Source organism: Oryx dammah, unplaced genomic scaffold, assembly GCF_014754425.2.
Source record: "Oryx dammah isolate SB20612 unplaced genomic scaffold, SCBI_Odam_1.1 HiC_scaffold_16, whole genome shotgun sequence".
Lineage (NCBI taxonomy): Eukaryota > Metazoa > Chordata > Mammalia > Artiodactyla > Bovidae > Oryx > Oryx dammah.
In genome coordinates, this window is record NW_024070200.1 from 13,988,912 (window position 1) to 14,272,589 (window position 283,678).

The 283,678-nt window shown below is 44.8% G+C and overlaps 12 protein-coding genes, 2 non-coding genes and 1 pseudogene across 28 annotated transcripts in view; 9 read left to right on the plus strand and 6 right to left on the minus strand.

Moving 5' to 3' along the window:
• The first annotated feature begins 63,700 nt into the window (after window positions 1-63,700).
• On the plus strand, window positions 63,701-109,631 carry FRMD5 (FERM domain containing 5). Of its 2 annotated transcripts, XM_040256644.1 has the most exons (14): window positions 63,701-64,734; window positions 69,026-69,068; window positions 69,295-69,373; window positions 78,248-78,345; window positions 80,858-80,981; window positions 83,643-83,730; window positions 91,792-91,880; window positions 94,853-94,916; window positions 95,461-95,552; window positions 98,140-98,214; window positions 98,774-98,842; window positions 99,714-99,820; window positions 105,974-106,317; window positions 106,497-109,631. In XM_040256644.1, the coding sequence occupies exons 1-14, from the start codon at window positions 64,573-64,575 to the stop codon at window positions 106,542-106,544; spliced, it is 1,482 nt and encodes a 493-aa protein (XP_040112578.1). In that variant the 5' UTR covers window positions 63,701-64,572; the 3' UTR covers window positions 106,545-109,631. The 2 variants fall into 2 exon arrangements, with proteins under 2 accessions (XP_040112578.1, XP_040112577.1); XM_040256643.1 differs by having other exon boundaries at window positions 105,974-109,631.
• A 2,959-nt stretch (window positions 109,632-112,590) lies between these two features.
• TRNAE-CUC lies at window positions 112,591-112,662 on the plus strand. The gene has a single exon. It is a non-coding gene; the product is annotated as a tRNA-Glu (tRNA).
• Window positions 112,663-112,781: 119 nt separating this feature from the next.
• Window positions 112,782-163,631, minus strand: WDR76 (WD repeat domain 76). 2 transcript variants are annotated; one of them, XM_040256646.1, is made up of 14 exons: window positions 163,502-163,631; window positions 161,700-161,801; window positions 160,204-160,611; window positions 150,928-151,020; window positions 149,481-149,536; window positions 141,787-141,913; window positions 140,296-140,397; window positions 140,165-140,208; window positions 137,339-137,492; window positions 129,366-129,524; window positions 121,783-122,000; window positions 121,040-121,192; window positions 119,061-119,114; window positions 112,782-114,323 (listed from the first exon to the last, which is right to left on the minus strand). In XM_040256646.1, exons 3-14 carry the CDS (start codon window positions 160,369-160,371, stop codon window positions 114,068-114,070), a joined length of 1,584 nt encoding a protein of 527 aa, XP_040112580.1. In that variant the 5' UTR covers window positions 160,372-160,611; window positions 161,700-161,801; window positions 163,502-163,631; the 3' UTR covers window positions 112,782-114,067. The 2 variants fall into 2 exon arrangements, with proteins under 2 accessions (XP_040112580.1, XP_040112579.1); XM_040256645.1 differs by lacking the exons at window positions 161,700-161,801; window positions 163,502-163,631 and adding an exon at window positions 161,391-161,514.
• On the plus strand, window positions 143,182-143,659 carry LOC120875005 (annotated as a pseudogene).
• A 53-nt stretch (window positions 163,632-163,684) lies between the features above and the next one.
• On the plus strand, window positions 163,685-175,184 carry MFAP1 (microfibril associated protein 1). Its single transcript, XM_040256647.1, has 9 exons — window positions 163,685-163,950; window positions 167,868-168,087; window positions 169,191-169,320; window positions 169,590-169,777; window positions 170,506-170,614; window positions 170,718-170,878; window positions 171,790-171,949; window positions 173,439-173,528; window positions 173,622-175,184. The coding sequence occupies exons 1-9, from the start codon at window positions 163,872-163,874 to the stop codon at window positions 173,802-173,804; spliced, it is 1,320 nt and encodes a 439-aa protein (XP_040112581.1). The 5' UTR covers window positions 163,685-163,871; the 3' UTR covers window positions 173,805-175,184.
• Window positions 175,185-175,550: 366 nt separating this feature from the next.
• HYPK (huntingtin interacting protein K) lies at window positions 175,551-178,524 on the minus strand. 2 transcript variants are annotated; one of them, XM_040256649.1, is made up of 4 exons: window positions 176,631-178,524; window positions 176,252-176,307; window positions 175,856-175,907; window positions 175,551-175,720 (listed from the first exon to the last, which is right to left on the minus strand). In XM_040256649.1, the coding sequence occupies exons 1-4, from the start codon at window positions 176,790-176,792 to the stop codon at window positions 175,625-175,627; spliced, it is 366 nt and encodes a 121-aa protein (XP_040112583.1). In that variant the 5' UTR covers window positions 176,793-178,524; the 3' UTR covers window positions 175,551-175,624. The 2 variants fall into 2 exon arrangements, with proteins under 2 accessions (XP_040112583.1, XP_040112584.1); XM_040256650.1 differs by lacking the exons at window positions 175,551-175,720; window positions 176,252-176,307 and having other exon boundaries at window positions 175,848-175,907; window positions 176,631-177,831.
• SERINC4 (serine incorporator 4) lies at window positions 177,396-182,202 on the plus strand. Its single transcript, XM_040256653.1, has 12 exons — window positions 177,396-177,497; window positions 177,961-178,137; window positions 178,308-178,486; window positions 178,890-178,969; window positions 179,211-179,304; window positions 179,559-179,770; window positions 180,098-180,193; window positions 180,315-180,441; window positions 180,830-180,902; window positions 181,322-181,370; window positions 181,507-181,660; window positions 181,852-182,202. Exons 1-12 carry the CDS (start codon window positions 177,396-177,398, stop codon window positions 182,045-182,047), a joined length of 1,539 nt encoding a protein of 512 aa, XP_040112587.1. The 3' UTR covers window positions 182,048-182,202.
• Window positions 182,203-183,012: 810 nt separating this feature from the next.
• Window positions 183,013-184,934, minus strand: SERF2 (small EDRK-rich factor 2). Of its 2 annotated transcripts, none has more exons than XM_040256651.1 (3): window positions 184,694-184,934; window positions 183,967-184,075; window positions 183,013-183,354 (listed from the first exon to the last, which is right to left on the minus strand). In XM_040256651.1, the coding sequence occupies exons 1-3, from the start codon at window positions 184,854-184,856 to the stop codon at window positions 183,291-183,293; spliced, it is 336 nt and encodes a 111-aa protein (XP_040112585.1). In that variant the 5' UTR covers window positions 184,857-184,934; the 3' UTR covers window positions 183,013-183,290. The 2 variants fall into 2 exon arrangements, with proteins under 2 accessions (XP_040112585.1, XP_040112586.1); XM_040256652.1 differs by having other exon boundaries at window positions 183,013-183,377; window positions 184,694-184,802.
• A 12,828-nt stretch (window positions 184,935-197,762) lies between these two features.
• Window positions 197,763-203,710, plus strand: ELL3 (elongation factor for RNA polymerase II 3). 2 transcript variants are annotated; one of them, XM_040256657.1, is made up of 11 exons: window positions 197,763-200,575; window positions 200,810-200,845; window positions 201,187-201,302; window positions 201,426-201,627; window positions 201,708-201,787; window positions 201,913-201,988; window positions 202,170-202,344; window positions 202,436-202,478; window positions 202,585-202,756; window positions 202,983-203,027; window positions 203,105-203,710. In XM_040256657.1, the coding sequence occupies exons 1-11, from the start codon at window positions 200,444-200,446 to the stop codon at window positions 203,213-203,215; spliced, it is 1,188 nt and encodes a 395-aa protein (XP_040112591.1). In that variant the 5' UTR covers window positions 197,763-200,443; the 3' UTR covers window positions 203,216-203,710. The 2 variants fall into 2 exon arrangements, with proteins under 2 accessions (XP_040112591.1, XP_040112590.1); XM_040256656.1 differs by having other exon boundaries at window positions 197,763-200,845.
• A 1,050-nt stretch (window positions 203,711-204,760) lies between these two features.
• PDIA3 (protein disulfide isomerase family A member 3) lies at window positions 204,761-224,841 on the minus strand. The gene is made up of 13 exons (XM_040256654.1): window positions 224,481-224,841; window positions 218,980-219,058; window positions 217,068-217,185; window positions 213,879-213,986; window positions 212,273-212,402; window positions 209,056-209,172; window positions 208,781-208,906; window positions 208,030-208,212; window positions 207,086-207,194; window positions 206,433-206,561; window positions 205,824-205,903; window positions 205,413-205,470; window positions 204,761-205,204 (listed from the first exon to the last, which is right to left on the minus strand). The coding sequence occupies exons 1-13, from the start codon at window positions 224,645-224,647 to the stop codon at window positions 205,091-205,093; spliced, it is 1,518 nt and encodes a 505-aa protein (XP_040112588.1). The 5' UTR covers window positions 224,648-224,841; the 3' UTR covers window positions 204,761-205,090.
• Window positions 218,155-218,261, minus strand: LOC120875774. Its single transcript, XR_005724073.1, has one exon. It is a non-coding gene; the product is annotated as a U6 spliceosomal RNA (small nuclear RNA).
• Window positions 224,842-225,014: 173 nt separating the features above from the next.
• Window positions 225,015-243,277, plus strand: CATSPER2 (cation channel sperm associated 2). 2 transcript variants are annotated; one of them, XM_040256658.1, is made up of 12 exons: window positions 225,015-225,805; window positions 226,582-226,755; window positions 227,361-227,429; window positions 234,370-234,542; window positions 235,365-235,520; window positions 235,796-235,920; window positions 236,539-236,717; window positions 236,931-237,030; window positions 237,353-237,409; window positions 240,032-240,243; window positions 240,610-240,777; window positions 242,117-243,276. In XM_040256658.1, the coding sequence occupies exons 1-12, from the start codon at window positions 225,661-225,663 to the stop codon at window positions 242,146-242,148; spliced, it is 1,590 nt and encodes a 529-aa protein (XP_040112592.1). In that variant the 5' UTR covers window positions 225,015-225,660; the 3' UTR covers window positions 242,149-243,276. The 2 variants fall into 2 exon arrangements, 1 of the variants encoding a protein (XP_040112592.1); XR_005723789.1 differs by lacking the exons at window positions 225,015-225,805; window positions 226,582-226,755; window positions 227,361-227,429; window positions 235,796-235,920 and having other exon boundaries at window positions 233,694-234,542; window positions 236,539-237,409; window positions 242,117-243,277.
• A 5,162-nt stretch (window positions 243,278-248,439) lies between these two features.
• On the plus strand, window positions 248,440-265,165 carry STRC (stereocilin). The gene is given in 29 exon segments (XM_040256659.1): window positions 248,440-248,471; window positions 248,701-249,527; window positions 249,616-249,640; window positions 250,573-251,824; window positions 253,046-253,108; window positions 253,197-253,307; window positions 253,479-253,645; window positions 254,033-254,219; window positions 254,356-254,471; window positions 254,730-254,862; window positions 255,237-255,419; window positions 255,715-255,753; window positions 255,892-256,059; window positions 256,207-256,272; window positions 256,768-256,893; window positions 257,177-257,235; window positions 258,026-258,149; window positions 258,259-258,371; window positions 260,226-260,361; window positions 260,736-260,932; window positions 261,110-261,200; window positions 261,394-261,550; window positions 262,261-262,430; window positions 263,032-263,187; window positions 263,796-263,938; window positions 264,126-264,274; window positions 264,502-264,599; window positions 264,679-264,826; window positions 264,995-265,165. Coding segments are annotated over 29 exon segments (5,325 nt in total). The 3' UTR covers window positions 265,084-265,165.
• A 182-nt stretch (window positions 265,166-265,347) lies between these two features.
• On the minus strand, window positions 265,348-271,439 carry CKMT1B (creatine kinase, mitochondrial 1B). 4 transcript variants are annotated; one of them, XM_040256660.1, is made up of 10 exons: window positions 271,219-271,439; window positions 270,132-270,453; window positions 269,297-269,495; window positions 268,999-269,094; window positions 268,395-268,616; window positions 268,159-268,244; window positions 267,930-268,053; window positions 266,116-266,250; window positions 265,787-265,912; window positions 265,348-265,586 (listed from the first exon to the last, which is right to left on the minus strand). In XM_040256660.1, exons 2-10 carry the CDS (start codon window positions 270,278-270,280, stop codon window positions 265,473-265,475), a joined length of 1,251 nt encoding a protein of 416 aa, XP_040112594.1. In that variant the 5' UTR covers window positions 270,281-270,453; window positions 271,219-271,439; the 3' UTR covers window positions 265,348-265,472. The 4 variants fall into 4 exon arrangements, with proteins under 4 accessions (XP_040112594.1, XP_040112595.1, XP_040112596.1 ...); XM_040256661.1 differs by having other exon boundaries at window positions 265,354-265,586; window positions 271,308-271,421; XM_040256662.1 differs by having other exon boundaries at window positions 265,354-265,586; window positions 270,132-270,420; window positions 271,219-271,402.
• A 4,611-nt stretch (window positions 271,440-276,050) lies between these two features.
• PPIP5K1 (diphosphoinositol pentakisphosphate kinase 1) overlaps window positions 276,051-283,678 on the plus strand; it is a 40,284-nt gene continuing 32,656 nt past the window's right edge. For 5 of the 6 annotated variants that reach the window (XM_040256667.1, XM_040256664.1, XM_040256669.1 and 2 more), the window contains exons 1-6: window positions 276,051-276,126; window positions 281,659-281,754; window positions 282,041-282,215; window positions 282,597-282,792; window positions 283,242-283,332; window positions 283,559-283,644. In XM_040256667.1, coding sequence (XP_040112601.1) covers window positions 282,069-282,215; window positions 282,597-282,792; window positions 283,242-283,332; window positions 283,559-283,644 — 520 coding nt within the window. In that variant the 5' untranslated portion in view covers window positions 276,051-276,126; window positions 281,659-281,754; window positions 282,041-282,068. Of the gene's footprint in view, window positions 276,127-276,168; window positions 276,890-281,658; window positions 281,755-282,040; window positions 282,216-282,596; window positions 282,793-283,241; window positions 283,333-283,558; window positions 283,645-283,678 lie in introns of those variants that run through there. The other variant, XM_040256665.1, reaches the window with a different exon arrangement.

A 283,678-nucleotide genomic window follows, 5' to 3' on the forward strand; every position in this document is an offset into this window, starting at 1 on the left:
GGATCTTCCTGGCCCAGGAGTTGAACCTAAATCTCTTGCATCTCCTGCTCTGGGAGGCAGATTCTTTACCTCTGCACCACCTAAAAGAGCCTCCTAACTAGACTCCATAATCTTGTTCCTTTGTGATCACTCATAGTCTGAACCTGTCAACTCCTTTACTTAAAAACTCTTCAGGGCTTTCTTTTGTTCTTAGGGTAGTAACTCAGATCCTTGACATTGTCTCCAAGGCTCTGGAGCACCTGACCTCTATCTCTTCTTCCACATCTGCCCCACTCAGGGCTCAACCATCCTGCTCTTCCATCTCCTTGAATGTACCTCATGGCTTTTCTATTCAAACTCTTTGCACATCTGTTCTTTATGCCTGGAGCGCTCTTCTCACCATTCTCCTTTCTCTGGGGTATCTTCCATACATCCTTCACATTAAAGCTTTTCCTCAAAGACTTCCCTAAACCCCAGACCAAGTCAGGTCTCCCTCATTATTTCTCTTCTGTCGTCCCTGTAGTTTTCCAGTATGAAACTTTCGTAGTAGATTTGAGGATCTGTAGACCTGTGCATTATTACTGTAATAACAGTTACACCAGAGGTTACACCATTTTGCTTATTATTCTGTTCGCAGCCACAAGCACAGTACCTGTCAGGGTAGGTGCTGAATCAATGTTTTTGAATAAATAAATGCCTTTTACATATAGTATATATATGATGAGTACATGAAATGAGCACCCACAGCATCTGGCCCAGGATCAGCTCCAATCTTAACCTTAACAAAACCCTTTCATTCACTGAAACTGAAGGTGTTAGCCACTCAGTCATGTCCGACTCTTTTTGACCCCATGGACTGACTGCAGGCTACCAGGCTCTTCTGCTCATGGGATTTCCAAGGCAAAAATACTGGAGTGGATTGCCATTTCCTTCTCCAGGGGATCTTCCCAACTCAGGGATCAAACCCGGGTCTCCTGCACTGCAGGCAGATTCTTTACCTTCTAAGCCACCAGGGAAACCCCTTTCCTTCATTAAAGTAACATATATCTTCAGTTTCCTAGAGTGCCTGCAACTGAGAACCAATCTTATATTTTTTATTAATTTATTTGGCTGCACTGACTCTTAGTTGCAGTAGTCAGGATCTTTAATTGTGGCATACGAACTCAGTTGCAGCCTGTGGGATCTAGTTGCCTGACCAGGGATCAAACCTGGGTCCTTGCGTTGGAAGCACAGAGTCTTAACCACTGGACGATCAGGGAAATCCCGGGAACCAGTCTTAAGATGAAGAAGACTCTGATTTCTGATACATGGTTTGGATGTTTGGGTGTTTATATGTTTACATGATTACTTTGTTTTACATGTAAGAGGGAAGAAAGTCAAAAGACTAGAGAGGTGTCAAAGTGGAACACCATAAGCCAGGGAGCATTGAGAGAGAGCTAGGGAAAGTTGTTTTTTTAAAAAACAATTTTGTTTATTTATGGCTGTGCTGAGTTTTCATTGCTGCATGGGCTTTTCTCTAGTTGCAGCAAGCGGGGGCCACTCTCTAGTTGCAGTGTACAGGCTTCTTGTTGCCGTGGCTTCTCTTGTTGCAAAGTGCTCTAGGCCGCTGAGTGGTTACAGCGCATGGGCTTCAGCAGTTCCGACTCCCAGGCTCCAGAGCACAGGCTCGACAGTTGCGGTGCATGGGCTTAGCTGCACCATGGCATGGAGGGGCGCTTTCCGAATCAGGAATTGAATACATGCCTCCTGCACTGGCAGGCAGACTCTTTACCACTGAGCCACCAGGAAGGCTGCCAGGGCAGGTTCTAATTGAGTGCTTTCTTGACTCTGATTTTAAGGGACCAAAACAACTTCAGTGGTAACAGAAGAGACATTAGGAGGTGAATAGGGAAATGGTAAAGACTTATGGAGGATACTGTGGTAAAGAATAGGTTATTTTCACTTACAGTAGGTCTTCCTAAAGAGGGGCACAATTGCTTTTCTAATGCCAATAATCTAAAGATTGAATCTCTTATACCCAAACAGTACTGTCCATTTTCTGAAGGACTTCTGCACAAGTGGAAGGCAGAACCTTCTGTTACAGGAGCTGAGACCATTGAGTCCTAGTTACACTTAATCAGTTCAGTTCACTTTGGTCACTCAGTCATGTCCGACTCTTTGAGACCCCCATGGACTGCAGCAGACCAGGCCTCCATGTCCATCACCAACTCCCAGAGTTTACTCAAACTCATGTCCATTGAGTCGGTCATGCCATCCAACCATCTCATCCTCTGTCACCACCTTCTCCTCTTGCCTTCAATCTGTCCCAGCATCAGGGTCTTTTTCAGTGAGTCAGTTCTTCACATCAGGTGGCCAAAGTATTGGAGTTTCAGCTTCACATCAGTCCTTCCAATGAATATTTAGGACTGATTTCCTTTAGGATGGACTGGTTGGATCTCCTTATAGTCCAAGGGACTCTCAAGAGTCTTCTCCAACACCACAGTTCAAAAGCATCAATTCTTTGCTACTCAGCTTTCTTTATAGTCCAACTCTCACATCCATACATGACTACCGGAAAAACCATAGCTTTGACTAGATGGACCTTTGTTGGCAAAGGAATGTCTCTACTTTTTAATATGCTATCTAGGTTGGTCATAGCTTTTCTTCCAAGAAGCAAGTGTCTTTTAATTTCATGGCTGCAGTCACCATCTGCAGTGATTTGGGAGCCCAAAAAAATAAAGTCTGTCACTGTTTCCTCTGTTTCCCCATCTATTTGCCATGAAGTGATGGGTCTGGATGCCATGATCTTAGTTTTCTGAATGTTGAGTTTTAAGCCAACTTTTTCAGTCTTCTCTTTCATCAAGAGGCTTTTTAGTTCTTCTTTGCTTTCTGCCGTAAGGGTGGTGTCATCTGCATATCTGAGGTTATTGATATTTCTCCTGGAAATCTTGATTCCAGCTTGTGCTTCATCCAGCCTGGCATTTCTTATGATGTACTCTGCATATAAGTTAAATAAGCAGGGTGACAGTATACAGCCTTGACATACTCCTTTTCCTATTTGGAACCAGTCTGTTGTTCCATGTCCAGTTCTAACTGTTGCTTCTTGACCTGCATACAGGTTTCTCAGAGGCAGGTCAGGTGGTCTGGTATTCCCATCTCTTAAAGAATTTTCCACAGTTTGTTGTGATCCACACTGCTGGGGTCCAGCTCCGGTGGATCCAGGGAATTCGAAGGTGGGGACGGCGTCGGCGTCCTTGGAAAAATACATATTTAATTACAGAGATATAGAGAGATTAGAAACGGATAGTGTGGTAGGAAAATTAGTGGAGAAAAGGAGGCTGAATCCAGATGGGAATTCAGCCAGAGAAATGGGAGCAAGAAAGAAGCGACATGGGGGAATCAGTCTTTCCGGAAACTGATCCGATTTATTTATTTTGGGGTTTGCTTATATACCTTTTGTTACATATAGTGATGAATACAGAGTCACGCGGGGGGTCAGCAGTCCTGACCTTTATCAAAATCAGGTGCTTCACATTAAAAGGTCTTAGGGATTTTAAGATCCTTTCTTTCTGATAACCAAAAACTTATTTTTTCCAAGAATGTTTTTTCTTAAACCAGGCACCACCCTCCAAATAAAATTACATTCCTATAGGGTGAGGGTGTAGTGAGTTACAATCAAGAAAGGAATTTATTTAACCCAAGGTTAACAGGATTAATCTTAAAGGTTAATACTTATTTCTCCTATATGCTTAAAGATTAATACTTATTTCTCCTATATGTTAGTTATATTCATTATAAGGGCAGGGAATATGGAGATTTAGCAGCAAACATCAGCCCAACAAATGAAAATCCTTTCACCAATGTTCCCCTTAAGATCTATTTAGTCTTAAGATAGTGATAAAGTTACATTTTTACATAGCAAGGACACAGTGATTTATAACAAAGCACAGTGATCTATTACAAAAGAGAAAATCCATTAACTCAAAAAGTCTAGTACTGCTAACCTTAAAAACTACTATATTTCCTTTTCTATATTCCAAATACATTGATTAATATATTCCCAGGTGCCTAAGGATATGGAGGCCTGGTGCAATCATTGACTCAACAATGAGAAAAGCCCTATGCTAATTAAGACTTTCAAAATACTCCAAAACTCTGTTTATGGTTGAGAGGTAGTAAACAATCATGTGGCAGGAGCATGGATAATCCTGTCACACAAGCTAGTCTGTCAGCAGAGAGGTTTGACCTGAAACACCCTTGTCACACCCAGGGCAGGGAATTAGCAGCAATTATTGGCACAACAAATGAAAAACCCTTCACCAATATAATTCCTAACCAACCCACTATACTAATAAGTTCCAACTCCCCAAAAGAATTTGCCTTTAGTAAGTCTAAAACATCTCGTGCCTCTCAGGTTGGGAGGCTGTAAACAATCACATGTGGCCGGACGAACCTATACAGGTGGGCTAGATAACCTTCAGAGGAGTCTGTAAGCTGAAATACTCTTGTCATGCCCAGGAATTTTTATTGACTTGCACCTGCAAGTTAACTCCTTCTCCGAGAGAAATGGTTATGGGGGAAAGCCCCCCGTAAAGTCAGAGGTGTAGGTGAGAGCGTAAAACAGACTCTGGTTTTGGGGTAGATGCTCAGGAACAGGGGTTTCCTGAGGCTTGATCACACCTTTGCGTATGCCAAGCCTCCTTCCTCATGACCTTTGCCATGGGCAGAGTTCCTCACGCTGGCCCCTGGCACCACACAGTCAAAGGCTTTGGCATAGTCAATAGAGCAGACGTAGATGTTTTTCTGGAACTCTCTTGCTTTTTTCATGATCCAGCAGATGTTGGCAATTTGGTTGCTGGTCCTCTGCCTTTTCTAAATCCAGCTTGAACATCTGAAAGTTCACGGTTCACGTACTGTTGAAGCCTGGCTTGGAAAATTTTGAGCATTATTTTGCTAGACTGTGAGATGTAAAGGTATTACTTTGCTAAATATAATGCTACATAAAAGGAATAAACAAGTATCTTGGGAAATCATGCTAATAATCAATTAAATTTATAGACTACTATTTCCAAGTGGCAACTGGAGGAATTCAAATGGAACATCTGAGATTCTGAGCAGTGAAATGGACTTTGAATTCAACCATAAGCTGATATTTCCCGGTCCCCTTATCCTAAATACTCTGTCCTCCAGTTGTAGGTTGGTGTTGTTCCTCAGTCTTGGTTTTTACATCATTGCCCAATTCTTATGTTGTTGGATAAATATTCTGCCTTATCTCACTATTTTATCATTCTGGGATATTTTCCAGACTTACCTAACATTTGTGAAGAACAGTGGGTAAATGTAAGCAGAGATCACTGCATAAATTCTTAATGAAACAGGAAATATGCAAAATACTCATAGCACCTCCACTAATGCCTCATGACAATCCGTTTGGACCTTGGGGACCAAGAGAACGAAGCCACCCGCAGTTTTGTGTGTCACTGTCTAGGTTTCTTTCTGGTCGGTAGTGGTGGTGATGTTTGCAGGTTTGCTGTCCCTCCCCTGACCGCTGCCCCAACCCATGTGGAATAAACTATTTTGAATCCAAAAGGAGGTTACCTCTTTTCAGCCATGAAAGATTGAGTTTAATTCCCAGTTCCTTGACTCTAGTGTCTGTCCCTTCAATAGAATCCAAGTCATTATGGGTCAGGATATGTCTATAAAAGCCCAGGATTATAAAGCAAACCCTAGGAGATAGTGAAGGACAGAGAAGCCTGGCTTGCTGCACTCCAGGCGTCACAAAGAGTCAGACATGACTTAGCGACTGAACAAGAGCAGCAACAAGGATTATAGAAGCTGCATGAACATGCCATGGGAAATAAATTGAACCCTTTGTGGAAGCAGTTTCTACAGTGTCAGAAATAGAGTATGTTGCCCTCGAAAGCACAGGCTTATTTATTGGCAGTTCAGGGAACAGTACTTTCATATTCCTTTAAGCAAACTTCATATGTAAAAACTATGCTTATTCAGTAGTGAAGGTTAAAGAACTTTTTGTTTTAAAGTTAGCAGATGTTTCATCTAAAAATCAAATTTCCTGGTATAGTCTTTAAAACTCTTTTATTATAAAATAAAACACAGAGATGGAAGGCCATGTGAACCAAATATATAGCGTAATAAATTATTATAAGGTGAACACCACCACTTTAGACTGAATGTTTGATCCTCCCCCAAATCCATAGATTGAAGCCCCCATCCTCTATATGATGGTGTTTGGAGTTGGGGCCCTTGGGAGATAATCAGGCCATGAGGGGAAAGTCCTCATGAATGGGAGTGGGACCCTTCTAAGAAGAGACACAGAAAAATGGCCTGGCTCTGCCATCTAGGGACACAGAAAGAAGACATCCATCTGTAAACCAGTGGGCTCTCACCACTTCCTAGCCACTCTGGTACCCTGACCTTGGGTTTCCCAGCCTCCAGAACTGTGAGCAATAAAACGTCTGTTGTGTAGGCCAGAACTTTATTGCAGCAGCCTGAGCTGGCCAAAACAGCCATCTAAGTCCCAGCCCATGTGTCCTTCCATATGCCCTCAATCATAGCCCTTTCCTTTCCTGATACGTAACTACTGTTCTGACTTCGGTAGAAATCACTTTGTCTTGCATTTTTATCATCTTATCACCCCTGTGTGCATTCCTAGACACTATATTTGAGCCGTGTCCATTTTTTTGTTGTTTTCTTTTTTAAATTTAAATTTAACGGGAGGATAATTGCCTTACAATGTTGTCTTGGTTTCTGCCTCACATCAACAAGAATTAGCCATAGGTATACCTTTGTCCCCTTGCTCTTGAACCTCCCTCCCACCTCCCACCCCATCCCACCCCTCTAGGTGGTCACAGAGCAGCAGATTTGAGCTCCCTACATCATAGCAGCAAATTCCCACTGGCTACCTAATATTACGTGTGTTGACGTGTATGTTTCCATGCTCCCCTCTCAGTTCATCCCACTCTCTTCTTTCCCTACTGTGTCCACAAGTCTGCTCTCCCTGCCTGTGTCTCCGCTGCTGCCTGCAGATAGGTTCATCATTACCATCTTTCCAGATTCCATATGTATATGTTAATATATGATACTTGTTTTTCTCCTTTTGGCTTCACTCTGTGTAATAGGCTGTGGGTTCATGCACCTTGTTAGAACTACGAATCGTGTCCATTTTTCTCAGTGCATTTTAAATTATTCAGTTAATTTCTGATTAACTTACAGTTCTTTCAGGAAAATGTTATATAAAAGAGGGCACACCTTAAGTCCACTTATCTTTCCCATTTGTAGAGTGAGACATGTTGCCGTTACTCTTGAAATTCATGGAAAATAGGCTAAGCCATTTGCTTGCTTTGTTTGTATGGGCGTGTGAAGGGCACCCCCCAATAGGTGTGACTGACTGTCTCCAAAAAGGAAGAGAAGAGAAGGAAAATCTAAAGAAGAAAATCTTAAGTGACAAAGAAACACATCTTCAGTTATATATTAGTTAGTGTGGCTACATGAGGGTGAAAGGAAAGAGAAGGGAAAGGAGATGGTGTCACATCCTACCACATCTCAATTTGCTTAGACTCTGAATTCTAGAAAGTGTAAATCTTAGAGAAGGAGTAAATGGTAGATGAAAGATAGGATTAGGAATCAGAATGTGGTCATTGCAAACATTCCCATACCCCAGCTCAAAGGTGGATTATCAGTATAAATTATAGAGAAGATATAAATATCATCAAATAAGTAGTTTGGATAGGGCTAATAATATAAAGGATAGTCCCTGAAACTTTCAGTTGGGATCATATAAAAGTTTTTAAATGAAATTAGATATAATAATAAATGCTATCATTTTCCACAGCCTATGAAAGAACAGGGACTTCCCCCATTTACACATAGGGTGTATTCCAAAACTTTATTCTAAATTGGTTCATATTATAGAAACCTATATTATTCCAAAGATGTAATATTGTACATGGTTATGGGGTTTTTAGGTTAGCCCACAAAATATCATTGAACTCATGGGATGACTAATGAACAGTATTTTTTGTAATGGAAACCAGCAGAAATGCAAGTAGTTACAGGACAGTTTGTTTTAAAAAAAAATGAAATCCAGTATTGAATAATACAGGTTTTTAAAGTTTTGGATGTGGTGCTTAGTGAAAATCACATTATCAGAGACTAATATGGAAGTTGATGGAAAGTCTTACAGTGATTTTGAAGTAGGCTTTTGGACATTTTCAGAGGCTGTATACACGGCTCACCAACATTTCATTTATCCTTTCTTCAAATTATGTCACTTTCATGTTTACTGAAACCAGCATATAACTAGATCTTATTCTTATAGCTGTAATTTGGATCATCTTTGTGTTTATAAGCTGAAGAGTAAGAGGAGAAAGGAAAAGATGAAAATGTTTTAAGTTGGAAAAATTGTATGATAAGATAAATTGTGGGAATTGTGGACAGGTTTTTCTTTTCTTTATTAATCCTTTAGCAGTAAATGTGTTTTATGATGAAAAAATTTTAAATTTCTTTTTGAAGAATGTGTAGAATGAGGAAAACACTGCTGAGATGGTATTAATTAAATTGGAGTTCAGGGTCATCTATTTACAGGGGCAGTTGAAGCTACAGAAGTGGATGGGAGGGAATTCCCTGGCAGTCCAGTGGTTAGGACTTGACTCCCATTGCCAAGGCCCGGGTTCAATCCCTGGTCGGGAACTAAGATCCCACAAGCCACACAGTGGGACCAAAATGAAAAGAAGTGGATGGGAAATCTCTGACTTCAGAGAATAAGGAAAGAGTAAGAGATTAGAAGAAGAAACCATGGACAGCAGCAACCTTTAAGGGGTGAAAAAGAGAAAGAGCCTGAAATAGTACACGGGAAACACACCAGGCCAGAATACTATCCTAGAAGTCGACATGGAAGAATGTTTTAAGAAAGCAGTAATTGTCCATTATCCACAGAGATGAGGAGAGGCTGGGGGTGCTCACAGCCATGGCTAAAAGAACAATACCATTCCTTGTACACTCCCAGGACACTCTCAGTTGATTGCTGGTAAGGAAAAGGCTCTCCCTGCTGACTGGCAGGATTACGGGCACCGACAAGAATGACAATCTCTGTTCATCAACGTTATCATTACAGGCCCACAGCACTGTACAAACCAATCACAGATTTCATCTAGTAAAACTAATTGCGTATTTAATGTGGGGAGAATATTTTCTCCCACCTCCACAAGGCTGAAGTCATAATTAGCTTTCTCCCTCCAAAGGTGGTTTAGAAAGAGTGTGATGAACAAACAATGTATGAATCAGGAGGATGCAAGCTGAGAGCAACCTAGGAAAAATGTGTGGGTCTATTTCTGGGCTCTGTGTTCTGCTGTGTTTGTTTTTGTCAGAATCACACTGTCCTGATTAATATAGCTTTATAATACATTTTGGAATCAGGTAGTATTAGTCCTCCAAATTTGTTCTTCGTATGCAAAATTGTTTTGCCTATTTAAGGTCCTTTGTATTGCCACATGAATTTTAGAATTGGTTTGTTATTCTTCAGAAAGCCTGCTGAGATTTTGATAGCAATCACACCAAATCTGTGGATCTATCTGGAGAGAATTGATATCCTAACAATACTGAGTCTTAAAACCCAGGTAACACATCCCTGCATTTGTTCAGACCTTGTTAATTTCTCTCAGCGATGTTTTGTTGGTTTCGGTGTAATTGTTAGAGTTTTTAATATTGCTAATCACTTGCATGTGAAATGTTATCTCATTTAGGTTTTAGTGGAGGTCCCTGATCACCACTGGGATCAAGCATTTTTGAGTGACTATTGGCCCTTCAGGTTTCCTCTTCTTTGGATTGCTTTCATGTTGACCCTACATAGTATTTAGCAAGAATATCTCCATCTGGGTATTTTTAGAGTCTCCTGTTTTTCAACTATTTTTTTTGTTTTTATTGATAGTTTAATTTTTTGTTATTGTTTAGCTCTCAATTCTGATACAGTAATTTAGGCTTAGGTTGCAAATACCTCTTTACATCTTTTCATTCCTTATTAATTTTATCCTCTCCTACTTTCTGCCAGTTCAGTCTTTCTCCTGTGTCCTAGATGTTCTAGCTCAGATAACTTTTGAGAACGCTGATATGAAAGCAAAGCAGGAGGTCACTTCACTTGTCAGCGTCCCTTGGGCGATGCTTAGTTTATCTCTTTGCTCAGCTAATCTGTTCATTCCTCATGGTTCACTGCTTGGGACATTCTGTGTTCCAGCTGAGCACATTAAAAGACAGAGACAATTGTGGGCAGAACTTGGGTAGCCTGGGGTTCTCACCTTTGAGGCAACAGGCACCTTGGCAGCTTGCTCAGCGACTCTGGGTGATGATTGTCGGAAGGCGCAAGAGCCTCAGTCATTGTTTTGTGAACATGCTTTTAGCAGCGGAAGGGATCTGCCCATACTAATTAGTCAAGAAAAATTTGTTGATTGATTTTTTTAAATTTATTTTTTAATTGAAGGAAAATTGCTTTACAGAATTGTAAATTGCCCAACATTGGTTGATTGATTTTGATTTAAAAGTTTGGTTTCCATAGGCTATAAAAGAGGCATTCTGTGATTTCTAAATCAGTGCTACCTGGATCTGGTGGTGTCTTACAGAATATTCTTTATGTGAATTACAGCTTATAAATTGGTAAGTTTTGCTTTTCAATACGTCAAACATTTGTTGAGCACTTAGTGTGTGCCGAGCAGTGTGTCAGGGACCTGCGTTATCAGGATGAAGACAGGATGGTCCTTCTAGCTTACAGATGCCAGAATGTAGGCAGAAATTAACTCCAGTGCTTTTTCAGAGGAAGAAAAGGAAAGGTAAAGGGAGGAGTAGCGCCATTCTAAGACACAAAAAGCAAGCAGTTTTTACTTATAGAAACTTGGTCAGAAAGAATAGCTGTAGGGAATCAGATGAATACCTGCAACATGTGGTTTCTGGACAACTGGACTGGAGACCAAAAAGGAGACGTTGAAAGAAGCTGGCAGTCAGATTTCTGTGCTCCCAGACACACTTGCTCACACTCTTTTATTCCTAGAAGGTTTTCTGTGACCCTTTCCATTTAGCCAACTCCCACCCCTCCTTAAGGACTTATCTGAGATTTTCTTTCCTTTGGGAAGGCTTTCCTGCTTACTTCCCACCTCAGCCAGGGGACTCTCTCATGTGCTTTCATAGCCCCCTACCATGTGCCCTCCCTGTTCCATTTACCACGCTCCATCAAAGGGGCCTCTTATTTGCGTGTCTCCTCCCAGCAGACCACAGACACGCATTGCTCACCATCGTGTTGGACCGTGCTGTGCCTAGCACTGCATTAAGGCCTGTCAGGCAGGCACTCATTAAATGTCTGATGAAGGCATGATAAAACAGTGAGCTGTGTGATAAGTACTTGAATAATGATGAACAGATGAAGGGTGGTGAAGGGGAGTGTTTAGCCCAAAGAAAGAAAAAGCCTAAAGACAAGAATAAGGCTGAAGGGACTGAAACTGGAGGGACAGATACTAAGAGGGAGCATCGGTAAGTGCAGGAGGGTCTCGTTTTCTTTTTGCTTCTGATTGGTATTGGTCCCCGTCTCCTCCACAGTCCAGGTTAAAGACTTGGCGAGAGTTATCAAAAATTGATTCTGTGCACTAATACTATTATATAAATCAAATATTCTTCAGTTAAGAAAAGACAGAGCCAATTATGTGCCTGGTTGTCTTACATGTCCTGGGAATTACAGTCTCTCCTGGAGAGTAGGCTGGTGCCTTCTGTCACTTCCTAAGTGAACGGACTACTGGAAGCGATGAGATTAAAACATAGAGCTCCTGTCTAGATCTACTTGCTCTATTAAGCAGCACCTTTTAGAAAATGGTTGTTCAAATGGCTATAAATCAAACTCACCTGAGAGATGACTCTCTTGGTGACGTGCTTTGTTAAAAGCCTGATTCACCATAGCTATGACCTTTCTCTGTCTGAGCTGTGGAGTGACTTCCAAAAAAAAGTTAATTTGATATGTTTCAACAGGATCCTAATATACTGAAACAGTAGGCTAACATCCACATAAAGAAGTGTACTAGGCATACTAAGCCCCATATTTAGTTCTAGCAATTAATTGCACAAATGGAAGATTGGGAATGTCTGGCTTAGTAAAGGAATGCTTGAAATGGGGTTCTAGATACCCATAAATTGAACAATGTAAGTTTCTCTAAAATCAAACACGGGTTTAGGGTTTCTTTAAGGGAACTATAGTGTTCAGATCAAGATTTGATAGCTTTACTGGTTTAGAAAGCTGTTAATATTCTTGGAGTATCATGTTCAGTATGATCTTCTTAGTTAAAGAACATGAGCAAACTAGAAAATAACCTGGGATATTCACCAAGACCTAGAAATAAGTCATGTGAAGATCCAGTTACAAGAATTAGGTATTCAGCCTGGGGAAGGGAAGACGTGCTATAGTATAGTATCTGAAGGGCAATCTTGTAGAAGCCTGAGTATAGCATATTTCCATACCTTTAGAAGCAGTACTAAGATCGGTGGATAGAACTTATAAGAAAGCATTTCTTCTCATTGTCAAGAACTTATCACAGTCAACACTGTTCAGAGATGCAGCGGACTAGTATGTGAGGTGATGATTTCTCTGTCTCCTAGGAGAGACTGGAAAGCACCCTGAGAGCCGAGCTGTACGATCATGCAGGTTGGTTAGTGCACAGGGCAGCTGGCCAAGGGGGCAACTAAGGCTGACATCCAGCCAGTGTTGCAGTGGTTACATCATGTGTCCTGGCCTTGGTCCCCTAGAGGGGAGGCACCTTTATATAGTTCACCAAAAGATACTCCACATCTAGCAGATACAGAAAGATTTCCTCATCAGGTAGAACAGATTGCTGCTGCTGCTAAGTTTCTTCAGTCGTGTCTGACTCTGTGCGACCCCATAGACGGCAGCCCACCAGGCTCCCCCGTCCCTGGGATTCTCCAGGCAAGAACACTGGAGTGGTTTGCCATTTCCTTCTCCAATGCATGAAAGTGAACAGTGAAAGTGAAGTCGCTCAGTCATGTCCGACTCTTCGCAACCCCATGGACTGCAGCCTTCCAGGCTTCTCCATCCATGGGATTTTCCAGGCAAGAGTACTGGAGTGGAGTGCCGTTAGTAACTGCTAACTCTTTGATAACTTTTACTTTTAAGAAAAAGTTAAAAAAAAAAAAAAAAGCAAATAGATTTCATTCAACCCCAAAGAGCATAATTTAATTATACTTTTCAAATGTTGATTCATTCGAAGGTCTACTTGACTCTCTCCCCATGAGCATCTTTGCTGTGCTGTGCAGGAGGGGATGAGAAGGATGGAGCTGGGTGGTTGGCCATGCTTAGTAAGTGTTCCCAATAACAAGGTGTGAGCTCTGCTATGTTTGAGGCATACCCAGTGCCAGGTCATATCTTTCTTTGGAGATGAAGCACCATTCAAATGTTCCCTGCTAAAAATTCTTATATTTAAGTGTAAACTTTTAAAAGCAGGATATAAAATTGTACATATAATATCACTTCAACTCTGTTGCATAGAAATTTTCTTGAACCAAAACAATAGTAACAGAGATCTACTCTCTGCAGGATGGAATAATGGGTGAGATTTATGTATTTTGTAAACGGAAAACAAATACTTTAAAACAATTTTTCTTTCACTTTGAAAACTATACACTGAAACATTTCATTTCACCCTGTGTCTCCACATATGATATTAAAAAAAAAAAATGGTCTTCTCTTTTTCAACTTCCCATGACCCACCCAAACTTGTCTATTATACTGAGTTGGTGGATTGGGTTGGTTGGAATGTCTAGACTGATCATTGAATTATAGTTAAATTATCTCACTAGCACATCAGAATTTGATTTCGGTTTCACCCGCCCACCCTGTCAGAAGATTACTCACCAATGGGATTCACACCTTCTACATTCTCATTTCTTTGATTGCATTACTACCACATACTACCAAAACAAAGTGCAATTAAAATCTTTGAGAGAAAAAGACACCTCATCGACTGAGGAAATGCTCCTGAAAATGAGCTTCAGAAACAGACGGGGTAAAATGGTACATCCCAGAAGAGTGAGTTTCCCTAGATACCATACATGTTGAAGCAGGAGAAGGCGTAAGCTGAAAACAAACATTCGTTGCAGTGTGCTTTTGACTCCTAAGCTGTGTTCCGTCTCCAGTCCAGCGCTGGAAGAGGAGCATTTCAAAGACAAAGAAGAGAAGCATGAAGCAGTTTAGCAAGAGTGAATTGTCAGAAGTGCTGGCAGCAGATAGGGCACGAGCATCAGGCTAGCAACCCGGGTTGTCTGTGATGTTTCTGGGAATAGAGGTTTATCTTAAATCTCTACCTAGTTCCCATTTTAATTTTAGAACTCTCTTTATCTAGTTCATCAATCACATTACAATGGAGTAATTGTAGAAAATTAAGCATAGAATCCAATTTCCCCCTTTTCTCTTACTCTCCCTTTTATGATTTGCATTTTGTCAAATGCAGTTTGTGTGTCAGTCAGGACACTCTTGTGACTGTGTGTGTGTGCAGCAGTCTGCTTTGACTTCATTCTTGTGTGTGATCCAGGGGCCTCGCCAGCTACAGGGATTGTTCCAGTAGCTGACACACTGCCAAGACAGAGATTTTGCCACAAGTTCCTACTGATTCCCACTGAAAAAGGACCCTCACTGTGGGGAAGGGACAGAAAAACTGGCAATAATTAAAGCCAGTTGGCAGGTTTCATGATGAAAGGCCCCATCTGAGAGAGGAGTTAGTCCTATTAGAAAGCAGAAGAAATGAAATTACCTTGCTCCAACAAAAACATATCTGTAACCATTATCGCTCTTACCTCCAGAAAATCTTAGCAGAGAGCGTTAGTGTCATTCATCTTTTCTTAACCAGGGAAACATCCAGTTAACTAGTATAGGCCCTTCCTATTCCCAGAGTCACAGGCTTATCAGTGGCATACGTTCTATCTGGAAAGTCTTATGGATTTGGTTACAGGCCACATACAATCCTCTCAGTCCTAGTTATAGTTATTTATTGGCTAAGACATTTGAAATGAGCCCCTTTAAAGAAGACCTTTCAGTGTTTTTGAATATACTAGACAATTTGTATTTGTAGATTGCAATCAAGAGATTGCAATATGTATTTGTAGAAAGCCCACTAATTTATATGGAGAAATGCCACCTAGGGGAAGGACCATATCTATCTTGTTCTTTATCTGTATCCTCAGAATCTCATACAGAACCTGGGCACGGTAGATGTGGATTGGTTGAATGAATGAATGAATCTGCAAGGCTGTCAAATTCCAAATAAAGAATCAAAGCAATTTAAACCTCTTTTTTGGGGTGTCTTTAACAAAGTATATCCTTCCCTCTAAATCTGTATTAAGGCTTCTGGATAAAATTGATTAGTTCTTATTCACCCACAGTCCTGTCTTACCCCTGGTAGCATAAAGTAATGTTACTTTAGGTACCAATTCAGAATAAAAAGACAACTAACAGGATTTGGGATGAAAGCAAAGATTTTTCAGTGTCATTCAGTTATTAACTTTAAAATTCTAAATAGAATTTTTCCTGAGCAATGTAAGAATAAATGATTATGAAGTTATTATGCCCTCAGCAAAGGAAATCTTTTTGCAATTTTAGGAAAACTTGTTAAACATAGAAATATATTTTTCACTCAGAGTACAGAAAGAAAAACAGCTTCCTTTAGTCCCTAAAATTACCCTGCATCTTCCATATCCATTCACAGTAGAATAATGTGGATGGATCCAAGGCATTCTGTTAAAACCACCTTTAGGAAAGCTGCAAGTGCTTTATGTATAGTAAATGGATTGTCATCATTCCAGCTTGGAATGAGAAACATACAGAGTAGAATGGGAGTCAGGAGAACAAAAGAAATATATTTCATGTACCAGAGGCTTGAAAAAAAATGAAATTCCCAGGAAATTCTTCTGAGAAAGGGGTCAATTGCTTTGCTCCTCACTTTCTCACATCTCGGTAAGAAAAGTGCTCTGCAAGACAGCATACATCCTCCTCAGTTTTTCAGTTAAAGATAGAAAATATTCCATTGTAAGGAATACAACCAATTTTGAGTTCTTCCTTAAAACATCAGCTGGGCCTTAAACGTAAAAGAATCACAATGTGATTTGAAGGATTTGCTGCAAATAATCAGGAATGGGAGACTGTAGATGAGACTAGAATGATTGTGAGTTTATTTATTTATTTATTTATTTTAAATTTATTTAGCTGTGCTGGGTCTTAGTTGCAGCATGCAAACTCTGAGTTGCAGCATGTGGGATCTAGCTCCCTGACCAGGGATTGAACTCAGGGTCCCTGCATTGGGAACCTGGAGTCTTAGCCACTGGACCACCAGGAAAGTCCCTGGTTGTGAGTTTATTATTGATGAAGCTGGGTGATACGCATATAGAAGTTCATTGTACTAGTCTCGCTACTTTTATACATATTTGAAATTTTGCATTAAAAAACCTAAACATTAATCCTCCAAAATCAAAAAAATTGTTGAGATTAGCATGGTAAATAGCAGGTACATGGAATATGGAATCAGAAACCCAATACTTCTTTTGCAGATGTCAGTCCCAAAGTGTATCAATACTAACAGTGTGACCTTGGGTTTGTTACTTCAGGTCTCCAAACCATGGTTTCAACATCTGAAAAACTTAGCTAGCTCGTGGGGTGTCATAAGGATAAATGAATGAATATTTCTAAAAATACTATGTAATTTGCAAATTTATCCAAAACTGTAAAGTTAAATAATTCTTAATAGAACTATAAACCCATCCAAAGTTATTTGTGCATTACTTTCCCCAAATTTAGATTTCATTAAACCAGTTCCATCCAGAACCAAGCTCAAGTTTTTCTACATCTAGAGCAGCAGAACAAAACTGAAGTCTCTTCTTTCCCTCTGTTTCTGTCAGAGATCTGAACTGTTGTTGTGCATGCACGCCTGCTAAGTCGCTTCAGTCGTGTCCAACTCTTTGTGACACTATGGACCATAGCCCACCAGGCTCCTCTCTCAGTGGGATTCTCCAGGCAAGAATAATGGAGTGGGGTGCCATGCCTTCCTTCAAGGGATCTTCCCGACCCAGAGATCCAACCTGCGTCTCTTAAATCGCCTGCATTGGCAAGCAGATTCTTTACCACTCCCACCCCCTGGGAAGCTCCTAAGTTGTTGCTCTAGCCAACTCCTAACTGATCTTCCTGCTTTCCTTCTGCCCCTCTGCAATCTTCCTGAGATCTACTGGCAGAGAAGTCCTCCTAGTACACCACTTAGATCATGTAATTTCCTTGCTCAGAAATATTCCTGGATCCCCACTGCCCCTTAGGCTTAAATCCAGATTACCTAATCACCCTCTCAAAGTTTCCAGCATTTGGACCCTTAACTTCCCTTTCCAGCTGCCTCACATTGCTCATGTTCGCTTAACCTTCAGCTCCAAGCAACAGGCTTTCTCTGTGGTATTTTTGTTCCTCATTTCTCTTCTTGGAATGCAGTACCCTTTTCCTCACTGTTGGCCAGATTTTTTTTTTCCTTTTGATGCATTAATCTTCTCTCTATTTTCTTTATAATTAAATTTATTTATTTTTAATTGAAGGATAATTGCTTTACAGTATTGGGTGGGTTTCTGCCAAACGTCAGCATGAATCAGCCATAGGTTTACCTATATCCCCTCCCTCATGAATCTCCCTCCCAGCTTCCTCCCCATCCCACCCTTGTAGATTGTTGCAGAGCCCCTTTGGAGTTACCTGAATCATACAGCAAATTCCCATTGGCTATCTATTTTACAAATGGTAATGTATATGTTTCCATGTTACTCTCTCCATACATCCCACCCTCTCCTTCCTCCCCAGCCTACTGTGTCTGTAAGTCTGTTCTCTATGTCTGCGTCTCCATTGCTGCCCTGCAAATAAGTTCATCAGTACCATCTTTCTAGATTCCATGTATATGCATTAATATATGATATTTATTTTTCTTTTTCTGACTTACTTCACTGTGTATAACAGGCTTTAGGTTCATCCAGCTCATTAGAACTGACTCAAATGCATTCCTTTTCATGGTTGAATAATATTCCATTGTATATATGTACCGGAAAAGGTCAGTTTTCATTCCAATTCCAAAGAAAGGCAATGCCAAAGAATGCTCAAACTACCACACAGTTGCACTCATCTCACATGCTAGTAAAGTAATGCTCAAAATTCTCCAAGCCAGGCTTCAGCAATACGTGAACCATGAACTCCCTGATGTTCAAGCTGGTTTTAGAAAGGGCAGAGGAACCAGAAATCAAATTGCCAACGTCTGCTGGATCGTGGAAAAAGCAAGAGAGTTCCAGAAACACATCTATTTCTGCTTATTGACTATGCCAAAGCCTTTGGCTGTGTGGATCACAATAAACTGTGGAAAATTCTGAAAGAGATGGGAATACCAGACCACCTAACCTGCCTCTTGAGAAATCTGTATGCAGGTCAGGAAGCAACAATTAGAACTGGACATGGAACAACAGACTGGTTCCAAATAGGAAAAGGAGTATGTCAAGGCTGTATATTGTCACCCTGCTTATTTAACTTCTATGCAGAGTACATCATGAGAAACGCTGGACTGGAAGAAACACAAGCTGGACTCAAGATGGCCGGGAGAAATATCAATCACATCAGATATGCAGATGATACCACCCTTATGGCAGAAAGTGAAGAGGAACTAAAAAGCCTCTTGATGAAAGTGAAAGAAGAGAGTGAAAAAGTTGGCCTAAAGCTCAACATTCAGAAAACAAAGATTATGGCATCTGGTCCCATCACTTCATGGGAAATAGATGGGGAAACAGTGCAAACAGTGTCAGACTTTATTTTTGGTGGCTCCAAAATCACTGCAGATGGTGACTGCAGCCATGAAATTAAAAGACTCTTACTCCTTGGAAGAAAAGTTATGACCAACCTAGATAGCATATTCAAAAGCAGAGACATTACTTTGCCAACTAAGGTCCATCTAGTCAAGGCTATGGTTTTTCCAGTAGTCATGTATGGATGTGAGAGTTGGACTGTGAAGAAGGCTGAGCGCCGAAGAATTGATGCTTTTGAACTGTGGTGTTGAAGACTCTTGAGAGTCCCTTGGACTGCAAGGAGATCCAACCAATCCATTCTGAAGGAGATCAACCCTGGGATTTCTTTGGAAGGAATGATGCTAAAGCTGAAGCTCCAGTACTCTGGCCACCTGATGCGAAGAGTTGACTCATTGGAAAAGACTCTGATGCTGGGAGGGATTGGGGGCAGGAGGAGAAGGGGACAACCGAGGATGAGATGGCTGGGTGGCATCACTGACTCAATGGACGTGAGTCTGAGTGAACTCCGGGAGTTGGTGATGGGCAGGGAGGCCTGGCGTGCTGCGATTCATGGGGTCACAAAGAGTCGGACACGACTGAGCGACTGAACTGAACTGAACTGTATATATGTACCACAGCTGCTTTATCCATTCATGTGTCAGTGGACATCTAGGTTGCTTCCATATCCTAGCTGTTATAAATAGTGCTGCAATGAACATTGAGGTATATGTGTCTTTTATTTTGGTTTCCTCAAGGTGTATGCCTAGTAGTGGGATTTCTGGGTTACATGGTGATTTTATTCCTAGCTTTTTAAGAAATCTCTATACTGTCTTCCAGATTGGTATATCAACTTACATTCCCACCAACAGTGCAAGGGAATTCCCTTTTCTCCACACCCTCTCCAGCATTTCTTGTTTGTAGATTTTTTGATGATGGCCATTCTGACTGGTGATATTTCATTGTAGTTTTGATTTGCATTTCTCTAATAATAAGCGATGTTAAGCATCTTTTCACGTGTTTATTAGCCATCTATATGTCTTCTTTGGAGAAATGTCTGTTCAGGTCTTTTGTCCGTTTTTTGATTGGGTTGTTTTTCTGGTATTGAGTTGTATGAGCTGCTTGTATATTTTTGAAATTATTCCTTTGTCAGTTGTTTCATTTGCTATTATTTTCTCCCATCTTTTCATCTTGTTTATAGTTTCCTTTGCTGTGCAGAAGCTTTTAATTAGGTCCCTCTTGTTTTTGTTTTTATTTCCATTACTCTAAGAGGTGGGTCTGGAGAAGGCAATGGCACCCCACTCCAGTACTCTTGCCTGAAAAATCCGACAGACAGAGGAGCCTGGTGGGCTGCAGTCCATGGGGTCACTAAGAGTTGGACACACTGAGCGACTTCACTTTCACGTATTAGAGAAGGAAATGGCAACCCACTCCAGTGTTCTTGCCTGGAGAATCCCAGGGACAGGGGAGCCTGATGGGCTGCCGTCTATGCGGTTGCACAGAGTCAGACAGAACTGAAGCGAGTTAGCAGCAGCAGCAGCAGCAGGAGGTGGGTCATAGGAGATCTTGCCGTGATTTATGTTGTAGACTGCTTTGCCTATGTTTTCCTCCAAGAATTTTATAGTTTCTGGTCTTACATTTAGGTCTTTAATCCATTTTGAGTTTATGTTTGTGTATTCTGCCCAGATTTTATTAATCCCTAAGAATCAGCCTAAATCCTTCCTCCTCCAGGAAGTCTTCCTAACCCTTTGGAGACCATATGATGTCTCCTTTTTCGCAGTCTTAAATATGTTTGCTTTGGCAATTAATTGTGTATTCTTTCATGATATCACTTTCATTGTTATATTAAATAGTTCCACCTGCTGTTATTTAACTTTCTTCCTAGCCTGTTCAGTTAGATTACAAACTCTTAGAAGGCAAGAATTAAGACTTTTGTGTCTGCATCAAGACCCTGTGCTTTGCATATAGCAGGTACTTTGATTAACAGTTTTAAATATCACTTGAACTAAAGTAGAATTGTATAGTCCCTGGTGTGGGCAGTAGTTAGCATATTAATACTGCCCTCATTTGTATTTTTTTGGATCTTAAAAATGACCTCAATTAAAAAAAAAAATTGTGTGCTGCGTTATAGAGTAGAGTTGTAGGGGAAAGTTCAGTCTTACGTGTTCCACAGATCTAAACTCAAGTCCCAACCTAGACACATTAGCTATGTGAAATCCTGGCAACCTACAAGACCTTTTTATTCCTTATCTTCTTCAGTCATAAAGTGGAAACAACAGCAATACTTGCTTTGCACAGTTGAGCACAGTAAGTGTACAGTGCCTGGCCAGTGAAAGACAGATAATATCTTAGTGTATATCATATGGTTTCAATAGACTGTCAAAGTGAAAGATCAGGGTTATATCTAACTCTTGTGGGTTCAGTTCAGTTCAGTCACTCAGTCGTGTCCGACTCTTTGTGACCCCATGGATCGCAGCACGCCAGGCCTCCCTGTCCATCACCAACTCCCGGAGTTCACTCAGACTCACGTCCATCGAGTCAGTGATGCCATCCAGCCATCTCATCCTCTGTTGTCCTCTTCTCCTCCTGCCCTAAATCCCTCCCAGCATCAGAGTCTTTTTCAATGAGTCAACTCTTCTCATTAAGTGGCCAAAGTACTGGAATTTCAGCTTCAGCATCATTCCCTCCAAAGAAATCCCAGGGTTGATCTCCTTCAGAATGGATTGGCTGGATCTCCTTGCAGTCCAAGGGACTCTCAGGAGTCTTCTTGTGGGTTAGAATGCAGCAAATATAGAACAGAGTCAGAAAAAGCCTCCACCTACGTCTCCAAGCCTTGCCTCCATGCTCTCTGTTTGCACTTTCGCATCCTCAGCCCTAAGGATTATAGGGTAAATATAGCTGGAATCCCTAATTGTCAATTTAAAAAGTCCTAGGTCCCCAGACCATTTTTCATCCCATTCTGTAGCATGTGAGTTCCCTTAGTGCTTATTTGGAGGCACCCCCTAAACCCAAACCATAGCTCAGTTATACCCTCTTTTTTTGCTTGCTCTTGTATTTCATAGCAACCATAATCATACTTAGTTTTCATGCATTCTTCTACCTGCAGTTATATTAGGTTTGCCAGCTCTCAGTCTGAACCATGGGCTGTAAATCATCATGTTTTCATTTATTTAGTGATCTAGGGTTGCCTCTTCTAGACAAGACCCGCAACAATGATATAGACAGTCTTCAGCCATAAAGCACAATATTGTCTATACTTGTGGATATAAAACTAGCAGAATACAAGGTCAAGAGAGAATTATCATAATGTGAAATTGGCCATGTTCTCTCCTTTGAGAGCATACTTCTGGATACTTGCTTACCTACACATATGAAAAATCATCAGTATGTGGAAAAGGCCAAAATCTAATATGCCATAATTGAAAAACCTTGTTAATATCAGGATTTTGTTATTATGGAAATTTTTAAAAATATTTAATACTATATTATTTTCATGCTTGGAAACAAACCAAAAAAAAGAGTTTAGGAAAAATGGCCATAGACACATTAGTTATCAAAGAAATGAATAGGGAAAATCGAATCATAAGAGGATCATGTTATGATATATAAGGACTTTTGATTGTTGAGTCCCACCCATTGTGTGGAGTGCATTTCTGAGATGGATCCCTTGTGGCTAATCTATTTAAAATTGATCTATAACGAGCAAGTGGTCATATTATTTAATCTATGGTTATAACAGAAGTTACATTCACAAATGCTTTTAAAAGGGCAATTTTAAAAATAGGTTACATTTTTGTCAGATACAAGATTAGTCTTTAATTTGTCCACTTTGGCTACTTAGTCATGAGTCATAGAAAGGGACTCAAATTCTAAGTTATGTTTGTTTTTCTACTGCTCATTATCACTGATCATTTTTTACTCATCTTTTATTGATTGTAAGACAGAGCAAAGGAAAACTGTTGGTTTCCATTATATGGACCTCATTTTTAAAAAATAATCATCTTATTGGAGAATTTTAGTGAGTGTGGATAGAAATAACTTGCTCTTTCATTAGTACCAAGTAATGGGTCTCGCCAACTAGAACCCATTCAAAGAGAAGAGAAATATTGAACTTAAGTCTATTCACTGTATTTTGCTGGTCTTTTAACAAGCAAAAAGGTCCAGAAAAAAATTTTAGAGGATTGCCAGGAATCTCAACACACAGTATTACTATCAGTGAGGTCCCCTTGGAACCCAAAAGGCAGCCGTATGTCTATGGATCTAAACACACCCCTAGAAAGATGGAGTGTTAGTCCTGGTAGGGACTTTGGTCATCGTCTGGTTTAGAGACATAAACTAGTTGGTGTCCCAGCCAGAGTTAAGAACCCTTGGGTCTCCTATCCCAGTTCACCCTGCATTCATCCCACTGCTCTATTTGCAAAGCTTTCCATACCAACAATTAAATAAGTCCATTGCAATTATTTTCAGGCACATAATGGCAGTTTTGCTAACACTACCTCAATATCAATTGATTTCTTTGGAACTGCCAGGACTGTATTTGATTTATTTTTAAAGCCAAGCAGTTTTTTAAACCTTAAAATACGTTGTTTTCAAAACCTAAAATGCTCTTTATTTAGTCCATGATGAATATTTGAATAGTGTTAAATTTATCATCCTGGCAGTACTCACATTGTACTTGTCATTAATTGTGACTCATCAAAGAATGTTTTGATGTTGAGTCCTTGGCTAACAGATGGCTCGGTTGAGAGGAACTGAGGTAGTGAGCTATGAGGTCCAAGGAGAGAGACTTCTTACATAATTAGTCACTAGAAGTTGTTTGAATTTGTAAGAAAGCAGTCTTCTGTGATGGTGGGGAGTGGACTTTGTACTAGGGTAAAGAAGGCCTCCTCATCTCCACTCTGTTCAGAGAATGGATGGAAGGGTTGACAGCAGTGTTGCTGGTATGCCCAATGTGACTTGGATTAACATGAGTGGCGAGCAGAGAGATGCAAAGTCCAGCACTAGGATATTCTTTGTCTACTGAGGCTGCTACTGCTAAGTCACTTTAGTCGGGTCCGACTCTGTGCGACCCCATAGACGGCAGCCCACCAGGCTCCCCCGTCCCTGGGATTCTCCAGGCAAGAACACTGGAGTGAGTTGCCATTTCCTTCTCCAATGCATGAAAGTGAAAAGTGAAAGTGAAGTCGCTCAGTGTGTCCAACTCTTAGTGACCCCATGGACTGTAGCCTACCAGGCTCCTCCGTCCATGGGATTTTCCAGGCAAGAGGACTGGAGTGGGGTGCCATTGCCTTCTCCAGTCTACTGAGTCTGTCATTCTGCAAATCCTTAGTCACAGAGACCACCACACAGGAAAGAACAGGCCCTCAAGCAACAGTGGTGTCAGTAAGAACTCGGTAACAGTGTGAACCGACAAAACCTGCTTTTAGAAAGCGTCATGTCAGAGGCAACAGAAACATGCAGAATCTCTCCCCTTTTTCCTCTTGCTTTCACCTTTTCCTCTTTTTTTTCCTTCCAAGATTACTTTTCCTTACCTTTTTACTTAGGTACATCAGTGGTACTCAAGCATGAGCAGCACTCAGTACATTATTCAGCATCTCTGTGCCAGCCTTGATTAACATGAGTCTGGCTAATTGAATATCCCTCTAATAGTCTGGATCTAGTGTGTGCACAAGTGAGTCATTCTTTGGAGTGACATCTGGTGCTTCTTTAATTTATGTAAGAAAAAAAGGAACATACATTGTATCATAAATGGAGTGACGAAAAATCTGATAAAAATTTCAAATCCTCTTAGACATATTCTAGAAATGATCACAAATAGCCTTAGTTTCTTCATCTATAAAATAGGATAATAATATATACCCCCATGGAGTTACACAAGAATGTTTTAAGCACAGTGTCTTGCTCACAGTAAGGATTCAGTAAATCTTTCCTGTGTTTAGAAAGAAAAGTAAAGTAAGCAGGTGGTGATGTCTACTTGCTCGCTAGCACAGGAAACATGGGGAAAATGATAAGGAGTCAAGGCAGACTGGTAGTGGTATTAATAATCAGTGTGAAGAGGCTATTTTTAAAGGATGTTTGGCAAGAACAAACGTGGCATTCAGCATCAGGTGGTCATGCTGTGACTGTACATCACTGGAGTGTTAGTTCGGTTTGGAGCTACAAGCCTTTAAAGCCCTGAGCGAACTAAATCAAGTTATACAAATGCCTGCGTGGCTTCTGGAAGGTCCATAAGGCACAGTGGAGAGAATCAAAGACTTGACATAGAAGTCATGGATGTGAACGTCTGCTCGGCACTTTCTAGGCACTTAAGGTGGCTCAAGGGTAATCTGGATTCCTACAATGCAAGAAATGTGGGTTCATTCCCTAAGTTGGGAAGGTCCTCTGAAGAAGGAAATGGCAACCCACTCCAGTATTCTTGCCTAGGAAATCCCAGGGACAGAGGAGCCTGGTGAGCTACAGTCCATGGGGTCGCAAAAGAATCAGACATGACTCACCAACTAAACAACAACAGCAAACTAGAAATTATCACAAATGCTTTACTAGGCAACACACAATCTCACTTAATTTTCATATCTATAAAGATTAAGGATAATTTTAAAATCTCTGATAATTTCTATAAATATGCACTTTGTAAATTGCACAGCACTATATGAATCACTTTTTAAGGAGATAATGGGGGAAGATATTTACTCTTCCCCCAAAAGGCTGACTGAACTCCTTCCTGATATTACAGGTAAAAGAACAGATAAGGAGTAGATGATGGCAATTCTTGTTTTCATAGAGGGGAGTGTGAAAGAAATGAATTGATAATAGTATAGTTAGTGTTGAAGATACAAAAGAGAAAAGGCCTAAATATAAATTATACAAACAGTGGACAGTGATTAATGAGTTTTGCTTGCACCTCTCCTAAAATTCATAGATTCATAATTTCTAGCCTTTGGGGAAGGAGACAAACACACACAAGTGCTATGTAGCATCTTTAACAAATGAAAATGATTTCAAATTCATTTGATTTGATGCTTTGGAATGTTGTGAAGTTCAGGTTCAGAGACCATAAGATAGGCAGTTACATTTGGGAATGTTTTAGTTGACATGTGACCCAGGAATGGTATCATAGATTGAATGGCTTCTTGAGATTCCTTCGTTCGATCTATTTTTCTTAGTTGAGCAGATGTTTCTAAGTAACTGAGATGCTGAAAACTTAGGAGCAGAAAATGTCATCTCACATCATGTGTCTTTTAATTGGTTTGATTTCATTTAATTTTTTTTTTTTTGCACAAAACAGCTGAATTTAAAAGAACTAAAAATGAGGAGGAAAATTCTGATTTCCCTTCTGATGAGCTCTTTGTACAAGAGCTGATTCAGTCCCTTCAAGTATTAAGGGGAAAAAAATGTGTCTGGATTAAAACATTAAAAATGGAAACATAAATTCTAAAACTTAAGTCTCTTGAGTTATTTGACATTTGAAGTAATTTCCCCAAAGTAATTTCCTTTGTAAAGGTTTATAAATTAATGAGAGAAAATACCTTACCCTAGCTAGAGATTATTGTGTCAAATAAGAATAAACAGGGATTAGAGAAAACCAAGCATTAGTTTGGAAATAGATCTGCCCTAAGTGTGATGGGATCATATTCAAATTATTAAGTGAAATAGTGAGTGTGTGCCCTCTGTTCTTATCTAAAACTTGAATGAGTGTAGCTGCGAGTGACTTTGTGAAGACTCATTGTTTGCATGTACCAGTTACTTTTCCTTATATCTTTGGTTTCTTTGTCAAGAACTTACCCCCAAAATACACGAACTCCAAATGAACCTCCAGTTATCCATCTGAAATTCTGAAAACATTTGGATTCTCTCATATATCCAAGACCTCAGGAAAACAGTCTTTGAAGTTGCCACCTTATTCTTGGTTATAACCAGAGTAGATACAGCCCATTGGAAAACAAGCAACATATAGAACAGAAAAATAATGTGTTCCTTTACTGGAAACTAATATATTTTTCCTAGAAATTGATTGCTTGCAAAATATATTAAGAAATTGTATGCTGAGCAAGACAAACCTCACTTAAGCTTCATGGTTTGCTGATCTACACACAAAAACAGCCCCTTTTGCAAAGCAGGTCCCTTCAGCAATTTTTCCATATCACTCTATGTACATACATATGTTATGTACATACATACAAAAATAGAAATCAGACTTTCAGCCAGTCACTGAAAGCTCATAAGATCAACAGAAAATCCCTCATGATAACTGAATCTCACTGGCTTTCTCTGCTTGGTCAAATGCTTAGCATTTTTGGTTGTGATGATAACTTTATTTTAAGCCTGAGAGAGCAGTTGACTTGCCCTTGATCTAATGATACTGAGCAGCTGCCAAAGCCTGTTTTATATCCACGGGAGAAGACTGTCCCCTGAGAGGGGACGCATAACCATGCACATCTCTTTCAAGATGTCTCTTTGGGACCATGTCAGGAAGTGACTTTCCAAGAGGAGGGAAGGCTCTGTGTTTGGCTTTTTTTTTTTTAATTACGTCTCTGTGCGCAAAGGAGAGCCCGTGTTAAAAATTTGAGATTTTAAGAAAATTCTTATTACTTATTTTGCATTTACAGTGCATTACAGCACCTAAAGCTTGGGATAAAATTTTGGATTTTTTTATTTTTAAGCAAAATATACAAAGACAAAGAAGTGGATTCTCATATACAATAAAATGACATTTTTTTTCTTCTAAGTTCCGGAATCAACAGGGACATGATTTGCAGCAGGAGATGCAGGAAGAGGAGGCATAGTCCCCTTGCTGCTGCTGCTGCTGCTAAATCACTTTAGTCGTGTCCGACTCTGTACCACCCCAGAGGTGGCAGCCCACCAGGCTCCCCCGTCCCTGGGACTCTCCAGGCAAGAACACTGGAGTGGGTTGCCATTTCCTTCTCCAATGCATGAAAGTGAAAAGTGAAAGTGAAGTTGCTCAGTTGTGTCCAACTCCTAGCAACCCCATGGACTGCAGCCTATCAGGCTCCTCCGTCCATGGGATTTGCCAGGCAAGAGTACTGGAGTGGGGTGCCATTGTCCCCTTAGCTGAAAACAATTATAGCTTCAATTTTCTGATGATTTCTCATGTAAAATGCTTAGCAAGCTACCTAATACATATAAGATTCTCAATTAATATCTGTTAAATGAATGAGTGCTAGGTGCTATGCTAAGTATTTTATATAATTTGTCACATTTAATTTCACATGAAGATGCATATATATCTTCATGATAAACATAAAAGACACTGAAACTTCATTTAAACAATTTACCCACTGTCACACAGCTACTTCCTGGTGGCTCAGACGGTAAAGCGTCTGTCTACAGTGCGGGAGACCTGGGTTCGATCCCTGGGTCGGGAAGATCCGCTGGAGAAGGAAACGGCAATACACTCCAGTACTATTGCCTGGAAAATCCCATGGACAGATGAACCTGATAAATTACAGTCCATGGGATGGCAAAGAGTTGGACACAACTGAGCGACTTCACTTTCACTTTCACACAGCTACTGAGCATGGCAGCCAGAATTCCACACTAATCTGACTCCAAAACCTATACTTAATATATCATATCTACCTACCTACCTACACGCATGCATTCACACACAGACACACATACACACACATACACACACACACAGTGTCTGAGTTCACTATCTCTTCAGATTGTCATGTTTCAGACTGTCTTATTGCTTTTCCTGTACTCTCCTTGTCAGATTTACTCAACACTATTTTATACGCATTTAATCTCATTTCAAGACATTCCCTAAACCAGACCCTGTTGTATGAGAAACTCCCCCCTTATTCTGGGAATTGTTCTTCCCATTATTTGTGGAGCATCTTAAATTGTGTTATCCCAGAAAGTCTTTCCTGAGTTGTATTTTCCCTGACCCTACAACATACTGAACTGTTACTATTAGTCACGCACTTGTGTCCGACTCTTTGCAACCCCATGAACTGTATCCTGCCAGGCTCCTCTGTGTATGGGATTTCCCAGGCAAGAATACTGGAGCGGGTTGCCCTTTCCTTCTCCAAGGGATCTTTCAGACCCAAGGATTGAACCCGGGTCTCCTGCATTGCACGCAGATTCTTTTTTTTTTTTTTTAACTTTATTTTGCTTTACAATACTGTATTGGTTTTGCCATACATTGACATGAATCAGCCACGGGTGTACATGAGTTCCCAATCCTGAACCCCACTCCCACCTCCCACCTGATATCATCTCTCTGGATCATCCCCATGCACCAGCCCCAAGCATCCTGTATCCTGTATTGAACATAGACTGGCGATTCGTTTCTTACATGATAGTATACATGTTTCAATGCCATTCTCCCAAATCATCCCACCCTCTCCCTCTCCCACAGAGTCCAAAAGTCCATTCTAAACATCTGTGTCTCTTTTGCTGTCTCATGTACAGGATTATCATTACCATCTTTCTAAATTCCATATATATGTACTGGTATACTGTACTGGTGTTTTTCTTTTTGGCTTCACTCTGTATAATAGGCTCCAGTTTCATCCACCTCATTAGAACTGATTCAAATTATTCTTTTTCATGGCTGAGTAATACTCCATTGTGTATATGTACCACAGCTTTCTTATCCATTCATCTGCTGATGGACATCTAGGGTGCTTCCATGTCCTGGCTATTATAAACAGTTGCACGCAGATTCTTTACTGTCTGAGCTGCATGGAAGCCCTACAACATACGCAACTCCTTTTTCATTTCTGCCTTACTTCAATATTCATTATCCCCCCTCTGCACTCACTGAGCTCCTGTTTTCATTTAGCCAACATTTTAGATTTATTGTTTCATCACTAGAAGGAGCTTCAGCAGTCATCTCCTCCTGACTCCTGATGAGTTTGTCCAGCTCTGCTTACACCATGCCCCTGAGACAGGAGCACTCTGCATCTGCTTACTTACTGCCGTACAGGTGAGCTCAGTGTGGTCGGGACTGCCTGGGAGGATAGCAGCGGAATACTGAGAGAGGGTCCAGCATGGATGAGATAAAATTAACCCTTGTCTCTTGCACAACATTCACAGAGCACTCGCCATGGTCAGGGCATTACTTCCAGGCCTTAGGGTGGGCAAACAGTGAGTGAGACACAGTCCCCACCCCCAAGACACATAATTTAATGATTATTCCTTGTGGGGTAATGAGCCTACTGCATGAATGTCTGTCCCAAAATATATATATATATATATATATATACATGAGTTGAGAGACAAATGTTTTGAGCCTTTAAAGGAAGGAAATATGATTGACAATTGGAAGGAATTTGAAAAGACTTCATGAAGAAAGGTAAATTCTTGTTAGGCCTAGCAGGATGGTAGGAACAGTCTTGTTAACGGGACCCTGCTAGACAAGCCTATTTCATTTAGCCAAGGGAAGGCGGATGTGGCCGGTGCCAAGCTCAATAGAAAAGAGGTGCTCCAGAAATACAAAGTAAAATGTCATAGTTGTTGTTCAGATATGGCAAGCCAGGATGAGTCACCTCCCCTTCCCCACACACAGTGTCACCCAGCACATATTTTGGGATGGCGTCAGGGTGGGTAAAAAGCAGCACTGTGTACCTTTTGGAATCATTCTTTGGCCTACCCTTTAATATTACTCATCTTACTTTGGCCCCCAGATTCTCACTTCGTCCTCTTGCTCAGCCCCTGTGTTTGGGATAAGGAGTCACATGGGGCAGCTGAATAATTTGGGGTCTGTAAGGCAACCATTGAGTCACCGTCTCCCACAGTGCTTGAGTAAGCCAGGGGCTGTGCCGTTTGGTGATCTTGCTCATCTGCCTTGGGCTTCAGCCCCCAGCAGACCTCCATCTCCTTGTCAGTGGACAGACAGAGGCGTCTCTGTCCCAGAAGGCGGCCCTGGATCACCGTCTGTGTGGTTCTGTGCCCGTCCCCATGACAGCACAGGAGCAGGAAGGGATAAGAAGTGCACAAGCTGAATAGCCCTCTTCCTGGTGATATTTAATTGAATCTGGGCACTAAGCAGGCTTGTCTGAGGAGCTTTCTTCCCATCGTGAGCCACTCAGCTCTGCCAGATTGCTTCTGTAATGATCTTTCCACTGAGGTAGCACAGACTTTTTCAGAGAACGAGTCCTTGGGTGAGGATCAAGAAACCTGGGAACTGATTTCAATCATGTCACAAACTTTAGAAAGTAATAGTTGCTCAGTTGTGTCTGATGGTTTGTGATCCCATGGACTGTAGCCTGCCAGGTTCCTCTGTCCATGGAATTCTCCAGACAAGAATACTAGAGTGGGTAGCCATTCCCTTCTCCATGGGGTCTTCCTGGCCCAGGGATCAAACCCAGGTCTCCTGCATTGCAGGCAGATCCTTTACCACCTGAGCCCAAGTCACTTAAATTCCCAATTACATTTTCTTCATTTATAAATTAGGAAGAATCCCCACCTTGCCAGTTGCCTTGAATTTTTCTATGAGACTGTAAAACCACATAATAGCTGAGAATGCCCTTTCAAAGGTTAAATATGTGCTGAATATTACTATTACTGGAGTCTTACTGTTAACACACCTAAGTGCAAATAATACCACCCATGCAGGTAACAAATGAAAGGTACAATGTGGAAACTTGCTAAGCTGTCTTTCTGTTCACACAGGAGTGTAAATTGTAACTAAGGTGTGAGGTTCTTGTTGTTGTTGTTATTGGCAGGGAAAGTTGAAGATAAAATGGGAGGGAAATGGATGTGAAGAGCAGGGGCGTAGGAAGCAAAGAAGGATCTACAAGGCTTAGTGAGCAGCGTGGTCTGTGGTGTTGATGAGGGACGTCAATCGCGTAGAGCAAAGTGTCTGCAGTGTAGACCAAAGGAGTAGAGATTCTCCGTTTGTGGTTCCCTGTTGCTCTCTGACCAAGCCTTCTCATTGCTGATCTTTAGGTTGTGGCGTAGAAGTGGCACTTTCTTCCTAGGTGTGCTTGCCTCTGCCACCAAGGACTGGGTCTTACTTGGATGGGGGTCAGGGGCGATGCTACCAGAGAGAAGCAGAAAAGCCCAGAAAAGCAGGAGCGAGGACTTTTGTAGGGAGTTGGGGTGCTTTGCTGGGTCTTTGTTTTGGCACGAAGGCTCTCTGTTGCAGCACACGGGTTCTCTAGTTGCACCACAGCAAGTGGGATCTTAGTCCCCAGGCCAGGGATCGAACCTGTGTCCCCTGCATCTGAAGGTGGATTCTTAACTGCTGGACCATGAGGGAAGGCCCGGAGCGAGGGCTTTTAATGCCGCTGTCCCACCCCTTCTCCCTTACTCGACCTCGGCAGGGTCCGGAGCTGTGCTTCGCTGGGAACGCCCCGAGAATGCTTTAGCAGAAACCGAGACTGGGCTCTGCCTCGTGGCCCAGAGCAGAACAGCAGTAGAGAAGAAAGTCATTCCTGAGACCACAGGCCAGAGGCTCCGTGGAACTTCTCAGGGTCTAGCCCCTGGCTTCCGGGGTTCCGCAGCAGTGGCAGGCAGAGACCCATCTTCCTGATCGAGGTGACTTCCCAAGACCAGATTTAATGTGCTTCTCAGCGGCCCTTTCTTTCTTCATTCTGCTTTCTGCTGACCTCCAGTTTTCCTCAAGGAGGCAAATAAACTATTTTTCAACTCCATGCACTTCTCCCGGTGACCCCCCTTCCCTGATGGGGTGTCCAGGTTCCAGCTGCCTGCAGCAGCCTCCAGCTGAGGTGCACCCTGCCCCATGTGTCCCTTTGACCATCCTGATGAAAGAGGATCCAGCTCAGAGGTTGCAGCCTCCCTTTATTTGCATAGAACGTTTTCCTGAGGCATTTCAGGAAAGTGCAGTCCTCATCCCTGAAAGCGTTTCTGCAGTGCCGAAGCCTGGGTCACCAGGCGTTCCCTCTGCGTGATGGCTGCACTCCCAGACCATCCAAAATGCAGCAGTGCACTGAGAGAGACAGTCTGCTGAGGTGGTTTTGGTTTGCCATACCCTGATAAGGAGATTTCATTCCCTCCTTGCTGGCCAAGTTATATAGAGTCATTACATAAGTACCGCTGTGACACTGGGCGCAGTCTCATTAAAAAAAAAAAAAAAAAAGCTGTATAAAGAACAATTGAGTTGTGGTGGAGAATATTCGTTTTATTCCAGTTGACTCTGATCCATGTAATAGAGCATTAGCCTGAGCACGAATGCCGATGTTTCTCTGGCTTCCTGATGAAATGTCTTTGGAATATATATTTAGTGCAGCTCATGCTTATGTGGGGCATGAGAGAGAGTCAGATTTTCCCACCTGGGGAGGAAGTCACTCGCTGTGCTGAGCAGATTGTTGCTTGATCCTCCTCCTCCCCTTGGAGCCGCTCGGCCAGCTGGGACAGGACGACCACGCGGCGGCTCTGAACCACTCACACGCACAGACGGATGCCCTGACAGACTTGGGCCTGGACGAGTGTGCCGCCGTCACAGTTCAGCCTTCCCTCTAGGATGGGAGAGAGGCCTGGCCAGGAGAGAATCCGTCACAGGTTAGTGTTGATTTTCAAAGAGGTATAGTGGGCAGGCTCTTTTTTAGTACAAGGGCAACCCAAGACGAGCGGGTCACGGTGGAGAGGTCTGACAGAATGTGGTCCACTGGAGAAGGGAATGGCAAACCACTTCAGTATTCTTGCCTTGAGAACCCCATGAACAGTATGAAAAGGCAAAGTGATAGGATACTGAAAGAGGAACTCCCCAGGTCAGTAGGTGCCTAATATGCTACTGGAGATCGGTGGAGAAATAACTCCAGAAAGAATGAAGGGATGGAGCCAAAGCAAAAACAGTACCCAGCTGTGGATGTGACTGGTGATAGAAGCAAGGTCCGATGCTGTAAAGAGCAATATTTCATAGGAACCTAGAATGTCAGGTCCATGAATCAAGGCAAATTGGAAGTGGTCAAACAGGAGATGGCAAGAGTGAACGTTGACATTCTAGGAATCAGCGAACTAAAATGAACTGGAATGGGTGAATTTAACTCAGATGACCATTATATCTACTACTGTGGGCAGGAATCCCTCAGAAGAAAGGGAGTAGCCATCATGGCCAACAAAAGAGTCCAAAATGCAGTACTTGGATGCAATCTCAAAAACGACAGAATGATCTCTGTTCATTTCCAAGGCAAACCATTCAATATCACAGTAATCCAAGTCTGTGCCCCAACCAGTAACACTGAAGAAGCTGAAGTTGAACGGTTCTATGAAGACCTAAAAGACCTTTTAGAACTAACATCCCAAAAAGATGTCCTTTTCATTATAGGGAACTGGAATGCAAAAGTAGGAAGTCAAGAAACACCTGGAGTAACAGGCAAATTTGGCCTTGGAATGCGGAATGAAGCAGGGCAAAGACTAATAGAGTTTTGCCAAGAAAATGCACTGGTCATAGCAAACACCCTCTTCCAACAACACAAGAGAAGACTCTACACATGGACATCACCAGATGGTTGACATCAAAATCAGATTGATTCTATTCTTTGCAGCCAAAGATGGAGAAGCTCTATACAGTCAACAAAAATAAGACCAGGAGCTGACTGTGGCTCAGATCATGAACTCCTTATTACCAAATTCAGACTTAAATTGAAGAAAGTAGGGAAAACCACTAGACCATTCAGGTATGACCTAAATCAAATCCCTTATGATTATACAGTGGAAGTGAGAAATAGATTTAAGGGCCTAGATCTGATAGAGTGCCTGATGAACTATGGAATGAGGTTCGTGACATTGTACAGAAGACAGGGATCAAGACCATCCCCATGGAAAAGAAATGCAAAAAAGCAAAATGGCTGTCTGGGGAGGCCTTACAAATAGCTGTGAAAAGAAGAGAGGCGAAAAGCAAAGGAGAAAAGGAAAGATATAAGCATCTGAATGCAGAGTTTCAAAGAATAGCAAGAAGAGATAAGAAAGCCTTCTTCAGCGATCAATGCAAGGAAATCGAGGAAAACAACAGAATGGGAAAGACTAGAGATCTCTTCAAGAAAATTAGAGATACCAAGGGAACATTTCATGCAAAGATGGGCTCGATAAAGGACAGAAATGGTATGGACCTAACAGAAGCAGAAGATATTAAGAAGAGGTGGCAAGAATACACAGAAGAACTGTACAAAAAAGATCTTCATGACCCAGATAATCACGATGGTGTGATCACTCACCTAGAGCCAGACATCCTGGAATGTGAAGTCAAGTGGGCTTTAGAAAGCATCACTACAAACAAAGCTAGTGGAGGTGATGGAATTCCAGTTGAGCTGTTTCAAATCCTGAAAGATGATGCTGTGAAAGTGCTGCACTCAATATGCCAGCAAATTTGGAAAACTCAGCAGTGGCCACAGGACTGGAAAAGGTCAGTTTTCATTCCAATTCCAAAGAAAGGCAATGCCAAAGAATGCTCAAACTACTGCACAGTTGCACTCATCTCACACACTAGTAAAGTAATGCTCAAAATTCTCCAAGCCAGGCTTCAGCAATACATGAACCGTGAATTTCTTGATGTTCAAGCTGGTTTTAGAAAAGGCAGAGGAATCAGAGATCAAATTGCCAACATCCGCTGGATCATGGAAAAAGCAAGAGAGTTCCAGAAACACATCTATTTCTGCTTTATTGACTATGCCAAAGTCTTTGACTGTGTGGATCACAATAAACTGTGGACAATTCTGAAAGAGATGGGAATACCAGACCACCTGACCTGCCTCTTGAGAAACCAATATGCAGGTCAGGAAGCAACAGTTAGAACTGACATGGAACAACAGACTGGTTCCAAATAGGAAAAGGAGTACGTCAAGGCTATATATTGTCACCCTGCTTATTTAACTTCTATGCAGAGTACATCATGAGAAACGCTGGACTGGAAGAAACACAAGCTGGAATCAAGATTGCCAGGAGAAATATCAATCACCTCATATATGCAGATGACACCACCCTTATGGCAGAAAGAGAAGAGGAACTAAAAAACCTCTTGATGAAAGTGAAAGAGGAGAGTGAAAAAGTTGGCTTAAAGCTCAACATTCAGAAAATGAAGATCATGGCATCCGGTCCCATCACTTCGTGGGAAATAGATAGGGAAACAGTGGAAACAGGGTCAGACTTTATTTTGGGGGGCTCCAAAATCACTGCAGATGGTGACTGCAGCCATGAAATTAAAAGACACTTACTCCTTGGGAGAAAAGTTATGACCAACCTAGACAGCATATTGAAAAGCAGAGACATTACTTTGCCAACTAAGGTCCGTCTAGTCAAGGCTATGGTTTTTCCTGTGGTCATGTATGGATGTGAGAGTTGGACTCTGAAGAAGGCTGAGCGCCAAAGAATTGATGCTTTTGAACTGTGGTGTTGGAGAAGACTCTTGAGAGTCCCTTGGACTGCAAGGAGATCCAACCAGTCCATTCTGAAGGAGATCAGCCCTGGGCTTTCTTTGGAAGGACTGATGCTAAAGCTGAAACTACAGTACTTTGGGCACCTCATGCGAAGAGTTGACTCATTGGAAAAAACTCTGATGCTGGGAGGGATTGGGGGCAGGAGGAGAAGGGGACGACAGAGGATGAGATGGCTGGATGGCATTACCAACTCAATGGATGTGAGTCTGAGTGAACTCCGGGAGTTGGTGATGGACAGGGAGGCCTGGCGTGCTGTGATTCATGGGGTCGCAAAGAGTCAGACACGACTGAGCGACTGGACTGAACTGAACTGATTCTTGGTTGATGGCCTGTGAATTACCCCTACTGAATACCACTCACCATAACAAACAAGAGCCATTCTAGGACCTGCCTGGTGATCCAGTGGTTAGGAATCCACCTCTTGATGCAGGGGACACAGGTTTGATTACAACTAGAGAAAGCCCGTGTGCAGCAACAAAGACCCAACACAGCCCCAAATAAATTTTTTAAATTTAATTTATCTATTTTACTTTACAGTATTGTATTGGTTTTGCCATACATTGACTTGAATCCACCATGAGTGTAAAAAGAGCTATTCTAAAGAGTTTTCTGATACAGCAGCCTAATACTCGAAAGCAGTGAAGAGCAACAATATTCGATACATTTGTACCCCCTCCTGTGTGTGACATGCTTTAAGAATTGAGTCACCTGTGTTTAATTATCCAGGACCTCAAACCATCTAATACCTGAAGTCTGAGAGCACTATGAATTCTTTTACTTTAAATATTTTTCATCACACAAAAAGTCAACCTCATGGAACATTTAGAAATTATGAGAAAAGCTCTCAACCTCAACATCATAAAACGCTGATATAATTTGCTCTTATTTCCTTCTAGTCTGTTTTCATCTTCGTTGTTGTTCATGTAATCAGAATGCTCTATGTTGTTAAGTGCCTTTCCCCTGCACAGGTCGCCAGATGGCCCCACTTGAATTTTATCTGGTCACATGCCATGTTTAAAGGAAAGAAACTAAGGTTACTCGGTCTCTGTTTATATGAAGAGTATTATATCATAGCATGTATATCCTTCTTGTTCAAAATCAGTGTCGCTTGGTCTATAATCAAAGTACCAAAAAGGCAGTTAGGGGAGCACTCGGTTAAGCACCCAGCTCCCCTCTCTGGTTATGAAAATAGTGGAGCAAGGCAGCTGGAGAGAACCATCGAGAATCTGGAGTTTGCTGTTGCTGGCATGGATGCCCCAGCTGTGCCTGTTGGTCAAGATCTCTTCATCATCTCAGGATGCCAGAACCCAAGCTGAGCTCCCTCAGGTGGCGGGGAGGGGGCGGGGGGACTCAGCTCCATCATATGGAAATGCTTGGCCTCTGCTTCTGTCATTTAGGAGCTGCAGGTGAAACCGAGGCTAAGAAAGAAGCACAGAAAAAAAAAAAGAAAAGAAAGAAGCACGGTCGATGCCTCTCTTACTGTGACCCTGCCAAGAGGGGTGTGTGTGTGTGTGCGCGTGCACGCACCTGCACACGTCTGTCCCCAGGCATGCCTGAGACAGCTGAGAGAGAGGGCACAGATCCATCACCAGGGACCTGTCGTCAGCTTCTGTCCTGGTGTAGTTCAGGCATAGGTGTTCATCTGCACGGATGCATCTTTTAAAGGGTGAAGCCAATGTCTATCCCCAGACTAGGAAGACCTGCTTTCCTTTTTCTTGAGAATGGGAGTGGGTGTAGGAACTCATTCAAGGAGGATGTGCTCCTCTCTGGTCACATGCTCCTCCTGCCCTCTCCCCTCCAGCCTCCCTGTCCTGCAGAAGGTTCTGGACCCTGTGTGCTTATGGAGATCTGAGGGGGTTTCTGCAGGGGCTGCATCAGCTGCTGCTACCTCTGCAGGAAGAGTTGAGACCCCTGAGCGGTGGGGGTGTTGGTCATCAGAACCTGCAGTATAAGATGGCCTCCTAGCCCTCTGCACACCAGAGGGGAAGAAGGAAGCGGTTAGAGACATCCTCGCACGGAGTAGCTCATCGTCACAATGGCCAATACAAGTTCCAGAGCGCCTAGGCCTCCCTGCCAAGCTGTGGTCTCCATGCAGCATGTAGCTGTATTCTTTCTTTTCTCATCCTTGTTTTTCTTACAAGTAAGCAGAGCTCCCTGAAGTGCACTCACTTTCCAAACATGTACACATCAGGATGTGAGCGATCACTTGTCTATAATGGATCCTTATGTCCAAGCTATTTTCCTTGTGTATCACGCTATTTAATTTAGGACTCCTAATGCATGATTCACGTGTGTTTAAACAGTCATTGCCTAATCGGACTGTTTCACCTTTGGGACGCGAGTGAGTATTCAAAACAGACGTACAGAAGACGCCATCAGTGTGTGCAGAGTAATCCCACAACTCCAGCCTCGTACAAGGATTGAGCATCCTGAAACTCAAATGATGCCCATCCAGAGCTATAATTTCCACTGAGCTGCAGTGTCTTCTCAGTTTGCAGAACTGTTTGTTTAATTCAGTATTTACTGAACATCCACTGGACAAGGCCCCACAAGTTGTAGAAAGGGGATGGATGTGGGCCCTTCTAAAGGGAGCTTATAGTCTAGTGGGACATGGAATATGTTTATGAATAGTTTCAGCACTGGGTAGAAGGTGAGAAGGAGGACCTTAAGACTGATTTAGAAGAAAGAGGGAAAGGCCATTGTGAAGGGGCCTCACGTGGACCATGAGTGTGTGGATGGGCCTGAGGGGAGGAAGGCAGGGAGTAAGGAGCTTGCAGCTACCGGGAGCAAGCAAGTTACACAGAGCTTGTCAGGAGCCCTGTGGGAGCTGTGTGGGGCCTGAGTCGCCCACACAAGCATGAGGAGGTGAGCTCACTCTGGGGCCGGCAGCGCCCCATCTGTGAGCCTCCTGGAGTTCTTGCCCTACAGCTGCTTGCTGCTGCTCTGGGCCTGTAAGGCTGTGAAGCTGGAGGAGTGTCCCCGAATTCTAGATACTTATTTACAAAAATGTGATTTGAACCTAATGATCTGTGGGCAGATGGCAATAGGAAGGAAACTAAGGTCACTGACTCTGAACATTTCAGTCATTTTCATTTCATCTCATTTGCAGCCGGTCCAGAGCCTTTAGAGGATATGCATGTGACTCATCACAGAGTCCGAACCCTTCAAATGGGTCATGCCTGGAAAATGGATGAGGACTCTCGCTCTAAGGGATGTTAGTGAAGGGACAGTGTCGGGCCTGTCCTTTGCTGAGAATTCTTAGAACCGCTTGCACATAAATAGAACCTGAAGAAACGGAAACTTGGCTTGAAGATGTCTTATAGGGAGAGAGTATTGGTATGTGTGTGTATTTATGCATACTTCAAAAAAAATGACACCCTCTTTCTGGAAATTGCTTTAGAAGTTAGGCTTATAATTGCTACATGATTCAACCACCAAACCCTCAAGGAGTATCTGACATTTTGTAGAAATTTTAATGGACTGAAGTGAATATGTCAAAAATTCAAACATTTTAAATTCTTTCACTTATTCATACTTGACTTTAGTAGGAAGAAGAGCTTCCAGTAGACTTCTTTTTTTTTTGCCTTGACTTAAAAATAATGGTGGGGGTCAGAGACTCACCTCCAGGAGGACTCAGGACTTCTACCATGATGTCCTAACAGATTGCCCAGGTGGCAGCCAGGTGTTAAAGTACCACACATTCTCAGTCCCTTTTTAGCCTGTCAACCAATTTTTGGTTATTTTAGAAAATGCCATATGGCACGGTGATTATGTATTTGGGTTCTATAGTTAAACTGCCTGATTGCAGCTACCAGCTCAGTTACTGACTGTGTACTGATCATCACATTACCAACCTTCCCTGTGCCTTAGCTTTTCCGTCTGTTCAATGGGTTTGATAATAATGCCTGTCTCTTACGGTTGCCATGACGATGAAGCAGTACTTGTGAAATGCTTAATGCGGGGCCTGACACATAACACTCGTCCGAGCTGGCTTTCTTTGTGCTTCCCTCCCCGCCTCTCTTACGTACCCACCTGCAGGAGGATAAAAACGAGATGGCGGCTATTTGAAGAGCATCAGCCTGGCTGCTTTTTCGCTTTTGCTAACAGCTGGGGTCAAGGGCTTTGAAATGTGGTTCGGGTTTGAGTTGTCTCTTAATTTTCAACTATCCCAGCTGCCTCTGCCTCATCAACAAGAGAATTTAATTCATCCAAAACTTCAACTTTCCCAGGATGACTCTCTCCCTCTGGCATAACGTGCCACTGAGCTTTCTCCCTGGATCTGAGGTCTGTGCTGGCCCTGCCTTTCTGAATCGCTCTGTAGCTGATTCAGCTCACCAGTTCCCTTGACTCTGTCTCCATCATCCTTCATCATTTGTTTATTCTTCTTCCTCTTTTTCATGCCTTCTTCATTCCTTGAAACCTCCTTAAAACCAGAGATCATAAAAACCATCGTTTTAAAATCAGAATTTTAAATTTCGAATGGATTTTCTTTTGTAAATTGCTTCTGAGCACGCAACACCTAAACTCTATGGGAAAGCAGTTCTAACTGTCATATTTTGCCCAACTTGAAGTTGTCAGCATAAAATCGAGATGACAGCTTTTAAATATGTGGAGCTTGGAACACGGTATAAATGGAAATTTTTGTAGCCATGCGTGGCTTTTTGTAATCTACCAGTAGTATATTTCCAAGCTAATATTCTTCACACATATGCTCAGATCCAAGATAAATATCCAGCAGCCATCCCTGTGGAAGGCTTGCTAAAAATGAATCATTCAAGACATTTATGCCAGGAAATTTAGATTTTAAAGGATATCATACAATAAAACAGAAGTCACTTAAGTACCAGTGTTCATTAAATTCTACTCAAGTGATACATTTAAAAGCAGTCACTTCTATAGATAGTTTTTGTTTTCTTTTGGACTTGTTCACCCCAAATTGACAAGATGCTTAGAAATTTAAAAACTTGTCCTCTTTAGCACATGGTGAACCAGGAGAAGTAGTTTAACTACCATTTGAAATGGTGTCATTCAGTATTTGAAAGACCGAAATGTCCTATGAGACTTCCAAAGTATCTACTTTAATTAGCTTTAGTGCATAAATTAATCAAGTCACCATCCAGAGTACCTCTGTCTTTAAAAACGAGCTGGGAGAGAGTTTGAGGCACAGAGAGGAGGCTGTGTGACCACCCTGTGGGCACGAAGGGGAACGAGGAGAACAGGATGAACCCAAGAGCCCCGTCAGCCCCTCCACCCCTGCCTCATGGAGCAGGACTCTCCCTTTAAAAACCCTCTTCCCTCTGCTGCCCCAGCCCCCAGACCTTCCTTTGGAGCCCAAGACAACCCAGCCTCTACTCCGTTTCCCCTTCCCACCAGCTCCCAGATGTATCTTTCACGTTTTCTTTTGCATCTTACATTAATACATTAGTGACATCAGAGAGGCTGTGGGCTAGGACAGAGGAGAACGAACAGGGGCTCTGAGCCTGCAGTTCCTCATCTGAAAGATGGAGAGGATTAGAAACGGTGTGTGCATACAGTGCCTGGCACACAGCTCGCTCAGACTCTGTCACCCTAAAATGCTTCCCTTTCCCTCCTGTTCTTTCCACATGTCTATGAATATGCAGCTGTGCCAGGAGAAAGCTATTAAATGATAACTGTTTACAGTCATGCTACACGCCCACACACAGACACACCCCCCCACACCACGAGGAAGAGCACCCTGCCATTGCAAAGCTCGACTGCACCGTCTTTGTTGTGATGAGCAGAGAACTGGATAGAGCTGCAGATTTGAAGCAGTTGAGAGCTTTATCTCCGAAAGAGAGAGAAGGGAAAGGGGCCTGGATAGGACCCGGAAGAGGGAGACGTGAGGGGGGAGGATCTGAGTTAGCTGCCCGTGTAAGTGAGACTTGGGAGAAGACTTGGGGAAAGCTTTTCTCTCTGTCGTGCTGTGTAGCCCCGACTCCACTCCCTAAGAAATCTTCACAAGGGCTGTGTTACACTCCAGGATGTTAGGAGCTGGGTGCCTGTAGTTGACGCTGAAGGTATTTTTGGTATCGGTGTCCTCACGGTGAGCACAAAACAGCAGTGGGAGGCATCAAAGGCTCAGGTTTCAGCAGCCTCTTCCCTTCCTACTGATATTTAATGTTATGGGAAAATCTAAGTTCCTATTTTTTAAAACATTGAGACATCCTGAGTGCTGATTTAAATCAGTTCCCCTCTGCTTGCAAGTGGCGATGGCTTTGGCTTTTGTGTCGCGCTCTTTCTTAGTCTTTGGGTTCAGAAGCAACATATATTTTTTGCTTTGGTGCTGGGTCTTCATCGCTGCACGGGCTTTCCTCTAGTTGTGGCAAGCAGGGCTCCTCTCTAGTTGTGGACTTCCTGTTGCAGTGGCTTCTCTTGTTGCGGGGCACATGCTTCTGTAGCTGTGGTTCCCAGGCTCCAGAGCACAGGCTCAGTGGTTGTGGCACCTGAGCCCAGTTGCTCCAAGGCAGGTGGGATCTTCTCAGACCAGGAATTGAACCCATGTCTCCTGCATTGGCAGGCAAATTCTTTAGCACTGAGCCACCAGGGACGCCCTTCAGGAAAAATTTTTATTAAAAAAAAAAAAAAACAGCGTCAACATTTTTAGGAAAAGTTTCTGCCTCCTTTAATGGCCAAGTACTTCCTTTTGAACTCACCACAAATAACAACTATAGATGCTGGACAAAGTATAAAACACAACCACTTGAAGCCACTAGGGCATGACTGGAAAGCAGCAGAAACTCAAGGAGGGTCTGCTTTGGTGGAGAGGAAATAGCGGTGGGGAATCTTCCCATTCTTTTACGGCTTTTAGCTTGAGGGTTATGTCCCATTTGGTGTCATGTAAGGCTGAAAAAACTCATAGAAACCCACGTTTTCTATCACACCCACAGAGGTCATAGTTTGGGATAACCACAGCAGCTGGAAAGTGGAGAAGAAAATTCTAGTAAGGAGAGACAACAGATAAGGGAACCCCAGATTCGGAGCACAAATTCTCCCCAAATCTCTGGCTGACCCTTGACTATGCATGCCTGGGACAGACTCCCAGGAGCCCATCTAAGCCTTAAAAACTCAAAAGTTTCTATCTTCTCTAGGTAGCATCTCCTTTTTTTTATTGAGCTCTTGGTTTGCTGTGCAGCTGTGTGCTGGGGCAAGTTAAGTATGGTTGAAATTTGACTTTGAGACCGTCATTTCAGATATTAGTGAAATTCCATACACACATGAAACCATAACAAGAATGTGTATGTGAAAACATGAAACAATACAGGCCACATTCAGGGCCAAAGTTCTGTCATGCACAAAGTGGGACTTTGCCCTGAGAGAGTGGTATTCGTTTCTGAGGGCTGCTATAACAAATAATCCCAGATTGAGTGTCTGGAAACAACAGAAGTTTACTTTCTCACAGTTCTAGAGACTGGAAGTTTGAAATTAAGGTGTCAGCTGGGTCTTGCTCCCTCTGAAGTCTCAGAAGAATCCTTCCTTTCCTCTTCCTAGCTTCTAGCGGTTACTAGCAGCCCTGCCTCCATCTTCAGCTAGCTCTCCTGTCTACGCACCTGTCTCCACGTGGCCTTCTTACAAGGACGCGATCCATTGAATTTAGGGCGCTCCCTAATCCAGGATGACGTCATCTTAACTAGTTGCAAAGATCTGATTTCCAGATAAGGTCACATTCTGAGGTTCTTGATGGTGGTGGTTGGTCACTAAGTCATATCCAACTCTTTGCAACCCCATGGACTGTAGCCCACCTGGCTCCTCAGTTCATGGGATTCTCCAGGCAAGAATACTGGAGTGGGTAGCCGTTTCCTCCTCTAGGGGTTCTTCCTGACCCTGGGATTGAACCCGTGTCTACTGCTTGGCAGGCAGATTCTTTACCACTGAGCCACCTGAGAAACCCTCTGAGGTTCTTAATCAGACATAAGTTTTTGAGGGGGTAAGGGCACATTTTTCTACTCAGTACAGAGGTGAATAAAAAGTATTATGAAATATCCAGAACTTTAAGTTCTGGGTCTCAGTAATCCTTAAATATTGAAGTACTCTCTCATCTCGTGAAACTCTGTTATTCAGGAAAGTGTATTCTGTGCTGTGTTGATGAATACCTAATTACTCATGACTCATCTATATCTTAACTTTTATTTATGTTGTCATTAGAAGTAAAAACAGTTTAATTTTATCATTAACGTTTAAAATTGAGACTCTGCTAAGTAATCCTGGCCTTCTCCTGGCTATTTCTCCCTTCCATTGTTCCAAATGAGTAAAGTTAAATGAATTTGGGGGAGAATAGGGTTATAAAGCCCTTGACATAATCTGTTCTCTAAAGCAAAGCTATTCCATTAAGGAGACCTAAATTTAGACTGTCAAAGCCCCATAGACTGAAAAGCTAGTTGTTAAAACTTATAATGAGTTTCAGCGTTGCTGGATTTGGAAATGCCTGCATCTCAGTGGTGGCCCTTGTACTAGATCGCACTAGATTGCTCCCGGAGAGGGAGGGGGCAGAGGGACTCTTGTCTTTGAGGCTATCATTTCAGAGATTAGTTGGAATTCCATGTTTTTGACCTTCACAAATTCTTAAATTATAAATTCATAGCAGCTGTAATGGCATCACCGACTTGATGGACGTGAGTTTGAGTGGACTCTGGGAGTTGGTGATGGACAGGGAGCCCTGGCGTGCTGCGATTCATGGGTCGCAAAGAGTCAGACACGACTGAGCGACTGAACTGAATTTGGGGGAAAAAAAAGTATATGGATAAATGACCTAATGACATATCAGAGATGACTGATTTAAAATATTTAAATCAATTTAGAAGAACCAAAGAGGAAACATCCTCTCTCACCCCTCCTCCACCCTTATGCCAGCCACCCTGGCATTTTCTTAACAATATCCCTGAGTCAGAGAAAATGCAAATGAAGCTTTTGAGATTCAACTTAAAGTGAAAACATGTTGCAGTTGTCATGGCTAATTTGACGATAAATATAAGTACCAGTCATTCTCTTAATATATTTCTTGAATAAGAATCTTAGTGATGAGAAAAACATTGCCTCCAGAGTGCCTGCCCATGGGCTAAATCGTGAGATGTGTTTTTGTATTTCGCTATGCCTGGAATCGACTCTCCTTGGTGTGAAAGTGATCACTGGCATAACACTTGAAGCTGGTGCTGAGACTCAGCTGTTGGCGCGAGAGGAGCATCCCCACAGGATTTTGTGCACAATTAGTCTCAGTTCTGCTGAGGCCAGTTTAAGGAAAAGGCACTCTTAATGGGATTTGTTAGATATACTTTACTACTTTTAGTTTTATAGCTTTTATTCAGTCAAGATTTCTTTTCTTGAATGCCTGCTGTGTTTCAAGAATTAGGCATACCAAAGGAATAAGACAAGGTCCCTGTCCCCCAACCCTGCTCCCATGACAAATTAGATCATTACAACATCTTGAGAGGGGTAGAATACTATGGAAGATCACAGGAGAGCATCTAAAGCTAACTTTAAAGAAGTGTACAAAGCTTTGTGCATACAAACATGACTTCTATGCCTTAATAGTTGAATTCAACAGTGTTACCTATAAGGAGGAAATGTATTCTAGTAAACTTTTTTTTTTTTTAAATAAGATTTGCCAAAATCACTGTGCTCTCAAAATAAATCAATGTAATGGCTGATCTGGGAAATCTTAATTATTTCCTTAATTAATTCAGTAGTCGGGTCTTGGAAGAATTAATGACCCACTCACCAAAGTCATTGTGATAATGCTCAATTTAAAGATAACTGTCAACCTATTCTCCCAGCCTCCTTACTGAACTGAAATTGTGGACCTTGTCTTCCGCTTCCACTTCTCAGTCATGCCTACCTCTCTGAGATTTGTCACTGAAACGCTGTGTATTCTGCCACCTAAATATTTCTTTGATCTATCCCTTTTTCATCCTCATCATTATCTTAGTCTGTGTGTCCAGCAAAGCTCATCTGGGGACTTCCCTGGCCATCCAGTAGATAGGGCTCTGTGATTCCACTGCGGGGGGCAGGGGTTTGATCCCTGGATGGGGAGCTAAGATCTTACATGCTGGGCAGCACAGCCCACAGAAACTTGGAAATAATTAAAAAAAAAAAAAAAGAAGCTCACGTGGATTGTCACAGTGACTTTCTATCTGATCTTCCCTTTTGAAACATGGAGTCATGTTCTTGTTTTTAAATGAATTTTTGTCGGAGTGTAGGTGCTTTACAATATTGTTCGTTTCTACTGTACAGCAAAGTAAATCAGCTATACATATACATATATCCCCTCTTTTTTTGGATTTCCTTCTCATTTGGGTCACCACAGAGCACTGAGTTGAGTTCCCTGAATTATACAGTCGGTTCTCATTAGTTATGTTTTATACATAGCATCAGTAGTGTATATAGGTCAATCCCAATCTCCCAATTAGTCCCACCCCAACCCCTTCCCTCTTTGGTGTCCTTACACTTGTTCTCTATGTGTCTCTATTGCTGTTTTGTAAATAAGATCATCTATACCATTTTTTACATTCTATATTAAGCATTAATATACAATATTCATTTTTCTCTTTCTGACTTACTTCACTCTCTTAGAGTCTTACCATCTTCTAATCCTCCACCAACATGAAACCCGCTTACATCTTATTCCCACTTAAAATCTTGGCACCCCTTGCCATCACTGACAGAATAAAGTCCTTAGCATAGCATATGCAGCCATTCAGCACCTGACCCTTATCTGCCTCTCTGTATTTCACCTTGATCTCCTGCAACAGACCTTGTGCCTTGGCAGGTAGTAAAATTCCTAGAACATGTGCTGCTCTGGACATGCTGTTCCCTGTGCGTTTCTCCTACTCGTGGGCTGGCAAGCTCTGTGCATCCTACAGGACTCGGTGTGTCGGTCCCTTCCTTTGTGAGATCTTTCCGGTAGTCTCATTCCATCCCACTTTCCCTGCACATACCTCTGTTATGAAATTGATCTGCTCACTGTAATGTGTGAGAAACTCTTCTCTAGTGAAGGGAAAATGGAGAGGCTCACCCCTTCACCCTTCATCTCTGGAGTTCTCCTGGGCAGGGAGATGAGGTATCAATCATACGGCTTCAAAAGAATTCCTATGTGAGGTACAGGAAGAACTTGAACACACAGAGAGGCTGCTTAGACCCCATTCCATTGGCTCTGTCCTCTTTCAGTCTGATGTCACATGCTTTCACAGGTAGGCACCGTTGATAAGTTAAAAAGAACACCTTGGAGAGCAACATTAGATGCTCTACCTGAGGAGAAAGACCCACAGAGCCCAATAAACTTGCCATTGATGCGTCATTTTTCTGGGGCAGCAACATGCCTTGCCATGAGCTGATAACTTCCTCTGACCTATACTTGTATTAAAGATTAAGGATATCTGGAGCGTACAAAGGAATAACAGGATCGATAATAGCCTTTAGGGGGATGGAAAGAGTGCACGTGACCTCTCGTGTGACACCCAGCCCCTGGCTCAGCTGCCCCATCTAGGGGATTCAGGGTTCATTACCAGCTGATCTCTAACCTCCTGTGTATAAAGATTTGAAAATGTTCTGATCCCCTCAAAAAAAAAAAAAATCTAAAAGAAAAAAACATAAGAAATCTGGCTTTAAATGCTGCTTATTTCTTATTCATCATTTTCAAACATTGTTGACTAAGTTATTGGTTTCCTGTTAGGTTTTGAAGGGTTTCCCCCCTTTGCTTAGCCTCACGGAAAAGCCTGGCATCACTTTTTCCAACAGGAATGGCTTTCTTTTTTTTGTAATTTTGGTTGCACTGGGTCTTCGTTGTGGCACACAGTCTTAGTTTCCCCACAGCATGTGGGATCTTAGTTCCCCGACCAGGGCTCAAACCCATGTCCCCTGCATTGGAAACTGGATTCTTAACTATGGGGCCACCAGGGCAGGTCCCAGGAGTGGTTTTCTACTTGAAGCAGGCCAATAGTACCCAGGTCTGAGAGTCATAAAAAATTTCAAGCAGTGGGCTTTAGCTATGCATTTGGACATAAAGTCCAAGAATTATAAATCCAACCCCAAAGTGCATGGAAGGATGGAGCCGTAGGTTCCTTCCACAGGGGCCACATGAGAAAAATCGGTAGACGGGAGTCCAGCATAATGGGAGCATGTGAACTCTGGGGCAAGGCAAGCCTGAATTTGAGCCCCGTATACTGGTTGTATGGTCCTAGATATGTCATCTGACTCATTAGGCCTTGGTTTCCTCTCATCAAATAAGATTAATAGAACCCTTTCAAATGGAATTGTTAACATTAGAGACAATGTTTGTAGAATGTTTTGCACATTTCTCTTAAGAAATAGTAGTTATGATTTTGGTTTTGGGTTGAGAGTGACATAATGGATTCTGATGTCCCACCCAATTCCCCAGGGGGTGCTGTGGTCCATATCCCATGATTGCCCAGGGAGGGGTATACAAGGCCTGGCTGTTTTGGTTCTGAAGGACCATTCTAGCTCCAGAGCTCAACGTGGTTCAGCCAGGTTGACACCAGGCCTGCATCACACTTTGCCGTCTCCCTCTGCCTAGTCCAGCTTTCTTGCCAAGAGTATCAATTTCAGGAGCACTCCTTAAAACATCCTGTGTGCTAATCCCTATTCCAGAGCCACTTCCTGTGTTACCTGTGACAAGTGATAAGGCAGGTATCCAACCCTGTGTTATTTATCACCTGTTGATCTGAAGCCCAAAGATCCTGGGCATCTTGGCCAGGTGTCAGGAAGTGTTTCAGAAAGACAGAGCATCAGAAAAACTGTGAGAGAAAGAAGAAACACCTAGAAATGTGAAGGTTGCCCGTAGGAAGATGTCTGATAATTTCCAGAAATTAAAAACATCCTAATCCCTTTCCCCATGATCCTAGGAGCAAGGGCAGTGTTTTCCAACATCAGCTCCCTGAGAGGAACTTGGCTCTGAGATTCACATCAATATAATTACGCAGATGTAATGATTAGTCTTTTCCAGTATTGAACCTTTAATTCCCTTTCCAATGGCAGGGACCCAGCTAGATACCTTCCTGGAAGCGGAGCTGTGTTTCCCTTTCCCTGGAAGGATCTAGGAGGACTTTTCCGTAGTTCACAGCAGAATGTAAAATGACCAGACTCATTGTGTTATAACAGTTTCACGTAAATGGTCTTCACTGTCTCAGACCTGCTAGAGGCAGTTTCCAGAATTGAGTAAATTCTGTTTAGTTACTCTTCCCATTTACTTTGAGCAATGGCCCTGAGTTTTTTAAAATTAATTAAACTAGCGATAAATGTCTTAATAAACATTACTTTGTAAAATTACTGGATTTACCCTTTTTTTCCCCACTTCCTTTTTTAATCCTCACTTAAGACAAACCTGGAGTGTGATAACTCTGGTCAACTGAAAAGAGAATCAAAGACTCTGGGCCACAAGGGGACATGAAATCATTTAGACAGAGGGAAACTGAGGCTCAGAGAGAGAGATGACTTGGCTTGCCCAAGAGATGGCACTCAGGGTTTGCCTTTCCTTACTCCCCCATGCCCCAGCTCCCTGCTCAAAGCTGGACACAGAGGACTTGCCTCCCTGACTTGGAACCCGTCTCATACCCATCCACTTCCCCATCCCTTGATAGAGGTGCGTCTGTATCCTCGCCCTGCAAAGAGGAAAGAGAAGACCGATCGGTCACGACAGCCCAGACAGAGGGCGGGACTGAGAAGCTGGAGGAGCACAGATCCGGGCGGCGGCGGCTGCAGGCAGAGGTCTGGGGCGGCTCCCAGCCCACCTCCTAGACAAGAGATCCTGGAGGCCAGCAGAGAAATGTTCTGCAACAGACTTTGGCCACTGGCAGAACTGAGGCGAGAAGGCAGCTCTTTCTCCGAATTGGGTTTGATGCTACCTGCCAGCTTTATTTTCTGATGATTTAGTTCATGGCAAAAGGGCAGTGAATTTTGTGCTACTTAGCCAGTGAAAGTAGATGGTAATTGGGGACTTGAACTTAGCAGCCAGAATTGGGCAGCTGCCCACTGGCATGAAAGGCAGAATTGGGAAACCTGGCAGGGAGGGACAGAGCTCCTCTGTAGTCTTAAATTCCCAAGCCAAGGGCACTGAAGTTGGTACTCTTGTACAAGAGAACGTGAAAGATAAATAAAAGTGAGAATTGTACCAACAGAGCTGGATTGTCATGGAGTTCAAATACCTACTTTCTCTCCCCCATACTCCTGCAGGCTTTGCCCTGTAAGCTGCTGGTGACCGACAGGTGCTGGAGAAGGGTGGATCTAGTCCTGTGAGACCATCAGCTTGGGCATCACTGGATCTCATTGGGCCCCCTCCAGACCCACAGAACCAGATAGTCTAGAAGAGGGGCCCGGCATTCTGTTTTAACAACTTTCCAGGTGATTCCATTGCAGGCTCCAGTTGGCAGCCCTGGTCCAGAGCATGGTGCTGAATTTATTAAGGAAACTTGGTTTTCAAGAGAGCTAGCCATTGCCTCCGACCTCACCTCTCCTCTCCACCCTGCTCCACCACTGACATAGCTGCTGTTGGGAGATTTGGGGTTTGCCCTATTGCTTCCCCAGGCCTCAGCATTTGCACAGTAAACCATCTTCCCACCATCTGCTTGTCTTCTGGCCCCAGCTGTCTCACTCCTCTCCTGGGACTTCAGTTTTGTTGTTGCAATGGGGCTGTCTCCACTTAGTGCTGGGAAAGGGCGTAGGGCATCCATCAGTGGGACCATAGGGCAAGAGCCGGCCCTGGAGCCTGCCCTCAGAGTCCTGTCTGCTCTGAGGACTTTTCAAGGGAGGCCCTGGCTGTCCTTCTCAGGAGAAGCAGTGAGAACGACCAGTCTGGTCCTAGCTAAGGACGCCAGCAACTGTGAGTGACTGGGTGAGCTCTGGGGAACTTGGGCATCCAAACTGGGAGCCGTAAGCTCTACTTGTCCCTACTTCGCCCTTCACCTGCCATGAGGATGGGCAGTCATCTGCGGACTCAGGAGGAAGTTCACTGGATTCTTTTCCCATGTAGGTTATTAGAGAGTATAGAGTAGAATCCCCTATGCCGTACAGAAGGTCCTTCTTAGTTGTCTGTTTCATATATAGTAATGTGTATATATCAGTCCCAATCTCCCAATTTATCCCTTTCCCCCCGGGTAACCATAAGTTAGTTTTCCACATCCGTGACTCGATTGCTGTCTTGTAAATAAGTTCATCTGTACCACTGTTTTTTAGATTCCACATATAAGCAATATCACATGATATTTGTCTTTCTCTGACTGGCTTCACTCAGTATGAGAATCTCGAGATCTATCCGTGTTGCTGCAAATGGCATTATTTTGTTCTTCTTTGTGGCTGAGTAATGCTCCACTGTGTGTACACCTTCTTTATCCATGCCTCTGTCAGTGGACATGTAGGTCGCTTCTATGCCCTGGCTGTTGGAAGCAGTGCTGCAGTGAACACCGGGGTGCATTTTCTTTTTAAACTATGGTTTTCTCTGGATATATGCTCAGGAGCAGGATTGTGATCATACGGCAGTTCTGTAGGTTTTTAAGGAACCTCCATACTGTTCTCCATAATGGTTGTATCCATTTACATTCCCACAAACGGTGTAGGAGGGTTCCCTTTTCTCTACACCCTCTCCAGCATTTATTGTTTGTAGGTTTCTTTGCCATTCTGACCAGTGTGAGGTAATACCTTATGGTAGTTTTGATTTGCATTTCTCTAATAATTAGCGATTGTTGAGCATTTCTCATGTGTTTTTGGCCATCTGAGTGTCTTTGGAGAAATATCTATTTAGATCTTCTGCCTGCTTCGTTGTTGTTCAGTAACTGAGTCATGTCAGACTCTTTGCGACCCCATTGACTGCAGCACGCCAAGCTTCCCCGTCCTTCACAATCTCCCAGAGTTTGCTCCGACTCATATCCGCTAATTCAGTGAGGCCATCCAACCATCTCATCCTCTGTTGCTCCCTTCTCCTTCTTTCCTCAATCTTTCCCAGAATCAGGGTCTTTATCAATGAATCAGCTCTTCACATCAGGTGGCCAAAGTATTGGGAGCTTCAGCTTCTGTATCAGTCCTTCCAGTGAATAATTTAGGATTGACTGGTTTGATCTCCTTGCTGTCCAAGGCTCTCTCAAGAGTTGTCTCCAGCACCATGGTTAGAAAGCATCAGTTCTTCAGTGCTCAGCCTTCTTTATGGTCTAAATCTCATATCCATATGTGAATACTGAAAAAATCATAGCTGTGACTATATGGACCTTTGTTGGCAAAGTAACATCTCTGCTTTTTAATCTGCTGTCTAGGTTGGTCATAGCTTTTCTTCAAGGAGCAAGTGTCTTAATTTCATGGCTGCAGTCACCATCTGCAGTGATTTTGGAGCCCAAGAAAATAAAATCTGCCATTGTTTCCATTTTTTTCCCCATCTATTTTCCATGAAGTGATGGGACCATATGCCATGATCCTGGTTTTTTTAATACTGAGTTTTAAGCCACCGTTTTCACTCTCCTCTTTCACCTTCATCAGAGATTTTTGCTTGAGTTGTTTGTTTTTTTGATATTGAGCTGCATGAGCTGTTTGTATATTTTGGATATTAATCCCTTGTTGGTCACTTCATTTGCAAATATTTCTCCCCTTCTATGGGTTGTCTTTTCATTTTGATTATGGTTTTCTTTGCTGTGCAAAAACTTTTAAGTTTAATTAGGTCCCATGTGTTTATTTTTGTTTTTATTTTCATTAGGCAGTGGATCAAAAAAAGATACTGCTGAAAAAAAAAAAGATACTGCTGCAAAATTGTGTCAGAGAATGTTCTGCCTATGTTTTCTTTTAAGAGTTTTATAGTGCCTGGCCTTACATTTAGGTCTTTAATCCATTTTGAATTTTTTGTTTGCATGGAGTTACAGTGTTCTAATTTTCATTTTTTACACATTTTTTATACGTTTCTTTTTTTTTTTTACAGTTTTTTGCAATTTTTTTTTTTACAATTTTTTACAATTTTCCCAGCACCACTTATTGAAGAGACTGTATATTCTTGCCTCCTTTGTCATAGATTAGTTGACCATAGGTATGTGGATTTATCTCTGGACTGTCTATCCTGTTCCATTGATTTATATTTCTGTTTTTGTGCCAGTACCAAACTGTTCTGATCACTGTAGTTTTATAGTATAGTCTAAAGTCAGGGAGCCTGATTCCTCCAGCTTCATTTTTTTCTTTCTTAAGATTGCTTTCGCTGTTTGGAGTCTTTTGTGTTTCCATACAAATTGTAAAATGTTCTAATTCTGTGAAAAATGCCACTGGTAATTTGATAGACAATACATTGAATCTGTGTGTTGCTTTGGGTAGTACAGTCATTTTGGCAATGTTGATTCTTCCAATTCTAAAACATGGTATAGCTCTCCATCTGTTTGTATCATCTTTTATTTCTTTCATCAGCATCTTACAGTTTCTGCATACAGGTCTTTTTCTTCCTTAGGCTTATTTCTAGGTGTTTTATTCTTTTTGATGCAATGGTAAATGGAATTGTTTCCTTGATTTCTCTCTCTGGTCTTTCACTGTTAGTGTATAGGAATGTCAGAGATTTCTATGTATTAATTTTGTATCTGCAACTTTACTGAATTCATTGAGTTCTAGTAGTTTTCTGGTTGTGTCTTTAGGATTTTCTATGTACAGTATCGTGTCATCTGCAAATAGTTAATAGTTTTACTTATTTTCCTATTTGGATTCCTTTTCTTTCTTTTTGTTTTCTTAATCTGACTGCCATGGCTAGGGCTTTCAAAACTATGTTGAATAAAAGTGGTGAGAATGAGCACCCTTTTCCTATTCCTAAACTTAGAGGAAATGCTTTCAGTTTTTCACTGTTGAGAATGTTAGCTGTCAGTTTGTTGTATGTGGCTTTTATTATGTTGTGGTAGATTTCTGGAGAAACGTCTACGCCCACTTTCCGGAGAGTTTTTAACATAAATGGGTGCTGAATTTTATCAGAAGCTTTTTCTGCATCTATTGAGATGATCATATTTATTCTTCAGTTGGTTAATGCAGTGTATCTCATTGATTGATTTGCATATATTAAAGAGTCCTTATGGACATGAGTTTGGATAAACTCTGGGAGTTGGTGATGCACAGGGAGGCCTGGCGTGCTGCAGTTCCTGGGGTCACAAAGAGTCAGACGTGACTGAGCAACTGAACTGAAAGAGTCCTTGCATCCTTGGAATAAATCCCACTTGATCATGGTTTATGATCCTTTAAATGTGTTGTTGGATTTGGTTTGATAGTATTTTGTTAAAGATTTTTATGTCTGTTTTCATTAGTGATATTGCCTTATAATTTTCTTTTTTGTGATATCTTTTGTTTTGGTATCAGGATAATGGTGCCTTGAAGAATGAGCTTGGAAGTGTTACTTCCTTAGTAATTTTTTGGAAGACCTTCATAAGGATGGATGTTAACTCTTTAAATATTTGATAGAACTCACCTGTGAAACCATCTGGTCCTAGACTTTTGTTTTTTGAAGGAGTTTTTAAATTACAGTTTCAGTTTTAGTACTTGTGATTGGAATGTTCATATTTGCTATTTCTTCCTGCTTTAGTCTTGAAAGTTTGTACCTTCCTAAGAATTTGTGCATTTCTTCGAGGTTTTCCATTTTATTGGCCTATAGTTGCTTGTAGTAATCTCTTATGATCTTTTGTATTTCTGTGCTTCCCTTGTAACTTTTTTGTTTCTAATTTTCTTGATTTGAGAGCTCTCTCTTTTTTTCTTGATGAGTCTGGTTAGTTTTATCAATTTTGTTTATCTTTTTTAAGAAGATTTTAGTTTCATTGATCCATTCTATTGTTTTCTTCATCTCTACTTTCTTTCTATTCTGATCTTCATGATTTCTTTCCTTCTACTAACTTTGAGTTTTATTTCTTCTGCCAAGCCTCTAAAGGGTTTGGGTTTATTGCATATATTTGATATTTTCTACTTCTGACCTTGTCTGGGAAAAATAACTTTAGGATAAGGAGAAGATGCAAATCTGTGCCTTGAGAGCCCCATGGAGAACATTTCCAAAGTGGTGGCCATCCCCACCAGCTCAGGGGTGCTGCAAAGGTGGGCATGTAGCCAGGCTCCACTTGAGTGTTCTTGTCCAGGGAGAACACAGCCTCGTCACTCAGGCCTTGTTATGTACAAGTCCACTCAGCCTAAAGGAAGAAAAGGTTACAGGAGGCAGAGGAAGTTAGTTGGAAAAATGCACAGGGTCCTTATGCCTGTTATGTCTCTGGTTTTGATCCTCATAGTAATCCTTTGAGAGATGTAGTGTTAACCTTGTTTTGTAGCTAAAGAAACAGAAGCTCAGATAGATTAAGGGACAGGTCCAAGGTCACAAGCTGAGGACTGCCAGAGCAGAGCTTTGGCTCCAAGCCCAGGGCTTATCCTCAGTGAACCTTCCCAGGGCCCTTCCCCTCTCTGCTCTCTTTGCCTCCACCTCAACTCCAAGGGAATACAAGTGTTCTGATAGGATAATTGAAAAGGAGATTGTACCAGGACTCAGAAATCCTGGACTCTTTCATCACGGGATGTGTCCCACTCAGAATTCACCACGTTTGTTGGTAGTGGCCAATAAACAGTTTCCCACTAAGGGTCAGAGAGGCTGAGGGAAAGGTGGCAGGATTATGAGAACCAGTGAGGATGCTGAGCTTGACATGGCGCTCCTGACCCTGGCCACACAGGCCACTCCCCTTAACCCCAGAAATTCCTGGGCTTGACAAATAGCATGTGCATTTGTCCTTTGGGGAAAAAAAGACAATAAAATGTATTGTCAGTTTACTATCTTTAGGGTTGGGTGCAAGGGGATGTCTGTTGTTTTTTTTTAAGTAATTTGTTTTTTTAACTTGTTTTCTTGAAGTATAGTTGATTTGCAATGTTGTGCTAATTTCTGCTGTATAGCATAGTGATTCAGTTATGCACATATACATTCTAATTCATATTATTTTCCATTATGGTTTATCACAAGATATTGAATATAGTTCCCTGTGCTATACAGTAGGACCTGGTGTTTATGCATCCTGTATATAATAGTTTGCATCTGCTAATCCCAAGCTCCCAATCCGTTCCCCCTCCTCCCTCACCCTTGGCAACCACAGGTCTGTTCTGTCTGTGAGTTTGTTTCTGTTTCATAGATAAATTCATTTATGCCATGTTTTAGATTTCACATGAAAGTGATATCGTATGGTATTTGTCTTTCTCTGACTCCACTTAGTATGATCATCTCCAGATCCATCCATGCAGCTGAAGTGGTAGAATCTCCTCCTTTTATGCTTGAGTAGCGTTCCATTGTGTCTATGTAGCATGTCCTCTTTACCCATTCATGGGTCAGCAGACATTTAGGTTTCCATGTCTTGGCTGTTGTGAATAGTGCTGCTGTGAGTGTAGGGGTGCATGTTATCTTCTTGAATTATGTGTGCCTCGTCGCTCAGTCATGTCCAACTCTGCGACCCCAGCGACTGTAGCCCACCAGGTCCCTCTGTCCGTGGGGATTCTCCTCCAGGCAAGAATACTGGAGTGGGTTTCCATGCCCTCCTCCAGGAGATCTTCCCAACCCAGGGATCAAACTCAGATCTCCAGCATTGCAGGCAGATTCTTTACCGTCTTGTGAGTTGTAGTTTTGTACAGATATATGCCCAGGAGTGGGATTGCTAGATCACATGGCAACTCTACTTTTAGTTTTTTCAGTATTTTACATTAATTTATGTATTTGGCTGTGTTGGGTCTTAGCTGCAGCGTGCAGGATCTTTCACTGCTGTGCACAGACTCCAGTTACGGTGCATGGGCTTCAGTAGCTGTGGCATGAGGGCTAAGTTTCTCAAACCCATGTCCCCTGCATTGCAGGGTGAATCCTTAACCACTGGACCAACAAGGAAGACCCTTTTTTAGTTTTTTGAAGAACTTCCGTATTCTTTTCTGTAGTGGCTGTACCAGTTTACATTCCAAGGGAGTGTGTGTTTGCCCCCCCGATGCTGGGCTTTCCTTACAAATTATCTGACATCTGACATCATGTTGTAGAGAAGGCATAGTTTTATGAGAGGGTGTGTGTGTATATAAGAAAGAGAGAATATGAGCTTCACACATAATGCTGAGTTGTTGTTTTCTTCCCCCCTAACAAGGTTGGCTGAGTTTCCGTAATTCTATAACTGTGACATGACTAGTCCACTGAGATATTCAATACTGGCTGGAAAAATACAACTGAAACTTATTCAATCAGCAGCAAGAAACAATGACACTTCTAAGAATCACTTTACTGTAAAGGTGGCCTCACTGTAGGAAAGATGGGCGCGCTTGCTCTTCTTCAGGCTCAGCTCAGTTTTGTGTTTTTTTTTCTTTCTGGTAACTTCCCCAAGTACAGGGAATCCGCACAGGGGCAGGGGCGCCTTGGCTGTGGAAACATCATCACTGATAACTCAATAAGTCTAGCCCTCTCCTTAGCCCTGCTCTTTCGAGCTGACGGCCGCTTTGAGGGGTCTGCTCAGAGGATCTCAGTCGCCCCTGTGGAGTCTGGCTTGGGCCATCTGTGCTCACAGAACATGTAGCCCTCCCTCCTGCAATGCTGACCTGGGCACGGTGACCTCCGTGTTGCAGATGGAATGTGTTTGCCCTGCTCTGTGTGCAAGTCCTCTGCCCACCACACCATGTGGTGCCGAGCTCGGCCAGTCCTCGGACCCGAGTGAGGACTGCCAGTGGGGCTCCCTGAGGCTCCACGCCTCGCATCAGAACCTCAGATAGCTCTCCGCATCATGGAAAGCACCCCCACTCTCTCAGTCCTGCCTGTTGAGTGGGGAGGGGCGGGCTGTTGCTTCAAGAAGGTGCTGCGTTTATTAAGGACTAGCCGGGCAGGTGGCTGCAGGAGTCCAGGTGCGTGCCATTCCTTCTCCATCGGAACTCCGACTTCCCTCCTTAGGCCCCGGTCTCTCCCCCCAAGAGCCACATAGCCACTGGTGCCAGTGCAGTGCTGGGACCTCCTGGTGCCTCAGTCTAGATACCAAGTGCCTGCATGGGCCCCAGCCTTGCTGCCAAGCCCTGGAGTGTGTCTCCACTGAGAGTCAGGAGCGAGGGCTCCTCTCCGGCCCTGTGCTGAGCTGCCCGGCATTTCTCCATGGAGTTGAACATCGCCCCCCACCCCCATCTCCTCCTGGAGCGAGCCGGCTGCTTGTCTAGCTGCAGCCTCAGCAGTTCCTGGACAGATTTTGTTGGTTTACAACTAAGCAAGAAAAGTGGGCTCCTGGGCCCAGAGCTTGGCAGGAGTTCGGGCCCTTCAAAGAAAATGGAAAGTGCAGCGGTGAAGAAATCCAGTGCCCTGCTGGTCGCATCTGTGCCCCTCTCCTCCCTGTGCTCCAGAAGGCCCGGCCACTGGAGTGTGCGAACCGCAGGGCAGGACGGCGCCCCGGGAACTGATTTACACTTCCCGCTCCACGTGCTCTTGCCCCGGCCCTGAGAAGATGAGCTAACGTGGCTGTCCCCCTGTGACATTAAAGTGCTTTCTCTCAGCATCTGCTCCTGAACCTGGCAGCTGGCGGCGCCTGCATGCCCTTGGAGGACACAGATGAGAAAGCCAGTCTTGGGCCCACAAGAAGTGTAAAGTTAGGCCAGGACAGAGGCAGCGGTTTCGTCCCACCTCTGATGCCTCATCCCTCTGAGACCCCCAAGGACAACTCATTCCACTCTTGTTCCCTCCATCCTGGCATGACCTTTCCACACCCCTGGACTGTTGTGTTTTGGGGATGAGGGAGCTGGTGCCACCTTCTGCAACCCTCCATCTCCCCTCTGCCTTCTCGAAGGGCCATGAAGCCGTGGCAGCTCCCCTTAACTGCCTGGGACCCAGGATCTGAGGAGGTTGTGGTGTCTCTTGCCCTCTTCATGACTCAGGTAGTTGGCACTTACAGTCTGCCTGCCTTCCGGGTAAGTGGGATTGCACAGGATGAGGCCCAGTGAGTAGGGGGCTTTCTACATGTTAGCCCCTCTGATCAGGGTGCACCAGGCCAGAGTCCCTGGGATCAACCCTGTGATGGGTTTAAAAAAAAAAAAAGCTGTTCTCCTGCCCAAGGATATTGATTGTTGAGGCAGAAAATGTGATGAACCTTGAACAGGTTAGGTCACTGGCCCAAGCCTGCCTCCTGCCTCAATGCCTTCACAGGAGAATAGACAAACCGTGGAGAGCCAGACCAGGCACTCCAGGAAGGCGCGTGAATTCTCCAGACCTCAGAGCTGCAGAACGGTTCTGAGGGGCTCATGCATCATTCTGGGCACCGTCTAGACAGAATTAAGAGGTTGCCTGTCTGTGCACTACCATTTTTAAATATGTGTGTAGGTACTACTGTGGTTCACAAAATGTAAATTTATGTTTTAGATGGGTGCTTCATACGCTGTTTTGCCCTTACTCATGTCCTTGTGAGGAGAATAACCTCCGAGATTTAGCTGGATTCAGGTGCTCTGCCTCGGCTCGCATGTCCCGAAGATAAACGGCCTTGGGCTTGGAGCCCCGACTCTGTGACTAAACAGTAATCACCTGTCAGCGTGAGCGCCTGTTTCCCCGGTGTAATCAATGGCACAACATCCAGCTCAGAGCACCCGGGTGAGAGGAGCGCCAGGGCGACTGCGGCCAAGGGGAAAGGAGGTGGGCTCACTGGGCTTTGCCGTCCCGCCAGAGGAGAAGGCTGGCTGCCAGAGAGAAGTCCAGAAAGCCCCAGCTCAAGGCGGGGAGACCACAGAGAGGGACTCCTAGGACACAGCAGGCATCTGTCAGTGCAAGCCAGGAAGTTTTCAATCTCCAAACGCTAGGCCCTGCCGGAGGCCTGTTGTGGGAACCCACCACGAGCCCCACCTGAAGGTGACTTCCCCCAAAGGCCGCCTGGGGCCCGGCCACCAGCCACAGGCCGGTGCTCCAAGGGAGGGGTGACTGCCTGCCTGTGTGGCAGCTGCCCCAGTGCTGCCTTTGAGTCTCTGCTGGGAATTTAAACTCCGTGGGGTTCTGCTCTGAGGAGGAGCTCTGCCCACACCTCCCTTCTCCCCCTTCCCTCCAGCCTTGGAGACGCAGCAAGGGAGATGCTTGTCTTCATTAGTCTGCGCGAGTAGCTCAAAGCCATGTGTCCACCACAGGTAGGCTAGGCAGGAACCTGAGAGAATGCTCAGTTCATGGTGGGGAGCAGGGTTTTCACCAGATGCTGGGAAACAGAAAAGGACCCTTTTGTACTGATATAAAGGATGTACATGTGTGGCTGGTATCGTTGTTTTTTGTGACTACCTGGAGAAAAGCCAGTGCTTCCTTTATCTTCCTGTGAAGTGGAACAACTCCGAGGTTGGATCTACTGAACTTAATGTTCTTACCACCTAAGAGCCATACAAGTGTATTTGAGCCACCAACTCGTGAGAGTAAGTTGTTTTTATGGCAGACATGTTTCTTATTTAAAAGTCCATGTGATTTCTATCACAGAAGCACGATTTCCCCATGGCTGCCTGAGGCTCCTGCTAATATGGTGGTTGTGTGCAAGAAAGCCAACTTCTTCAGCTATTAGAACTCCCCCCGGGGCACTTCGTGGTGGGCCGGGGAAGTTAAGAATCCGCCTGCCTGTGCAGGAGACACAGGTTCCATCCCTGGTCCAGGAGGATGCCACACTCCGAGGGCCAGCTAAACCTGTCTGCCATGACTGCTGAGCCCACACACCCTAGAGCCCAGCTCCACAACAAGAGAAGCCACCGTAATGAGAAGCCTGCAGCTAGAGAAAGCCCAAGTGCAGCAGTGAAGACCCAGCACAGCCAAAACAAATAAATAAATAATCTAAAAAACTCACCCCAGGATAGACAGATGAGGGGTGTGGGATTAACAGACGACTATAGGGCTTCCCTCATAGCTCAGTTGGTAAAGAATCCGCCTGCAACGCAGGAGACCCTGGTTTGATTCCTAGGTCAGGAAGATCCCTGGAGAAGGAAATAGCAACCCACTCTGGTATTCTGGCCTGGAGAATTCCCATGGACAGCGGAGCCTGGCAGGCTACAGTCCACGGGGTTGCAAGACTCAGACATGACTTAGCGACTAGACCACCACCGTATATAAAATAGGTAAGCAACAGGGATATATTATATCTTGCAGAGAATTATACCCATTACCTTGTAATAACCTATCATGAAGTATAACCTGCCAAAATGCTGAATCACTCTGCTGTTCACCTGAAACTAACATAATCTTATAAATCAACTATACTTTGATAAAAAAAAAAAAAAAAAAGAAACCTCACCCCCAGCTGATCACAGTATAGTAGCCAGCTTGGTACAAAGGAAAATTTGTAGAGAAAAACGTTCATAATATGCACTGTCTCTTAGTATTCCATTTCAGTTGCTTTGAGAGAGAGAATAAGAACAGGACATGCTACATGAGATAGGTTTAAGCCTATTTCCTCCGTTTAAAAATGAGTTTAAGCTCTTCTCACCCTCAGGTGGATCAGTAAGAGTTGACAGCCCTGCCGACAATGACTGTTGTTCTTAGCATCCTTTGAAAGACCTGGTTTTATGGCCTGTCAGGCTGAAGTTCCAGGGTGATTCACGACAAGGCTCTGTTGTGAGAGTAGCTTTTTCTGGTGGGTGACCCAAGGATGTAAGAATGGGGACCGCTGCCTCAGGGCTGTGTCGTGGGAGGGAGCACGAGGCCCGCAGAAGAGGCGGGAGAGGTGCCCACGTGACACCACCTTTCTTAGCTGAGCTGTCCCCTCGCTCATCCTTCCAGTCCTGCAAGGATAAGCTTCTTAATATCCACGCTGAGAGATTTGTTATCCTGCCCTAGTTCTTTTTGAAAAGTATCGGGTGAGCTGGCAGAAGGGAAATGGTGAGGGGTAAACTATTTTCTTTTATATTTTTTAAAATGTATTTTTATTTGGCTGTACTGGGTCTTAGATGCAGCATGCAAACTCTTAGTTGCAGCATGTGGAATCTAGTTGCCCGTCTAGGGATCGAACCTGGTCCCCATGCATTGGGAGCATGGAGTCTTAGCCATGGGACCATCAGGGAAGTCCCTGAGGGGTAAGACCTGAAGAGGTCTTAAAGACCTGCCCATTCTTGGAGCAGGGCCAGGCCCTCCCATAACGCCCCATGGCCTTGGGCCTTGTCCCAGGTGAGATGGTTCGGATCTTACAAGACCACCTTGATTTCGATGCAGCACTAAACACAGGTCCACCAGAGACGAGCATCTTGGCTGAGCTGCGGAGACCACTGCGGAGAGGCCCAGAGACGCTGACTTGCAGAGCTCCTGCTGTCCTGACACTCACCTGCAAGCCATTCTCCTCCCAGCTCATCCCAGGCAGCTCCCTGAAGAAGAAGGTTATGGGTTTAGAAGTGAGGGACCTAATTTCCTGATAGTCTGTAAAACCTTCTGGCCACCCCTCCACCTGCTATTCATTGATTCAGCAAATAAGCATTGAGGACGTCCCTGCCATATGCCAAGCCCTGTGCTGGATTCTGGGGGTTGGCTTCTGCCCTCATGAAAACTGTAGTCTAGAAAGGGAGCAGATGATAAATCAGTAAACAAATAATGAACAATACACTAACAGGCTGGTCAGTGTCATGAAGGAAATAAACAGGATAAATAAAGGACCTATAAAGAGATGAGCAGGGGTCATTCTATAGGGGAAAGACTTCTCTGCACCAGAGACATCTGAGCTGAGACCTCAGGGAGATGAGAAGTGGAGGGAGCGCATCCCAGGCAGAGAGGATGCGAAGATGCAGAAGAGCCTCGGCTCAGGAGCAGAGAGACTGCAGCCGGAGAGGAGGGAGAATGGTTTGGGGGAGTTCAGAGAGGAGGCTGGAACCAGGTTATGCAGGGCCTTGAGGCCACGGTCAGAGTTTGGATTTTCTTCTGAGAGCAAGACACGCCCCTTGCTGACAGCGTTATGCAGGAGCGATAATGTAATTAAAGATCACAGTGTCCTTACTGCAGTTAAAAACTGTGAGGCTTATGTATATGTGCTGCTATAGGAAGAGTCACAAGAGACCATACGTGGGGAAAAAATCCCAAGAAACAGAACATAGAGAACAGACTTATGCATGGGAAAAGGGAGGAGTGGGTGAGATGCATGGAGAGAGTCACATGGAAGCTTACATTACAGTATATGAAATAGATAGCCAACGGGAATTTGCTGTATGGCTCAGGAAACTCAAACTGGGGCTCTGTATCAACCTAGAGGGGTGGGGTGGGGAGGGAGATGGGAAAGACGTTCAAAAGGGACGGGATATATGTATACCTATGGCTGATTCATGTTGCGGTTTGACAGAAAACAACAAAATTCTATAAAGCAATTATCCTTCAATTAATAAATAAAATATATATATTAAAAAAAAGAGAAGATGTGTATGTATATATAGGCTTGCCCAGGTATAAAATATAACTACATTAAGGATACACAAGAAAAGAAGAAAGAGGATCCAAGTTTGAGATGAACTTTTGGGACGAGAACTTCTAACATAGGTAATTTCAGAACCTCTCCTGAGTTGTGACCTACAATTTGAAATACACTAAGTGAAGTCACAGATAGCACTTAAAATATCAACCTACATCTTGCATAGTAAGGAGAGCATTTTGTGAAAGTTGTTTTAATTATGTGTGTAGATACGTAACACTTGTGTATGTATATAAGTGACATGTACACACATTCATGTACATATGCGTACATGTGTTGGCTTGCAGTATAAAATGTTTTAAACTAAGCGTTACAGTTGGGAATGTTTGAAAAATATTTCTTATCATGGTGGAAAAGTTGAGAAATGTGACTTAGTGATTTTTCACTAAGTTTTCTTTACTTCTGTCTTAGTTTCCTCATCAGGCTTCTCTTCCAGATAATCCTCTTCAAATTAAAAAGAAGAAAGTCAAAACCAAAAAAAAAAAAGAAAGAAAGATACCCAAGAAGCTGGTGAGGGGTTGCTCCTGGGGTGGGGAACTGTAGCACAGGGTGAGTGAGGTCCAAGGGAGACTTCCTCTTTGTAGCATATGCTTTTGTATGGTTGAATATCTTACTATGTGCCTGCATTACTTATTCAGCTAAAAAAAAGAAAAAAAGTTTGTCTAAATGGTGGTCACCCTGGCCGCCATGTGGAGCGAGGGCGAGCCCAGAAACAGAGGACCAGCTAGAAGGCTCTGGCGGGGGCCGCGGTGAGAGATGGTGGTGGCTTCACCTGTGGCCTTGGTGATGGAGATGGATACAAGCTAGACTGAGCATGTTCCGCCAACAGTCGCAAGGAAAGCTGTGTGCGTTAGAGGTGGGGACTGGGTCTGCCTGACTCTGTCTGCCTTATCTTTGTGGAAGGAAGGGTTCTTGGGCTCCTTCCAGATATTAAAAGCTTCAGAATTCCCAAGACTGTTGAATCCATCACAACGTGGAGGACACGGTTATGGACATGTAGCCCTTTCATATCCTCATGCAGCTGTCACAAGTGACCTTTAATGACCATCAAAACACAGCTACACTCCTTTTCTCAGTGGAGCTTGCTTTCTTTGCAGAGAGATGCCAAAGGCCAATACCTGTTTGACCTTCTCTGCCACCACCTGAATCTACTGGAGAAAGACTATTTTGGGATCCGCTTTGTGGACCCTGATAAGCAGCGGGTAAGTCTATATTCAAAGCACGGATTGGGGAGAGGGTCGGTCGGTAAGCCTGAGGCACTGTCATTGATGTTCAGAGCGTAGTCTCAGGAGTCAGGGAGCCAACTGGACCCTGCAGTCGGACATCATCTCTTCGGCTCATATTGTGAGACCTGGAACACCCCGCAACAGAGCTCACCTGGCGTGGTCCATCGATTGCTAGACACTGCAATGGCAACCTGGAGAGCTGAAGTTGTTGTTGTTGTTCAATTGCTCAGTCGTGTCCGACTCTTTGTGACCCCTTGGACTGCAGCACACCAGGCTTCCCTGTTCTTCACTATCTCCCGGAGTTTGCTCAAACTCACGTCCATTGAGTCAATGATCATCCAACCATCTTGTCCTCTGCCAACCCTTCTCCTCTTGCCCTCAGTCTTTCCCAGCATCAGGGTCTTTTCCGGTGAGTCAGCACTTTGCATCAGGGGGCCAAAGTATTGAAGCTTCAGCTTTAGCATCAGTCCTTCCAGGGAATATTCAGGGTTCATTTCCTTTAGGATTGACTGGTTTGATCTTCTTGCTGTCCAAGGGACTCTCAGGAATCTCCTCCAGCACCACAGTTTGAAAGCATCAGTTCTTTGGTGTTCAGCCTTCTTTATGGTCCAGCTCTCACATCCATACACAACAAATGGAAAAACCATAGCTTTGACTATACAGACCTTTGTCAGTAAAATGACGTCTCTGCTTTTTAATATGCATGAGAGCTGAAGAGATTTGCCCAAAGCTGCCCAGTTAGAGGCAGAGCGGCTGGGCTGGTGTGGTGGCTCCAGAGCCCAGGTCACAGGCTGAGGCTGTTCTGAACCTTCCCTGGTAAATGGGCACGCTTGCCTTGGTCTGGTTAGGAGGGGCCTTGCCTGAGTGCCACAGCAACCCTCTCCGGGCAGGACGGAGGTGGAGCCCAAATGACACAGGCTTTTCGGCCCTTGCAAATCCTGCAGTTCTTCTTCACCTTCCAAAGACAGTGGCGTGTGAAGAAAAAGGGGTAAAACATATCCTGTTCAAGGGTGAAGGGTGTCCTGTCCATTGTTTTTCACTTAGAATGTGTTTGAGGAGAATAAGAGAGTATGTTGAGATTGCTGCTGCTGCTAAGTCGCTTCAGTCGTGTCCGACTCTGTGTGACCCCATGGATGGCAGCCCACCAGGCTCCTCCATCCCTGGGATTCTCCAGGCAAGAACACTGGAGTGGGTTGCCATTTCCTTCTCCAGTGCATGAAAGTGAAAAGTGAAAGTGAAGTCGCTCAGTCGTGTCTGACTCTTCACGACCCCATGGACTGCAGCCTTCCAGGCTCCTCCATCCATGGGATTTTCCAGGCAAGAGTACTGGAGTGGGGTGCCATCGCCTTCTCCGATGTTGAGATTACAGAAATTTAAAGCCAAAGGAGACAGAGAAAAATAAGGAAAAGGAGAAATAAACTTTGATGGAGTGGCTGCTGTGTGCCAGGCTCCACGCTGGGCACACACCTAGACCTTTGAGCCGATGGATGTTGAGCACTGAGGTGTTGTTACGCATGAAGCTGAGAGCTTCGCATAAGTTACTGGATCCTTCCCCTGAATGAGATGCATCCCGGCAGTTGACCATCCACTCTCCAGACGAATGAACAGTCCTCCCGACAGGTTACCTAACTTGCCCAAGGCAAGTGACAAAGCCGGTCTCCTGCTCAGACCTGCCTGATGCCAGAGCCTGTGTGGTTTCTGGGGTTCCCTGCTGAATTCCTGCCCTATGGCCTCTAAAGTGACCTGATTCCATCCCTTTGTTGAGGGTTTAAGCCGAGCAGGGAGGCTTGCAAGGCTCCTTGAGCATTGTGAGGAAGTGGACCAGTAGAGAACTGTCCTTCTGTATCTACTGATCACAGTAGAGACGGAGGAGGTGAGCTCCCTGGCTCCCCCTAGACCTCTTCCCCTGAGCACCAGGGAGGCACAACCTGATGCTCACACCCATGCCATCCCTGCCCACTCTTCAGGGGTTTCTGTAGGGTCTGGGATTCCTCTGGCCACTCTTGGACGATCTGCCCTCACTCCCCATCCCCTTTTGCGCCTCAGGCCCTGGGCTCATCCTGATCTCAGCCTGTCCTTCAAGCCTCCTGAATCTTAAGACTGCACCACACCGGTCCACTCACCCAAATACAGGTGGAAGCTCCCGTGTCTGAACCTTCTTTTTACTCTTCTCCTAACCCCACCTCCCCAAGCCAGTGTTATCAATTTGCTAGTGATTCTGGGACCTGGATTTAGCCAGACAGCTGCAAAAGGTCACCCTGGCCCTCACTATATTTGGGGGGATGCTCTCAAGACTTTTCTGCCAGACCCTTGAAGTGTCTTAGACAAGCTTTCCACTGCCTGCCCACCCCTCTGAGTCTCCTCCAGCCTCACTTCTTTCAGGAGTCTCACTCCAGTACAAACTCCTCTCCACTACTGCCAAGAGGAATAGCCTCTTGCATTCAGCCTCTCTGCCTTCTGCTGCTAGGGGAGCTGTCACTGCACTTGGTTGTGTCGTTGCTGTTGTGTCACTCGCTCAGTTGTGTCCAACTCTCTCCGACCCCGTGGACTAGAGTCCACCAGGCTCCTCTGCCCATGGAATTCTCCAGGCAAGAATACTGGAGTGGGTTGCCATGCCCTCCTTCAGGGCATCTTCCCAACACAGGGACCGAACACAGGACTCCTGCATTGCAGGGGGATTCTTTACCATCTGGGCCGCTGGGCCGCCGGGGCAGCCCACTGCCCAGTCTATCTCCCTTTGTTCATTCTAATCTATGGGTCCAGTGCCCCAGGGCATTCTGTCTTCTGAGCCTCAGACATGTGCTGTGTTCATCTCACCATCCACAATCCCGGTGTGCTCTGCACAGGCCAGCCTCCTCCGCCTTCCCAGGAACAGCCTGGAACCCCAGTCATTTCCGTGCAATTTCATCCCTTGCCTTTCCTTCCCTGGGAAGCCACACCACAGTGGGCTATGTAATGTGAGAAGGACCTCTTAACCACATTGAGTGGCTATAATGAGTTGCCAGCCTCGTGGGAACTCAGATCAGAGGGAAGCAAGAGAGCAAAGTGTCAGCTCAGATTATCTGTGTGGAGCTGATGGGTGAACTGGCTCTTAGTGGGTCCATTAACTGCACGAACCGCGGCCCAGCCCAGAAGGTGAGAGCTGGGCACTGAGGGAGGCCAGGATGTGTCTGCACGGCCCCGGCTGCTCTCCTGCCAGAGAGAGGACTCTGCCAAGAGGCTCCACTGTACTGAGCAAAAGTCGCCAGAAAAGAGGGAAGTGAGGACTAGCTCCTCCATCCGTCTTACAGCTGAACCTTATTATGCTGAGCTGGTCACCAGGGACACAGTGGGAAACAGGCAGAATCTCCTGCCCTCCCAGAGCTTATGGTCAGTGCTTTTTAGCTGCTTCCCGATAACCAAGCCTCAAATATCAGCTATTCTAGCTCTCTGCAAATTGTCAAGTTTCCTGATTAGCACAAAAGCCTCAAACATCAATAATGCATTTTATAAGACATCCATGTAGAAGTGGGAAAATGATAGAGAACCATCTCCTTGCTTCCTTACCCAAACGTAAGTACCGTGGGGGGCTGGTGGAGGGGCAAATGTGTTGCTACTGTGTCCACCCTCTGTGAAAATCCAGGGAAAACAGGATACTACATTAGTTGTGGTTGGGTATCTTGCAAGACGTAAATTTTAAACATCCCTGGATGCCATGGAATTCTGAGTATGTATTCCCTCACACAAGGGCTGGCAATGTGTTGCTCAAACAAAAATGAAGCATACACCAGCCATCCCTGCCTTCTCACCATTTATGAAATTCCACCTGCCAGTGCTTTCAAGAGCTGCTCCCAATAGCCTCTGTGTCATCACGTCCTCACGACCCCACCACATCACACAGACACACACAACCCATTAAAGGGAGCCATTCGCCACTCAAGCCAAGCGGAGTTGTGCCCAGCACACATCCGTGCATTCACTCCTGCCCATCAGTACACCAGAAACATGGCTCAGAACTCTGGCACCCCATCTTGGAAGGCGACATTGCCAGGGAGCCCCAGAAATGGCATCTGAAGCTGAAACTCTCCCCCCCCTTCACAGCTGGTTCCATGGGGAGCTTATTTCAGAAAATCCTATCACTCTCTACTCTCCAAACTTACATATCACAGGCTTCTGAGCCACTTTCACCCTGGGCTACAATCTGTCTAGCTATTTAAATCGAATACAGCGAGATATATTTGACACTGCTTCTCATTAGGGTTTTCTTGGTCTGTGTTCTCTGTTTCAGCATTGGTTGGAGTTTACAAAGTCTGTGGTGAAGCAATTGAGATGTAAGTACTGTCCATGAAAAGATAGAAGCCTCAGCCCCAGGGAGGGTGGGAGGAAACCTCACCCTTGTAGTGTGTCTTGGGAACCTTCCATTGTTCTGAGCGGAAGTTGGCCCTAAACGTGAGAGGACCTTCTGATGGTTCAGAGTCCTGTGCGTCCAGTGGGGCAGTGAGTCCCGTCGTCTTCCCAGGAGGGTCTTTGCTGATGGACACCTCTTTTTCTGTGCAGCCCAGCCTCCGTTCACCATGTGTTTCCGTGTGAAGTTTTATCCTGCAGACCCTGCGGCCCTGAAAGAAGAAATAACCAGGTAAAGCCGGTTATTACATCGCTCAGCCTCCAAGACCTGCTGGGAATGATAGGAAAGAGGGGCCGTAACTTCTTAGGTCCTCTGTTTGGAAAGCTCCTAACTCAGCGAGGCAAAAATTCTTCCTAAATATAGCCTTACTTGTGCGTTTCACTTCCGCATGCTCTCTTTGCTCATCTCCTCAGTAGAACTGCAACAAAGTGAGGTTCTTTCCTTCAAGAAGTGTGAATACCTCACCTTAATCTGGGCACCTGCAAATGTAGCTGGAGTAGTGAGTTACTCAAAAGCATTTCTTTCTTTCACCAGTGATGTGGCCACCAGGGATGTTTTGGGAGAGGGCTGTGTTGCTGCTTACTGGGGAGCTTGAAATAGACTCCAGCAACCTAAATGGCAAGGCAGGAAACTGGAAAACAAGCTGGGAAACACTGAAGGTTTTGAATTCAAGTGGGTGACCTTCAGGGTGCTGATGGCCCAGGCTCGTGATAAACTCTTCATTGTGGGGATCATGTTGCAGGGAAGGCAGGCAGCTGCATGGCTTGAACCGCGTCTCGTCCAGCACCACTTGAGGATGAGAAAAAGCCTCTGTGACCACGCCACGCTACAAGAGGCTCAGTGAACAGGAGAGGCACCGCTTCCTCGAGGGCTTGGTACATCTGAGCCGAATTCACTCTAAAAGTCTTACCTCAAAGGTTCAGGCACTCTCTGAACTAGGACTCTTAATTTTTATATTAGAAAGATCTGATTTTGACATTAGCAAAACCTTGACGTTTCCCTGTGAAGGGTGGAGTCCTCGGTAAAGATATGATGCCAGGAAGTCCTAGAGTGGAGGAGGAGATGGCTCAGCCAGCTCCAACCCCTTCCCTAAAGTCTTAGAGACAACAGGGACTTCCCAAGTGGTCCCCTGCAGGAGGCATGGGTTCAATCCCTGGTCTGGGAACTAAGATCCCACATACAGAGTGGTGCAGTGAAAAACAAAACCAAAAAAAACTTAGAGACAGCCAAGACTGGACGAGGCCATTGCCAGTGCAGAGACTGCTTGTCCTCTAAGGCCTTGAGACCTGTTTCTAAACCCTGAACCCGCCCAGCCTGAAGCGCTGAGGACAGTGCCCTATGCAGTTAGAACCAAATCTCGTGCTCCAGAACTGAGCGCCTGCAAACTGCAGGCCCTGCTCAGCCACACGGAAGTGGGCGTGGCTCCCACGTGGCTTTTGAAAACCAAGCTCATCTATATTCAGGAGCAAGCCTGTAGCTTCAGGCAGGAGAGTAAGGGGAGAACCACAATGTTTAACCACTTAAGCAGAGAAGAGTTTGGACAAAGCACTGGCCTGCCCTGCTCAGGGGGCGCTAGTGATAAAGAACCTGCCTGCCAAGGCAGGGGACGCAAGAGACACGGGTTCGATCCCTGAATTGGGAAGATCCCTCTGGAGAAGGGAATGGCAACCACTCCAGTATTCTTGCCTGGAGAATCCCGTGGGCAGAGTGGCCTGGCGGGCTACAGCTGAAGTGACTGAGCGTGCTCTGCTTGTGACTTCCACAGTGTTTGCCGTAGCCCTGCCCCTCCCTCCGCCTTCTCCCCCTACCTACTTCCCTCTCCTCCCTCCCTCCCTCTTCTCTCTGGAAAGAGGTGAGGAGGCCAGGGCCAACCCTGATGACGAGGCTCTTGTCCACGTGTCAGAAACATTTAACACATCTTTGCTGAGAGCCTGACTCCCCGCCTTCTAACACCCAGCATTAGGATCACCTTGTCCACACCTCCCCGGATTAACAGAGAGGATGAGAAGGATTGGTCTAACAACCCAGAGGGCTGCCTGTGAGAGCACGGCAGACACACGGCCTTCTGATTTGATTGAAGGACAAAAATACACGGCTCTCTCGGCCGTTAGGAAGAGGTCTTAACCATAAACTCTTCTAAAGCACATGTCACTGCATAATATAATGTGCCCCCCCAACTAGAGGCAGCAGAGACCTGGGGGCTCAGGTCCTGTTCTGTTACTTCTGCGTGGCCTTGAGCATAAAATCCTTGACTTCTCTGACCTTCAGGTTCCTTATTTATAAAATGAGGATGCTAACAGTACCTCACGGCTTTGTCGGGAGGATTAACCACTACACAGGGTCTTGTACTTCTTAATGCACCCCCAGGGAGCCTGGCATGAGCCGAGGCTCACTGTTCATTGCCAGGTCAATCACATGGCCTGTGGACCCCAGCGGCTCTGCAGAGGGCACAATCCACTTGGTTCTGGCTTTGCTTCCTTGTTGATGTCATAATCCCCACTCCTCTTCTGTCCCAGCCAGCGTCCTGACACTTAAGCAGCTGAGGCCTGGGAAGGCCAAGGTCAGGCTTCTCTCCAAGTCAGCAGGCTTTAAAGACACTGGCAAGAGTGTGAACTCCACCCCTCTCCGCACACATCCCTGCCCACCGTCCTCCACAGGGGCCCCCAGCCTCCAGGATATGATGCCTGATGATGTGAGGTGGAGCTCAGGTAATAATAACAGAAGTAAAGTGCATAAGAAAGGTGATAGCTTGAATCATCCAGAAACCATCACCCCCCACCCTCCCTGGTCTATGGAAAAATGGTCTTTCATGAAACCAGTTCCTGCTGCCAAAAAGGCCGGGGACCGCCGCTCTGCTGTTCTCCCCCTGCTCTCCGCCTCAGCAGCCCTCCTTCCCTCGGGCACATTTTTTCCAGGCGTTGCCAGGAGCGTGGCTGTCAGGGTGCCTGGGTCTGCTTTGGAGTCTGTGTCCCCGCTCCCTGAGGCGTTCTGGGAGGCCTGGGCTTAGCTGCATCTAAGTGGGTGCCTGCCCTCGCCTCACTCAATGCCCACAGTTCAGTCCTGGCTTAGAGCCCTGCACCCCACCTTCCTGCCAGACTAATTTAGCCATCAGTCTGTTTTTTCCAGGCATTACTGGTCCTAAATTTCACCGCCGTCTCGGCTGTCCCCATAAAGCCGGGCTGAGAGGAGGGATGAAGTAGGGAGTAAAGAACTGTGCTTCAATTTATCTCTTGGATTCTTCCCAGATGATAAATTTAGTTGCCAAATCCTGATTAATCTGTTTTGTCATTTTTTAAAGTAATAAATAGATTTTCTTGTCTGAGCTAGAGACAAGGCAAAGAAAATGGGGATTAGGCACCAGATTTAGCCTTTAACAACGGCTGCAGGTGTTCGAACTGGTTGAAAGATCAAGTGATAGAAGGAGATTCAGTGCAAATGGGGCCCCACCTTCCCAGGAAGCAAACAGCCCCGACACATGTTTGAACAGGTGCTCAGAAAATGTTAATAGATTTTTTTAGGCCATTTTTAAAAAATGTTAATAAAGCGTATAGGTAATTTATTCCAACGATGAGTATCACTTGAGCTTAGCTTAGGCTAAGATGGGTTGGCAAACTTTTTCCGGAAAAGGCCAGATAGTGAGTATTTTAGGCTTTGTGGGCCATAGGGTCGCCGTCACAACTACCCTGTTCTGCCATTGTAATGCAAAGCCAGCCGTAGACAGCACATACGTGAATGAGCATAGCTGTGTTCCAATCAAAGGTTATTTTATCTCACTGGGGACTCTGGTGGCAGGCTTAGTTTGCCAGTCCTGGGTGAAGGAATCAAGAAGACCTGAGTTCAAATCCCAGATCGTTCTTTAGCTGGATATGTGACAAAGCAAGCAACACTGCCTCTGATCATTCCCTCTCCTCGCGTATGAGACAGGGATAAAACCAGTAATCACCTTACAGAGTTGCTGTGAGGATCAAACGAAAGAGTGCATGTTAAACGGCACGCAGCCTATCTGAAAGATGACAGGAAAACCTGAGTAAATCACTGGAATGTCAGCTCCATAGAAGGAGGACTCTGGGTGGTTCTCTGCTGTATTCCCAGCCACCGTGGCAGTGCCTGGCACACGCGTGTGCTCAGAACTGGATGGGTGGGTGGGACGGAGGGAAGGTGAAGAGGCACAGGATGTATAAACTCTCCGAAAGTGAAACTGAAGTCGCTCAGTCGTGTCTGACTCTTTGTGACCCCATGGACTGTAGCCCACCAGGCTCCTCTGTCCACGGGATTTTCCAGGCAAGAATACTGGAGAGGGTTGCCATTTCCTTCTCCAGGGGATCTTCCCAACCCAGGGCGCGAACCCAGGTCCCCACATTGCAGGCGGACGCCTTACGGTCTGAGCCACCAGGGAAGTCCTAGGCTCTCTAGAAGAATATTAAAGGTAATGAAACATGAATCTCTAATCCCAAGGAGCCCACAGTCTAGTACCGGGGAGGAAGATATACTAAACTTGATCACAGTCAGGGAAAAGAAGGGCAGAAAATAAAGGAAGCCAGGGGCAGAGAGGAAGACAGGGCCAAAGGGTCTTCTGGAAGAAACTCTTCAGGGGCCACCAGCGCTTTCCAGAGTTCAGAACCTCTAATTGTGGGAATATCTCCGGATTCATCCTTACCCTCCGATGTCAGAAATCACAGTGCCTTGGATGTGCGTGTTCCAGAAACACTCGGGTTTTCCTCCGTCATCTCTTAGGCTCTTGCACATTCTGCCTTTGCATGGTCCTCCGTCAATTTAGGACAGCTTGGCATCTAAACAAAACTGGACATGAGGTAAAGCCTCTTTGAAGCAAAAAAGGAGAGAGGCAGAGTTCAACCAAAAACGTGTGGTAAAGAGCAAGCCTTTCTGTCTTAAATCTGATCTAAAGCTGATTTCTCTTTTTTCCAGTGAGAATTTCTCTCTGATGACAAGGAGTTCTCCTGACTTCATTTAGGACCTTTCTCTCCCTAACCATAGCTCACTGGATTACCACAAGGGTAGAAAAAGTATCAGGTAGAAAAAGGTTCTGTTTCCTCAGCTATACAATGTGGGAATTAGGCTGTGTGACTCCTCCTATGAGGTTCTGAGCCTGGGTACCCCAACCTGCCTGCTCGTCACGAACAGCTGGTCTGGGCAGCCCAGCAGGCTGACCCCTTGCCTGGCAGCACAGCAGCCCTGGTGGCAGTGCCCCTGGCAACGAGACAGTCTTCCTTAGGCCCTTGTGTGGCAGGGGAGAACGTGTCACGGTATCTTGGGGATAGGTGTAAGGATGCTCTGAGTCATGTGGGATGGATTTCATGACCGAAAACACTGAGTCACTGGTTACCTTCTCAAATGAACAAAACACAAAGCTTGATGGAAGCCGCTGGGGCAGAAAAGGAAGGGGGGCACCCCTCTGGAACTCGGTTCCGTGGAGCCATCGTTTGGTTCTTTCATGAGCCTGTCTCTCCTTGTCCTCTGAAGACTGCGGTGTGCTTCTTTAGGATGTTGACTTGACCCTCCCGTCCTGTGATCACGCCATCACCGGACCGTATTCCCACAGCCATCCCCTTGAGCTCCCTGTAGCTGTTCTACCTTCAGAAGGCTGAAGCTCGCCCAGCAGTGGAAAGCCATGTTTCCGCTCCAGCTCACCCGAGGTCCCTGTCATGCATCGATCGTGGTTCTCGCTGTGAGGAGGGTCGTGTCCCCCTTGGAGAGCAAATCAGAAGCTCCGGAGAAGCCTTTTCAAACCCAGGACCATTCATACGCAGACTCTGGCATGCTCCCCACCGCCCCGGGGTGTGTTCTCCGCACCACCACGTTGAGGATCGCTGCCCAGGGCCTCTGGAACCTCTCCTTCAGTCCAGGATGTGCTGTCCCTGAATGCTGGACCCAGACAAGCAGAGGGGAGTGGGCAGAGTGATGCATGAACTCAGGTCCAGGAAGTGACCCACGAGCAAGAGGTCAAAGGCTTGCCATCACATCCTCCCAAAGCCTGTGGCAGGTGGGGCCGGAGGGGCGAGAGGAAGAGAAGGGCTCAGCCCCTCCCTTCCACACATCTTGTGACATTCCACCATGGGAAGCAGGGTGTAGACAAACTGGATTTGGTGGTGGTGGTTGTTCACTTGCTCACTCGTGTCTGACTCTTTGTGACCCCGTGGACTGGAGCATGCCAGGCTTCCTGGTCCTTCAGTATCTCCTGGAGTTTGCTCAAACTCGCATCCATTGAGTCAGTGATGCCATCCAACCATCTCATCCTCCGTCACCCCCTTCTCCTCCTACCTTCAATCTTTCCCAGCATCAAGGTCTTTTGCAGTGAGTCGGCTCTTTACATCAGGTGGCCAAAGTATTGGAGCTTCAGCATCACTCTTTGCAATGAATATTCAGGGTTGATTTGCTAAGAGTCAGTTTTAAAAATTACTATTCACTGCATGATGTAATTTTCCTTTGGTTTTCCTTGGCAAATATTGGGTCGATTGGGGGTATGGTATAGGTGGGAAAAGGAGGGGAATTCTTACTACCTCCCACACTACACTTCCCTTCGGTTTGAGGAGAGTGATCCACCCTAATGTGGTTAGAAGGATGCTTTTGAATTTCTTAGGGACAGTGCTTCATAGATTTTAATATATGTCCAGATCACCTGCAGATCTTGTTACAGTGATTCATTAGGTCTCACATGGGCTTGATTCTCCATTTCCAACAAGCTCCCACCTGCTGCTGATACCTCTGTAAGGTGGGCTACACTTTGGGTAGCAGGGCTTAGAAGAGAATGAAGGTTACTCCGTTTCTATTTAATTACTTGAATCACCAAGCCCCGGGCTCTGAGCCATCTGCTGGTGACCCTCCTCACCCTAGAAGTTGTGCTGTCACTGGTCTGCTTTCTTTTGAGCATTTTCACATGACCTGGTGGGCATGGAATCCTCGGTGTTATTCTTCAGCCTGAAAACAGAAGCAGTGGAAACCTCGAGTTGTCCAGGAAGAGCCAGATTTCTTTTTGGTTCAAGCTGATGGAATTTAAGGGAATTTTACTATATTCCCAGGGCTTCCCTTGTGGCTCAGCTGGTCTCTGGGTTGGAAAGATCCCCTGGAGAAGGGAAGGGCTACCCACTCCAGTATTCTGGCCTGGAGAATTCCATGGACTGGATAGTCCATGGGGTCGCAAAGGGTCAGACATGACTAAGTGACTTTCACTTTCCTTTTCACTATATTCCTGTTACTCCTGTAGGGGTGCTGTAGTTATCTATGACTATTTAACAAAATGCCACAAAACTTAGCTTAAAATCACAAGTATTTCTCATCTCTGAGTGTCTGTGGGTCAGGAATTCAGGAGCAGTTTAGCTAGGTGGCTCCAGCTCAGGGTCTCTCTTGGGGTTGAAGCCAAGAGGTGTGCTAGGCCTGTGGTCATCTGACGTCTTGACTGATTCACTTCCACCATGGTGTACTCACATGGCAGAAAGCTTCAGTTCACTTCTAGCTGTTGGCAGAAGGCCTCAGTTCCTCACCACATGGACCTTTCTGTAGGACTGCTTAAGTGTCCTCGAGCAGAATGAGTGATCCGAGAGAGAGAGAGAACGAGGAGGAAGCTGTAGGGATGCTATGACCTGGTCTCAGATGTCAGACATTACCACTTTGCTTTATTCTGCTTGTTTGAAGCAAGGCACCGAGTCCAGCCCACACTCAGATGGAGCAAATTAAGCTCTACCTCTGGAAGTATGGAGTATCAGGGAATTTCTCGCCTTTTTGTGTGTGTTTTGCCTCACCGCATGGCTTGTGGGATCTTAGTTCCCCAACCAGGGGTTGAACCCGCCCCCTTAGCAGTAAAAGCATGGAGTCCTAACCACTGGACCACCAGGGAATTCCCTGTGGACATGTTTTTAAACCACCACAGATGCCCCCTTGCCAAAGAACTGCTGTGGTGGGTGACTCACGTAAGGGCTTGACACCCCTGGCTTCCGCTCTTCTCGGGATCTGTGATGCAGTGTACATCAGAGATTCCACTCCTTGCAAGGATCTTTCAAACTGGAGCCTCAACAATTCTGTGGCCACAGGGTCCACCCAACTACTTGTGAGAATATGAAGCAGCCGTAGCACAGCGCCGAGAGAGAGGAACAACATGGTGATGAAGAGCCGACCTCCATCCTGAACTTGAATCCTGGCTCTGCCATCTTCCAGTTATGTGCCCGTGAGAAAATCACTGAAGCCTCAATTTATCTTATAAAAAGGGGACAATAACAGTATCTGTTCTCAGAGTGGTATATGCAAATTAGCTGAGAGGCTGCAGTAAAGTGTATAATCCCTGGAATGGCAGATGGTAAGTGCTCAATACACATCAGCTGCTGTGAGTTGTTCTTGAGAGTCAGCCTACTTTCACCTGAGGTGAGAGCTCCCTGTGGTTGAAGAAATACTTGCCGCAGGTTTCTGTCCATCCCTCACCAGTGCCTCTTCTTACACCTTATTCAAATTCTGAGAGATCTGGTTGACCTCTGCCCATAACGAGGGCTGTTCCACATAAGGACAGGTCCAGTGGTGAACAGAGGCAGACCCCTCCCACGGGCTCATTCCTTCCCCACATTTCTGCTTATTTGTTCATTGGTTACTTACTTACCTGTCTGCCTACCTGCACTGGGTCTTAGTTGCAGCACGCAGGATCTTCGATGTTTGTTATGACATAAGGGATCTTTAGTTGCGGCACATGGGATCTGGTGCCCGACCAGGGATTGAACCCAGGCCTCCTACATGAGGAGCGCCAAGTCTTAGCCAACGACACAGGTTGCTTTGTAGGTGCTGAGACTGGAGTTGGCTCCTTCCAGAGCCCAGCACTGGGCACAGTGCTTTTAACCAGGAGATAACATTTCTGTTTTGAGCTGCAGGAGGAAACTCACAGGTGGTTTGGAATTGAACCTCAAAATCAGTTCAGGGCAAAGTGCTTGAAAGAGTCTAGTCCTCAGGGATATGAAAAATGTATTTGTTCTGAGACATGTTTTGAGATTTTTGTTTTAAGGTAGTAAAAGTGTCCTGACAGAGATTTTGATAGGCTGATATTACATATTTATGTCTTTAAAGCAATCAAAGAAATCCTTTATAGTTCATTCTCTGTTTTCTCTCCAGGTATTTAGTCTTCCTGCAGATCAAAAGGGATCTCTACCACGGCCGCCTCCTCTGTAAAACATCAGATGCTGCCTTGTTAGCAGCTTATATCCTTCAAGGTAATGACTTTTGACAGGATAAACTTGCTTTTCATGCTAAGTACTGATTACATTATTTCAGTTACCACAGATGACTACTTCTTGGATATAAATAGTATCTAACTTGAAACAGAGTCCAAGTTAAAGGACTTTGCCTGGACTCCCTTGATCCAAGAAGCTCAGACCACTCAGCCTCAAGTTGTCTGTACCTCAGGTCTTTCTGGAAGCCCCTTCAAGTCATTCAGACTCTGTTTGGGTGGCGGGGATGGGGCAGTAGGGAGTGTTTGCCTGCACCCTTGGTTGATAAAGTTACTAACCCTAACCCTAACCCCTAACCCTAACCCTAACCCGAATCTGTTTGCTTTGGTTTTTTCCTGTCCTTTTGTGCAAATCTCAAAGATGTGAAGCGCCTTGGGATTCTGGTGTCGGTTTCAGAGACTTTCCCATTTCAATTGCTCAAAGTTGAAAATGTTTCCAAGTTACAAACCCATTTTCTACACACAAATAAAGAGTTGGGGCTGTACCCAGCCAATACCCTGACTGGCTTTTTTTTTTTTTTTGCAAAACAGAGGGAAAGGTATTCACTCTTTATACATCATCCCTTCTCCTTTCATGAGATGCAGGAGACTCCTAAGTGCCACTTCCTGGACTTCTCTTAGTCCTTCAGCCTGAAACTGTCACTGGGTTATTTTGGACCATAGCGCTAACATCGTGAAGTTTCTCCCAAAGAAACTGAACTCATAATCGGAAATCTGTGAACTCCAGGAAGCTACTTTGTGAATAGAACCTAAAAAAAAAAAATGCTTGCCAATAAGAAACTAAAGTTCTTCTGGCAAGAAAAACGTCACAGCTGCGTTATGAATGTAAAAGTCATTCTATTGCAACTTTGACTTCTGAGACTCCTGTTTTAAAAAAACACCCAAGTAGGAAGTCTAGAAGGTGCTTGCTAACTTTAAGGGACCCAAAGAGATCCCTTTCATTTTTAAAGGAAAACCTGGCCCCATCTAAGTGAAATTTTAAACTCTGGTCTTTTCTTTAGTTTTACCCTGACGGCCGTATTGAAATTTTTTTGTTTATTTTAAAGAAGTCACTGATATCCAACACTGATGTTTCCCACTGGGAGCTTTCTAAGTAAAATTATAATAAATGACCCCATGGCACAAGGTCATTTCAGACATTAAGCCCCAGAAAACCTTTAGTCTCTTTCTGCTGCTGCTGCTGCTGCTGCTAAGTCGCTTCAGTCGTGTCGGACTCTGTGCGACCCCATAGACGGCAGCCCATGAGGCTCCCCTGTCCCTAGGATTCTCCAGGCAAGAACACTGGAGTGGGTTGCCATTTCCTTCTCCAGTGCATGAAAGTGAAACGTGAAAGTGAAGTCGCTCAGTTGTGTCCAACTCTTAGTGACCCCATGGACTGCAGCCTACCAGGCTCCTCCGTCCATGGGATTCTCCAGGCAAGAGGGCTGGAGTGGGGTGCCATAGTCTCTTTCTAAATGATAGAAATTCCCAAGTAATTTGGAAGATACTATCAGGACACTAGTGCCACAGAACAATACTCAGTTGTGAAAAAAGGGCACATTTTTTTCCTTAATATTTACTCCTCACTCAAGACTTCTCACCTGCACTGGCTGTGGTTCTCACTAGGGAAGAAGAGACAAGCACACAGCGGCTGAACTGCTCAACACCCTCCCTCCTAACGCACACACAGCGTTCCCTGTGGAATGCTCCGTGCGGAGAAGGCTGGGTTCTGACCTGGAGACACACTGAGAAGTAGTGTGGGCCCAGTGGCCCCTGAAGCTCACTGATCTGAGGTCTCAGCAGTTAGGGGATGGGCTCTAAAGTTTCAGGGGGAGAAAGCCCAGCCCCACCCCCACAGGGAACGGAGGAGTCAGCCTTGGGACCCGATGCTCCCGAACTCCGAGGCACTCTCTGGTTACAGCTAGTCTGCCCGCTCTGCAGGCTTCTCCAAGGGGCCTGGCACCTGGTCAGCCCTCAGTGAATAGTTACTCAAATATGTTCACTTGATCTGATTTGGACCCAGAGCTGAGTTCTGAGTGTGGGTCGTGACTCAGTCATCATTTGGCTGGGTCCCTGCTAAAATCCTCAGAACGAGACTTAGATTTCGGATGTGGCCGAGGCCCAGAAGGCTCTGATCTCCTGATCCAGCTCACAGTTTCCTTTGCTGCCGCAAAGAGCTTTGCTCCCAGGCTCTCTCCTTGTGGCTGAATGGATGTGGGCGTGGTGCAGGGGCTGCGCTTTCACAGCAGGTTTACCTGTGGTGGCCTCAGGACACAGGCTCAGCTCCACTCTCTCCACGTGGCCTTGAAACCAACACAGCCAATGGACACAGGAGGGAAAACAAAGCCGGGCCTGCTCCCGAGGACCTGCCCTCTGCCCCACCCACAGTCGTGCTCAGGATCCACTGTTCTTGGCAAATCTGATGCAGACTTGCTCTGAGTGTTAGTCTCCTGTTGTGTTGCCAGTGACGATTTACCTGTCTCCACAATTGTTTTCCTCTGCTTTCCTTTTGCAAGCGGAGATTGGGGATTATGACCCAGGAAAACACCCCGAAGGCTACAGCTCCAAGTTCCAGTTTTTCCCTAAACATTCAGAGAAGCTGGAAAGGAAGATTGCTGAGATTCACAAGACAGAGCTCAGGTGCGTGTCCCGCGGTTCAGGCCAGGCCACTGTCTCCCCCACTCTGCTCCTGTAGACCCAGCCCTCCTCACTCCAGGATGTAACAATGTTTCAATCTCTGTGATCCACTGCCGGTACAACCCTAAGGCTCCCTCTTCAAGAACAGTGGTGTAGGCTGAGGCTTAAAGGCAAGAGAGATGCTATATTGTAAGGAAAACAGAGAAGAATTTGCCTCTGAAAGGTATTTGCTTCACTAAGATAAACAGAGACCGGATAGGGGCGGGTTGTGGGGGAGGTCGGGGGAGGGCAGGAAGGGGATGTGGAGCAGAAGCATGAACTGGGGAAAAGGAAAACATAAAAGAAATAGCAAAAGAGAACAGAGAGGAGGGGGTAAGAAAAGGGCACACCTCCACCCCTGGTCTGTGATTTCTAGGTCAGCAGATAGGACTGAGCGGGGCCAGATGCTCTGGGCGCCCCGGGAGATTCCTGGTTCGGGGGGTGTGACTTTAACATTGCCTCCCTCGACCCCACACCGCTGTACCCAGGGAAGAAGGGGAGATGCAGCCGGAAGCAGGAGGTAACTGTCCTCCTCAGATTGTCCTAGTTCACCCAGATATACCCAAGTCCATAAAAATAGTATCAATGCATCCTTTCACCCATATGAAATAGGGTTTTCTACAAAGGTTGATTTTTATTAAAAAAAAAAACAAGACAAAGGGGTATTTAGGCTCTACTTTGTATGGCATGCTGGAGCAGACGCTCAACTGCTAAACTACAGCATATTAATACAGTACAATTTTTTTTTAGTCTTTTAACATATTTTTGTAACTTACTTTTCTGGGGTAGGACAGTGCTCAAGGGGAGGGGGGGAGAAAAAATATTCCTAATGATAATATTAAGCTTAAACTAGTTCCTAACTGATGCCCTCCCCCGCAAAAAACCAAAAAAATCCTTCACCTTCACTCAAAATTTTTACCAAGAAATATGTCCCCAAAGCCTCCTTACTTTTATAAACAGACCTCCTGCCCGCTGTTTGTGGCCATATTGGACCCCACCCCGCCTAGAGGAATGGAGACCCCCATCAGAGGTGGAACCCCAGCCCCTCCCACAGCCCCTCCCATCACTCTTGGCGAATAGCGGCCCCTTGTGGTAAAAGTCAGAATAGACACAGATCATGAGGGCGCGTGGCTCATTCAGAGAGACCCGGGGTGTGCTGGGGCTGCCTGGAGGCGCTGCCAGGAAGGTTTTAAGAGACGTCAGAGCAGTGGGGACAGTCCTCCAGAAACCTAACAAGTCAGGGGGATCCCCCAGGAAACGATGCCCACTTGGAGGACCCCAGAGGGTTGGGCTGACTCCAGGGGTGAATGGAGCCGAGGGAGACCGCAGCCTCCAGACAGGGAACAGAGCCTCCCTGGAAGGGGCGGCGGTGCTCAGTGGCCTCTGGGGCCTGGCTTTCTGCCTGCTGTGCCAGCGTTTTCCCAACACCTTCCCCGTGTCTCCGGTGCACTGGTGGAGGCACGGACAGAACCCTCACTGCTCACACAGGCTCGGACTCATCTTCATCACGTAAAACTGGCCTGCATTCCCTCTTTCCGGCTCTGAGATCCTTGAGGGCTCCGGCTGTGCATTAAATTCTATGGTATGTTTCACACCTGGCCGCCCAAAGGCTGCTGAGGTGTTGATGGATTGCTGCCTCTCCACAGACACAGGCGGGAGTCCGGGGCTGCTCCTCCTTGGGCGGACTTGTCTTCCTGCCCTGCCATAGGACTTGAGGCAGATGATGAACTTAGAGAGTTGCAGTCCTGTCCAGCAGCTGTCCGAGTTGTTGACTGCACAAACTGCCCGCCCGCTCCTGACCCTGAAGCCCTCCCCCACATCAGTGGAAGGACGTCAGCTTGCCGGGGTGCTGGACACTGAGACCCCGTGTGACCCTGCCTGCCCTGGTCCTGTTCAGAGCTTGTCCAGACCTCTGCTGAGGAGCCAGCAGGAAGGGGATGATGCTCAAGGCTCCTTCTTCAGAGGGCTTGGTGCCAGCACTGGTTTCTTTTTCTGTTTGTTTCCTCTTCATAGTCATCACCTTGTGGGCAGAGAGAGCTATTGTGGAGTCTGGGGAGCTCAGCAGCGGCTCTCACTGCATCTCTTTTCCCCAGCCCCAAGTGCCCTTCTGGTAAAGGAAGAGGGTTAGGCAACAAGATCCACAGGTCCTGTCTTAGTGTCTCAGTCCAGATCAGATGGCCTGCAGCCAGCCTATAGATGTACTTTTTCCTGCCCCCATCATATTTAAAACTGAGAAATGCCACGTAAAAATCAGTGTATCTGAATTCTCTTTAAAAATCACACCTAGCAATGCTGGGCCCTGCTTTCCAACACTACCATCTTGGAGCTGGAGAGCAGCTTCCCTCTTTAGATGGGGCGGCATTCCCAGTGTGCCAGAGTCCCCACCACTCCCTATGGTGTTACACTCAGCCCATGTCATTCATCACACTGCCTGCCTCACTCTGAAGACATCTGAGGGTTTGACCCTAGAAAAGGGTCTGTGAAGTCAGTCCTAGGACAGAGCCGGGAGCACACCCCATGAAAAAATAGGAGCGTGAGAGACTGTGGGCACTTCTTAATTGAGTTCATCTCAGGGGAACCTATAGGAGCAGGAAATCCTGAATCACTTCATTTTCTTTATTCCAGTGGTCAAACACCAGCAACTTCAGAGCTGAACTTTTTAAGGAAAGCGCAGACATTGGAGACGTACGGAGTAGACCCCCACCCGTGTAAGGTAAGGCACGCCAGTGGCTGGAGACTGCAGCGATCTTGCCCCCCACCCACCAGAGGATGACAGGCAGGGAGGGACCTCATGCCTGCACCCCCCTACCCTGTCCTTCAATATTGGGATGACTGGCTTCATTAGTGACAGAGGGCAGAGAAAACGTCTCATTGTGAAAACTCTGGATTCCACGCTGCGGAATCTTGTGCCACGTCAGAGCTGAAGCATACAGGCACAGTCTAAATAACAAATCTGAAACCAGGGCCCCACTTTGGGAGCCGTGGGTAATTTGGTGGAACTGAGGAGAGGCAGAATGTGGGAGCCCCGCCTCTCCCAGGGAATGATCAGAGGCAGCTCAGTGCACGGCCCACCCTTCCCTGACCCGTAATCTAGTTTCTGTCCAGGAGTGGGTTTTATTGACTGTAGAGCAGCAGTGGAGTCACACTTAATTCCATTATGCGCCTGTGAGGGCGGGATGGGGACCAGCCCGCGAGGCTCTGCCCAGAGAAACCCTCTGTAATTACTCACATGTGTCTGGCACTTGGGAGATGAGCTTGGGCAGCCGCGGACACAGGAGAGCGGTGGAGACCGTGGCCCTCTCTCCCTCTCTGTCTGTGGCTGGATCGCCGCACGTCATCTCATTCCAGCTCTGACGCTTCTGGTCTGCCTCAGTCCTCCAGATCTGTGCCTCTTTCTCTCCACCACTGGAGAGACCTCAGTAAAACTGACTCTTAACTGACCTCTTGTTCCTAAAAAGTGAGGGGCAGTGTAGGTTTCCAACAAGAAAGAACAGAACAGAAACCAAAGAAGCCAGAATTACCTTTCGCGTGGCCCCTTGGTGAGGAGATGCTCTTGCATAGGATTAAATGCCAAAACTTCAGTTAACTTTGAGAACATTCTGGCACTCAGAAACCCGGCCACCCTCCCAGCTCCACGGTTCCCTGTCCACCAGCAGAGCCTACTGACAGATAACCCGTGTTCTTGAGGGCCAGCATTGTCAGAAAACACATTCATGACGGTTTATACCAAAAAAAAAAAAATGACATACGGGTATGTGCAAATGAATTAGTAAAGCCTTCTGAATAATGCCTTCTGCACCACCAGCGTAGTTTAACTGGCGTCGATTGCTTGGATACCAATGGCAGAGGGCTACAGAGGACCAAAGAGAGCTTTGGGGTCAACCGGCCTTGGCTTTAGTGCTGGTCTCCTCCTTACTGGGCCCTTCAGAGGCTTCTCTGAGCCTCCCTTGCCTTGTCGGTGTGAAAGCCCTCAGCAGATACCCCTGAGTCACTTCAGGACCTTAGGAGACACCGCTGCCTTCTTTTCTTCTCCGCCACCCTGTGCATGGCTGAATTTGCTCCATGTCTTCTCACAAGACTTTCAGGATGGAGCGATTTCCTTGCCAAGAAGCAAAAGCGGAATGGTCCTGTTTTCCAATGGATTCAAATGAAAACTGGTAATAAAATCAGGTACAACTGCAGGAGAAGACACTGGAGAAGCACCAAGCTGGGTCTTTCAGGAGTCTCGCACATGAAGCGGCACACATTAGGCTGTGTCAAGGTCACTTGCATCTTACCATTATCACTTTGAGAGCACGTACTATCTGACCTGCTGGGTATGTTTTATTGGCAAAATGATTTTTCTCTCTGTCAAGTGTTTCTGCACTAGTGCTTCTGGCTTCGTAATAAACATGTGAGGCCTTTTGTTGGGGGAAAAAAGACACAGCTGCCTAAAGATGAATAAGGTCAACTGAAGATGCCAGGCCACCTCTGCTTGTGCACATCTGTTCGGTCCCTTTGAGGAGAGGAGGGTCCCTGGGCAGGGCCGTCACCTGGTGGCATGTAACCTGAGCGTGACAACTGGGTGGAATGGGTGAAGGTCTCTCCTGTTGTCTCCGGAGATCTGGAAACCACAGAGCAGCCTGCTTGGTGTGCAGCCCAAATCCACATGCACCCTGGGACTGGGGGGCTCCTGGCTCAGCCCTGTCTTTGAGCCTGTCCACCATCAGACAGAGGTGAAGGAACCAGCGTTCATACCAGGCACTGCACGAGGCCCAGTCCCATGTATCACATCATTTCACCCCTGTGGCGTTGACTCCAAGAAGTAGGGAGGGAGGAGAGGCTTATGGCATGCCTTCCCGGGCAGGCCCACTGCAATCCTTTCACATTCTTTTCTCATTTAATCCTCATGCCAGCACTGGGGTATGGATATTATCCTTCCTGATTTATAGACAAAGAGCTGAAGGTTCTGGCAGGCCACAGTGAGCAAGGCCCTGAGTGGCAGAGCAGGAATATGAACTAAGGTCCCTTCCTGTTGTGCATCTCTCAGGAGCAGAAGCACCCAGACTTCCTCGTGAAGGAGGTGGGAGCAGTCATCTCGCTGGGCTTCCACTCCCATGTTCCTGGGCTCCATACTTCTCGCTGGTGCAGGGCCCTGCTGTAGGCCCCACAGCTCATTTCCTTGGGCTCCAGCTCAGGATCTCCTCAGCCCTCTTGGGCAAGGAGAAGTCTGGGAGCCTTTTATTCTTGCCACTAAGTAGAGTCACTTTGGTGATAGGCTCCCAAGCACTTGCCTTGACGTTGCTACAAGGGGAGCCGAAAGAAGCTGGAGCACTCAGTGTAATAAATACTGATGATTTCTATTAACAGAGAGGCAATTACTGGGCCCTGGGAATCTGGGGCATGCAGCCCTAGGGAGGACAGAAGAAGAAGAATCGTTTCGATAATTAAATGAGAGCAGAACAAGGCTTCGGCTGGGCTCTGTTCTCCTGGACTGATTAAGAAGCTGCTGTTCTTCCTGTCCACACTGATGGTTTCTTTCTGCCCAGGATGTCCTTGCCTGGCCCTGGGACTAGGAAGAGGAGATCCTACCAATTCTGGGTGGAACAGCCAGAGGGCTCCTCTCTAGCTAGCTGTCTTACACTAATACATGAACCCTGAATTCGCAAAAGCTATCCTGAGCTCTCTGCCTTTCCCCTGGCCCCCAGCTCCCGGCAGAAGCCCCCAACAGACCAAGCCTACAGCTGCTGGAAGAGAAAAATGCAGCAAACCGCTGATGGCCCAGCCTTGTACCTGGCCCCAGCCTGACACCTCTCCAACATCAGGGGACACCATCTTGCTCCTTTCAGGGAGCCTGAGCCTGGTGCTTTGCCCTGGTCTCCAGACTGTGGCCCCCTGCCCTGCTGAGGTTCATGGGCTGGTCGAACCCATCACATGCTGCTACTGCTAAGTCACTTCAGTCGTGTCCGACTCTGTGTGACCCCATAGATGGCAGCCCACCAGGCTCCCCCGTCCCTGGGATTCTCCAGGCAAGAACACTGGAGTGGGTTGCCATTTCCTTCTCCAATGCATGAAAGTGGAAAGTGAAAGGGAAGTCGCTCAGTTGTGTCCGACTCTTTGCGACCCCATGGACTGCAGCCTACTAGGCTCCTCCGTCCACGGGACTTTCCAGGCAAGAGTACTGGAGTGGGTTGCCATTGCCTTCTCCAAACCTCCTTATCATGAGTCTTGAAGGTGCCATTTATTGAGAGCAGGCACATTACAGGCACTTACACACAGTATCTCATTTCATCTTTACAACTCTGCTAAGAAGACGTTCTTGTCTTCTCTTTAAGATAAGAACACTGAGCTTTGAGGGACTAACATGTCCAGGGTTACTGGCAAGGACGGTACTGGGACTCGAAGCTTCGACGTCTCTGTGTTGTCCTCTTCCAGTTGTCATTCGTGGTCTTCCACCTTGGTGAGATGGCATTTATTTAGGAACAGAGCGGGACTCACAGCCACCTCTGATCAAGAGGACAAAAAGGCCTATGAGACTTTTGAAATCATCATAGAAAAACGTAACAGAAATTGACGAGGTGGATTTATGCCTGTTCTATACAGACCAAGAAAAAAGTTGACTTCAGCAGGATCTAGATCAACCACACAAATGCAAGGTAGTGCCGTTTCCTTGCTCTTAAAGTGGGATCTTTTACTTTCATAATCCAGCTGCGTAGGCTCCTCTCTAAGTAAAGCCACCCCCCATCTTGACACATCGCCCCCCGACCTCAGAGAAGCAGAACAAGAGGGATTCGGTGTTGACTTGTCTCACCCTCAGGTTGGTCCCTCTTGGCTACCATGCAGGGAATGTTAGGTTTACTGCCCAAATGGAAGGCTTGACCGAAGTCACTTCAGTGGCAAGTTCCTGCCAAGGTGTGCATTTCTGAGCTCTCATGGCTGGATGCCAAGCCTCTTGGAAGGGGCTGCCTGCTCTCCTTATCACCACTGTACATTCTTGTGGCCGTGTTTTTTGTTTGTTTGTTTAGACTCCTTTTTTAGGGGGGACATGCCTCATGACTTGGAGGACCTTAGTCCCCCAACCGGGAATCAAACCCATACCTCCTGCAGTGGAGTGCAGTCTTAACCACTGAACCAGCAGGAAGGTACCATGACTATGTTTAAGTATGTTGAAACTGGGTGACTCATGACTGGCTTAGTGTAAAGGTCCCCCAGCTCCAAGTTCTTTCAGGAATGGGCATCACTGTCTGGAAGAGCATATGCAGTCTTCTTTCCTAAGGTTTTTTCTGTTTCTTTGTTTTTTTAAGAATAATAGAGGCTTCATCCACCCAGACTGAATTAGTTTCGGTCAGGTCCAGAGGAAGAACTGTGTGACCTTGAGCGGCATTAACAACTGAGAATGCTGTGGTCCTGACCCAGTCACCCCCAGGATGTCCTCTGGGGGGTGGCAGACAGCCTAATTCACTGTATTCAGAGGTGGGTCTGAGCAAAGGTGGCCCGGTGTCCCCATTTCCAAGAACCTGTCAGGACTGATTTCCAAAAATCCTTTTCTGGGCAGAGTGATCATCTCAGGATGAACAGTTGATGACTGATGGATGCAGGTTAGGTCTCATGGTGGGTTCCATATGAACACGTGAATGACTCTGCAAATCCATCCCTTCCCCAAAACACTGCTGGCCTTGTCCTGGCAGTACGTCATTTAGGCCATCTTCCTAAAATCAGACAGAAATAATATTTCTTTTTTCCTTTTTTTAATGATTTTTTAAAAAATTATTTGGCTGTGCTGGGTCTTAGTTGCGGCACATGGGATCTTTAATCTTTGCTGCAGTGTGCAAGATCTTTAGTTGCGGTTTAGTTACGGCGTGTGAACTCTCAGTTACAATGTGTGAATTCTCAGTTACAGCCTGTGGGCTCTAGTTCCCTGACCAGGGATGGAACCTGGGCCTTTGCATTGGGAGCGAGGAGTCTTAGGCACTGGACCACCAGGGAAGTCCTGAAAGTAGTATGTCTTGAAGTATATATGGTGGTCCTCATCTTACAGATGAGGAAACTGAGGCCAAGAGGAGCAAGGAGGTTACGGAGCAAATTAAGCATCTCTGGGGTCCTGAACCAGGACTGAAGCTCCTTCCACAGGGCTGAGGAGCAGGCCGGCTGTAGAGCAGGGCTGGTGGTAACTGCTGTGTGGCTGGCAAGACCTGGGTGTTTACTCCACTTCCCAGGTCACTAATGGCACAGTCCCGGGGGTGCTGATCCGTCAGCATGGAGGGGGCAGGCAGGAAAGGTGGCTGAGACGGGAGCCTGAGCACCAGGGTGCGGCCGCCGGTCACTTCTCTGCCTGTCCTCGTCACCTCCTCTTGTCCGTAACTCGTCCTTTCACATACAGACCCCAGGGGCGGGCTCACAAGGAGAACGGCTCGTTAGAGGAAGGAAACCGGGAAGCTTCCAGAGACGGTGTCGGTGTGGCCGCCTGTGTGTTTTCACGCTGGTCCAGGTGTGAGGTTTCATGCTGTAATCCAGTCCCACTCCTCACGTGCAGAGACAAGCAGCAAACCTCCCAGCTGCCTGGCCCCCGCCCAGTGGATACCAGGTGCCAGGGCCTTGCAGCAGCTTTGTCTGCAGCTGTTGCATCAGAAGCAGTCTGGATAATTGCTCTCTTCAAATGAGAGGATGAATGGGGATATAGCACAGGTGCTATTATTATTTATTGGAATAAGTAATATTTACCGGCATTTAATCGGGGTTTCTTAGCATGTTTGCTCCCTGTTCCTAGTCAGCCAGTCTGGTCAGGAGAGACTGTTTCTAAGTCCAACACATCCTTCACTCGGAGGCCAGCCCTGGGGTATCTGGATGGTGCAGTGACCAGTGCCAACCAAGGAACCCAGCTCATGGGAGGACCTGCCCTTCCCTTCACTGCCACCACAGTCACCCGCACAGAGGTCTGACTCCTCCAGCCCGCCCAGTTAGTGCCGGGCCCCCAGCACACTCTGCATTGTGTGCGGTGCTGACGTTCAGCCGTTAGCTCCCACCACCAAGCCCTGGTGACAGGCAGGGGGAGGCCCAGCCCCATGGCCTCCCAGTATCTCCATTCAGGTTATTTTTAAACAGCTTTTTGCTGTGCCCATGGGTTGAATGATGCTGTGTTTGCAGCCAAGTGTTGGGGTCACAACAGACCGAGAGGAAAGGACAGTAACAGATGTACATTCATTCAAATGTGTGCAAAATGTACATTTGGTTTATTCCCTGGGTCCAGTGTTCACGCCTGTAACCCTGGCTCGAAAAGACAGTATTAAGGCAAAACTGTACTTTTTTCTTGAGGCAAGGCCCATGAGGCCCTGCAGAGGCCCCACTGTTCTCAGGACTGATCAGGCTGAAGGTCTGCACCAGTGAGGCAAAGCCGGAAGGTGGGAGAGGCTAGGAGAGCCCCGCAGCCACAGCCCCCATTTGCACGCATCATACCAGGGGCCCGACTCCGACCCTGTGGCACCATCTGAGTTGCGTCTCAGGTGAGTGTCCTGCAGTCCCATTCAGTCAGCATCCAGGCATGATTTCTGGCCCCCTGCACACCCTCACCCCCCAGCAGGACAGATGCTCACCTGTGGCCATTATTAGGAAGGAAGCGCCTCTGAGAGAATGTACTCCAGCATCCAGCATTCTGGGCCCTGTCCCAACCTCAAAAAGCCCTGGGCCTTCTGGAGCCCGTTTCCCAAGGGAGGGAACCAGGACCTACAGCTTCTGCTGCACCTTCTCCCCTTTCTGCCCAGCAGAGCCTCAAGCCTCGTGTTTACCAGCTAAAAGTGACAGGTGATCTCTTGGTTGGTTCAGGCAACACAGGGCTGGCAGTAACTGTTCCACTTGGCTGGTTGCTTCTTATATTTTCTTCAGCTAAACTTTCCTGAGGGAGTCCAGTGTGTTAGGCCGTCATGATACTGATTACTGCTATTCTCACTCACTCAGAGCTGCTTTCTCGAAATACAATTCACATATCAAAACAACCCATCTCTTTCAAAGCGTGCAGTTCGATGGTTTTTAGCCCGTTAACAGTTGTGAAACCGTCACAACGATTGAATTTTAGGGCATTTCCGTCATCCAAAGAAACCCTGTGCCTCTTAGCTGTCACTCCCCATCCCCATTTCCCTGCAGCCTCTGGCAACCGGAAACACACTTTCTGTCCGTGGATTTGCCTGGACGTGTCACATAAATGCCAGCGTATGCCGTGTGCTCTGTGATTACTGGCTTCTTTCACTTAGCACAGCGTTTCCAAGGTTCATCTGTTGTTCATTCCTTTTTGCTGCCAAGTAATATTCCATTGTACGGATGTGCCACATTTTGTTTATTCATCTGTCAGCTGATGGACACTGAGGTTATTTCCACTTTGCAGCTGCTATGAATAATCCTGCTCTGAATGTTCACGCACGAGTTTCTGTGTGAACGTATGTTTTCGGTTCTCTTGGGTACATAACCTAGGAGTGGAATTGCTCGGTCACACGGGAACTCCACATTTAACAATCTGAAGAACGCCCAAACTGCTTTCCAAAGTGACTGGACCATTTTACAATCCCCCCCAGCAATGTGTTCTCTGGATATTCGCAACAGCTTTCTAAGACTGGTATTATAATCTACAACTTAAATTAAGGCCACTGAGGCTCAGGAAAGGTAAGAAACTTGCCTGTTACTTTCAAATGCCAAGCTCTTCCCTCTGTGACCAGTTGCCAGCTATTAACCCTATATCCTCAGAGGACAGCTGTGCTCTTTTACCTCTATGCCTGCACCACCCTGATGAGAAATCTTTATGTTACAGGACGTATCAGGAAATGCTGCATTTCTGGCCTTCACTCCTTTTGGGTTTGTTGTTCTGCAAGGAAACAAGAGGGTCCACTTCATTAAATGGTGAGTATCTTCATTTCCAAAACAGGCTTTTTACCCCTCACCAGCTGGGGAGGGCTGTGGTTCCCATGTCCTTTGTCTGTGAGTGGGCGAGTTCTGGTTCTGAACCCTCTGCTAAGCCTTGCGTCCATAATGGTAACTGGTGAAGGTAGTGGTCTCTTCTAGGGATCCTGTTCTTCCAAAGGGGTGTTCCTGAGAGCCGTCAGCCTCTCCAGAGAGAGAAAAGGTGCGGATACCTGGTTCTCGTGTCGGATGAGAGGTCTAGAGCTGGACCCAGTGTCAGGGAAGCAAAGTTTCCGTGCGAACCGAGTCCTTGGGACTGACCTCCACTGGGCGCCATAGCATCTCAGGGAGGCTCACTTCTTACCCACTCTCCTAACAAAGGAGGGCTTGCAGTGACCCCTGGGGCAGACAGAAGTTACCCTGGTGCTCTGCAAAACACCCTCCTCAGACTGAACCCCTCAGTGGGCACTGCCTGTGGGACCAGATGCCGCTGTATCCCATCCCCTTTCAGGGCTTCGGGGTCCTCGGCCTCCGGAGGTCACATACCTACCCTCTGTCCCCTCCCACTCCTGTCTCCAGCGGGCAGGAGCCCCCGCTGCAGCTGCACTGACCGCTTCCTCCCTGCCCATCTGCCGGGGTCTGTTCTGCGGCAGGGCTCTGTGAGCTGAAGCCACAGACTGGTTGGTGGATGGACACATGGCTCTCTGAGACTCTTTTTCAGGCGCACGCAGACATCGTGCAGCCTCATCAGACCATGCTGCACAATCTCCTTGGCCCCTGCGACCCCTGACCCTCCCTTTAGGCTGAGAGATCTAAGCTGGTCTGCTTCTCAGGGGCTTGGACAAGCAGCTTTCCTTGGCCCAGCAGGGCTGGCCACGGAATCCCACTCCTGGCTCATCCCCGTGGCCTTCTCCAGAAAAGCTGGTGGGAAACCCAAGGGCAGAGCTCTCCCTGGCGAGCTTTCTGCTGGGGGTGCTGCAGGCCAGATACCCCCTTTCCAACCCTCATGACTTTTGTGAAGCTTGGAGACACAGTCATCATGAGAGTGCTCGCGAAACTGCTCCCCAGATGTGCCCAACCAGGCCGCGTTCCCCAGAAAACCCCTTCCCAGGGTGGGCCTGCTGCACTGTGCTAACTGGGGTGCACCCCAACACTCCCATTTGCCCGACCTTCCCAAGTTGGCCTCACTCACTCACTGCACTCTCTAGGTGAAGATGGTGAGGGTTCGGGGTCTTCTGTCCAACCAGATCTTTTCAGACATTGAGCAGAGTCAGGCACTGCTCTCCTCGTGAGGGGCACTTGCCGTGTGGAGCCTCTGGGTGGTCTGATGTTCCCAGAGCACCCGCATCCTGGCCACACTCCGACCAGGCCAGCTGTCACATGAGGCAACTGGTAGGGGACATTTTAGCTAAAAGCATGGAGGACTCGCCTGTTACGGGGGCTGGTGGTCCCTAAAGGACCCTCACCTTCCAGAAGCCCTACTGCAGCTCTCCAGGCTGCCCCAGACCCTCTTCCTTCTCTGGCTTCTCTCACAGCCCATTTCTTCGAAAGGCTCTTCATCTCTCTCAACGTCAGAGTAACAGATGTCAACTTCAATCTGACTCCCAACAGAAAATTTTCTACTTTCTTACCTTGCTTGTTGAAGCCAAGATGATCCATGTGCTTATGTTATCAATCGATTGATAAGTACGGTATTCTGTACGTGTGTGAGAGGTGGATTGCCTGGGAGGGAGCCTTACAGGGAAGGAACCCCACGTGACTCATATGAGCTCGGAACAGGTGGCCAGAGGTGCGAGCTCTCATTCTGACCCGGCAGTGGCTTCCAGGGAACAAGTGGCCTTCCTCTGCCCCACGAGTTTTGTCCAGGAGTAAGCCGGGTACACTGTTCTCACCACCTTTCTGCTGCCTTTCTAGGATGTTGAGGAAAGCTCCCTAGAAATCGCAAAGAGGAAGAAGCCAAGTGGAGGCAGATATGCATGGTCAGACCTCCCTGCGGCGGGGAGAGGGTAGAAAAATAAAGACTCTGCCCCAGTGAGGTAGGAGGGGGCCTTCGGGCTCCACAGGGAAGCTGTCAGGCAGATCAGTGGAAGGGAAGGTGAGGCCTCGGTCAACGCGGAGGCCTGGTCCTCTGGCTCTCAGGGACAACCACCTAAGCTAAGACCCCGGTCCGTTTTTCCACTTTGTAAATGTCACCAAGGCTGAGAGCAGGATGTGGAGGTGAGGTCGAAGCCGTGCCATGTACAGTAACCATGTCACTTCTTCTGATTTGTGTCTGTCCTGCGGGCGATGTACCCCAGTATCCTGTTTGCCTCTTTTACTGCAGCCATTCACTGGGCTGGTGGCTTCAAGGATTTTTCTACACAAACCCCTAAGCCCCTTTCCTGGTCAGTACGCTGCATGACTGTTCCATGTAATCTGTCCTCTCTCTGGTATGTTGCCCTGCCCCCTCCCCGAGATCGTCTGACATTTGTCTGCATTAGACTGCATTCTCCATCCAGTGGCACCGTCACCTGAAAAGACTCAGCTCCCTCAGAACCCGGTTGCATTGTTTCTCATTATTTGCTGTATCTTGAACTTTGGCCTCATCAGCTACCTGTGGCGTCTTACATTTGACAGTCCCATCTACATAATGCACCTGTGTTATGAACCAAATCCTGAAATGGCCCAGGACCACTCTACCTAGACTCACTGCCCGTGCAGACGTTTCCCTTTTACAGCCACTGTTGATGAGCCCGAAATCCTCCTATCACCCTATTATGATAGAGTGATTGACCAGAAAACTGTGGATTGAACTGTTTCAGCAACTGTTCTCTAAGGCCCCTGCGCTGCTGTCTTGTTTCGGTTCTAGTTTTGGCTAAAACTGTGTCTGTGCCTGGAGCCCCTTCCAGTCGGGGTGGGCTGTGCATCTACGAGACTTAGCTGTGAACAGGCAGCCCACAGCGAGCTGACAGGCGCTCTCTTTGTGCTTCTAGGAATGAGGTGACCAAGCTGAAATTTGAAGGAAAGACCTTTTATTTATACGTAAGTCAGAAAGAGGTGAGTGCTTGTTTCTTTCTCTTCAGGGAGGGCTGGGGCTGAACCAAGGTGGTCCACCAAGGTAGAGCTAAGCCCCCTGCAGGCTAAGTCAGGAGCAAGGGCAAGATATGGAGGTGAGGAATGGAGGTGGCTAGGCCCTGGAGCACAGGGACTTCATCAGGGATGCTGGTGACCTCTAAGGTTCCATACCTCCGGAAGGTACAAAGTAAGATTCTTTTGCTTCCATATGAAAATTCCAGGAAGATAATAAATAACCCCCCAAAAGAAGAAAATTCCAGATGAGACTGCCACTTTCTCTGGGGAGGGCTCATCTTGTTCACGCTAGGCCAGCGGAGACTCACTCCGATGGGACCCGACTGCCAGGTGTGCCCTTGCACACTGACCTGAGCTCTGCCCATGGGTGCTGAGGCTTCTCTCCCCACCTGAAGCTGGTCCCTGGGAGCGGTAGGGAACCCTCAGACAGCCCCAGGGTCAGTGTCCTGGCCCACTTCACCCTTCGCGTCTCCATCCACACTCAGCTGTTCCTATGTGGGATTTTTTGTAGGAAAAGAAAATTATTCTCACATATTTTGCTCCAACTCCAGAAGCCTGCAAGCACCTCTGGAAATGTGGAATCGAGAACCAAGCCTTCTACAAGTGAGTGGATACCTGGGGTGGGGACTGCCTTGATCAGGGCCAGAGTCAGAATCAACTTTTAGAGCAGTGATGGGCAGGAAACCAAGAAACCGACAAAGGCGAACACGAGATGACAAAGCTGGGCTTCCTTATAAAACCCAGAGTCTTTCCAGGTGACTGTACCGGCTGGAGGGTCAAAGCTGAGGTCTGGGAAAGTGCCTCAGCAGAGCTGCCCAAATGATGTCCTTGGACAGCCGCCTGCCCCACCATCCCCGTGGCAGAGCACTTCTGTGTTTTCCTAGGGGAAGGCTTGGGCCAGAGAAAGCCCATGGGTATCTGACTGTAAGCTAGCCCTGTGGAGCCATTCAGAGGCCTGGGCGGCCCAGAATACAAGAGCTCCATGAAGGAGCAATCACAACCCAGAACAGTTTCCTAAGTCTTGGAGAAACTCTGGGGCCCACTCCCCAGTGGGTGGCCTGCTGCTGAGCTGGAGTTGATGCCCAGCCCTTCCTGGTGTGTCACTGACAGAGATGTTGCCAGTGACAGGCCAAATACCCAGGAGCCCAGTGTTGGGGTAGCTGGAGGGAGCAAGAACTTGTCTGTTACTGAGATACCAGCTTTGGGTCAAAGGCAGGAGCACAGCTTACCAAATGATTTTGTCAAGTTATACTGAGGCTTTTGTGCCCAGTTTTAAGAAAGTGGTTATAAAAGCATCAGGAAGCAAAGAAATAGCCCATCAAGAAACTGAGGTGATGCCAGAAAAAGTATGTTTCGCTAAAACTCTTGGTCTTGTTTTTAAAACAGAATGTAATGATTTATCCCTTAATAAGCTGCATCTTGATCAGAACAACAAAGACGGAATGTGTAGTATTTACGTCCTCTGACAGGCCATAGTTCTCCCTGTCAGGGGAAGGGGGCTGGAGGGGGTCAGGGGGCCCCATCCCCGCCACTCCAAGGACTCTGCTGCCTGCTGTGGGATGTCTCCTCCCTGTTACCAGGGCCCGAGGCTGTTCCTTGGGCAGGTTTTCTGAGCTGTGTAATGACTTCTGTGCATTTGATAGCAGAATTGGGGGGAGGAACTGAATTTGCAGCCTGAACTCTCACCTGAGTGGGCTTCTTTCTTCTCATGGAGAAGGCACGTGAAGACTTTGATGTGGTCCCATTTCCCTCCTATTCAATCCCTGGCTGTCCAAGGAAAGCCAGGAGAACGTCTCAGCATCGTTTTTGGAGGCCTGCCTTTGCTTTTCCCTCTGTGCCATGGTCTGAACCTGTGACCAAACTCAGTTTCTGAGTCTTTCGTGAATTGATCCCCACACCCTGACAGCACCCACAGTGGAAACCAGGGCTGCTTGGCACTGTTTTCCACTGACTACAGACTAAGTATAGAAGCCTGCATCCTGGGTCCAATCCCCACCTGTGCCAGTCTCTAGCAAGAGCCGCTCTGGCCTCACTCAGCATCTGCCATGAGCTCAGATCCCTGCCTTGCGTCTGGCCTAGGGTTTTACAAGGTGCTGGGTCAGACTCAAGAATGTGCTCAGATAAAAATATAACTACGTTTCTGACACGTATTAAATATTTTGAAGCAAAAAAAAAAAAAAAATGTGCTTATGCAGGAGGGCAGGTAGGCTCAGAGGCTCGTGGAGCCCTGACACAGGTGGGGATGGTGTCCCCAGGAACTGCTGTTCCTGGATATAGGGATGCCTCCCTAAATGTTTGCTGACCACTCAGGACAGAGACTTTGGACCAGATGGGTTCCCAGCTGGGTTAGTATGACATGCACCCAGGGCATGTTGTGGGTGGAGTTGGGTCTTAGGAGATTCAATCTGGGGAGCTCTGCCCAAGCTTCCTTGTCTAAGTGTGAGAGGACTAAAGAGGTCACAGAGGTCACTCAAGAGGATAGATAGGCTGTCCAGAGTCTCCGCCTCAACTGTCCACAGCGTCGGCAGTGGTGTTAATAGGTATTCTGAGAGAGGGCAAATGGGTCCGAGTTCAAATAAATGATGGAACTTGTACTAAAGTTCAGCTAGTTTCTTCATTTCAGGGCTTTTCAGTCTCTAAAGTGATACCACACTGTAGGTTCTCTCCAAGGAGGAGACAGAATAGGAAGTCAGACTCTCCTCTCTTCTCCACCCACAGTTACTCAGATATCCACATGGACTCTCAGATGCTGGGTCTGGAAGGGACTCCTGAGGTCAAGCAGTCCCAGCTCCACTCTTTTATAGAGAAGAATGGGAGAGGAAAGAGACACTTGCCCAGGGACACTGCTAACCAGAGGCCTGGCTGAGATTCAGCGGGTGGCATTCTCTTACTCAGCCAGCCCCTGGCCCTAATGTTTATTCTCTTGGTCCCCCTGGGGAGCCCCAGCCGGCACTCCTGAGGAGCCCATACACTCCTGATATGGAAGCAGGTTGCAGCCTGCCCGCCCCCAGCACTGAGGCCCAGAGTGTGGCCCTCAGGGGCTAATGGAAAGTCAGAGACAAGCGGGGCTGTGAAGGGCCTTTTCCCAAAGGGTTTCCTCAAGTAGGCTTTGGAAGGAGCTGGGGGTGCGCTGCCTTAGGCTGTAAGGCCTCGCAGGCCATCTGTCACACTGGACTTTGCCTTGCTGCAGGCTGGAGAAGTCAAGCCAAGTGCGCACAGTGTCCAGCAGCAATTTATTCTTTAAAGGGAGCCGGTTCCGATACAGGTAAATAGTGACAGTAAGTAACCACTACGGACCTATTTTCAGACCCTTCCCTGGAGCACAGTGGCTCGGTGGTCCTTACCCTTGAGAACAGAGATGCTGGGAACCTCCAGAAAAGCCTGTGGTTTCCATCTGGTTCTCCTATCTCCTAAGCCTTTGACTATTTCCTTCTCTGCAGCTGTTTGCCTGTAGGGCTTGACAATATGTATCTTCTCCTCCTGCTCTTACAAAAGCAGCAAAATAAGAACTGTAACAGTGATGCCTCTCATTTTTGTCTAAAGATCTTTTTTTTGAGGCAATATTTTTAGAACATGCTGGACAATGAAGAATCATTCTTAAATGAGAACGGAAGATCCCAAAGACTCCAGATAGAGAGCTGTCAGGATGCCTGAGGGCTCTTTACCCCCACAAGCAAGCCCTTCTCAGTGGCCTGAACATTGGGATGGGGTAGGCCAAAGAGGCTACTTCCCAGTGCAGCCAGAGTTATCTGAGATCTTAGAGAGGAGCGCGTCCTGGAACACTGTCTCACTTCCTGCTGCGTGTTTTATTTTACTACTTACAGCGGCCGAGTTGCAAAAGAAGTAATGGAGTCTAGTGCCAAGATCAAGCGGGAGCCGCCAGAAATACACAGGTAGGCTGCCAGGGGCTTACCCCCAGCCAGGTCCCAGGTCAGATCTCAGGATCTTAAGTTGAGCGCTATGAAGATTCTGGCCATGACAGCTCCTAAACCAGGCAGGAAGCTGAAGAGACCAGTCTCGCCAAAGGCCTGGGGAACAGACTGACCCTGGGTCCCTGAGCCCTGATGGAGAATGAGGGCAGGTGGGTGAATGCAGCCAAGACAATAGATGGGACCCAGGAGCCGCCTTCCTGGGTAATTCTCTATGTCATCCCAAGTCCTCAAATTAGTCACAGACCTCAGAGGACACGCCCAAGCAGCAAGATTTCATGGGTTCTGTAACCAGTCCATGAAAGGAAGTCAGTCACACTAGGTCTGAAAGAGTTTCAGGATCCGTGCTTTATGTGTAAGTGTAAATCAGGCATGTCCAGGAGTCCATCTCCTAGAACCTGACGAGACGATTGGCTAAGGGGGCTGGGTTGCCGCCAGCCTGACCTCTGCGAATGGGAGAGGTCATTACTCCTGTCTTCACACGGAGCTGCAGCCACCAGCAGCCCCTGTGGGAAGTCAGGAGAGGCTGCAGAATCGGTCTTTGGCACATTCTTAAGAGTGCCGCATATCCTGGGCTCTACCTCCCTGACAGTCCTGCCCAGGGACTGGTGGCACCGTTGCCACAAGAAAGAAAGGTTCTGGTGGGTCTGGGATGTTAGGAGGTTGACAGGTTTGAAGTAGTATCTCTGACTGGGATCCAAGGACTAAAGGCAATAATGATTTTAAAAAACAAAACTTAACACAGCCAGGCAATTCTATGTAACTAGAATACAACTAGTCAACTCTACATCTGTCTGTGCACTGAGTCAAGAGTTCTCTTTTTCTTTAACCTCAGAGCGGGGATGGTCCCCAGCCGCAGCTGTCCCTCCATAACCCACGGCCCAAGGCTAAGCAGTGTCCCCAGGACCCGCAGGAGAGCTGTTCACATCTCCATCATGGAAGGTGAGCCCAAGCTCTGGAGGTGACCCAGGGTCCCTCCATGTTGCAGGCTTTCACTTATGTTCCAGATCTGATACCCGGTCTCTACAGCCTAAAGGATCAAGGTGGGTGAGGCAGTTCACCAGGAAATGAAAACCCGTTTGCATGGTCCTGAAGCATTCCAGTAGCTGCCACCACCTCTCCTTGTGTAGAAATCTGTCCTCTTGGTGGAGGCAGGAAGAAAGACAAAGTCTATGTATCTTCACCAGACACCCCAGTAGCTGAGGCTAATACCCCTCCAGTCTCTGGACTGTTAATATCGTGAGGAAACTCTAGGACTCTTGCTCTCAGCTGTGGTTACTGACCCGGGTTGCCCCACAGGCCTGATACAGGTATAAAGTTGAGTGCTTTCCTTCCTGAAGATGATGTTTTGTAGGCCTCAGAAGGTCTTGAGGACCAGGACACAGAATATGACTGCTTCATACCTCTCTGTCCTGGAGGCTGGGGAGGGAAGGCCCTCTGCCCTTTCTGTGGGAACACTGTTTGTTAATGAAAATGGAGAATCCCTTAGGTTAGGAGGGACATTGTTCTGCTGCTCCTCTGGGAGGATCCCTGGCTTGTGCTTAAAATTTAATGATGTGCCAGTGACTGCATCACCGAGTATGGCGCAGAACTACAAATAGGCTAGGGGTTAAGAACCCTGGCGGGGCAACCACCATCAACTGCCTTAATTATGGGAGTACCATAGTGCTCCATTTATAAAACTCCATGGGGCTGTGAAGAAGCTGGTGTTTGTGCAAGTACTTTTCTTTAGTATTTTATGATTTTTGGTGGTACCAGATCTTCCTTGTTGCGTGCGGGCTTTCTCCAGTTGTGGCAGTGCTCGAGCACCTCCCTGTGGTGGTCTCCTGTTGTGGAGCACAGGTTTAGTTGCTCTGAGGCATGTGGGATCTTCCCAGACGAGGGATCGAACCCATGGCCCCTGCGTTGGCAGGCGGATTCTCAGGCACTGGACCACCAGGGAAGTCCCTGTGCAAGTACTTTAAAGAGATGAAAGCACTGACTGGGCAGCAGCAAGCACAGTGCAAAGAGCCCTGGTCTGGACATAAAGATGAGGGAGCTTTGCCGTGCATTTTCTGGGGCAGCTTGCTTAACCTCTTTAAGGCTGTTGACCCCACTGTAGAGGGGGGGTGGGTGTCGGGGGTGGGGTGGCCTTGTAAACTGCCAAGCATAACTGTGATGCAACGTATGGATTGCTGAGTTTTGGCTGTCATCAGACACTGCCCCCAGGTTTTCCCTCCTATCTGCCTCTTTAGTGGAGAACTGAGCCTGGCTCTCTTATTCTGGGATGTACATCTCAGGAAAGTGGAATGTCCTCTCATCTTTTGAGGATACATATCTTCATCCTCTCTCTGAGGCCCTTCTTGCCATCAGGTCCATCCCAGGACTCCTGCAGGAAGTCGGGACAGCTGTCCTCCCAGAGAGAAGGGCACCCCCAGGGGGAGCTGGCACTAATACAGGTATCACAGAGCAGCCTCGGGCATTACTGCTCCCCAGTATAGGGAAGCATATCAAGAAAACCAGCATTCCCAGAAGAGGGAAGACTGGGGCCATCCAGGTGGAGACAGAAGTCAGCAGGAGTAGCTGCAAGCAGGGTTAGCAACACCCCAGGGGTGGCGACACTGTTCTCAAGCTTCCCCAAGATGAGCAATGGGACCGCCTCGGCTCCCAGCCAGCGCTGGCTCTGCCTTCAGCCTCCTCCCATCATAGCAGCAGTAAGCTCCTCAACATCCAGAAGTCACCTGCGCTTGCAGAATGGCCAAGGAGGATGCAGAGGGCTGTTAGAGCAGAGAACCCCCTCTCCCCGCAGGGCAAGGGCCTGGCCTCAAAAGCTCAGCCTCAGAACTTGACACCTGGCAGATGACAGCCCAGCAGGCCTCCATCCCAGTGCTTCTCCCCAAGCCACCCTGCTCCTCACACCTCGGGGCCCATTTAGACCCAGGAGGGAGTAGGCAGCTCAGAACTGCCCCAGCAGGAATAAACTCACAGGCAGAATGAAAGTGAGGGTGAGAAGAGGCAGATGGACATCTGCCTTGGAAAAAAGACAAGACTTGAGCAGTTAAGTGGCTCTTACCAGTGCGTGCTTAGTTGCTTCAGTCGTGTCCGACTCTCTGCGACCCTATGGACCATGGCCTTCCAGGCTCCTCTGTCCATGGGGTTCTCCAGGCGAGAATACTGGAGTGGGTTGCCATTTCCTTCTCCAGAGGATCCTCCTGACCCAGGGATCAAACCCAGGTCTCTCATGTCTCCTGCACTGGCACTGGTTCTTTACCCCCTGGGAAGCCCAGAAAGTAAATGGCTTCTTAAACAGAGTCGAAGAGAGGTAATGTGCCACGTGCTTAGTCACTCGGTGACGTCTGACTCTTTGCAACCCCATGGACTAGCGCCCGACCCAGGGATCGAACCCACATCTCATGTTTCCTGCACTGGCAGGCAGATTCTTTACCACTGTGCCACCTAGGAAGTACAGGGGTCAGGAAGCCTAGTGAAATAAAGAATGGATCATTGCAGGAGGAGAGAGTTCAGCTGCATCATCTCTGAGGGGAGGTTTTGCCTTTAAAGCCCCTAACATGGCTGATCCCCACTGTCCACCCAACCAGGCAGGGAAGGGTGGGAGGGGCGTGATGGGGGCCTCAGAGGAAGGCCACAAACCATCACCACTCCCAGGAAGTTACGGGCATTTGAAATGTGTTCATGCTCCATCAGGGGTTGTCCTTCCTGTAGTCCATACACCATAGAAATTGTTATCACAGAAACCATTTGCCTTTTCCAGGGGAAAGCTTTGTTTTTCTCCAAAAATGGGGGTAAACTGCAAAAACGTTAACATTACAGTTTGAATAAAACCCTGTAATCTCACTGAACTTTAAACAGAAGCCTGCACTGGTTGGCCCTGCCCTCTGCTCTCAGGGATGCCAAGATAACACGTTAGCACAGGCCTGACCCAGAGAGGTCACTCAGGTATGTCCATTCCCATCACTCACTGTACCCCCGGGAGCACCAGTCAGCAACCAGACTGCACAGAGCCCAGCGGAGGAGAGGGCCCATTTCCAGCCGCAGAGCCCCTTCCTCACCCATCAGAGCCTCACACCATAAGGGCCCTGCCTCTGCGGCTTCACAGCCTGAGTTTTCTGGGGGCAGTCCCGCTTCCTCTCCCCTCTGGCATCAACCCTCTCCTCTCGGTCCCTAACCCTCTGAGAGGCCTGGGGCCCTGATAACGGGCCTCAGGGAACCAGCTCTACAGGCTGGGAAAACATTACTTTTTATGGGTCTAAGTGCTTCTAACTGAATCCAGGGCCCTGATAAGCTTGGCCTCTCAGAGCCGCTCTGCTGTCTCCAGCACGGGAGGCACTGTGAAGGGGCTGCCGTGGCGTGTGACCAGTGAAAAAGCCTGCGTCCCTGGTTGGGTTTCCATCCGTGCCCCCTGCACCTTCTCTTCCTGGCCGGTCCCATGAGGAGACCAGCTGGTTTCCACTGAAGACGTGCCTGCCTTCCTGGGTCACCATGGGGAAGAGCCTGATTAAGATTCACACGCGAGTCCGAGTTCAGCTCCGGCTAACTAATCACTGCCTCCGGCCCCTGAGCGTGCGCATCCTGAGGCTGGGGCCCCGGCTTCAGGGGAGGCTCCTGACCGCTGTGCCCCCCAGCCCACCGGGAGCCAACTCCAGGCAAGGCGATCAGCTGGAGCACCTCCAAGGTAAAGAGACACCCTCTATCTTGCTGTGCCGCCCACCTGAGCCATCCCAGAACTACAGGTTTGAGGCAAGTGATGATTTCTACTGAAACCTGAAGCTCTGTACAGGACTAACGTGGCATAGGAGTGATGGTTTAAGATCGCCTTACAGGTGATCTGAGAGTGGGTGGCCATTCCCTTCTCCAGGGAGCAAACCTGGGTCTCCTGCATTGCAGGTGGAATCTTTACCGTCTGAGCCACCAGGGAAGCCTGCTGTTGGGGGAATAGAAGACTAATATTTACTGAAGAACTCTGTCTGTCGGACGCTGTCCTTTGGGGAAAAAGGCATGTGTAGCCAGTATCTTGCTTACTGAGAGCACCGACAACTCAGATGATGCGGCTTCTGGCTTCTGCAGTCCCTCCCAGTGTGCTTTCTCATGTCACAGCCTTTGCCTCTCACCTTCCCCAGCAAGCTTAGAGCTGAATTGTAGGCCAAGCTGAGATTGCAGTGAAGTGGCCTCTGGCAGCTAATCTGGTCATATGCTGGAAAGTCTGCCATCAGAGCTGTCCTTGTGAGGTGCAAGGGAGAGGAGGCCCCAGAGAACAGAGAGCCACAGAGGGTTTGGGAAGGAGCTGAGCCAGCCCCATGTGCAGTCAGGGCCTGAAGAGGCTTCTGTTCATCAGGAGCCCACTTCACACTCGCAGGCACGTGTTTCTCCTGTTACACGTGCAGCGGGGGCAGAAGGGAGGAACCGAGAGCAGAGGAGCATCAAAGGCGCTGCAACAAGGGACAGGTGCTTAATTTTACCTTCTTTCATGACGGTTTCTTGGGCAACTTAAATCTAAGGCAGGTGCAGGCTGTTCACTTAATTCATCCTGGCCCGCTGTTCCGCTCCCCGGAATCCAGCTGGTGGTCGTTAGCACCGTGGAGTGAAAGATGTTAGGATGCTACCATCGCCTTGGCCAGTACCAACCAACCACGTGACTCTACCAAGTTCTGTAATCTCTTGCCCTCTCTACTTCATGAAGAATGTTGAAAGATGAAAATGTTTTGAAATGTTTAAACCATTATACAGATTTAAGAGTCTAGAGCGTAGGGACAAGAAATACAGCCAGGACCATGAAACTTCTGAAAGCAGGAGCTGAGAGCTGTGGCAAGTACACTAATGGTGATGTGATGGGGAGCAGAGGCGGAGAACAGGGGGCTGCCATCTCCCCCACCCACTCGTTTGTTCCTCTGGAGAACCTGCTGTAACTGTGGATATGCTGAGAATGGCTAAAGCAGCCTGGGCAGGCAGGCTAACGAAGATGAGACACACTGCTTCTGAAAGGTGACTGGCACCTTTTAAAAGAAGCTAACCCTGAGCCAGAAAACTCCCTAAGCAGCCTTGGTTAGGTCAGATCTTTACTACCTGGGAATCTGGTTCAGTCTCAGGCAGTCAAGGTCAATTTCAGAGCAACAGAAAGGGACAAGCTTCTCTTAATGTGGACCACAAAGGTAGGGAGAGCCACTCCGGCACCACCAGTATGTACAGGAGTGGGAAATGCAGACACTGAATCTGAAACCAGGAGCCTTTTTCTTGGGAGACACTCGGCCAGTCTGAGTCCACATCCTCAGGCCTGGGTGGCGGCTGTTTGGTTGAGGGAAGTAACCAGTTCCTGTTTTTCCCTACCAGAGCTTGAGCTCTGGAAAGACAGAAATGTTCTAAGAGAATAATGAGCGGTTTTAGGGACCAGAAGACCCTCCTCCTAACAAACGTTAAAGAGAATTTCCCACTGGTCCTCTTTTCGGAGACCACTCTGTACTCCGGGCTGACAGCTCCCTTGGTTTTACCTATTCTGGACCCGGCTCATTCGAAGGTGAAAAGAGAGGGCGAGCACTTAGGAAGAGCAGGTTGGGTTTTCACCCCACTTCAGGTCAGTACAGCTAAAAGTGGAGGCTGAAGAGACTGACAGCAACTGCAGAAGTCCAAAAGATGAGCTCACGAGTTCAAGGAGCAGTGTGTTCGGGTGTCAGGAGGACACTCAGCTCCAGACTAGGTAACTGATGAGGCCCCATTGGGCAAAACAGTCTCCTCTTCATTCCTGCCTCTCAAGACCCTCAGCTCCCTGAACCAAGACCCCCGGCTCTGGGTCAGAGATAGTTTGCAGTTCTCTTTCAGGTTGGGCTGAGCCAGGACACCAAAGGCAGGAAAGGCAGAATCTGTAATGAATATGGCCAAAACTATAAGCAAAGAAAGAAAACAGAAACTTACAACCAGTGACACCCTGATTCCTGCTGCTTCTCTGGTCCTATTCTTGATGCGCAGGGTTGGCGGCGGCTGGTCACGTGGGGCTGCAGAGGGGCTTCCTAAGACTTCAGCGACCAAACAGAACAGGGCTGCCTCCACCAGACAAAGCGTGCGCTGGTACACAGAAGCCTGCTCACTTCCCCTTTGTCTTTCCAGGCCTCGAGTCCCTGCGGGACAGTGCCCACTCCACCCCGGTACGTGCCTCCTCCCACGGGGACACGTTCCTGCCTCACGTGAGAAGCAGCCGGGCAGACAGCAACGAGCGAGTCGCCGTGATTGCGGACGAGGCTTACAGCCCTGCGGACAGCGTGCTGCCCACCCCTGTGGCCGAGCACAGCCTGGAGCTGATGCTGCTCTCCCGGCAGATCAACGGGGCGACCTGCAGCATCGAGGAGGAGAAGGAGTCTGAGGCCAGCACCCCGACTGCCGCCGAGCTGGAGGCCCTCGGGGGCGAGCTGAGGGCCCTGTGTCAGGGGCACAGCAGGCCGGAGGAGGAACAGGTGAATAAGTTTGTTTTAAGTGTCCTCCGTTTGCTCCTTGTGACCATGGGACTCCTCTTTGTTTTGCTCCTCCTCCTGATCATCCTTACTGAGTCTGACCTTGACATTGCCTTTTTCCGCGATATCCGCCAGACCCCTGAGTTTGAACAATTCCACTATCAATACTTTTGTCCCCTCAGGCGATGGTTTGCCTGCAAAATCCGCTCAGTGGTGAGCCTGCTCATTGACACCTGAGAAGGCATGAATCCTCCCAATAACTAGCCAGGTGGACCAAGGAGCCCGGCTACCCATTCCCAGCAATGGGGCCCATCGCGGAACCATCGGCACATGTTCCAAGTCCTCCTCTCATGACTCAGAAAGTCCACAGCCTAGGAGGGTCGTTTCCTAGAAGAAGAAAGGGGATAGGCACACGCCTTGTCTAAACTAACTGGGAAAACTCATTTCCTTCAGAGGTTCTCTCAAGAAAGGCTCAGCAACTCCGTTTCTCATCCTCCCAATTTGCAGGATAATTTTTTGTTCTGAATTTTGATTTTTCATAGATGTGTGTTATTTTGAAGATATCAAAAATAATTTATTTTGTTATTACTGATTCTCACAGTGGTGTCACCCAGCAGACGAGACTCTAGTTGAAGACTAGAGGGCTGTCGTCTTCTGTTTACTGCAGGAGCTTCCCTGCTGGGAGCCCGGCAGACGCATCACTGCAGCCTCAGCGGGGCAGGTCAGGGGCCTGGACGATGGGGGCTGTCTAGGTTTTCTTCCCAGACAGAGCTTTTAAAAAAAAAGTAAACATCCATGTAGAACGATTAAATGGAAAGTTGCTTCTTATGACGGTCTGAGTTGGATTTTCTTTTCATTTCTTTCAAATCTGAGCAGAGTGGGCATTTGAAACGACCAACTGCTACAGCAGCAGCAGCAGCAGCAGGGGTGGGCTCAGTCTGTCCCCTCAGACTAGATCCTAGGGAGCATCACCATGAGTTCTGTATCATGAAGTTAGACTCCTGTGACTTTTTTCTAAGGACCTCAAGACTTTTACAGTGCTCCAGAAGCAATAGGTAAATTCAGTGGTGCCAGGGGTAGACAGCACTGTCAGACGTTGGACTAAGTACAGTTAACAGAAACCAGAGCTAAGGTACCGGAGAGACTGTTGAGATCACACAGCAGTACTTATTTTGTACACCCCTCTTCCCCTAGAAAAGACTATTTCAATTTATATTTTAACAAAAAAAATATTATTTTCTTATTAATTCACCTTTTGTTTTTACTTTATGGAGTAAGAAAAATAGAGCCTGATGAACTTAAAAGATGCAAGAAAGAAACTGATCCTGAGAATGAAAAGCTTCAGAAAATAGAATTCCAAGATCAACCAAACAGCCTTGGAAGGGACCAGGAAAAGAATCTCTTTAAATAAGAGTTCTAACAGATGCCTCCAAAAGAAGGTGAACGTGGCAGAGACCAACACTTAGCTGTAGAAACACTGCCCCCTAGGGTCATCCTCTGCACCAGGAAGACGAAAGCTGTAGGAAAACGCTGGCTGTCCTGGCTGAGAGCCGTGGAAGCAGGCGGAAGTGTGAAGGGTGAGTGTGGGGTCCGCGGCCCAAGCTCCGCAACACTTACAACCGCTCACACACAAGAACTTGCTTTCATCTCAGGGAGAGATTTCCAAGTCATGTGGGGCTGGAGGACGTGGGTAGGATGGTCCGTGGACAGATTCCTGGGGCGTGCAGAGCAGAGAGAGTCGCGCGCAGGTCTGCCTTGCCCTAAGTGTGTCCTCTGAGGTGGCAGAACCATATCCATGTACAGACTATAACAGTCATGGAATAAACAGTTCCTTTTTAAGGTGGGTATTGCAAAATTTTAAATGCCCTTTTATCTAGATCAAGGGTCGGCAAACTTCTGTAAAGTGCCAGGTAGTAAATATTTTTAAATTTTGGTTTTGAAGGCCATACTCTGGCAACTACTCCACTCTGCTGTCTGAGCTCAAAAACAGCCACAGGTAATACATAAAGGAGCAAAGCTCTGTTCCAGTAGAATTTTTATTTATAAAAACAGATGGTGAGCTGAATTTGGCCCACAGGCCAGAATTTGCCAACCCCAATCTAGACAACAGAACTGTTTCTTACCAGTGTGTGAGCAGGAGGGCCAGCTCTGCTGTGATTCCTGACAGGTAAAGATCCAGGATCATTTCCTAGTAGAGGCGCTGGGCTGGCTTGTTTAAAGGGTGCTCAAACAACCAACCAGCAAAGAGATGCCTAATGCCACGATGAGCAAGATCAAGTATTGTAATGCTAATACGCAGCCAGAATCGAAGCCTGGAAGAGGAGGGCCTTTCTGATCATTTCCATACCAGCAACAATTTGGGCAGAATTACAAACATCTGTTTTCCAAGTGACAAGACAAAAACTGAGGGAGATCCTACTAAAGATTAGGGATCACTCCGAACCAGACAGCCACTGCCACTTGTCATCTACACAGGAAAGGCTTTACTAGCAGAGGACTTGAGTGAAAAGCAGGCTCAAAGAGGACAAGGCTGTCAGGAGACGCGGGGCTGGTTTTACCCTGGATTTCTACTGTCTTATGCGACACAGCAGATTACGTTTCAGTGTAGCGTTCCTACCTCAGTCTGTAGAACACGGTGTTTCTATGCAGTGAGTAGTGAGAGCCTGAACTCTGACCTTTCATATTCACATGAACGAAAGATGCAGTATCCCATATCTTGGTATGTGCTTGTTTCTAGAGTTCCACCAGTACAATAGTCCACACCACTTCCAACAGCGGGATTTGCTCTCTGAACAGAAACTTGTGGGTTATTTTTTTTCCAGAGCTTATCCTACCTACAAAATACAGATAGAAAAGTCTCCTTCGATTTGCTTTTCACATAATGCTTGAACAACAAACCTCCTCTGTTGGTGACTAGTCTTTTTTGCTATCTCCCCCATCATTAAAAGTTGTTCACGTTTCTTAACCTAGTTTTACTGTGTTCCACTATGTCTATTTTCTCTCAAAATTAGTTTGATCTCATTGTAGAAAAAGCAATGGTTTCCATAGCTTCATCTATCAGAGGAAATAAAACTCTTACTGAAGAATAGTGTACTGCATCTTTAAGCAGTAGAAGGTAAACTACCTGCAAATGTGAATTTCTTAGTTTCATTAAAAAATATATATATAGTTGTTAACCTTTCGTGTGCCAAAAATTCTAAGTTACATTTTCCTTCAAAGCAATGTACTTTTTTCTACATATGCAGTATGTAGTTAGCATAAAATCACTGGTGCCATGAAAATTATTTTTAAACTTAAATAAATATTTAAATATCATAGAAGAGAGTGGACTCTTTTTTTCTTTTTAACTGGCAGCCGGTCTCACTTTCTCCTCCATAAGTTAACAGCCCATAGATAAAAGGACACCAGTGGGGTTTACACAGCTGACTGCTGTCTGTGACTGAAATTATTTAAAAGAATCACTTTGCTTAGAGTCACCTATTATCTTTATTCCTCCCCCCCACCCAATAAATACTATTAAGAACTTAGGGACAAATGTATACCCATGGCTGATTCATGTTGAGGTTTGACAGAAAGCAACAAAATTCTGTACCAGCGATTATCCTTCAATTAAAAAATAATTTTTAAAAAAAAAGAACTTAGAAGCTATAAGTGTGGAATGATTTTAAATATGAATTGGACCTCGTTTTTCTGATGAGGAAAAAACAAATTATTTCCCCAAGGTTACACAGTCTTAGAGCCCAGAGGAGAACCTAGATGGTCCAACTTCTGAACTGGTATTAAGCCTGGAGTAAGAAACAGTGTCAGACTTTATTTTGCAGAGCTCCAAAATCACTGCAGATGGTGATTGCAGCCATGAAATTAAAAGACGCTTACTCCTTGGAAGGAAAGTTGTGACCAACCTAGATAGCATATTTAAAAGCAGAGACATTACTTTGCCAACAAAGGTCCATCTAGTCAGGGCTATGATTTTTCCAGTAGTCATGTATGGATGTGAAAGTTGGACTGTGAAGAAAGCTGAGCGCCGGAGAATTAATGCTTTTGAACTGTCGTGTTGGAGAAAACTCTTGAGAGTCCCTTGGACTGCAAGGAGATCCAGCCAGTCCATTCTAAAGGAGATCAGTCCTGGGTGTTCTTTGGAAGGAATGATGCTAAAGCTGAAACTCCAGTACTTTGGCCACCTCATGCAAAGAGTTGACTCATTGGAAAAGACCCTGATGCTGGGAGGGATTGGGGGCAGGAGAAGGGGACCACCAAGGATGAGATGGCTGGATGGCATCAATGACTCAATGGACATGAGTTTGGGTGAACTCTGGGAGTTGGTGATGGACAGGGAGGCCTGGCATGCTGCAATTCATGGGGTCGAAAAGAGTCAGACTCGACTGAGCGACTCAGCTGCACTGAAGAAAAAGAACAGAGAACACCTCCTATAGAGGGAACAGGATGACCGCACCACCACAGTGACAAACTTCATGCTCACAAGTACTTTCAGCATCCATTCCTTTAACACTGTCTCGTCTCATTCTGTAACCACTCTATGGCTGCAGGCTTGGTAACGGTCTTCTAAATTCCATGAGCATAAAAGGTGAAACTAAGGTCCACTGTGCTACTTATTACCCAATCTTGTTTTCAATTCTACCTGTCCTCCAGCCCTCCATTCTGCCACCAGATCATCTTCCGAAAGCAGTTACCTCCACATTTTAAGAGATTCCTATTAGCTTTAAAATGATATCCAGTGTCCTGTCCCCAGTGAAGTTTTTTTTTTTTTTCCTAATCGACAAAAATCTTTGCTTAAAGTGAGCTGAAGAGGAAAAAGCATGAGAACCACTGGATGAGAGTGGTTTCCCATGACGCTACAGATTCACAGCTGCCACCCTTCTTGGATAACTGACGAGGGCTCACCTGTGTGCACATCCTTTTTATTTTTTCCTTCAAGTTTGATACAGAAGGTGCTTCTCTGCCCTCCTCCTCATCCCCTGTACACTGGCTGAAAATATTTAAATCTTTGAACCACAGCCCTAAAGCTCTCTGCTTTCCTGGAGAAGTGCCTTTGCAAAGTCTTCTCTGTGGGAAGGTAACTCAAAAGCCAGAATACTAAAACAGGTCTTAAGCAATTAAGATTCTATCAGTCCCTAATCATCTGCAGCTTCTCTTAGTCTGACCAAGTCTCCATTCACCCCAAACGAGATCATCTCCTTCCTCCTCAATGTCACGTTAAAAAAAAAAAAAAAAGTCAGGCATCTCAAACATAATAACAGCAGTAGAATTCAGAGCTTACATAGTTATGAGATATTATAAAGGCCAACTAACACAAAAGGTTTATCCGGGAAGGAGAGAGTGCAAACATAACATACACATAATTACAGAAGCCACATGGCTTTAAGCAAGCCTCTGGGAAAAGTGCCTTTCACAACAGAGTACAGTTTAAGGATGTCGTAAGGGAGACAATTGTCCTTTATGTGCTTTCTAGATTTAAACAACTGTTTCACTGTAGAGCTTACCATGAAGAAACAAGCCCCCTACTCTCTCTCCTTCCTACACTGCCTCAAAAAGACAGAACTCTTGAATGGATATAAATAGCACAGTTTATGAGGCTACAATGGCAAGAGACCACAAAAGTGAGAAACATCAAGAATGTTCTAACATTTATAGCAGAAGCCAGGCAATTACCACGAAGTATTCAAGGCTTAAATGACAGTACTAATTTGATTAAGAGTAGTTTTCAACATGTTAAGAAAAAGAACAGTTCCCACAGAACTGGCCACGACTAGAACCCATAAAATTAAGTGGTGTGGAAAAGGGAAAGGGAGCCTAAAGTCTTCATTTAACTATTTCCACAACAGTTTATAACATACCTCAGCCTCACATAGGGCTTCCCAGGTGGTGCCAATGCAGGAGACATAAGAGGTTCGAGTTCTAGTTCGATCCCTGAGTCAGGAAGATCCGCTGGAGGAGAAAATGGCAACCCACTCCAGTATTCTTGCTGAGAGAATCCCATGGACAGAGGAACCTGGCAGGCTACAGTCCACAGGGTCACAAAGAGTCGGACAGAATTGAGCAGTTAAGCACATGCACCTGTACAACTTCACATAGCCTTATTTTGTATTTAATAAATTCATATTTCCACCTTGCTTATCAATTCCTGTATTCCAGCACCAAGAAAACAAGAGAAACCCTATTCCTTATAAATACCCACAACCTTTTAATAAGCTTCAAAATTTGTTTAGTCTTTAATTACAGAGAAGGAAATTATTTAAGCAAAACGTTGGAGGAACTTCCCTGGTGGTCCAGTGGTTAAGACACTGTGCTCTCAATGCAGGGGTCCAGGTTCAATCCCTGGTCAGGGAACTGGATCCCACATACTGCAGCCAAAGATCCTGCATACTGCAACGAAGACTGAGGATCCTGCATGCCACAACTAAGACATGGCCCAGCCAAATAAATAAATATTAAAAAAAGAAAAAAAATGTTATTCAAGGAAATTACATATATCACTTTATTTCTGTGACATACACTTCTGAAAAAATCATATCTCCTCTTAGAAATCATGCATACTGCTGAAACTATTTAGAACAGTCTTTCAGTAGTCGTTTGGCGATGAAGAACAACAGAAAAAGCTGAATCAATAATAACACACAGTAATCTCAGTTGCTGATTTAGTAGGGTCCAACAACAGACACATTCAAGTTGCCACAGCTTCTGAAAACAAGTATTTTTAATGAGTAAACGCCAGAAATGGAATTCCATAACACTTTCCCAGGCTACTAAATCTCCTCTGGAGAGTTTAAAAGACAAGGACACATAAAGCTGGCTGGGACCTTCTAGGGTAGGAGCTCTTACTTCTTTAACCCTGACCACAGTAATAGAGAAATACATTTTACATCATAAAATACATATGCATGTATACCTACAGCTATGTATGTATTATGGAACTAAGTTTCACAAAAGAATATTTGTTCTAATTATGTTTGCTGTTCTTTACTATTCGTCTCCTTTTCACTTTTTTAGACACTGGTCATGGTCACTTAAGTCAGGTCAATAGCTACAACCCAGTCTGGGAAACAGTGGTCTGAAGGTAATCTCACACTGGGTGGCAGGGATTAGTATATTCCAATCCTGTGCCTACAAGCTCTGGGACTCCCTGGCTGTGTCTCAGGAGCCATGGAGAGGAGTGAGGAGAAGGTCAACACAGGGACCCAGGCCCTGCCCAAGTGAACCACAGCTTCTCAGCAATTATCTTGGGATTTCATGTAAGATTTAATTTAGAGGCAAGGGGGAAAAAGTGCTCAGTTTAAAAAATTAAAAGTTTCAAAATCACTCAGATGAGATAACCTTTCAGGATCCCTTCCAGTGTATTTAAGTCTAGAAATAAATATGTATTTCAAACTGTAAAATAAACCACAAATCTATATATGACTATAGAATCAAGGAGACAAAAACAACCAAAACACTGATCACTCGAAGCTTTGTAATTTATAATGCTGGAATTTCTCCACATTCTGCCTGGTTAAAAGTGCTGAAAGCATCACAGTCTCCCCTCTAACGCCCTCCACATCCTACAGAAACAACCTCCAAGGCCTCTCTCTTCCTAAAAGTACATTCTGCTCATAATTCTTATTTACAAAGCAAATTTATATTCGCTAAATAGTACATAATACCAAGTAAACAGACTAAGCCACATGAATTACTAAGCTCCTTAGACAGATTAATTTGAACAAACTGGTGTTTCCAAACCCAAAACTCCACAACTTTCTTAATTCATAAAAACATGTACCCTCCCACTGGAATTACCTCCAGCCAAAATATACCGAGTTGGGTGCATAGCATTGATGGAACACACAGAGGCAAGGCATTCTCCACCCAGAAAAGAGTGCACCCACTTTCCTGTCTCATGGAAGATCTCCACTCGCCGTGGCTGGGCCATGCTGCCAACTATGACACAGTCTTCCTGCTTAGGGTCCCACACGGCCTGGAACCTGGTCAGCCATCGCCCGGTGATGGTGTTGTGCCTAATGAAACAATTTTTTGAAAGACAGTAAGTGTTAAATAACTCAAAATAGCATGGGCAGAGGGTAAAGATGGCACTGCTCCTAAATGCTGGTTTTCTCTGCCAAGTTTCAAGTTACTGAGTCATCAACGACCTAATCTTATCCTTCCTACAAGACTGAAACCCGGGAGAGAGATGTTGTCTGCATTTTTGAATCTCCAGTGCTGAGTACAGTGGTTTGTGCTCAGTGCATGGTCACTGAACATACTGAAATGGCAACATTTTTGTTCAGCTTCCTAACTCAATGCACTCCCCTCCTTTGTTTTTTAGCACATGCAAATACAAGACCTAGAATAAAGAAATATACCATCTAAGTTATTGCTGTTTAACAGAATCTATTTCCCATATTTGTATTCCCCTAATAACCAAACCCTGAAATCATCTTATATAACCTATACAACCATAAGGTAAAAAGTACTTTGGGGGCTCAAAGAAGAAAAAATCACAAGGGAAATTAGAAGATATCTGTACACAAATAATACAACTATCAAAACCTATGGGATGCTATGAAAGCAATACTAAGAGGGAAATTTTTAACAGTAAACATCAAAAAAGAAGAAAGATATCAAAATCAACAATCTAACTACATCTCAAGGAACTAGAAAAAGAAGAATAATCAAAACCAAAAGTTAGCAGAAGGAAGGAAATAATAAAGATTAGAGATAAAAGAATTAGAGAATACAAAAACAATAGGAAAAATTAAGAGCATTTTTTTTAAGAGGACAAAACTGGCAAGCTAGATTAAGAAAACAGAAAGTGCAGATAACTAAAATAAGAAATGAAACTGGGACAACTTATGTTACAGAAATAAAAAGGATTATAATACTATGAACAACCATACACCAATAAGCTAGACAATCCAGAAGAAATGAATACATTCCCAAACACATAAAATTTACCAAGACTGAATCAAAACTGAAGAGGAAATCATTCAATGAGGCAAACACTTCTAATACCAAAGCCAGACAAAGACCCTACTGGGAAAAAAAAAAAAAACAAACAAAAAGCCCTACAGATTAATATTCCTGATGAATCTTGGTATAAAATTCTCAACGAAATACCAGCAAAAAAATTCAAACAGCACATTAAAAGGGTTATACACCATGACCAAGTTGAATTTATACCTGGAATGCAAGGAAGGTTCAAAACACAAAACCCAACTAATTGACATACCACATAAATAGAATGAAGGACAAAAATCATAAGATCCTCTCAACTGGTACTGAAAAACCATCTGACAAAATTCAGTACCCTTTCATGATAAACACTCAACAAACCAGGAACAGACAGAAACGATCTCAACATAATAAAATAGGGGTCATATATTAAAGGCCCACAGCTAACATTATACTCGATGAAAGACTGAAAGCTTTTCCTGTAAGATCTGGTAAAAGGCAAGGATGCCTTTCTTGCCATCTATTCAACATATTTAACACTGGAAATTTGCTAGAATTAGAAAACTGGGTAGGATTAAAGACTACACACACACAGTTAAAAACTAAATCTCAGCAAATTTGCAGGATATAATCAACACACAAAAAGCAGCTGCATTTTTACACACTAACAATGACCAATCCAGAAAGGAAAATAAGAAAACAACCCCAGGACTTCCCTGGTGGTCCAGTGGTTAAGAAGCCACCTGCCAATGCAGGGGACATGGGCTCAATTCCTGGTCTGGGAAAATGACACATGCCACAGGGCAACAGAGAATGTGCACCACAGCTGCTGAGCTTGTGCTCTAGAACCCATGCTCCTCAACTAGAGAAGCTGCCACAATAAGAAGCCCATGCACCCCAATGAAGGGTAGCTCCGCTTACCACAACTGGAGAAAGCCTGCACACAGCAACAGAAACCCAGCAGAGTCAAAAACAAATAAATACATTTCTTTAAATCCCATCTGTAATAACATCAACAAAAATAAAATATTTTGGAATAAATTTAACCATAGATATGAAAGATCTGTACACTGAAAACTACAAAGCATTACTAAAACAAATAAAAGACACAAATAAGACACAAACAAATAAAGACACAAATAAATTGTCTGTGGATTAGAAGACTCAATATTGTTAAAATGTCTGTACCACCCAAAGTGATCTATAGAATTCAACCAATGCAATCAATCCCAAGGGCATGTTTTACAGAAATAGAAAAAAAAATCCTAAAATTAATATGAAAGCTCAAGGGATTACAACAGCCAAAATAATCTTTAAAAAGAAGAACAAAGGTGGGGGCCTCATATATCCTGATTTCAAAACATACTACACAAAGCAACAGAAACCATGACAGCGTGGTACTGGTACAGAGACAGACGTTATGGACAAGTGGGACAGAATAGAGAGCCCATAAGGAAGGAAACGCTCACGTTCCCGGTCAAATGACACTTAACAAGGGTGCCAAGACCACAAAATGGGGAAAGGAGAGTCCCTTCAAAAAATGCTTCTGGCAAAACCGGACATCCACATGCAAAAGAATAACATTGGACAGTAACCCTGATGGCTCAGTGGTGAAGAATCTGCCTGCGAGGTAGGAGATGGGGGTTTGATCCCTGGGTCGGAAAGATGCCCTGGAGGAGCAAATGGCAACCCACTCCAGTATTCTTGCCTGAAAATCCCACGGACAGAGAAGCCTGGGGGGCTACAGTCCACAGGGTCGCAACAGTCATAGATGACGTAGTGACTTAACCACCATAACCTCATACTATATACTAAAATCAACTCAAAGTTGATTAAAGATCTATACCTAAGACTTGGAACTCTTAATAAAACATAAAAGAAAACACAGGGGAAAGTTTCAGTACACTGGATTTAGCAATGATTTTTTGGATATGACACCAAAAGTACAGGCAACAAAAGCAAAAATAGACAAATCGACATCATACTTATAAACTGTGCAAAGGAAACAATCAACAGACTGAGAAGGCAACCCACAAAATGATAGAAAACATTTGAAAATCATATATTTGATAATGCAGAATATGTAAGGAATTTCTATAACTCAACAACAAAAATGATGTAATTCAAAAATAAACAAAAGACCTAAACAGACAATTCTCTAAAGAAGATAGATAAATGGTCAATAAGCATATGAAAAGATGTTTATCATCACTGATCATTAGAGAAATGCAGATCAGAATCACAATGATATATTAGCTCACAATCATCAGGATAAGTATTGATACATATAAAGAGAAATTAGAACCCTGGTGCACTCCTGGAATGTAAAATGGTTTGGCAGCTATGGAAAAACAGTATAGAGATTCCTCAAAAAATTGAAAATAAAATTATCAGATGATCCATTAAAATCTCCTTTCTGGGTATTATCCAAAAGAATTCAAAACAGGATCTTGAACAGATACCTTTACACCCATTTGTTCACTGTAGGCTTTTTCACAATAGTCAAGAGGTAGAAACAACCCAAATGTTGATCAAGAGGTGAACGGATAAAGAAAATATGGCATATACATGCAATGGAATTATTATGCAGCCTTTAAAAAGGGAGGAGATCCTGTTACATGCTAGAACATGGATGAATATCAAGGACATTATGCTAAGTGAAATCAACCCATCACAAAAAAACAAATGCTCTATGATTTCACTCATATGAAATACCTAAAGTAGTAAAAATCATAGAAACGCAAACTAGACAGATGGCTGCCACAATCTGGAAAAGAGAGAGGAATTAATGTCTCAAGGGCCAGGTTCAGTTTTGCAAGATAGAAAATTCTAGAACTCTGTTGCACAATGTGATCACACCTAACACCACTGAACTGTATACATATAAATAGTTAAGGTGGCTGACTTACTGTTGTGTGTTTACAATCACAACTAAAAATAAGGTAAAAAACAATTTAAATATATGTGGGGCTCTTCACTGCTCTCCAAAGCAAAGAACAAAAGCATTGCCCTTTTATTCTCTACATCACAACACCACCAACAGCCCTTTCTTATTAAAGAAGGATGAACAATGGAGAACCACATTTCTCACTGCCATTCAATGACCTTATCTCTACTGACCCCAGAATCATCACCCTAGATAATTTTTTAAAAATACACACTAGAAGTCAATAAACTAACTAGAGTTAATAAAGTTTGAAAAAGGAAATGAAGAGGGGAAATTCTGTGAAAAAGAAAATAAGCATATTAAATATAGCCTCTATAGACTATAAAACTCATGAAGAAACAGTTAACATATATTGCATGCCCTGTCCCCAACTTTAAAAACGCTGATAAAGTATGTGTAGGAAGTGGACACTGAGTAAAGTTTGATGTAAAATACATATATTAAAGGTAGCAGATGCAAAAAGAGGATAACCAAACAAAGAAATAGGAAGATGGGGAAGCTAAGCCCAGAACAAACAGGTGCAAATAAAGAGTGCTTCAGCTAGCCTCACGAGCAAGTCAGTCTCAATATGATAACATGACTAATTTAGTTTTTGAAAAGTCATTCACCTTAACCAAATATAACCACTAAGAGGCAGAGAATAGCTACAGACTAAAAGAGACAGAACCTCTTTGTAGACATAGGCAACCTGGAAGCAAGAACTCTTCTGGATGGGATAGGAACAAGTAACCAGGAACACTGTAATATAAAATCAGACCTATACCATCTCTTTGATAATCAGATGTCTCATGTATGCAGTCCAACAAACAGCTCATAGTAATCCAGGGTCCACGTTATTTGGCATATGGGCACTGACCTGATGGTGGTAAGAAGAGGAATCTTCGAGGATATACAGCTGCTGTCAAAGATTCTGCAAAATAAACAGCAAGAATAAAGAAGCACACTCTTTTTATTGTTTGAGATTTTTCTGAAATATCATCAGGGTATTTAACAAGTTTTTCACTGGTTCATGATAATGAAATGGTTGTTTTAAAATATATAGGATCAGGTTCTAACAAACCTCAGCTAGCTAACGTATTTATAAAAGTTACAAAGAATATTGTAAAATTCAGTTCTTAGAGTTTAGTTTGGAAACTAAACACTATTAGTCCAAACTTAAATGTACATTCTACAGTGATAATCCAGACTCTACAATCAGATCCACAGTAATATAGGTCATACATAACGGATGTTGTCTGAAAATGCACAAATAACCTAAAGTGCAGGCATGTGTCAAGAGCAATTTCCCCATGAGACCTATCGACTGAAGGCGTCATACTGTCACACTTCCAGGCTCTGGCAAGACTGGCTGGCCAGTAACTAAGGGGAGGAACTGCGTGGGCAACTGCAGGAGCTCCGAAGCCTCCACCAGGCACCCTGGCAGAAAGTAGCCATGTCATCACCACCTTGCCCTTCTCCTTGTGCCTAGCTATCCCACTGCCATTTCTTGGCACTAGAACTCTAATTAGATTACCAGAAAGCCAAATCACAAGAGTAAAGTCTGCAGTGCAAATGAACAGGAATGGGACAAGTAAGTGGTCCTTAACACAGAGAAAACTGCATGGGTGGAAAGGGGACACTGGGCTGTGATAGCCCAGTGATGAAATCTCTTAATGTACTACCTGGCAATGCTCACAGACTTTACAAGGAATTAACAGGGCACCTCTCACACACATATAAACCATGTTCTTCCTAATATATGGGTCTTAACAGAAATTAGGTGATTTTCTAGAGCCCAGCCCATAGTACACATTCAACAGATACTTGTTGAGTGAATAATGAACACATTCCAAAATCACTTAAGGTAAAAGTCTCATAAATTGAGAATTGCTTGCAATGTTTAGCAAAATTGTGGATTTTAGAAGAGAACAAAATTATTTCCTTCATTGCTGCATTAACATTCTCCACATTTTTAAAAATTGGCATTATTTTCTATTTTTGTTCAACTGGCTTATATTACATTTTAAAATCCATTTTTAGGTAGTAGCTATAGAATGATACCAAAGCTAAAATCATAAAATTTTATCCAATAGTTTCTACAGAGACCCAGTTTTTGCCATCTTTTCTGCCTGCCCATGGCCAAGGGCTCTGCAACTTCAATTCAGCACTTGACTTGTGGGAGGGATCCCACTATCCCCAGAGTAAGAGCTTCTTCCTATGCTAAAATTATCTTCTGCCCAAGATGTCACACAGAAGGGCTTCCCTGGCAGCTCAGGTGGTAAAGAATCCACCTGCAATGCGGGAGACCACGGTTCGATGCTGGGTCGGGAAGATCTACTGGAGGAGGGATAGGTTACCCATTCCAGTGTTCTTAGGCTTCCCTGGTGGCTCAGATGGTGAAGAATCCACCTGCAATGCGGGAGACCTGGGTTCATTCCCTGGGTTGGGAAGATCCCCTGAACGGCTACCCACTCCAGTATTGTGGCCTGGAGAATTCCACGGACAGAGGAGCCTGACAGGTTACAATCCATGAGGTCACAGAGCTGGACACGACTGAGCGACTTTCACACAAGATATCACAAGTCTGATTTCATCAGATTTCAGTGCTAAAAGGAAAGCCTGACATCATTCCCCAGGGTAGTTACAGACCTTCCTTGCCAATCTCAAGAAAATTTACAGATTCCAAAACTGCTGAAATGATATTAAGTACAAGTCATTGATCTTTGGGAACCTAGACATGGCTACAAAACAATTAACGCTAGTGATTTAATAAGAAGTAACAGTAAACAAAGCTACTGGTTAACGAACACAGTAATTACAGACTCTTAACAATGTATTTCTGTCTTCCCAATTTACCTCAGCTTACAATCAGCACATGTGGTTACTACTCTGTTACCAGTAAGAGGTGAAAAATAGGCTGAAGCGATGCTCTTTGTGTGTTCAGTTAAAGAAATCAAAGGCTGGTTTCTACTGGGCTTCAGGCATCTTGCATCATAAATATGAATGTCCCTGTAACAGGAGGAATAATTCTCAGTGTTATCACAGTACACAGAGTAAGCCTCTACAATAGCACAGAACATAACTAAGACACTCAAATACACACTACATTGAAGAACAGTTAAGACAGACCCCTCTGATCTGTATTAACTTTAAAAACACGGGTATAGATTAAAAATTAGAAAAATTCCAAAATTATAGCATATATATGTAACCAGGTAGGTATAGAGAGACAAGATTCTAGCTGGATTTCTCGTCGCCTCAAGAAAAAAGTTAACACAGACTAAGAAATTGTAGGTCCCATTTAGCTTGTATTTTTTACAGATTTTCTTCTCAAAAGACTGAAGTAAATGCACAAGACCAGGGAAAACAAAAATGTATATTTGTTTCAATATTTTCACTATGTATTAAATCTCATTTTAAAGAATCACAAAAAAACTAAAAAAAAAGAAAGAAAGAAAGAAAGAAAAACACCCTTAAATTAGCATAGAAAGGAAAATTATTTGGTCTGTGGGTATCACAAAAAAGTCTTTGTCAATCAAACTAAAACATTATTCCTAATGTTAAAACATCTATATCATAAAATTTTATGAAGAACATACCTTAATCCTGCAGTGATAAAATACTGTCTATGCACTGGGTGCACATGAACAGTTCTTATTTTGCTCAAAGAAGATTTGATAAGTTTCTCACAAGAAGTTCCAGGAGTCCGCCTATCCACTAGTGACATACTTCCATCCCAGTGACCTACTATTAAAGTGGAGGCATCTTCCGTCAAGAAGTCAAAGGAGGAAAAGCTTCCTGTTTCATCTCTATATATCTAAGGATATAAGGAACAATCAACTTAAGTAATGCTCTTCTTTTTAAAAAAAGCCAATGCATAAATTCTTTGTTAAAATAGTAATACAACACTTTACCCCAAATACTTCATTTATCCTCCCATCATCCCCACAAGAAGCACAGGACAAAATGGTCATCCTCTTTTGCAGAGATGGAATCGAAAGCACTGCCTGATCAACTCTAAGACTTGCCTGCAATCAAACAGCCCATCCACCCATGTTGGGGCTACATCCCAAATCTTGTAAATCCAATAAACCTCAGTTGCAGATCTACCCTGAAACTTACTAGGAAATAGACTGAATTTGAATTCTACTCAATTGAAATACAAACTGAAACTCAAAAAGATATATGCACCCCAATGTTCACAGCAGCCCTATTTACAATAGCCAAGACATGGAAGCAGCCTAAAGGGTGCAACCACAGTGGAGTGGATAAAGAACATGTGGTACATATATATGATGGAATATTCAGTTTCAATGAAAGTTGCTCCGTCATGTCCGACTTTTTATGACCCCATGGGCTATAGAGTCCATGGAATTCTCCAGGCCAGAATACTGGAATGGGTAGCCATTCCCTTCTCCAGGGGTTCTTCCCAACCCAGGGATTGAACCCAGTCTCCCACACTGCAGGCAGACTTTTTACCATCTAAGCCACCAGGAACACCCTGATGGAATGTCAGCCACAAAAAATAACAAATTAATGCTATTTGCAGAAACATGGATGGACCTAGAGATTGTCATTCTGAGTGAAGTAAATCAGATACAGACAAATATCATGTATTGCTTACATGTGGAACCTAAAAAAAGGGAACAAATGAACAAAACAGAAGTAGAGTCATGAATGTAGAAAATAAACTGTGTTTACCAGAAGATGGGGGAGGGGGTGGATAAATTGGGACTGACATATACACACTAATATATATAAAATAGATAACTAATAAGAACCTGCTATATAGTACACAGAACTGTACCCAATACTCTGTAAAGGTCTATATGGGAAAAGAATCTTGTGGATAATATGTATAACTGATTCACTGTGCTGTACACCTGAAACATAACACTGTAAATCCACTATACTCCAATAGAATTTTTTTTAATTATATGGACAGTAATCACATCACTGGTTTCCAGGGGCTTGGGAAAGAGGAGAGGACTAACTGCAGAGGGTCATGAGGTAATTGTTTTCAGGTGATGGAAATTTTCTATATCTTGACTGCAGTGGTGGTTACATAAGTTTGCCAAGATTCATAAAACTGCACACCTAAAATAGGTGAGTTTTATAGTATGTACTGTATACCTCAATAAGCCTGGCTTTTAAAAAAATAAATAAGTGGAGAACTTTGACAACTCAATACTAAAAATACAGATAACCCAAGTAAAAACAGGCAAAGATCCCAACAGACATTTCTTTAAATAATTACAATAATTACTAATAAGCAAATCCCCGTCATGAACAACAGCCCTGTCATGGCGAAGGGGCTTGTTTAACTCAATGACACTATGAGTGATGCTGTGCAGGGCCACCCAAGACAGGTCACACTGAAGATTTCTGACAAAATATGGTCCACTGGAGAAGGAAATGGCAACCCATGCTAGTATTCTTGTCAGGAAAACCTCATGAACAGTATAAAAAGGCAAAAAGATAGGACACCAGAAGATGGACACCGACCCCCTCCAAATTGCAAAGGGTCCAACCTGCTATGAGGGAAGAGCAGAGAGCAATTACTAATAGCTCCAAAAAGAATGGAGCAGCTGGGCCAAAGCAGAAATGATGCTTAGTTTTGGATGTGTCTGGTGGAGAAAGTAAAGTCCAACGCTATAAAGAACAGTAGTGCATAGGAACCTGGAATGCTAGGCCATGAATCAAGGTAAATTGGACACACTCAAGCAGGAGATGGCAAGACTGATCTACAGATCGAGAATCCCAAAAATGATGTTATTTATCCTCAACACCGTTTTACTAGACCACAAACCAGGAGCCTAAGGCTTTAGTTACTGACACCTCTGCCTCAGCTTCAAGGCGTCTAACAGCTGTCTGTTGACAGAATCAAGTCTGCACGTGGGTGTGGTTTGGTTCACTATTTCTTTTTTCTCCTTCTTAATTTCTTTTTACAGTTTTACTGAGATGTAGTATTTCCTATACCATAAACTTCACTCTCACCATGTTTTTTAAACTATGACTTAACTCACAACACTGACATTAAAAAAAAAATCTTAGGACAACTTAGGAATCAATGAACTAAAATGGACGGGAATGGGCAAATTTAATTCAGATGACCACTGAATCTACTACTGTGGGCAAGAATCCCTTAGAAGAAAAGAAGTAGCCCTCATAGTCAACAAAAGAGTCCAAAATGCAGTACTTGGGTACAATCTCAAAAATGAAAGAATAATCTTGGTTCATTTCCAAGGCAAACCAGCTGAGTTATTTAAAATCCTAAATGATGGTGTTAAAGTGCTGCACTCAATATGTCAGCAAATTTGGAAAATATGTCAGGACAATAATCTGAGTCTATGCCCCAACCACTTATGCCAAAGAAGCAGAACAGTTCTATGAAAACCTACAAGAACTTGTAGATTTGACACCAAAAAAAAAAAAAAAAGATGTCTTTTTTATCATAGAGGTCTGGAATGCAAAAGTAGGAAGTCAAGAGATACCTGGAGTAACAAGCAAGTTTGGCCTTGGAGTACAAAATGAAGCAGTGCAAAGCTAATAGAGTTTTGTCAAGAGAATGCACTGGTCATAGCAAACACCCTCTTCCAACAATACAACAGACCATTCTACACATGGACATCACCAGGTAGTCAATATTGCAATCAGACTGATTATATTTTTTGCAGACAAAGATGGAAAAGCTCTATATAGTCAGCAAAAACAAGACCTGGAGCTGACTGTGGCTCAGATCATCAGTTCCTTATTGCAAAATTCAGACTTAAATTGAAGAAAGTAGGGAAAACCACTAGACCATTCAGGTATGACCTAAATAAATCCCGTATGATTATACAGGGTAGGTGAAGAATAGATTCAAGGTATTCCATCTAGTAGACAGAGTGCCATAGTTCTTCAAACTATGGACAGAGGTTTGTAACACTGTACAGGAGGCAGTGACCAAAACCATCCAAAAGAAAAAGAAATGCAAAAAGGCAAAATCGTTGTCTGAGGAGGCTTTACATATAGCTGAGGAAAGAAGAGAAGCAAAAACCAAGGGAGAAAGGGAAAGATATACCCAAGTGAATGCAGAGTTCCAGAGAACAGCAAGGAGAGATAAAAAGGCCTTTTTAAATGAACAATGCAAAGAAGTAGAGGAAGCCAACAGAATAGGAAAGACTAAAGATCTCTTCAAGAAAACTGAAGATATCAAGGGAACATTTCATTCAAGGATGGGCACAATAAAGGATGGAAGCAATACAGACCTAATGGAAGCAGAGGAGATTAAGAAGAGGTGGTAAGAATACACAGAAGAACTGTACAAAAAAAAAGTCTTAATGACCCAGGTAACCAAAATGGTACGGTCACTCACCTAGAGCCAGACATCCTAGTATGTGAAGTCAAGCGGCCTTAGAAAGCATTACTTACAAGCTAGTGGAGGTGACAGAATTCCAGCTGAGTTATTTAAAATCCTAAATGATGGTGTTAAAGTGCTGCACTCAATATGTCAGCAAAGTCGGAAAATATGTCAGCAGTGACCACAGGACTGGAAAAGGTTAGTTTTCATTCCAATCCCAAAGAAGGGCAATGACAAAGAATGTTCAGACTACTGTACAATTGCACTCATTTCACATGCTAGTAAAGTTATGCTCAAAATCCTTCAAGCTAGGCTTCAGCAGTATATGAATAGAGAACTTTCAGATGTACAAGCTGGATTTAGAAAAGGCAGAGAAACCAGAGATCAAATGGTCAACATTCACTGGATCATGGAGAAAGCAAGAGAATTCCAAAAAAACAACTACTTCTGTTTTACTGACCACAGTGAAGCCTTTGACTGTTTGGATCACAACAAACTATGGAAAATTCTTAAAGAGATGGTTTCTCTCCTGAGAAACCTGTATGAGGGTCAAGAAGCCATCAGTAAGAACAGTAAGCATCAGTAAGCACCAGACATGGAACAACTTACTGGTTCTAAATTAGGAAAGGAGGATGACAAGGCTTATACTGTCACCCTATTTGACTTATATGCACAGTATATCATGCGAAATGCCAGACTGGATGAAGCACAAGCTGGAATCAAGATTGCCAGGAGAGGTATCAACAACCTCAGATACGCAGATAATACCACTCTAATGGCAGAAAGTAAAAAGGAACCAACGAGCCTCTTGATGAGGCTGCAAGAGGAGAGTGAAAAAGCTGGCCTGAAACTCAACATTCAAAACTAAAATCATGGCATCCGGTCCCATCACTTCATGGCTAGCAGAAGGGGGAAAAGTGGAAGTAGTGACAGATTTTATTTACTTGTCCTCCAAAATCACTGTAGACGATGACAGCAGCCATGGATTTAAAAGACGCTTGCTCCTTGGAAGAAAAGCTATGACAAACCTAGACAGTACATTAAAAAGCAGAGACATCACTTGGCCGACAAAGATCTGTATAGTCAAAGATACGGTTTTTCCAGTAATCATGTACAAATGTGAGAGCTGGACCATAAAGAAGGCTGAGTACTGAAGAACTGATGCCTTCAAACTGTGGTACTAGAGAAGACTTTTGGGAATCCCTTAGACTGCAAGGAGATCAAATCAGTGAATCCAAAAGGAAATCAACCCTGTAGATATTAATTGGGAGAACTGATGCTGAAGCAGAAGCTCCAATACTTTGGCCATCTGATGCAAAGAGATGACTCACTGGAAAAGATCCTGTTTCTGGGAAAGGCTGAAGGTTGGACAGGGTGGACTGCAAAGAGATCAAACCAGTCCATCCTAAAGGAAATCAGTCCTGAATATTCATTGGAAGGACTGATGCTGAAGCTCCAATACTTTGGCCACCTGATGTGAAGAACAGACTCATTGGAAAAGACCCTGATGCTAGGAAAGATCAAAGGCAGGAGGAGAAGGGGACGACAGAGGATGAGATGGTTGGATGGCATCACTGACTCAATGGACATGAGTTTGAGTAAGTTCCAGGAGTTGGTGATGGACAGGGAAACCTGGCGTGCTGCAGTTCATGGGGTCACAAAGAGCTGGACACAACTGAGCAACTGAACTGAACTATTACTCACTTAATACCATTGTATCATGCTTGATCAACAGAAAAATAATAGAATTCTCTATCACCAAAGCTACCATTTAATAAGAAAACCTATAATCACCTTTTAAAATCCAGATGCATATCAGAATTACAAATGCCTAGGTGCTGCTTTTTTTGTCCAAAGCTCCAGATATGTTTCTAACAAGCAGCCATGTTTAAAACTAACTGGACTATATGATGATCTTTTACTTTCATCTAGATTGGTTCATTTTTTCTTCATACTTAGTGCTCCATTTCATTCAGTTTAGGTTTTCCAATTTCTCCATCTATGTTTTTTATGTTCTCTCTCAAGCCTTTACCAAGCATAGCAGAAACACTTTTGTATACATATATATATATGTTATGCATAATATATGTATTGTAGAAAACTTATGAATTTTCAACTAACTAAAAAATTTATGACATTTTGATTCCACTTGTTTGACTTAGTATGAAGAGAATGGTAGATTTCTAATTTAAAAAAATAGATGCAACAAGTAGCAAAGGTTTACAGGGACCTATAGTCAATATTTTTTAATAACCTATAATGGAAAATAATCTGAAAAATAATATGTATAACTGAATCACCTTTCTGTGCACCTCAAACATTGTAAGTCAGCTATACTTCAATAAATACATGTATTAAGAAAAACTCCTATAAGTAATTATGAATAATCTGTACACAGAATATTAGAATAATTACAAAGACATCAAAATGTGTTAATTTTGAGTACTGGTTTACATAAAAAATTAAGGCATACATAAAATTAGATCAATTGAATTAGTATTTATGACGATAAATCATAAGTGATGATATCATGTTTTCTTCATTGTTTCACACATAAAATTGCCCTTGTACTGAGGATGTCTAAAAACTTCAAAATTTCATTCAAAATAAGTTCAAGGGTAGAAACCTACATCTAAACCATCCTGAACTTCATAAAGATTAAAATTCACATTGAAAAAGGGTTTAATTTATAAGAATTCTCTTAATGAGGAAATCTAATATGGTTAATAAGCAAATGTGAAAGCTCACCTGAAATGACATGTTTGTTGTAAGCATTAAGTAGCAGATATTTAAGTAGGAGACCAAATGTAATCACTGGGATCAAATATTGTGAGGATTCCTCAGGCCTTTGGAAGCTTCTGGTCTACCCAACCAGATATCAAATGGATTAGAAAACCTTCAAGGGGTAAAGGCTACTTATCTTAGTAGAGTATCTTTCGGCAGATGGATAGTCACAAGTATGAGCCTAACATTTTTCAACTATTCTTAAACAGACTTCAAGTTAATCTGACCTCATAGGGGCTAGATTAGCCCAGGAAAAGACCTTATCCTCAACAGGTGGTTACGAATAAACCTGGCTTAAGATGTTCTGAATGAAATCGCCTGGGTGTCCATTTCTTGCCAGAGTACAATTTTATCACATCCAATTGCAGTATTTCATTCTAACTTCACCAGATAAAAATAGCTGAGCTAATCTATTATCAGATATATATATGGCATGTAGGACATGATAAACCTTAGCTAGAAGACAAAAAAACAAATTTTATAGTTTCTGTGATACATTAAGTGAGTTAATGTCGACTGGCCATATGTTTTAGATATAATGTGCTACAGTACTATTTGTTATGTGATGAATTTCTCTATAGTTTTTTCTGTCACATCTAAGAATCAGCCTCACAAAATTCATATCTGTAAAGGCTACAAATAATAAACAAAAATATAATATTCTAATATTTTTCCTGAATAAAAGGAAAGTTTTAAGCCTTAAAACAGAATAGGTTGTCTTTAAAAAATTTTTGCAAAAATAAAAAATAAGAGCAAAAATCTATCATGTGCCAGGATCTACATTAACTCATTTAATCCTCGTGACAATCCTGTAAGGTAAATATTATTACTGTTTCATTTCAAAACTAAGGAAACTGAGACACAAAGAGGTAAAGGAACTTGCCAAGGTCACACAAATAGTGCCAGAAACGGGATATGAATTTAGGCAGAATAGTTCTAAAGTCCTTGTTCCATACCATCGCATCCAGTCTGATGGTATAATAATCATTCATGTGGCATTTCATAAAGGATCTAGAATATCATCTAAGGTCAATATGTAAACACATTAACATTTACCTCTTCAAAAACAGCCCTGGGAAAATCCCCACAGCGTAATGTGCCATCATAGCTCAGTGACAGCAGGTGAGCCGGATTGGCAGGTGAGAAGTAAAGACAGCTGACCGGTTGACTGTGGGGCTGAAAAAGATAAACTCCATCCTCTTTAGGTTGGTGAGTCTGGAAGAGAGTTAGGGGTAGGGAGAGAGACAAAAACTGGTGAGAAATAGTAATATATTCTATGTCATTAAGTTATTAAAATATTTTTGTCTGTATTATATTCAGTCTTTTCTTAGTCTATTATTATACACAACCTCCCAATTAGAAAGTCAGAACTAGAAACTTTATACTCTCACTACATTATTTTCCCAATTTTCAATCCAACAGAATTAAGTCTCATTTATTTTAACAGTTTCCAGTTTTTTGCCACTAGACAACTAGTTTTTCATAACGCAGAGGGGAAATAACTACTGCTTATTCTGACTTCATTTCATGAAATCCTCAGGAAATGTGAGATTTACTTTTTATTGCACACACAGGATAATTCCTTCCTACTAAAATACATCAATGTTATTTCTACTTTGCTTGCTAAGTATGCTTCTCTATGGTATATCATCCTGAGCACAATTTTCCTAAGTTGTTTGGTTCTGACACAAAATGATAGTTTTTAAAATATTTTATCCCCTAAATACTCTGGCCACCTGATGTGAAGAGCTGGCTCGTTGGACAAGACCCTGATACTGGAAAAGATTGAGGGCAAGAGGAGAAGGGGGCGGCAGAGTAAGGGCAAGAGGAGAAGGGGACGGCAGAGGATAAGGTGGTTAGATAGCGCCACTGACTCAATGGATGTGAGTCTGAGCAAACTCCAGGAGATACTGAAGGACAGGGATGCCTGGCATGTTGCCGTCCGTGGAATCACAGAGTCAGACATGACTTAGCAACTGAAAAAAAGACAAATTCCCTAAATACCCCATGAAAAATGCATGTATTTGAAATTCTGTAGTAATATTAATGCTTCTAAAGACTATCCTTTCACTACTGGATTATCAACTCTGAAATCGTGTTTCGAATTTCCATGCTATATTCCTATACCACAGGTTAAACTATGAACCAACAACTATCATCTCCAAATCTAGCTTAGTCTGCTCTGAAATACTCAAGCACTGTTTTTGTCTTTTTTAAGTTTTTAAAGAGAAAAAAATTTTAAAGGAAAGAAAGAAAAATTTCTTTTAAAAAAAAGGAAAAAAATTACAATCACACAAACTCCTCCTCCTACCCAGAGTTAACCACCGTTAACACTTTGGCATCTTTGTCCATAGCATATATTTTTTTAGAAAAACCATACTCTCCAGACAAAACTTCTGAAAAATCATTCAAAATCCAAAATTGACCAAAATTATCACTGAAATATTAAGCAATCATTATAGATGTCTTTACATGTAGTTACTTATATAGATAGAAGGACAGAGAAGAAATTTGGGGTGGGATGGGGGAAGGCCACTTTTAATAGTATTAAATTTAACTATAATTTAAAATAATAAAAGAAAAGCAAGCTGAAGGAATTTTTGAATTTCAAGTGTTTCTTTACAAGAGTTATCTAGTTATCTAAGAAGGAAAAAGTATAAAGCATAAAGCCCTTACAGTCATTAAGCTTTATTTTTAAATTTAACTATGAATGTCTCAATTTTAAATTTATATTGATTGAGGACACTATTTCCTACCCCACCCCCAATCTCCCCTTTTTCCATCTCTATATTTATTTTTATTTTGCCCAGGTTAACAACATTCATATTTAGTTCTGTAACCATAATTCATATTGCTGTTTAATATTAGTTCTTCATTTAAATGGATTCAATACTCATCATCGATTCTTCTGTCAAGCTTTTTCACTTGTGAATTCTTAATTCTGACTTACTTTTAACTGGCTGAGATTTTCTATCAAGCAGTTTTTCCAGATGAACTCATAGGTCTTGAATTTCTTGAATTTTTTCACATGTGAAAATACCTACCCTGCTGCCTTTACATAAGAATAATATCTTGGGCTACCTATGTATTCCAGGTCACACTTCCTTCCCTCAGAACTTTGTAGACATTACACGAAATGTAGAAAACCGAGGCAAGCCTGGCTTCTCCCCTTGAAACTAATTTATTTTTCCTACCTGAAGAATTCTTTGTCCTTTAAGCTCCAAAGTTTCCGAGAACATGGCATACATTTTCAAATGTGCCAATCCAATTCTGGCTTTTCCCTTAAAACTTTTTTCATCTGTGTTAACCTTAAATCTTTCCTTTAATATCAGTAATTTTATTTTCAGCAATGTCTATTCTGTTCCTTCTAATTTATTAGTTTCACTGATTTTCAACTTGTTTCCTTAGTTTTGCTGTCTCCTTCATTCCATTGTTTGTTATCTTATCTTTGAGCCTCATTTTACCAAAATTAATGCTGTTATTAACTTGCTCCACAGCATCACTGTCCAAAAGAACTTACTGAGATGACAAAAATGATATATGTATGTACTGTCCAATATGGACTCCACTATTCATGTGTGGCTATTAAACACTTGAAACATGCCTGACAGAACTGAAGAACTGAATTTTCTACTTTAATTACTTTAAAAATAAACACAGGTAACCTTGCTTTTCAAAAGCTTGCTTTTTGCTTTATACCACTTCGCTCTTACAAAACACCTATGTTAACACCTATTTTCGCTAACTGAAGGGAATCCAAAAAGGATTTTCATTTTTATGAGAAAAGGTGAAAAATGAAAATAGTATTCAGCATTTCTTTTGTAGGAAGCTATTACAGAGGCAGTGCACCCCAAGCAGCAAGAGTGGCACCACCAAGCTCTGTCCCAGGGAACTTACATTCATTATCTCGGCATGAAGCCACTCTTAGCTTTGAACTGTGTCTGACAGCATCTGTACTTTATCTTGATTTATTCTGTGCATTTATTAGCAAGACACCTTAAGGTAATTGCTTCTTGCATTACACCATTTGAGCTTACAAACGGTTTCACAGTAATACTCTACTGTTGGATAAGGTGGAAAAGGAAATGGCAACCCACTCCAGTACTCTTGCCTGGAAAATCCCATGGAAGGAGGAACCTGGTAGGCTACCGTCCGTGGGGTCACAAAGAGTCGGACACGACTGAGTGACTTCACTTTCACTTTGGATAAGGAGGGAAACCTGTAGTCCAAATTCCATTTCAGTCTGAAAATACCAAGTTAAGTGTGCATCTAATGACGTCAAACCAAAATGAGTCCAGAACCAGTTCGTTTTGAGCCTAGAAATGACTGTCTGTACACACTGGATTGGAATATGAAAACTGCAAGTACAAGCACCAGTAAAGACAATTACAGGAATCCCAAAAAAGAAAATGGAGCCCTCACTAATCTGCTATTAGCCAGGATAGGACAGAGAGGGCAAAATCATTACAGGATTTTACTAGACATAAGGAATGAAGGGACAATCTAACTCTTCCATGGCTTCCTCTTGCTTTTAGGATAAAAAGCAAAGTTCTCAACAAAATTTATCAAGATACACATCTGACCTCTTCCTGCCTCTATATTTCCCCCCTACTCCACTCATCCCTTCCATCTATGCCTTTGTTGTCCATTCTCCAGCCCTCAGGCATTTTTCCAGGTCTTTGAATGTATCAAGCCGGCATCCTCCTGCCTAAGGTCCTTGACATGCTGTTCCTCTTGCCTGAAGTGTTCTTTTCCCTTTCTTTGCTTGGTTTATTCCTACTTAGCTTTCAAATCTCAACTCAATTCTCCCTTCTTCAGGGAAGCCTTCCCTGATCCTCCAAATCAGGCCAGTCTACCTCGTGATAATACCACCCTTCCTTCACTCCATTAATCAGAGTATATAATTCACTCCATTTATCAAACAGATAATTACTTCATTCATGCTGCTTTTGCCACTAAATTCCAAACCCTATGAGAACATGAAGAGTCTTTCCTCACAAATATGGCTGGGGCATCATTAGAAGAGTACTTAACACGAAACACTCAGGAAGTGTGGAATGAATGAATGGGTACATGGGTGACCAAATGAATGACAATGCAACTTTTGACCCTGGGTGAGACTAGGAATCTTACCAAAAGTTAAGTGGAAAACTGAGGGCATACCAAGGCAATTCAATGCGACAACAGAGTCTTTTCAACAGACAGTGCTGGGACAACTGGAAATACACATATGAAAAGACGAACCGGAGCCCTTACCTCAGAGCACATACAAAAACAATTCAAAGATTATAATACTAATACTAACTCAAGGTGGACCAGTGAACTAAACGTGAACGCTTAAACTATAAAAATATTTAGAAAAATACATAGGAGAAAAACTTCCTGACTTTGGGCTACACAGAAGATTTTTTAGATGACACCAAAAACACAATCCACTAAAAATTTGATAAATTGGACCTCATCAAAACTCAAAACTTTTGCACTTCAATAGCATTAAGAAAATGAAAAGGAGAAATATTTGTAAATCAAGTATCTGATAAGGATGCACATCTAGAGTATACAAGGAATTCTTACAACTCAACAAGAAAACAAACAATCCAACAAAAAAACTGACAAAAGATCTGAATAGACATTTCACCAAAGACATCCAAATGGCAGGATAAGAGCCTCAACATCATTATTCACTGCGGCTAAGTCACTTCAGTCGTGTCCGACTCTGTGCGACCCCATAGACAGCAGCCCACCAGGCTCCCCCGTCCCTGGGATTCTCCAGGTAAGAACACTGGAGTGGGTTGCCATTTCCTTCTCCAATGCATGAAAGTGAAAAGCGAAAGTGAAGTCGCTCAGTTGTGTCTGACTCTTAGCGACCCCATGGACTGCAGCCTACCATGCTCCTCTGTCCATGGGATTTTCCAGGCAAGAGTGCTGGAGTGGGGTGCTATCGCCTTCTCCACCTTATTCACTAGACAAATGCAAATCAAAACCACAGGGAGATAAAACTTCACTAGGAAGATACACCCCCTTGAAAGACTATAATCAGACAGACAGACGATAATAAATGTTGGTGAGCATGGAGGAAAACTGGAACCTTCATATATTGCTGATGGGAATAGAAGATGGTCCAAACCCTTTGGAAAGCAGTTTAGCAGCTCCTCAAATGTTAACCAGTTTCCATATGATCTAGCAATTCTATTCCCAGGTACCCACTCAAAAGAAATGAAAACACATTTCCACACAAAAATGTGTATACAAATATTTAAAATCGAATTATTCACAACAGCCAGGAAGTGGAAACAACCCAAATGTCTACCAAGTGATAAATGCATAAACAAAATGTGGTATAATCAAACAAGGAAATACCATTCAACAATAGAAGACAGAGGTGCGGATAGATTAGCATCTACTAGCATGTTATAGTAACACAGATACACCTTAAAACCATACTAAAAGAAAAACCCCAACATAAAAGACCATGTATTCTATGATTCTATTTATATGAAATTTATCTAAAAAATGCAAATTTGTAGAGATTTGCCCGGAGATAAGGGTAGAAACAGGGATTAAACATAAATAGCCATCATTACAGGAATGATGAAAATGTTCTAAAACTGAATTATGATAGTTATACAACTCAATAAACTTACTAAAAATCATTAAATTGTACATTTTAAATGTGTGGATTTTATAAAATATGAATTAGACCTCAACAAAACTAATTAAAAAAAAAAAACTAGGGGAGGACTCCCCTGGCTGTCCAATGCAGGGTGCTCGGGTTTGTTCCCTGGTCAGGAAACCAGATGCCACAGGCCAAAACTAAGAGTTCACATGTTTCAACGAAAGATCCCGCGTTCCACAGCTGAGATCAAAGAACCCATGTGCCACTAAGACTCAGCACAGTTAAATAATAAAAATAAATATTAAAAAAAAAAAACAACTTAAGTTGGGGAGTGAGAACAGGATAGCTAAGACACTGGCTTTAGACTTGCTCCGTCTGTTGAGGTGTCCTGAAAAGCTAGAAAGTTGATAAAAACGTTGGACTGCAGACATCCAGTAAAAAAGGTTTCTGGAGTCGTCAGAAAAGACATGGCAAATGGACTGTTCCACATGTCTCAACTCTGCTACGTACCAGCATCCACCCTGAAAAGATACTCACTTGACTATGCTAATTCTCTATTTTTCCTTTTCTAAGTTCTTCAACAAATAGTCTATCCACTGTTTTCATTTCCTCTTCTACTTCATACTTTTAAAAATTTTTGTTGTATTTATTTTTGGCTGCACTGGGTCTTCATTGCTGCATGCGGGTGTCTCTAGGGCACTGAGCGGGGGATACTCCTGATTGGGATGCTCCAGCTTCTTCTCACGGTGGCTTCTCTTGTTGCAGAGCACAAGCTCTAGGTACTCAGGCTTCAGTATTTCTGGCTCACAGCTTTAGTTGCTCCACAGCATGTGGACTCTTTCTGGAACAGGGATCGAACCCGTGTTCCCAACCCGTGTTCCCTGCATTGGCACACAGATTCTCATCCACTGCACCCACCGCCTGGGAAGTCCCTGACCCAGTACTTTTTTTAATATCCTAAAAGGCTCCGTTCCTTCCTTACCTTATTGTTGTAGCTATTCTCTCAACTCACTAACCATACCCTATGTCAAAACTAACACCCCTTTTCTCTGTTCCCATTCTTTCTGGTGGTCGTTTAGTCACTAAGTCATGTCCAACTCTTGTGACCCCATGGACTATACCCCTCTAGGCTCCTCTGTCCATGGGATTCTCCAGGCAAGAATATTGGAGTGGGTTGCCATTTCCTTCTCCAGGGGATCTTTCCAACCCAGGAATCAAACCCAGGTCTCCTACACTGCAGGTGGATTCTTTACCAACTGATCTACAAGGGAAGCCGCCCATTCTTCATAACTCCTCTTAAAAAAAAGCCCTGTCAGGCTCCCATGCTTGAAATTCATTTCTTAGCTTATACAACCTTATACTATTTCTGGTCCTCTTCCCACTTCCCTGCTTCTGTTTTCTTTACCAAAACCTTTCGCCTCCTACCCCTACTAACATCTTAGTAAAATAAGCAAGAACCTATGCACTCAAAAGAGAACTTGGTTTTTATTTCTTCTCTTCTCACAAAATTCATTTATTAGCCCCAACCCTTGACAAGTCACAATGGCTTCTCACTCCATTAATTGTCCTTAAGGCATTTTTCATGTCTTTGTTCTACTTTCCCAATCAGAAAATAAATTCAGGGCTTCCCTGGTGGCTCAGTGGTCTGCCAATGCAGGAGACATGGGTTCGATCTCTGATCCAGGAAGATCCCATATGCTGCAGAGCAACTAAGCCAGTGTACCGCAACTGCTGAGCCTGTGCTCTAGAGCCTGGGAGCCACAGCTACTGAGCCATGTGCCACAGATACTGAAACCTGAGCGCCCTGGAGCCCATGCTCTGCAACAAGGCAAGCCACCGAAATAGGAAACCTGAGCACCGCAAATACAGAGTCACACCTGCTCACCGAGACTAGAGAAAAGTCCGAATAGCAACGAAGACCCAGCAAAGCCAAAAATAAATAAATTCAGAGAATATTAACTTGGCTTTCTTCAATTTTGTAACCACTAAAAGCAATCAATGCATTATTATATATGCAATGAATGAAATTTAATATCAGTTTCTGACTCATCAAAAAATAACTAGGATCATCATAAGATCCTTCGAAGACATTTTGATCCAGTTTGAAAATTATATTTCAAACATAATTAGAAAACTAAGAACTTGCTGTGATCTTTTCATATATACATTTAAAGCTGTAATAAAGTTTCCTGGCAGGCATTTATGCCCAGATGACTAATGATATTCAAGCTAAAAATGTTAGAAGTTTTATAAAGTAAATTTAAATTCCTCTAAGTTTCTAAAATTTGAAATCACAAAGCACAAAACTATGTATCTCAAGTAACATCTAGAAACACATGGCTTTAGGCATTCTTTCACAGACTATTTCCTTTAATCGAATTTCAGTAGGTTCAAAAAATTAATAATAACTTACCAAATCCCAAAGTCCAACTTGCCCAGATTTGGCCCCAGCTGCCACCAAAGTTCTCATTTCCGATGGGTGGATGGCCATTGAGGAAATTGAGCCTTTGGTAACTTTACAGACAGTATCTTCACTAATGACCATGCCATTTAAACTGACTTTGTAGCTGAGAACATTAAAAAGTTAAACTTTAGAAGTAAAACCAAATTCAATGGTCAAAACAATAAAAAGTGATTCAAAAAAGAAAAGTCACAATAAATGTGGGAAAATATTCAACTTCCTGGCTACCAAGGATATCAAATTAAACAACAGGGTACTGTTTTTCACTCATAAAAGTTAGTAGACCATAGTTAAACATGCATATATACTAACAGCAGAGTAAATTCATATACGATTTTCAGAAATTAAAAAAAAAAAGATTTTGGAAAACAATTTGGCATGTCCTAAAGGGGAACCCAGATAACCACGATGGTGTGATCACTCACCTAGACTCAGACATCCTGGAATATGAAGTCAAGTGGGCCTTAGGAAGCACCACTACAAAGTTAGTGGAAGTGATGGTATTCCAGTTGAGCTATTTCAAATCCTAAATGATGCTGTGAAAGTGCTACACTCAATGCCAGCAAATTTGGGAAACTCAGCAGTGGCCACAGGACTGGAAAAGGTCAGCTTTCATTCCAATCCCAAAGAAAGGAAATGCCAAAGAATGCTTAAACTACCACACAATTGCATTCATCTCACATGCTAGTAAAGTAATGCTCAAAATTCTCCAAGCCAGACTTCAGCAATACATGAACCATGAACTTCCAGATGTTCAAGCTGGTTTTAGAAAAGGCAGAGAAACCAGAGATCAAATTGTCAACATCCGCTGGATCATCGAAAAAGCAAGAGAGTTCCAGAAAAACATTTATTTCTGCTTTAGTGACTATGCCAAAGCCTTTGACTGTGTGGATCACAATCAACTGTGGAAAATTCTGAAAGAGATGGGAATACCAGACCACCTGACCCGCCTCTTGAGAAACCTGTATGCAGGTCAGGAAGCAACAGTGAGAACTGGACATGGAACAACAGACTGGTTCCAAATAGGAAAAGGAGTACATCAAGGCTATATACTGTCACCCTGCTTATTTAACTTATATGCAGAGTACATCAGGCAAAATGCTGCATTGGAGGAAGCACAAGCTGGAATCAAGATTGCCAGCAGAAATATCAATCACCTCAGATATGCAGATGACACCACCCTTACGGCAGAAAGTGAAGAACTAAAGAGCCTCTTGATTAAAGTGAAAGAGGACAGTAAAAAAGTTGGCTTAAAGCTCAACATTCAAAAAACTAAGATCATGGCATCCGGTCCCATCACTTCATGGGAAATAGATGGGGAAACAATGGAAACAGCATCAGACTTTATTTTGGGGGGCTCCAAAATCACTGCAGATGGTGATTGCAGCCATGAAATTAAAAGACGCTTACTCTTTGGAAGGAAAGTTATGACCAACCTAGACAGCATATTAAAAAGCAGAGACATTACTTTGCCAGCAAAGGTCCATCTAGTCAAGGCTATGGTTTTTCCAGTAGTCATGTATGGATGTGACAGTTGGACTGTGAAGAAAGCTGAGCACCGAAGAATTGATGCTTTTGAACTGTGGTGTTGGAGAAGACTCTTGAGAGTCCCTTAGACTACAAGGAGATCCAACCAGTCCATCCTAAAGGAGATCAATCCTGAGTGTTCACTGGAAGGACTGATGTTGAAGCTGAAACTCCAATACTTTGGTCACCTGATGCAAAGAGGCTGACTCATTTGAAAAGACCCTGATGCTGGGAGGGATTGGAGGCAGGAGAAGAAGGGGACGGCAGAAGATGAGATGGTTGGATGGCATCACTGACTCAATGGACATGAGTTTGGGTAAACTCCGGGAGCTGGTGATGGACAGGGAGGCCTTGCGTGCTGTGATCCATGGGGTCACAAAGAGTCGGACACACTGAGTGACTGAACTGAAAGGCTATAAAAACATCCATAATATTTGACCTCACTTTTGGAATCTATTCTAAGAAAATAATCCACTATCACAATATAAACTTCAACAGATACAGATACACAAACGCTCTAAACAGAAAACAACTCCAAACACCAAGAGGTTAAGCAAATTTCATCTACTGAATGAAATATTACTCAATTATTCCATAAATTTAAAGACTCTAGTAACATCCAACCACAATGTTAATGGAAAAGCATAACGCAAAACTGTACATATATTAAAACATAATGAAGCAAAAATGTATGTAATTATACTCATTTATTAAACACTGCTGCTAAGTTGCTTCAGTCGTGGCCGACTCTGTGTGACCCCATAGACGGCAGCCCACCAGGCTCCCCCACCCCTGGGATTCTCCAGGCAAGAACACTGGAGTGGGTTGCTATTTCCTTCTTCAATGCATGAAAGTGAAAAGTGAAAGGGAAGTCACTCAGTCGTGTCCGACCCTTAGCTACCCCATGGACTGCAGCCTACCAGGCTCCTCTGTCCATGGGATTTTCCAGGCAAGAGTACTGGAGTGGGGTGCCATTGCCTTCTCTGTATTAAACACTGAACAAATGTATATTATGCACCATGCACTTTTCTGGTTATTGAGATAAAATGCATGCATTCATGAAGCTTGTGTCCCAGTGGTTTTGTATACAGCAATATTTGAAAGGAAATACACAAAATCAACAGTTGTTAGGGTAGAAACATGATGGATAATTCTATTCACCTCATTTTCAAATTTCCACTAATAGTATATAGTCTTTATAATTTAAAGATCTCAGGAAATGTAAAACAAAGGCAAGGGATTTTAACTCACCTTTTAATGTTAGATAATTCTTTCTTAGTGTTTTTACTTCTTGTCTGAAACAACAGAAGAAACCAAAGTACTAAATTAACATACGTACTGAAATTTGCTTAAAAGCTTGGGTTTACCCTCCCAAGTGATACCTTGCTCATTTCTGCCCAAGTCTGCAAAAATCCTTTGAATAGTTCATTGTCATCATCTCGATTTTCAGGAGTCATTTCTAAAGGCCCAGGAGGTATCAAAGGCTGTTATAAAAAATTAAAAAAATAAAAATAAAAAACTTGGTTGTCACTCTGCCTTAGAATTCAAACTTGAGGTTTCTCTTTACTTTCAATATCCACTAAGGGGTGACATATAGTTAGCAATCAAAAACAGTTGTTCAATGAATGCCAAGTATCCTGTAAAGTAAAAACATGTATTATCTCATTTAATTCCCTTAACAATCTAGTGAATGAGATATCACATTTCAAAGACAGTGGAATGAAACAGAGAAGTTAATTTGTCCAAAGTTACACTGCCCATAAATAGAGTTGCTAGGAATTGATTCAGATCAGTTCAGTTTCATTACTCAAGTTATTACTCTGTATCATTTTTTTTATATCAGGGATTATAACCCACAAGTCATGAAATCATTTTAATATGTTATAAGCAACAATGTGCTTTATTGAATGAGACAAGAATAGACCAGAAAATACAAAAGTACATCATATGTAGTAAGGGTTAAGTATCATTTCACAAAAAGTTTGTTTCAGGTGTGTGTGTGTGCGTGTGTGTGCACGCACGCGCGTGTGTGTGTGTGCACGCGCGTGTGCGCGCGCGCACACATACGGAGTGGATTCAATGTAAGTTATTTCTTATCATGGATGCATAGAGGCTTCAAAAAATGAGCTTCTCTCTCCGTAGCAACTTAATTTCCAATTAGCTCTCAAAGCACCAGGCTAATGAGTACTATCTTCCAAGTTATAATTAAGCACTTAGATATAAAGTATTTAAAAAGTAGATGCTCCTGAATAAAAAATAATCTTACTCAGACAATAAATTTGGTAAATAAAACTCTTTCCAGTCACTGACAGCATAAATTAAACTACAATATAGGATCCCCATATTATTATCACATATTATTATTAATACTACCATTTATTGCTAAGTAATATAATACATTCAATATAATGTAAGGACCTTTATCCCTCATAATACCCCTTGTGAGAGGTTTCTGTTATTGTTGTTATTTTAAAAATAGGGAAACTGGGGCTCAGAATGGCTAAGCAATTTACCCACAATCCAACATAGGTAAGTCTGCAGAAGTATATAATCTAGTCTTTCATGAGCTTGAAATCTTACTCATTAAACCATATTAGTTAGTTCAGTCGCTCAGTTGTGTCCGACTGTTTGCGACCCAATGAACCGCAGCACACCAGGCCTCCCTGTCCATCACCAACTCCCGGAGTCTACCCAAACCCATGTCCATTGAGTTGGTGATGCCATCCAACCATATTAAACGATATAACAGTCAAGTATTAAATTAATGAAGTACAAATTAAACATACTTTACTGACTTTTTACTCTATTTTCAAACACTTCAAATTTTTCAGTATTTTATTGATTTAATATATTATATTTGCACTCTTTCTTACATTTTCATCTACTTCTAATTCAGTCTGGGTTGGTGCTGCTGGCAATGGGACTCCTGAAGGATCAACTTTTAGTAATCGCATTGACCTTCTACATCCAGTTTCATTTTCTTTTTTCTTGGGTTTCTTCCTAAGGAGTGGAAGGAAAATCATGTTATACTCATAAAAGAGTTATATGTATTTATTACTACCAAGGAGATAACTTCTAGTAGTGTATCTCACACATATAGTCAAACACTGCAAAGATATATATACATACCTACACTAATTTTAATTTAAAGTTTGGAAACATGTAACTATTCACTATGGGGAGGTAAGGGGTATTAAATTAAGACATACATATCTAGTCAACTATTAAGCAGCCATAAAAAAGAATGAAATAGATCTCTATGTGCGACGACATGAACCCTAAGATATAAGAAGCAAAAGAGAAGGTACAGTATATGTTGAATATGGTTACATATGCTTTTTTACAAAATACATACATGTACATTTGTAACTGGTGAGATTACCAATGGAATAATATCCATGAAAATATTAACAGTGGATTACTCTAGGAAGAAGGGTGGAGAACTAAGGTCCAAACTTACAAAAAAAAAAAAAAGACAACTATTTCATTGCATTTGCTTTCATATAGTTTACCTTGTAAAAATCATAGATACCCTACTTTTTATTTATTATTTTTTCATTTAAAAAAGTAGTTCAGAGGCTTCCATGGTGACTCAGTGGTGGGGAATACACATGCCAATGCAGGGACGGAGGTTCAATCCCTGGTTTGGGAAGATTCCACCTGCTATGCAACAACTAAGCCTGTGTCCTGCAACTATTAAAGCTCACAGCCTAGAGCCTGTTAATTGCAATTACTGAACTCATGAACCAAGACTACTGAACTCATGCACTCCAAAATACATGCTCTGTAACAAGAGAGAAAAAAAAAAAAAAAAACCTGTGCACAACAAAGACCCAGCACAGCCAATAAATGAATAAATAAATAAAATTAAAATTAAGCAATTATGAAATAAAAACAATGCACTTTTGGACTTCCCTAGAGGTACAGTGGATAAGAATTCCTCCTGACAACACAGGGTATACAGGTTGGATCCCTGCTCAAGGGAGATTTCACGCCACAGAGAAAGAAACTAAGCCGGTGTGCCACAACTACTGAGCCCACGTGCCGCAACTACTCGAGCCTGCTTGCCAAAAGTCTAGGCTCCACAACAAGAGAAGCCCCCACAAACAGAAGCGCACACACCACAGCGAAGAACAGACCCTGCTCACAGCAACTGGAGAAAAGCCTGCCCAGCAACAAAGACCCAGCACAGCTAGAAGTAAATAGACTAGATAAAACTATGAAAAAATAATTATCACCAGCCAAAATTAATTTTAAAAAACAGTTCAGAACTACCCTGGTGCCTTTTTGTCTGACATCTTAGCGAGGCAGCAGTGGTTGCAGCTGCTCTCCGGGCTTCGCTATGCCACCCAAGGACGACAAGAAGAAGAAAGATGCCGGAAAGTCGGCCAAGAAAGACAAAGATCCAGTGAACAAATGTGGGGGCAAGGCCAAAAAGAAGAAGTGGTCCAAAGGCAAAGTTCAGGCCAACTCAATAATCTAGTCTTGTTTGACAAAGCAACATATGACAAACTCTGTAAAGAAGTTCCCAACTATAAGCTTGTAACTCCAGGTGTGGTCTCTGAGAGACTGAAGATTCGTGGTTCCCTGGCCAGAGCGGCCCTTCAGGAACTCCTTAGTAAAGGACTTATTAAACTGGTTTCAAAGCACAGAGCTCAAGTGATTTACACCAGAAACACCAAGGGTGGAGATGCCCCAGTTGCTGGTGAAGATGCATGAACAGGTCCCCACCAGCTGTACATTTTGAAAAATAAAACTTTATTAAATCAAAAAAAAAAAAAAAAAGATCTACCCTGGTGATACACTGGTTAAGAATCCATCTGCCAAACAAGGGGACACGGGTTCCATCCCTGGTCTGGGAAGAGTCAACATGCCATGGAACAACTAAGCCCACGTACTGTCACTCCTGAAGCTCTCGCTCTAGAGCCTGAGTTCCAACACCTAAGCCCATGTGCCACAGCTCCTGAGCCAGCGTGACCAACAGCCCAAATTCTGCAACAACAGAAGTCAATGCAATGATAAGATCACACACCACAACTAGAGAGTAGCCCCCGCTCTCAGAAACTAGACCCAAAAAAGCCTGGGCAAAGCAACAAACATCCAGCACAGTCAGTAAGTAAATAATAAATAAAATAAAAAGTTTCACATAGACAACATGCTGCAATCATGAAATAAAAACAATGTGCTTTTGGACATCCCTGGTGGTTCAGTGGATAAGAATGTTCCTCCCAATGCAGGGAACATGGGTTCAATCCCGACTCCAGGAAGACTCCAGAGCAACTAAGCCTGTGAGCCACAACTACTGAGCCCCCTTGCCGCAATTACTGAAGCCCACTTACCAAGAGCCCACATGCCTAAACTACTTAGAGTTACAAATTCCAGTTCCAAGGCTAAGACTCCATGCTCCCAATATATGGGGCCAAGGTTCAGTCCCTGGTCAGGGAATGAGAATCCACATACCACAACTAAAAGATCCCACATGGACAACTAAGACCCAGTGCAGCCAATTAAATAATAAAAATAAAATAAGTATTTTTAAAAACCAAAAGACAAACTCCAGGGAAAACTAGACAGCTACAGATAAAATTATGAAATTAGAATATTTTGTCATACCATACACAAAAATAGACTCAAAATGGATTAAAGACTTTAATGTAAGACCTGAAACCATAAAACTCCCAGAAGAAAGCATAGGTAGTACACTCTTTGACAGTGGTCTTAGATATATTTTTTAGATATGTCTCCTCAGGCAAGGGCAGCAAAAGCAAAAAATAAAATGCAACCTAATGAAACTTAAAAGCTTTTACACAGCAAAGGAAATCAACAAAATGAAAATGCCACCAACTGAAGGAAAGATTTTTGAAAATGATATGAAGGGTTAATATGTGGGGACTTCCCTAGCAGTCCAGTAGTTGGTTAAGACTCCAAGCTTCCATTGCCAAGGGACATAGGTTCAATTCCTTGGGGAACTAAGATCCTGCATGCCATAGGGCACAGTCAAATAAAAAGGTTAATTTCCCAAATATATGAACAGCTTACACAATTTAATATATTTTTAAAAATCTGATTAAACAATAGGCAGAGGATCTGAACAGGCATTTTTCCAAGGGAGAAATACAGATGGTCAACAAGCATAAATTAAAAGATCAGAACTACCATATGTTCCAGCAATTCCACTTCTAGGTACTTATGCAAAGAAAACAAAAACACTAGTTCAAAAAGATACATGCACCCCAACAGTCATAGCAGCATTTTTTATAACAGCCCAGTTATGAAAGCAACAGATGAATGGACACACACATACACACACGAATACTACTTAGCCATAAAAAAGAACAAAGTTTTGCCATTTGCAACATGACTGAATCTGGAGGGTAGTATGCTTGATGAAATAAATCAGACAGAAAAAGACAAATACTGTGTGTTATCACTTACATACGGAACTTAAAACTTAAAATGAATGAATATAACAAAACAGAAACACACTGACAGATACAGAGAACAAATTAGTGGTTACTGGTAAGGAGAAGGAAGAGAGGAGGAGGAATATAAGGGTATGGGAATAAGAGGTAGAAACGACTTTGTGAAAAATAAGCTATAAGCATATATTTATAGAACAGGAAATTAGCCAATATTTTATAATAACTATAAAAGGAGTATAATCTATAAGAATTTTAAATGACTATGTTGTACACCTGAAACTAATACTGTAAATAAACTATACCTCTATTTTTTAATTAAAAATAAAAATAATTTTAAAAAAGATATGCAACAGAACAAACAAAAACAAACCAGGGTGGTCCACACAAAAACCTACACATGTGTTTATAGGAACTTTGCTCACAACTTGTCAAACTGGGAAGCAACCAAGATATCCTTCAACAGACCAATGGACAAATAAACTGGGGTATTTCCAGACAATAGAAAATTCAGTTCAGTCAGTCAGTCAGTGTCCAACTCTTTGCGACCCCATTGACTGTAGCACACCAGGCTTCCCTGTCTATCACCAACTCCTGGAGCTTGCTCAAACTCACGTCCATCAATTCAGTGATGCCATCCAACTATCTCATTCTCTGTTGTCCCCTTCTCCTCCTGCCTTCAATCTTTCCCAGCATCAGGATCTTTTCCAGTGAGTCAGTTCTTCACATCAGGTGGCCAAAGCATTAGAATTTCAGCACCAGTCCTCCCAATGAATATCTAGGGTCGATGTCCTTTAGGATTGACTGATTTAATCTCCTTGCAGTCCAAGGGACTCTCAAGAGTCTTCTCCAACACCACAGTTCAAAAGCATCAATTCTTCGGCGCTCAGCCTTCTTCACAGTCCAACTCTCACATCCATACATGACCACAGGAAAAACCATAGCCTTGACTACACGGACCTTAGTCAGCAATGTCTCTGCTTTTGAATACACTATCTAGGTTGGTCATAACTTTTCTTCCAAGGAGTAAGCGTCTTTTAATTTCATGGCTGCAATCACCATCTGCAGTGATTTTGGAGCCCAAAAAAATAAAGTCTGACACTGTTTCCACTGTTTTCCCATCTATTTCCCATGAAGTGATGGGACCAGATGCCATGATCTTAGTTTTTTGAATGTTGAGCTTTAGGCCAACTTTTTCACTCTCCACTCACTTTCATCAAGAGGCTTTTTAGTTCCTCTTCACTTTCTGCCATAAGGGTGGTGTTATCTGCATATCTGAGGTTATTGGTATTTCTCCCGGCAATCTTGATTCCAGCTTGTGTTTCTTCCAGTCCAGCGTTTCTCATGAGGTACTCTGCATATAAGTTAAATAAGCAGGGTGACAATATACAGCCTTGACGTACTCCTTTTCCTATTTGGAACCAGTCTGTTGTTCCATGTCCAGTTCTAGCTGTTGCTTCCTAACCTGCATACAGGTTGGCAATTTGATCTCTGGTTCCTCTGCTTTTTCTAAAACCAGCTTGAACATCTGAAGTTCATGGTTCACATATTGCTGAAGCCTGGCTTGGAGAGTTTTGAGCATTACTTTACTAGCGTGTGAGATGAGTGCAATTGTGCGGTAGTTTGAGCATTCTTTGGCATTGCCTTTCTTTGGGATTGCAATGAAAACTGACCTTTTCCAGTCCTGTGGCCACTGCTGAGTTTTCCAAATTTGCTGGCATATTGAGTGCAGCACTTTCACAGCATCATCTTTCAGGATTTGAAACAGCTCAACTGGAATTCCATCACATCCACTAGCTTTGTTCATAGGGATGCTTTCCAAGGCCCACTTGACTTCACATTCCAATGTCTGGCTCTAGATTAGTGATCACATCATCATTATTATCTAGGTCATGAAGATCTTTTTTCTACAGTTCTTCTGTGTATTCTTGCCACCTCTTCTTAATATCTTCTGCCTTCTGTTAGGTCCAGACCATTTCTGTCCTTTATGGAGCTACCCCACATCCAAGGCCCAGGGGCAGCGGCCGAGAGGAGCTACCCCACATCCGAGGTCAGTGGCAGCTGGGAGGAGACACCCCACGTCCGAGGTCAGGGGCGGCGGCCAAGAGGAGCTACCCTGTGTCTGAGGCCAGGGGAGGCGGCCAAGAGGAGCTACCCCGCGTCCGAGGTCAGGGGCAGCCGGGAGAAGCCACCTCCTGCCGAAGGCCAGGTGTGGTGGCCCTGAAGAGCCACCCTGCGCCCAAGGCCAGGGGCGGCGGCCGGGAGGAGCCACTCCGAAGCTGGAGGCCAGGGGCGGCGCCTGAGGCCAGGGGCTGTGGCCGGGAGGAGCAACCCGAGGAGCTATCCCACGTTGAAGGTCAGGAAGGGAGCAGTGGCTGTGCTTTGCTGGAGCAGCCGTGAAGAGATACCCCACGCCCAAGGTAAGAGAAACGTCAACTTTACAGATAAGGAAAGAAAGATTATATAAATTGTCCAAAGTTAATACCACAGTTATAAGTTGCTAAATTGAAACTTGAAATCAAGTTTGCCAAATTTCAAAAGTTATGCTATTTTTTCTATATAACTGCTGCTCTAGCTACTGGATACTAATCTTTACACAACTATTAAGTACTGGAACTTTGTGACTTAGGCAATTTAGGAAAAAAAAAAATCACTAATCTTTGCTAATAAAATAATATACAAAGGGAAGTCAGATCCCACATGCCACACTGAGCAGCAGCCAAAAATATATAGATGTATGCAAATATAAAGCTAATGATCAACTGACAACAGCACAGCTGCTGTTATCTTCCAGTGTCAAACACTTGTTTGTTCCTCTTGTAACAATTTTTCACACTTGCAAATACCTGGTCATAATTAAAGTTTCAGGTTTTCTCAAGCTAGCTGACCTATACCAGAATCAAATCAATTAAATGATGTTACATTAGCATCTAGTACTAAAACAATGATTTAATGATGCCAAGATTTTCAGTTTCTTCATTTATACATAAGTATTATTAAAATGCAGAGAATAGAACCTAAGGCACCCTGGAAGTCAAATCCTGAAGCTTCCACTTAAAAGCTGATTTTTTTTTTTTTCAACCTTTTTTTTTTTTTGGCCATGCCACATGGGATGTGGGCTATTAGTTCCCCAATCAGGGATCGAACCAGCACCCCCCGCATTGCAAATGGGGAGTTCTTAACCACTGGACTGCTGGGGAAGTCTTTAAGAGCTACTCTGACCTTGAGCAAATTACTTTACCTCTTTGAGTCTGTTTTATATCTCACAAAATTTTTGCCAGAATTAAATGAGATAATATAGGATGTTAGGTCCTATAGATAATATAGGACCTAAAAAATTTTTAGGTCACTGCATTGTATTTCAGAGAAGGAAATGGCAACCCACTTCAGTATTCTTGCCTGGAGACTCTCACAGACAGCAAAGCCTGTGTCCCTAGGGCCGCAAAGACTTGGGCACGACTGAAGCGACTTAGCATGCATGCATGGTATTTCACAGATGTGCAACAAATGTTCATTTCCTTCCTATATTCTAGGAATGGGAAAGAAAAAACAAAAAAATAAAGTAGAGGAATCTTTAAAAACAGTTTTTTTAGGGAAAAATAAGAACAATTTAGTGGTAAAAAAAGATTTCTCTCAGAGTTCCCTGGTGGATAAGAATCCACCTGCCAATGCAGGGGACATGGGTTCGATCCCTGGTCCAAGAAGATTCCACGTGCCATGGAGTAACCAAAGCCCGTGTGCACAACTACTGAAGCCTGTGTGCCTACCACTGCAATGAAAACCTCATGCACTGCACACCTAGGGAACAACCCGCGCTTGCCACAATTAGAGAAAGCCCACGTGGCAATGAAGACCCAGTACAACCAAAACATAGTATAAATATCTTTTAAAAAAGATTTCCCTCCATTAGCAGCATAATAAATATAAATAAAATTCAGTCCTCAAGATTTTATTTCCTCTACAATCCTTTGATGAAGATGAGAACTTTAGAGTTATTAAAAGGTAGTATTCCCTCAGAGATATAAACAATTAAACCAAATTACTGTTTCTGATCTGCTATTTATTATACTATGTAGAACCATTTTTTCAAATTATAAAACAACTCAGCAATATATCATGGTATAGGAAATGTAAACCCAATCTTTTACCTTTTGGATTCAGGAGGCTGTCTCTTCTTTATCATTTCACGGAGCCTTGCAGCTGACTGTAAAATACACAAAACATAATACATGTAAAAATACTATCTTATAAAAAAAATAATACTGTAACTACATAGCTTACCTTCTAAAACATTTGAGTATCTGCTACTATATGTACACTAAGCCAAGATCTATACAGGAAGTAAAGAACCTTGAGACGTGACAACTGCTCTTGGCAGTAGACATGAGACAAATACATTATCAATAATAAAGAGAAGTATATAATACTATCTAAAGTACTGACATTCTGATTCCTGGGATCAGGCTACTAACAAGTTTACATAAGTAAACATTTATTAAATATACTATTACAAATTTCCAAGTTTAACTTCTACTTCAGGCAACCCTTTGTGGGTGTTTTCCAGAAAAGTTACAGGTTATACTTCCATAAATCAACAGTAATTTCTGTTAACTAAAGTCAAAATCAGAGATATTTTTGTCTCCATTTCTGATGAATTTTCAACTGTTAGTGAGTGACTCAGCAATTTAGTGCCTTATATTAACTCACCCTCCCTCCTCAAGATGCAAATACACACTGCATATTTAGGAATCTGGTATGCCCAGAAACTATTTAATAAAGCCAAGGGTTTAATGTATTTTGGGGGGAAACATCACACACCCTCCTGAACAGCTCTTCGCACACACACAGAAGCTTGACTGCAGTGTGAAGACCTTCAATGTAAATTATACCTTTAGTAATAATGATTAGAAAACATTAGCATACTTATGGCCATTAACCCTTAAAGCTTCCAATACTAACCATATTCTCTATTCTTTTTTGCAATTTTGGCCATGCCTCAAGGAGTGTGGGACAGCAAAAAAGACACAGATGTGTATAGCGGACTTTTGGACTCAGAGGGAGAGGGAGAGGGTGTGATGATTTGGGAGAATGGCATTGAAACATGTATAATATCATGTAAGAATCGAAATGCCAGTCTATGTCTGATGCAGGATATGACACGCTTGGGGCTGACGCGCGGGGATGACCCAGAGAGATGTTGTGGGGAGGGGGGTGGGAGGGGGGTTCATGTTTGGGAACGCATGTACACCTGTGGTGGATTCATGTCAATCTATGCCAAAACCAATACAGAATTGTAAAGTAAAAAATTAAAAATAAATAAATAAATAAATTTAATTAAAAAAAAAGGAGTGTGGGGTCTCAGCTCCCTGACCAGGGATAGAAAGGAGTAAGGGGAAGCTTCCAATTACAGCTTTAATACAACAGTTAAAAAAAAAAGTCTTGGAATCAATAAAATACAGTAAACTGTATTAAGTGTAAATCTTGCTAATTTTACCCACCCTCATTTGACACTATGAAACCTGATACTATGAGTATTTTATTGACCTAATAGCAAGAGAAATAGTATCTCAGTTTAGATTAGAACTTCAAACAAACCTCAGACAACTGAAGAGAAGCAAAAAAGTTTGCATTTTCTGATATGTTCTTCAGTCTCTTCCTTTCGTATGGTGACAGTTCTGAAAAATCATCCTATAAAATCACACCAAAAAGATTCTGTTATTTACATAATCCACAGCAGAAATACCTCACAAAACTAGTTGTTGTATTCTCCACCTGTATATGTTCCTTCAAACTGCACCTACTATGGTTATTTTATGTTATCTTACCGAAGAGCACATAAACTTTGCTGCACTGGATACTGATACAAAGAGTTTGGGTTTGGGATAATTGCAGGATATATGCACTGCTTCCCAATTAAATAACAAGCGATCTGATATCAGAAGTCAAGTAGGATAGCCCAATAGCACATTACTTTCTACAGGCCCTTAACTGTATTGTTTCACAAAGTGACCTTTTTATTAAGCAAAACAAGAAAGAACTCAAAACCAGAAATTTTAAAAGTCACTGAGATGATTAAAGAAATTCAATAAAAAAAAGAATCACATGAGCAGAAAAGACAGTTTTCAACTAGAGAATCTTAGAGGTCCAATATCCAACTAAAATAGTTACTGTGCGGGGGGAAGGAGCAGAGAAAATGGAGGAGAGAAAATCATTAGAGAAATAACACAAGAAAGCTTCTCAAAACTGAAGAAATGAGTTTCCAGATTAAAAGGGCCCAACGTGTATACAACACAATGAATGAAAACAAGACTCAAGCCCAGGCATATCATCACAAAATTTGTCAATACCTGAAGATGAGTGAAATAAAGAGAAGATCCCAAAAGTTTGCAGAGGGAAAAACAGACCACAAAGAACCAAGAATGATAACGTCACAATATCCAGGAAGCTAGAAGACAAAGGAAGAATATGTTAAAAATGTTAAGGAAAAATTATTTTCAACTTAAAATTCTAAATCCAATAATGCCAACAATCAAATGTAAAGCATAAAGACTTTTTCAGACAGGCAAACAATCTGTCGGGCTGCCCAGGTGGTGCGAGTGGTGAAAAATCCACCTGCCAACGCAGCAGATGCAAGAGACCCAGGTTCAATCCTTGGGCTGGGAAGATGACCTGGAGAAGGAAAAGGCAACCCACTCCAGTATCCTTACCTGAAAAAATCCCATGGACAGAGGAGCCTGGCAGGCTACAGTCCATGGGGTCACAAAGAGCTGGACCGCAGCTAAACAACCACCACATATGGAATTACCTTTGTGTGAAACTAAGATCATGGCATCCAGTCCCATCACTTCATGGCAAACAGATGGTGAAAAAAGTGGAAACAGTGACAGATTTTATTTTCTTGGTCTGTAAAATCACTATGGATGGTGACTATAACCATGAAATTAAAAGACGCTTGCTCCTTGGAAGAAAAGCTATGACAAACCTAGACATCGTATTAAAAAGCAGAGACATTACTTTGCCGACAAAGGTCTATATAGTAAAAGCTACGGTTTTTCCAGTAGTCATGTACAGATGTAAGAGTAGGACCATAAAGAAGGCTGAGCACTGAAAACTAATGCTTTCAAACTGCGGTGCTGGAGAAGACTCTTGAGAGTCCTTTGGACTGCAAGGAGATCAATCCAGTCCATCCTAAAGGATATCAACTCTGAATATTCACTGGAAGGACTGATGCTGAAGCTCCAATACTTTGGCCACCTGATGCAAAGAGCTGACTCACTGGAAAAGACCCTGATTCTGGGAATGACTGAAGGCAGGAGAAGAAGGCAGCAGAGAATGAGATGGTTAAATAGCACATCACTGACTCAACGGACATGAGTCTGAGCAAACTTCAGGAGACAGTTAAGGACAGAGAATCCTAGCATGCTGCAGTTCATGGGGTTGCAAAGAGTCGGACACGAACAACTGAACAACAACAAATATATACACACACATAGAATTATGACTTACTATGACTTAAACAGGTATGTACATGTATCAATTTGACCAAAATGAAGATTCTTCTCACACAGATAATAGTGACAGCAAAGGTGAATGGTTATTTTGTCATGCCTCTCAGAGGAAAACATTACCACCATCATCAGCAGGGACTTCCTAAGAATCTATCTTAAAATGCTGCATTTGGAGATCAAAGGAACAAAATTTAAATGATTCTAATTACCACAGGAAAAAATAAGAAAATTTATTAAGAAAAATCAGACTTTTTTCGAGGTATGCATCATTCCAACTATTCTCACCCATTACCTGTCCCTCCAGAACTTGCAACATCAAAGACCAAGCAAAGAATATCAAAGCGGACTCTCAAAGTAAATATATTATAGCAAACAGAAATGTTTTTAATCCCATTAATGTTTTATCTTCAGAGACACTTGAGCAGTTACTGCATATATAAAATAAGAGGGAAAATGCTACCTTTAGAAAACAAAAGAAGAAAAATAACTTGAATTAAAAATGTGCTGATGCCAAAAATTTACCAGCTGTATGAACACATATATAATGTTATCCAAATGATAAAAGTGTAGAAATGGAAAACAAATCAATGGTTGCCAGGGGTTAAGGCTGGTAGGAAGGAGGGCCATGGGCTTAACTATAATGGGGTAGTCTAAAGGAGATCTTTGCAGAGATGGAACAGCTCTGTATCACGACTGTGGTGGTTACATGCATCTACACATGTGATAAAATGATATAGAACGGGACACACACCTAGTACCAATATGGATTTCCTGGTTTTGATACTGCAACGTAGTTATTTAGGACGTGCTCCCTGGGGGAAATTTCCTGGCTGCCTAGTGGTTAGGACTCTGCACTGTCACTGCACTGGTTCAATTCATGGCCAGGGAACTAAGATGAGACAAGCTGTGTAGCACAGCCAAAAAAGTTAATTAATTGATAAAAAATAAAATAAGATGTACTCATTGGGGAAAAACTGCGTGAAGGGTAAATGAGACCACTCTACTATTTTTGCAAATTCCTATGAATCTGTTAAGCACTTGGAAATAAAAATCTTAAGAAATACACGTTTCTCAGCTAACATCATACTTAACAGTGAAAGACTGAAAGCTTTTCCCCTAAACTCAGGAACAAGATAAATATGTCTGTTCTCACCACTTCTATTTAACACTGTACTGGAAGTTCTAGCCAGGGCAATTAGGCAAAAAAGGAAATAAAAAGACATCCAGATTGGAAAGGAAGAAATATAACAATCTTTACTGCCAATGACATGATCTTATATGTAGAAAATCTTAAAGAATCCACACAAAAAAAAATGAGAGTAAATAATCTCAGCAAAGTTGTAAGATACAAGATCAATATGCAAAAATAAGTTGTGTTTCTGTACATTAGCAAGGAACAATCAGAAAATGAAATTAAGAAAAAAATACCATAATAGTATCAAAAAGAATAATATATTTTGGGGACTTCCCTGGTGGTCCAGTGATTGGGTGTCTGCCTGCCAAATGGACGTGGGTTCCACCCCTCATCCAGGAAGATCCCACAGGCTGCAGGGCAACTAAGCCCTCAAGATACAACAAAGGAAGCCACTGCAATGAGAAGCCCATACACCACAACTATACATAGCCAACAAAGTCCCAGTGTAGCCACAAATATATATAAAAAGAATTTTTTTAAGAATATACTTTGACACAAATTTAACCAAAGAAGTGAAAGACCTGTGCACATAAAATTATAAAACACTGAAAGAAATTAAAGAAAATCTAAATAAGTTGAAAGACAGTTCATAGACTGAAATACTGAATATTTTTTAAATGGCAATATTCCCCAAACTGATCTATAGATTCAGTACAATCTCTGTCAAAATTTTAAATGTCATTTTTGCAGATATAGATAAGCTGATCCTAAAATTCATACGTAAATGAAAGGAACCCATAATAGCCAAACCATCTTGAAAAGAATCAAGTTACAAGACTCACACTTCCTGATTTCAAAACTTAATACAAAGCTACAGTACTTTGGCCACCTGATGCAAAGAGCTGACTCACTGGAAAAGACCCTGATGCTGGGAAAGATTGAGGGCAAGAGGAGAAGGGGATGACAGAGGATGAGAAGTTGGATGGCATCACTGACTCAATAGACATGAGTCTGAGCAAACTCTGGGACAAAGTGTTGGACAGAAAAGCCTGGTGTGCTGCAGTTCATGGGGTCGCAGAGTCGGACACAACTTAGCAACTAAAGAACATTAACAGTATTTAAAAGAGTGTGGTACTGGCGTTTGGATGGGCAGATAGATCAACTGAATAAATCTGAGTCTAGAAATAAATCTATACACCTATGGTGAATTTATTTTCATTAAGGAAGTCCAGACCATTCAATGGGAAAGAAGAGTTTTGACAACAAATTGCTCTAGGACAAATGTATATCCACATGCAAAAGTATGAGTTTGGATCCCTATCTCATGTCATATATAAAAATTAACTCAAAATGGATCAAAGACTTAAATTTAAAAGCCAGAACTACAAAACTCTCAGAAGAAAATATATGTGTAAATCTCCATCAACCTGGATTTGGCAGTGGTTTCTTAGATATGACATCAAAGCATCAGCAACAAAAGAAAAAATAAACTGGACTCAGATTAAAACTACTGATAACATTTCTAACAATTAAATTTAAGGACTTCCCTGGTGGTCCAGGGGTTGGGAGTCTGTCTGCCAGTACAGGGGACATGGGTTCGATCCCTAGTTCAAGAGGATCCCCCATGCCATGGAGCAACCAGATCCATGCAACACAACTACGGAAGCCTGTGTGCCTAGAGCCGACGCCTCACAAGAGAAACCACAATGAGAAGCCCACACACAACAAAGAGTAGTTCCCATCTGCCACAACCAGAGAAAGCCCACGCACAGCAACGAAGACCAAAAACGCATAGAGCAGCCAAAAATAAAAATAATTTTTTAAAAATTTAAATTAAAATTCAAAGCATTTGTACAAAGGACACTGTCAAGAAAGGGAAAACAAAGTCCCAGAATGGGAGAAAATATTTGCAAATAATATACCTAGTAAAGATCCAGTGTCCAGAATATATAAAGAACTCTTACAATTCAACAATAAAAAGACAAAAAAAAAAAAAGGACAACTTAAATCTTTTTTAATTTTTTAACTGAAGAATAATTGCTTTACAGAATTTTGTGGTTTCCTACCATACATCAACAATAATCAGCCATAGGTACATCCACGTCCCCTCCCTCTTGAACCTCCCTCCCACCTCCCTCCTATCCCACCCTTCAGCCTGTCACAGAGTCCGTCTGCCTTTCCTGAGTCACACAGCAAATTCCCATTGGCTATCTTTTTTACGTATGGTATTGTAAATTTCCATGTTGCTCTTTCCATACATCTCACCTTCTCCCTCCTCCCCTCCCCCAACATCCATAGGTCTGTTTTCTCTGTCTCTTCCTCCACTGCCGCCCTGAAAATAAATTCATCAGTGCCATCTTGCTAGATTCCATATATAGGCGTCAGTATACAATATTTGTATTTCTGACTTACTTCACTCTATAACAGGTTCTAGGTTCATCCACCTCTTTAGAACTGACTCAAATGTACATGACCTAATTTTTTAAATCGACAAAGGACTTAAATAGACATTTTTCCAAAGTACAAATTGCAAGTATGCACATGTAAAGATGTTCAACATCATTAGTCATTAGAAAAATGCAAATCAAAACCACAATGAGCTACCACTTCACATCCCCTAGTAAGGCTATAACCAAAATAGTTAAGGACATTACATTAAGTGAAATTAACGGTCACAAAAAGACAAACGCTGTATGATTCCACTTATATATGGTACCTATAGTAGTCAAATCCATAGAGACAGAAAGAAGACTGGTTAGGGGCTGAAGAGGTGGGGAATGAGGAGTCTTTTACTGGGTGTGGGCACGTGTGCTAAGTCGCTTCAGTCGTGTCCGACTCTTTGCGACATGTGGACTGTAGCCCACCCAGGCTCCTCTGTCCCTGGGGATTCCCCAGGCAAGAGTGCTGGAATGGGCTGCCATGCTCTCTCCAGGGGATCTTCCCAACCCAGGGATCAAACCTGCGTTTCTTACGTCTCCTGCACTGGCAGGCAGGTTCTTCACCACTAGTGGCACCTGGGAAACCCTTATGAGTATAGTTTCAGTTCTGCAAGATGAAAAGAGTTCTGGCTTTACAACTATGAACATTTACATAACACTACTGAACTGTACACTTAAAAATGGCAAAGAGGTAAATTCTACATTGTGCATTTTACTTCAATTAAAAATTTTAAATGTTACAGAAGACATAAGTATTGCTGAAGGTATACAGAGATTGGATTTTTTTTTATATATATACATTGCTATTGGTTATGTAAAAATGGGGCAGTCACTTTGGAAAACAATTTGACAATGCCTCAAAAAGCTAAACACAGTTACCCTATTTCGCTCCAAGGGGTGTGTATGTACCCAAGAGAATGGAAAACATCACATAAAATCTCACAAGTAAATGCTCATGGCAGCATTATTGTTAACAGCAAAAAAAAAAAAAAAAAGTGAAAACAACTCAAAAGTCCATCAACTGATGAATGCATAAACAAAATGTGGTATATCCATCCAATGGAATAGTATTTAGCCATGGAGAAGGCAATGGCACCCCACTCCAGTACTCTTGCCTGGAAAATCCCATGGATGGAGGAACCTGGTAGGCTGCAGTCCATGGGGTCGCTAAGAGTCAGACACGACTGAGCTACTTCACTTTCACTTTTCACTTTCATGCATTGAAGAAGGAAATGGCAACCCACTCCAGTACTCTTGCCTAGAGAATCCCAGGGACAGGGGAGCCTGGTGGGCTGCCATCTATGGGGTCGCACAGAGTCGGACACAACTGAAGTGACTTAGCAGCAGCATGAAAGGAAATGAAGTACCGATACATGCTACATGAATGAACCCTGAAAACATGCTAAATGAAAGAAGCCAGACCAAAAAAGCCATATATTGTATAATTCTACTTATATGAAATGTCCAGAATAGGCAAATATATATAGAGAGAAAGTAGATAAGTGGTTTTCCAAGGCTGAGAGAGAGGGGGGTAAGGGTTTACAGTCACTACTGACAGGTATGCAGTTTCTTTTCGGAGTGATAAAAATTTATGAAAATGGATAGTGATGATGGCTACACAGCTTCATGTATATATACAAAAAACACTGAATTATATACTTTAGTATATGTTATGTGAATTCTGTCTTAGTAAATAAATATATGCTTGATGACAGAAACCAGATATTTACATAGTCTCAAAGTATCTTCCTCAAAGCATTCAGTAATTACCAAGGGAAAAATACTAAGTTTACACGGGAAAATCCTGGCAGACACCACTATAGCTAAATGAAGAAGGTCAACATCACCAGTAAAATATCAACAACATCATGTACACTCTGATATGAAACACTGAGGAGGGCACCTTCTCTTCTGTGGTATCCTTCCCCAAAATGCAAAATCTTAATCTGATCATGAGAAAATAGCAGATAAACCCAAACTGAGGGCTTCCCAGGTGGCTAAGTGGTAAAGAATCCACTGCCAAAGAAGAAGATTTGGGTTCAATCCCTGGGTCAGGAAGAGCCCCTGGAAAAGGAAATGGCAACCCACCCCAGTAATTCTTGCCTGGGAAATCCCATGGACAGAAGAAGCTGACAGGCTACAGTCCATGGGATCACAAAGGGTCAGACACAACCTACTGACTTAACAGAACAAACTGAGGGACATTATACGTCATTATATGTCTTTGATGTGACAAAAGCCATCCTTCATTTAGAAAGAAAGAAGCTTATAAACTAAATACTGTTCCTAAAGCATGGTACCATAATTTTTTACCCCCAAACGATAATTGATGAAAGGGAAGAGAAAAAAAGAATGAAATGTTCTAAAAAAGATGTGAGATCTTTCAGCTTGTCATAAGAAAATATGCTGAGCACTTATGACTCTGTTTGACAATCTCCAGTATTCACTATCTCATGTTCTAATTTCTGACCATATTTGTTGCTGTTGTTTAGTTGCTAAACCGTGTCTGACTCTTTTGAGACCCCATGAACTATAGCCCGCCAGGCTTCTCTGTCCAAGGGATTTTCCAGGCAAGAATACTGAAGTGGATTGCCATTTCCTTCTCCAGGGGATCTTCCCAACCCAGGTATTGAACCTGAGTGTTCTGCATTGGCAGGCAGATTCTCTACCGCTGAGCCATAGGGAGAAGCCCTATTTATTTTACATCAAAACAAAATCTGCTTTATATTAAGCCTCAAATACTCAGAATCTTAAGAGTCTAAGAGGCAAAACAGACAATCCAGTCCACTGGCTCTCAAAGTGCAGTCCTGGACCAGTCTCTAGGAAGCTATTTTAGACATTCAAATTCAACACTCACTCAAAACTTCTGAATCATAAACAGCTGGTGAAGCCCTGCAATAGGGTTTTAACAAGCCCCCCAGGTAATTCTAATACAGGCTAAAGTTTGAGACCTACCAATCTTATCTAATTCCCTCATCACAGAAGTGACTAGCTTAAAGGTACAAGGTTTCTTAGGAGTGGCCATGCCTAAAACCTAGGCTTCCAACCCCCAGTCCAATGCATTTCTGACTTCGCCCACACTGACCCACCACAGGTCCTAGTTCATTACGAAACCGCCTCAATTATCCTATCTCCCTTTCCCTACCATCATTTTCTGTTCCAGTTCCATCTACTTCTTACCATGTGACAGGGTCATAAAACCTGTCACTTTAAATGAGGTACAACATTCCTGGTAGGTAATAAGAGCCAAAAGAATGAGATGCTTAATTCCTTAAGCTGATTCAAACTATCATTTCAAATAGAATTAGTGTTTTTCATGTATCTTCTCTACTCCACGGTTTGTCTCCTTTAAGTAATTAAGGGAATTATTCAGCACATCAAAGCAGTCAATTAATGGTGATTTTCCCACCTTAACATCAAGAGTTACTCAAGTACTATATGTCCTTTACAAGTCAACTTCTTCTGGTATACTATGTATAAACATGTAAAGGCAAGCAAGACACCATTAAGTAGGAGTAAGCGCAAAAATAAGTGCAGCAAACTGAGAAAGTAAGAGAAGCAAAGTCAATCCTCTCCTTCACAAATCAAAACCAAGAGCCCCCACCAAAAAAGAAAAAAAACAGCCAAATAAAACCAAGGAAATTATCTGTTGTACATTTAAAAAATAAAATTTCACTTAAATTAAATAATAAAATAATTTAAGCTAAAGAGGCCCTTGATAACCGTAGCTTAACAAAACTCCAAATTTTTAAACATGAAAATTTGAATAAGCTAGTAATTAGATCCTTACCAGGTCTGGTGTGGTGTCTTCATCGCTGTCTCCTTCCTGGCTGCTTTCTGCATCAGGACTGAGAACCACTGTTTCTGAAGGGCTCTTGTACTGCCACTTGCTTTCAGCATGAATATCCAAGGATGATTTTTGCAGAGTGGATTCTTCCTTGGAAGATGTGGCTTCCATCTTTGGAGTTAAAATCCTTCTGCAAGTTTTCTTTATTTCAGCTTTCTTAGATTTCTTACATGTCACTTCACTGTTAGAATTCTTATCTAACAGAGATTTGGGGCACTTAAGTTGGCCTGTATTGTAGTTACTGAGTGAAAAGGGGACAAGATACACCTTAGCTGTTTTTCCTAAAACTGTAGTCTGTATCGGTCTCAGAGATATATCAGGGATGTTTTGGTTTTCCTTATATTCATTCACCTATTCAGGTCAATAAAGGAAAAGAGTATTAAAATTCCAGGTCCTTAGCCTTTTCTTACTCTTTACAACCCCATAGACTACAGCCCACCGGGTTCCTCAATCCATGGGTTTCCCCAGGCAAGACCACTGGAGTGGGTTGCCATGCCCTCCTATTGGGTTATCTTCCCAACCCAGGGATTGAACCCACTTGTCTCCCGCATTCTCAGGCAGGTTCTTTAGCAGTAGCACCACCTGGGAAGTCCCACAGATCTTACTATTTCATAATAACAACATAAATCCCAGCTGACAGCCTGTAAGGAAACTTTTTTCCTTCCAAATTCTAGATACCTAGTTCATTAAATGAATTATTATACTGGGCACTGACCCATGAGTCTGCCAGACCAATAATAAAAACGACTACAATTTGTTATTGAGGAAACTGAGTAACTGGAATTGTTCCAAGAGTGGGAAACTGACCAAAATGACCGCAAAAACAAACACAGACTTCCTGATCCCAGCCTGACACTATTTCTGGGGTTACTGACAGGCATCTTCCTTGGGGCTAAGGGCCCCGTTTCCATAGAGGAAAACCAGGACAGGCATCCCCGCTTATCTTTTGAAGCAACACCCGGGAAAAACTCCAAACCCGTTACACTGAGAGATGCCCCAAAGAGCAGGAAATAGTTTTGCAGCGAGGCGGTGCCGGTTGGCAAGTCCTCCCCGGCCTACGCCAGGCATATCCCTCACGAAGAATGAGGCAGCAACACACCCGAAAGGGACAAGCCGTTTCTCACATTCACCTGAAGTCGCTGTCTGGAGCCCCCCTTCTGCTCAGCCTCCGCGCGGGACCCAGACATCTTTCCGCAGCGTGGCCGCTGGCGTCTTCCCGCCAAGACGGCGGCGAGAGGCGGGGAAGAGTGGAGATGGGAGGGGCGAGGAGGAGCCCCGCGCCCTGGAGGCTCCGCCGGCGAAGGCGGGCGCTGATCGCAGCCGACGGGAGCGGGAAGGGGCACGGGGCGTTACATTTTCGCCTAGGTACGCAAGCTTGCCAGCCTCACCCCAAACTCAAATTCTTTAGGGAAGCGAAGGGACCGAATCGCCATTTTTACCTTGGATCCCGGTGGTTTTTGACGCTGCTGATGCCTGTATTTTACTTTGAAAAACACTCGCGCTTCTCCTAAAGAAAAACCACCTCGCCTAGCAATGTGAGCCTGGAAAAGATTTAGGGGCTTTTAGTTGCCAGATGAACTAGAGAAGAAATGAAATCAACCTGCAGGTTTTACCTCGACCCGATGATTCCTTATGATCCCACCACCACCACCAGAAAATTATGCCCTATGGCTGTCGTATTCTCCTAGGAAGGGAAGTATTTTGATTCCCCCCCCCCACCCCAAGAACTGATAAGGTGGTTTAAACTTCACCCACCAGTTAACTAAGATTCTAGTGATGGCCTTAAGAAAATCCAAGGACAGGGGGAAAGTTTTAAATAACTTTTGTATCACAAAGCATCATAAATAAGATTTTAGGACACTATTTCTTATAGTCATTGCCATATTAAAAGTTGTTTTGTTGTTTTCTATTTTCTGGGTTGCCAAGAGCAGAAAGAATTGCCTTCCCGGTCAGATTTACTCCCTCAGGATAGCATAGTTTTGGAGCTGATAAATTTACAATACAAATTTCTATCAACTCTATTTTTACAGTCCTTTGTAGCTCAAAACTTGTGTCCTGCACTGTTCTTTGATTGAGACTTGCCCAATTTTATTTCTTCTCCCAGCTGAGGCCCAATTGTAGAACAGGTGAAACCACTTGAGAAGTAATGCTACTAACAGTACCTTCAGGAAAGTTCCCTTCAGCAATTTTCACTCCTGGACTCAAAAATTACTGATAAAATCACTTTTCACAGCACCTGATATATGCCATATTTCTGGACTTCAAAACTTTGCTCACACTGTCCCTTCTCTCCCTACACAGCAGTTATAAAATCTTTTCTACCAACTAGCCTGTTTTTTGTTTTGGTTTTTAAACACGATCCACCTAGAAAATTGGGGCTATTTGTTCCTATTCTATTATAAACCCTTTCGGTTCAGTTCAGTCGCTCTGTCGTGTCCGACTCTTTGCGACCCCATGAACTGCAGCACGCCAGGCCTCCCAATGCTGCTGCTGTTGCTAAGGCACTTCAGTCGTGTCCGACTCTGTGCGACTCCATAGACGGCAGCCCACCAGGCTCCCCAGTCCCTGGGATCCTCCAGGCAACAACACTAGAGTGGGTTGCCATTTCCTTCTCCAATGCACGAAAGTGAAAAGTCAAAGTGAAGTCGCTCAGTCGTGTCTGACCCTCAGCGACCCCATGGACTGCAGCCTACCAGGCTTCTCCATCCATGGGATTTTCCAGCAAAGAGTACTGGAGTGGGGTGCCATTGCCTTCTCCGGGCCTCCCATTAAGACTTACTAAATAAAATTCAAGTTCCTGGAGGACACGAGCCTTTTAACAACATTCCATACTCCTTAGAGAGATCTAAAGTGATGTAAACACAAGTGCTTAATAATTACTTACGGACTCATAGACAAACATTCCAGCCAGGAATATGTTATAATAGGCAGTCTCCAGAAATGGACAGAACTGGAACGCTTAATAGTGTTCGGATTTCAGGCACTATTCTAAGCTGCTTGGGGGATTTTTTTTTTTCTTGCCACTGGCCTAAATTACCACCACTTGCCCTCAAGTGACCAAAAAATACCTCACCACAATCCGCTCAGCCTCATCAACTGAGCTAATCAAGTGCTGTTAACGGGATTTCTATTCCGATTAAACTCTGAGCTTTCAAATTTGACGATCTTTACAAACTGCAGTTCATTATCTCCTGAGTTTCATTATTCATCACTACCCTGTAATACTCGGGTTTAGACCAACCTAACGAACAAAACCTTTACTTGAGATTTCCCTCGTCGCAGGGTCTTAACAGCAAATCCCAGTGGAACCAACTTCCCGCCGGGAAGACGTGTACAAACACGGCGAGACTGAGAACGCTGGGGCAGCCTATGGACATGCGCAGTAACAGACTCCACCTTCTAGTCGTAGGCGTCTAGAAGTCCTCCACAATCCCACAATCCTCTGGTCGTATACTTCCGGTTTTTCTAGCTCAGCCGAAGGTGGTGTTTCTATCAGTCGCGCAGCAGTTTCCAGTGGTCCTAGGAGGAGAGGATTTTATCTGTTCGTTGACGTTGTAGCTGTTCACTTTGAAATCAGTCGAGTTTCGGGAGTCACCGCCGCTGTCGTCAACATGTCGGTCCCAAGCTCACTCATGAAACAACCGCCCATTCAGTCAACGGCTGGGGCCGTCCCGGTTCGCAATGAGAAAGGTACTGTGTTGAGCGGTTTTCCAGTCGGATCTTATCTCTTTCGTCAGGATATTCCAAACTTACCCCGGCCCCACCACCTTATCCCCAGCGATCCTTAAGACCCTGCCCCTATTTCTTCGACTTTCCCCGTCAAACTCGGATCCGATCGCGTTGCTACTTAGAACTCATCTCGTTAGTAGAACCTGTGTGCTCTCTCCTCCACCAATAAGTTAAGCTAATATATTGAATGCCTGCTATTTGCATGGCGTTGGTGGCATACATTTTGTTGTCCATTGTCTGTTTATGGTGCTTTTATAACTCGTATCATTGTAATTACGTGTCCACCTCCGTCTACTACATCGTAAGTCAGTAACCTACTTGAGGCAAGAACTCTATCTTAAAACTTTTTATCCCTTTCAGCCATCGCAGTGACTGTATTTGTTAAATTGAATACAAAATGGTGTAAAACAGTGGTGTAAGGAACTCATAGTCTATAGATGTGAGACATGCAAAAATAGGCACATTCTGAACAAGTTTATGGTCTTTCCCACCCATAAAACCTGTCACATAGGTGATATAAACGAAATGCTTTGGGAGGACCGAGAAGGAATAATCTCTTCAGATTGGAATATTTAACCTGATCTTTAAAGGATGGGTAGGATTCTAATGAGTGCAGATGGATGAAGGAAAACTGTACTTGTTTGGGGAGTCAGACTGAAAGTCCGAGTTTTTTCAGTAAAGTATTTGGAAAATAATGTCCGTTTTTTTTTATCTTTTAAATATAGTGTCTATCTTTGTGCATTCTGCCTTTTGTTGTTGTTTTTTCCTTAGGTCAGCATGACTTTGGAGAAGTGTCCTTTGGATACCTGAAGATCTTACTCATTCACTTTAACTGCTTGTTGTTTAGTCGCTAAGTCCTGTCTGACTCTGGGACTCCATGGGACTGTAACCCACCAGGTTCCTCTTCCTTGGGATTTCCCAGGCAAGATTACTGGAGTGGGTTGCCATTTCCTTCTCCAGGGGATCTTCCCTACCCAGGGATAGAACTGGTGTCTCCTTCATTGGCAGGTGGATTCTTAACCTCTGAGCCACCAGGGAAGCCCCTTTACCTGCTTATAAGTTCCATTGTATAATTAAACCACAGTTTGATCCCTGTTGAGGGACATTTAGTTGTCGTTTTGTTACTTTTTTCCCTTTTGCAAATAGTGCTTAAACATGTCTCTTTAGTGCACTTGTGTAAAAATTTCTACTAGGGTAGTGTGAATCTACATTGACACATCATTTATCATTCAGTTGGTAGTTTACATTAAGATTCACTCTGATATACATTCTATGGATTTGGACAAATGTATAGGGATATATATCCATCATTATGGTATCACACAGTATTTTCACTTAGTAATATGCATTTTAAGTTTCCTGCATATATTTTCATGGCTTGATAGCTCTTTTTGTTTTGTTGTTGCTGAGTAATATTCCATCATCTGGATGTACCATAGTTTACTTATCCATTCACCTCGTGAAGGACACCTTGGTTGCTTACAAGTTTTGGCAATTATGAACAAAGCTAAAATAGATATCCATGTGCAGGTTTTTGTGTTTTGCTCCTTTGTATAAATACCAAAGAGCAGAAATGAGATCATATGGTAAGAGTATGCTTAGTTTTATATGAAACCACCAAACTGTCTTCCAAAGTGGTTGTGCCATTTTGCACTCCCACCAGCAGTAAATCAGAGTTCCTGTTGCTCCACATTCTTACCAGCATTTGGTATTGTCAGAGCTCTAGATTTTGGCCATTCTGTGTGTAGCAACATCTCATTGTATTTTTTTTTTTTAATTTGCATTCCCTGAAGACATATAAGGGCTTCCCAGGTGGCTCAGTGGTTTAAAACAATACTGCCAATGAAGAAAACAAAGGTTTGATCCCTGGGTGAGGAAGAGGCCCTGGAGGAGGAAATGGCAGCTCACTCCAGTATTCTTGCCTGGAGAATCCCCATGGACAGAGGAGCCTGGCGGGCTACAGTCCCTGGGGTCACAAAGAGTCGGACACGACTAAGCCACAGAGCATGCACGAAGACACAAAATGTGGACCATCTTTTCACATACTTATTTGCCATCTGTATATCTTCTTTGGCAAGGTGTCTGTTAAGGTCTTTTACCTCACCTTGTTCTTCAGAATTGTCTTGGCTCTTTTTGACCTCCTGTTCTTCCATATGATTTTAGAATCAGCCTGGGAACAGCTTTTAATGAAATTACATTAAAATTATAGTGCACAGTTCAGTTGAGTCACTCAGTTGTGTCCGACTCTTTGCGACCCCATGAATCGCATCACACCAGGCCTCCCTGTCCATCACCAACTCCTGGAGTTCACTCAGACTCACGTCCATCGAGTCCGTGTTGCCATCCAGCCATCTCATCCTCTGCCGTCCCCTTTTCCTCCTGCCCCCAATCCCTCCCAGCATCAGAGTCTTTTCCAATGAGTCAACGCTTCGCATGAGGTGGCCAAAGTACTGGAGTTTCAGCTTTAGTATCACTCCTTCCAAAGAAATCCCAAGGCTGATCTCCTTCAGAATGGACTGGTTGGATCTCCTTGCAGTCCAAGGGACTCTCATTTATTGATTTACTTGGGCACAGTTGCCCTCTTCTCATCTTTGAACATGATACATTTCTTCATTTATTTTGATCTTTTATATCTTTAAAACAATTATATTTTATATTTTTCCTCCTATAGCCTCACACATCACTTGTTGAATTTATTCCTTAGTATCTTATAGATTAGTTGCTATTGTAAATAGAATTTTCTGTATTTTCCAATTTATAGGTAGCCAATGTACAGGTACATTTATTTTTATCTAGCATTTATACAACTTCCTACTTGAATTTTTTAAGCTTCTCTGGTTATCTTGTATTTTCTACGTAAGTAATCATATTGGCTGCAAATTGTGGCAGTTTATTCCTTTTTAATTCTTACCTTTTATCTCTTTCTTTTCTTATTGCCCTGAAACCATAATACAGTGTTGATCAGAAGGTATGATAGGGACAACCTAATGATGCCTACTGTTTTTTAAAGGAGTGCTTCTAATATTTTAACATTAAATATAATGTTTGCTGTATCTGTTGTTAAGATTGTGTGACTGTAAGTATATAAACTTTAAAAAGTACATTACTTTTCCCCCTGTTAATTTTCTAAGGTTAAGCCATCCTTGTAGTCCTGGGCTAAATTTTAATTATGTCCCTATAGCTTAGAGGGGCTTCTTGGTTAGTTTTTATGTTGCCTGTATCTATGTTTGTAAATAAAGTCCACCTAAAGTTTTCCCTTGAACTGTCCACCTTGGTTATCCAGGTTGTATTCATCTTAGAAAATGTTTTGCTTAGTTTTCACTGTTTTTCTGTTCATTGGAATTGTTGTAAAAGACAGATAATCTACTCTTGCAGGTTTGGTAGCACATAAGCTAAAAGAAAAGGTAGAAATAAAGATTAGAAGATGGAGTTATGTGGTAATAGATTATATAAAGACTGCCAGAGAAATTCTTGAGGAACTAAAAGAATGAACACTGTTTTAGTTTTATATTCCCACTTAAGTCACCCCTACTGTGTGCTGGGCACTGTTACAAACAATTCACTTAAGCATATAGTTAAGGTGGATGTAGTCTCCCTATTAGGAGGGACTTTGTCTTGTTTCACTCCCCACCCTTCCTCCACTTGTTATACCCAAGCTAAACTTCATTATCATTAGTTTTGGTGTTCACAGGAACGCCTTCTCATGACTTGGCCTTTGTAGGAAAAAGATGTAGTTGAATAGATGGTTGGGTCAGAGCTCCTTCTCCTGCTTGGACCTGGTTTGCCAGGAATACAGGGCTTTTTTACCTGGAAAGGCCAAGGGTTGAAAGACATTGGGAAAGAGGTTACTGAAACGTAAGTTCTGTTTCTTAACCCAGGTGAAATTTCGATGGAAAAAGTGAAGGTAAAACGTTATGTGTCGGGAAAGAGGCCAGACTATGCCCCTATGGAGTCCTCAGATGAGGAGGATGAAGAGTTTCAGTTCATTAAGAAAGCCAAAGAACAAGAAGCAGAGCCCGAGGAACAGGAAGAGGATTCATCTAGTGACCCTCGGCTGCGGCGTTTGCAGAACCGTATTAGTGAAGATGTGGAGGAGAGGTAATGATGAGGGTTATGTTATCCTGGGCATGAACCCAGCAATAACTGCTAATACTTGAGTCGCACTTCCTGTGCACAAGGCACTGTTCCTGGTATATTAACTAATTGTTGTAATCCACATAATGACTTTATGAGGGTATGATTATCCCCATTTTTACAAGCCAGGAAACTAAAGCAGAGTGGGGTTTGGAAAATGACTCATTAAGGGGATTGAAAGCACAGATTGCTGGTTGTTGTGGGGTCTTTTTCGCACAGAGATGTTTTCTAAAATTTGAGAAATTGATCTTTTCCAGGTAGGTATTCTAAAAGCTAATGAGAAATGATACTGATAAAATAGGAGAAAAGGACTGATGAGTGGTCTCATGTCGGAAAGGGACCCCTTCCAACGAGGGATTTTGTGTGTTTTGTATTGACTGAGACATTACCTTACAGAGTAGCCAGAGGTTCCCAACTTTCACAGTTCACGTTCTCAGGAGTTCTTTCGCAGAGCCTCTGGGCCCAAACAATTCTCTTTATTTTATTAAGTACTTAGAGCCAAATGATTTAATAAATATTTATGTCCTAGCATCTTAGGTACTTAAAAACTTTAATACCTATAAAAGAAAAAACATTTTTATTTCATGTTTACATAACCACAATTACTTACCTTGGAGGTTTGTGTGCTTCTTGGGCACTAACAACTTCTCAAACCTTGGAGTCACCTTGGCACAGTCACTCATTTCCTGTTCTGTATTGACTTTCATGCAGAACTTGCTTTTTATCACAGCAGCCCAAAAAAAGTTTTATAAAGTCACGATACCATTGAAAGGAAACATAATGTGATCTGCTGTTGAAACTCAACTACTTTGAGCTTTACAATATATCCCAGTGCACCCATCTAAGCTTGTTACAGTGCCCCAGGGTGCCTCAGCATACATGTAATGTTTTAGGTCCAACTTGACTATTTCTTCTGACACTTTGAGTTAGTTTCTTTAATCTGCACCTCAGTTTCCTCATCTCAAGGCTTCAGTACTAATAAAAGGAAACATAATGTCCTGATGCTCTGTGACTAAGGAAATGTCCTTTTTGTGAGGTTGGTATTACAGTCAGACACTGTCTTTCAGATTGGCTCGACATCGGAAAATAGTGGAACCCGAAGTGGTTGGAGAAAGTGACTCCGAAGTAGAAGGAGATCCTTGGCGCATGGAACGAGAAGATAGCAGTGAAGAAGAGGAAGAAGAGATTGATGAAGAGGTATGATTGAGGAAAGTGGGAAGTTCTTTCTGGGTGGAAGAAGAAATTAGGGCCAGTGCTCCTTTGTTGAGGCCTTAGAAGCACAAGATAGCTGCTTTTGGCAGGAGTCGGATCCAGTGTTCCCTGCTTGTTTTGGATAGGGTTGAAATAGAGTGGTACTAAGTTGCATATACTCAACCAGAATTTGTTGAGCTTGATGAGGTAAGAATAAAAAGCCACTGCAGTGCACAGACCGTTTGGCTGACTGGCTTGGACATGTAACTTGATAGGAAATAGAACGGCGTCGTGGCATGATGCGCCAAAGAGCGCAGGAGAGAAAAAATGAAGAGCTGGAGGTCATGGAGGTGGAAGATGAGGGACGTTCTGGGGAGGAGTCCGAATCAGAGTCTGAGTATGAGGAGTACACAGACAGTGAGGATGAGATGGAGCCTCGCCTTAAGCCCGTCTTCATTCGGAAGTAAGTATGTCACAAACCAGGCCTGAATCCACATAATTACTGCTTTCTGGGTCTGAAGACGGAAGCCTCTTTTCTCGCTCATGCTCTTCTGAAATGTAGGGACTAAGTTAAAGTCTTCTGTCCAGTGCCCCAGCTCAGCAGAGTGTTTGCTGAGGAGTATCTTGGTGTTGGGCTTCCCAAGTGGCTCAGCGGGTGAAGAACCCACCTGCCATTGCAGGAGCCATGGGTTCAATCCCTGGGTTGGGAAGATCCCCTGGAGAGGGCATGGCAACCCACTCCAGTATTCTTGCTGAAGAATCCCATGGACAGAGGCGCCTGGCAGGTTACAGTCCATGGGGTCGCAAGGAGTCAGACACACGTGAAGCGACAGCATGCACACACGCATCTTGGTGGCAGTCTGAGTTAGTTTTCACATCTCCTTTCCCACTTAAAGAAAAGACCTGCCAAGGTCTTATTTTAAATACAAAATCAAACTTGAGAGCAAATTCCTATTCCTTTCCTAATGGCTAGAAATCCTACAGTCCAGCAGGTTTCTTGATATTCAGGCAGTTCAAAGATGATGGAATTTTGATGTTCTAAAGACCGGAAATGATTCCCACTTTTATCTCTTTGCAAATAATAGAGCCAGAGACCATTTGGCTTTGTCTGGTTTGAATGAGACTTGATTTAGGGAACAAGGAGCACTACTCTAAGGACTTTGGGCAATTAACAGGACCTCTGTGCTGCAGGAAGGACCGGGTGACGGTTCAAGAACGTGAGGCTGAAGCATTGAAACAGAAGGAGCTGGAGCAGGAGGCCAAACACATGGCTGAGGAGAGACGCAAGTACACACTCAAGGTGCTGGGCGTGGCTGTGAGGATTGAGCGTGAGGAGTTGTGTGTTTCGGTCTGTCTGAGGGAGAATGAGGAAGTCCAACAGTTGAATTGTTCTCCCTATCCAGATTGTAGAGGAGGAAACCAAGAAAGAGCTGGAGGAGAACAAGCGGTCTCTGGCTGCCCTGGATGCACTCAATACTGATGATGAAAATGATGAGGAGGAATATGAGGCCTGGAAAGTTCGGGAATTAAAGAGAATCAAGAGGGACAGAGAAGACAGAGAAGCGTGAGTAATAGGATGAGCTTAGAGCTTAATACCACTGGGTGGTCATATTCCTAGTAGGGTAGCTCTTAGGCTCCACACCTACTGTGAGTTCCATTCTAGCTTTCTTTAAGGTTCCTAGAGCTAGGTGTGTTCCCCATAAGTGGAATGTGGCTTATTATAATAGAATCAGGGAAGAGAAACACATTTTGTCAGTGTTTCTCCACGATAAGAGTGCAGCTAATACTCCCTTTAGTAGTTTCCTAGTAGACACAAACTAGTTACTTGCTGTAATCAGTTTTCTGTTGTTGCGTAACAACCCAACCCAAAAGTAAGTGACTTAAAACAATTATTTATTTCTCACAATTTTGGAGGTTGCTATGCACTTCCTCTACCACACTCAGTTAGACCAAAATCATCTTGGAGCTGTACCACCCATTCCTAAAAACTACTAGGAATGCTTTTTTTGAAGAAGAAGAAAAGGGACCTATGACTCTCCACCCCTAAAAAAGGTTAAAACTGCTGCAGTCTAGTTAATGATGGTGACCCTTAGTTTGTGATATATAAGCACATTATTTAAAAAATACCAGTCAAGTCTTATACAGAATTAAATTGATTTTTTTTTTTAAACAAAGAAGGCTCTTCAGGGAAGGGAAATTCATAATGTTATAAAATCAAGCAGTAGTAGTATGTCTGAACCTCAAAAAGACTAGAATCAACTTTCAGAAGTTTTCAGTACCTGGTCTTGTGAGCATAATGAAGACTACCTGACCTTTTTATTTATTAAACTTCTGATCTTAATTCCTAACAGATAGTAACTAGAATCAATGAAGATAAATAATGCTTGAAAGGAGGTGGGACTGTGTCATATTCAGATAACTGGGTCTTTATGAAACTAAAATGAAACTAATAAATGGTTTGCATTCTCTGAACAGACTTGAAAAGGAGAAAGCAGAAATTGAACGAATGAGAAACCTAACTGAGGAAGAGAGGCGAGCTGAGCTTCGGGCAAATGGCAAAGTCATTACCAACAAAGCTGTTAAGGGCAAATATAAGTTCCTACAGAAGTATTATCACCGGGGTGCCTTCTTCATGGTAAGAAATGAAAAGAGACTGGAATAACCCCTCATTTTCCTAGTCCTGGGATGTTACTTCCACTTACCAATGGTCAGCTTTCTCATTTGCTTTTTCCCTGTGAAGAATATAAAACCAAATAGAGGAAAGCATTCAGAGAAGGTGATGGCACCCCACTCCAGTACTCTGGCCTGGAAAATCCCATGGATCCCTGGTGGGCTGCAGTCCATAGGGTCGCTAAGAGTAGGACATGACTGAGCGACTTCACTTTCACTTTTTGCTTTCATGCATTGGAGAAGGAAATGGCAACCCAGTCCAGTGTTCTTGCCTGAGAATCCCAGAGACGGGGGAGCTTGGTGGGCTGCTGTCTATAGGGTTGCACAGGGTCGGACACAACTGAAGTGACTTAGCAGCAGCAGCAGAGAAAAGCATTGGCAACAGGATTTCAGAAATGGCAGCAACTGTTCCCTTTTGGCCTCAGCTCTCAGGAGGAAATGATGTAACAGCAGAATTGAGGAACTGAAAGAGAGAGTGATCTATACTAGACTAGACTATTTAGGTCCCTCAGATCACTTAGATATAATTTTTCATAGCTGAGAGATTTTGTTTATGAGAAAACCAAGCTCTGCAAAGAGCTTTACATTAACTCATGTTTGGCTGATTTAAGTTTAATTCACTTCCTTCTCAGCGGACAGAAAGTGACTAAATCTGACCCAAAAGTTGTTAATTATCTAACCATTATTTGTAATGCCATGATCTTTGTTCTTTATATAAAAACCAAAGTCAAAACAGCTGTCTGTTAACCCTGTATAAAATGAAAAGGACTGCTTCCAAATTATTTGGATTAGCACTAGTGAAAGGCATGAGGGTTGTGTTTTAGGAAACGTTAATCTAAAGAAATGTGTAAGGTTGATTGCAGGGAAAAACTGTAATAACCAAAGTAATAAGTTATCTAGAGAGAATGTTGGTCCTGTTACAGGAGTTAGGAAGAGGCTGATTTGGAAAATTTCAGGGATCTGGTTTTCACTTTAGTTGTGAGTTTGAAATCCCAACAATACCTAAGATATATATTGGGCAGTAGGAGAATCAGGATTGGAGATTTGAGAGGCCTGTATGAAGTTGAAATCATGTGAGTGAATGAACATATTGAGTGAAAAGAATATAGCCAATCTTTAGGAAATAGCTTCATTTAAGAAGGAAAAAGACAACACAAAGGAAAAAAAGGAGTATCATCTCAACTTGATGTAAGCTTTTGGTTCAGTAGATTCAATGCCCTCTGGTTTCTTTTTATCCTTTATTGTAAATTTTAATGAATTTGTAGTTTGAGGGACTTCCCTGATGGTCCATTGGTTACAACTTTGTGCTTAAACTTTAGGGTGGGGTGTGGGTTTGATCCCTGGTCAGGGAACTAAGCTCCCATATGCTGCCCAAATAAATAAAACAAATGGTTTTAAAAATGAGAGATACATGAGAAATAAAACTACAAGATTGATAAGACTCTTTTTTACAGGATGAAGATGAAGAAGTATACAAGAGAGATTTCAGCGCACCTACCCTGGAGGATCATTTCAACAAAACCATTCTTCCCAAAGTCATGCAGGTATGGGCAACCTTAATGACATGAGAGAAAAGTAACGTATTGAGGCTGGACCATGATAAATCTGGTGGTATAACTCATCATCTATCCATACAGGTCAAGAACTTTGGACGCTCTGGTCGTACCAAATACACCCACCTTGTGGATCAAGACACCACCTCCTTTGACTCAGCATGGGGCCAAGAGAGTGCCCAGAATACAAAGTTCTTTAAACAAAAGGCAGCCGGAGTACGAGATGTATTTGAACGGCCATCTGCCAAAAAGCGGAAAACTACTTAGAGTTCAACTACTTATTCTTGCAGCTGTGGGACACAAGGGGAAATCTCAGCATCTGGTCCTTGATTTGTTTTTACTACTATTCACATGGCCCCTGTATCCAGCCTGCTGAACCTACTGCCATACCTGTGGCACTGGGCAAACCCAGTCATTGAAAGTGCTTTGTGAGGTTTGGACTCATGCTGAGAAGCCTGCAAAAAAAAGCACCATCCAGGTAGGATTAGAGGCTCCCACTTAGGACTCTTTCTGAGAAATCTTGAATGTCATTACTATTCCGGCTTCCCATATTCACTTGGGACTGTTGCAAGTTTCTTTTACCAGCTCTGAGCTTGGGTTAGAAACATGGATGGGCATGTAAGTGGACAATGTATTATTTCTACCTTACAGGAAGTCTAAAGTCATTGAAAACCTGTTTTGCATTTTTGGGTAAATTTTTCTAGGCAAACATACTTTTTGATCCATTTATGTGCAAGTGTCAAGAAATAAAAAAATTATACACCAAGAGGTTTTTTAGCATATCAGAAATAAAATGTACAAGCTGACAAGTATCTATTAACTAGGATAAAAGACAGCAGGGAATTGTCAGGCAAAGGATGTTTCACATTTTAATCATACCCTTTCACCTCAGGAACAAGCACAGATGCTAGATAAGCTATATTGTAAGTGGCACCTAGATTTATTCCGTGAGCAAATATGTGATTGTCATTGCTGTCTAAATTGTAGCTGTATATAGATCAAAACAGGACACACAAAACACGGAATCCAAGCAGCACACCAGTACCCGCTTGCCCGGCTCATGTACCAAGGAGGGCACAGTGCTCTTGAGCTGCAATGTACTGACATCATGCTGGCTATCACTGGCAGTTAAATTTTTCATTTAATACGTACTACATAACGACCCTGCATATGGCAGAATATTAGGAGGCATAGGGGTTATAATGAATGACATTTAACCAGTGGGAAGACTTAGCTCTATATTGCATTTAAAAATGAGAAGGGCAAGGTCTTTTCACAATCTTTAAATGCCCCACTAGGAGAATCATTCATAAATCCCTAAATGTCCTAGGATAAAAATATGAGTGCAAATAATTACTATGAGGTAATAAATACAAAGATGTACTAAGTCACTGTTGTATGTGCCAGGAGACACAATCGAATTATCCTAGAGTCACATTGAAAGTCAGAGCTACTCACCTGCTCATCACTTAAAACAGTCTATCAGATATGTATCGTTTTACAGCTGAGGAAACAGCAGCTTAGCAAGGGTGACTTGGCCAAACTTGATCAACTTTTAAACTGCTTTCTCTCTGTTAGAAAATGGAATCTTAAGGTGTAAGTGCTGTGGTTCAGAATTAAATCAATTAAAATCTTTTCATAAATTAATTCTAAGACATAACCTTTGATAATTTCTTATTGAAGTTACCATGTTCCCACCTCAATACCTAAACTGTAACTCACAGTGGCTTATGAACTGGATTGGGGACTTTACATCTGTATACAGTGGCTCCTAGACAGGTGTTGGCCTTTCAGCTATTGGTGAGCTACCCTAGAGACACATGCCATGGGGTATTAGTGCACCTTGAATATTGCTGAGAACTGGTCATATGGATGAGCCTGATCTGCTACCTAACATCTGAACATGAGGTACTCTTCCACACTGATCCTCAACATAGGTTCATTAAGGGTTCTACTCCAAGATGTAACTCCCCACAGTAAAATAAAATATGTTATTATACTTGGTCCAAAAGATAAAACTGCAACTTAAAAAAAAAAAGACATCTTTATTGAAATAAGTTAATCCAATGGGTCTGAGAAAACCCAAATCAGTTGGTTAGGGCAATAAGAGCTTCCACCACGTTGCCCATGTGTTCCCTTAAGCTCCGTTCTGCGGCTGCTCGGGAGATCTCCATCTCTGTCATCTGCAGGGAAAGGATCAAGGATTTTACCAAAGCCGCCTGGGCAATAAGGTGCCAGCAAAACGTGAAGACTCCACTTGTTTCAGGAAACAAAAGACATATTCCCCACCCACACAGTAGTTAGGCATTACTACTCACTATCAGCTCTAGGTCTTCCTTCTTGATGGTGACTTTTGCCAGTTCCTTCTCCCTGAAAATATTCAGGTACGTTAGTCCTCACATTCTACCTCCACGATAAACTCCCAGAAAGGATCATTCCCAGTTGCGCCTTACAAATAAATGATTTGATAAATATTGTTGACTGATAATACAAAAGGCCTCCCCCTCGCCTAACATCCCATCGCACCCCATCCCCTGGAATATTTATAGTAGGCAGGTGTTGCCAGGAGGTCTTTCCTTCCACCAACAACAGTCAAGTTGTAAATCTTAGGTCTGCAGAAATTGGTGATAGAGTTGAACGGTACGAAGTACAAAAGCCTAACGATGGATTTTTTCTGTCTCGGGTAAAGAGTGGGGCAGGTAGGTAAGATTTACCGCTCCTGTTTGGCTTTCTGCTCCCTGGACCGTCTATCTCCAATCACGGACATGGCCTATGGGAAAGACAGATCAAGTTGCTGCTCTGCTACTCACAATTCCTAACAATCTAAAATACCAGTAACAAGCGAGTGAGGTGTGGATTCACAAGGACGAGAGTACCAAGAACCCGGGCCTACGTTTAGTTCAATTCTGTGCACCTAAGACCCATTTTAAACCTCGTCTCCATCAAGCGGAGGGGCCCAGGGACGGTTCAGTTTCCCTCTCGCCGCCTCCCACCAGCGGGATGCGGGCCCCTCCTGGAACCAGGCTTGCCGTTTCGGCCTCCAAGCCCCGTCTGCTCTCATCCCGCCCAGACACGCTGCCCGGCCAACCTCACCGTCTCCAGATTGGAACTCTGGATCTCCTTCTCTTCCGCATAGTCGGTGACTCGCTCCAGGTCCGCCGCACCACTGTCATGCTTCCGTGGCTTCTCCGGAGGCCGCTCCGGACCGCTCGTCTCTGTCTCCAACTCCAGCTCCACGTCCCCCTCCGTCGCCATACCGATCCCACGCGCCGCCCCACAGGCCCGGCCCCGCCTTAGAAGGACTTCCGGCAACTGCCCCGCAACTTCCGCCGGGATGGTGGGGAGGCGGGGCTGGCCCTGGGCCACACCTTCTTTAGTGCGCTGGTTCTAGAAGCTTCAGCAAGCAAAGCAGTTCGGCTCTCTGACTTCCTTTCGGGTTTGTACAGTGTTTTCCGCCAGGCCGTGTCCCGGACCTAACCCGTCACCACTGCAGACCATCCCAGCCTTTCTTAAACTAGGTCCAGCCCACACACCAAAGGAACTCTGTTCAAGATGAATGACGTGTAATCCTAAACCAATTAAGAATGCTAATCTACAGACCAGATAGGCAAACTGCTCCCTAATCTGGGGAGAACAGCCTGAGAAGCCCAAGGGCCCTGGGAAGAAAGTAGTTTCACAGGGATATCTGCATTTTCCACGACCCGGGGGGTCGGTGTTCTCCTGGTATCCCTCCCCATTCTGCCTTAAACTGGGTGAACAGCCCGGGATTGCAGGAGTCCAATGGGCTGAGGACGAAAGAAAGCTACCTTCTCATCTGCCTTCCATCTGGTGGACCTGGGCTTAATCCCTGGGATAAGGATGGTGGGTGCAAAAGCGGTCACAAGTCCCAACACCTCCCTCCGCCTGGCACCGCAACGCAGGGGAGTCAACAGTGTCATAGTGAGTCCTCCCTTCTATCAGGTGAGAGGGTACGTGGGCAGAGAACTCCCCAGAGAAAGAGCTGGCTGAAAAGGGGAAGGGAACGGTGGCTGAAGCTGGGAGGAAAACCCACGGGAGCTGGTAAACATGGCAGACCTGCCGTTTACTGCTGAGGCCCTTCTGCTTCTTTGGGTCTAGACCTCTCCTCCCATGTTCCTGGTACCAGATGTTTAGGTCTTGGAAAGATTAAGAGGCCAGATGTGACAGGCTCTTAGGAAGTTCTGCCACTTATGTTAAGCTCTTATGATGAAAGCTTTACCTGACGTCAGTGGAAAGCAATCCTAAATAGCTTGGAACCAGACAGTCTGAGAATTCCTAAATGAGGGAAGACGGGGAGGGGGAAATTTTGGAATTCAGCCTCATGGGTTCACCTCACAAATGTATTGATGTAAGCCTATCCTCAGCAAGTCTCTCCCTTGCTGCCCTGCATCTGCTCTACCCTCAGGTGTCCTGCTGTGGGCCTGTTCCCTGTACCTGCTGCTGCCCTTCGAGGTGGCCCCCTCTCACAGAGCCTCCCTGTAGCCGCCTGTTCTACATCCTCCTCCACGTGGGGACCTCAGCAGTCTGCTGCCTCCTGCTGTCAAGGACAGTGGTGGAAAGAGTCTGGGGCAAGGCACATGGGGTACGTGGGAGGAGGCTGGGCTGCAGTGGGAAAGGATAACAGGACAAAGTCTGAGGTAAACGAGATTTGGACTGAGGGTAGGGGACAGATGAGTGGACGTACCCACGGGTAGGTACTCCTCTATGCATGACAACTTGTCCAGCCATTTCTTACATGTACCTTCCCTTCAGATCCAGATGCCCTCAGGGCTGTGTGCCCATCTGTTTGGCCACTCTCACTGCCCAGTGCTGAGCGGCTCTGGGGCTGTATACCGCATATGTGCAGGAACTGCCACCTTCCACCTGCTGCAGGCTGTGCTGCTGATCGACCTCCACTCCCGCAACAGCCTAAGAGCACAGCTACATAATAGGTCTGTGTGTACTCTTTGGGTGGGGAGAGGACAGGGAGGGAAGTAGACACAAGCTGAGTAAAGGAAATTTCCAGATGAAGTCATAGCACTGTAAAAAGACAGAGAATAGGTTTAAGTCCCTGCTTCCACTATACTTGCTGTGTAACCACAAGCCACACACTTACCCTCTTTGATCTTCTAGTTTTCTGAAATGGAGGTAACAGGGGAGTTACTATATGCAAACCCTGTCAACTCTAGAACACTGTCCAGATGTCATTTAGTTATCAGGGTCAGAATTTGGAACAGGCTGTGATCAGCTGTCGGTTCCTCCCTTCTTCTATTTAGTCTCTTTTCTCCCTTTTCCTATAGTTCTGCTTTCTCCTTTGCCTATTTTTCTGAGACATTTTCTTTCCCTCTTAACCAGTTTCTGGCTCCTCAAGCTGCTATTCTTGCTAGGTCTCTGTGCTGTTGCCTTCTGCATCCCTGATGAGCATCTCTTTCCAGGTACGTTCTGTTTCATCCTGATCAGTTAAAAGATTTCATCCTGATAAGTTAAAAGATGTTCTAAGAAAAAACTCTTCCCTGCCAGTCCAAATGCTTCCAATGCAAGGGATGCGCATTTGATCCCTGTTTGGGGAACTAAGAACCCACAGGCCTTGCGGCACAACCAAACAAAAAAGGTAGGAAGAGGACCGGGGGTAATGATATGATCAGTTACATTTTCCTACTGGTGCCTCACTTGCAGCCTGGCATTACATTGGCATATGTGGTGGCTTCACGTTCATCCTGCTGCAGTTGGTGCTTATTACTGCTTTTGCTCATTCCTGGAACAAGAACTGGTAAGGAGCACATAACCCTGAAGGCTTCCTGGGAAATGTGACATTACTAGACCCAGTCAGGTTGGGCAAAGGACATGACAGGTTGATGATCCGGAAACCTCCAATTAAGCAGTATGGAAAAACTCAGGAGTATGATGGCTGTAGGCCAGGTGGGATAGGCAAGTCTTACTAGTCTTCTGGGAGAGGGGGAATAGCTGATAATGGGTAAAAACAAGAGTTGGAGCCCCAAGCCACTGCCCACTTCCCACTCTTAGGCAAACAGGTGCAGCCCAAGACTGCCGCTGGTTCCTGGCTGTGCTGCTGACCACCCTGGGATTCTACAGCATGGCGGGTGCAGCAGCCACGCTCCTGTTCCACCACTACACACACCCAGCCGGCTGCCTGCTCAACAAGATGCTGCTTAGCCTGCACCTTTGTTTCTGCGGCCTCCTCTCCTTCCTCTCCATCGCTCCCTGCATCCGCCTCAGTGGGTACATGCCTTACAGCATTAAAGATTTGGGGGGCCTTTAGAATAGCAAATTCCACCATCCTCAGTCACTTCAGTCATCTCTCTCTACAACCCCTTTGCAACTCTATGGACCACAGCCCACCAGGTTCCTCTGTCCATGAGATTTTCCCATGGCAGACTTACCACGGAGCCACCGGGGAAACCCAAATAGCAAATTTCATTTGCCTCCCTAATCTCAACCATTCTCTGCTTCCTCCAAAGGGTGGGGAGACAGAAGCACACGAGGGTAGGAGTTGAGGAAACTAGTACCCAGTAGGCTAAAGCAATGATTTCCGTTCTTCCCAGAGCAACCTCACTCTGGCCTTCTACAAGCCTCTATCATCAGCTGCTATATCATGTACCTGACATTCTCTGCACTATCCAGCCGTCCTCCAGAGAGGGGTAAGGAAAGGACCTGGATTCTTAACAAGGTTTACCCCTGCTAAAACCTTTTTCGCTCTGGCCAAATACCTCGCTCTTTGTTCTCTTCATCTTTCTCTTCTGTTGCCTTGCCCTTTCTCAGTAATCCTTCAAGGACAGAATCACACTCTGTGCCTGCCTGGCCTGAGTGAAATGGAATCCCACACACCAGATACTTCTCTGGCAGTGATGAGTGCTGGCATCATGTACGCTTGCGTGCTTTTTGCTTGGTGCGTAAAAGTGTCAAGGGAAAGGTGTGAGAAGGGAGGATGCTCACAAGGACAGGGATGGTTAGGAGATAGTCTGGGGCCATGGTTTATTTAAACTTTAAAGGAAGGTAAGAGGAAAGCTCCCCATGAACAAAAACAATTTCTAAGAATAGCACCTGTCAGATGATCTGTATGAGATGAAGTGGACAGGGGAAATGACTTGAGAAACTTTAAAAGCACAAAAGATTTCAGGGCCCTCACATGAAAAAATTTCAAAATTTTTTGGGGAAAGGGGCTTTGGGAGATCACTACCCTCCTGAGTTACTAATATGGACCCTCTGGCAGTAAATGCCATCAGGTAACCTTCCTGCTGTTTGACTGTATCAACTTGAGAACTATCTCTTCTCAGCAACGAGGCTTCTTACCTGGCTGAGGTATTTGGGCCCTTGTGGATCATCAAGGTTTACAGCTATGAGTTCCAGGTGAGGATGGATAGCTTAGTATCCCCAGTACCCCAACCCCCTTCACACACAGCAACACACACACACATCCTATCAACCTCTACCCAAAATGCTCAGATTCTAGCTGCTGTTACCTTTTATTGAGTACCCACAACATGCTAGGCACTGTGCTAGATACTTTACATACACAATCTCATTTAATTTAATCCTCACAACAACCCTGTGAGGTAGGTGTTTGCTCCATTTTACAAATGGAGAAATTGAGGCACAGAAGGTTAAATATCTTACCAAAGTTCCCATAGCCAGTCATATACTGGAGCTAGAATTTGAACCCAGGTGTGCCTCCACTTGTCACACCACACCCATCTTTTTAAAGAGGAGTTTCCTGTACTATTTCCCAGACATTCTTTTTCCAAAACATGCTGCCTTTCATCTTACAGAAGCCCTCACTCTGCTTCTGCTGCCCTGAAACAGTGGCACCAGAGGAAGGCAAGTGTCAAGTGAGGATCCGTAAGTGTCGATTTCTGCAGAATGCCCAAGAGTGCAAATGCCTTCGTGAAAGAGGCTGGGGAAGGGAAGAGGTGTTTCAGCAGCTCTGCTACCAGCAGTTCTTTTCTCTCTCCAGGGCCAAGAGGTGTGGCTGTGAGACCAGCTGACCAAGAGACCTCTCCAGCTCCTCCAATGCAAGTCCAGCAGCTTTCCTACAGCTATTCTGCTTTCCACTTCGTCTTCTTCCTTGCATCACTTTATGTCATGGTTACCCTCACCAACTGGTTCAGGTAGGATGGAGGGGGGCCTGGGATACTCTTCCGAAAACCTAGTTGTTTTAGGGAAAAGAGCACTTCAAGGCCAGTCCTGAGTTCTCCCCAGACACACGAGTCTACCATATTCTTTGCTGGGTCAGTAGGCTAGCTCTAAGCTCAGAGTCACGGCCCTGCAGACTCTCTAACCAGAGACTTTGGTTCCACAGCTATGAGGGAGCAGAGCTGGAAAAGACCTTCATCACAGGTAGCTGGGCTACCTTCTGGGTCAAGGCTGCCTCATGCTGGGCCTGTGTACTCCTCTATCTGGGGCTGCTACTTGCACCATTCTGTCGGTCCCCAACCCCAGACCCCCAGCATCCTTTCTTCAGGCGACACTGTCATCGTGTCAGTATTGCCAGATGACAAGTATCCAATCTAGGTACTTTAAACAAACTGGAGTTCCCTTGAATATGTACCCCTAGTCTTAACTCACAGGAGCTGTCCAGCCCAACAGATTCCTCAAAGACACAATGGGAAGTTACCTCCCTTTAAGTTGAAGTCAGTAGTATGTCTGACTTGAAAAAAATGGCCACACACACCCTAATACCCTGGGCAGAGTATCTGACTCACTGGAGCTACCATTACTTCTTCAATCCAGCTCAAGAGCCTGATTCCAAGTCAGCAGCTCAGGAATCACTGCTAACCCAGCAGACAGGGTGGCACCAGCTCATTCCTGGCTCTCATGGTAGAGAGGGGGGCAGGGAAAGACTAAAGGGGACCAAAGACTTGGCGCTACCTTTGGCGATAAAAAGGAAAACAGGAGTCCACCCCTGGGTACAGGGATGTAAGAAGCCCAGAACTCTAGAACAAACCAGGACATGGGAAGAAAGGCGCACAGAGACTACCCTAAGTTTTAATCCTGATGTTGAGGTCAAAGGAAATGGGAAGAGAAAATCTACTCTCATTCCATGAGGAATGACAGAAGAGAATGTCAACACTTGAGAGCAGCTAACCACAGGAACTCCGTCAACAGCAGGGTCTGGGCCAACTTTCAAGCATAGGAACAAACTGAGGAAGAATGAGGAAGAGGGAGCATAAATTTAGGTCTTGCAGCCTTCCTTCTCAGGGCCTCAGCTCCTTCCTCAGGGTGATGTTCCAGGTCTGAATGGGGGACAAAAACCACAAAAAAGAAGTCCCTACGGCTCTTAAAGGATTTCTCTACCACACACAATATCTGTCTGTTGCAGTACAATAAAGAATTTTTCTGTGATGTTTAAACTTAACCTACATATTCACCTTTTGGAGTATGAAATTCCCTTCCCTTTTGGTGGGAAAGGGCAGCCATTCCTCCATCCCCATCCCCCCAAATCCCCAGTCAAACCAGGCGCTCAAGGAATTACAAAGCTACTTTTAATACTTTGGGGTGAGCCCCACAGGAATAAAAAACACTGGGAAAGGGTAACCCCCTCACCCCCAGGAGTGGCCCAGGGGGAGAGAGGCTACCTGAGGGGTAGGAAGCACAAAAGGGACCCGCTGCAGACTCAGGGCAAAGGGAATGCCATCGGTGCTGGGACCTGTGAGCACTACAGGAGAAAACGCGAGCGTGATGGGACTGGCTCCAGGCACACAGGCGAAGGGCAAGAGGGTTGGACACGAAGCCACAAAGCTACTTGGGTTCCTCCTTCTTCTCGTTTGCCTTTTTCTGCTTCTGCTGCATGATCTCCGAGTCCCTAGGGGTAGAGATGATGGGGCACTGGGAGGTACCAGAGGGCACAAAGGACAAGATGCAGGGGTATGAAGGGCACAAAGGATAAGATGGAAGTGGATGGGACAAAACTCAGCATACGGCTGCCGTATTCCCACCCTATGAGACCAAGAGGAAGAGAGCTGAGGCTCAAAAGGCAATCAGTCTCTATCTGGCTGTTGCCCAAGGGGTCAGAAGTCTGGCCACACAGGCCCAAGGCTATTCTGTGCTGAGTACCACACCCCGCCACACCAGTGAGAAGGTTGGGAGAAGGCAGGGCAAATGAACAGCAAGGAGGGCCAAAAGGACGGGGCTGTCATAACCACTACTGCATTTGAAATGTGAAACTCCCTGCCCTTGCCCTTAAGGTCAGACCCGGGGGCACTCAGAAACCAGACCGAGGGCAGCACCCGTCCCAGTCCCTTCCTGTAACGCTGTGAACAATTTAAAGGGTGAGAGGAATAAAACCCTAGAGGAAACGATGCACTCTGCCCCTCACGGCTAGTCCAGATAAAAGCTCAGAGCTAACTTTTCCAGGTACAACCCTCGGTCTAAACCCAGGTCTCACCCCACCCTCCCCTCCCCTCCCTGGGGCTACCTCTGCTTGCGGGCGGCAGCAGAAAGCCCGTCATCTCGGCGCTTTCCCTTAACCGAGTCGCTCTGCTTTTTCATATTCTTCTGGCGGGCGAGCTCGCGCTGGTTACCGCCTAGAGAAAAAAAAATTAAAGGTGAGACGCGAGGGCCTTTCCGGCCGCACACCGGCGACCCTCTCCCCTCACCAGACACCAGCAGGCTCCCACACTTCATTCCCGGGGCGCCGACACCGGCCCGTTTCGGGGCCTGGGCTGCAGATTCGGCGGGGGAAGTGAGGGGGGGAGCTGCCACGGGGCAGGTCAAACTGGAGAGTGGGCAGAGGACGGTTCTGAGGAGCCTGCTGGAGGCGTGTTTCGAATTTCGGCGCAGCCTGCGGACCCAGACAGGTAGTGGCGGTGTCTGCAGACGATCTGGGTCTCTGTGGGGGATGGGCAGGGATCCGGAGTAGGGGGCTCTGGGTCTATCACAGGCGCGCAACCCTTCCCACACCGCGGAGAATCGAGGAGGGCCTTTGCCTGCCGAGGAGCGGGGGGGTTGGGGGGAGGTTCTCAAGAAGTGGCGGTGGGGAAAGGGTCGATTTCCGGGCTCCGAGTGTGAGGGTGGCTAAAGACCGCTCCCGGAGAAAGGTCTCCCTGGGGAAGCCAAGAGGAGGTCAATACCGAGGTTCGGCAGTCGTGCTCAGGGTAAAGGGGGAGAAAAAGGGCAAGGAGAGAAGGGGTCTCAATGCTCACGGGTCATGGCGACGGCAACGGCTCCGGCCTGCCTCCGTTGCGTCCCCTCGTTCAGTACGACGTTACAGGCCCCGCCCCTTTCTCGCGGCGTAACGAAGTCCTCTTTTCCTCCCCGCCCCTTCCCGCCCGGGCGCCGATTCCTATTGGTCAGGAAGAAACACATGTGGCCCCGGGCCACGCTGGAACTCCGGAGGACGAGAAGGGGAGGTTCGCTGGCCGAGCGCGCTGCGTGGGGCGGGGCTTTCCGAGCAAGTCTTTAGGTCGGGTGGAGAGAAAGTAGGCCAGGTCACGTGATCAGGGTCGGGGGATGGAGGGGTGCGGCTGGCGATGTGGCACTCCCGAGGGCTCGGGCACGTGACCTGGCAGAGTGACCTCATACGGGGACGGTTTGGGACACACACTCACCCAGAGGGAAGGCTGGGGGAACAGAGTGGGGCGGCTTCGCGGGGACTGAGATGGTCCGACTGGTGCTGTTACCAAGACTGGAACAAAACGCCGGTATTACTTAGGATCCTTCCCAACTAACCACCTATTTGAACACTTGAGTGCACGAAATAATGTACGAGAACAACTTAAACTCCCTTCCAACATATTGTTCGCCTATCCCAAACTCCAATATAGAAACTAGCCGCCACATCCAGTATGTACAAAAATCATGGCCCTGCTCATTTGCCCACAGAAGCTCTAAATATGTAGCTTGGAAGTATTTGAGGACCCCAAAGCCACAGACTCTGGCCTTGTATCAGGGACTCAGAGACTGGGAAATGCACATACTATGTTCATTTCTCCTTTGCCATTTGCCCCCACTATACTGTATCTACCAGCAACACCTGGTTTTAATTGGCAGTTGAATAGGGCGGGAAGCTTAGATTTCTCCCTCTCATTCCCAGATTCACTAATATGTCTACAAGACTCCCCACCAGTCGTGAGGAATTCACTGGATAAAGGAGAAGTGTGTTAGTTGCTCAGTCGTTTCTCGCTCTGCAACCCCACGGACTGGAGCGAGCAGGCTCTTCTGTCCGTGAGGTTCTCCAAGCGAGAGTACTGGAATGGGTTGTCATTTCCTTCTCTGGATAAAGGAGAAACGCTTAGGAAATCTCACAGGAGAGGATTAGTTATAAATTTCAACTTATCCTCTCCAGTTAGTGCCTGCAGTAAAACCAAGATGAGGCTAAAACTACAAACTGTCTTCTCTCTCAACATAAAACTGGGCTGGGGAGGGGGGCAACAAACCTCATTCAGTACTATCCGCACAAGTTTTGCCATACCCAGGTATCACCTGAACTACTACTATTTATTACCTGAAACTTTTGTATTTGGAGGGCAGAAGTTGTGCTGCCCTGCAGGGCTTGTGGACATTTTAGTTCCCTGACCAGGGATTGAACCTGGGCTGAAAGCACCAAATCCTACCACAAGACCACCAGGGAGCTCCCCATATCACTCTCAAATGCAGGATAGAATGCAAAATTCATATTTCTTTAGTAAATTAAAAAAAAAACGGCATCTGGTGATTCATCACTTCTGATGTTAAAAGACACAGTGACTTTTGCTTTTCCTCTCTCTCTTGGATCACTGGCTCATGGAGAGCCAGCTGCTATGTCAGGAGGAGAGGTCCATGGGGTGAAGAACCATGGTCACTGGCCAACAGTCAGAGGGCAGAGAAAGTATTTCCACTTTAATTCAGGATGGGAGTTGGAGTTGAGAGTTAGGGACTAAATTAGAGAAATGGAGATCCAAGGCTCTGAAGCAGAGAAGGAGGTGAGGTGGGATTTAAGAATCCCACATATACAGTGAGTAGATGAGGAAACTGGACTTCAAAGATAGGGACAGCATCACAGACCTAGAGCCACAGACTGACCATGGTTCACAAAAAGAATTTGGATGCTCTGGTTTCCTAGCCCCAGGTTCCCACGGTCCCCTTGGATTTAGAGAGACTACAGAGCCAGCCCCATGGAGAAAGCCTAGCTAGCCAAGGATGAGTGAAATAGTGCAGGATGAGGAAGCAATTTCTCTCTTGGCACATGCTACCTCTTTATCAGCTCCAGAAGAGAGAGAGAGTAGAACAACCCTGTGACCAGTCTCCTCTTATTTAACTCACCCAACACTATCCCCTTGTTCAAGAGTCTATTTCTAATCCTAACAAAACCTAGGCTGATTGCCACAACTCCTTCCAATCTAACTTTTCCTGGAATTGCCAAAGAAGTCACTCATTCTTTGGACAAATATTCATTGTGTTAAGCACCAAGGATGTACCATCTATTGTATTCAGTTCAGTTCAATTCAGTTCAGTCGCTCAGTCGTGTCTGACTCTTTGCGACCCCATGAACTGCAGCATGCGAAGCAGAAGATATTAAGAAGAGGTGGCAAGAATACACAGAAGAACTGTACAAAAAAGATCTTCACAACCAAGATAATCACGATTGTGTGATCACTCACGTAGAGCCAGACATCCTGGAATGTGAAGTCAAGTGGGCCTTAGAAAGCATCACTACGAACTAAGCTAGTGCAGGTGATGGAATTCCAATTGAGCTGTTTCAAATCCTGGAAGATGATGCTGTGAAAGTGCTGCACTCAATATGCCAGCAAATTGGGAAAACTCAGCAGTGGCCACAGGACTGGAAAAGGTCAGTTTTCATTGCAATCCCAAAGAAAGGCAATGCCAAAGAATGCTCAAACTACCGCACAATTGCACTCATCTCACACGCTAGTAAAGTAATGCTCAAAATTCTCCAAGCCAGGCTTCAGCAATACGTGAACGATGAGCTTCCAGATGTTCAGTCTGGTTTTAGAAAAGGCAGAGGAACCAGAGATCTATTGTATTAGTCACTAGGTTTACAGTGATGAACAAAACATATGTATCACCAGACTCATGGAACATATAGTATAGAGAAAAAGAAGAAGGTCTCTCTCTATATATAATACATATATAAGTATGCATGTGTGCATGCTAAGTTGCTTCAGTTGTGTTCAATTCTTTGCGACCCTGTGGACCATAACCCATCAGGCTTTTTGTCCATAGGATTCTCCAGACAAGAATACTGGATCAGGTTGCATGCCAACCCAGGAATCGAACCTGTGTAAACCCATATGTCTTATGTCTCCTGCGTTGGGAGGTGGGTTCTTTACCACTAATACCACCTGGGTTAGTCCATAGGTAATAGATAGTATAGACAAGTAATAGACAAGCCAACTGATGCCTGGTGAGCATGGTATGAAACTAGGTCAGGAAGTAGGCAGGGTAGTTATATGATCTGAGTCACTACTGCTAATACCACTAATAGCTAACATTAAGTGAGTGCTTATTAAGTATATCAAGTATACTTTTCTTACTTGGACCTTACAATGACCTTTTGAGGTGTCATGATCCCCTTTCTACTGATTTAGAAATTTTGGCACAGTCAGGTTAAATAAATTTCCCAAGGAAGCACAGATAGTAAAAGGTGAGGCTGAGAGTTTAACCCAGCCTCTGATATTCATCAAGATGTAATTTTTCTTTTTTTTTTAAGAGATCACTCTGTGGGAGGAAAGTGGATTAGAACAGATAAATGGAAATGGGAAGACCAGTCAGGAGGCTCTCACAGACATCCAGGATGCTAGGCCTAATTCAGTAACAGATCATCGAAATGAAGTTCAGACCAATTAGTCAGAAAGAATTTGTTGGTTTATATAACCAAACTAGGGCATGGGCTACAATGTGAATGATTGTCAGTCAGTCAGTCAGTCAGTTCAGTCACTCACTCGTGTCCAACTCTTCGCAACCCCATGAATTGCAGCACACCAGGCCTCTCTGTCCATCACCAACTCCCAGAGTTTACTCAAACTCATGTCCATCGAGTTGGTGATGCCATCCAGCCATCTCATCCTCTGTCGTCCCCTTCTCCTCCTGCCCCCAATCCCTCCCAGCATCAGAGTCTTTTCCAATGAGTCAACTCTTCACATGAGGTGGCCAAAGTATTGGAGTTTCAGCTTTAGCATCAGTCCTTCCAATGAACACCCAGGACTGATCTCCTTTAGAATGGACTGGTTGGATCTCCTTGCAGTCCAAGGGACTCTCAAGAGTCTTCTCCAACACCACAGATTAAAACCATCAATTCTTTGGCACTCAGCTTTCTTCACAGTCCAACTCTCACATCCATACATGACCACTGAAAAAACCATAGCCTTGACTAGATGGACCTTTGTTGGCAAAGTAATGTCTCTGCTTTTGAATATACTATCTGGGTTGGTCATAACTTTCTTTCCAAGGAGTAAGCGTCTTTTGATTTCATGCCTGCAATCACCATCTGCAGCGATTTTGAAGCCCCCCAAAATAAAGTCCGACACTGTTTCCACTGTTTCCCCATCTATTTCCCATGAAGTGATGGGACCAGATGCCATGATCTTCGTTTTCTGAATGTTGAGCTTTAAGCCAACTTTTTCACTCTCGTCTTTCACTTTCATCAAGAGGCTTTTTAGTTCCTCTTCACTTTCTGCCATAAGGGTGGTGTCATTTGCATATCTGAGGTTATTGATATTTCTCCTGGCAATCTTGATTCCAGCTTGTGCTTCTTCAGCCCAGCGTTTCTCATGATGTACTCTGCATAAAAGTTAAATAAGCAGGGTGACAATACACAGCCTTGACATACTCCTTTTCCTATTTGGAACCAGTCTGTTGTTCCATGTCCAGTTCTAACTGTTGCTTCCTGACCTGCATATTGGTTTCTCAAGAGGCAGGTCAGGTGGTCTGGTATTCCCATCTCTTTCAGAATTTTCCACAGTTAATTGTGATCCACACAGTCAAAGGCTTTAGCATAGTCAATAAAGCAGAAATAGATGTTTTTCTGGAACTCTCTTGCTTTTTCCATGATCCAGCGGATGTTGGCAATTTGATCTCTGGTTCCTCTGCCTTTTCTAAAACCAGCTTGAACATCTGGAAGTTCACGGTTCACGTATTGCTGAAGCCTGGCTTGGAGAATTTTGAGCATTACTTTACTAGCATGTGAGATGAGTGCAATTGTGCAGTAGTTTGAGCATTCTTTGGCATTGCCTTTCTTTGGAGAATTTTGAGATTACTTTACTAGCATGTGAGATGAGTGCAATTGTGCGGTAGTTTGAGCATTCTTTGGCATTGCCTTTCTTTGGGATTGGAATGAAAACTGACCTTTTCCAGTCCTGTGGCCACTGCTGAGTTTTCCAAATTTCCTGACATATTGAGTGCAGTACTTTCAGAGCATCACCTTTCAGGATTTGGAATAGCTCAACTGGAATTCCATGAATGATTGTAGTGGAAACTAAAACCAATAACAGGGGGATGCCTCCCCGTCTTTTATTTTTGCTCTCTTTTCTCAGATCCAGATCCCTTGACATGATAGCAAATGGCTACAAATGGTCCCTACCCTCAAATTTCACACCATGTCCAAGAGAGAAGTTCTGAGTCTCTTCCTTTAAATTCAGTGTTTAAAACCCGAGTCAGAGCTCTGATGGTTTAGATGCCCACCTTTGTGGTGGGGAGGTGGTTGTGAAGCAGAATATAATGAGAGCAGCCCCCAGCAGAACCATTTGGTTCTGCTAATCATTTGGTTAGTATGGGGAAGGAACAGGTTTATCAAAGAAAGAGAGTTTCCTCCCCAGAAAAGGAGGATGCTAGACAGATAAAAAGAGGTCCATTACCTCAGGGCACAGGAGATAGTCACTTGGGCTGAAATGGTGTCAGCAGAAATGGCAAGAGTGTGCGGCTTCAGAATATATTTTTGGAGAAATTGCCCTGGTGATCCAAGAGGCTAAGACTCTGAACTCACAACCTAGATCCTACATGCCACAACTAAGAGTTTGCGTGACATACCTGAAGATCCCACGTGCCACAATGAAGATCGAAGATCCTTTGTGCCGCAACTAAGACCCGTTGGAGCCAAATGAATAAATAAAAGAAAATATTAATATATATATATTTCGAGATTCTGTTAGAGAGGAAGATACTATCGATTCCTGGGTTCGTTCATATTCGTCATGGAATTCTCCAAGCAAGAATACTGGAGTCGGTAGCCATTTCCCTTCTCCAGATCTTCCTGACTCAGGGATCAAACACGGGTCTCCTGCATTGCAGGCAGATTCTTTACCGTCTGAGCCAGCAGGGTAGCCCAACACTTTAGTGGAGGAGACTTAACAATTTACAAGTAGCCAAACCAAACAATATGAAATTATAGCTTACTTTAGGTGTTAAAAGAGAAACAAAAGTGTAAGGACAAAGAATAATGGGAAAAACCCACTTCTGTGTTGACTTTTTTTTTTTTTTTTTGGCTGTGCCACGCAGCTTACGACATCTTAGTTTCCCAACCAGGGATCAAACCTGGGGCCTCTGCAGTTAGGGCATGGAGTCCTAACCACTGAACCACCAAGGAATTCCCTGTGGTCACTTTTAAACTGAGGCCTGGAGCCAGTTGTAGGGAAAGTAGAAGAGGGTTCCAGCCATGCAGCTGAATCCCTAACATTTCTAACATATCCCCTTTAACAAGGAAGAGCAATAGTTTTAGGAACTTCTTTCCTTCCTCCCTAAGTTCCAAGGGTGGAACTGAATCACTAGGTCAATCAAAGTAAATTCATCACTCTTAGCTTTGATTAGCTCAGGAATCCCTCCCTAAACCCTGCATGGTATTCATCTGGTGACAGTTATTGGTTCAGGAGTTAGCATGTTACCTAAATAGGTCTGATCAGAGTGAAGTGATCTGCTAGGTTTAGCAGAGCCCTCTGGTGTTCCTAAAGATGGAAGCCTTTCTGTTCCCCATTTCTTGCAGGCAAGACTCCAGCCTCCATGTTTGGAACACTTGATAATTGAGGGAGGAGAAGCCAAGAAACCAGAAGATTGAGGGGCTTCCCTGGTGGCTCAGTGTTAAAAGAACCCACATGCCGATGCAGGAGACACAGGTTCAATCCCTGATCCAGGAAGATCCCACGTGCCTTGGAGCAACTAGTTCACCACAACTATTGAGCCTGTGCTCCAGAGCCTGGGAGCTGCAACTATTGAGTCCACCTCCTGAAACTAGCCCCTAGAGCTGCCTCACTAGAGAAAAGCCCACCCAGTAATGAAGACCCAGCACAGTCAACAATAAATAGATGTTTTTAAAAAGATTAGGAGATCAACCACCGGAGAGGATATTAAAGGCCTGCAAGCCCTGCTCACACCCTAATCTTGTCAGACGCCAACTTCTCTGGGGTGGAGACAGTTTTTCAAGAGAGAAGCCCAGTGCATCAATAAGGCTATCCTTTTCTGCTTCATCCAAAACTCTGTGTCCTGTTAAAGGGACTTATATAGTCAAGAAATACAAGAGAAGGGAAAAAAAAAACTACAAAATCAACCCCAAAACTTGTCTCCAAGATTTGTTTTTGTTGTTGTTGCTGTTTTTTAAGTCGCTCAGTCATGTGTGACTCTTTTGCAACCCTTGTAGCCTGCCAGGCCCCTCTGCCCATAGGATTTTCCAGGCAAGATTACTGGAGTGGGTTGCCATTTCTTTCTCCAAAGGATCTTCCTGACCTAGCATCTCCTGCATTGCAGAGGAATTTTTTACCACTGAACCATGAGGGAAACCCTGTCTCAAGGATCTGATTTGCCACCAGTGTACAGAAAGGCCTAGTTTTTGGTAACAAGACCAAAGGGAGGGACTTTTTTTCCACTGTGGAGCTCTTTCTCATTGACTTGAATAAGGATTCATTCACATAGGCCTTAACTGCTTTTGGCTTCTTTGACTTTGAAGCACAATCCTTAAATTGAAGCACAGTGAGTGGCAGAAGGAAATTGCGTCCTTGATGATGCTCTTGGGCCACTGAATAAATCAACTGTAACATTTGTTCTCTCTCTGAGCTTCCTGCTATGAAAACCACCGTATTTGTTTTTTGAGTAAAGTGTCTTGAGTCGGATTTCTGTTACTTCCTCTGAATACTTTTTAAGCAATATACAAACAATAGAAATAGCATATGCCAAGGCCCTGAGATGGGGAAAAGCTTGAATAACTAGATTAATTGGAGGGATCACATAATGAAATGATCCAGTAAATTTATTGTAAAGTGCAACCAGTCCTCTCCATGCATACTAAACTTCTAGTTAGATTTTAGTGCCTTGGAGAGATGAGGATCAGCAAGCACTGAAGAAAAAACACTCAACATAAAAATAGGTCAAAGCAAAACAGAAACAGAAAGTAAGCTCTCAGAGGATTAAAAACAATTCCAGGAACAAAAAAAAAAGGGGTGGGGGGAGGGGACTATAATTAGTATCCTTAGAAGTGAAGAGGATATTGAACAAAAACAGGGGAGCTAGGAAAAAAAAACCATGAAGAGAATAAACAGCTCTTGGAAATTAAAAATATGATAGAAGAGTTGGAAGATAAAAGTTGAAGAAATAATCCAGAAAATTAGGCAAAAAAGTAGTCTGGTGAAGCTTAAGGATCCCTTCTAAAAAAAGGTTTAAAATACACCAATGGGGGACTTCCATGCTGGTCCACTGGTTAAGAATCCACCTGCCAATGGTGGGGACATGGGTTCAATACCTGCTCTGAGAAGATTCCACGTGCTGTGGAGCAACTAAAGCTGTGCTCCACAACTACTGAGCACCCTAGAGCCTGTGATCTGCAGCAAGAAAAGCCATCCCAACCAGAAGCCCACGCACAACTAAAGAGAAGCCCCCACTCTTCACAACTAGAGGAAGCCCAAGGGCAGCAATGAAGATGCAGCACAGCCAAAAATAAAATATTTTAAAAAATACACCCAAGGTATCGGTACATCCATATTCATAGCAGCATTATTCACAATAGCCAAACAATAAGAAGCAACCCAGATGTCTATTGACAGATTAATGGTCATAGAAAATGCAGGATATACATACAATGGAATCGTATTTAGCCTTAAAAGGGAAGGAAATCCTGACAGATGCTCCAACATGGATGAACCTCGAAGACAGTATGCAAAGTGAAATAAGCCAGTCACAAAAAGACAAATACTATATGACTGCACTTATGAGGTATCTAGAGTAGTCACATTCAGTGAAACAGGAAGGAGAAGGGACTTTATGTTGGTGGGAACTGGGAGGAGGGGGAAATGAAGAGTTCTTGTTTAACAAGTACAGAGTTTCAGTTTTACAAGGTGAAAAGAGTTCTGAAGATTGGTTGCACAGCAATGTGCAAGCTCTGTACAACTAACACACTGTGTGCGCTCAGTTGCTAAGTCATGTCCAACTCTTTGCGACCTCATGGACTGTATACCTTGCCAGGCTCCTCTGTCTATAGGATACTCCAGTCAAAAATACTGGAGCGGGTTGCCATTTCCTCCTCCAGGGGATCTTCCTGACCCAGGGATCAAACCTGTGTCTCCAGGGTCTCCTGTATTGACATGTAGTTTCTTTACCACTGAGCCACTTAGGAATTCCTACTACTAACACTACTGTACTATTAACACTACTGAGCTGTACATTTAAAAATGGGGAAGATGGTAAATTTTATTATGTGTATTTTGCCACAATTAAAATAAAAAATGAAGACTACATGGGATCATAAATGTTATAATTGATTATATTCATATATAGTTATCAAAATATTAACATGCTTCTGGTATAGTAACTGCATTTTTATCAATGCATAATATAAAAGATCGAGGCAATAAGAATTGTAATGGCGATAACAATTGTAATTATAAAGTGGTGATGAGTGCAAATGGGGTTTAGATATCACTCCAACAAATGTGATATGAAATGAAAATACTTCTCATTTCTCTTTGTGAGAACATCATTACTGCCAGTACAAGTGGTTTGTGCCTACATTCATAACTGAAAGAAATGTTACATTTTATTAGGGTTGCTGCTGCTGCTAAGTCACTCCAGTCATGTCCGACTCTGTGTGACCCCAGAGACAGCAGCCCATCAGGCTCTCCCGTCCCTGGGATTCTCCAGGCAAGAACACTGGAGTGGGTTGCCATTTCCTTCTCCAATGCATGAAAGTGAAAAGTAAAAGTGAAGTCACTCAGAGGGACCCCATGGACTGCAGCCTACCAGGCTCCTCTGTCCATGGGATTTTCCAGGCAGGAGTACTGGAGTGGGGTGCCACTGCCTTAGTGAAAATAAAGGGTGTAATTTTCCCCTTTCCAAGTTCACAGAATTCCTAGTTCTGTGGTCTGCAGACACAGTTTTAGAACCTCTGCTCCGTGACCCTGGGTAAGCTTCTCTAAACTTCAGTTTTCTTTTCAGTCCTTAGTATTGGGCACATTCCTAAATCATACACCCTTTTAGGCAATTATTTCACACCCTTTTTATTCCTCAACTCCTATTGCTTCATCCTCATACTCTTTCTCAGTTGCTTCCTGCTTCACTGAGAAGACGGAAGCAATCAGAAGAGCACTCCCCTAGACTTTCTCACACCCACCAGTCTTTTTTGTTTATAATTTTATTTATTATTTTAATATTTGCCTGCACTGGGTCTTTGTTGCTTTGCACGGGCTTTGTCTAATTGCAGTGAGCGGGGGCTACTCTTCGTGGCGGTGCTTGGGCCTCTCATTGCAGTGGCTTCTCTTGCTGCAAGAGCACAGACTCTAGGAACTTGAGCTTCAGTAGTTGTAGCACATAGGCTCAGTAGTTGCCCCATGGGACATGAAATCTTCCCACACCAGGGACTGAACCCATGTCCCCTGCATTGGCAGGCAGATTTTTATCCACTGTGCCACCAGGGAAATCCAGACCTCTACCAATCTTTTGCACCTGCACCTACCTTCTCTGTCCATGTGGCCTTCTCCTATAGATGACCCATCCATGCTCCTTTGGAAAGCCAATCCTGAATAGATCCCACTGCCTCTATTCTACTCAAGAACCCCACTTCAGCAACCCTCTTCTCTTTCCTACATCTTCAGAGTTTGGGGGATATTCCCCAAATAATTCCCACCAGCATAAAAATATGCACTTTCTCTCACCATAAACCTTTCTCTTGATCCTATTTCCCCTAACAATTGACTCCCTATTTCTTTGCTCTATATTTAGCAAAGCTTAAGTTCCATATATCCTCTGTAGATGCCTTACCTACCATTCTCTTTAAACCTTCTCCAATCAGGCTTTCACCTTACCACTTCATCAGAACTGCTCTTATGAAGGTTACCAATGAATCCACATTGCTAAACCCAGTGATCAATTCTTTTTTTCTTCTGTAATGGTTGAAATATAATTCACATATCATACAATTAACCCATTTGAAGTGTACGTGCAATTTTATGGGTTTTAGTATAATCCACAGATGTGTGCAACCACCACTACTGTCAATTTTAAAATATTTTCATCACAATGGTCATTTCTTAATCTTCATTTTACTTGGCCTGTCTGTAGCATTCTAAAAAATTTATTTCTTATTTATGTGGCCACACCAGGTCTTAGCTGTAGCACTTGGGATCTCTAGTTATGGCATGTAGGATCTAGTTCCCTGGCCAGGGATCAACCTGGGGCCCCTGGCACTGGGAATTCGGAGTCTTAGCCACTGGACCACCAGGGAAGTCCCTATCTATGGCATTTGACACAGTTCTCTTTTCTTTGAAACATGGTTTTCACTTTGCTTTCAGAACATCACACTCTCTTTTCCCTCCTTTCTCCCTCCCTATCACCTTTACCTTTCTTCCCCCTGACTTATTTCTAGAGATTGGAGTACCCTAGGGTGTTGTCCTTTAGTCTCATCTCTGTCTTCTTGGATGAGTAATCCTGTCCTATGGTTTTAAATATTAGGTTGGTGAAAACGTAATTGTGGTTTTCAATTGTGAATTTTAAATCATTGTAACTAGGCTCCAAACACATCTTTATTAATCAAAATAGGAACCATTACAATCAACACATTTTTGCCAATGAAAAATAAGTTGGTTTATTCCTGTAGCATAAAGATATGTGCTTCAGGATTTGAGGAACTTTAGGAAAGCATTTTCTGCCTCCTTGCTGGTTGTGGAAGCATTTTCCCTGCAAAAAAGTTGTGGTAGTTGGTTGGCAAGAGGTGAGTTGAATATGGCAGATGAGGCAAAACTTTGTACGCCAATTTGTTCAGCTTTGGAAGCGTGTGAGCCATGTGGTCAGGCATTGCTGTGGAGGAGAACTGGGCCCTTTCTGTTGACCAATGCCAGCTGCAGTGTGTGGCAGTTTTTGGTGCATCTCGTCAATTTGCTAAACATACTTTACAGATGTAACAGTTTCGATGGGATTCAGAAAGTTCTAGTGGATCAGACTGGCAGAAGACCACTAAACAAAGACCATGACCTTCTTTCGGTGCAAGTTTGGCTTTGGGAAGTGCTTTGGAGCTTCTTCTAGTCCGACCACTGAGTTGGCCATTGCCAGTTGTTGTTTGCCGTATACAATCCACTTTTCGTTGCACATCACAATCCGATCAAGAAATGGTTCGTTGTTGTTGAATAGAATAAGAGAAGATGACACTTCAAACTGATGATTTTTTAATTTTCTGTCAGCTCATGAGGCACACACTTATCAGGCTTTTTCACCTTTCCAGTTTGTTTCAAATGCCAAATGACTGTAGAATGGTCGACAGTGAGTTCTTGAGCGACTTCTCGTGTAGTTGTAAGAGGATCAGCTTCAGTGAGTCTCTCCATTGGTCGTTCCAATATCAAATGGTGAAGTTCAACAGTGCAAAACTGCAATTACTTTTACACCAACCTAACCACCTCATGCGAAGAGTTGACTCATTGGAAAAGACTTTGATGCTAGGAGGGATTAGGGGCAGGAGAAGAAGGGGACAACAGAGGATGAGATGGCTGGATGGCATCACTGACTCGATGGACACGAGTCTGAGTGAACTCCTGGAGTTGGTGATGGACAGGGAGGCCTGGCGTGCTGCGATTCATGGGGTCACAAAGAGTCGGACATGACTGAGTGACTGAACTGAACTGAACTGAATAGCATTTATCTGTTTAATGCTACCAAGTTTACATTTCTAGCCCAGTCATTCCTCACCATCTCCAAACTTATCTATACAACTTCATGCTCCACACCCTCATGTGGATTCTAACAAACTCAAAGTGTTCAGAACAAACCCTATTCCACCAGCGATGTTTCCTACCTCAGTTGATGACAATTTCATCCTTCTAGTTGTTCTAGCCAAAAATCCCAGTTATTCTTGATGCCATTTCTCTATCACATATATCACATTCAATCCATCAGGGAATCCTGTCAGCTCTACCCTCAATATGTCCAGAACCCTATCCCTTCTCCCACCTCTGGTCCTGGTGCAATTTGCCACCATCTCTAGCTTGGATTACTGCAATAGTCTCCTTAGCAGGTCATACTGCTTTTATCCTTGTCCCCTACAGTCTATTCTTAACAGCAGCCATGGTGAGCCTTTAAAAATAGAAGTGACTTCATGTGATTCCTCTGCTCAAAACCCTAATTTGACTCCTCATTTCACTCCAAGTAAAAGCCAAAGTCCTTACAGTGGCCCACAAGGACCTACCCCTGCTTCTTACCTTCCTGACTTCATCTCTCACTACTCTCTTCCTCAGTTACCTTGTTCCTGTTACACTGGCCTTGGCTATTCCTCACACTATCCACACATACTCCTGACTTACAGAGTTTGCACTGGCTAGTTAGTTCCTGTGCCTAGAAAACAGTTCCTCCAACTGTGTAGCTTGGCCAGTCCCCTCACTTCCTTTAAGACATTGCTCCCACTAAAAAAAAAGGTGCCTGTGTGGGGGGCGAATTCCTTAGTGATCCAGTGGTTACGACTCAGTGGTTTCACTGCTGAGGGCCTGGGTTCAAAACCTGGTTGTGGAACTAAGATTCTGCAAGCCACGCAGCATGGCCATTAAAAAAAAAAAAAAAATACATTGCTCAGATTTCCTTTTCTCTAGAAGGCCTTTTTGAATCATCTTACTTAATATACAGTCAGCCCTCTCCACCCTCCTCTTCTTCCTCCTCCATTTCTAAACCTTCTACCTTTTACCTTGCTCTCTCTCTCTTTTCTTTCTTTTCTTTTTTTACTATAGCTCTTATTACCTTTTAACATATACTATATTTTTGGTTTGTTTTTACTTAAAAATTTTTTCTTTATCTTTTTTTCTAATATTCACCTTATTTCTTATGTTTATTTCTTTGATGCATATCTGGTGTCTCCTTCCCTTCTAGGATATAAGCTCTCCCAAAACAAGAATCTGTTCATTGATGTATCCCAAGGATCTAGTACAGCATTAGGGACAGAGTAAGTGCTCAGTAAATATTTGTTGAATGAATAAACGAAAAATGTGGATAATGATACTCACTCTAAAAAGTTACTGTAGGGATTAAGTAACATACAGAGATCCTGACACACTGTTATATCCCCACCTCCCTTCTCTATTCCTCAAATGTCTTCCCTAGTTGCCTCTTACGGCATTGCTTCTTCTCTCCTCTTTGGACATTTTAACCATTATAATCACTCCTTTGAGTTTAAATCCAGGAAAATCCAACAAAAGGCCACAGATATCATCTGAGAATCAAAAGGACCCTGGGAAACCAGTTCTACCCACTGCCACAACTGTTTATCAAATTAGGAAATTGTTACCCAGAGAAGCAGACAGCCTGAGGAGAGGGCTAGGTCAATGTTTTGTTGTTGAAGTTAGATTTAAAAATCAACTTTAGGGAGTTCCCTGGTAGTCACCACTCTGAGGTTTCACTTAAAAAAAGAAAGAAAGAAAGAAACTTTATTGAGGTATATTTACTGACATTAAAATAGATACATTTTAAGTATACAATTTGATGAGTTTTCACAAATGTAAGGGCATTAAGGTCATCAGGGATTTAGCAGAGGTATCCTGGCCAGGAAAGAGAACACCACCAGGGCTTTTGGGAAACAGGGCCAAGTGGAAACATAAAGGGCCGACAGGAGATTATTGGTCCTGAGGTTTCACTGAAGCAGGATCTGCACCTCTGGGATGTCTGGCAACTTCGCGGCACCTCTTGGTCCTCCCGAGGGAGTGGGCCAGCTCTCTTTTACACCAATCTCCACCAATCTCCCATGTACAGGCCAAGAAGGGAGACCTGAGACTGAGTTCTGTCTTTCGCCTGTCCTGCAACTTCCCTGCCATCAACCACTGCCCGCATCTCTGCGGATCGATGGGGAGCGCTCCAGCTTGAGAAGTCAAGCTTCTCTCCTGCCGCCACACCCACCTGGCCCGATTTCCTCTTCATTCTTAGAAGCCGGTTTCGGGTCAGCAGCAGTACCGCTGGCTGGGAAAAGCCAAAGGGCTAAGCCAGGTGCTGGCCTCGGGAATCGCCCCTCGGGTCTGCCCTCCTCTGGTTCCTTGGGGCTCTTGGCGTGATGAGCTGGCCCCGCCCAGCAACCGGTAGCTATCTCTCGCCCTTCTGCACCTAAAACCCTCTAGGGGGTTGCAGATTCAGCTTCACTTAGAGACCGCAGCTCTTGAGTTCAGGTTAGGTAGAAAAACTCAGGCAGGAACGGGGACTCGGGTGAGGCGTCTGAAGTTGGCCGCACACTTTCTCTCCGGAACTGGGAGAGCCTCTTCCGAAAGCCCTAAGAGCTGCCCGCCCATCCAAGAAAAAACCGCTGGGGTTGGTGCTGCTAACATCTGGGGGAGAGCGAGGTGCCGCCCCCAGCGACTGGGAAATCCCTGGGGTGGCGCCGGCTGTGGGTGGGGCCGGGGGTGGGGTCCCGGCGGAGGGCGGGGCCTACCTGGGCGCCGGGGTGTGCCAGCCTAGCCCTCCACAGCCGAGGTGGTAGTGGCCCGGGTCTGTGGCTCGCGCTCTACCTGCCCCTGAACCTCACAGCTATGGAGGGACCCCAGGAGCTTCTGAGTGGGAAGCTCCAGCTCTGCTTCACCCCGGCTGCCCGGGCCAGCCTCTTACTGCTCAGGCTCAACGACGCAGCGCTGCGAGCGCTGCAAGAGTGTCATCAGCAACAGGTACGGCTGGCCCGGGCCCCATCCTCTCTATCCCCTGCCTATCCGGAGGTCGGGTCTCAGCCAGCGACCCCGGCGAAGGAACCTGGGGGTGGAGAGCAGCATCGTCGGGCTCTGGCCTCCCCAACTCTCCAAGTGAAGCCCGGTAGGCAAGTCCCCCGACCCCGGGCTCCCGACGCCGGATCCTGGGGACGCCGTTTCTGCTGCTCTTGGCTCAAGTCTGTGCTCTGCCCGCAGGTTCGGCCAGTGATTGCTTTCCAAGGCAACCGAGGGGTAAGCGCGGGTCTGGGGTGTGTGGAGGTGAAGTGCAAGGAGAACAGACATGGGCTTCACGAAGGGATCGTCAGGGCGGGAGGCTGAGAGCAGTCACGGTCTGATGAAGTTTCGAGAACCGAACCCAAAATGGGGGAAATCGGGGCTGCTGGGGTTGGTCCCAAGAGGCTGCAGTTGAAGAGACTGCGGCGACTTAACCTCCTGGGGAACTCAGGCCCAGCTGCACCTTGTGTGCTAATGAGCCCCATGGGACCCATCTTCAGTCTTCGGCTGGCTCAGGGAGGAACAGCACTGAGGAGGAACTGACTTTCATGGGGTTTACTGTCTCCTTTCACCCACAGTACCTGAGGCTCCCAGGTCCCCACTGGTCCTGCCTCTTTTCGTTCATAGTGTCTCAGTGTGGCCAGGAGGGCCCTGGTGGTCCAGGCTTGGACCTTGTGTGCCAGCGCCTAGGCAGGTAAGGAAAATGGGTAGCAGGTAAGAATTTGTGGTAGGTCAGGGAAGGGGATGTCCACAGTTCCTTAAAAGTTCTCCACCCTCCTGTTTTATGTGTTGTGTTTTTTTAACCAACTTTTCCCAGGTCTGGGCCTAACCGCCTCCACTGCCTGGGTCCACTCAGGGGGCGCCTCACGATTTGGGCAGCTATGGATTCTATCCCAGCTCCATCTTCAGTTCAGAGACACAACCGGACTGAAGATGCCAGGGATCGTAAGAGCTGGCAGAATGTGGGAGACTATCCTGAAGGAGACACAATTTCACAGTCACAGATGGCACTAGAAGAGGTGAGGCCAGAAAGTGCAGGGAGTTAGGATAAGGTGGGGCAAAGCCTGAAGCCATGTGCCCCTGCCACTTTCCCTGCCAGGTGCCAGACCCACTGGCAAGCAGCCAAGGACAGTCACTCCCAGGATCCTCGAGGGAACACGTGGTACAGTGGGAAGTGAGGTACTTGGGGCAGGGTGGGACTAACCCAGGATGCTCCGGCATTGTCTAATCGCCACTCTAACTGTTGTGATAAGAGATGGAGCCCTACTTTCTGCCCTGGGCTTGATCTCTATTCCCTCTCCTAGGAACCAGACCCTTCTTCCAAACAGAGATCCTGATCAGGCACTGCCTCCCTCTGCTAGCCAGAAACACGTGGACAAGGTAAGTTGTAATAGCAAGGGTTTTTCTAAAAGAGTTGTGTCCAATGAGGCTAACATTTTAAAACTGAGAGCTTATCATTTTCATGCTCCCAGAGCTCATTATATGGAAGTAATTTTTGAGAGAAGGGCAGAATAGGAGGCTTCTGGATTACTGTTTATGTTTTGAGATATGTTCCCAACAGAAACGTTCAGCGCCTGCAGCTACAGTAGAATTAAAACAAAAGAGGCTCAGAACTCTAGCTCCAAGTCCCCTACAAGGACTGCCCAGTCAGGACTTACAGGAGGAAGATTGGGAGCAAGAAGATAAAGATGAAGACATGGGTCCCAGGCTGGAACACAGTCCCTCAGTTCAAGCAGGTGAGTTAAAGAAGGGGTGAAACTGCCATAGTGGGGAGGGAAAAAAAAAAAAAAGCGTTATCATCACCTTCATGTCTTGTTTCCTTTCTAGATTCTGAATCCCCAAGCCCTGAAGAAGTACCAGATTACCTCTTGTGAGTCCCTTGCCATTTCTAATTTTATCAAGCCTTGTGCATTCCTGGGAGCTGGAAGCTTTGGGGGTCAATGATACTGAAAGTGACAATACTCTGTTCCTGGCAGGCAATACAGGGCCATCCACAGTGCAGAACAGCAACATGCCTATGAGCAGGACTTTGAGACAGATTATGCCGAATACCGCCTCCTGCATGCTCGTGTTGGGGCTGCAAGCCAAAGGTTCATAGAGCTGGCAGCTGAGATGAACAATGTTCAGCGAGGAACTCCAGAACACAAGGTAAGGACTGGATGAACCCAGGCTGGCTTTCAAGTTCTACTGGCCATAAACTCCCTGCTAATTGCCCATAAGTGTGTTTGTTCAATGACCAAAGTGAGAAGCAAGTCTGTTTTGAGAGAAAAATTAGTCTGCCTAATTTGGTATAATGAGAAGTTACTTTAGTCCCTAAGAGAGCTGGAGATTTTTTTCTCAAGGTTAAACTTGGTGCTAACATTTTCTGTTTCAGGCGCTGGAAGAAAAGATAGTCCAGGAATATAAAAAGTTCAGGAAGGTAAGACTGGGCCTGGGAATGGTAGCAAGAAGGCAGAATTGACTTTTTTTTTTGACATGGGTGCTTTTTCTTTGCAGCGGTACCCAGGTTACAGGGAAGAGAAGCGCCGCTGTGAGTACTTGCATCAGAAACTGTCCCACATCAAAGGTCTCATCTTGGAGTTTGAGGAAAAGAACAGGGGTAGCTGAAGCTGACACATGGCTCTTTACCCTAGTGTGATATGAAAGAAAAAAGCAGCTATTAACTAAGAGGACAGTTGTCTGCTCTTTGTCTTGCTGAGGCCATAATGGCAAGTAGGAGAGCTGCTCTAGGTTCTTGAGGTTTGGTTCTCATTATTACCATATTTAAATTTTTAGGGCATGGGCACAGTGCCAAGACTCCACAGCTGTGCCCAGAAGTTATCCAGTAACTGAAAACTAGGCAAAATAGCAGAGGCTTGGCTTCTCCACCTTTAGTTCAGCCAAGTCATTTTCAAATCCTGAGAAATGACACCATTTCCAAGAGAAGATATCTTGAGAACATTAGAATTTACCTGGTAGCTTCCCTGAAAAATCTTTGGTAACAAAGCTAAAGGAACTTGTAATACAACAGGATATAATGGGAAAGGGCTTGGATGTTACCCATGTACTAGAAGTGAATTCTTTTACAAACATGGCTAAAAAAATTAAAACTGATTGCTTCTATGTCAAAGTTTTATGTTTTCCTTAAATCCTCCAAGGTAGTGGTTCTCACCCTTGCTTGTGTATATGAACCACTTCTGGGGCTCTCTAAAAAATTAGATCCTTAGATCCCACCCCAGGTCTTTTTAAAAATATATATATTTTATTATTTTATTTGGCTGTGCCAAGTCTTGGTTGTGGCATGTGAACTCTCAGTTGCAGCATGTGGGACCTAGTTCCCTGAACAGGGAGATCAAACCTGGGCCCTCTGCATTAGAAACGTTAGTAAACACTCTTTCTCCAAACATGGAGGATGAGGATCACCTACAACTAGGGGTCCTATCTAGAATTATCCAATAACTCAAAACTATAACTGTAGATAGGATTTGGATTTACCCAAAAAAAGGAAGAGGGAAATGGTTCAATTCTTTTGCCAGTCCTATCCTTTTTGTTCCTCACTGCTGCATAAGAAAGTGGGTATTTCAAGAAGGACACTGCCTTTCCCGTTTCCCCTGGAGAAGGAAGTTAACAACCACACCCTGGGCTTTGGGGGAGAGAGCTGTACCCAGCAGTGTCAGCAATTCCTGAAACAGCTTGAATGAACCCCAACCTGGTGCCACACCCACACAGGGCATTTCTGGGCAGAGAATAGCCCCTGGGAGGTATAAACATGCTCAGCTGCATGACAAGGATAAATAGCAACCCAACCTTAGGGCATGGGAGGCCAGCAACAGCCCAACAAGAAAGGTCCTTCACCTGTTCTAATCATCAGGCTAGGGTCCTGTGCAATAAACACATAAGGATAGAAGGAGATGAAATCTGGAAATGATTTGCAGGTGATTAACTATGGACCCAGTGCAGACAGCTGTATGGACCATCAGGGTAGTTACTCGCCCTACACATAACTATTTAATGAAAATCTAAAATATGGTTCTAGCTACATTTCAAATGCTCAACAGCAATAGGTATTAGGCAATGAAGATTATAGAACATTTCTATCATAGCATAAAGTTCTACTGGACAGTGCTGGTCTAGAGAACCTTTGGTTCCCCAACTCATGGAGAAAAGACAGTATAAAGGGGGCGCATTTATTGTCACTGTTCCAAATGTACAAAAAAAATTAGAAAATAACCCCCCAACTCAATTCCCCCCACCCCCACAACAGTCCCCTCAACACAAATAATTTTTCCCAAAACCACAAACATAAACTGGTTCTGGTATTTTCATAAACAGTGCAGCTAAGAAACAGTTTAGAGAAAATTTAACAGGACTCAGATTATAACCATTCTGCCCTCTCAGCCCTGAGAGGCAGTAATTCCATACGGGTCCCAGTCCTCCCCATTGGTTTTCCCATCTCTGGTGGAAAAGTCCTTTGACAAAGTGGTATGATGTTTGGCTGCTGCTTTAGAGATCCTCCTGTGCCTTCTTCTTCTTCTTGGGTTTTTCTTCTTGAATTACAGGGGGGTTTGTAGCCTCTCGCTTTAGATAGCTAATAAAATCACTTAATTCACGGCCACCCTGAAAACAGAAAGATAACTCTGAAAATTTAACCTTTTAAAAAACTGCATTTTCTCCCCCCTCAATAGGAAGCCTTTTATATTTTAAAAAGCACATTAGCAACCATATTGACCATGAGAGTTGAGTTTCCAGTTATATAAGCTCAGTTAAAGAACTGGATCTGTATGTGTGTGTCTGTATTTGTGGGGAGAGGAGACAATGCACTTACTTCATATTTCTTTGGATTCTGCTTCTTGTTGGCTGGAGAGAAGTAGATGGTAGGAAAACTGGGAAAAGAAGAAAAGAGTTGATGGAATTTCAGAGTAACTCGAATGTACACTTCCCTAATAACTGTTTCTAGGAATAACTTTTCTTCATGATTTCTAATCTGACCAGATACTATTGTCCATCAGTGACAAGGTTACATCCTATTAGAACCCAGGAATATGAAAGCTCCCAAGGCCTGGGGCAGTCATGAGGGCCCATGCTGCAGAAACTTTAAGCCAGGAAGGCACTGGTGGTTCTGTGTTCAACTGGGATATGAGGACTCTCCAAACCATGCCCAATATAAAAATGGTTTACAAGCTCATTTTTTACTATCAATTGCCTAGACACTTTTACTAGCTTTTAGTCTGCTTACCCTCTGACTTCATATGGAGAAGGCACATCGTTGGCTGTAGCATCCATCTTGGCTATGACAATATTTGGATCTTTTCTGAGCTGTTAATAAACAGGTTAGGTCTTTAAGTTTCAAGTTTTCAGTGAAGAGGGACACAGTCAATTTAGGACTTAAAACCATTAACAGCTGGATAGGTTTTTTTGCTGAGACGGAAAGAGTAGTGATACTTTCAGAAGTATCAAACTTCCCATAAACTTCCCTTTTCTCTCTTGGTTCCTACATATTAAGACTATATACAGACACCTGCAAAATTACCTGGCCTAAGGAAGACATCAGCTAAGACAAGTGATTTAAGATGGAGGAATATAATGAATTCATATAAGCCATTACCAAATTCAGAAGCCAAGGTACTTTTAATCATAATCTAGATTGAGTCTGAGGAGTGGAAAGTTAAAGCAGGTATCTAAGGCACTGAGTAGGCTCAGAGTGCAGTCAGGAGACAGCACACAGGAGACAGCTGAAAGAAAATCCACCAGTGCCTAGGTTCTGAACTAATTAGGGTAACTATTAATCAATAGCCAATGCTAACTTCCAACTCAAATTCAACGGTATAATATACTTCACACTTACCTTCTCTCCCAGTTCTTTATACTTAGGCTCCAGATTCTTACAGTGACCACACCAAGGAGCATAAAACTCAATCAGCACATCTTTATCTTCATTATTCACTATCTCATCAAAATTCTCTGCTACCACTACCTGGAAAACACAGAAGATTCTCTAGTTGGTAAGGCCAGTGGAATACACTCATGAGCTGTATTTGTTCCTGGACTCAATCCCTCTCAAATTGGTTGTGTTGCCACTGAAAATACATTACTGAAACCCAACTTGCACTTACAGGCTTTATTAGGATATTACCATTCCCCAGAAAGCAACTCACTCCCATGTCTGTCACCTGTCAGACTAAGTTCAAGAAGTCACAGGAAACAAGTGCTACCCAACTCTTCCTTAAAATAATCTTACAGCAACAAACTTACAACTACTCCTAGGAGTTAGCTTGTTCTGTCCCAAAGGGTCACTGAGCCCTAATACAAATATCATAAAATTCCCCTATTAAGCATTATGAGCTCTGCCAATGCTTAATTTATGATGAGAGAGGTAAGGACAAACAAAAACAGAAACTCAATAGCCAACCTCGTCTTCACTGAGACCCAGCATTTTGGGAATAAAAAAATGAGGAGAGGCAGCTGTGTAGGGGTTTGAGGTCCCTGTGAGCACCTCACCTTTACAGGTCCATCATTGCTCTCTGGGATAGGCTCAGACTTCAGGTATCTCTTCAGGTTGCCATCAAAGTAATCCTCCAGGAATCTCTCAAGAGCCTTGCCATCACGCCTGATATTAGAAAGACAAAGATGAGCTTGTTAACATACTCCTACCAATGAGAGAACTAAAGGTAATTTTTAGAAAAGTTTCCACTTTAGCTTGTTTCTGTTTTAGCTTAAGTTTCAACCCTAGGAAGTAACTGGAAGTTTAAAAAAAAGGCGGGGGGGGGGGGCAGTCCTCATTTCTCAATATGCAGAACTACAGACTGAATGAGAAACCACCACCTTCTTGTACTTCTAGTGTTCTTTGTGGATTAGAAAGGTCAGAGAAAGAAGAACACATTGGTCCTTCTGGAAATTCAATTCTGCAAAAGAACCAGGTCTTACTTTGTTGCTCTGGAGAACAGTGCCTATTTATGGTATCTTGTTCTACTGGCTTCACTCACAGGAAAATTTTCTCTTGTTTTAATCTCCCGAAGTCTCAGAAGGTGATGGTCAAAACTGTCTGGTTTTGTCTTAAGATGTCTCCAATTTCCTGAGTTTACTTTAGGCCAATGTGGTATTCCAAGAACAAAGACATTCTGTAGGGATGGGAGGGGACTGGTTTGGTCTGAAATTACATCAGTCTCAAAGAGGCTATCTAGTGTTCTCTATTTACTATATTTAATGGCAGGGTGGAAATAAGTCATGTAAGAATTCCAAGCTGCCATCTTTTTTGCTTTTCAAAATTTATTAAGAATCATGATCCTTAAAATATCTATAATTAATTGAGAAAAATGACAGTCATGGGTCTTAACCTAGCTCCACATTCCAATGTTCTTCTTTATACATCCTCAGTAGTGTCAAAGGCTTTAATGGTGTCTTTGCAGAATCAATTCCCAAACCCACGCTAACTTGTAACTCACGAGAACTCCTCCTGCATGACAAACTTCTCTCCTTTTGCGGTTCGGACAGCAACAACAGGAATCTCTCCAGTAGTGCTTTCCAAGCCAAAATCTGAAAGTTCATGGCTAAAGGTTTTGCGGCTAGCTACAGCAAAATGGAGTTTCTTTCCAGCATCCAGGAATTTCTTTGCCACCATCATCACTCTGTGGGAAACAAGGGAGATTTATGCCAAGAGTACATCAGGATAGTAAATCACTTCTGACACCAAGAAGCAAGAAAGTAGAAAGCAACATTTAAGAGTCCCTGTAGCCCTCCGGAATCAGTCTGAACTTGTATTCTTGTGCACTGACATAGGATTATGGTGTATTCCAATGTCCTACTGAACTTCACTGCCAAACCAGTGATATTCAGGCAAACAGCCCATTCCCACTGAATGCTGCCGTATTATATAATATAAAATACTGCAGGCATTAATAACTAATCCAGAATGAAAATCTCTAAGGATAAAGTGCACTGAGGGTCTCAATGGGCAACAAGGCACAATGTGTTAAAGGACATTTTAGATGGCATTTGCATCTTTTCTGGGAGGGCAGGAATCAGCTGTGTCATAAGGCAAAGGAACACCTGTGGAAGATATGCCCAGTAGTTTTTGGAAATCATTTATTTGTCCTTATAGCTTCAAATGATCACACATGGCAACAGGATAGTTAGAAGAAACTGTTTATGTACTGCGTAAACTTGTCTACAAAGGGGAAAAATCCTTCTTATTACCTGTTTCTCCAGTAGTTGGAGCCTTTAGCATTCTTTTCGTAGTCCACATCATAGTAAGCGATAAGTAAATCCTTGCCCTGTAGTAAATCTTTATTGTCTTCTGTCATGTGAGGGCAGATACCAAAACTGAAATGACAGAATCCGTTATCAAATTTGGCAGGTTTTTATCTATATTATGAAATTAACATTAAGAAACTGATAGTATGCTAAATAACTAGGATTAAAAAAACGAAAATGAAGCCAAGAAATGCCAAAGAGTATAAAGATGTACTCACATGTTTTCCTGAATAAATCTTTTAATCTTCCCACTGGTCATTTTCTGTTCTGTATATGACACAGTCTTGTCTTCAAACTTGTTCGTCAGATGGGAAGGACGAAACAAGGTGATACCCCTTAAAAAAGAAAATTTAGTAGGTAGAAGCAGAAGAACTATCTCCCATCTTTTATTATTTAAAGCTCAAACTATCTACAACATGATCCTCTCATCAACGCTAAGGAGCTTACCACTTTAATCTCAAGTGCAATGATTGGTTTTAATAAACCTAGGTTGGAAAGTTAGGAGACCTTAGTTCCAATTCTTGTTCTACCAACTAACTTCAAAGATCTTCGGCCAGCTATCAGTTTAATTCTTCAGCGCTTCAGCTTTTACATCAGTACAAAAAGGGGTTAGAGTAGACAATTTCCAAACCTTTAAAAACAACAGAAAAAAGTACCCAACTTACCCCAAAGCCCTAATATGTACAAATAAGAGAAAGTAGAACTTGCTCTTATTGGAAGCTACCTTGCCCTGACACTCTCCTTGAAAATTCAACTTTCCCATACAGTAAGAAAATTATTTCAATAGAGAAAATATAGTTAAGATCCCTTCCAGTTATAGAAATTCTATATGATTATAGATAACGTTTAGGTTCAGTTCATTAGAAATTTTTTGGTTCTAGATTTTTCTATCCCAGTAAACCCAGTTTACGTAATTTTCCCTTGCTGGTAATACTTTGCCTCTCTCCCAAAGCCAAGTTTTCCTCATTCCACTGAACTTTTGAAGGAAATTCCTTTTTACTTTCTAGGCTTTTATTCAGCTAACACCGAACCCCAATTTGGTTCTGAGTCACAGATTTGTATCTAATACAAACATTCCCAGAAAATATCACTGTTCTAACCATTAATATCTTGCCTCTTGCTTTTGCTTCTCCTTCATTCATTCCTCCTCTCCATACTATACACACCCATATACAGTTATATCACTTGTTTTGGGCTAGGTGTCAGCACCTTTAAGTCCTTATAGCCCCCTCTCAACTCTTCCAACATGAACTATGAACTTTATGTCAATTTTTTTTGATTTATTTAAATTTTATTTTACTTTACAATACTGTATTGGTTTTGCCATACATTGACATGAATCCACCACAGGTGTACATGAGTTCCCAACCCTGAACCCTCCTCCCACCACTCTCCTATGTCAATTTTAAAACACAGGTATTTTCATAGCATACAGGGAAACTACATAGCGAAAAAGGACCTAATACAAACATGCTGGGCAACCAAGAATCTAAATCTAAGACTTTTACTTTTTAAAGCAGCATTGGCCTCTTGATGAAAGTGAAAGAGGGGAGTGAAAAAGTTGGCTTAAAGCTCAACATTCAGAAAACTAAGATCACAGCATCTGGTCCCATCACTTCGTGGGAAATAGATGGGGAAACAGTGGAAACAGTGTCAGACTTTATTTTTTGGGGCTCCAAAATCACTGCAGATGGTGGCTGCAGCCATGAAATCAAAAGACGCTTACTCCTTGGAAGGAAACATGACCAACCCAGACAGCATATTCAAAAGCAGAGACATTACTTTGCCAACAAAGGTCCGTCTAGTCAAGGCTATGGTTTTTCCTGTGGTCATGTATGGATGTGAGAGTTGGATTGTGAAGAAAGCTGAGCCCCGAAGAATTGATGCTTTTGAACTGTGGTGTTGGAGAAGACTCTTGAGAGTCCCTTGGACTGCAAGGAGATCCAACCAGTCCATTCTAAAGGAGATCAGCCCTAGGATTTCTTTGGAAGGACTAATGCTGAAGCTGAAGCCCCAATCCTTTGGCCACCTCATGCAAAGAGTTGACTCACTGGAAAAGACTCTGATGCTGGGAGGGATTGGGGGCAAGAGGAAAAGGGGACGACAGAGGATGAGATGGCTGGATGGCATCACTGACTCGATGGACATGAGTTTGGGTGAATTCCGGGAGTTGGTGATGGATAGGGAGGCCTGGTGTGCTGCAATTCATGGGGTCACAAAGAGTTGGACATGACTGAGCGACTGAACTGACTGACTGACCAAGTTTCAGAGCAGCTGCTGTCAAAAAATTGAAATCAGTTCCAGATGTGATCCTTAATGATGATATGGCATTGGAGTACACATGAAGGCCTTAGGACACCCTTCTTATAAGGTCTCCTGAATAAGACTTCTGATCAGAGGCTGATCACCACCTTTAATGGCAAGTGTGAGAGGCGGACACAGTGAACAAATCTAAGGTTAACAAGCTGATATGCGGTGTGCTTAACGAGCATAGAGCCTCATGGCAAAGCCCAACAACTTTGCAGCCAGATCGTCTAGCAGAAAAGGTTCTATCCTAGTTCTGCCACGTATAGCGACTAAAGCTTAACCTTCTTGTGTGCCACCCTTAGACTCTTTTGACTGCTTTGCCATCCCTCCCCTTTCAAACCTCCACTATGAGTGCCACTGACTTTTCCTCTGAAACACAAAATTTATCACATTACTCTCTAGCTCAGTCTTTCAATGGCTCTCAAATGTCTAAATGATAAAATCTACATTTTTCTGTATGGCCCGTAGGTCTTCTCTAATTTGGTCTCTGCTGACCTCTCCAACCTTACCTTTCATGATGACCTCATCTATGAACAATACTTCAGCAGTAATACAGGTTTCAACACACTTAGGTTATTTCACATCTCAAGGCCTTCCCTCCTGCTGTTCTACATGGAATAATCTTTATCCCCCACCATAACCTGCCCAGAAAAATGTATCTTTCAAGATACACCTCAAGAGTCACTTTCTCTATGAATTTTTTTTTTCCCGCTGATACTACTCCTGATCCCTATGTACTTCTGGTACTCTACCTAATTTCTATCAAAATACCTGTAATGCTCACTGACACTTGTATTTTAAAATATATTTACTATCTCCTGCTACTAGATGCCCCTCAAGGGCAGCAACAGTTTCCAGAACTTAGCTTACTGCCTAATATGTGCTCAATAAAGCTTTTGGAAAAATTAGGCTTAAAAACCACCAGTTCAGTCCAGTCCAGTGGTTAGGATTCCACCTTCCAATGAGCTGGGTTTGATCCCTGATTGGGAAACTAAGATCCCATATGCCATGAGGCATGGCCAAAAGATTTTTAAAAATCTTAAAATAGAAAATGAAAACACCACCAGTTCACACAATAATACTTGGTCAAGGTGCATATCTACAAGGGCATTCAACTCAGTTACTTACTCTCCATCATCATCGTATTTGTTCACCAGAGATTCAATATTGGTGTGTGCAAACCGGTAGTTATCCCTCAAGTTGCTGGCTGCTTTTAGAAACTCAGAGTGAGCTTCACTGAATAAATCCTTGAAAAAACCTATACAGAAAACATCGAACACAAGAAACAGTAAGTGCTGAGACATATTCAAAACTTTAAAACTCCTCTATTCTTCAAAGCCTTTATTATGGATAAGCAAAGCAAGATAGGGAGGATCAGTTCTGCTTTGCCATGACTACTGAGGATATTCAACAAAATATTTAGGATAACAATTCTTTCTCTACCCTTAAAAAAAAATGTTCTTGAGGAAGCTGAGGGAGATAATTTGTCAGGGTTCAAGTCTTAATTCTAGTTTTTCACAGTTGAAACATTTGAGCATATTGCTTAACTCCTTAGAGCTTCAGGGACTATTTTAGGTGTCAGAGGAGTAAATAAGGCAGCATGTCAAAATAAAATGTAAATTACTTCACCATATTTTTTCTATGTCATATCTTTAGAACTTCAAATCTAGTAAAGTGTTTATTAGTAAAGTGTTTATTAAATCTAGTAAAGTGTTAACTCCTTGTAAAAAATACAGACTCAGGGCTTCCCAGGTGGCAAAGAGGTAAAGAATCCACGTACAATGCAGGGGACACGGGTTCGATCCTTAGGCCAGGAAGATCCCACATGCCGCAGAGCAGCTAGTCCTGCACACCACAATTACTGAGCCTGAACTTTGGAGCCTGAGAACTGTAATTACTAAAGCTCGAGTGCCCTAGACCCCATGCTCTGCAATAAGAGAAGATACTGCAATGAGAAGTCCTTGCGCCGTAACCAGACAGTAGCCCCTGCAACTAGAGAAAAGTCTGCATAGCAACAAAGACGGAGAACAGCCTATATAAATAAAACACACATACATACAAAGAATGAGTAAAATCTGGATAAGAAGTGACTTTTAGTCAAACTTAAATGATAGACCATCTTCTACTGCCAGAAAGTCAGTTTTATTACAATAACAAGGAGATTAAGAGAAGCACAAGGCTGTAATGTTTAAATTTAAGTCAAATGTATTATACAACACATTTAAAGCAAAACAAAGAACACTCAAGATGTAGAATGTGTTTAACTGGTGCAAGTTATTTTAAAAATAATGAGATATGATAACATCTGAAAAAGCAAAGATTGCTGTAAAAATACACACAAAGCCAGCAATTCAATCTTAAATTGTAAATTCTTCTACAACTGTGAAAGTACCAGCTACAGAGGTTTATCATTTACCTATACCCTCCCCCTTTAAAATCCCATTTTCAGTCTTACTGAGTTAAATCTCAGGAGTTCAAGAAGTAACAGGAAAAACTAAAGCTATTCCTATTTTAGTTCTTTGACATTAAATCTTTACATCTGTAAGAATACCAAGCCACTCAAATAAAAACCACTCTTCCCCCATATTACATTAATAGTAACACTGACCTAGTTTTGCGAGTTGTCTTTTAACTGCCCAGAAGGCTTCCTAAACAGTTTTAACCTGATTGTTTACTCAGAGGACTTTTGAAACCACGCTGATGATTTTGTGGCACAATCAAACTTGCTACTTACCCACCACAGAAGCATCTTTATCACTAATGAACTTTTCAAATTCTTCCTCAGACTTGAGAGGAACTGAAGCTGGTCCAGCCTGTTTCTTCAGGTGGCTGACAATTCCATCTTAGAAGACAAAAGATTATAGCAACACAAATTTATAATTTTTGAAAAGTAACCAACCATTCACATGATTTAAAGTTGGAAAAGTTAAACATATACAACGACATTTTCTTCCTGTCCCTAGTTACCCAGTTTCCTCCTCATAGGATAACGCGTCAGTTTTTTATATATCCCTCCAGACATACTTTCTTTGCTCCTCTAAAGGCAGCATACACATACGCTGTTCTGTATTTTGTTTTTGCCATTTAATACAATTTAGAGATAATTACATCAGTAAACATAAAGAGTTACCTCAATCTTTATTGCCACATAGTATTTCACTGGATAGATGTAACATAATTTACTTAACCAGCCACAATTGATGAATGTTTGTTTCCAGTTTCTTGCTGCTATGATACTGCCATAAACAGCCTTGTACTAATGTCCTTTTATACATGATTGAGTGTATCTGTAGGGTAACTTCCTAAAAGTGGATTCCCTGGGTCAAAAAGAGGACATGCATTTATAACTGTTTAACTGGCTCCCAAAGAGACGGTACTTATTTATATCCCTACCAGTAATGTAGTGAAGTGTTTACAGCCACATAAATGATGCCCTTGAGCACGCTGTTCTCTGCCTCAGTCTTTCAGATAACCACCTGGCTTCCTTCCTCACTTCCTCCTTTAGGTCTTCACTCAAAATGTCATCTTCTGGTGGCAGAGTAGGTGAGAATCCACCTGCCAATGCAGGGGACACGGGCTTGGTTCCTTGTCCAGGAAGATCCCACACGCTGAGGAGCAAGTTAAGCCCATGCACCACAACTACTAAAGCCTGCATACTTGAGGGCCAAGAGCCCAGCTACTGAGCCCCTGTGTGTAGGGCCCCGCGCTCACGCGCCGAGGCCCGTGCGCCACAGCTAGAGAGGCACCCCAGCGCTGGGCAGAAAAAGCCTGTGTGCAGCAACCAGAAGGTAAAGGAATACATTCTAAAAATAGGTACACTGAATCAGGTAACAAGTGTTTGGCCTTCAAGGGGACAGTAATTACTATATCACCATATAAATTATTATAAAGAACTTTACCTCAGGGGTATGATGAAAAGTATTACTTTTTTCCCTGAGTATTTAAAATTCTCTGAGAGGTATAACGAGAGTGCTGAGCAACCAGTTTATTACTGATCTCCTGGAGCTTACAATATAAGTAAATCTCCAACTAAATCCCCAAATAAGTAAGCAATTTAAAATATCAGATAGTGGGACTTTCCTGGTAGTGCAGTGGGTAAGAGACTGGCTCCCAATGCAGGGAGTTCGACCCCTGGTTGGGGAACTAGATCCTGCATGCATCCTGCAACTCTGAAGTCCATGAGTTGCAACTAAGATCCAGCACAGCTAACAAATTAATTAAACAAAGAATATTAAAATATATATTATCAGATAGTAACTACTGCTAGGCAGAGAATGAAAAGGCTGTTAAGTGTATGACTGGTTGGCTACCTTAGGTTTGGTAGTCTGGTAGAAAAAGAATTTGGTGGGGCATGGCATCCTACCCAGTTTGTGAAATCTTAGTTCCCCGACCAGGGATTAAACCCAGGTCCCAGCAGTGAAAGCACCAGGGTACCACCAGGCAACTCCCTGGGAAGTGAAATTTAAGCCAGGATCTGAATGACAAAAAGAATCAAGCCATGCAAACATGCGGGAAGATCATCTCAGACTGCGAACACAACCAGGACAACGGTCCTAAAGTGAAACAGTCTTGAGGTGACATTCGAGTTAGGCAGGGACCATGTTATGTAGAGCTTTGTGTACAAGTAACAATCATACATGCTGAAAAAATTGCACGTCACCTAAAATGCCCAAACTGAGCGAACCTTCCTCTTAGCTGTTAAAATATGCCCAGTTAATTGTTAAGACTCAAGATAAAACTGTCCAAAATATATTTTCTCATCCATTATGGGCCCTACCAACCAGGGCCAGACCACTTACCTCCCAAATCTCTCCTGTCATCCTTGCTAATTATATTCCAGCCACAGGGTCCTTCTGTCCCTTGAACACATCAAGCTCAGTGATGTCTTAGGGTCTTTTTGCACCTGTTTTCCCTCTGCCTGGAAAGCTCTGGGCCACATATTCTCATGGCTAGCTCCTTCTGAGCATTCAGCTCAAAGGTTACCTCCCTAACCACCATTATAATAATGTGGTACTCCCACCCTCAATCACTATCACATCATACAGTTTTATTTTTCTCCTCTTTAATGCTCTTATAACTAACTGAATTTATCTTATCCATATAGATTATCGATGTGTATAATAATATAGCTTACACACTGACTACTCAAGGAATCTCATACAAGTGGAATGACATAGTATTTGTCTTTTAGTGACTGGCTTATCTCACTTAGCATGTTTTCAAGGTTCACCATTTCACAGCACATCAGAACTAACTTTTTAAGACTGAGTAATATTCCACTGTATTATATACAATTTATATATAATTCTTCTAGACCCTGCTTTTAATTCTTTTAAGTATATACTCAGAAGTGGAACTGGTGGATCATACAGTAATTGTATTTTTATCTTTTTCGGAACTGCTGTGCTGTTTTCCATAGTGGCTGCATGCACTATTTTATGTCAAATTCACATCAACATTGCACAAGAGTTCCAATTTCGCCACATCCTTGCCAACACTTGTTCTTTTCTTTTTTAGTAGTAGTTATCCTGATGGATGTGATGTGGTTATCTATGTATGTTATTTTTAAACCTGTGTGCTGCCTTCATTGCCCAGAATGTAAGCATCATAAGAGTGAGAACCATGGCTGCTTTATTCATCAATAAACTCTGGGCACCATACTATAGTATCTGGCAGAGAGTCAGTACTCAATAAATATTTGTCGAATAAAAAAATGCCTGGTAAACCTTATAAATCAACCTTAAGTATTTTCTATATTACTTACATAATCTGTTCAGTTAGCAAAGTCTTTTGTCAAGTGTCCAAATTGACCTCTTAGATGAGGAATTTTTAAGTATGTTGTATAGAAAATGTCATGTTTCCACTACAAAGAACAGAGGACCCAAAGAGTTCCAATTTCCAAAATGTAATTCAGGTTCCTTACCGGCAGTCCTAGGCCCATCATAGGCACCTGATTCTTCACCATCTCTAAATATCTTCAGGGTTGGATACCCACTCACTCCATACTTATTACAGGTGTTTGTGTTGGCAGTACAATCCACCTAAAGATGAAAATACATGAACCATTTGTTATCCAAAAGTCTGCTGCAGGCTTTTCCCATATTTCCAAAACATGAAGAGTGGTCAAATCAAAATATCAAGCAATTCTTGACACACATCCCACAGACACTAGCTTTTAAAGGCAGACTGGTGTTGGTCTAGCTACATCAGAACCACCTAACAGGAACTCTAAAATTTAGATTCCAGGGCCTCATATAAAATGCACAAATGACTATTTAAATTCTACCCTGGGAATCTCTATTGTCTAAAGTAATTATTCCACCCTTTCCCTGTCCCTCAGAATATGCAAGAGATAAATCACTTAAATTAGTAATAGTGGATTACTTTGATAATGATTATCATCAATGGGATGTATGGATTGATATATCACCATCAGGTGTGGTATAATTTGATTTAGCAAGTCACAAATGGTTATTAGCAAAGGTACTGATATTTAAACAAGCTCCCTGAGCTAGTCTGAATCTGGGCTAAACTATAACGTGACAGATAGATCTACTGAGACCTACCAGGAAGACGAACAATTTTCCATCTCTTTAACCACTTCTTCCAAGCAAGGTAATGCGGCCAGCACTTTGCATGCATTACCTCATTTAATCTGCACAAGATTCTGAGGAATGATCCCAATGCCTTAACATAAACTGAAGTTCAGAAAAGTAATGTATCTACAGTAACACAGGCGACAGCTACATGAGGCAGGAACAAAATCATGACAGAAACTCTTTTTTTTTAAATTAACTTATTTTTTATTGAAAGATAATTGCTTTACAGAATTTTGCTGTTTTCTGTCAAACCTCAACATGAATCAGCCATAGTTGTACATGTATCCCCTCCTTTTTGAAACTCCCTCCCATCTCCCTCCCCATCCCACCCTTCTACAGAGCCCCTGTTTGAGTTTCCTGAGCCATACAGCAAATTCCTGTTGGCTATCCATTTTGCATATGGTAATGTAAAAAAATATGGAACGCTTCATGAATCTGGGCTTCATCCTTGCACAGGGGCCATGCTAATCTTCTCTGTATCGTTCCAATTTTAGTATGTGTACTGCCAAAGCGAGCACCAAACTCTGTTCTATGGCAAGTTGCCATAGAACGTCAGGATTAAAAGTAACTTTCAGGAATTCCTCGGCCGTCCAGTGGCTAAGAGTCCATGCTCCCAATGCTGGGGGCCTGGGTTCGATCCCTTGTCAGGGAACTAGATCCAACATGCTGCAACTAAAACCCAGTGCAGCCAAAGTAATAAATTAAAAAAAAAAAAAAAATCAGTTTTCAAAAACAGCCCTATATTGGTAGGTATGAATTATTTACTTGAGGCTGGTAAGATACGAACTTTTAGACTGGAGCAACTAGGAGTTTGCGACACAACAATGACAAAATTCTGGAAGCATTACTTTGACTGTAAAAGCAAATACTAAGTTTACAGTTGACCATCTTCATCTTCATCTTCCTATTCCCATCACTGTGACTAGCGTATAGTAATTTAGGGAACTCATTTACTCTATGATAATTTTCCTCTAACCTTGTCTACTGTAATTTTACTTTCCATATTTGCCCCTTCTTATTTACTATATATCTTACTTTTTTCTTACACCAGTTTTTCCCTTAGTTTCACCACTTTTAATCTTTCAAACCCATAATCAACAGTCAGTTGTGTATCTGCCCAGAACCTCATTTTCTTTCTTCTTAGCAATTATGAACAAAGAAAATCAATGTTAATTGTTAACCAATTACTATTTAAAATACTTTGTTTCCTTTAATGAAGAATTCGCCTATACTCACCTTTGCTAATGGGACTATTCCTTTTAATCTGGTAGCTGCAGCTTCATACTCTGGGGCAAGCTTTTTGCAGTGTCCACACCTATGAAATATATTAAAGAAAAAGATTATATCCTTATAAGTTTGTTAATTTTGTTTCTCTAGGAAGGACTTCAAATTATACTACTACTTTTGACTAACAGCTGCTTCCAAAAGAAAACACATCACCTGAACAACCTCCAGCACTGATAAGGTTAATCAGATCTCTGAGAAATAAAGGTACTATTATCTCAAGCCTGTGATCTACTCTATAGGACTGACTCAGTCCAGAACAGCATCTATCTTCTCAATTAAAAGTGCAATGGGGGTGGGGGGATAAACTGGGCATCTGGAATTAACATATACACAATACTGTATGGTAAATAAGGGCTTACCGTATGGCACAGGAAACTATATTCAACATCTTGTAATAATGTATAATGGGAAAGAATCTAAAAGCTGTACCTAAGAAGCAAGCCTGCTTTTTACGGCTACACAGCTCCCCTGACTGTAGCAGCTCATGAGGATAAAGTGAAAGTGAAAGTGAAGTCACTCAGTTGTGTCCGACTCTTTGAGACCCGTGGACTGTAGCCCACCAAGCTCCTCCGTGCAGGGGATTCTCCAGGCAAGAATACTGGAGTGGGTTGCCATTTCCTTCTCCAGGGGATCTTCCCAACCCAGGGATCAAACCCAGTTCTCCCACATTGCAGGCAGATGCTTTAACCTTTGCACCACCAGCAAAGCCCTACACAGTTCACCTGACTATAACAGCTCATGAGGATAAAGCATTATGTCAATTAGGGTATTTTCCCAGAGGGCCATCATAACACCTGCTCCTCTGCCCAGAAGCCGTACCAATCCCTTAGGCACATTGTACTTGCAACGTGGGGAACAGTATATCAGTACACAGCTAGCATCACTATATATCATCTCTTCAAAAACCAATAGGTTGCAGAGGGATCCCTTAGAGAAGGTGCGTAGTTCTTCGACCTCTCCACAGACAGCAAAAATAGAATTAGAAAACATACGGAAGGAAACAAGGAAGAAATTTGAGCTGACGTATTTCATAGCCAAGTCACACATTTTATTTAGTAATGGATGAATAAGTAACTCTGAAACACTTTGCCCCCCAAAACTTGTTTAAACCAAAATAAAGAATTTATATTCTTCAAGGTCCGTAGAAGTTTTACTCAAAAATAATCATCAGAAAGCTGACACAGAAAAAGAGTTAATATTAAAAAAAAAACTATAACATTAGATGTTGCTTAGGGTCGATGACAGAGAGGGCAATGGCAACCCACTCCAGTACTCTGGCCTGGACAATCCCATGGACGGAGGAGCCTGGTGGGCTGCAGTCCATGCGGTTGCTAAGAGTTGGACATGACTGAGCGACTTCACTTTTACACACTGGAGAAGGAAATGGCAAGCCACTCCAGTGTTCTTGCCTGGAGAATCCCAGGGACAGGGGAGCCTGGTCGCCTGCCGTCTATGGGGACACATGGAGTTGGACATGACTTAAGTAACTTAGCAGCAGCAGGATCGCTCAATAATTGATGCTTTTGAATTGTGGTGTTGGAGAAGGCTCTTGGAGAATCCCTTTGACTGCAAGGAGATCAAACCAGTCAATCCTAAAGGACATCAACCCTGAATATTCATTGGAATGACTGATGCTAAAGCTGAAGCTCCAATACTTTGACCACCTGATGAGAAGAACTGACTCACTGGAAAAGACCCTGATGCTGGGAAAGATTGAAAGCAGGAAAAGGGGACGACAGAGGATGAGATGGTTGGATGGCATCACCAAATCAATGGACATGAGTTTGAGGAAGCTCCAGGAGTTGGTGAAGGACAGGGAAGCCTGGCGTACTGCAGTCCATGGGGTTGCAAAGAGTCAGACATGACCGAATGACTGAACAGAACTAGGGTCACAGACATATTTACTAAAAGAATAGAAGAACCAAATGATAAAAACCAAATTCAGGACAAGGGAGTGTGTAACATGGGAAAGGGCACACAGGAGACTTCAACTGTACTCGCTTTATTTTTTAGACTGGGCAGGTGGTGAATTAATGGTATTCCTTATACTGTATTTCACAGATGCACATTTTACTGCATTAGAACATCAAAAACTGGGATATGTCTTGCAATCACATCATGGTTTCAGTGGTAGCATTTCTCACTTTGTGAGACATAAAATATGGTATTACTCATTATATCCTCTGTCTTCCATAATATATTAAAAAATTCATGCATGTGGGTTGTAACAAAAATACACAAATCCCAACTGATTTAATAAAATAACCAAATTAGCTGAGAAATCTAGGCTTCTGGGAACATAATATGGGTGCAAAGGTTAAAAATGAATGTGTGTTAAGGAACTGACCTGGGTCTTAAATTTGAGGCTTCATATAGGACAGGATAGGGTATTTTACAGAAGGGAATAGTAGAGCAAAAGTAAAATTACTAGTAAGAATGATTCATTCAAGAGAACTATGAAGGGCTTTTTCTTTTTGATAAGAGACAATAAATGTGTTATATGTATTAAGAGATTTCTGTTGAATACATATGTAGTAATTGTCCAAAAAGAATGAGGCAACAGATTTATGAATAGTTTTACTTCAGCTACCTTTAAACATCTGAAGAGAATAGTATAAAATAATTAGGCCAGAAGAGTGCGTCTCACGGAGAAGGCAATGGCACCCCCCCTCTAGTACTCTTGCCTGGAAAATCCCATGGACAGAGGAGCCTGGTGGGCTGCAGTCCATGGGGTCGCTAAGAGTTGGACACAACTGAGCGACTTCACTTTCACTTTTTACTTTCATGTACTGGAGAAGGAAATGGCAACCCACTCCAGTGTTCTTGCCTGGAGGATCCCAGGGACGGGGGAACCTGGTGGGCTGCCATCTGTGGGGTCGCACAGAGTCAGACACGACTGAAGCAACTTAGCAGCAGCAGCGGAGGGAGCAACCAGTTAGTGGTCCAGAGAAGTTAACTACTGAGCTAAATCTTATTGAAAAGACCAAGCTGGGGTGGGAGAGGGGGAGGCAATTCCAAGCAAAGAAATCAGTATAAGAAAAATATTAACTATTCCCCTTTATATTATCCATGTAGTCTTTTTCTATATCTATAAGAACAGCATCAAGTATCATTAATTAATACTACTGCCCCAGAGGACAGGGCACAAACCTACAATACACGCAGATGCTGAAGACTTAAAACTTCACACTGACCAGTAATTTTCAGAAATTATCACATTTCAATAGTTCTATTTATTCCCACAGAAATTCAGATACTCCCATTCTTCCAAATTACATAGATGATGACTCCATAATGGAAATATTAGGCTACAGAATCAGCTGCAAAGAAATCTGTCACTTTCACTTGTAAAACGAAAGTGGAAAAAATACCCTAAGACAAATGAGAAAAACAACTTGCTCAAAACAGGTCCATTTTACTCTTAACAAGGATTCTTTAACTGTTCCTATCTCACGTGTAACAAGAGTACAAAGGAATAATAGCAGCTGGAAAACATTTTCAGCTAAAATATTAATAAATAAAAATAGCTGAATGTGAAGAAATAAGGACATCATCAACAGGAGACTTCCTTGATTCCAAATTACTCATTCAGCAAACTGATCCTTCCTACAGGCATTATGGAGGATGACTCTCTACCTTCCAGACCAGTCAAAAGGTGACACCACAGCACAGGTCCACCCAACTTTAGGGACAGTTTAGTGCACAATGGGCTGTGAAGCACATGCAACAATTTAAGGTAGCACGTGCATGCGTGCTGAGTCTCTTCAGTCGTATCCCACTCTGTGCAACCCCACGGACTATAGTCTGCCAGGCTCCTCTGTCCAAGGGATTCTCCAGGCAAGAATACTGGAGTGGGTTGCCATGCCCTCCTCCTGGGAATCTTCCTGACCCAAGGATCGAACCCGAGTCTCTCGTATCTCCTGCACTGGCAGGCCAGCTCTTTACCACTAGCACCCCCAGGGAAGGCCTTAAAGTAGCACAGAACACCTCAATTGTAAAAATAAAAATCTCCTTTAAACTAACAGTCTGATAGCCCACAAGTCTCCAGCAATTCGATTCATATTGACCCCTGTAGTCATAGAGGCACCTCCCAGTTTTGACATAGCTCCATACAGCCATTCTAATTACAGGAACACCCCCTCAAAGTCAACAACATTGTTATTTGATTGAGACCAGTTGTTTCTGAGAGAATGTGAGTTCTAGAGACGTATAAAGACCACCTGTGATGTGTAACCAGTACTGCTAGTTAGTGGTGGGAACACCCTAGATGCAAAGTCTATCAGAAGTTGAAAATGTGTTGCTAAGCACACCCTTCTGGTTCAGGTGGTCTTCATTACAGGATTTCTAGTGTACCCTCAAGTCGGCTGAGCCCCTGCAGAGTGAAGACCAGAGTTACTGACAGAAGTAAATGCAAGTTAGCCACTAACTTTCTTTTACTTACACTTCTGAACACAAATAGTTTTTTTTAATTAAGGGTCACTGTGGCAGGAGAAAAATTAAGTACTGTAATTAGCATGGCTATATTGAGCCGTCCCCAGGGTTAAGATAATCATTGTTTGCTATGATAAATATCTTGTGGTTAAAAAAAAAAAAAAAAAAAAAAGCCAACATTCAGGTTTCCTGGGCCAGAAATTCTATTTGCTCCCTCCCCACCCCCACCCCCAGTCAGCTGTATCCTAAGGCACTTACACCCTAGTTAAGTCACCCTTAAGTGGAGTATTTCTCCAACACTGCTTACTTTCTCACTGGGGTCTTCTTTGGCATTTTCCAGAAATCCTAATTGAAACTGACCATTTAGACAGCTTCTGGTGGAATTACTCTGTTCATCTACTCTTTCTAACTGAATTCTGCTGGTGCTGAGAAGCATCAGTTGAACGAAGAAAGTGTGCACCAGGCGATGGACAAAATAACTGCCTGCCTTAAGAAAGCACAAACGACCATTCTGCAGCCACTAGAGTGACCTTGGCTAGAAACCAACGGCTGCCTGGGGCAAGAAGAAAGGAAGTACCCTGGGGTCGCAGGGCCTCTGCATTTGGTGAAACGTTAGGTTCCAATATAAGGCCTCGCAAAGCCTAGTCTGTAGAATGGAAAACAGCAGCACTGACTCACGCAGAAACTCTAAAGACACCATCGAAGCTGGAGGGGGGGGGGGAGGGGGTGGTTAAACCCTCTGCAAATAGGAAGTGCCGCAGGAACACCGAGGTAAGGATGTGGCCCTGCGCGAGGGGCCTTCGCTTTCTCCTTCTCAGCTCTCGCTTCCAGGAGGATCAGCACCGACTTCTCCGCTCTCGGCTAGGCAGCTCGGGTCTCCGTGGGCGGAAAACCTGCCGGCCTCAGCCGGCTCTCCGGAATGATGGAGGGCGCCGACGCTGCGTAGGCCCAACCGTTCCCGCGCCTTCGCCCCCTGCCCACCCGGCCGCCCCTCTCCCGCCCCGGCTGAGTGGCCTCACCAGGGGGCGAAGAACTCGACGAGCATGAGGCCAGAAGAGCCCGTGTCGGTGATGCGACTCTCGAAGTTGTCGTCCGTGAGTTCCAGCACATCGGAGGCAGCAGCGAGGCGGGCCGCGGCGAGGAGCAGCGCCAGGCCCGGGAACAGCGCTAGGCGGCGGAGGCGCATGGCGACGAGGTAAGGCGGGGGGTGGGGGGCGGCCAGGAGGGTCGGGGCTCGGCAGGGACTGCGGAGACGGGCCGGCAACCACGCACCCTCAGCCTGCGATCGCGCGTCTGGCCCAGGCGGACCTGCAGCCGGAGGTCCCAACCCCCCAGCCCGGCTCGGGCCGCAGTGTGGCAGCCGCCGATTGGCTGTGCGGCGCCCGCGTCGGGCGGGCGGGACCAGCTGGTAACCGCCGAGTGGCCGGAGCGCGGGGCGGGGCCGAGGCGGCGAGCGCCGGGGCGACCGGGGCAGCGAAGGGGGGCCCGGGTCGCTGCTTGCTGCTGGGGGTGGGTCCGGGGACCAGCCGGAACCCGGGACCGGGCGGGACCGGGCGGGAGCCGGACGTGTGGCGCTGCGGAGCTGGGAGCCGACCCTGAATTCGTCCCGCCTGCGGAGAGCCGAGCTCAGGGGCCGCCAGAACCGGAGGCGGAGGAGTTGAAGTCAGGGCTGAGTGGGCGGAAGAGAGCCTGGGCTGAGATGAGGCCCAGGAGCGGGAATTGAGAGAAGGAGCTGGCACCCGAGGGAGCGCGTTGGAGTGGTCACGCTTGGGATCGGACACATTTTCAAAATGTCAGGCTGTTGCCTTTTATCCAGTTCCTCGTGGAACTGGGTTTTTCTTTTCGGGGGCAGTTCCTGAGTCCTCCCTCTGTCCCACCTCATTGCATTACCTGACTCCCTCGGGTCCAGGTGGTGCTTGAATTCCTCTTTGTCCAACCCGGGACTCCTACCTTTTGTGGCTGCTGCATTTAACTAGAAATGCTGTCACACGGGTGAAGGCGCCTGGCCGCTTAGTCAACTACGCAGATTCTTTAGTGACTCCCGTCTCCTTTTGTTTCAAAAGGCCTTGAGTCTGAGTACAATGTATTTGTCCTCTTAAGGGCGAAGACCTTGGGAGAAAGGGAAGAGAATCTCTAAGCCTTGGTGCTTAGAGATTTTCACTCCAAAAGTGAAATGACACTTTTATTTTCTTAACAGACATGGCCACTTATCACCCATCAGGACACATGCAGCTACCCCGGGCTGATGCCATTCGTTCCCGGCTCATTGATACTTTCTCTCTCATCGAGCATCTGCAAGGCTTGAGCCAAGCTGTGCCACGGCACACCATCCGAGAGATACTTGGTCAGCAGCCTGTTTCTTCACTAAGATGTGTTTAAGGCTCCCATCCCCACCCTTCCCAGGTGGCACAGTGGTAAAGAATCCGCCTGCTAATGCAGGAGATGCGGTTTTCATCCCTGGGTGGGGAAGATCTCCTGGTGGAGGAAATGGCAACCTTCTCCAGTATTCTTGCTTGGAAAATCCCATGGACAGAGGAGCCCGGGGCGGAGGTGGGGCGGGGCAGGGTGGGGGGCGGTGATGTCGGGGGTTGGGGGTGGTGCAGTCCATGGGGTCGCAGAGTGGGACACAGCTGAGTGACTGAACACACACACATATGTAACCACATCCTCCGAAGAGTAGGAAGCAGAGAAAATTTTAAGGGTGGAAAATTCAGGGGAGATTGGTTTGGTTGCAGCTTTAAAAAGTTACACCAAACTTGATAAAGACTTAATAAATAAAGCTCTGAATCCAGGAGATAGAACTATGTCACTCGTTTTTAGGCCTAGGATAGCTAGTAGCCCTGGCTGGCCTGGATGTTTCTACCAAAGACACTTAAAACTTTAAGGGTTGAACCTGTAACTTATCTTGGGCATGAACAGTATTGGTTATAAGCAATAGGTTAGCTCTTACTTCAAACTAGTATTAGTTGCTGTGTGAAGGAACAGCAAGGTAAGCCCTCGGGGGTGTGGGGGGGTCCATTACTTAACAAGCGTTCCTGCCCCCCAACCCTACCTGCTCTTGATACTCCCAAAGATATCTTTTTATGTTTATCCACTGTCCCTTTTTTATTTTTGATGTAGATTCTTCCTGTCAGAAGACGCTTATGCTGGGAGATCAACACCAGCTTGTACGCTTCTCCATAAAACCTCGTCATGTAGAACGGATTACACATGCCCAGAGGCTAATGAGCACCCTTCGAGTGCGATGCAGCGAGAGGCCGCCTCTTTCCTTATGGGCTGGATGGGTCCTTGAGCGTATCCTTTCATGCCACTTTTTTTTTTTTTTAAGTTTTATTTTTTATTGGAGTATGGCCAGTTGACAGTGTTGTGATAGCAGACAGCAAAGGGACTCAGCCATGCATATACATATATCCATTCTCTCCCAAGCTCCTCTCCCATCCAGGCTACCACAAAACATTGAGCAGAGTTCCCTGTGCTATGCGGTAGGTCCCTGTTGGTTGTCCATTTTATATATAACAGTGTATACATTTCGATCCCAAACTCCCTAACTATCCCTTCCTCCCATTCTCCCCACCCCCAACAAGAGTTTTTTTTTTTTTTTTTTTTTTTAATTTTTGGTTATACTCCACGGCATGTGGGACCTCAGTTCTCAGACCAGGGATTGAACCCACACCCCTTGCATTAGAAGGCAGAATCTTAACCACTGGACCACCAGGGAGGTTCCTCTTGCCACTCATTTTTATCCCATTTTACTCACTCTTGCCTCATCATCTGCCTAAGGACTTATTTTTTCCTTCCCACACTCCATTTTCTTCTCATTAGGGTTCTATTGCCCTAATTGTGTTGCCTGCATAAATTAGAAAGAACTTCATTCTGTATGTTTTCTTAAGAGAAGACAGGTCCTATCTTCAGAAACTTTATCATCTTCCTCATCTTCTTGAATACAATTGTACTGATGGTTGAAATAGGTGAGAACTGGGAGTCATTGTTCCTTAAAGTTGATCATTTTACACTTTTGAATGTTATTTGAATTGTGATAGTGACAATTATATTAAGTCTCCTGGATTTGTGCAACTGCTAAGACCTAGAAACATTGGGAGGGCTCTCAAAAGTAGTCTAAGGTAGTGCAGACACTTAGAGGTAGGGGTAGTAGACTCCTAAGGAATTGGAGATGGGAGAACCAGCTGTATTTCTTGTGTTGCTGCTGCTAAGTCACTTCAGTTGTGTCCGACTCTGTGCGACCCCATAGACAGAAGCCCTCTAGGCTCCCCCGTCCCTGGGATTCTCCAGGCAAGAACACTGGAGTGGGTTGCCATTTCCTTCTCCAATGCATGAAAGTGAAAAGTGAAAGGGAAGTCATCACTCAGTCGTGTCCAACTCTTAGCGACCCCTTGGACTTATGAATACACTCTCGGAATGACTCGTTCATATGTAGGGGACTTACTGTATTAGACTAAACTAACACAAGAAACACAAGAAATTTAGTCTAATACAGTAAGTCCCCTACATATGAACGAGTCATTCCGAGAGTGTATTCATAAGTCCAACAAAGTTAGTCAAGGTACCCAACTAACACCATCTGCTCTATAGTGCTACCATACTGTAATAGGTTTATAATACTTTTCACACAAATAACATGTAAAGAAAAAACAAATAAGGGCTTCCCTGATGGCGCAGTGGTAAAGAATCCATCTGCCAACGCGTGAGACACAGGTTCGATCCCTGGTCCAAGAGGCTACCACATGCCATGGAGCAACAATCCTGTGTGCCACAACTATTGAGCCTGTGCCCTGGAGCCTGTGTACCCTAGAGCCTGTGCTTTGCAACCAGAGAAGCCACCACAGCGAGAAGCCTGTACACCTCAACTAGAAAGTGTCCCTGTTCGTCACAGTTAAAGAAAGCCCATGCAACAACAAAGACCCAGCACAGCCAAAAATAAATTTTAAAAATTTAAAAACTGAAAAAAATAAAACATTTTAAATCTCACAGTACAGTACCTTGAAAGGTACACTACAAGATTTGGCACACAGCAGTTGGCATCGAGTGAACAAGCAAGAAGAGGTACTGACTGGAGGAGGGAGAGGAGGTGGGAGATGGTAGAGCTGAAGCATCATTAACCATAGGAGATGGAGGGCAAGCTGCAATTTCATTCATGCCTGATGTTGATGGCAGGTGTTGAACAGGTTCTGGTTCCTTGCTGAATTCAATTCTATCTGTGCTCATGAAAGAATCGAGTGATGTCTGGGTCGTAGCTCTTTTTTTTTTTCTTATCCTAGATGACACAGGGCACTGGATTGTGTTCTGAACGGCTGCTGCAACCTTTGTGTACTGTTCTATGTTTGGGTTCTGGGCCTCAAAAGCTAATAGTATCTCAAATAAAGAAAATTCCCTCGCCATCTCCTGCATTGTGACTCTCTCGGGTTCTCCAGTTACTTCTTTCTCTTGTCTCTCTTCATTCCTTTCTCTGGACCTCCAATTTCTGGTGCCTCTTAGCAGTACCAGCTACATCACCACTGTTTTTACACTTGCTTCTGGACATCCTGGTCTTGAAATAAAGATACTGTACTCTATGTGGTACTGTACAGTAAAGTACACAAAAGCACAATCGCTTGTAGAGGATACACACACGTGACCGTGTACCCCATACACATGAGCTAACTTATGTGATTGGATGTGTGAATGCACATTGGCATCTTTGAAAGTTTGCAACTTGAAGGTTTGAAGGTTTGTGTGTAGAGGACATACTGGTGTGTTTGTTTTTTTTTTAATATAATGAATCTCCTAATAGAGATACTGAGTGCCTATCAGCAGGTGATCCAACGTTTACATTTTTACAAATAGATTTAGAAAGATTATTTAAGTACAAATAAGAAAGCTCACAATGTATGTAAAGGTACAACTAAGATGTTAGATGAGCCAGAAGAATGACTTAAAAAGTAAATGACTCTAAAACCAGTCATAAATTTTATGAAATGTATTAAAAGCAAAAGAATGTTTGGAAAATCAATGAACTCATTTGATTACGTCTCAAACCACTCAGAAAGGATAGTGGAAGTACTCACTTCCTCGTTTAATCACTACTTGGGGAAAGTTTCCCACCTTAACCGTAGTCTTTTAATGCAGTCAGGTCAAAAGTATTTTATGACACAACAGTAATTGGTGTCATTGGCCAACTCCAGTGTACTATATGCTTTGAACTCTTTTATTTCCTCCCCACAGTGGTGAGGATTTTATACACATTTCCTATTGTTAATCATGATAATTGGCAAGTGTTTACCTTGTAGGATTAGGGATATAGACTTAAGCCTTAAAATAAATATATGAGATTCCCTGGATCTAATGGGCAGTAAATATATGGAATTCCTTGGATCTAATGGGAAAATCAGAATAGAACAACACTAACCATTCTTTTTGGTAAAACAGCTGAATATGAAATATGATTATTGTGCCAGAGGAAGGGTGGACTGCCTGTGTGGCAACCACCTGGCAAGATCATTAAATACCTTCTCATGGAAAGAACCCGCCTGCCAATGCAGGAGACATAAGAGATGAGGGTTTAGTCCCTGGGTTGGGAAGATTCCCTGGAGGAGGGCATGGCAACCCACTTCAATATCCTTGCCTGGAGAATCTCATGGACAGAGGAGCCTGGCTGGCTATAGTCCATAGGGTTGCAAAGAGTTGGACAGGACTGAAGCAACTTAGCATGCACGCATGATAGAAAGGCAGGAGGGATTTGGCAGAGGAAAATAATTTGTGACTAACAGTTTTTTTGAATAGACTAATTCGTGTGATTTGTTTAGATTTTTAAAAGCAGTTTTCTAGATCATAAATATTACTGTTAGAGATAGGGAGAAAAATAGTAATGTAAGTAACAGTTCTCTATATCAAAGCTCCCCAGTCTTTGTTGTCCTATGGCTTTGTTTCCCAGGAAAACATATATAACTTTGAAAACCTCCTTAGTAATTACAATCATTTTATCATATTTTTTTCTGTGATATGGAGAAGTAAATTGAAGTAAAAATATTTTAGAGTAACATTACTATTTTATTTCAGTGTTATATAATTTTAATAATAAAATGTGAGTAAATTTATACTTTTTCCATTTTATAAGTGATCATGCTTTTTTTTTAAAGGAAAGTATATTATTTGTCTAGAAATGAATTTTTATGTGGCATTATATATTGAGTCAACAAAGCTAGTGGAGGTGATGGAATTCCAATTAAGCTATTTAAGATCCTAAAAGATGATGCTGTTAAAGTGATGCACTCAATATGTCCGCAAATTTGGAAAACTCAGCAGTGGCCTCAGAGCTGGGAAAGGTCAATTTTTATTCAAATCCCAAAGAAGGGCAACACCAAAGAATGGTAAACTACAGTGCAGTTGCACTCATTTCACATGCTAGGAAGGTTATACTCAAAATCCTTCAAGCTAGGTTTCAGTAGTACATGAACCAAGAACTTCCAGATGTACAAGCTGGGTTTAGAAAAGGCAGAGGAATCAGAGATCAAATTGCCAACATTTGTTGGATCATAGAGAAAGCAAAGGAATTACAGAAAAACATCTGCTTCATTGACTATGCTAAAATCTTTGACTGTGTATATCACAACAAACAGGTAACTTCCTTACCTCTCTGTAGAAATCTGTATGCCAGCAAAGAAGCAACAGTTAGAACCTAACAACTGACTGGTTCCAAATTGGGAAAGGAATACAAGGCTGTATATTGTCACTCTGACTATAAATCTATATGCAGAGTACATCATGCAAAATGCTGAGCTGGATGAATCACAAACTGGAATCAAGACTGCTGGGAGAAATATCAACAGCCTCAGATTTGTAGATGATACCACTCTAGTGGCAGAAAGTGAACAAGAACTAGAGCCTCTTGATGACGGTGAAAGAGAAGAGTGAAAAAGCTGGCTTCAAACTCAACATTCAAAAAAACCAAGATCACTACAAAGTACAAAATTAAAACAACAACAACAAAATACATAAAAAACTAAGATCATGGCATCTGGTCCCATCACTTAATGGCAAATAGAAGGGAAGAAGTGGAAGCAGTGACTGAGTTTGTTTTCTTGGGCTCCAGAATCACTGCAGATAGTGACTGTAGCCATGAAATTAAGAGACGCTTGCTCCCATACTTACTTCATAGCTCAGTTGATAAAGAATCCACCTGCAATGCAGGAGACCCTGGTTCGATTCCTGGATCGGGAAGATCCCCTGGAGAAGGGAAAGGCTACCCACTCCAGTGTTGTGGCCTGGAGAATTCCATGGACTATACAGTCCATGGGGTCACAAAGAGTCTGAGTGACTTTCACTGCTCCTTGGAGGGAAGGCTGTGACAAACCTAGACAGTGTATTAAAAACCAAAGACGTCGCTTGGCCAACAAAGGTCCATATAATCAAAGCTATGGTTTTTCCAGTGGTCATGTATGGATGTAACAGTTGGGTCATAAAGAAGCTGAGCACCAAAGAATTGATGCTTTTGAACTGTGGTGTTGGAGAAGACTCTTGAGAGTCCCTTGGACAGCAAGGAGATCAAACCAGTCAATCCTAAAGGATGTCAACCCTGAATATTCATTGGAAGGACTAATGCTGAAGCTGAAGCTCCAATACTTTGGCCATCTGATATGAAAAGCTGACTCATTGGAAAAGACCCTGATGCTGGGAGAGATTGAAGGCAAAAAAGAGAAGGAGGAGGCAGAGGATGAGATGGTTGGATGGCATCACCCACTCAATGGACATGAGTCTGAGCAAACTTCGGGAGATAGTAAAGGACAGGGGAGCCTGGCATGCTGCAGTCCATGGGGTCACAAAGAGTTAGACATGACTTAGCAACTGAAGAACAACAACATATATTAAGTTTGGTTTGGGTAGCAGATATATTTACTTTATTGGTTTTTTTTTTTTTTTCGTTTTGGCTGTGTTGGATGGCTAACGTGATCTTTGTTCTCTGACCAGGGATCAAACCCTGGCCCATGGCAGTGAAAGTGCCTCCTAACCACTGGACCCTGGGTCACCAAGGAATTTCCTATGTATTATATTTGTATAGTTTTTGTTTCTTTTAAAAAATTTAGATATATACTAGTTTTAGGTTTACAACACTGTGTATTATATGTTAAAGGTGAAGGTGAAGTCGCTCAGTCGTGTCCGACTCTTTGCCACCCCGTGGACTGTAGCCTACCAGGCTCCTCCGTCCATGGGATTCTCCAGGCCAGAGTACTGGAGTGGGTTGCCATTTCCTTCTCCAGGGGATCTTCCCAACCCAGGAATCGAACCCAGGTCTCCCGCATTGGAGGCAGATGCTTTAACCTCTGAGCCACCAGGGAAGCCCTGTATTATTTGTTAAATACATCTTATATACGTTAAAGTGTAGGTGAAAATTTAATTACGTGTTCGGGCATAAAAAAATAGGAACTAATCTTCTTCTAGAATGATATTGGTAATTCTTTGCACTTCAGACACCAATTGACTTATTTTTATACTTTTCATATTTTGCTTCTAAATGGTGAGAGTGAGAAAAGAAAGATTTGGCTTACTTGCAAGCCCTTCTCTGAAAATAACACATCATGAGTGTGAATAGTCCTTATTTCCAACAGAAAAAACCTTGAGTATAACATAATTTTAACACTGATTTTTGAGGTTCTAGAGATATCTTTATGTGCTAAATAAAAATTTTCGATCAGATAAACTCAATTTATAGAATCTGATGAAGATTGTCTTGAAATAAACTTGCAGAATTATTCTTTTGCTCTCCATGAAGTTGTATTTCTATATCAGTGTTCCTTACTTCATAATAGATGTAATTAGCCAAAACATTGCTAAAAACAATAACAATTTAAAACTGAGTATGTATCAAAATTACACAGCAGTTTTTGTCTTTCAGGGTGTTTGATTATTCTCTTCTTGTGTCTATTAACCGCTAGGCATATCAGTCATAGTGCCTTTGGAGGTTCTCAGATTATTCTGTTTCAAAGAGAAACAAATTATTATTTAGCTTTTAAATCTATTTTGATCTTAATGTTTTTTTCTACAGCATGATATACATCTATTAAATGTATAGAAGAGGTGAAGAGGATTGAAAGATGAGTTAAGAAATCAAAGTTAGCAAATAGATAGGTTCTATAGAGGGTTCAATTTGGATTCAATTTGCAGAATAAAATCAATTTTAGACAAAATAGAAAGGGAAAGTTTTAAAACTAACAAAAGGACTTTCCTGGTGATCCAGTGGGTTAAGGATCTGCCTTCTAATACAGGAGACATAGGTTCAGTCCCTGGTCTGAGCCTAAGATCCCACATGCTGAGAGGCAGGTAAACTCACCTGCAAGACTAAACCCACCCATGCACCACAACCAGAGAGAAGCCCCTGCGCTGGGAAGCCTGTGTGCTGCCCACATGCCCCAATGAAGACTCAAGACAGCCAAACAAATAAAAATAACTACCAGGTAATTTCTTGTTATAGCCTAATACATCCCATGAATTTGGTTTCTTGTTCCTAGATATGTTATAAAACACTTCCCATACCATGGCCCTACATTTGCATTCTTTTCTGAAGGCCCGTTGCTGCTCTGTGAAGTTTGGTGTTCTAGTAACACCAAACAACAGACAGCAGACAGCATTGGCGGTCGTTAAGCAATTCCTTGGTGACTTTCTGACCTCAGAGTGAGAAGGCAGTAACTTGTAGCTGTTAACATGTACCAGTACCAACAGAAGATGACTCGAAGCTATTTTTCATGTTCAGTTCTGTTTCATAGGTTGAAGCAACAACAGTATTAAGGAGAGAAACTCCTTAATTTTCCAAAAGAAAAATGGCATAGTAGTGGGCATAACTGTGCCTTTTTAGCAGTTGCTAATCATTCAACTTCCCTCTTCTTTAAGCTCTACTCACCCTTTGCTCTGTTCTCACAGAATTGCTTGAATCTGCAAATACCCGATTGGAGCCACTGAAGCTGACTCTGGAGGTGGCAGCTTGGTTCATCTTGCTTGTTTTCATCTTGGAGATCCTTCTTATGTGGCTATCCAGCTTTTTCCTCTTCTGGAAGAATGCCTGGAATGTCTTTGACTTTGTGGTCACAGTATTGGTAAGGATAGATAGATATCCTGAAGATTAATTTACTGGACTGAGAAATGTGCCTAGGTGAATCAAAGACAAGTGAAGTTAAGATAATTACCGTATGCTGCTGCTGCTGCTGCTAAGTCACTTCAGTCGTGTCCTACTCTGTCGACTCCATAGACGGCAGCCTACCAGACTTCCCTGCCCCTGGGATTCTCCAGGCAAGAACACTGTAGTGGGTTGCCATTTCCTTCTCCAATGCATGAAAGTGAAAAGTGAAAGTGAAGTCGCTTGGTCGTGCCCAACTCTTAGCGACCCCATGGACTGCAACCTACCAGGCTCCTCTGTCCATGGATTTTCCAGGCAAGAGTACTAGAGTGGGGTGCCATTGCCTTCTCCGAATTACAGTATAGGAAGAAACAAATAGAAATGTACCCAACTTCCTTGTTTTGGTTGTTTTTTCTCTAAAACTAAAGGTCAGGCATTGCAGGAGTTGTTATTAGAAGCAAGGAAGAATCTAATCACATTAACCTCAGCGATAACTTCTAACAGTTACTAGGCACTTATTAAACATCAGGAACTATCCTGTTTTACTTGCTTTTTTTTTCATTTGAGCTCCACAGTAATCCAGTGAGACAAGCACTGCATTTATCCCCTTTTTACATCTGAACAAGTTGAAATGCAGAGTTTAAGTACTTTTTTATGGGAAGACTGAATAGGAAACAGTCCCCAGAAAATGCTATTCAAAGGATAATGACCAAAGAACTATGAAAAAGAAGAGATAAAAAAGGGGCAGCTGTACTGGGTGCTTTGAGGGGTATATTTAACCCACAATCTGTGTTTCCTACAGTCCCTGATCCCTGAGACTGTGGTGCTGGCAGGGGTAACAAGCAAACCTGTATGGCTCCAGTTGCTGAGGATCTGCCGGGTACTCAGGTCTCTTAAACTCTTTGCACGATACCATCAAGTTCGAGTCATCATTTTGGCCCTGGTCAGGGCCCTCAAGGTAATTTGACTATTGCAGCTCTATCAAGTGGGCAAAGTGGAAAAACATGGGGGTATAACATGAAACAGTCTGGGTGGGTGAAAGAAGGCAATAAGAGACCCTGTGAAATGTTGTCCATGAGAAAGGGCTGGGGACAAGCCACTGGGCTCTAGAGATGACTGGGCTCAGGCTAGAAGTGAGGGTCTGGTGGGAGATTTCCAGGGTGGGCCTGACTGGGCTGTAGGTGGAAATCAGCCAGGTCTGGCCCAGCTCTGACTCAAGGTCATGGCCTTTAGAGCATGACCTTCCTCTTGATGTTGCTGCTCATCTTCTTCTACATTTTTGCTGTGGCTGGTGTCTACTTCTTCGAGAATTACACCCGTTCAACTCGCCAGGACCTGGATTATCATGAGTTCTTCTCGTAGGCAGGACCACGGGGAGCCTGGGGGGTGGGGGAGAGAATCTGGACATGAGACTGGGAAGCAAATCCAAAGTGCAGTAATACAAGTATAGTCTGTTGTAAGAAATGGGAATAGAACACAGTAGGGAGAGGGAAAGAGAAAGCAAAGAAGAGTGAGTAGTAGTAGCTCCAGTTTTGAGAATAGGGCAGCTAGTTCCTGGTTTGCTCTGGGTTTTACAAATTCAAACTTATCCTTATCAACTATCTTTAAAAAGCAGTATACTCCAGTGGTTAAGCCCTGGTTTCTATTCTTCAGTTACCTCTTTTGAAAAATGGGATTAAACGTAGCATAACTTCATGAGTATAGGGATAAATGATGTAATTTATTTAAGGACCTACTGTGCCCCAGGCACTGATGGAATACTGAGAGATATTCATAAATTATTCATAACAAAGGAAAAGCAAGTAAAACAATCTCAAACTGAAGATTAGGTTAAAAAAAAAAAAACCAGTATGGTAGAAAGGAGCCAGAATCAGAGCAAACTGCAAAGAAGTGCTCTTATGTTGCTGTGAGAGTATGAATGATAGTGTTTCTTAGAGAATTAGCTCCCTCTGTACACACATCTCCTTTTTCTTTAGGGACCTGCTGAATTCCATAGTAACCGTGTTCATTCTCTTCACCCTGGATCACTGGTATGCGCTGCTTCAGGACACCTGGAAGGTGCCTGAGGTCAGCCGCGCCTTCAGCAGCATCTATGTCATCCTCTGGTTGTTACTTGGTTCCATTATCTTTCGAAATATCATAGTAGCCATGATGGGTAAGCATAGAAGAGGTGAAACTTGGTGGGAGGAGGGGTTGGGAAGAAGCTAGAGTGAAAGCCAGGTTTGCTGGATTACAGAGGGACAGAATCTGACGTAACAGGAAAGTGTGGGCCCTGGAATGGGTATTTCACTTGGTTTCTCCCCACCCAAGCGGTCTCCCCAGGTCTAGTCACCACTGCCTTCTGACTCCTAATGGCCCTTTGGGGCAGTTACTAACTTCCAGAATATCAGGAGTGAGCTGAACGAGGAGATGGCACACCTGGAGGTCCAGCACAAAGCCGACATATTCAAGCGGCAGATTATCCAGAGGTCTGCTGCCCTGTCTTCACACACACCTTCAGTTCTTGAGGGTTTCCCGATCCCACCCTCTATTTCTACTCCTTGGCCTTCATCCTGTGTCCCGCTGTGTGACAGATTTGCCTCAGAGTTAGAATTCCCCAGCTCTAAAATATTGCCTGGTTCTTTATCCACTTTCAGGGCTCCCCCACTCTTTTTCACTCCTTTACTGCAATTTGTTCTCCTCACCCAGTTTACTTCACTTGATGATCAGAATTTTTTTATTTTTTCCTTACTACCCTCCTGCTTCAGTGTAACTCTCTTCACTGTTTTGCTTTTTTTTTTTTCTTTGCAGGAGACAAAACCTACTCCCTGAGGCACAGAGGTCAAGCATTAGCAAACTGGATGCCAGGTTAGGAGTGTGTGCGTGAAGTGGGATGCACACACGGGAAAGAGGTAGAAGACCAAAGGTGAAGACTGGCTTTGAGAGAGGATTCTATTCCTTCAATAACTACTTATTGTATCGGGTTGAACAGTGGCCTCCGAGAAGATATGTCCATGTCTTAACCCCCGGAACCTGTGAACATGACCTTATTTGAAAAAAGGGTCTTTGCAGATGCAAATAAATTACGGATCTTGAGATGTGATCACCCTGGATTATCCAGGTGGGCCATAAGTCCAGTGACTAGGAGCCTCATAAGATATGGGAGAGAAGACATAGACACAGAATAGGAGAAGCTGTCAAGAAAGAGACAGAGATTGGAGTGATGCAACCACAAGCCAAAGGAAGCCAGTGGATGCCAGGCAACTACCAGAAGCTAGAAGCAAGGAGCCTTCTGTCTTTGAGCTTCCAAAGGGAGCATGGCCCTGTTGACATGTCGATTTCAGATTTCCAGCTTCCAGAGATGTGAGAGAATAAATTTCTGTTGTTTTAGGCTACCAAGTTTGTGGTAATTTGTTATCACAACCATAGGAAACTAGTAAAAGTACCATCCATGCAACAGATGCTATTCAAAGCCATGAGTGTTCAGCAGTAGACAAGAGAGCAGAAAGAAAAAAAAGAAATGCATCAACTAATAATTATTGAATACCTATTAGTTGCTTGGAACATATCAGTGAACAAAATAGACAATAACGCCTGTTCTCATAGAGCTTATATAAAGTAGGAGGAGGAAAGAGACAATAAACAATGAACATATTAAAAAGAAAATTAATATGTTAAAATATGATAAGCATTTAATATACAAAGTATATATATGTATAATTGAGTCACTGTTGTTCAGCAGAAATTAACCCAACATTGCAAATCAACTATACTTCAATTAAAAAATTTAAAAATATGATAAGCATTATGAAAAAGTAAAATATAGAACAGGTTAAGGGGGATTGGAGTATAGGGTGGGGATTCATTATGAGTTTTAATTTTGAACAGAGTGGCCTTATTGAGAAGGTAACATCTGAGCAAAGACTTGGAGGACGTGAGGGCATTACTACATGGATATCTATGGGAGGAGTGTTATCAGCAGAGGGAACAGCTGGTACAAAGGTCCGAAACAAGAAGCATGCCTGGTGGTGTTTGAGAAATGGCCAGGACACTATTGTGACTGAAGCAGAGTGAGCAGTGGGGAGAGTGATAGGAGATGAGGTCAGAAAGACAATGGGGACCTGATCCTGTAGGGCTGGGGGGACCACTGTAAGGACTTAGGCTTTGATTTGGGGTGAAAAGGGGAACACAGAAGAGTAACGACATGTAATGACTTATGTTTGAGAAGGATTAGTCTGGGGACTTCCATGGTGGTCCAGTGGTTAGGAATATACCTTGCAATGCAGAGAACACAGGTTTGATACCTGCTCCGGGAAGTAAGATCCCACATGTGTTGGGGCAACTAAGCTCACACACTGCAATTCAGACCCAGTGCAGCCAAATAAATAAATATTTTTCAAGAGAGAAGGATTTGGTCTGGTTGCTGTGTTGATGATAGATTATAAGAACAGGAAGAGAAGCGTAGAGATGAGTTAGGCTATGCTGCTGTTAGGCTATGCTGCTATCCAAACAAGAGATGTTGATGGTCTAGGCCAGAGTGGCACCAATACTAATGAGAAAAGATATATTTTGAAGGTGGAGTCAACGGGATTTCTTGGTGGGTTGAATGTAGGTTATGAGAGAAGAATTAAGGATGAGAGTCTGACCTGAGCAGGAAGGATCAGTTAGGTGAGATGGGGAAGACTGTGATTTAGTTTTGATTGGATTTAAGATGTCCATTAGACATTCAAGCTTTCTACCTGAGTAAAAGTTATATATACAAGTTTGGTTTAAGGAGTGAGATCTGGACAAGGGGATTAAATTTGCATCTGAAGTGGAAGTGTTAGTCACTCAGTCGTGTCTGATGTGACCCCATGGACTGTAGCCTGCCAGGCTCCTCTGTCCATGGAATTCTCCAGGTGAGGATACTGGAGTGGGTAGCCATTCCCCTTCTCCAGGGGATCTTTCTGACCCAGGGATCAAACACAGGTCTCCTGCATTGCATGTCGATTCTTTGTCATCTGAGCCACCAGGGCTCTAGGAGGCATTTAAACTCAGGAGATGAGATCCCTAAAAGAGCAACTGTAAATGGAGAAGACATAAAGACCTGAGCCCACTGTCCCTCTAATAATGAGATGGAATCGAGGGGTGCAGGGGGCATAGTTGTGGTGTAATAGACATAGGGCCAAGGGCTGTGGGTGGGGCTAAAACTCTGCAAAATAAGGTGGAGTGTGGAATGTGAAAGCCTGGGTAAGATTGAGCACAGAAGTTACCCAGTGAAGGGAAGTAATAGGAGTGCATCCCATTGGTTAATTTAGGTTGGATATGTTTAAACTTAGATCTTGGCAGCAGTTTTTTAGGTGTGAGGTAGACATTCAGAGGCTGAGATGCCACAACCGAGATGCCTCATTGCTTTAAGTTCTACTTTTAGGCCAGGGCCAGGACTAGAATAGTGATAGAACTATCGTGTGGATGTATTTGAACCAATGAGATTTCCCTTTTCACTTACAGAGATGCCAGTCAACAAGGGAGAGCTTCAGACTTAACAGAAGCTTCTCAACAAGAGTCTAAACAGAGTGCCACTAAAAAGGGTTCAAAAGCATCTAAGTCAAGAACAAAGTCCTTGTCCAGAAGGAGAAAGTCTACATCTTCCTTCTCTTCTTCCTCCTCTTCATTTTCCTCCTGCTCGTCTGCTTCTAGCTCCAGATGTTATGACCCTATCGGTAAGCAGGTTTCTTCCAGTTGCATTCAGACCCCTCTTTTCCATGAGACATCCCAAAATCTTAATAGGAGTTCTCCCGCTGTGTGTATTTCCCCATTTTCTCCAGCAGTCCGACGTTCTGGCCTTGATTACTTTCTTCACACCTCTTCATTTCCTCTGTGATTCTGCTGCAGTTTTTAAAAGTATGGTTGTGGCTTTCTTTGTTTACTGTAAAAGTGGTTTCTTGATGCTACACAGTTTTCCCTTCTCTCCTTCCCGCATCCTCTTTCATCCCTGCTTTCTCCACCTCCACCCCCATAGAATTGATCAGCTTTTATCCAGCCCCCATGAATCTCGATGTATTTTTAAGAAGAATTCCTCCTTCCAGGTCAGCTGGACTGGGAGACTCACGTGCACCAGAATCTGCCTGGGCTAATGGACATGGATCAGGATGAACGTGTTGTCTGGCCTAGAGATTCACTCTTCCGGTATTTTGAGTTGCTAGAAAAGCTTCAGTATAACCTGGAGGAGCGTAAGCAGTTACAAGAGTTTGCAGGTACGCCATGGATGCTAGGAGTTAAGTTCATCAGAGCAGCATATATAACTGGGGAGACAGAGTATGTTCACTGTTGTGGCATCTCAGCCTCTGTATTTCTACCTCACCCCTAAAAAAGGCAAATTCAGCATTTGGCGTATCACTTTCTGGGCATATGTCCTGATTTCTTCTAACCTAGTGAGGACCTGGCAACTCTGCTTCTCTGGTTGTTGTCGTTTAGTCACTAAGTCGTATGTGACTCTTTGTGACCCCATGGACCCTAGCCCATCAGACTCCTCTGTCCATGGGGTTCCCCAGGCAAGAATACTGGAGTGGGTTGCCGTCCCCTTCTCCAGCGCCTCTTGCGCCTCCTGCATTGGTGGGCAGGTTCTTTTCCACTGTGCCACGTGGGAATCTCCCTGGTAGGGGACACAAATCCTGTGACGTCTGAGAGCTGATTTCCCAAGAGAAAAGTATCCAGTTCCAGCTGTTGGGAATTAGGATAGTAAGGTAGGCTTTTGCTCTGTTTGGGCCGCCCACCCCCTTTTGAAATGCGTGTTTCCTCTCTTTGAAGGTCACCTTTCAGACCCAGGCAGTAAGGGCCTCAGGCTCAAGTTTGATAGCTATGAGGATTGGATAGTTGGCAGAAGGCTCTGAAGAGCCCACTGTCCTAAACAGATTTATGAATTCTCTTCCTTTCCGTCCTTTCTAGAGTCAACCGATGCAGAGACAATATGTGATTGAAATAGCAGAGTTTGATTTAAGCTGAGAATTACCTACTCAAAATTATCTTTCCTAAATTTCTCACTTGAGATTTCACTACCTGGAGATTAATTTGGAGCAATGAATTTTCCCTCTAAAAATAAAAAAACTAGAAGAGTTAGGGGCATTTTTATTAGTGTTATCCTCCTAATACCTGTCCTCCTTTTATTAGCATTTTATTAGTGTTATCCTCCTAATACCTGGCTAAAATCAACCCAAAGTGAAAATACCAATGGGGGAAGAGGAATGTGCCCCCCAGAGGTGGGCACAGTTTGTAGCACTGAAACATGGAATTGAGAGCAGGATGTCAGACAGGTTTTGCCTACTTCAAAATGGTGCATTTTTTCCAGTTGTCCTGGCCCTGCCTCCGCATGTGTTCTGGGGAGAACAGGGTGAAAGAGAGGTAAAGGTAGCAAGGTGGTTTCTTTAAATACTGATTAATTCATCTGTGGCAAAGAGGACAGACTCATACAGCTTAATTTAGAGTAAAGATTAGTAAAGATGGGAACCTAGAACCCAGAGAAGCAGGATCTTCACCAAACATGTGTATATTCCGAATATTCTTAGGTCTCCAGCCTCACAGTCTGTTTCTTTACAGTGCAGGCACTGATGAACTTTGAAGACAAGTAAAGCTGACACGGATGGCTTCACTGTTTTTGGCCAACATAAATGAAGGAAATAGCTGGAAATGTAGAATTCAAAGTCTAATAAATCCTGTTGATAATTGTGCAGTGATCTGTCTCGGAGACAGAGGGGATACTGAAAGATAACAAGATCAGGTGAAAGTTGGTTCAGATGTCACTGGGGGCCCCGGTCCTTGGCTTTCTACCCTTTCCACAGCTCCTGAGTCTCACTTTTCCCTTGGCCTTGTCACTATAGCCCCTATCTTTTCTGAAGCATCTACTTCCTGCTAGAGTCCTAATTTACCTCACTAGTGAGTACCGGTCCCTGGGGGTTGGGGGTGGGAAGACCCCAGAAGCTGTGAGTGTAACTAATTGAGAACTCTTGTTGCCATTACTCTGGCCACCTGATCCAAAGGGCCAACTCACTGGAAAAAGACCCTGATGCTGGGCAAGACTGAAGGCAAAAGAAGGGGGCGACAGAGGATGAGATGGTTAGATAGCATCACTGACTCAAAGGACATGAATTTGAGCAAACTGGGAGATAGTGGACAGGGAAGCCTGGTGTGCTGCAGTCCATGGGGTCGAAAAGCGTTGGACATAGCAACTGAACAGCAACAACAGTTCCCATTGCTATTCTAAGAACATTGCTTCTCCTGGGCACCGCTAACTTTAATCAAGGTTTTAACCAAAGTGCTTTCACCTGTTTCTGGGCCAAAACTGCGTCCCTTTTTTCCATTGCTATTTCTGAGGGCATTGAGTCCACTCTGTAGGGGGCAGGGCAAATCAGTATGTCCCACAGATCTTTAGTGTTAGAAGGGACCTCAGGGTTAATCTGTCTCCCGTCAAAGTAGCAACACTTTACAGAACATCACTGAAAGGGGGTTATCCAATGTTTGATGTTTCTAGTTACTGATAACATTATCTAGAGAGGATCCTGTTGGATGACTCAAATCTTTAGAAATGTTTATTATTAAAAATTCCATCACTTGTTGAGTGTTAACATGTATGAACATATATATGTATGAGAAATACTCGAAACACTAAATTCTATACTCTAAAATGGTAAATTTTATATTCTATGAATTAAGTCTCAATTTTTAAAATTAAGTAAAGATTATCTAAAACTAAGAACTAACATTATGTTTCAAGGAAAAGCATTGTAGTCATTTCCCATAAAATATGGAACAAAACACAAATGTTTGAAAAATACACGTCAGTGTTATATTTAAAATCTTGTAATAGTGGACTTCCCTGGTGGCTCGGTGGTAAAGAATCCACCTGTCAGTGCGGAAGACATGGGTTCAGTCCTTGGTCTGGGACGATCCCACTTGCCCACTTGCCACAGAGTAGTGAGGCCCGTGCACCACAACTATGGAGCCCAAGTTCTGCTACAATAGAAGTCACCCCAGTGAGAAGCCTGAGCACCTCCACTGGAGAGAAGCCCCCACTCACCACAACTAGAGAAAAGCCCAAGCAGCAATGAAGAGCCAGCACAACCAAAGGTACCTAAAGAAAAGTATAAAATTGTATAGTAAGAAACACGGCATCAATATTTGGAACCAAGAGCTAGAGATGCAGTTTTAGATGCCCTTGTATACCTAGCAACCTCAAAGGGATCAACCAGAATTAGAGATAACAAAAGCTTTCCATTTAGTGCAGACAGAAGAAAAGTGAGTCAGAAGCCTGGGAAGCGGGAACGTTTGAAGGATAGGAGGAGAAAGAGGAGCCAGGAAGAAGTCTGAGAGGGAGACTTCCCTGGTGGTCCAGTGGCTAAGACTCTACACTCCCAAAGCAGGGAGCCCAGGTTTGAGCTCTGGTCAGGGAAGTAGATGCCACATGCCACAACTAAGAGATTCCACATGCTGCAACTAAGGCCTGGTGCAGCCAAATACATAAATAAATTATATATATATACACTTACATATAAAAGAAGGAGCTAGAAAAATGAGGTAGTAAGCACAGGCCATTCATTTAAGAAGGTTAGGTATAAAAAGCCAGAAGGGGAATCAGTCATCATATAGCTATAATGTGCTTTTGAAATTTTAATGTGTGTATGTAACACCTGATTCAATAGGCCCTGAGGATGGGACCTGAGATTCTGTACTTTCTAACATGTCAACAAGTGAAGCCAATTCTGCTGGTCCTCAGACCCTACTCTGAGAAAAATTACTCAAAGATGCTGCTCAGGGAATTCCCTGGCAGTTCAGCGGTCAGGACTCCACACACTCACTGCCAAGGGCCCAGGTTCAATCCCTGGGGGCGGAACTAAGATCCTACATTTCACAAGCCCCACAGGCACAACCAAAAAAATTTTTTTCTGATGAAATAAAAATATTTCAGGGCCTAAGGATCAAGCCCCACTGGCAATGAGTCCATTACTCCTCCAGCTCCCTTTTTATCCTTGCCCTGACCTAGTATCCCTGCTATTAGTGAGTAAAAGTCGCTCAGTCGTGTTGGACTCTTTGTAACCCCATGAACAATACAGTCCATGGAATTCTCTAGGCCAGAATACTGGAGTGGGTAGGCTTTCCCTTCTCCAGGGGATCTTCCCAACCCAGGGATTGAACCCAGGTCTCCCACATTGCAGGCAGATTTTTTACCAGCTGAGCCACCAGGGAGGTCCATCTATAACTATCCTTGAGTCAAGGAAGAGATTCAAACTCTATGCCAGGTAACTATAATGGTTCCTCAAGAGCATTTTAGAAGAGAAATTAGGATTTAGATACTGTTGTGATGTAATTAAAATTTTTTTTGCATATGGTTTGTAATAACTTTAATTTTGGACCATAGTTTCCCCATTTGATCTCCAAGTATCCCTCACATCTTCAAATATCAATGGATGGATACATAACTTTGTTTCATCTATGGTGTTTTTATTTTAAACTTTATTTTATATTGGAGTTATAGCTGATTAGTAACGTGTAACAGTTTCAGGTGGACATCATAGGGGCTCAGCCATACATATACATGTATCCATTCTCCCCCAAACTCCCCTTCCCTCCTGTACCATGTTTTTTGTAAGGTGTTTCTGTTTAAAGACACCTTACTTAATTATAATATGTTGTTGATTCAGTAGCATTGGCCTCTTTCCACAGTACTATAACTCATGCTTGAACAATGTTTATCATATGCATGTTTTCTTGAAAGGTGCATCACAGCCTTCCTGTGCTTAGGAGCATGAAGCTGGGAAACCATTTTAAACAGTGAAATTACTAACAAAAAGCACAAAAATACTAAAATCGTGGCACTCGATAGATGGTGAAAAGGAGATTACAGTGTGAGAAGAAGGTAGAGTATTGCCTTGTTTCCGTCCAAGTGCCAACCAGGCCCGGCCCTGCTTATTTCCCGAGATCAGACGAGATGAAGCACATTCAGGGTAGTGTGGGCACCGGCGAGTACTGCCTTGTTTGACCTCAGCTAGGGGTGTACACATCAAGCGACTCAGATTTTTCACCACTCTGCACATGTCTGTAAATGACTGTGAGACTGCCACGGATACTGATTTGGGGGTCACAAATACACTTTAGTGAGCAGAGGAATCCGCAAAGACAGAATTCACAAATAAGAATTGACTCTAAATGCTGCGTGATAAATCGGGGCTAATTGGCCTTATGACACTGCTGTCTCAACGTGTCGTTTCCAGGTTACCTCAACAGCATCACTCACTCACTCTTAAGCTCTTTGGTCATTTACTATCCGTTAGCCAAGACTAATCACCTGACTCCACCTAACTGCAAGAGATCTGGGGGTTGCTTGGGTCCTTAGTGAGTAGTATATATCTATATTTCAGTTATAAAAGGCAAACTGGAAAGGGAGGAAAATGGGACTTCCCTGCAGTCCAGTGGCTAAGAGGCCGAGCTTCCGCTGGTGGGGGCACAGGCTCAATCCTGGGTCGGTCGGGGAACTAAGATCCCAAATGCTTTACAAAGGGAAGCCTGTGTTCTAATCAGAAAGCGCCCTGTGGTTGGTTTGGGGAATTGAGGATGTTTCAGATCTCTCAGCTCCCTTGGCTTCTCCCGAGTATCTCCATTCCAGTTGCCAGATCACAGAGCATAGTAATCACCACACCAATCTAACCCACTTAAGCAAAACACACGATTAATTTCCTGCTCTGGACCCCTGTCACTTCAGTTTGCTGGTTCTGGATTGCTCTTACCATTTGCTTATCCATGGATTGGAACTTGTCTTGCTTTTGTTGAACTTTTACCAGACTATAAGCAGTAACTTGCTTATATTGATCAAGGCTGACATATTTGCTATAAACCCTAAGCACTTCACCCTCAGTTTGCACATAGTCTGAATCCTTGGCAGCAACAGGACTGCTTAATCTGCTTCATCATCTGGGGGACTGCCAAGAATTTCCCCTTCTGGTTTGAGGAAGTCCTCATTGTTCCCTTCTCTGCTTGACTCAGCTAGTTCCATACTTGTTCTAAAGGTCTTTCACTCAAGACACTACCTCTTGGTAACAATTTCTGTATTAATTACGACTCTGTAGCTTCAGATAAAAGAATCACATTGAGCTAGACTAATAATAATAGTCACATTTAGTGAATGTTTATTCTGTACAGTGCCTAGCACATAATAGGTAGTTTTTTTTTTTTTTCATGAATGCCAGGCACTGTGCTGAATACTTTAAATGCCTTATCAAATTTAATACTCATGACAACTCCATACTAGTATTTCTTATTTTGGCAGAAAAGAACACCGACACAGAGACGTTTAGAAACTGCCCAGGACACACTGCCAGTATCTGTGGGAGCCAGGATTTGAATCCAGTCAAGTCATATTTTGCTACCTTATCAGCAAAAGGGAGAATTTCTTTTAAGAAGGTTGTTACAGAACGAAGGGCAGAAATTTAAGTGGATTGCAGGATGGGTTGGAACCAGGAGTAGAAAACTGTTGGGAACCCAGGCCGTCTTCTTCCTCTGATTCTCCTGTTTTTCAGACTAGATGTGGTAACTTTGATGAGCAAAGAGAAAATATTGGCACAGTGAGGCAATAGATCATTTCACCGGTTCTAACTTTTTGACTCATTTTGGAAAATCCCAGCACCACCCTCACCTCCTTTGATTGCCATGGGCCAAGTTATTCTGTTTCTTTGGGCCGCCGTTTCCTCATCCATAAAATGAGAAGTTTTTACCAGAGGATTCCTCAAGTCTTTTCCAGTTCTAACATTCTATGGTCTTAAGTGAAACTTCTAGGACAGAGGTGCAGTAATAATGGATTTGAACATAAGGGTTTGGGCGATAGAATAAAGAAGAGTTCTAAGGAAAGAAGAAGAGACTATGGTTTGAGTGAAGCCTTGGTGTTGAATTACGCTTTAGAGTTGGTGTCAAGTGAAGGCCTTGGGGATATATAAACGGAGGGCAGACAAGCCTTCTCACCCTGACCAGATCAGAGAGATGGATCTCTCTAATCTAAGAGCAGTGTCTCTTTCTCCCTCTCTCTGTGTGCATACACATGTGTGTGTGAGGAGTAGCCCCTATGCGTAGGAATTGAACCTGGTTTCTTTCTTTCTTATCTCACCTCAGAATTTTCTAAGGGCTTTCACCTGGGCCACCAGAAGAAGGCCAGAGGACAAATCCAAACCCTGGAGTGACCGAATGAGCAAGTCACTCCTCTCTGGGTCTGTTTTCTTATCCATGGCATGAGAGATTTGGTCTGTGTGATCTCTGAAGTCATGTCCAACTCTTAACATTTTGTGGCTCTGGGTACTGAATCCAAAGCCCCTCTCTTCCCAAGCATTCCATCCTTGGACCAGACATTTGTCTTCCTTCCTCTTCCCTATATGCACCTGACGGCTCAGATCCTTTCTCCTGGCCCCCTTTCTTCCTCAATTCCCTTGAATTCTACTTGCTTTTTAGCTCCCTTGGGCCCTTTTTCCCCCCCCTTTATTTCTGATATTATTGTTTATTTAATGCTATTTATATATATTTCTGCAGACCCTTCTAGATTACATTCCTGATCTCCAGAACTGCTCCATCTCTGTCTGCCTCCTCTTACCTGCACCCTGGCTCCTAACTGAAGCTATATCCTCGGATTCTTCCCAGGGTCCCCTGGGATCTGCTATCACTGGTCCCTCTGACAGGGGCACTACTTCTCCGAAGCCAAAGGATCAGGTAGTCAGTGGCTCAGGTGACAAATCTGCTGTCAGGTTACAGATATTGTTTCCTGAAAGACCACACTACGGTGTCAGCGGAGACTTGGGCTGCCTGCCGTGCCCTGTCCTCACCTGGCTCTCCCACACAAGGTAAGAATAACCAGAACTCACCTCTAGTACCTGCACTCTTCTGGAAACATGGCTCTGAGCCTCCAGCCCCTGCTGCTGCTGTCCTGTGCAGGTGAGGGGGACAGTGAGCTGGGCTGGGCATGATGGGGATGGTTGCTGGAAAGAGACTTAAGAATGCAGAGATTAACTGGTTAGAGAAAAAAATAAATGAAGGTTAAGAAACCAGGCCAAGACTTAATGTGGGTTGTTGAAAGGGACTCAGCTCACCATCTTTTGCAACTCATCCAGGCAGGGACTGGGCTCCAGGCCAGGGCTGAATTTGGGTCCCAGGCTTTTCCCTCCATGGTGATTTCTGGTTTCTTTCCTTACAGTGACTCTGGTCCCTACTGGGTCTCAGTCCCTGGACTCAGGTCTCTCCCTCCTGAAGTCAGCGCTCTCTGCTCTGGACCAGGCTCCCCAGGGCTCCCTCAGCCACTCACGGTTCTCTGCCTTCTTGGCCAACATTTCTTCTTCCTTTGAGCCTGGGAGAATGGGGGAGGGACCGGTGGGAGAGCCCCCACCTCTCCAGCCCCCTGCCCTCCGGCTCCACGATTTCTTAGTGACGCTGAGGGGCAGCCCGGACTGGGAGCCAATGCTAGGGCTGCTAGGGGACGTGCTGGCCCTGCTGGGACAGGAGCAGACCCCCCGGGACTTCCTGGGGCACCAGGCAGGTGTGCTGAGTGGACTTGCAGAGGTGCTGCTGGGAGCCTTAGTTCCCGGGGGACCCCCTACCCCAACCCGGCCCCCCTGCACCCGTGATGGGCCCTCTGACTGCGTTCTGGCGGCTGACTGGTTGCCTTCTCTGCTGCTGCTATTAGAGGGCACGCGCTGGCAGGCCCTGGTGCGGGTGCAGCCCAGCGTGGAGCCCGCCAATGCCACGGGCCTCGATGGGAGGGAGCCAGCCCCCCACCTCTTGCAGGGTCTGCTGGGTTTGCTTGTCCCAGTGGGGGAGCTGGGCTCTGAGGAGGCTCTTTGGGGGGGTCTGCTGCGCACAGTGGGGGCCCCCCTTTATGCCACTTTCCAGGAGGGGCTGCTGCGCATCACTGACTCCCTGCAGGATGAGGTCTTTTCCATTCTGGGGCAGCCAGAGCCTGATGCCAGTGGGCACTGCCAGGGAGGTGAGTGCCGCCAGGTCCAGGGCTGGGCTGCGGCAGGGCCAGCAAGGTTGAGCTAGGTTAGTCCTCGTCCTTTCCCTTTCCCTCCTAGGCAACCTGCAGCAGCTGCTCTTGTGGTGAGTAAGGAGAGAAGAGCTCTGAGGGGTGGGACCTGGGAATGTGGTTTAGTGGTCTGGGAGGGTGACTGTTGGTGGTTGGCGCCCCAGCTTCACCTCCTCCTAGCCATGTGACCTTGGGCAGATTAGAGTATCGTTCTATGCCTCAGTTTCCTCGCTCATGAACTGTGGGTAATATTAACTGCCTCGGAGTTTTCGCAAGGGATTAAATGAGTTGATACTGTATGTGTCAACCACCTAGAAGAAGTGCGTGCATGCCAAGGTGCTTCAGTCACGTCCGACTCTTTGTGACCCTATGGACCATAGCCCGCCAGGCTCCTCTGTCCATGGGATTCTCCAGGCAAGGATCCTGGAGTGGGTTACCATGCCCTCCTCCGGGGATCTTCCCGACACAGGGATCGAACCGCATCTCTTATGTCTCCTGCATTGGCAGGCATGTTCTTTACCATTAGCGCCACCTGGGAAGCCCGTGCCTGGCACATAGTGCTTGATAAATGTTAACTAATAAAGATAGAGTATGGGAAGAGAGGACAAGGTTTGATTCCTCCACCCCTTACTGTTTGGGTACAGCAGTACCAGAGCACAGGGGGCCATATTCAGTCGCTGGGCAGATGCCCTGATCTGAGGCCAGCCAAAGGTTTTATTTAAGCTACCTAAAAGCGTGTGCAGAAAGGAGAAAGAAGGGGGCCAGGTGGACAGAAGGGGCTCTGGCTGGGCAACTCCGGGTGACTTTGTGCCTTGGCGGGACAGATCTCTCTCCCCTCCCCCATCCCAACATTTAAACCAGTAACACCGTCACTCCCAGGGACCTCACTTTTGGAAAAGCCTATGCTTGTCACCCTCCCTGCAGGGCTCTGGGCCAGGGCCAGAAACCTCAAGTGGAGAAAATGTAAACTGACCAGCTGCTTGCCCGCTCCTCCCTCTGCTCCCAGGGGCATCCGGCACAACCTCTCCTGGGATGTCCGGGCACTGGGCTTTCTGTCTGGATCGCCACCCCCGCCCCCTGCCCTCCTCCACTGCCTGAGCACGGGGGTGCCTCTGCCTAGGACTTCCCAGCCCTCAGCCCACATCAGCCCTCGCCAGCGGCGGGCCATCTCTGTGGAGGCCCTCTGTGAGAACCTCTCAGGCCCGGCACCACCCTACAGCATCTCCAACTTCTCCATCCATTTGCTCTGCCAGCATGCCAAGCCTGTCACCCCTCAGCCCCCTCCCAGCACCGCTGCCATCTGCCAGACAGCTGTGTGGTATGCAGTCTCATGGGCGCCGGGTGCCCAAGGCTGGCTCCAGGCCTGCCACGACCAGTTTCCTGAGCAGTTCCTAGATGCCATCTGTGGCAACCTCTCCTTTTCCACCCTCTCGGGCCCCAACCGCCGCCTGGTAAAGCGGCTCTGTGCCGGCCTGCTCCCACCCCCCACCAGCTGCCCTGAAGGCCTGCCCCCCGTCCCTCTGACCCCAGAGATCTTCTGGGGCTGCTTCTTGGAGAATGAGACTCTGTGGGCCGAGCGGCTCTGTGGGGAGGCAAGTCTGCAGGCTGTGCCCCCCAGCAACCAGGCTTGGGTTCAGCACGTGTGCCAGGGCCCCACCCCGGATGTCACAGCCTTCCCGCCTTGCTACATTGGACCGTGTGGAGAACGCTGCCCAGATGGGGGCAGCTTCCTGCTGATGGTCTGTGCCAATGACACCATGTACGAGGCCCTGGTGCCCTCCTGGCCTTGGCTAGCCGGCCAGTGCCGGATAAGTCGTGGGGGAAATGACACCTGCTTCCTGGAGGGGTTACTGGGCCCTCTTCTGCCCTCTCTGCCACCGCTGGGACCGTCCCCACTCTGCCTGGCCCCGGGCCCCTTCCTGCTTGGCATGCTGTCCCAGCTGCCACGCTGTCAGTCCTCCGTGCCAGCCCTTGCCCACCCCACACGCCTACACTATCTCCTGCGCCTGCTGACCTTCCTCCTGGGGCCGGGGGCCGGAGGGAACGAGGCCCAGGGAATGCTGGGTCAGGCCCTGATGCTCTCCAGTCTCCCAGACAACTGCTCCTTCTGGGATGCCTTCCACCCAGAGGGCCGGCGCAGTGTGCTGCGGACGGTCGGGGAGTTCCTGGAACAGGAGGAGCAGCCAACCCCAGGCTTTGACCCCACTGACACCTCCAGCCCCACTTTAAGCAAGATGGAGCTTCTGGCCTGCTTCAGCGTGAGTGATTTGCCAAGGTGAAAGTTCCTGGAGCAGAGGGAAGGGTCTCCACGGGAATTCTCTATGATCTCACTGAGAGACAGCAGTGCAGTGGTTAAGCCCGCAGGTCTGAGTCATCCAAGCTTGGGTTCACATCTTAGTTCTGTGATCAACCCTGGACAAGTTTTCAGCCTCTCGGAAAAATACTTTTGTCATTTATAAATGAATGGTAGGGATACTTTACTGACCGTCCAGTGGTTAAGACTCCACACTTCCATTCCAATGGCACCGGCTCAACCTCTTGTTGGAAAACTAAGATCCCACATTCATGTGGCACGGCCAAAAAAGAGTCTCAGAAAGAAAAAAAAGAAAAAACAAACAGTGGAAAATAATGGTGCCACTCTTTTTAGGGTGGCTGTAAGGATTACATCAGATGACACCGGCCGTGGGCTTAGTGCTGGTATATGATATACAAACAATATATAATAAATGTTATCTTATTATTCTTCCTGACTCTTTGATTTACCTCCTTTCTGCTTCAGAAAGGAAAGGGATCAAGTTAGAGGGCTCTAATTCTGTCCCTAGAGAGTGAGAATTGGAAACTGACAAAATATGGGAAGATAAGGCAGAAATGAGAAAAATTCAGAGTGACTGCAGATCAGAAGTTTTAGGTTTGACTATACCACAGGCGTGGTCTTAGCCAATTTACTTTGATTTTTGTGGGCTTTGTTTTCTTCTCTGTAGAGTGAAGGGGCTGGAATATGTGAACACCATAGTTCATTCATTGACTTCCCGTTATGTGTAAAGCACTTTGCTAGATGCTGTAGGGAATGTAAAGAATCCTTACTCCATGGTAGGGCCCACCTTTCTCAGTTCCTGGGACCAGTGAAATGTAATAATTTGGTTCATGTGCATGCGTGGTAAGTCGCTTCAGTCCTGTCTGGCTCTTTTCGACTCTATGGACTGTAGCCCTCCAGGCTCCTCTGTCCATAGCATTCTCCAGGTAAGAATCCTGGAGTGGGTTGCCATGCCCTCCTCCAAATTTGGTTCATATCTCCAAATATTTACTGAGCCAGCTATGGCAAAGGCTATAGAAGAAGTTAGAGAATGTGGTCCCTGACCTAAAGGAGACACACACACAGCTTCAGAAGAAGAACAAGCATCCTAGTGAGTGGACCTGGGGAAGCTGTGGGAGGGACAGAGGGGACAACTCTCCTGGCATCTTGTCTGTCTCCCCACCAGCCCGTGCTGTGGGATCTGCTGCAGAGAGAGAAGAGTGTTTGGGCCCTGCAGATTCTAGTGCAGGTAATAGATGGGGGCAGGGTGTGTGGGCGGGCTGGGTGATCCGTGCCCAGTGAGGCCATCCATAACCACCATGACCTCCTGTGCCCAGGCATACCTGCACATGCCGCCAGAAAACCTCCAGCAGCTGGTGCTTTCAGCAGAAAGGGAGGCTGCTCAGGGCTTCCTGACGCTCATGCACCGCTCCTGGGCTCAGCTGCAGGTGGGCATGGAGGGAGAGGGGGGACAAGGGTGGCGGGGGAGGTCTAGGCATCAAGAACACTGGAACCAGGCAGGCAGCAGGCTTGCTCCAGCAGAATGAGGAACGGAAGAGGGGCCGGGGCCAGGAGAGTGGGCATCTCCAGAGCTGGCATCTGTTCCTGTGCTCCCACAGGTGCCACCATCTGAGGAGCAGGCCCTGGGTCGCCTGACAGCCTTGCTGCTGCAGCGGTACCCACGCCTCACCTCCCAGCTCTTCATTGACCTCTCACCACTCATCCCCTTCTTGGCTGTCTCTGACCTGATGCGCTTCCCACCATCCCTGTTGGCCAATGACAGTGTGTAAGGACTCTGTACTACTCGTCCCGATCCTGTCAGGGTCAACCCCACCCACCCAGAGCTATGCTATGCTTCGTCACTCAGTCATGTCCAAGTTTTTGCAACCCCATGGACTTTAAGCCCACCAGGCTCCTCTATCCATGGGGATTCTCCAGGCAAGAATACTGGAGTGGGTTGCCATTCCCTTCTCCAGGAGACCTTCCCAACCCAGAGATTGACCCCAGGTCTCCGGCATTGCAGGCAGATTCTTTACCAGCTGAGCCACCAGGGAAGCCCACACACCCAGAACAGCCCCTTCTATTAAAACTAGGGAGTCCTTCTTGTCCATGACAGTGGGGCTGCACAGAGCCAGGGGACAGGGCGAAGGGGTGAGACCCACTCTCTCCCCAGCCTGGCCGCCATCCGGGATTACAGCCCCGGAATGAGGCCTGAACAGAAGGAGGCTCTGGCAAGGCGACTGCTGGCCCCTGAGCTGTTTGGGGAAGTGCCCGCCTGGCCCCAGGAACTGCTCTGGGCAGCGCTGCCCCTGCTCCCCCATCTCCCTCTGGAGAACTTTCTGCAGCTCAGTCCTCACCAGGTATGAGAACGATTCATTTATTTGACTAGCAAGCTTTCGGCCAGGTGGGATGGCATCAGTGACCTGTCTCCTAGTGAGCCCCTCCCCACAAGTGTCCCACAGTGATCCCAACATGAGCTGACCTTTCCCACCTGAGATCCAGGCCCTGGAGGACAGCTGGCCAGCGGCAGGTCTTGGGCCAGGACACGCCCGACACGTGCTGCGCAGCCTGGTGAACCAGAGTGTCCAGGATGGAGAGGAGCAGGTGCGCAGGTGAGTGCCTCTGGCCAGCAATCACGGCCAGAGCGGCGGAGAGGCAGGTGCAGCTTCCAGGACAGCTGGGGTCCCAGGAGGGAAGGGGCAATAGAGGAAGCGTGGCCCTGGGGCATCACAGGGCCCTGCGAGAGGCCTGTTTGTGGCACCTATGTTTCCTAGTTTAGTGGTCAGAGTGCTGTTCCCTGTACCCACACAGTCCCTGCCTTAGTAGCAGCCTCAGTGACCACGTGAAGGCCAGCTTCATGCCCTCCTCAGGCTGGGGCCCCTCGCCTGTTTCCTGACCCCTGAGGAGCTGCAGAGCCTGGTTCCCCTGAACGATCCAATGGGGCCGGTAGAACGGGGGCTGCTGGAATGTGCAGCCAACGGGACCCTCAGCCCACAAGGACGGGTGAGCCCCTTGGCCCAGGCCCTCAAGAACTCCAGGCTTCCCGTGGTGGGTGGCCTGTGTGGAGGATGTGCCCAGGCACCTCAGCCAAGCTGGAGCACAGTTGGAGCCAGCCCTCATCCCACCGCATCCACCTTCATTCTTAATCTCCTTACTCCTTGGCCACGCATACCTGTTACCACCTCTTTCTGACTCTACTCCATCTGGTCCACGACATCTCCAGCATTTCCTTTGATGACTTGAGCCCAATCTGCTCCTGTCCTATCCCTGGTTCCGAGCCACAGCCCAGGCCCTGGAATATCCAGATGTGGGATTAGAGAGGAGGCTTTAAATTTGCCTGTCTTTTCTCTTCAGACCCAAACCTTCTTTGGTTACAGGTAGCTTATGAACTTCTGGGTGTACTGCGCTCCTCTGGAGGAGCAGTGCTGAGCCCCCGGGAGCTCCGGGTCTGGGCTCCTCTCTTCCCTCAACTGGGGCTCCGCTTCCTGCAGGAGCTGTCAGAGCCGCAGCTGAGGGCCATGCTTCCCGCCCTTCGAGGAGCCAGGGTCACCCCTGCCCAGGTGGGCCTATCCCACTCCCTGGCTTCCATCTTCCGTCCCCCGGTACCTCAGTCAAGACAATTACATTCAAGGATGCTGTTAACCTGACCCCACCCCACCCCCCCAAGCCTCCTTTTCCTCTGTCCCAAGAAGAACGTCCTCATCCCTCTTCCTCAGATGAAGAGCCCAGAGCCGGGCTGGTCACAGGAGTGGTGGAGGAGGAGCTGGGAGTTTGGGAGGTCGGGCCCTAGGGACCTGTTCAGGACCCAGCTGCCAGGGCCTCAGCGCTGTTTTTTCCTGTCCCCTCCCGCCTTAGGCTGTCCTGCTGCTTGGACGGCTCCTCCCGAGGCATGACGTGAGTGGCAGCAACTGGAGCTCTCCGTACCCCCTCCCTGGCTCCCTCTCACCCCTGCTGCCTCTCTCCACTGTGATTGTCCCCTTCCCTGCGACCTGGCCCATCTTCTTCAGGCCTCTTGTCTCTCTCACTCCCCAGCTGTCCTTGGAGGAGCTCTGCTCCTTGCACACTCTGCTTCCAGGCCTCAGCTCCCAGACGCTCCAGGCCATCCCGAGGCGAGTTCTGCTGAGGGCCTGTCCCTGCCTGGCCCCTGAGCTGGCACGCCTCTCAGCCTGCCAGACCGCGGCGCTGCTGCAGACCTTCCGGGTACGAGAGCAGCAGGGAGACAGCCGACCACGGAGGAGGGCTCTGGTTGGGAGGGGTCACCTTCCCTATGGCCAGGGAAGGACCCCCAAACCTCCCCACCTTTTACATACACACACACACACACACACACAGACAATTCTCATGCAGGTGAAAGATGGTGTTAAAAATACGGGTGCAGCAGGAGCCGGTGCAGCTGTGTGCATCCCCGGACAGGTACATGTGTGTGTGTGTGAGTGTGTGTGTGTGGTGTCTGCCAGCTAAGCTCCTCTCCCCATCCCAGGGCTGTCTCACACAGCTGGCACTGCCTCACATTCTCCCCCTGCAAGTGGCCCGAGTGTCTACATTAGCTCTGTGTCCTCTAAGACCTTAGCAGCTCTCCCAGTCCCAAAGCAGGATGGCATAATGTCCTAGAACGTCAAAGCCCCAAGGGTCTGAGGAATCCTCCAGGGCAGTCACCCTGCTTTCAGACAAAGAGTCCGAGGCTCAGAGCGACTAAGGGAGTTTAGTCCGTCAGGTGCCTGGACGGCAGGGGCCCTTGACCACAGCCACGAGGGCTCTGTAGTGTGCCCTGCGAGGGTGGCACCTGGCACTCCACCCTTCTCCTAGTTTCAGGTCCCCTCCTGCCACTGTAGATCCCCTTCTTCCCTGAGGCCTGAGTCCAGACGCTCTCACCTATCACTACACTGCTACACTTTACCCCTCCACCAGCCTATCCCCACCACCTGGCCAGACTGCCTGCTGCCCCTGCTCCCACTAAAGCTGCTACAGCTGGACTCTGCTGCTCTGCTGGCAGACCGAAGGCGCTATCGGGAGCTGCCCTGGTCTGAGCAGCAGGTGATTCTTTCCACTAGCCTAGAACTCCCTTCTCTCAACATTTTCCACCTCCTTTACCCATCCCTCAGCCCTAGATTGGGCACCTTACTCCCAGCAGCCCTTAGGATGCTTTTCCCTCCTCCCCTTTCCCCCCATTTGTCTCTCTTTCCCATGGAGTGGGCACTGGGGAGAGTAGGAGGCTGGTGGGACTCACAGGGTGGAGTGGCAGCCCTGGGTCCAAGGCATCCTAGGTTCCTGGGCAATATCTCTGCTGGGAAGCGGCTCCTCTTTCTTTCTCTTGTAGGCACAGTTTCTCTGGGAGAAGATGCAAGTGCCCACTAACCTGACCCTCAGGAATCTGCAGTGAGTAACTTGTAATGAGCTGTGAGTTTAATCCAACTAACATTTTTTTGAGCGCTTACGGTGTGCCAGGCACCATGTGATATGCGGGGGTGGGGGTGGGAGGTGTATGAGGATCAGTGACCTGTAGGTCAGCCTATGGGTCTTCTCCTGGTTCCTCTTCTCCTGACCCTCCTGCTCTTCTAGAGCACAGCATCCATCCTGAGTGGATCTCAGGGATTTTGAGAAGACTCAGATTCAGGTCCTATCCCTGTCTCCTCTTTGTGATCTTGAGCAAGACGTTCAACCTCTCTAAGCCTCATTTTCTCCTTCTTTAGAATAAGTATTGAAATGGTACCTACCTCATAAGTAGTTGTAAAGATTAAACAAGATAAGGCATATAAGGTACCTAACACAGTGCCAGTGCCTGGCCAAGTGTAAGCTTCTGATAGATATTTGCTAATTAACCCCTCAGAGCCACTGACCAAGCAGGAATTAACAGGAGCAAGGATCACCTTACCTCCACCCCCAGCAAAAAACCCATGGGCTTCTGAAGATGTGGTTCTAGCCTCAGTTGACCACATTTCTAGTAGGATGATACTGGACTGTCACTTGACCTCTGTAAATCTTTATTTTCTTCTCTAATAAACAATAATGGTGTGGGAGACCAATGAGAATATCTATGGAAAAGATATTTCTCAAACTGCAAATTACCGTAAATGAGCATCTGTCCTTGTGTTGAGAATGTTGGTATAAGGAGCAGACAGGCTGTAGCATGTGTTGAATGAGCATGTACCTACTCACACACCTACAGGGCTCTGGGTACACTGGCAGGGGGCATGTCCTGTGAGTTTCTGCAGCAGATCAACTGGATGGCAGACTTCCTTGAAGTGGTACACATGATCTATCAACTGCCCACTGGGGTCCGAGGGAGCCTGGTGAGACGGGTGCTTGGGCATTAGTGGGAGCAGGGAGGCAGGAACCCCAGGTAGAGAACCATCGCTGTTCACCTCTGTCCTGAACCTGCCTCCCTACCCTGCTCCACAGAGGACCTGTATCTGGGCAGAGATACAGCGGAGGATGGCAATGCCAGAGCCAGAGCTGGCAACCCTGGGGCCAGAGCTGAGTGGGCTGGACACCAAGCTCCTCCTGGACTTACCGTAAGGCTACAACTGGAGATACTGGATTCTCAGGAGGCTCAGCCTGGGGTGGAAGATCTGCCCCCAACAAGACCCCCAAAATGGGGCCAGCTGAAGGTGGCAATATTGTGCAGTGACCTGCCAAGCAGTCTTAATATAACCTAGGCCCTATTAATAGTGGTAGAATATGTAAAATGAGGGAAGTGAGAGTTCCCTGGTGGCTTAGTGGTTAGGATTCTGGGCTTTTATTGTCATGGGCTGGGTTCAGTCCTTGGCTGGGGAAATGAGATCCCACAAGCTGTGTGGGGTAGCCCAAAAAAGTAATTAAAATTAAATATATAAAATGAGGGAAGTAATGGTTCAATCCTGCCCCCACAGGACTGTGGTCTCCTTAGGGCACTGTGTTCTCAGTATGTTCAGAGGAGTAGGTAAAGGGAAAATGAATGAAGCATGTGTGAAAGTGAAAGTGAAAGTGAGGTCACTCAGTCGTGTCAGACTCTTTGCTACCCGTGGACTGTAGCCCACCAAGCTCCTCAGTCCATGGGATTCTCCAGGCAAGAATACTGGAGTGGGTTGCCATTTCCTTCTCCAAGGCTCCTCCTAAACTAGAGACTTGGAGTTTATGAGTATCTAACTCACAGGCTTTTTTCCCCCATATCATCTCCATCCCCACCCCATTGCCAACTGAAATGTAAATCAGAGAAGGAAAAGGCTGACTCCAGTCAGTCTTTCTGGGAAGAAGCTGACTCTATCCTTACATTTTTAAAGGTCTTTCCACAGATTTAGGCTTTTGTACTACTTGGCCCAGTTCCAGACTTGGCAACCTTAGGTAGAGTATAGAGTATCACTCTGATTTTTCTGCAAAAAGGCTTTTTAAAAATGCCATTCAAATCTGTCTGTGAAAGAGAGATGAGGAAATTACCTCTTGGTGGTGATGGTGGTTTAGTCAATAAGTCATGTCCTACTCTTGTGACCCCATGGACTGTATAGCCTGCCAGGCTCCTTTGTCCATTGGATTCTCCAGGCAAGAATGCTGAAATGGGTTGCCATGCCCTCCTCCAGGGTCAACTGTATAGTACTATACAAATCAGAGGGGATCTTCTCACAATAATTAGAGGAAGGGTGGTCCTGTGGGAAATAGGAATTGAGAGCAAGACCCCTCTCTGGGAATCTGTTTTAATTTTTTATTTTATTTATTTATTTTAAATTAAAGAAGATTTTTTTTCACTGTGCTGGGTCCTCATTTCAGCTCGTGGCCTGTGGGATCTTAGTTCCCTGACCAGGGATTGAACCCCTTCATTGGAAGGTGGATTCTTCTTTTCTAATTAATTAATTAATTTGGCTGTGTTGGTTCTTAGTTGCAGCACTCAAGATCTTCACTGGGTCAAGTGGAATCTTTCTTTGTGGTACACGGACTCTCTAGTTGTCATTCTCAGGCTCCAGAGCACACGAGCTCAGTAGTTGCTCTGTGGCATTATCTTAGTTCCTCAATCAGAGATCACACTCATGTCCTCTGCATCACAAGGTGGATTCTTAACCACTGGACCACTAGGAAAGTCCATATGAACCTATTTTTTAATCCATAAAATGGGGGAGAGGATTTAATGATATTTAACATCTGGGCTTTTTTATTCTATTAGATGAGGTAGGATTGTTCGTCATTCTTCTCAAGAAGACTGGAAATAAGTCTCTCCCATTGTTCTCTCCCTGTAAGCACTGAGGTGGAAATTGGATCTGGGTCTGTTAAATATCAGTTCCTATCCAGGGCCACAGGATTTGGTCTGGTGTTACCTCTTGTCTGGGGAATGGGGCATTCTGTGGTTCCCTTCTCAACTTGGGTCAATTCCAAGTCCTCCTGTTGTCAAATTGCTACAGAGTCCAGTTGATGGATAGACTGTCCAATGAATCCATCATGTTAGTGGTGGAACTGGTACGAGGCGCTCCAGAGCAGCTGCTGGCCCTGACCCCACTCCACCGGGCGGCCCTGGCAGAGCGGGCACTACAAAACCTGGTAAGAGTCCCCCCACCAGACTCAGAACAGTGGCCTGGGCCTTTGTCACCACTCAGACAATGCTCTGTCTTCTAGGCCCAGACTCAAATGTTTGCTGCAGGGCCCTAGGTCTACCTTTGGGTTCCATTCACGGATGGTCTGCTTCATGTTTCTTGTCCATATCCCTTGGAGTATTAAAAATTCCTTAGATTCCACCTCCCAATCTTTCCACCCACTCCTGTTTGGGCTCATAGTTTAGAGAAGTGGACAGTGGCAATAAGCTTCATAGGATCTTGGATCAGGGGCTAGAGGGAGACCACGTCTTTGTGTCTTGATCAAAGAGACTGGTCCTCTGAGTCAGAGGTGTGTCGTCCCAAGGTCTGATCCCCCTCCAGGCCCCAAAGGAGACAACAGTGTCAAGGGAAGTGCTGGAGACCTTGGGGCCCCTGGTTGGATTCCTGGGCATAGAGAGCACGCGGCGGATTCCCCTGCAGTTCCTGCTGGCCCACCTCAGTCAGCTGCAAGGCTTCTGCCTCGGAGGGCCGTTTGCCACAGAGCTGGGACGGCTGCTGCTGCAGGAGCCTGTTCTTGGGTATGGGCCTCCGGGAAGTCCAGATTCTAACTCATCCTCACCCACCCTCTCAACCACCCTCCTCAGTGGCAGCCCATTTATTATGCCAGAAGCCCCTGGAGCCCTGAGTCCCCTGTCTCCGCGTGCCTTTCCTCTTCCTCACAGTCTATTCAGCATCCTGATCTTTCTGTCCCCCAGGAAACCAGAGTTATGGAGCCAGGATGAAGTCGAGCAAGCAGGACGCCTAGTATTCACTCTGTCTCCCGAGGCTATTTCCTTGATCCCCAGGGTGAGTGAGAGCAGAGAGGGGGCTGGGGAGCTAGTTCAGGGGGGCGCTAAGGCCAAGGAAGTTGAAGGCAAAGGATGTGAAGCCCAAATCTGGGGGAGGCTGCTGAAAAGAGGCAGGATTTTGGAATTACAGCTGTAGCAGCTGCTCCTGACGTGCCTGGCTCTGCCCACCCTCCCTCCACCTTCTCTCCCAGGAGGCCTTGGGCCCAGAGACCCTGGAGCGACTCCTCGAGAAGCAGCAGAGCTGGGATCAGAGCAGAGCTGGACAGCTGTGTGCGGGGCCACAGCTCGCTCCCAAGAAAGCAGCACTGGTAGCTGGGCTTGTGCGGCCTGCTGCAGAGAACCTCCCGGGTGAGACGGCCCGGATGCCCATACTTCCAGCAAGGGGTACAAGAAGAAGTATTCAACCACGCAAGGGGTACAGGAAGTATTCAACCATGCAATCAGACTGCTTTCAGCAGATTTGTACAGCGTCACTCCAGGCTGGGGTTTTCTAATCTATAAAGCCCAGAGCAGTGAGGGATAATCTTCAAAGACTCTTCCAGTTGTAGGGTTCTATACCTCTGTGAATTTATCACTCATTAAATTTTTAGCCCAGGACTCCCCTTTCCCTGCTCTCTTAGCCCTGTTAACAGCTGACTCAGCTCTAGGCTTGGATAAGTGTGGCGCTCTCTGCTGGGAAAATGCTTAGGATGGAGGAAGGTGACACTGGGGCTAGGAACCTGGGTTTCAACCTAGATCAGCCACTCAGTCCCTGGGCAAGCCCTTCAATCTTCCATCTATACAATGAGGGGCTCGTCCTCTCCAGTCACCTGTTCTAATATCTTTGAGTCCTATGAATCTCACACTACAGTAATCCCTTGAGCCATACTGCCCATATTAGCCTGTTCTTTAAAGGTTGGATGGGTTGTTCCATCTACAGATATCTCTCTGGGATTTTTTTTTTTTTTGAGAGGAGGCCCACATCCACCATGGCCCCCAGCCTTCATGCCCCTGGACCTGACCACTCTGGGCATGCTTTACTACTGCACTGACCGCCTGACCCTGCCTTCCTCCTTTAGAACCTGTGCCAAACTGTGCAGATGTACGAGGGACATTCCCGTCAGCCTGGTCTGCAACCCAGATCGCAGAGATGGAGCTCTTGGACTTTGAGGACTGCCTCGCACTATTTGCAGGAGACCCAGGACTTGGGCCTGAGGAACTCCGGGCAGCAATGGGAAAGGCAAAACAGGTTAGTGATGGAGAGTCCAGTCAGGGTTGGAGGTTGAACATAGGAAGCTGGTTGGGTGTGGGATGGGACACATAGAAACGGATAGCTGCATGAGAGAGGGGGGACATAGGACATAAAAGAATTAGAGGGTTTGGATCCTGAGTAGGAAGTCAGAGGGGATGGATACTGAGGACAGGAAGCTTTAGCAGGTATCAAAATCATCTGGGGAAAAAATTATTAAAAAGAATCATCTGGGGAGCAGGTGTTTGAAATGTTTGAGGATCCCATTGTAGGCTTACTGAAGAAAGATTCTCTGAGGATCAGGTCTGGGCATCTGTATCTTGCCCCTGCTACCCCCACCCCATGGCTGGTGCACATTGGAACTCGTGGACTAGAATCTGCTGTTCTTTCCTACTGAGACTCTAGAGTCTTTCAATAACACCTTAGTCAGAGGAACCTTCATCCAATCCTCTCATTTTACGGTTGAAGAAACTAAAGACCCAGAGAAAGCAAGGGATTTGCTTCGAGTTACACAGTTCAGGTCGGAGGGAAGACTGACCCTCGGCATTCTGACTCCTAATTCCGTGCTTTTCCCATTCACACCATTCCTCTCTTTCTCCAGTTGTGGGGTCCCCCCCGGGGATTCCGTCCTGAGCAGATCCTGCAGCTGGGTCGGCTTTTAATAGGTCTAGGAGAGCGGGAACTCCAGGAGCTGAGCCTGGTGGACTGGGGTGTGCTGAGCACCCTGGGGCAGATAGATGGCTGGAGCTCCAGCCAGGTAACATCTTCCTCCTCTCTACCACCTTCCGAATGCCTCCAGGCCATCTAAAGCCCAAGGAATTTCTGTCTTGTGACCATACCTGGCCATGCTTTCTATCTTTTCTTAAAACTCCATACTAGTAGGAAGTTAGAGCAGTGATTTATTCACTGAGGCCCTGGACACATAATACTTCCTCCTGCCTCCTTTCCCTTTGGCCTCCTATTTTCCTGTCCTCTTTTATTTGATCCTCAAACTTCCCCATGGTTGTTGGCTCTCTGAGCTACCCTGGTGGCTCAGATGGTGAAGAATCTGCTTGCAGTGCAGGAGACCTGGGTTCAGTCCCTGGGTGGGGAAGATCCCCTGGAGGAGGGCATGGCAACCCACTCCAGTATTCTTGCCTGGAGAATCCCCGTGGACAGAGAAGCCTGGAGGGCTACCGTCCGTGGGGTCGCAAAAAGTCGGACACGACTGGGCGACTTAAGCACAGCACAGCACAGCATTGGCTCTTCAGGTCTTACTAATAGAAAAATCCAGTAGCTCTTGTCCCTTCCCTAAGCAGCTAGTTCCCCATCCATGAATTCCTCATGACTTTTCTCCTTGTCCTGTGACCTCCACCCCAACTCCAGCTCCGGGTGCTGGTCTCCAGTTTCCTGCGGCAGAGTGGTCGACACGTGAGCCACCTGGATTTCCTCCACCTGACTGCACTGGGCTACGCACTCTGTGGACTTCGGCCTGAGGAACTACAGCATATCAGCAGTTGGGAGTTTAGGTCACACATAGAGGAGGGTGTGGGCTGTGGTCCTGTGGGGAAGGTGGGCTCACTGGGGAAGGATCAAGTGGGAGTGACCCCGTGGAGGAAGCAATCTTGCTTAAAGTCATTGCTACCACCAACTCATGACCACGGACCCTGTCGCTGTGGCTGAATCCTCCTCCCTTCTCTTCCCACTCTTCCACAGCCAAGCAGCTCTCTTCCTGGGCAACCTCCATCTCCCATGTTCTGAAGAGCAACTGGAGGTTCTGGCCCAGCTCCTGGTGCTGCCTGGTGGCTTTGGCCCAGTCAGTAACTGGGGGCCTGAGATCTTCACTGAAATTGGCACAATAGCAGGTATAGGGAGACCGGGCCACTGCTGGGGCTAGGTGTCAGGGGCCATTGTCCACATCATGAATTGACTGGGTGGAGGACTTCTCTGAAATCTTAAGGTGGGAGTCTAAGGCACCTAGATAAGAGGTTAGAGACATGCCGGGGAAGGTCTGAGGAAGAGTATTTTGGGAGTAGTTAGAGAAGGGCAGGGTAGGATAACATCTGGAGGCCCATCCCACTTGCCTTGACAGCTGGAATCCCAGACCTGGCTCTCTCCGCACTGCTACGAGGACAGATCCAGGGCCTTACCCCTCTGGCCATTTCTGTCATCCCTGCTCCTAAATTTGCTGTAAGCACTGATGGGATGGGGTCTGAGTGACCACAGAAGGGGGCCAGAATGGATGCCCGATGCCTGCTCCCATCCCCAGGTGGTGTTCAGCCCCACCCAGCTATCTGGTCTCACCAGTGTTCAGGCCGTGGCTGTCACTCCCGAGCAAATGGCCTTTCTGAGTCCCGAGCAGCGACGAGCAGTTGCATGGGCCCAATATGAGGGGATGGAGAGCCTGGAGCAGGAAGGTGAGTCCCTAACTGCACAGACTGACTCCCGAACTCCTGGCCCAGAATCAGAGCCCTAACTCAGGGAGATCTGAAAGGGAAGGGGTCTAGAGGCAAATAGTCTCCAAGTATCAGTGGCTCCTGGGGAACAGAGTTGTGATATTCCTTCCATTCTCTGTCTCATTACAGGTCGAAGCACAGCCTGGGGTCTCCAGGACTGGTCACAACCCTCCTGGGCCCTGGCATTGACCATCTGCTTCCTTGGCAGTCTGCTATGAGCCTGTCTCTGCAGTTAAAGAGATTTGTTGGGAAAAACATTTGAAGTAAAACGAATAAAGTGCAAATGGAAGTGCAATTTAATTATCCTAGGAAGCTGATGGGATATGGGTAGAATGTTAATGCTTTCCACCCACCTGAGAATCAGTGTTCCTGGCATGCCATATCTGGAGTCTCTTTTCATCATAAATAATCCCATTGCCTTTTTTTTTTTCTCCTGGAAGCTAGTTCCTCCCCATCCCACCATTAGAAATAACACAGACAACTGAAGCATAGCATGGAGCCTTTATTAGGACAGGGGGGTGTGGGTTGATGATGGCACCCAGGGCAAGGAGAAGGGGCTGCCACTAGAATGGCAGAGGACCTGGGAGCCATCCACTGGGGACGGGAGTTAATGCTTGTTGGGGACAGGTGGAGGGATGCGGATATCCTGGCCTCTCTCCAGACGCCGTTCACAGTCAATCAGGTAGTTTACTCCATCGATGACCAGCTGCACCAGCTCCACCTGGATGATACTGACCCTTGATCTCTGCTTCCCACAACCTGACTCTCTTTAGCACTGATTTGCCTGCTCTGGGAACTCATTGCCAGTTTCCCCCCAGTCAACCTGAGTTTCATTTCAGATTCTGTTACATTCTTGAGGCTCACTCCTTGTCAAATCACCCCCTGCCCCACAGACCTATCCATAATCCCTGAGAATCTCACCTCTGACTTGCCCAGTCGGTCCAAATTAGAGATATCAAACACACTGCCTGTGGCAGCTGTGTCTACTCCTCCAGTTCCACGTTTTTGGAGTCTTAGGTTCTCGAGGATCTTTGGGAAGCGGCTATCCTAGAGGGGAGATAGACATTTGGGGGCAGGGTCAATAGAGGCTGAGACTGGTCCTCCCGGAAAGAGCCCTGAAGCTGCCCAGAGCTCTTTCCCTTGACTCTTGAGCTACAATGCCTGCTCCTTCCCAAAGCACACACTCCCTCTCCCACCCCACATGGCCACTTCCTCCCTCACACTCCTCTCTAGCCCCACAACTCCTTTACTTTGCTCAGCAGGGGCAGTTTGATGTGCACTCCTGCACGAAGTCCAGTGCCCAGGTTAGACGGACAGGTCAAGATGTATCCCAGGCGCTCATTCCACATGAACTCCCAGCCACGTTCCTGGATCAGCCGCTCCACCTGCGTGCACAAAGCCATTAGTGACATGTCAGAGCCGTGCAAACCCTCCCTTAGCTGGACCCATAGGAGCTCTAGAAATATGTCTAAAACCAAAGATTTGGGATGTGAAAGAATGACACTGCTTTTTTGTTGTTGGTGGTGGTGGAAATGGCTCATTATTATCATGCATAAAAGATATTTTTGATGTTGCAAGCCCATCATGATGAGATTGTGCAAAAATATCCTGTGTGGAAGAGGAGAAACTTTAGGGAATGATGTGCTAAGGATGATCTGGGGAGATGAACGGAGGTGGTAAACTGAACTGAGAAAGGATTGATTATTCAGGGAGTTCTGCATGCATTGACATCTTTACTTTGCTAATGAGCTAGAGCTTGGAAGAATTCTTTCAGCCAGAAAATGAGGGTGTAGGCTTTGCAACAGGAAGAGGCAAGAGAGCCTGTTAGCTGTGGAAAAAGAGAAAGCAGAGAGGTGAAAATGGAGCAGAAGAGCTGGACTCATACTTGTGGAGGGTGGGGGAGGAGTGTGGGAAGCGTGTTCTTGTTCCACTTAAACATCCCAATCATGAAGATGACTACTAGAGTTGAAGAGACTGGAGACCTGCCAGGGTAATGTTCGTGAAGACCACTACGTAACCTAAGGGGAACCCTGTTCATAGTTCAGAAAGAACCATGGCATGGGGGATATTATAATGCTGAACAAGAGGAAATCCTTCCATCTAGAATAACAACAACAGCTAACACTTGTGAACTTTTACTACGGGCCACACGCTTTTTATGTGTTATCTCACTTAATCCCTACCACTTAAATGTAGGAAGTCTTCTTACCCCAGTTTTACAGATGAGAATACTAAGACATATAAAAAGTACTTCCCTACCCACTTCAGTGGGTCAAAGATATGTTACTAAAGTCAAGATATGTTACCCATTACCTGCTAAAAATAATAGGAACCTCCCAGCTAAGACTCTAAAGGAAGGAGATTTCCCTTTACAAGTCCAAAACAGAACTGTATATATGAGGCCATACAATAAGGATTGGATTCATGGAAATTTCCAATCTAGACTCGAATATGGAGACCTAATTCCTATTGGACTGAGGATTCAGTTCAACCCCTTATGCAGAGCCACACAGTCTGGAACTTAACCCATTCCATCTTCTACCTTCTCTGTTTTCCCTCCCATTCAGCTTAAAATCTAGACACGCTACTTTAGTAAGAACGACAGAATCTAGAGTAAAGGCCTACCTTGGCTCAGAAATGGGTGATTACATGAGAATCACGAACATACCAACCCCTCACTCCCTATATCTGTCCAAGCTTAAACCTTCCCCTTATATCTGCACATTCCACAACACACCCCCCAGGCACTGACTCACCGTCTCAATTCCTTCTTTGCATTATTTGGCAACTGCTTTATTTACTTCCTTAGATTCCTGACATTCTCTCTTCCTATTCTTAGGATGACCATATACCCAGGTTTAGGTATACCTGGTCCATATATACCAGGACCATATACCCTGAACAGTTCTGATTTATCCCTATTATCCTACTAGAGTGATTGGTGGTAATCTCTTTCACTATGAAAAATGTCCTGGGTTGGTTGATAAATTATATCCTCCATCTACATATTCTAGTTTCTTCCTTAAGTCCTCCCACCTAGTTCCCTTATACATTCTTCTCCAACCTCTTTGAGGCCTCGGCAGAATCTTTCAAACACTTTCTTCATGTTGCCACCCTTCTCCATGGAGATGACCCGTGTATGATCCTCCTCATTCACCCAGATCAAGAAGCTCTTTTCATTGTTGTGCCTGAAGGCAGGAGAGAGGGAGGGACTGGAATTAAGAGGCAGGGAAAGGGAGAGATAGAGAAAAAAGGGGCATTTATAGGAGCCTGGGGTAAGCTAAGCCTCATACCAGATTCCACGCGCATCCGGCCAGTCTCGAGCCATTCCTGCTGCGGTCAATAATGGGGATACAGGCTTATCAAACAGGAAGTGGTCCTGAGGAGGTTTAAAGGGACTAGGGTTAAGAATCTATACAGTAGCCCCCGGGCTTCTCAGAGCCCATCGACCTCATCTGGCCCAGCCTCCTTTGATTCTCTTGTCTTTCCATCTGCCCCTCCTGCCCAGCTCCCTCTCAAAGCCTCTCACATCAATTAGCTGTTGCTGCTCAGCCTCTGTCATCTCACTGAGCCGATAGTAGCGTCCAGCCAGGTCACCCTTCAGGCCACTGAGCGCATCCACGACGACACGTTCCACTTCTCGTCGCTCTGCCCGAGTACAGGCTGGAGGCAGGCTGAGTCCCCGGATACTTCGACCAGTTCTGACTCTCGAGGACAATACATACCTCTCATCAAAGTAGCCAGAACGGATCTGGGGAATAGTAGAAATTAAGGTAAGTCACAGAAACAAGGTGGATGGGAGCTGAGGGCCTTGGGAAGGAGAGACCACAAGGACTAGAGGAGTCTTCATTGCCTGCACTGGAAGGACAGCCCATTGGGCAAGCACACCAACTGAAGGGGCATTCATTGTGAACCCTCCCCCACACTGCCCATCTTGGGGTGTGGCTGTTCTCAACGCTCGCTCCTCTCCACAGCGGCTGCTTCTTAACATACAAATCTTTCCCCACACTGAGACTTGAAAGCTCAGCAGTATAATGAGTATGAGTCAGGGAATAATTATGGTTGAAGGGACCAGAAAAAACAGTATGTTGTACAAAAGGCAATGCAAATCAGAAGTGGGATATTTGACCTACCTTGCTGGCATCCAGGTCGGTGGTATGTTTCATCGTTCGGGGGTCATATCCATTGTGTCGCTCTTGGATCACAGGATCAAACAGCTCAGCAAATACCTGCAGGGGAGTTGAGAGGAAGAAGGTGGTTAAGGAGAGGGAACTCCTTCCCAAGCTTTCGTTGTGGATTGATTTCACCGGGTCGGAAAACACGAGTATGGATGGTTCAGTCTTAAGGGAAAGTGAGGGGCTTCAGGGGGAAGGAACTGGGATTGCTGGGAATATGAACAGGATTTTACTGGGAAACTCTGGGGCCCCCTACCTCATAGGTCTCCTCATCACCAGCTACCATGCCCACAGTCTTGATGAAGGGGTGGCCAGGGTTGTCCACGCCAGTCTGGATACACTGATCTAGCGTCCAGCCAGTGGGTGTGGTCTTGTCGCAGAGCCGGGCATAGACTGCCGGGGTCAGGTGACTGGCCATGCAGTTGTTGTGCTTTCGGAGGTCTGGGTACTCAGCACTAGGGAGGGGGTACCCAGTAACCATGGAGGGAGGGCACAGGGGGCCTGGACCCAGTGCACTCAGCTAGGGGCATGCCTGGCTTTGCTCCTTGGGAGGAGGGGAGGCTAGAGCGGGACTAAACCTTGGTAATCTCATTAGGGACTTTCAGGATCTATTCTTTCCCAAGAGTTCTAGCTTCCTCTGGCTGGAGGCTCAGTTCTCCCATATCTGCTCGGTTCTTTTCTCCCATGGAAGCAGCATTAGGAATGGGGGAGGGGAAAGACTAAGGAGGGGAATTCAGGAAACCGGAGAGAACAGCAGGAAAGGGAGATGGAGGAGAGCGGAAAGGATAGTTCCTGGTCTCTCAATTAGGAATTTGAGCAGAGTAGGTGCAGCCAGAACTCGCAGGGCCAGAGCTGGCCTTGGGGCTGGGAACTGCGGATTCCAAGTCCCCAGGAATGCTTTCACCTTATGCTTTTGGCCTCCCCCCACAGCCACCCCAGTGAGGTTTCCAGACTGCACAGCGCCCCACTCCAGAACCTTTCGTGATTATACCCCTTCTCTATTGCCCAGATTCTCATCTCCACCCCTATCACCACCTGCCCGACCTTCCCCCCACCCCCCCCGTCCCCCGGAGCGCCTGAGACACTGATACCTCGGGGGATACAGCCTCCGTCGTTCACTGGCGGCTCGAACAGGTTCCGATCGGAGCAGAAACCCAGCGGCGAGAGACCCAGCTCCAGCCAAAGCCAGGAGCCTGAGCCCGGGGCGGGCAGACAGCAGACGAGAGAAGGGACCAGCCATGGCTTGAGGGTCTGCCTACGGAATCTCAGGGCAAGAGCTGCTGGCTCAGGGCAGGAGCCGCGAGGAGGGGGGCGATGCAGACAGGCTGAGAGCCGGAGCTGAGTGCGAGGCTGGAGCCGAAATGGGGCCTGGAGTGGAGGCTGGAGCGGGAGTGAAAGCCGGTACCGATCAGACTGCAGGAGAGGCGCAATGAGCTAGCGGCAGGCGGGCGCAGGAGAAGGCAGCGCTGCAGTCTCCAGGGGTGGGGCTCTTGCAGGCCCCGCCTTCCCGCCTGCCACCGCGCTAGGTGTGCGGGGGCAGAGGTAGGCACCACCCCCTTCCCGCAGGTAGATTAGGGAGACTGGCGATTTGCAGCCTTAGGCCCGGGAATGGGCCCACCTGAGGTGAGGCCGCCCAGATTTCAGCACCAAGTGGAGGACAGCACCCAAGGGGACCGGCGAAACCCTAACACCCTTCCCCTAAGCCTCTCGGTTTCATGGGAACCCTCCGTTCGTCGCCCCCTTGGGTGGAAGAGGGGGACATTGCCCAACCTGCTGTCGTTTTTTTTCGGCCTGCCTCTGCAACCTCTCTGTCTCCCCAGGGGAGGTGGCCTCGGGGAACCCGTGGCATAAACAGATACCAGGGGAAGACACACAGAGAAAGCACACAGGCAGAGACTGAGAAAGACAGTCTGCTGGCTCAAGGTCACCCCTTCCTTAGAACCAGGAAGAGCACCAAGGCTCCTCCCTGTCACACCTGTGCCAGTCTCCTTACAAGGTTATGGAAAGATTCCCTGAGAGACATCGGGGAAACACCAACTCTTACTCCATCTGTGCTGTCTTCCCCGCCCCCACCCCACCTTGCCCCCAGGTCTGAAGCCCTGCTGTGTCCTTCCCCCACGTCTCAGGATCCCCCACTTTTCCCCCCTCCTCCATCCTCCTCTCCATCTCTTACTTCACCTTTGATCTCTTCTCAGCGAATTTTCCAGGCTGGGACCTATTTGCTGATCACAGGACTCCCTCTGAGTATTCTCCGCAGGCTTGCCTACCTCCTGTTTGTGCTGGGCGTGGGGCTGGAGTTGGGCAGGGAATTTTGTTTCCTCCTCCTCCTTCTCCCCTCCTCTCTGTAGCTCCCAGTTCCTGAGCTGAAGGGGAGTGTAAGGAGAGGTGAAGGGTGTGGTGAGATGACGGGGTGTAGGAAGGGAACAGGCAGGCACAGGTCTCTAACCACCACATGTGTTTCCTCTCTTGGCTCCCTAATGCTGTTTAATCCAGAGTGTAAGGAGGAGGGGTGTCCAAGGGCAAAAGGGTCACCAAGGACTCTGCCTTCCTCCTGGTCCCTTCTCCTCCTCTCTCCTCACATGGTGCATATTCAGATTTGAGAGGGTTCTGTTCTTGATCTCCAAGTATGACTTGGGTGTGACTTGACCTTTGTCCTGGCAGAAGGAGAATGAATGCTTGGAGCTGAAATAGAAGTGTGAGCTTCAGTATGGAGGCTCAGTTAAGGTGGGGTAGGCATGGGGGCATTAGTCCAGTCTTTCAGCTATTTTGACGTATCCATAAGACAGTAAGAAATTTGTTCATCTTGAGTTTTTGAGAAAAAGAAATCCCCTTCACCTTGTCCTCTGGCCTCACTGATGAGACCCCATTCCATCCTTTTACTCTCATTTCATTCATTCCTCTCAGGCTTCCCTAGTGCTCCTTTTCCTGCCTTCCTCATCTGTGGGTATCCTTAGAAGCTAATCGCCTCTGTTCTCGGTCCATCAATTCCTTCTCCTGCTAAGAGAGTAATTATCAGGACTAGATGGAGTTCTGCAGTTGTGTTACCTGAAAACTGGGTTCACCTTTTGGTGGGTATCAAGCCATTAGACACAACCAAGGTAAAAAACAGAAGAAGGAAGGACTTATTACTTGCTGCAAGTAAGTGGAACCCTGGGTATCTCTCCCAAAGCAGTGTCTCCCCAAATGGCAAAGTTGGTGAATTTTTAAGCTATGGATACTTGTATACTCATAAAGAGGTGAGACCAAGCAGGACCCGAGGTAGGGGTCCTGGGCTTGGAAGTCTTACTGTGTCCCCCATTTCTTGATTGTTGGAAATAGGCTTCAGCCCCCAAGAACTTCCCTGGGTTCCAAAGGGTAGATCCAAATAGTCGCTAGTCAAGGAATGGAGGGGAAGCAGAAACAAAGAAGGAACAATAAAAAAACTAAACAATAACTAACAATAAAAAAACTAGTGCAGGTGAAACAGTTTACCTCAGATTGGGACTTGAACTCCTGTACCAGGACTCAAACGTAGCCAAAAGCCAGTCTGGGACTTGAACCCACATGGCCAGGATCCAAACCCAGCCAGAATCCATGGTCTTCCAACTGAAGTCACAGAACTGGTTTCAGGACTTAATGAGGCTCAGGTTCTTGATGTCTTATCGCAGAAAGAATTCAGGGAGAAACAAAGTGATAAGAAGTGGATTTATTCAGAGACAAACACAGTCCATTGAGTGTGGGCCTTCGGAAGAGGGCGAGTAAAGCCTCAAAATGTAGTGTGATTAGCTTTTAAGTGTTAGTCGCTCAGTTGTGTCGACTCTTTGCGACCCCTTGGACTGCAGCCTGCCAGGATCCTCTGTCCATGGAATTCTCCAGGCAAGAATACCGGAGTGGGTAGCCATTCCCTTCATCCAGGGGATCTTCCTAACCCAGGGATCGAACCCACGTCTCCCTCACTGCAGGCTGATTCTTTACCGTCTGAGCCACCAGGGGAGCACCGCCCTGGTTAGCTTTTATGGGCTGGGTAATTTCAAAGGCTAATGAATGAGAGGATTATTCCAACTATTTGGGGGGAGGGGGTGGAGATTTCCAGTCCTTGGGCTACCACCCACTTTTGCTCTTTGATGGTTGACCTTGGAACTGTCATGGCACCTCTGGGTGTGTCATTTAGCTTGCTGATGTGTTACAATGAGGGAGTGTATACTGAGGATCAAGGTCCAGGTCTCAGAGCAGACAGTCCATGTCTCAGTCCAGGTCTTAGGCAGTTGATTCTAATCAGTTTATGTTGTGACCCCAGGCTATGTCATTCTTTAAAGGTTGTGGCCCTGCCTCCTTCCCTTCTGTATAGCAGGGGCTTCCCTGGTGGCTCAGTGGTAAAGCATCTGCCTGCCAATGCAGGAGACATGGGTGGAAGGTCCCATCCCCCAGGTGGAAGATCCCTGGTCTGTGAAGATTCCACATGCTGCAGGACAACTAAGCCCAGGAGCTGCAACTACTGAAGCTCAGATGCTTTAGAGCCTGTGCTCTGCAGCAAGAGGTGGTAGGGGTGGGGGTTTAGTCGCTGAGTCATATCTGACCCTTAGATACAACCCCATGTAACTTGTAACCTGTCAGGCTCTAACCTGTCAGGCTCCTTTGTCCATGGGATTTCCCAGGAAAGAATATTGGAGTGGGTTGCCATTTCCTCCTCTAGGGCATCTTCCCGACCCAGGGATCAAACCCTCATTGGATTCTTTACTGCTGAGCCACCATTCCCTGGTGACCATGCAAGAGAGGCCACCACAATGAGAAGCCTGCACACTGCAACTAGAGAGTAACCCCTGCTGGCCACAACTAGAGAAAAACCCACATAGCAACGACGACCCAGCACAGCCAAATAAATTTTTTAAAATTATATATATATAAACTATAGTGCAGTTAAAGTAGGATCCTGGTTCCTCCTAAAGGAATATACATAACAATATGCTTAGTTCTACAGAAACAAAGCCTCCTCCCTTGCCAGTTACCTAGTGGCAAGTTGATTACACTGGACTCAATGAATCTGCTTGCCAATGCTGGGGACATGGGTTTGATCTTCCCTGGTTAGGAAGATCTCCTGGAGGAGGAAATGGCAACCCACTCCAGTATTAATGCCAGGAAAATCCCATCGACAGAGGAGCCTGGTGGGCTACAGTCCATGGGGTCGCAAAGAGTTGGACACAACTGAGTGACCGAGTACACACACAAGCCACCTCCCAACCCCGCCCCCAGGTGGAAGATGGTAACTTCAGGCTGAATAACAGATTCCTGGAGCACTGCCCTATTACCTCACCACTCACCAATCAGAGGAAAGTAACATGCCTGCAGCCCTCACCCGGAATTTTGCCTATAAAACCTTTTCTCCCCGAAAACCTTCGAAGCGTTTGGGGTTTGGGGGCACATGTCACCTGTTCTCTTTGCTTGGCCTTGCAATAAACCTTGGAGAAGGCAATAGCACCCCACTCCAGTACTCTTGCCTGGAAAATCCCATGGACGGAGGAGCCTGGTGGGCTGCAATCCATGGGGTCACTAGGAGTTGGACACGACTGAGCGACTTCACTTTCACTTTTCACTTTCATGCATTGGAGAAGGAAATGGCAACCCACTCCAGTATTCTTGCCTGGAGAATCCCAGGGATGGGGGAGCCTGGTGGGCTGCCGTCTATGGGGTCGCACAGAGTCGGACATGACTGAAGCGACTTAGCAGCAGCAGCAGCAGCAGCAGCAATAAACCTTTCTCTGTTCCAATCTCTGGCCTTTCAGTTTGGCCTCACAGAGCTTCCAGCACACAAACTTGCTTTGTAAAGGAACTTGGCATTGTCTTGACCAGGGAAACCTGAGTGAGGACGCAAAGATAACAATACAAACGCATGCAAAAGGCGTTCATATACTCAGTAGCCTGTGCGTTAGTTTCCAGTCCTACTCTCTCACAAGTGAGAAAAGAGAGGCTGAGGGAAATTCAGTGACTTGTCCAAGGCTGTACAGCTACCAAAGGCAAGAGAGCAAGCAATGTGTGGAGATAGGAGTTGACTTGTTCAGACTTCCAAGTCTGTCCATTTTATTGTCTCCTTCATAAATAAGTCTCTCGTCCATCTCTCAAATTTCTGATTTGTTTCTGTTTCTGTTTTTGTCTCCAGAACCACTTTCACTCTTCTGTTAACATTTGCAATGTACATTTATTGGATCCCTAGTGTGTTGAAAATCAGAGACATTACTCTGCTGACAAAAGTCCGTATAGTTAAGGCTATGGTCTTCCCAGTGGTCACATGCGATTGTGACAGCTGGACCATAAAGAAGGCAGAACACCAAAGAACTGATGCCTTTGAACTGTGGTGCTGGAGGACTCCTGAAAGTCCCTTGGACAGTAAGGAGAGCTAACCAGTCAATCTTAAGGGAGATCAACGCTAAATATTCACTGGAAGGACTGATGGTGAAGCTGAAGCTCCAGTATTTTGATCATCTGATGCTAACAGACAACTCACTGAAAAAGTCCCTGATGTTGGGGAAAACTGAAGGCAGAAGGAGAAGAGGGTGTCAGAGAATGAGATGGCTGGAGGGCATCACCGATGCAATGGACATGAACTTGGGCAAACTCCAGGAGATGGTGAGGGGAAGGGAGACCTGGCATGCTGCTGTCCGTGGGGTCACAAATAGTTTGGACACGACTGGGCGTGAACAACAACCACTACATCTATCATATCCCGTTTTATTTTACAAGACAAACAGAAGACCTGGTTTTGTCCTCAAGGAGGTGCAATGGCAACAGACTCTGCCTTTTTCTCTGCATCTTGCTTCTCCCCGCTGCCCCTCCCCCGCCCCTTCGTCTCTCTGGAAAGTCTCCGTCTAGACCAAGCATATGGAAGGTGGCGACGCAGTTAGAAATCGGAGAAAGCACGTCAGGTTGCACTTCCTCCCTAGGGCCACTAGAGGCCACCCGCCTCCGCGCAGAAGCGCCGGCCAACGCAGCCTGACTCCGCAGCCGGTGCGCGCCCTCCGCTGATTGGTGGCACCGAAGAGAAGTTGCGCTTTGATTGGGCCGCTGTCAGGTGTCGCTGCCGGCAGGTTCGGCTGCGCGAGCGCAGGGAGGCGGGTGAGTGAGGGCCCGGGGCGGTGGGGGAGTGGCTGGGGGCTGGGGGCGGTATCTGAGGGGGTGGGCTGGGTGGAGTGGGCTCCGTTGGTGCTGAGGGCCCTGGTTGGTAGTGGCCGGGGGGCCGCTCTGGGAAGGGAGGCAGCGGAGAGGCCTCAATGTCAACGAAGGGAGAGTGAGGCGGGGAAGGCGGGGGCGGGCAAAGGCTAGAGGAGTCAGGATGGGCGGTGGTAATCGGGACCGGGAGCGGAGTGAGGAGAGCGCAGAGGAGGGGGGTCCGCGGGAGAAGAGATGGGCGCGTGAGGTCTGCGTGAGGAAGAGGGGTCCTGCCGAGCCAGGGCGTCTGCAGGGAAGAGGGTCAGAGTGGGCAGGTCCGCATCGGGCGAGGTGGGAGTGGAGTCGGACCGGAGAGTCGGCTGGAGGAAGGGGGTTGTTGGAGAGAGGTGAGCCTGGAGGGCGCGTGGGGAGAGTGGCCCACAGACAGCCTGTGGGGGTGGGGGGTGGAAAGCACTGAGGGTTCCAAGTAAATTTGTTACCAAGTGCGGTGACTCATCGGGGTTTGAACCACTACCTAAGGCTGGGGAGGCAGTGAGGGAGAGGGTTAGTCGGATTGTTCATTGGATCAGTTGATCAGTGAGGGAGGAGAGCGCGGTAGTTCAGGGAGTCAAGGAAGAGTCGTTTTAGCAAGTAGGGAAAAGAAAGCGATATGAGGGAGTTGATACGGAGAACAAGGGCATCAGCACATTTCATCGGTGGCAGAAAAAGGGTATGTATGAATCATTCAAGTCTGCATCCAAAAACAACAACAACAACAACAACAACAAAAACCCCCACTGCATCAAGTAGGAACTGAGGGGGTCCACTGTTGAAGGAGACAATGTTGATGAGCTGAGGAGTTTTAACTGTGTTGGAAATATTTCTGCCTGGACTCTGTACTGACCTTTCTCTTTCACCACTAATGGGGCCCTGCAGCAAGTGCATGGTGGTTAAAGAAATTAGAGGACTAGGCAAGCAGCCCTAAATTCTAAGGGAGAAAGAAAACACAGTTTACCCTCCCTCAGTCGGTAAAGAATCTGCTCACAATTCAGGAGACCTGGGTTTGATTCCTGGGTCGGGAAGATCCCCTGGAGAAGGAAATGGCAACCCATTCCAGTATTCTTGCCTGGGAAATCCCACGAACAGAGGAGCCTGGCGGGCTACAGTCCATGGGGTCACAAAGAGTCGGACACGACTTAGGGACTAAACCACCTACCCTCCCTTCTGGGCTTCCCTGGTAGCTCAGCTGGTAAAGAATCTGCCTGCAATGCAGGAAGATTCCCCTGGAGAAGGGATAGGGGTATCCCCTCCAGTATTCTTGCCTGGAGAATTCCACGGATGGAGGAGCCTGTCAGGCTACAGTCCATAGGATCACAAAGAGTCAGAAGCGACTAAGCATAGCACAGCACCCTCCCTTCTATCACCTCTCTTAAAACCTGGGTCTTCTGTGTTGCAGGCAGATTCTTCAACATCTGAGCCACCAGGGAAACCACATCCCTTGTCTAGATCCAGTTTAACAGAGATGTTCCTGAGGAGATTGTGCCCCTGCCCCTCCCTCTCCTTACCTACTGTCTCCTCCCTCCCTCCCTCGCTCCTTTCCACATTGCCCTAGTAAGACTTGCCCTTTAGGCAACCGCAGAGTCTGAAGTTTTCTTTTGCAACAAAGTATTAGGAAAGAGAGAGGAGGAAGGGAAGAAGAGCAGGGAAACCAGCAGAGGCTGTTGGAACACCACGTTAAAGCCCAGCTTCTCCCAGAGGTACATCTAAATAAATCCTGGCTTATTTCATAGCTATTTCTGTCAGGCTTCTATTTTTGCTTTGTTAACTATGAATTTAGACCTTTCATGTTCCTTCAGCTCCACATTTGTGAACACATTTTCCTTTGCTATTCTATTACCATCTCTTGTTATAGAGTTAAAATAGAATTTCAAGAATGTGATAGTGTACATTCAGTAGCAAACCAGGAAGGGCTTGGTGGCAGGAAGTGTGAAGGGTTAGGAATCTTAGACATAGAAAAAGCTGTGCTTCAGAGAAAGGATAAAGCCTGCCACAAACTTTGGCTTGCTTAAACTGTACAGGGACCTTGAGAATGTCACAAGTCATGGAAACTGGGTCAGGTCACTAGAACGGAATTCAAAGAAATAGCCTGTAATCAGGAGGGGTGTGTATGTGTAAGACCAGCAGTGCACAACTGGAAATGTTAAGTCTAACAAGAGCATTGTCTGGTGGTGGAACAACAGAAAAAAGCAGGTGGTGAAGACTCGAAAGGTCAGGATATGTATAAAGATTAGCTGTGACTTTCTAATCAAAGCTTCAGAGTTCACTTGAAGTGTAAGGATTTAAAATAAAAATACAGAAAGGAGTTATTGAAGACTACTGTACAAGTCTATAAGTCATTCCGTTTACTTACAGAGTTTGTGGCTTTCATTAGATCCATTGGTCAGTATTTCTGAGAACTTTTGCAGAATGTAGAAAATTGCTGATATGACTCAGTTTCATTTTGGGAGAAAAGAATAACAGGTACTTGTATTCCCACGATTTAGTGCTAACAGATGTGTCTAATTATGTATGCAGTCATAAACATTTGTAGTATTTTTATTTGTACAAGTAAAATTGTCCTTCATGTATATTTCTGCAGTTTGCATTTGGAAGCTATTCATGTTTTATATAGCTTTGATTCATTTTTTAAAAATTGAGGGATAGTTAATTGACAATGTTGTGTTAGTTTCAGGTGTACAGCAAAATGATCCAGATATATATATACACACATACACACATATATATACTTTTTTCATATTCTTTTCCATTATAGGTTTTTTTATTTGTTTGTTTTTTGGCTGTACCAGGTCTTAGTTGCAGCACTCGGAATCTTTAGTTGTGGCATGTGGGATCTAGTTCCCTGACCAGGGATCAATCCTGGGCTACTTGCATTGCAAGCACAAGGTCTTAGGCACTGACCCACCAGGAAAGTCCCTTCATTATAGATTATTACAAGATATTGATATAGTTCCCTGTACTACACAGTTGGTCCTTGTTGTTTAGTTATTTTATATATAGTAGCGTGTATGGAGAAGGCAATGGCACCCCACTCCAGTACTCTTGCTTGGAAAATACCATGGACAGAGGAGCCTGGTAGGCTACAGTCCATGGGGTCACTAGGAGTTGGACATGACTGAGCGACTTCACTTTTCACTTTCATGCATTGGAGAAGGAAATGGCAACCCACTCCAGTGTTCTTGCCTGGAGAATCCCAGGGACGGTGGAGCCTGGTGGGCTGCCGTCTATGGGGTCGCACAGGGTTGGACACAACTGAAGTGACTTAGCAGTATAGCAGCAGCAGTGTGTACATCTTAATCTTAAAGCTCCTAATTTATCCCCCAATTTTCTCTTTTTCTGTGGGGAGGCAGGGCTGGGTTTTCTTTGCTTTTCTCTGGTTGTGGAGAGTGGGAGCTTGTCTCTGGTTGCAGTGTGATGGCTTCTCTTGTTGCAGAGCACAGGTTCTACGGCACACGGGCCTCTGCAGCTGTGGCCCATGGGCTCAGTAGCTGCGGTTCCCAGATTCTAGAGCACGGGCTCAATAGTTGTGGCCCACAGGCTCAGCTGCTCTTGAGTCACGTGGGATCTTCCTGGATTAGGGATTGAACCCAAGTCTCCTGCTTTGGCAGATGGATTCTTAACCACTAGATCACCAGAGAACCCTGCCCCTGATTCATTTTTAGTAATTGTTATTAGTCAACCATTTGTATATACTACATTATATTTATCATTCTTTAGTTTGAATTGTTCTTAGGTTTTACCCTTACCAACAGTAGGTCATGAATATTCTTGCACATGTCTTCTTACGTGGGAAAATTTCTCTGCGGGGGTTTCTCAGCCTCGGCACCACTCACATTTTGGACTGGACAGTTCTTTGTTGTGGAGGTATATGCTATGCCCTTTAGAATGTTTGGCAGCATCCTTGGCCTCTACTCAGTAGATGCCAATAGCACCTGCCGAGTTGTGATAACCAAAAGTGTCTCCTGACAGTTGTTTCTTGCACAGTATAATCACAGTTAGTTAAGAACCACTACTTCTATATGTGTACAAAAGTGGAACTTCCAGGTTGTTCTAATTCAATTTTAACTCTTAAGATATTACCAGAGCTTCCCAGGTGGCTCAGTGGCAAAGAATCTGCCTGCCAATGCAGGAGACACGGGTTCGATCCTTGATCTGGGAAGATCCCACATGCCACGGAGTGACAAAGCCCGCCCGTCACAACTGAACTCGTGCTCTAGAGCCCAGGAGCTGCACCTGCGGAGCCCACATGCAGCAGCTGCTGAAGCCCTTCCGCCGCAGAGCCCATGCTCCACGACGAGAAAAGCCTCTGCACTGAGAAGCCTGAACTGCAACTAGAGAGTAGCCCCCACTTGGTGCAGCTGGAGAAAAGCCCTCTCAGCAGGGAAGACCCAACACAGCCAAAACCAGATAAATAAAATTATTTTTTTTTAAAATATTCTCACTGATAATGGCTCTAGGTAGGTTTTTTTTTTTTTTCTCATTGTAACTTCTGTTATGATGGACCTTGGCCTAGACCAGCCTTGTGTCTGTGTACCCTGTGACAGCAGAGAGAAAACTGAAATTTCAGTTTGAGAATAGGTTGGGGCCTGTTGTATGGATGCCTGTATCCTCAATTTCCCAACTAGTACTAGACCTTTTTTCTTGAACAGATTTTCCGGAATTGGGTGTCTTTCTTTTAAGGTAAAGTAGGTGAAGGAGAGTCAGGGAAAAGGGATTTTAATGTTCTTATACAATGCTTAGAACATATGGTGCCCCCAATCAATCAATCAGTGTTTTTTTTTTTGAGTTAGTCCTTGGTAGGAAAGAAGATAGAGATGAAGAGCAAAAGCAACTGAGTTCTCTCATTCCTCTGCTCTTGAACTGTTGTTGTTCAGTCGCTAAGTCATTTCCAATTCTTTGTGACCCCCTGGACTGAAGCATGCCAGGCTTCCCTGTCCTTCACTATCTCCCGGAGATTGCACAAATTCATATCCAATGAGTTGGTGATGCCATGCAACCATCTCATCCTCTGTTACCCACTTCTCCTCCTGCCCTCAGTCTTTCCCAGCATCAGGGTCTTTTCCAGTGAGTCAGCTCTTCGCATCAGGTAGCCAAGGTATTGGAGCTTAGCTTCAGCATGCTTCAGCTTCAGCATCAGTCCTTCCAATGAATGTTGATTTCCTTTAGGATTGACTATTTTGATCTCCTTGCAGTCCAAGGGACTCCCAAGAGTCTTCTCCAGCACCACAATTCAAAAGCATCGATTCTTTGATGCTCAGCTTTCTTTATGGTCCGACTCTCACATCCGTATATGACTCCTGGAAAAACCATAGCTTTGACTTGACCGATCTTTGTCCGGCAAAGCAATGTCTCTGCTTTTTGCCGTTGGGAGGTAGAGGAAGGCTGGGAAGATTTCGAATGAATCTGAAGTTGAAATGTCATTCTAACCTTCTTTTCTGGTAGGAATTAACAGTGGCCCTCCATGAAGAACTACCTTTTCCATTTGCTGCTGGAGTTAATGATTTTTCCTGCTGGCAGAATCAGGGACATGCCAGCACGGTAAGGGTTAATCTTAAGGGTTAATCCAGTAATTCTCATCCCAGGCTCATGGTTGGGGGTGGAGTGAGCAGGGAGAAAAAAGGAAACCTTGATTTTCTCTCTTGGGGACCTTTAGTCATTGCCAGTCACAGCCCACGTGCCTCCTTCCCTGTTGATCCCGTCACTGTAGCTTTGTTTCCTGTTTCCCCTCGTAGTTCCCTCTTATTTTCTCTTCCCCCACCCCCCCACCCCCACCCACTACTGCGGGACTTGGTTTCTGAGCTAACGGGGATCCCCTCCATTTCAGGGCGGGATGAGTGGGTGCCCCGGCGGGGATGTGGTCACTGCCGGCCAGTGAGGGCGAGAGTGCCACAGCCCACTTCTTCCTCGGAGCTGGAGATGAGGGGCTGGGTACCCGTGGACTCGGCATGAGGCCGGAAGAGAGTGACAGCGAGCTCCTTGAGGATGAGGAGGATGAAGTGGTAAGACAGGGGGACATGATGTCACTTGGTGTTGGGACCCCCGCCATAGTGGAGATTCCTGTCACAAACAGGCCCTCTTGATGAAAGGGAAGGGCGGTGAAGACTGGTTAGACTGCCTCTCCTTGAAGCCCCTCTGTTTGTGCCCGCCTCCTGTTGGCTCATGATTATTGGTTCTCTGACTCTTCTGCCTGAGTACACATATCTCACTGTGGCAGGGGGAGGCCCTGCAGGAACCCCAGTCTAGGCCTGAGTTAGGAGACAGCCTTAACCCCCAAGTCCACAGTCCTGACAAGAAAATCTGCTCTAAGGAGATGATGAGGCAGTGTTCCCTGATAAAGGCGGTTCAGGTGAGAAGTTCCTGACAGCACTTCCTCCTGGTAGCCTCCTGAACCTCAGATCATTGTTGGCATCTGTGCTATGACCAAGAAATCCAAGTCCAAGCCAATGACCCAGATCCTAGAGCGCCTCTGTAGGTTTGACTACCTGACTGTTATCATCCTGGGAGAAGATGTGATCCTCAATGAACCTGTGGAAAACTGGCCATCCTGCCACTGCCTCATCTCCTTCCACTCCAAAGGTTGGTGTCTGTGAAGAAAAATGGGAAGGAGTGGTGTTGGGAATGCTGGACTGGGAAATGAGGCTCTCACTGTCAAATAAGACAAATAAGTCGTCCTCTCTTCCCGATGCTAGAGAACAGTGCAAAGGGATTTGCTTTTCCTACATCTTGGAGAAGTTGCTGGGGTTAGTTTAAAGCCCATATTCAAACCTCAGGACAGCTCTAAGGTTCTTCGGATCTCTGACATAATTGGTCTCTGGAAGGACCCTACAAGTAGTTTCTGTTTGGCTTTTTTCCTGATGAATTTTCTAGACTTGCGAAGTTGGGCAGGAGGATGAGTGCTGGGTTGGATGGGTTGTGGAGCTCAGTGGCAATGAATAGCTTTAACACGTTTCTCTGTTTCTCTTGCTGTTTTCTCACTGTTTCTCTCTTTCCTTCTTTCACCTCTCTATTTCCTCTCTCCATCCCAGGCTTTCCCCTGGACAAAGCTGTTGCTTACTCCAAGCTTCGAAACCCTTTTCTTATCAATGACCTGGCTATGCAGTATTACATCCAGGATAGGTACAGCTTTCTGTTGACTGGGGGGATGGGTGGCCCCGAGATCACGCCTGTTTTAGAGAACCCACTCTGGGAGGGGCAGGGTCAAACAAACATGCCGAATTGTTGTACCAAACCCTCTTGAGTTCTGTACATGGGTGTCTCCCAATTCCTGTGTGAATGAAATCCCTAGCCTCTCCCCTCGTCACCTGCCCCCACCTATCCCAGCTAATTTATTCGGGGGTAACAGGAGGGAGGTGTACCGGATCCTGCAGGAGGAGGGTATTGACCTGCCTCGATACGCTGTGCTCAACCGTGACCCTGCCCGGCCTGAGGGTGAGTACCTGGCCTTGTCCACTCCTACCCTGCC

Coding starts and splice junctions, on each gene's coding strand:
- FRMD5 (XM_040256643.1), top strand. CDS start 64,573: ATGACCATCAAAACACAGCTACACTCCTTTTCTCAGTGGAGCTTGCTT. Junction 80,982..83,642: donor ATTCACAAGACAGAGCTCAG/GTGCGTGTCCCG, acceptor TCTTTATTCCAG/TGGTCAAACACCAGCAACTT. Junction 83,731..91,791: donor TAGACCCCCACCCGTGTAAG/GTAAGGCACGCC, acceptor TTTATGTTACAG/GACGTATCAGGAAATGCTGC.
- WDR76 (XM_040256645.1), bottom strand. CDS start 161,447: ATGTCTGGGTCCCGCGCGGAGGCTGAGCAGAAGGGGGGCTCCAGACAG. Junction 137,493..140,164: donor GAATTATCTAACATTAAAAG/GTGAGTTAAAAT, acceptor TAATGTTCTCAG/CTACAAAGTCAGTTTAAATG. Junction 122,001..129,365: donor CCAGGGCTGTTTTTGAAGAG/GTAAATGTTAAT, acceptor TTATATCCTTAG/ATATATAGAGATGAAACAGG.
- MFAP1 (XM_040256647.1), top strand. CDS start 163,872: ATGTCGGTCCCAAGCTCACTCATGAAACAACCGCCCATTCAGTCAACG. Junction 169,778..170,505: donor AAGCCCGTCTTCATTCGGAA/GTAAGTATGTCA, acceptor TCTGTGCTGCAG/GAAGGACCGGGTGACGGTTC. Junction 170,615..170,717: donor GACGCAAGTACACACTCAAG/GTGCTGGGCGTG, acceptor CTCCCTATCCAG/ATTGTAGAGGAGGAAACCAA.
- HYPK (XM_040256649.1), bottom strand. CDS start 176,792: ATGGCGACGGAGGGGGACGTGGAGCTGGAGTTGGAGACAGAGACGAGC. Junction 175,908..176,251: donor CAGAAAGCCAAACAGGAGCG/GTAAATCTTACC, acceptor GAATATTTTCAG/GGAGAAGGAACTGGCAAAAG. Junction 175,721..175,855: donor AGGAAGACCTAGAGCTGATA/GTGAGTAGTAAT, acceptor CTTTCCCTGCAG/ATGACAGAGATGGAGATCTC.
- SERINC4 (XM_040256653.1), top strand. CDS start 177,396: ATGGTGGGTGCAAAAGCGGTCACAAGTCCCAACACCTCCCTCCGCCTG. Junction 178,487..178,889: donor AGAGCACAGCTACATAATAG/GTCTGTGTGTAC, acceptor CCTCTTAACCAG/TTTCTGGCTCCTCAAGCTGC. Junction 180,194..180,314: donor CAGCCGTCCTCCAGAGAGGG/GTAAGGAAAGGA, acceptor GCCCTTTCTCAG/TAATCCTTCAAGGACAGAAT.
- SERF2 (XM_040256652.1), bottom strand. Junction 183,378..183,966: donor GCTGCCGCCCGCAAGCAGAG/GTAGCCCCAGGG, acceptor GGTACCTCCCAG/TGCCCCATCATCTCTACCCC.
- ELL3 (XM_040256656.1), top strand. CDS start 200,444: ATGGAGGGACCCCAGGAGCTTCTGAGTGGGAAGCTCCAGCTCTGCTTC. Junction 202,479..202,584: donor GAAGTACCAGATTACCTCTT/GTGAGTCCCTTG, acceptor TGTTCCTGGCAG/GCAATACAGGGCCATCCACA. Junction 202,757..202,982: donor GAGGAACTCCAGAACACAAG/GTAAGGACTGGA, acceptor TTTCTGTTTCAG/GCGCTGGAAGAAAAGATAGT.
- PDIA3 (XM_040256654.1), bottom strand. CDS start 224,647: ATGCGCCTCCGCCGCCTAGCGCTGTTCCCGGGCCTGGCGCTGCTCCTC. Junction 217,186..218,979: donor GAATAGTCCCATTAGCAAAG/GTGAGTATAGGC, acceptor TTTCATCTTTAG/GTGGATTGTACTGCCAACAC. Junction 208,907..209,055: donor AGATTTATTCAGGAAAACAT/GTGAGTACATCT, acceptor CTGTCATTTCAG/TTTTGGTATCTGCCCTCACA.
- CATSPER2 (XM_040256658.1), top strand. CDS start 225,661: ATGGCCACTTATCACCCATCAGGACACATGCAGCTACCCCGGGCTGAT. Junction 234,543..235,364: donor ACTTTGTGGTCACAGTATTG/GTAAGGATAGAT, acceptor TGTTTCCTACAG/TCCCTGATCCCTGAGACTGT. Junction 236,718..236,930: donor TATCATAGTAGCCATGATGG/GTAAGCATAGAA, acceptor CCTTTGGGGCAG/TTACTAACTTCCAGAATATC.
- CKMT1B (XM_040256660.1), bottom strand. CDS start 270,280: ATGGCTGGTCCCTTCTCTCGTCTGCTGTCTGCCCGCCCCGGGCTCAGG. Junction 266,251..267,929: donor TCTGCCGAGGCCTCAAAGAG/GTTGGAGAAGAA, acceptor TTGTGCACGCAG/GTGGAGCGGCTGATCCAGGA. Junction 265,587..265,786: donor ACCGACTGGGCAAGTCAGAG/GTGAGATTCTCA, acceptor AGTATCATCCAG/GTGGAGCTGGTGCAGCTGGT.